We start from the raw sequence: 265,820 nt of genomic DNA on the forward strand, positions 1-265,820 counted from the left end.
AGTCTTGTTAAAGCAGCAATAAGGAGTTCTGTTCCAAAACTAGCGAGTTAACTACCTAAAAGGCATGCAAACCTTGCAAACACCACCAACACCCCAGCTGACACTGATAGAAGCTTGCCGACACACTAACTGGTGTCTTTTGGCAGTAAAGCAGGCAATGTCATGCGTGTGAAAGCTTTTCTTCCATTTTTGCAGGGGATTCTAGCCGGTTACACAGAACTACACAATGCATATCCTGAATGGCTAGTTGGGAAGACACGGGTGTTTATCCGTCCTTCACACGACCATATGCTATCAAAATGAATTTGAGGATGGAACCAAAACTAGTTGCATATAAAACCATACCTTTAAAAGAGTCAAATTGTTGCAGTGTTACTTTAATTGCTTTCAAAACACTCAAAATGTACTTAATTTGACTGCATGAATTTATGTCTTAATAAAAACCTTCTGAAGCCCCATCCGCACTATTTCTGAAGTTATGGTAGCTATTAAGTTATGGTATACAGCCTTGGAAGAGGGATGCTTACCCACAGAAACTACCAGGTGTCCAGCGGACACAGCAGTCCTCAGATGATGGATGATCACTCGCTCCCTTTAGATGCAGAGAGCCTGTACGTACACCAAACAACTATGTGTGCTTTGACATCATATGGTTAACAGTCTAAATTACACACGTGCATATATCTTTGTTTGTATTTATAATACACTATTATTACCACACATTAGCTTTCACATTTTAATGTTGTGTGTGCCAGGATTATTTTAGCCATTTTATTGTAGATAAAAGTTCATGTAATTCATGTGACTAAACTGATATTTACATACCCATCTGAGGATCTCTCATTATTCATGGAAACATACTGGATCAAATGGCATGGTTGACCAAGACCTCACCCTGAACCTGGAGCTCTAGGTGCTGGAGATCTTCAACCTTTCCATAAATTCCCTTCGTCTGAAGATAACATTCAGCGGTCCCAACAGCAACATTAATCCTCTTCCCCATCTTCATTTTTTGGGAGCAAATCTGTCTCTTGAAATAAGGCCTCTCCAAACAAATTAAAACATCTAAAAGGAGTCAAACTGGACTTGGCCGTCACAAGGGCAAGCACAGTAGAAAACTATGCCTACACACAGCCCTAACATCTGAGATCTGATAGAAATTGTCATAACTGGAGAAATAATGGGAGGCGCAATGGTCTCCATATTGAGCAATCCTCAATCCTGCGCCAAGAATTTGAGGAGGTGGATTTGCATCAGTAAGTTTGAAAAAGGTGATGGCCATATTGTCTCCTGTTAGAAACTATTTTACACAACACAACATCTATAGGTCACGGATACATCTGTGGTATATTAAATTATTTAATATATACAACATATGATCCATTACTAACTTTGCTAAAATAACACTAAAATAGTCATAAGCAACTTCAGATCACTTTCAAGAGCAACATACAGTGACATTGTCATTTCTAATTATATCTGCTTTATCCTTAAGATATCTACACACAACATCTTTATCTTTTAAAGGTCTTCCAGCATTCTCCATCTTTGTTTGTTTGCATTTGCTAATCAAATTACTGCCTCAATTAACACAGAAACCAACTAATGATGGCGGTGCCATGGCGGACACTGGCACAAGTTGGGATTTAGATCAATTATATCTGTTGCCAGTGATTTGTTAGGACAGGGGCTGTTAAACTGTATCAGGTCACTAGCGGTCTTTAACCGATGTTCACAATTAACATCTTCCAGTCTGTGCTTTGGTCCTTCATTATTGGTTTTCCCTATTTCTGCCAATAATTATTTTAGCTCAGGAAAAAAACCTTTACCTTTCATAACATTCTGAAATGTACTTGCAGATATCACTAGTGCCTGCAGAGACATGCATAGACAAAAGCACTATCAGTATAGTGTATAGAGAGCAGTGGAAAGAATTTGATTTTAATTATTTTATTTTATTCTAGCAGCAGCAGAAGACGCTTCAATCAACAGTGTCTATCCGTATTTGAGGATGCATTCAGGTCAAATTATGGAGTCGCATTGAAGCTGTTCATAGACTGGAAAACAAGTAAAGTTACCATAACAATCCCTTCCATGCTCGCGAGTGATATGGTTCAGAGCGAGCCGATTGGCAGTTGGCGATATGTCATGCTTGACATGTTAATTTCCTGGACAAAAGAATCATTGTGTCCTATCAAAAAAGTATGTGAAGTCATTAGAAGAGAGGGGCGCGCTGGGTCTATGACTGAGGGCCAGAGAACAGGGCCATTCATTGGAGTACTGTGGAGTTTCAATGACTGGGAGTTTGTCAGATTTCAGTGGCTTTTTCAAGTGTAATGTCAGGAAAGCTGTTAAGATAGCATCCACTGAGGGGTGTTACACTCCATCTTTACAAAAAAAGTTTAATATTTCCACACAATAAACAGACATGAATGCATTATTATTTTCCTTTCACTTGATTTTATTTTTGAATAGGTCTGAATCAATGCCATCTCTATGCTGAAACTCTATGTGGTTGCATGACCACAGGAGCAGAGATCTTGGCACTACACTAAATCTGTTGGCCCACAATTCCTTGGACCAAAACGGTTTTCTATCAATTCATCGCAAATATCTTACCGTCTGTCATTGTTTTAAAAACATTTTTTTTACTAACGACTGGACTTCTAGCAAGAATTCTGGTCTCTAAATGAGATATACTGTACCCGGGCTGAACATATGAACAGCTTGATGTGCTTGAGTCGCTTCTTTGGAAACCTCAAGTCCTTGGGCAATTAGAGACCATGGAGAAGGCCTCTCAGCTAAGACAAAAATAGATGAGAGGCTGTTAGCTGCCTGTGCTGTCTCTGGGCAGTATGAAACACATTGGCGCCAGGGGCTGTTCATGCACGTCTTACTCAGTACATTATTACTACGGGTGGTTCTCAAGAGAACAAATTATTTTCAGATCATTTCTAGCGAAGGACAGACTGGGCTGGAGAGTCACAGGGAATTCATTTCAGATCATAAGAACAAGAAAAGAATAGGATAATTCTTTGGATATTAAATATTAACGTCATAAAATGATAATTGTGGATATGCATATAGTTTGTTAGTTTTCATATATCTGCTATTGATACATACGGTATGAGGCAGATTTTTTTCTGAGCAAAACTACAAAGCCATAACCTCCAAATGCATTTCTTTCAATCCTGATCATTGGGACTAGAGATGGCGATTACCTGTTGTTTGCCAAGTATACTTTAAAATATATACCTTTTGATATAAAAGGAAATTATGCATATAAGAATAACCCAGTTTATTACTGTGATACAGTGGACACTTGAATCTGAAAGGTGTAGTTTATGACATGGTGAAGCCCAAAGGTTCCCTCCTGCTCTGCTGGCCATACAAGATCCTATGGATATCCTGTGGGTCAAATGTCAGAAACAGAAAAAAGTTAAAGATTATGTTGTAGGCAGATTAGTTGCAAGCCCTTCAAACTGTTAAGGCCATTGAAACACACAGTAGCAAGTCTATCATTGATTAATAACCTGACTAAGAAATACGACTTTGAGTAATGCAAACACCTGAGAAATGCTCTTATCAACCGCATGTGATAGCAAATATGATTCTTCCTTATTATATGCTTGAAATAAACAGCTTACAATGTTTCAGGTTAAAATGAAATCCATTCCAGGACTGTGTGTGTGTATGTGCGTATGTGTGTGTGTGTGTGTGTGTGTGTGTCTGTGTGCGCTGGTGTACGTGTGTGTGAGGCAGAGTTTGCCAGTTACAAAAGGGGCAAAGGGTCCACAAAGCAAAAGGGCACACGGTACTGAATCATGTTGATGCACTGCTTTAACGCTGTTTACTTTAGAAATATATGTGTGTGTGTGTGTGTGTGTGTGTGTGTGTGTGTGTGTGTGTGTGTGTGTGTGTGTGTGTGCGGGTGTACGTGTGTGTGTGTGTGTGTGTGTGTGTGTGTGTGTGTGTGTGTGTGTGTGTATGCGGGTGTACGTGTGTGTGTGTGATTAGAGGACTCACAGGGAGCTGGTACTGCAGGGTGCTCTCCATCAGGTGCTGAATGCAGGGATGCTGGGACAGAACTGAGAAAGGAGCCTTTTCCTCTGACCCAAAGCCCAGCTCCTTATAGACCTTAATGAACTCCTGGCAGGCAAACCAGTAACAATGTCTTTAACATTATGGCGGACTATTGATTCACCTCTTACCATCAAACAGAGTGAATACCTCCTCATAACATACTTTCAAGACACCTGTACCGTGTGTAGGACTCTTTTTGTACATATGTGTAATCCTATTGTTATCCTTGATGTTTGTGCATACTATGTGTAATCCTATAGATATCTGCACTCCTAACCTCTGTATACTCCTCCTTGCTCTTCCGGTTAGTCTGGAAACGATTGTGGCAGGAGGTTTTGCTCCCGCTGTGGCAGACCACATCCAAGAGGGCCGAGATGGAGACGGCGCCACCATCAGCATCACCAGGGCTCCCCTCCTCCTCGGCCACCTCCTCAGCTTCCTCTCCCATGTTCAGCACAGACTGGGAACACAAATTAAGACACACAGTCATTAACACTGACATACAGTTTACCGTATCTTCACAGGGAAATTATACCAATAAATGTATCAATTGTTATTGCAACAGTACATTCTCATCCTTTATTAGATTTTATTGTGTCAATCACCAAGATCAGACATATGATTAAACTATGGACAGTTGGACACATAATTGGATGCATAATTATGAAATGACACATTGAAAGAGTCAATTCCTACATTCAATAGGGCCCAGGCCTAGCTCTTAGATTCATCATTAGCAGAAAACCTGGCCCAGAGTTTTAAGAAAAATGAATGACCTTCCTGAACTTCAGCATTAGATTTAGATGCAGAGTACAGGCATTCTGACGAACACAAATCAGGTCATCTCTACAAACCTTGAGCAGTGGACTGTTGTTAGACTGGTAGTGCAGGGGCTGTCCAATGACGAGGCTGAGGGCTCGGATGAAGCCCTGCACGGCGTCTCTGTGGGAGGCCAGGTACAGCAGCATGTTCATGTAGTCCAGACGGGCCGGGGAGGAGTCGGGCTCCGCAAACAGTGTGAAGAAAAACTTCACAGCCAAGCCCAATGAGATTAGGGTTCGTTATGACAGGATTCCTTTTTTTTACTAGTGATGTAAGTGTTGCTTGCATGCAAAATAGCTCACCTTCTTCAGTTCAGCCAGCCTGTCATATGGCAATGGTTCAGAGGGGTCATCAGGAATCATTAAAGTATCGTCGCTTGTAAACCACAGCTCAGTCTGTCAGAAGACAAAAAATGACTCTATAATATAAAAATGTCCTCAAACAACTGACAAACAGACCATGCAGGGGTGCGGAAATTCCCCACTGAACCATCGATGTTTCATTATGAACAACACAGTAGTGTTCCATGAGGGGTGGTGGAGGGGTACCTGCAGGTACTGCTCCTCTGTGATGAAGCCTGTGTCTTGAGGGTCGGCTGCACGGAACCGCCCCAGAACCTGGAGCAGCTGCTGCTTGCTGGGCATGGGCCAGGGCAGAGCGGCGCTGAGGAGGAAGAGACGCCAGTCCAGCAGCTCTGAGTCCTGAGACAGGACACCCAGCACATCCAGGATCTATACGCAAGACATGTCAAAGTCAAGTCAAGTCTAAACGGGTTAATACAGCTTTACAACATGTTTAAAAAGGTGGTTTGTTCCCACTGATTCACACTGTAAGAGTAAGTGTCTAGTTAATGGCTGGTTATCTTATTAAAAATATAATTTGACCCAGGCACTCAGGGGCGGCCCTAGCACATTAGGCGCTCTAGGCGAGCTTCACTCCTGCCCCCCCCCCCATTGCAACTTTCAAACGCTATTTTGCCTTGTAAGACTGCAATTATTTCACATAAACACAACGATTGCAGCAAATAGACTGTGTTACCGTCACACACCTGTATAAACTCAGTCCCAACACAGAACAACGACATGCAATAAGAACAGTAAGGAACAGGTACATCGTTAGTGCATTATCACACATAGAAAAGTATATGCGCCCGCCACACGGCATTATGGGGCGACTATGCCGGCATGTTACAGTCAGTATTATCATTATTTGTTAAATTTAGCTTTGTGGCGAAATGTATTTCCTCGCTTCAATGTCGTTAAAAGAATACGTTACTTTGCGCATAGGCCTATGTGATATTGTTGGAAGAAGTTTGTACATGTTCTCATTCACAATAATGTTTGATAACCCCCTGAAGAAGTTGTATTAATGTTTTCCCACGTGTTGTTTATCTGCTCATTATACACTGTTTCTCCAAAATCAGTTTGATCTCTGAAATACTGTGTTCATTAGTGTTTTCATGATAACATATTGTAGCTACCCTTAATGTGTATTGTACATCATAAGTGGACTTCTCTGCACCTTGCGGGGTTGTAATATCATTACTATCACTTGTCTTTCCGACGGTAAGGAGATATATCGATGAGTTCTGTGCTCCGGGCCGTCTAGTCATGCACGCCGCTGGGGTTAAGCCTCTTCAGAGGATACACACACATTCGCACCAAATGTCTCGCTATGCTAGCATGATCTAACAACACCAATGAAGAACATAGCCCTACGTTTTCGAGTTTTGGCTCATTTTACCCTAAAGTTAGATTTATTTATTTATGTCAAAATATTGGTTGGAGATATAGAAGGAGCGCCAACTTATGCGTCCGGGAAAAAAAAAAATTGTGTTTTTTTTTTCTTTTTCGGGCGCATTATTTGGCGCTCCCCCTCTAGATGGCGCTCTAGGCGGCCGCCTAACCCGCCTGTAGGAAAGGCCGCCCCTGCAGGCACTACACACAATTAAGAACAGCTGTGTTTGTTGTATGTGAACCACATTATATTCGTTTGATGTAATGAACCACATTATACTTGTGACACCAACAGCCCCTCTTCAGAAACAAGCATGCAAGCAAGTACCTGTGTCTCTGAGATGCTCATCCAGGAGTCTGGCAGGTCGTTATCACCCATGTTCAAGAATGTCAGCTCCTTTAGGATCTCTAAGAACTCATTACAGGACAGTATCCCTAGAAGCACATGGTGGAACAGGGATGAACTCTAGACTTATTCTCCCCTTACTAAGAGCACAGATACACAATGATTATGAGAAGACATCTACTAAAACACTCATCAAGCACTATGTTCAATGTTCTTATTCTAGTGACTACAGCATTAAAAAATATTCTTAATTATCCTATCGTTTAAATTCACTGTGACTCAGTTGAAAATGCAGTCCTCTATCAAAAAGATTGTCGACATTTCAACTGAACAGCCAGTCAAAGGTGTTATGAGTTGAATTTGTCAGAAAGTGTATTTAAAATTGTACTTAACACCAAAAGACAATGACACGAGAGCCTCCCTTAGAGCTGAGATGGTGCAACTGACCTGAGGGGGCAACCTTGAGCAGCTGATTGTAGAAGGCCTGCAGCTGGAGGATGGTGAGGGTGCTGTCCACAGCCATCTCCTGAGGAGAGGGCCGGGGAGGGGGGCTGGGGATGGGCAGCACGCGCAGGTCCCCGTCCACGAAGAAGTCAGTGCACACCAGCATGAGCTCGTGCTGGACCTTGGTGGCTGATTCAATGTGGTGGCGCACCACCTCCACCAGTTGATCAATGCTGTGTGATGGGACAAAATTGACGTGTAGACACACCATGAGCTAGAAATGGAGATTTATTTTTGTACTACCCTCACTTTGCACACACACAACAAAAAGCTAGTGTTCTGCGTTGCCCGACACAAATACTCCTCATGCTTGATCACCCACAACTAGCCCACGATTTCCCATCTCTTCTGATAAGAATTGTGTCTCACCAATTATACAACATGTGTTAAGTAGAAACGTATATAGAGCATTTTCATAATGCCTGAGCTAATTCTGATGAACTTTAAAGATTTAGTGACATCGTCTTTAAGAGTGCCTTCACGTGGGTTCAAGGGCGTTTCCGCACAATGGCAGCCCTCACCTGCCCATCTCTGCCAGGAAGCGAGCGCCCAGCCAGTCCTCCAGGTTCTTGAAGGTGCGCTCAGCACGGGTCTGCAGGCTCCGCACTGTCTCTAGAGCCTGCTGCTTTACCAGCTCCAGACGCTGCCTCACCGAGCAGTCTGATGCACACACACACAGGTACACACACATGCACACACACACAGAACATACCAACAGAAGGAAAAGATTTAGTGTACTGTTTGTGCAAAAAGTTCAAAATAAACACTTTTTAAAGTTCCTCCCCTGGTATCGATTTAACCCCTAAAACGCATCTCTGAGAACTTGAGACTGTGAAAGAACTTTACACCATTTTGTGAAGTGATTATATTTCCAACAGATTGAACAAACTATTGTTACCTTCATGCTCTAGGGCTGTTAGATACTCCCGTCTGATTTTGGTCCTGACAGCAATCTTGCGGGCTTCCTGCAGGTCCATCATAGGAGGTGGGCTGGGCTCCTGTGGTGGGGAGGACCCTGAGAACCAGACCAGGCCGAGGGGTGAGCTTAACACAGAGAGGTCAGGGGTCACAGAGAAAGAGAGAGAGAGCGAGAGAGAGCGAGAGAGAGAGAGAGAGAGAGGAAGAGAGGAGGGGGGAGCTGCACCTTTCTTCTTGGCTCCTCCTTTCTTCTTGTCCTTGGCAGAGTTGGCGGCGGCTGAGGCCTGGGACATGCGGAGCTGACGCTCGTGCTCCAGCACCTGCTGGTCCTTTCTCTCCTCCGCCTCCTGCTTCTGAACCTCCACCTGCATCTGCAGGCCCATACAAGCTCAACTCACAAAATCCCTGTGCATTCTATGCACATTCATGTGTTTTTGTTGCTCTATATTTATTTGCAAGCCAGAAAATATGGGCAATTGCAATAAATAGCTTGTAATGGAGTAGTGATAAATACTGGAGTTTCTTTATGTGCCTTCATAACTGTTGACTGGCATTTTTATTTATTGAATTTATTAAAACCGCTAATAGAACCTTTTAAATGTAATTTTATCATACTTTAATAGACCAGATTAGCATCTAAAACTATTCTTTGCCAAGCAACTCCTAAAAGGTATTCCAACCAGGCAAGGCTGTAATTAGGTGTAATTGGATTGGATTGGATTGCATAGTAGCAAAATAAGCCACTGTAAGATGTGGTGGGTTGGGAAGTGATTGGCAAACGGCAATGAATAAATACCTACCTGATTGTTTACAGCCGTCATTGCTGCTTGATAGATGTCATTCACCTGCTTCTCATCAGCTTGTGATGAGCCCATCTGCTTTGAAGCGTCTGCAGTCAGGGTCCTCCTCGCAATCAGGGGGACACTGGAACCAAACAGTTAGACACATGACTAATTCAAAGTAATGGAATACTTAACTGATAATCAGGCAGAAGAGGCCGGAATGTCTATGGATTCACTTGAAGGACAGAGCTATAATGCTCAACTCAATACACCACTGGGGGCCAAGCAGAAAGCTTCTAGGCAATCATTGTGTTTCTACTTTTTCGTAGTATTCTTCTGGCTAGGATGTCTATGGCAGCTCCTAGAACCATATGGTAAAAAGTTTAAAAATTTGGCACACTGATTGTACAAAGATTATTTTCCCAATGTTTAATGGCAAAGCCATGAAACAGTACGTAAGCTCATATCTCAGCAACTGTTTGATCAAACTTGGTATGTGGACCAAACTTGGTATGTGGACTCGGGACCCCTTCCTGAGGTTGGCAAAAAAAAAAAAAAAATGCATGCTAGGGGGTGCTGCCATATGCAAAAACATGTTTTTCCTGATGCCTTTTCAGATGTGGTTGTTATGTCTGGTGATATCTCAAGAAAGCCCATGGACAGGACGACTTATCGACTTACGTCAACCATCTTTATGTGGCCACCATATTGGATTTACTATTATATTTTTCACAGGCTACAAACCTTATTAAATATTTTTTTTTATTTTCAAAACCGTTGTTCCATTACAGCCTATCAATTTTGGCAGCGAAGCTGAACCTTGGCATAATGACATCAAGTTTCCATGGCAACTCTGGCCTGCTGGGTTGCTTGGCCCCCTCGTTGCTGCTTGCAGCTATATTTTAGGATGAGTTTGCTTTATGACATTTATAGCATGTGTTGAACTTTGGTTCTTAAATCTTTTGCTCTTTACTTACATTTTTGTTTTTTTCTCCGTCTTTTTTTCCTCTGGTCCATCTGAATCCTTTTTCCCGGCACTCTTGCTTGCTCTGTCAGCTGTAACTGAGTCTGGGGCACTGCATTACACAGAAGGATCCAGTACACAGTATTTACCTGCTATTTCATGGTGTGAGAAGATCAAGTACTCGAAATGTGATAGTAGCCAAGCATACCAAACTTACCTTCGGGATTTTTCTCCATTGTTCCCCTCCTCCTCCACAATGTCCAGCAGGGGAATGCATGAGAAGTCAGCAGGCGCCTCGGGCAGAATGGTCCCACTCATGCTGTAGTAGTAGTCACGTAAGAGACGCAAGGTATCCTGGAACCTGTCCACTTCCACCTGCGTCCATACAATATAACACAAACAATGAGTGGGCATTTGCAATGATGTGAAATCATGGATACAGTTGAGTTGCAGAAGAAATTCCTGTAAACTTTATACCCCTATTCCACCGAGTTGGTTACAACACTATTTACAGGATTTTTTTGACTTCTTTATAATGTCTGGCAATGTGGCTGCCTGCGAGTTTAAGCCCAAAGCCTGATACCTGCGTAAAGCTCTCCACAGGGGTTACACAGTACCTGCATGAGCGAGTAGAAGTGGTTGGTGAGCAGAGCAGTGTGGTCGTCCAGCCAGCCGTCCTCCGACAAGTTCACCCGCTCCTCCTCCGCCTCCTCCTTCTTCCGGTCACAGATGTCCCACAGGCGCTCACGCAAGTCCTGCAGCCAGAGACAAGAACACAGTAGCACAATCAAAGAGGAACTACATGTCTAGCTAAAGCTATCCAGAACATCAATTTGCAACAGCGGTGCAAAGACAATGTAGTGACAGCAGCTCACTCAGAGCCACGTGATGGGCAATATTGAGCCCATGGGCCCATTATGACTGTAATGCTGCACTCACACACTATTGCCCTGGACACCGTAAACAGGTTAAGTCGTGCTAATACACTTGTTGGTATATTGATACAAATGTAAGCATCCCTGATATGGAAAGTGCTTTTTCCTTTAATATACTGGGATTTCATTCTAAGCCACAGTAATAGCATTCAAATGTTGGTTCTCTTGAGTTACATCCAAGCGCTGATGCAGCTCTGCCTTGGTCTCTTCGTCCACCCTCATGTCATCGGGGATGCTGTTGTAGTCCTGCTGCCACTGGGACACAAACTCCTGCTTCAAGTCAGGCCTCCTCAGGTACTGTTGAAAGTCATCGCTACAACAGGCAAAGATGTCAAACAGTGATCCTGTGAATCAAGCAAGCTCTGACGTTTTTTACTGTCTCCAAAGAAAACTATGACAAGCACCAGAGAGATGTAATATTTTTCCGTTTATTAAGGATTTCAAAGTAACTTAGATCAACATCTCTGTCACTCCTCTTGCATCTCAAATTCAATGTGTGTCCCTCAGTGTGCATTAAACATGACATTTCCATGAGTTTCCTTTAAGGTTAACATCAGTTTATGTTTCTTACCTGACGTTGTGCAGATGATGGATTATCAGGTTCCTCTCACTGCGCAAGTTCTGCATCACTGTCTTTACGTTTATCACATACGAGACACACACATTGTCCCAGTAGGGAACCAGATACTCAGAGACCTCCTGGGGACAGAACACAAAGGACAGAGAACAGCCGATTGGCAGGTGTTTGACTGGTGATTAATTGCATTATCTAAAAATGTGCTGAAGAGGTTTGCTAGATTGAGGAGGATTGACCAGGGTGTGGTGGTACCTTAGGCAAAGCCTCGTTCACAAACACCCAGTCAGCTGACCCTGGAACAGCAGCAGGGGAGTCTGCAGAGGTGCCAATCTCTCCAAGAGGATTTTCAAAGGATGAAGATGCTGATGGCCTTCTGCCTGGAGCAAGTCCACTTCCTAGGAATCAAACAGGCATGATTAAATATCACAGAGCTAAGAGGAACAACCCATGATTAGCATCCATACTCAGATCGTAATCTCAAAATAAGTGAAAAAAAAACAAAAAATAAATGCACTGAGTCTTCCAGAGATTTTACCAGACAGTTGACGGCGTGAGTCTTTCCCTTCCATAGAGTGAGTTGATTTTTTTTCTTTGGATCCATCCATGTGACTATGCGATGCTGTAAGGGGAAAATATGTTAATAGGAGCAATGATCGAGGAATGATGGAAGTCTTCAGGAAGTGATGGTTCTGTCCTATTTTCTGTTCCACTGCTTTGGCGCCTGCGGGCCTGCTCACCTCTGGGGGACTGGGTAATGGACTTGGAGCGGGAGCGTTTTGTTGTCATGCCCTCCTGGGTCATAGCAGACACAGATGTGGTAGAAGTCGTTAGGGACTGAGGCAGAGACGAAGCAGACTGTGACTGAGCCACAGCAACGTCCTCAGCTGAAAAAGATGGTAACAACAACTTCAGAACTGCCATTTTACTGGCTTATCTGATCTAATCTGACCCCCGTTGTACACTTAACCTGTTTGAGCCACACAACCAAGACAAATCCTTGTGTGTGGCTATTCTATTTTTTGATTCTGATTCTGAAGAGCGTCTTGAACTCAATAATTGCCAGAGGATTCTGGAACAAAGATCCCCTTTGCTGTACCAAGCCAAAATGGCTGTCAATATTCTGAGTGTGAATCAGCAGCATGGGTGGGTTTAAACTTCCGATTGTATTTAAATAGAACAGAAGATGACATGCAACCAGGGATGACTAGCATGAAATGGTTGTTATTTGAAAAGTAATAATAATAATAATAATAATACATCTCATTTAATGGTGCGTAGAGCATAGCTCAGCAGTGAGTTAAAATCAGTATTGTAAAATAAAATGCAGTTTAAGTAAGCAAGCTGATGTAAAAAGATGGGTTTTAAATTCTGTAACGCAGTCCCTAGGGGGGAAGTGAATTCCAAAGTGGGGGTGCATAGGAGAAGGCCCTGACCCTGAGGTTGATGGCTGGTAGAGCCAGTAGACCTGCTGATGATGACCGCAGGAAGCAGGAGGGAGTGCAAGTCTGAAGGAGGTCTGTGAGATAATAGATAACGGCTTTAAATAAATAAGGTTTTATCCGTTGTGTCCCAGGGAGCCAGTGTAAATGAATCAGAAGGGGTGTGACATGTTCAGTGGACTTTGAACATGTAATAGTCCGTGCTGCAGAGTTCTGAATGAGTTGAAGTTGGTGAATACCTTTGTTGGGGATACCTGCCAGGATTGCATTGCAGTAGTCAATGCATGATGTTGGACAAGACTCCCGTGGAGAGTTGGGGAAAAGCAGGGCATAGTCTGGAGATGTTTCGGAAGATAGAAGAGGGAAATCTGGGAGACCTGACTGGAGAAGGAAAGGGTGCTGCTGTCCATGATGACACCAAGTGGAGCAAAGTATGATGCAGCCATCTAGGGAGTGGGTAAAAGTGTTCATCTGCACAGGAGCTGATATAGAGCCAACGAGTAGCGCAGTCAATGAGTAGCTCAGGCAATAATCGTGCTAGTAGGATGAGGATGTGGCTCTCGTAGACATACTAGTGTCGTCAGCATAACAGTGAAAGTGAACTCCATGACATTGAATGATTTTGCCAGGTGGGAGGATATAGATGATAAGTAGGAGAGGCCCCAAAACTAAGCCCTGGGGAACCTCACTGGTGACAGATGAGCTCTCCAATGTGCAGCCCATTATGTGGACAAGTGTCCTCTCAGTGAGGTAGGATGTGAACCACAGAAGTACACTGCCTTGGACTGCAATGTTGGCTAGACCTTCTAGCAGAAACTGATGAGAAATGGGCACTGAGGCCCAGGAGGATGAGTAAGGAAAGTAGTCCAGCATTAGCCACACAAAGGGGGTCATTGGTTATCTTAACCAAGGCAGTTTCTGTGCTGAGTTTAAGGTGAAATCCATATTGGAATGGCTTTGAGAGATAATAGTTTTTTAGGTGATCCTGGAACTGAGAAGCCACTATCGACTCATAGGTGGTAGGTTTGATATAGGTTGTTAATTATTGAAGTCATCAGGATCCCAATTCAGGCTTTTTCGTTGGTCTGACGATGGCAGTTTTTAATGAAGGGGTGACTAAGCTGGTCGTAAGGGAAGTGTTAATTATTGAGGTTATCAATTGAGGGCATGCACACCTTAATTAAGCTTGTTGGAACAGGATCACACAGGAGGAGGAATTGCTCTTGGTGACGAGATCCAAGCTGAACTTTCCCCTGGGAGACTGAATTCACAAAATGCATTGGTTTGTGGATGGCCCGTAGTATATAGTATTAGGGGAGCATGCTTCCTTTTGCTCAGTAACAAGACAATTGTTGATGAATTGTCACAATTTTAGAAAAAAAAAATGTAGGAAGGCCAAACAGCATTTATCAGAGAGATTCAGAACAATGGTATCAGGTAGTTTAAGTCATCTATTTACAGTGGGAAAAAGAGCTCTGGTGTTTCCTTCTCCTGTACTCTTGATGTTTACACAAAATGATGTCGTAGCAGCGGAAAGGCATTTTTGTACTGATGTATGTGATCTTAAGACAGAAGACCGACCAGAAGACTGATTACCTCTTCAGACGCTGACCCATGGACTTCAAGCGCTTAAGACAAGCAGTTGTTGACCACTAGATCCACTAAGGAAGCATGAAAAGCAGGACAAGGGTAGGAGTTAATTAGAGTAAGTGAGGTGCACTTACCTTTCTCAGTGGCAAACATGGTGTCATGAAGAATTTGTTCTACTTTTGTAAAGACTGCCTCTTCATCTCCATGAGCATTGACCTTTATGAGAACATTTTGCTTCCCTGAAAACCACTTCTCCAGTTTGGGCCAGGTGTCCTGGAAACCTGCTATCCTGCATGAATGCAAAAAGGGATCCACAATGTTGTACAAAAAAGTTGTATTTCAACTGGTATTTCAAGTCCTTCTGACCTGAAGAAAAAAATTATTTGAAACTAAATGCAGAACTACTAGATGTCATCAAAAAAGGGCAAAAAAGTCCACATTCCTACCAGTGTTGTAGCTGGTTTCCCTTCAGGTTATGCTTTGAGGTGGTGATGACTTGTTCTTTTGTGTCTTGTTGAGTAGTGGACACCTCTCCTTCAGGTACTTGTTCCTCCACCTTCACTTGAGAAGGGCTTTTCTCCTTAACTATTTGGAAAACATTTAGATGTCATATCAACACTTCAACCAAACTCTCCCATCCATCACCCATCATATCAAATATAAAGGCAACCTAGTTGATTTTGATGTTACACTATTACTCACTGGCCTGCTTGGCAGCACGGTCAAGAACAACATCATCAGACACCTCCATCAGGACAACCAGGTCCAATGCTTTGGAGGAAGGGGTCACCTCCTGGGGCGCGTTCTTGTCCACAGCCAGACTGCTCTTCCTGCTCTTCTCTCTCAACTTGTCTGGGTCGGAGCCAATAAGGGCTTTCTCCAGGAGCTTGGCTTGGGCGACATCAACAGGGAATCCATCCAATATCCAGCCTGACCCTGCTGGAACCTGCCTATAAAGAAAAATATAGATGGACCGAAAAATTGGTTTCTAGCACATGTTTTTTTCAATACTGCATAAAAGAATATGTTACATACAAGAAAATCACATATTATACAGTACATTACATATATATAAATAAAATGTAATCACCTGATAGCATTAACAATGATATCCACCAGCAGTCCACTGGGAACACCTCTACCTTCCCTCAAGACCTTTTCCACTGTGGATCCATGCTGCGCCCTCATGGACAACTATGAACAGACATCTCACAGCTGAGTGACTTAGGAATAAAATAATAGGCCGGAGTTAAAGGCTAAAGTCCCTATGGTGCCTATGGTGAACGCACCTGAGGTGTGACCTCTTTGTCTGGAGTTCCTTCCTGTTTAGGATCGTCACCTGGTGTAGCTGATAATAAGATCACATCATTTTTATTCTCTTGGAAAGGAGACAATCGGGACTCCTATGCTACAACAATGCAGTAATGATACAGAATGGATTTGCCCGTTTGGTCTGGTAGATTTCTACATTAAATATTCAACAGAATCACTGTACAAACATGTTTTTGTTAAGAATTTAAATTAAAATGATTACATGAAAATGGTAGGAATCAAAGATCAGGAACAGCGCAGAGAAAAACTAACCTGAGTCAGGTGACGTGAATACCCCCTCTTTCTCACTTTCTTTTTCTGACACATCAGCGTCCTTGTTAGGGAAGTCAATGCCCTCTAGAGTCTAGCACAAAACAGAAAACAGATGTAATTCAGACTGCTTTAACAAGTACGGTATAATGACGTTGTCTGGATGACTCATCTCAACAAATATCACTGACCTCAGACTCTTTCTTCTTCTCAACCATATCAGTTTCTCCACATCGAAATGCAGCAAGGGCTTCCTCAATCAGGACTGTGGTGGATAAGACATGGATGCCATGGACTAAAGGAGAACAAATAAAATAAACGCTTCACAGTCACACAGGGCAGAGAAAACTGAGGAGTACAAAGCCAGCCTCAGTCTACAAGGACATGATGTGCCTAACTCAATCAAACCTTGAGCAATTTTGGACAGGCATGTTGTCTTCCCAGAGAGAACCTTTCCCAGGACACAGGCTTTCAGTGTGAAGCAGGGGAGCAGAGGAGGTGGGGTCCCAGGTCTAGGTGGGTTCACAATGTTTTGCAAACGGTGCACTATATGTCCTAGGATATCATTGTTGGACGGTGGACTTTTTGGTTCCTCTTCCTCAGGCCAAACCCATTCACCTGTCATGCTCTTCAAGAAAGTTAAAACAAATCCTCATGTCTCAGGGCTGCTTTATAAGGAATATTTTATACATTTTAAAGCACTTTTTTAGAACTAATTTTGTAATCTGAATACTAAAAAGTAAAAACATATGTTTTGTCTGTGTAAGTAAAGTAAGTTTTACTCCCCATTCTGAACTTACAACATATTCATCATAGTCCTGGTTATTGAGCAGTTCCACTTTCTCTAATTCTATGAGCTGTTCTGGGGTGGGTTCTGCTGGCACCGGATCCACACAGGCCTGACCATATATGGGCTTCCCACTAATGAACAGCTCCTTCCATTCTCGCATCATCTTAGCAGGGATGAGACTGCAGAAACAATGTTACTGAACAGAGCTACAAGCCAAATGGTGGGAATGCATTAAATAATATACAAAGGCAGGACCTCAATTGTAAAAACACATCCATGAAGGTAAATGTAAAAGTAAATGTACGTTGTACATCATGGGAAATTATATTGAAATCATTTTTAAATTAAAATGTATTTGTGAATATGCTTCAGCTTTTAGTTTTTTTTAAATGCATGCCTTTTATAAAAGGAACCAGACATCATTTAATTTACATATTTTATTTGAACACTTCATGATACCAGATAAAATGACAAGATCTGGGACTAAATGCATTAGTATAGAGCTTATTTGAAATCCAGGAACTTGAATATATTTGGTTGGGGAAACCCCACACACTAAAACACAAGTGTTGTACATACTTTTCAGTGAAGAGGCGGTACTCCCCAGCACTGGTGGCCAGGTCCACTACCTGCTCCAGAACCTCTCTGCAGAAGTTATAGTGCTTCTGGTACCGCGCCTGGGCCCATTCAGCTGCAATCCTATCATGTAGCTCAATTTCCTTCTGTGCCTCCTCTCCCTGTTCCAGCCTGGCCTGCCTGGCTAGAGCCTGTTAAACAGGGTTAGCGTTTAAACCGCTCTTCACCACTTCAACTCTTAGATTATAATTAACTATAAGTACGCTGTATTTGCAAGAGTTTATGGTCATATTCAGAGTAATTTATCTATCAGTGTCATTCATTTTTTAGGACCATATCTATCTATCATAGGGAAAACGGGAAGTGAAGACCAGGGGGTGTGAACTCTGACCCTTAAGCGAGGCCCGGTATGACTATCTCACCACTTCCCGGTCCAGCGCATCCTCGAAGTCTCTCTTGCGCTGCTCCTGGTACTGCCTCTCACGGAGGATGCGGTTCTGGCGCAGGACCTCCTTCTGCTGGCGAATCTGCATGAGCTGCACAGCCAGCCTCTTCTCCTGCTGGGACTGCCGCATCAGCCGCTCCACCAGCTGCTCCTCCCGCAGCGCCTCCTACAGGAAGTAACAGCGCCATTGACCGTCACACTGTTTTCCACATGCTAATGCATGTATTCTTGGTTTTTAGTCTATATGGTAATTGACTTTATGATGACTCATATTATGTTCTATTATAAGTCTTAGTCCTGACATGGTTCTGGTGAAAATTCAGGTAGAACAGCGTGAACCAATGGCTCAATGTTAAGACCAGGTGAGCTATGTAGTAAATAGTGTGTAGGACTAGTGGAGAGATGGTCACCTCCTGGGCCTCGTGGACCCGTAGCTGTTCCACCAGGACCCGGCGGCGGCGCTTCTCCCTGTGCTCGCGGGCCGCCGCATCCTCCTCCAGGTGCTGGCGGATCTTCTGTATGTACTCGGAGTTCGCCTTGATCATCTCCTCTGGGCATAGGGTGTGATGCATCACCTGGCCAGTGTCTGTGCTGATGTCATAGGTCACCTCTGCAACACTGTCACAGAAAGAGAAAGAGAGCACCACATGGCCGAGATATTCATTGACTTTACGTTTTCATCACAGAAAATATTAACTGTCAAAATCTGTTTAACACAGAAAATATTAACATTCGGACACTAATGGACTTAACTAGTACGATCAAGCCGTGACCAGAGAACACACATAATGTTTTAAAAACGGCATACCTCAAGCCTGGAGGAGACAACCTCTTTATGCTCTTCTCAAATTGGGCAATTTCCAGATGAACATTCTAGATAAGACAAAATATGTCTTATGAATGAGGATGCCATTGGGATTAGGTGTGGCTTAGATTGAGGTGGCAGATTTAGAAGATTTCACAACACAAAACGAAAGGTTAGTTGCTGAAGACTGCATCTACCTTAGCCTCAACCTGTTTCCTCTGCTGACGCTGCCTATCAAGTGCTTTGAGGGTGCGGTTCGGGGGAGGCTTAGGAATCTGAACGCTGGCCATCAGAATGCGATTCATGATCTCCTGCTGTTTCTTGCGGACTAATCTGTGCTGGAATAACAATCCATCAAAGTAAGCATTAGTATCATGTAAGTGTTATGAGGTGTCACTACTAGAAACAGACAGCTGCTCTCCATTTTCTTAATTGCCTTCTCTATATCCTGGAGTCTCAGCTGCTCCTGGTCTTGTCGTTGTTTCTGGTCCTCTACCAGTTCCGCCATGACCGACTTGTTGTACATCTCCTGCGCTTTCATCTCATACCGCTGGGTGATCATCTGCATCTTGATTTCTGCCTCTCTCTTAACCACAGTTTTGAGACGCTAGAAGACATCAGAGACAAAAAGAAGTGACACACACAGCAGGATAACATTCCAGGGCAGAGCACACACAGCCCACTTGTGGCCAGCTCACCTCGGTGTAGATGTTGTTCTCCACCCGGTGCAGGCGGGCAGTGGCAGCAGGCTGCATGGCCTCCATCGCCGTGCCAGTGAGCCCTGTCTTCTTCTTCTTCTGCAGCAAGATGTAGAGCTCGTACAGGAGTCGATTGGCCACCCCAGGCTGGCCCTGCATCAATGCCTTAGCCATGGCCAGGTCAAAGGGCACCCCAAGCAGGTGCAGTGAGGGTTCAATCTTTGTAAAGTTGTTAAGCTTAGCATTTGATGAGCTGAGGGGGAGAAAATTAGCTGGATGAATGGACTTGTGTTAGCTTGATTTATCCACTAAGTCATGGTACTTCATATCCATGAGAGAAGGGAAGCTGTGAATGAATCGAATGTATGTGTGTCTAATAATACACACTATTAAGCTTGTGTGATTCCAAAAAGACAAGAAAATTGAGTAACCAAAAAAAAAGTAGCAACTACCTGCTCTTTGAGAACTGGTCGAAGTCATTCTGAAGTTCATACTTGTGCAAGATTTCACCGATCAAATACCCACTTGAAAAGTCCTTCGAAATAGTGGACTGCTCTGTCAACACCAGAATAAATCACGGTTATAATATTTAATTTTTAATGATCACTCCAGTGAAAACATTATAGTGGCAAACTCATTTGTTATCAATTATTATACTTCCTACGCTGCTTGAATAACTCAGTTAGCAAACGTTACAAGATAATTCGAAAGCAAGTTGTCATTGATTATATTATTGATTTCTATCTTATGTGCGCCAACTATCCCAGCTAGCAAGCTAGATATGCTAACTGACTAGTGAGCTCTGAATACATAGTTAGCCTACTACTTACCAACGACTTTTGACAACCGAACCTCTGAGTTCAGCCATCGACACAATATATCAGACATTTTGTCAAAGATAATTCACTTATATCTAGTGATTGCATTTAGATAAAGGTTTCGATTACTTAAGTTTCTAGCTGGCACGATACCTAACCACCGGTCCCCAGCAGGTACTACGTAAGTGTCGTTGCCGTGGTTACCTGTCAACTAAGTGGAGGGGGTCGAAGGCAACTGAGAGCAAGAGAGGATCTATGTCAGCCTCCGACGCATTTAATTACACCAATGCAGTTGCTTAAATTTAAAACCTATCTATAAATAGAGAACACGGTCAAAAACCGATAGTAAGAAATAGTTCCACAAATCACAAATATATTTGTGTTCATAAGCAACCTATTCATTTGCAAAATGTAACTGGTTGTGGATGGTGGCTTGATTTCACCATTTGTAGATTCTGTAATCCAGTGCATTTGGGAATGTGTTTTGTGAAAATACTGTTTGCATATAAGAGAAAATAAACCTTCATGCAGTTGTATGTAATTGAGTGTTGCCCTATGTTACCTAACGTGGAGGGGCCAGGATCAATGGCCTGCTCTAGGTTGGATCAATCAAGTCAACAATGAATATCCAATACATTTGTATTTTAATCACAGATAGTTAAGTAGTATGAAGTTTGTAACTCAATTTGTGCTGAATGTCTAATCTATAAATAAAAATGGACAGATACAGTATAAAATGCATATTAATTTCAATACAAGATAACTTAAAAGAAGACAACACATTTAAATGGGTATTCAGTGTTTTAATGGTTATATCGTTTATTATAGATTAAGTCATAATATCATGCACAAGCTGTCAATTATTAGTTCAACAGTAGATATTATATAAATATGAATCCACACAGAAGCAATGATTTACAGTTTGTGTTAATTACATCAGCTATACATGCATGTAAAACAGCAAAGAATGCAGCAAATTGTCATCAACAAGATCACGGCTACTGGCAATTTCATGTTCCTTTTGTCATTGTGCACCATTACATCTGCTGACTCTTCATTTTACCCAAGAACTTAATCTTGCATTTACAATTTCAATAACCAAGTGTAACGCTCACTGTCCACTGATGCCAATAAATGTATCTCATGCCTGCAAAAACAGCTGTCTGCACCTCTGACCCTGCCTCCCCCCATTTCACAGTTTAAAAGAAAGACACCTGACTTTCTCACCTCACTCTCTCACACAAACACACACACACACACACACACACACACACACACACACACACACACACACACACACACACACACACACACACACACACACACACACACACACACGCGCGCACGCACGCACGCACGCACGCACACACGCACGCACGTACATACGCACACACACACATTAAAAAAACGGTAACTCATAAGAGCCTACTGTGTGGATATCCTCTAAACAGTTTGTCTTGATGAATGTCTATATAGGATCTAAGTCACAGTAGCACTTACAGCCTCAATACAACAGGCTTAGAACACTAGTCATTTCTAAATACACTCAGTCTCTACAATAGCTGATCTAGTTACATGATGCCCCATTGTCTTTTGCTATTAGATTCTTCACATGCCAGGCAACTCTATGCAAGTTGTCCCATTCTTTAACCTGAGAAATGACCGCGGCACCTTTGTATTGACTCCTAAACAGTAGTTAACGAAAGAAAAAAGTCCTGCCATATTTCATGAAGAGTATCTTCACAGTAGTCTTTTGAAGCATAACCTTATCCATCATGACAAATGGCACCCTCGTAGTGTTGTCCAATACCCTACTGCTAACCACAGCGCTGACGCTGACACAACATCGTGATCTATCAAAACACACAAAGAAAGCTTTCTGAAAGATGCACTACCCTTAACACTGCTGATTGCACAATGTTCATGAGGCAACAACACACCGACAGCTGCAAAGATGGTATCTACAACCTAAGGGTTTGACCTCATCTACTGTGACCAGATCAAATACTTTGTATCACCAATTTGTTCCACAATCTTTGGACCTGTCTATTACAAGTCTTTGGACGTTTTTTCTTCCCAAAACCAATCCCTTTCTTAACACCAGTGGAATCCACAAAGCGGATTGTTTTTGTGTGACTGGTGAAACACAAAAGGACTGTTACAAAAGTGCAATAGCATAACAATTAAAGGCATAATGTGAGATACGGTGTTGAACGGTAAGCTTCCAAGAGTATGACTATTAGAAATTACTGTAGAACACAAAAACGTGTCCAAATGTAGTGTGTTTTCATCTCATACTACAGCATATTTATGTTGAACAAAATATTTGTAGTGTTTTTTTCAGCTTATTAAAATATGAACACTCTCGTTGACAGACACACACACATATTCAGGCTAACACACAGATATTACATAAACAACACTTGATACTTGATTCAAATGTAACACTTAGCATGTCTAAGATGTTTACCAAGAAATGTCTCTATACTTGGCATCCTCTTAGTCCGCAATGTCTTTGTCATCTCAGTAGTACAGGTAGATTCTCATTGAGCTGCTCAAAAACAAAAAACATCTGTGAGTAGTGTATAACATAATTAGTGTTAGTACATGCTTAGGTGAATTTCAAACCCCCAAACAAAGCTCAATGGAACAGCCCTTCAGTCTTTTGGGTCAGAACACTTTGGAAAAACCAGTGTGAAAACGAAAACTGGCTTCAGGGCTTGCCCGACAGGAAGCTCGGAATCCACGTGGTCGAAGACCCAGCGTTCCTGGAGTCCTCTGACGAGACGTCTGGGATCAGAAACTGGGAGGAGTTGACTGAAGTGGGGCTGCCCACCGAACCATCAAAGCCGTTTGCATCTGGGGAGTCCGGCCTCCAGGTGCACTGAGGCTTGTAGCCTCCGAACAAGGCCGGGGAAGGAGCTCCGGCTTTGGGGTGGGCATCTGACTGACCCGACTGCTGCTGCTGCTGCTGCTGCTGCACTACCTGGGCCTGGGGGCGGTACCCCCCTGCGGCCTGAGCTTCCACCTGGGCCGGCACCTCCAGGCCACAGGGGGAGGTCTGGATGCCCGTGTAGGTGACATCGGTGTCGGCCGAGCCCACAGAGCTGGAGGAGGAGTCGGTGGGGAGGCGTGGAGCCTGGCCACTGTCTCCCACCACCTGGTTGTAGTAGCGGAGCAGACCCGGCTCATCTGAGTCCGTGTCGGTGGGCTCGCTGCCCGATTCGTTGTCATCCTCGTCTTCCTCGGACACCGGGACCAGGCCCTCTTTGCTGGAGTCCCACTGTGGGTTCTCCACAATGTGCACCATGCTGTGAGGAGAGGGCTTCACGTCCAGTGTGGCCTGTGAGGGAAATCAAATCATTTTTAAATCAAAAGGAATAGGAATGACTTCAGTCTACATTTTAAACACTTTGAAAAAGACGGTTGCATTGTATTCTGTGTGTGTTCTTTTAATTTATTTCCTTCAAAGAAATATTTTATTAACAAATAAAAAGTTTGATTCGTTTTTAATCTATTTTTAAGTTACTTCATTTAATGCGAAAGAAAGACAAGGCTGAGATGAGCTCACCTGGGATGTGCTCCACTGCCCTGGAAGCTTGGGCTCAGGTATTTCTGGATAGAAGGCCTTCTTCACCCTGTGACAAAGGAGGTCAAATAAATAAACCAACAATCAGGGACACATACTCCACTATACTAACACTCCAACTCATTTTGTTTGAATTCAAGCCAACATGTAGTTTAAGTGATAAGTGGTACCATTGTCTTTTCCTGTAGCACACAGCGGTAACCAGGATGAAAAAGCCACTCATGGCTGCCAGAGCGATAAGTATCTCAAACAGGAGAAGATCAGCTAGAGAATACAGAAAACAAGATGGGGATTTACCCACTCATTCATTCTTCAAATCCTCTCAACAACATGCATCATTATCTGACAAAGCTTATCAAAACGTACTGTAAGGCTCCAACTTAATGGAGACCGTAGAGCCGCCATCCTCCCCTGCTGAGGTGTAGGCCCTGACGGTAAACTTGTATGTGCCAAGTCCAAGCTTCCTGATGGTGTAGTTCCTAACACTGGGATCTGTGATGTTGGCTAGGGAAAGGAGGGAAAAAATGACATTACAATACCTCTAATGATAACACCAAGTCTGAGTGCATGATTGGACATGACTCAGGTGATTTCAAACCAAAAAGAGCAATACGTAAATATTTGTCTCAGCCATTTGGCCAACCTGTTAGCATTAGCATAAGCACCTGTACAGGCATACCCCAGCTTTCTTTGTCTGCTGTTCTCAGCCCCCCATCACAGAGTACCCTCATCAATTGCAAAATTAACACCTGAAGCAATAGCTACCATGTTGTCTGAAGTTGTTTAGTTATCCTTACTCAGTAATCTACAGTTAATTTTGCTGTATTGCTGGGTTGTTTGTGTAACACTTTGCAATATATGTCTTTTTTCCAGAGATGTCCCTTCAGACCGACCAGGGCCCTCATGCCCCCCTCCAGCGCCAAGGCAGACAAGGGCCAGAAGGCGTGTGAAGAAAGCAGTGAAGAGGCAAGCACCCACACCATCGCTGCCTGAAGATGATGTCCCATCAGACCAGCCAGGACACTCATGCCCTCCAGCGCCAAGGCAGAAAAGGGCCAGAAGGAGTGTGAGGACGGCAGTCAAGAGGAAAGCACCCACACCATCGCTGCCTGAAGATGATGTCCCATAAGACCAGCCAGGAACCTCATGTCCTCCAGCGCCAAGGCAGAAAAGGGCCAGAAGGAGTGTGAAGGCAGCAGTCAAAAGAAGTGCACCCAGACCATCCCTGCCTCCTTCAAAGAGGAGCACCCCTGACCCACTGGTGGACAGATGGCATGATGGTGCTGAGGAGGATGTGTGCCCCCCACAGTTTCCATTCTGCCCTAAGAGGACGCCTGGAGCTCAGCTTGATTTCCAGAAGTCATACAGCCCCCTGGAAATCTTCAAGCTGCATTTCACACCCCGTGCCATTCAGACTCTGTGCACCAACACCAATGCATACGCTGCCCGGGAGCTTGCGCAGGGTGCAAAGAGGCGGTGGACAGAAGTGACGACAGATGAGATGTTCCTGAGCCTTGTGTTGTATCTTGGCTAGGTCAGGGTGACTGCTTCAAGGGACCTGTGGAGGAACTTCCCCTTTCCTCCCACTGTCATGCCAGGCTACAGGTATGAGGCCATCACTACATATCTTCACATGAGTGACCCAGCTGCTGATGAGGTGAATGACCAGCTCCGTGGCCAGCCTGGGTTTGATCGCCTTTTCCGCCTGAAGCCTCTTAAGGAAGACATCCTCACGACCTGCAGGGCAAACTACCACCCACACAAGAACCTGGCTGTTGATGAGTGCATGGTAGCCACAAAAGCAAGGATCGGGATGAAACAGTACATGAAGGACAAGCCCACGAAATGGGGTTACAAGCTGTTTGTCCTGGCCGACAGCAAGAGTGGCTACACATGTGACTTCAAGATATACGAGGGAAAGGCAGAGGATCCGAGTGGCAATGGACTGAGCTTCGATGCAGTTGTGAACTTGATCAAGGTGCCCTATCCTGGCACGGGGTACCATGTGTATTTGGACAATTTTTACATCAGAGCCAAGCTTTTCAGTCATCTCCACCAGCTGCGCTTTGGGGCCTGTGGGACCATCAGGGAGAACCGTGTGGGGTTTCCCCGCACAAAAGAGAACGGCTTGGACAAGAAAGCCAACCGAGGGGAAATGCGCTGGATCCGCGAGGGCTCCTGGCTGTATGTGAAGTGGAAGGACACGCGTGACGTTGCCATGTGTTCCACAATCCACAAGGCATTCATAGGGAGTCTGCGCAGGAAGGTGTTTCCTGTAGCTGACCCTTTGAAGGAATATAATAAGTACATGGGGGGGGGGGGGGGGGGGGCGGACCTTTCTGATGCCCTCATCAAGTACTTCTCCGTGACCCGGAAGACAAACCGGTGGTATTTGAAGCTGTTTCTGCACTTTGTAGATATTGCAGTGGTGAACAGCTACATTATCCACAAGGAGATGGCAGAGGCAAAGAATCAAAAGCCCCTCAACCAGAAGAGCTTCAGATTAGCTCTGTTGGAACAGTTGTCTTTAGTTGGGAGAGAGGCTCAACCAGAGCCAGAGCCAGAGCCAGAGCCAGAGCCAGAGCCAGAGCCAGAGCCAGAGCCAGAGCCAGAGCCAGAGCCAGAGCCAGAGCCAGAGCCAGAGCCAGAGCCAGAGCCAGAGCCAGAGCCAGAGCCAGAGCCAGAGCCAGAGCCAGAGCCAGAGCCAGAGCCAGAACGCTACCCAGTACTCATCTGTGCATCAAAGGCAAGGAGAAGATGTGTGCTGTGCAAGCTCTGCACTATGTTCAAATGTTCATGGAGTTCTTGTTCTTGTTCTTGTTTTTGGAGTTTGTATTTTAGGACGCAACTGGCATTCATTACAATGTCATAATGTACTTCTATATGCATTTTGATAGGGTTTGGGTATGTTTTGGCGAGGCTAAAGACCTCTCAAGAAAATGCAATACAATACAAAATATTGCACTGAAATTAATTCCTGATGGTTTGCTGAAGTACAGAAGGCAATTAAAAGTTTGAATGCTAGAAAAACTGTGATTTTTGTGTTTTTTGGATTTTGGTTTTTGGAGAGGTCATAAGACACTTGGAGACGTCTGAGGACACCATATGGAAACAGATGTGTAACACTTGTACACTTTTGACTATCTGCTTGAAATTTGTTACACACACTGTCAAGATGTTGTTGAATCAGGAAACATAGGTTTAAGTTCCCGCTGATATTCAAAACCCTGTTTTATACTGAAGCAAAAAAATTAAAACAATAGACGTTTTTTTTTTTTTTCTGACCAACCATTACTTTTGCTGCTCTAAAATGTAAACTTAAATGACATAATAAAGCACTTTAACTAATTGCAGCTGATGACCCAAGTGTTTTCTTTAATTTAAGCCATGAATGGTTATTATGTGTAGAACAATAGTTATTCAAATTTTAAATGAAACTGTGCAAAACACGCTGAAATTGTAAAAAAAAAAAATACCCTGCTGGGGAGAGGGGTTAAGAAAGCAGTAACTGCACAAGCCATCTTTTCTGTATGAGCGCTTGTTTTGGTCATGGTCCAATCTCTGAAGAAAAGCATACAACCGTTCTGAGATTTTTATCACTGGGTTTCTTCTTACCTAAGAGGGTGTTTTTGGAGATATTGGCAAGATAAACATTGTATCCCTGTACAAATCCCCTCTGGCTTGGCAGCGGGATCTCCTGCCAGGAGAGCAACACGCTGGATTCGTACTGACTTGCCTCCAGGGATGGAACAGGTTCAGCAGGAACTATAAGAAAAATAACATAAGTGAGTCATACAACCCCAAACCACAAATCTTGGTTCCCAACACACGAGGATGGCAGGAATAGGAGTGGGTGCCTCGAGGATCATAATGAGACTGTGGGTTGGCTATGGGGCAGTTGCTTGTCTGGGTAGTAATGTCTCCGTAGTTCTTACCCATTTCCTCAAGATAGCCATGCCTTCTCTCCACCAACTGTGGAGCCTCATCAGAGAGGGCATACACAGAGATGGTGTATCTCACTCCTGCCTCAAGTTCACCTGAGAGGGAGAGAGAGATAAAGGGTACGTGTGTGAGACTTTATATAAGAAACCACTCATGGCAGTGAGATTTCTGAAAATAACCACGGGTGGCCTGCTGCTTAAGACTCACTTGACTCAATCCTGGCACTCGTAGTACCTTCTGGAACTTTCAGCCAGTCCACACTACAGTACTGACCGCAGGAGGTGTTGAACCATTCGACCGCATACCCACGACTTGCGTTGGCTGAGGCAAGCCAGGACATGTTAAAACCTCCATCACTACCTGAGATCTCAGACAGTGTGACATCGACATCTGAAGGAAACAAGAGGCGTGTGTTGTGGTAACCATTCAGGTACTGTTGATGTGCTTAACTGCCAACTCAGGGGTTATAATTTCAGTTTCATGCACAATTGCTTTCCACAGATTCAGAAAAAAACAGGTTTGTTTCTTATGTATTGTTGATATTTCAGCATAGGTGTGGTATCATTTGAGCAACACCAGCAGTTCAACAGCTTGCAGAAAAAAGGAGCAGTATCTTTAAGAGGAGACCAGGAGATATTTTCCTACCTGCTAAGTATTTGGGGACCAGAAGTTGCGAGGTATGAGAAGCCCATTTGGAGTTGCGGGCGAGGAGCGTGGCAAACGGTTGGCTGGTGTTGTCCTGCAGGCTGAGGGGAACACTGAGCTGGCTCGCTGGCACTTCCAGGCGCTGCACCCCTTCATCTGACGCACTTCCTTGAGTAATGTTGTAACGAATGAAGTCGCCGTGGATCTCGGTCTTAGAAAGAGGCTTTGGGGATGAAATGTTGAAAAGTTACATACTGCCTTTGAATGTTTAGCCATTTGATGTTGTAAGCTTGAACAATGAGTTGGATACTTGTGGATTCCTGATTGTGCTCTAATTGATAAAAAAAAATCATTGGGCCTCATCCAGGAAGCATTATACATTCTTCTTATTCCTCTTATTTTAGTTGGTATCCACGGTTTGTTCTTATTTTGTTAGTACCCATTGATTTCTGCGATTCACCAATGGCTTCTTATTTTTGCTCTTAAGTGGTTTAGTAGTTGAAAGCACTCTTACCAGGGTATGAAAACATCTCATCTCCACAGTACACAAATTGTAAGTCCAACACAAGGAAACACAAGTTTTAAATTTGAGAAACATAAAAAACTAACGCATGAATATGATATAATCAAATTTAGATTATTATATGTTTTAGAGTAATTATAAAGATTGGATTATTACATTTTGTGGGCTAAAGAAATACTTTTGGTCCATTGATCTGAATTAAGTCTATAAACCCCCTTTGATATTGCGTGCATTCAATTTTATAATGGCTTACATACTGCTATTTAATGCTTTGGCCATCCAGGTCTTACACAGAGAATGTGTTCTCTAAGTCTTGGGCATGTGCCAGAGTATTTGCAGACTACACAACACCTGCCCATATACTGTATAGCGTTTCAGTGGCATTACCTATGCTAGTAACAAACAATCAGCAACGAGCCTCAAAGGTATGATCAAGTGGGATTCATCATTCGGCATAATAGGCTAAGAGCAGACTTGAATGGTTAAAAACGTTTGGTGCACTTGGAGTTGACTTCTCTTAACAGAAAATGATGAGAAAATATAAGAGAAATTTAAGAGAATGTTGCTGCATGAGGCCCATGTCTATCGTGTATTGTGAATTCATTCTGTGTCAAGACTGACGATTCTGTATTTAACTGAGAGGACAGTGATTACAGACTAACTCCTTACTTTCCATAGGACTCGACCGGATTTGTCACTCCCCATCCATATCCACATATCTGGTGTCTCCGGCCCTGTAAGTGAAAGCACAATGCTTTTAGTACGCACTGTCTTAGTAATCTGAAACCCACAGAAAATCAACCACATCTAATACCACACAACTCACTGTCCATTTTGGTCCGGAAGCTGCTCTCTAAACTCCAGTCGCCCCACTTCCAGAAATTGTTTTTGGATCCACAGCGGACAAGTGCCCTGTAGGTCTCATAGGGCCACAAGTCCTCCAGTAAGACCAGGGACAGTCCTGCTCCTGAGTAGTTACGCTGCGTGGTAAGGGAACAGGAAAGAGTAGTGTTAGTAAGTAGTATCTCCCAGGATCAACTTACCATAGACATTTAAGCTTTTCAAGCTTTATTGTGTTCATACTGGTTTAGAAAGCTAATAGAAGCAAAGCAAAGAAGATGAATCAAATCACATACATCTCTGTGTGACAAATGAGGAAGACAGCAAATAGTTAGATTTGCCAACTTACTGTGACTGAGATTCCATTAGACACAACATTGACCTGGCATATCAAGGGAAAAGCCTCGTATCCCTGATATCGCCAAGACCACTGTAAAGTGGCATTCCGAGGATTTCTCACCAAGACTTTTAAATTCTCAGGAGCCACAGGACGCACTGCAAGAGACATTAAATTGAGTTGAATTGAATTGATTCACCCCATTTCATTTCTATCTTAATTCTTATATGCCCACAGATGTAATGATTGCTGTAAACTGTACCTCTCTGGCTGAGTGGTGCTGAGTCTCTGATCTCTCTCATTCCTAAGGGGTTTTTGGCAACGAGGGTCCAGTTACTCTCCCACTGCTCCCAGCTGCATTTCTTGGCTTTCTTGACAATTTTACAAGCTCTGAAAGAAATACAGACCAAAACCCATGAATAAACAACCTAGAGGATTATCCGAAATGCAGTGTGAACATATGACCACGTTTACATATTCACAGAGAAAACCATTACATTAATTCTACCTTGCCGAGTTTGTATTTAGACACTATTCAAATATACATAACTAACACTTTTTTAAATGAAAGAGTTCAGGTTGGTTCTCTCTAGAAGAAATGGCTTAACTGATGACCATAAGAGGAGTGTCGAGGAAATTCCCAAACCTTCCGTTCAGGGTGTAGCGTGTGTCCCGTCTGCCCCTCAGGTGAGTAGAGCGGCCTTCCTTCCACTGACACACCGCAGAGACCAGGTCCTGCGTTTCACAGATCAGGTCCTCATCACCAGGTGGGTCTGCACAAAGTTACATATCCAAATATTAAGAAAGACTCCCAAAAACATGTGATGTTATAGTAACCGTGATCAGGTTGTAGGCCTTCTCACTCCATAGTGGAGCATAGGCCATTGATAGCAAGTTTCCACCGGATTTTGTATCCACTTGTTCTTGATGTTTCAATTTTCCAGTAAATCCACTGAGCAAGGGATTGACCCACCCAGCTGGTAGCACCTGGTATTCCCAGTTGGTCTCCCATCCAAGTAACTAGGCCCAGCACTACTAAACTTCTGAGATCGTCCGAGATCGGGCATGTTCAGTGTGGTTTTGCTTTAAGCCAACCGTGGTCAGGTAAACATGCATAAACAGACCACTGCTGGCAGCCATCCTTTTACAAAAACAACCCAAAAATAAGAATCCTACCCCAGTGGCTCTGACTGCCTATAGCCTATATGGGCCGTTCTACCGAATTCGTGTAATATGCAGTCCCTCAACAATAAAAACTATTTACAAAACAATTAGGTATTTAGGCATAGATATTTAATTAGAAAATGTTATGGTCTATATAAACCCAATGCATTACATGAGATAGTGATAAGCTAAATATATACAAAATCATCATTTATAGGGTACTTTCTATTGGGAAGTAGCTGTCCCCAACCCTGACATCTAAATTTCATTGCCTTTAAATAACACTTTTCAATTTTTTTAGATTTTTAACAATGATTTAATTTCAAAGATCTTTATGATAGGGTTTAAACAGAACTTGGAATATTTAGATTTATTGTGGGTTTAATTTTTAAATCAATTTTCTATACTCAAAAAATCATGTCCCTAGTTTTCATGTCACTACCGAAACACAAGAGTTTTAGTCCATTGACTGAGCCTGTGTTTTAGCCACGACTCTACATTTTTGACCATGCAGTGACACTGCATCTCTGTCCCTCATGGTTGAATGGTAAGTAGCTAAATCCCATAGTTTTTATATAAATGTGTTCCAAAGTCTGAAAATCGACATGTAACCTTAAGAATTGTCACTACCGAAACGCATGTTTTCTTCAATTAAGTAAACCTTTTGGGGTTTCATGGAAAATCTTATGTTTGTATGTGTGTTCACCTCTTCAAAGATGTGTTTGAAAGCCGTGTGCTTGCTAGAATTCTTTATTTATGCTTAAAATTAGCTAGAATTGTCACTACCGAAACAGTCACTACCGAAACATATGGTAGTGACCTGATGATTTCAGTAGTGACAAAATGAAATGGTAAGTAGTTCAATCCGATAATTTTTTTAATAAATGTGTTGTGTGGACTAAAGGGCGGCCCAGAGCACCTTTTGGAAGATTTTGGGAGAGAAATGAACATCTATCCTACAGTGCAGTCACTACCGAAACACTGGATGTCACTACCGAAACAGTGCAGCACTACCGAAACACAGGATGTTTTGTAAAAAATTAAGTATATTGAGTAATCAACTAAAATGTTATGATACTGATTGGATTAATGTATGTTCAATTTCATCAATCAACAACTCTGGAATCAATATGATCAGCATTTTGCATTTTACAAAGAAATATTGCACTTAGATTTTGATGAATTGTATAAATTGAACTTGAAAATTTGGTAAAAAATTCATTTTTATGGATTTCATTGTGAAAACCTTCAAGAAATATTTGTAAAAATACTCTTCAGAGAAGGGAAGGAAACACAATCTGAACAGGTCAATAATAATACTTTTTTACTATAGTACATGTGATGTTTCGGTAGTGACAATTTTTGGAAGAGGAAAAAGATTCCAACACATTCTGAAAATACAATATAAAAATGGACTGTTCTTTTACTAGATAAGTGTACTTTAGATATGGTACAATATACATACGGACAAAGTTTTGGGAATAAAACATAAAAAAAATCAAAATATTTCCGACCTGACTTTGCACCAATTCGGTAGAATGGCCCATATATGGCATTTGTGACATTGATGATAGAAAGCAGATTTTCAGCATTTCAGTTTCACTGAGATATGACGTGTGTCTGGGAACGCTCTTAGCTTGAGACTTAAAATAAAGGGCTACAGGATAGGTGTATATCATTGACTGGTAAACACCAGGGAATACAGACAAAACAACTCCAATCCATGTTTGGTCTTTGAAATCCTAGATAGGCAAAATGACTTATCGCAGTCCCCCTCAAAAGGTAAAATATGCTTACATCCAACAAATATGACAGCACCGACCACAGTGACATTTGTTTCAGCGAGGCAGAAGACGTTTGTCCCAGAGGCGTTGGAGGGCGGCTGAAGGGTCTGAGTGACCGCGTATGACCTCCTGCTCAGCCTGACCTCCTTCATGACACTCTTCATGTATAGGATCTCCTGCAGAACCTGCCCTTCACCCAGGATACAGCAGAAGGTGGTGTTGGTTCCAGCGAGGACCACCTTGTCCGCTGGATACATCTGGGCCCCTGTGTTCTCTGGGAGGTCACTCCCTAAAAAGAAAAAATTGATTTTTGCATTTGTACACACTGGCAGACAGGCGGGTCAGGATCCTGTGCTTAGTGATAAATGCTAAAGGACTATTTAAGCAATATAACACGAGTGGGAGTGGGGTAGGTAAGGGATAATCCCACGGGTGGTGTTCGGCCGTAGCCATCGAGGCCGAAGGCCGAGTGGCGTAGGCAACAACACCTGTGGGATTATCCCTTACCTACCCCACTCCCACGAGTGCTATATTGCTTTTATAAAACAGTTCTACTGTCAACAAATTTACATTTCAACACAAAGTTATTGATTAAAAATGGTTTATTTCGCCATTGTTTCTCCGCAACAAAAAATAGTTCCATTGTCAACGTCTTGGTTTGGAATTTTGAAAACTTTGAATTAACGGTTATCATCAATGCGAATGTTTCATCGCGGAGTAATTTATTTTTAGCTGTGAAAAGTCCCGTAACTGTAGGTATGTTGACGAATAACCTATAGCATGGAACGGCTCTCGTCCAATCAGAAACAGCTAAATTACGCGCTAGAACCCAATTGTTTTATAATTCAATATATTTTTTAAATGTGATGTATCTTTTTATTTTTTTTTATATTTTTGTAAAGCATAGAAGGACAACCGGAGGCAACATCACACTACAGACTACTATCAAAATACTTTTATAGCATTGATTTATCTTTCATTGGACTACATTCAGTTCAAATTTAAGTTTCACATCATTATTTTTCATCTATGGGAATATATGGGAAATTCTTGGAAAGTGCTTTCTGATGTCTACCCTTAGTGGTCTCATAAGGGCTCCACTCGCTGACTCGTAGTAGGTTTCGGGAGCGGATCCTGACCGAATGGGAGGTGCATTCTAGAGGCACCGTGGAGGTCCAGTTCCAGTGGCAATCCCCAGCGTTTTTCTCAGTACTCAGCTCCACTGTCTCCTGTGAAAACAGCACAGAAAAACATTAGGGGGGGACACACGGAATACCTCAGCAAAAAGGATACATTCCCTGAAAGTCAAAACACAAGTTAAATCAGTGGTTGTGCAGCTAGCTCCTTCATTCAATTCAATTCATTTTTTTTTTTATAGAGGTCTGAACCCCCCTGGAGCAAGCACAAAGGCGACAGGAGCAGGGAAACTCCCTTTTAACAGGAGGAAACCCTCAGCAGAACCTCAGTTGATGAACACGAGGGGGGGAGATCATCTGCTTGGAGCCGCTGGGTAGAGAGGTTGCGATAGAAACATGAGATGGTATATACATGATGCACACAAAATGAATATTGGATAAGATGGGGAGAGAGAGTTTAAGTATTGAAGATCAGCTACAATGTAGAACCACAAAAATATGAAAAATACGAGTTATTCAAATATACGTGTAGCTTACTAGTTGATACACACAAGCACAAGATGACCTATAGAAACTCCAGGTTTGGCTTTGGCCTTTTTCCCACCACTAAGCTGGGGAGGTGCTTGGGTGCTTACCACCTCAAGAGATTCATGACAGACAAAGGAATGTATGATGGAGGGGCGGAAAACATTCTTGACATTAGCCCGCGGCACAACTGAAGCTGAGTGACATGTACAGTGCAAACCTGCTCTTTTTTTTTTTTACACCCGTTAATTATGACATTGTCAACCCACTGCTTGTCATCCGTTAAAACACAAACAAAGGAGTGGTGGAAAGAAATCTGTTTCGAAACCTATTAGGTGTGGCAGGGCGGGCACATCTAGGATGGATGCACCTTTGCAAGGTGGCTCTGTGTGTCAAGTGGCACCTTATCATAAATAGACACACAAGAAGAGCAGACCAAACAGCCTGGTTCAGAGAGTTCAGCAACCTGTTTGCCTCAGCTTAGCAACCATGTTCTGGCAACAGCACCTAACATACAATTAATAGTTAACCATACCACTAACCCACTTGACCCACTGAAAAAATAAATCCTAGCATATAGTTCTGCTAATTACTTTCTAGAGCTATTGTAAGTTATATTACATACCTTGGTGAAGTTTTCATTATATGAATGTATACAAAGGGACACATTTAAAATTATTTCCTTTTCCAATACTTACATTAAATGCAATGTCCATGAACTCAGTGCGGTAGATCTCAATGTCGAAGACAGACCCAAGGTTACAATGCCACGTGACAGACAACCTCTGAGCTGCAAAGTCTTTATCTAGCCTGATCTGTTGAGGGACATCAAGTGGGGAATCTGAAAGGACAAATCAAATTAAATAAACATGTGGCCTTTTTCTCCCCCTCTGTTACAATCTGTTCTGTGCTTAATGTATGTCAAACTAGGCTCTTGACTCCAATTTCACACAATGTTGTGGATCATAGTTTTTGAAGAATATTAGTGGATTTTCTATATTATTTTAATAGTTGCAACTCAGATGAATCACCCTGAATCACAAAATGGTCTAGTGACAAAACTACCCAAAGATAAAATATCTATTGTCCACACTCCTGTGGATAGTCTTTTATTTAATTTTATGTTCATTCTGTAGTCCTTTAAATAGTTGCATTGTTCTACTAGTAAGCATGCTGTGAGCATCATGTTGCTGAGACATTGTTGTTCTACTGAACACTTTGCCTAAGTTGTCATTTAGATTAAGTGGATTCCTTCCGACAGTCGTTTCTTGTCCACTCTGTCACTACATCCAGCTAACTCGGGTTGAATCAATAAATACTGAGTTGGCGCTCCCATGGAAGTCTCCATAAAAATACCACTTTCTGTCTTTCATTTTGTTGCTCTGCCTGACAATTCAACTAATCAAGAAGTGAGCTATACTTATACATATTTAAATCAGTATTGCACAGCAATATTTACAGTTTAACAGATTGATAGGCATTTACAACATTGGAACAAAACTAAATACATAAACACACAACTGATATTATAACACTGGCTTACACTTACTGGTTATTCATTATTACTTACCGTCTTGACACAGACTAGGACTGACTGTGAAGATCAGACACAGGACGCAGAGCAGCGTGGAATACATGCTGGAAAGCTTGTTTAGGTGACGGTTAAAAAGCAGCAGCAGAGATTTTCCCCCGTAAGAACGGTTTCCTCCTATGGAAAAAAATAGAATGAATCATGAAAGGACAGATCATGAGAAAGTGACGAACGCACACAGGTCTGCCACGAGCATCTAATTTAACTGGGTTGGGCTTCAGTGTGTCTATGTGTCCACTGCTTGTGAGGAGGAAAAGCGGAAAAAAACAATCCTTGATCAGTTGCTTTACTATAACTTGCTTCTTGACCAGCCTATTTCAAACAATCCTCCACTCCCAGGGTCAAGCTGTGACTTCAAGCACTGTTAGGGTCCTTCTGTAAGTCACCTATGCAAAAGAGTATGCATCAATTTAGTAGCTGATAAGTTGAGGCCAAGCTGCCTTCAGGCCAGTTCCAGCATGTCAACATCATAGTTGCGCTTCACTGAAAACACCCACAGTCCTGATACCAAGCCTGACTGCAAAAATGTAGTTGGGGGGGTGCAAATAATTTAGTTGCTGTAGCTGTTTAATAACTACTTAGTCATGTCTCATTGCAATCTTATATTTAATTTTCCAGAATTGCAACAGTCCATTTACTGTGTGACTTTTGTTTTAAAGACAAATCAATATGTAAGGCATGTGCAAACTGTTCCTGAAGCTCTTACAAAAACAACAGATGGAGACACACACCATGTGCAGGGGATGAGTTATTTCCCAGCATTTCAGTCCAGCAGGTTACTTTGAGTCATGAAAATTGAAGATGAAAGAAGATACTCTAAACTTCTGTCTCCTATTTTATTAAAGCCTTTAAAACATCACTCAAGAGATTCCTTCAACGGAAGAGGACAAAATTAGTTGGGGTTTCAGTAAATGAAAAAAATTCAAGAATTCGACTGAAACATGACGGGGTTGTATACAGTGCCTTGCATAAGTATTCACCCCCTTGGATGTTTTACCCTTTTATTGCTTTTATAAATCATAAGTCATGGTCAATATAAGTTGGCTTTTTGGACAGAAAAAAATCAAAAAAAGTGTCAAAGTGAAAACAGATTTCTACCCAGTTATATCAATTAAATAAAAATATGTATCTAAAATAAGTGATTGCACAAGTATTCAAACCCTTTAAATAGACTGACCGAATTCAACAGAGGTCCAGCCAATTGGTGTCAGAAGTCTCACAATTAGTGAAATGGGGATCAGTATGCGGTGGATGTGTCTCAAGTGACAAAGACACCGGTGTCTGGAAAGTCCATTCACTGGTCAGTATTCAGTAATCAGTATTCATGGCTATTGTTACAACATGAAGCCCAAAGATCACTCCAAGCAACTCAGAGAAAAGGTTGTTGAAAAGTATAAGTCAGGGGAACGATACAAAAAAATGTCCAAGGCACTTAACATCCCCTGAAATTTTGTTAAATCCATCATCAAGAAATTGATGGATTATGGCACATGTGTAAATCTGCCTAGATCAGGCCGTCCTCACAAACTGAGTGACAGTGCAAGAAGGAGACTAGAAAGAGAGGCCACCACGAGACCTATCACTACTCTGAAGGAGTTTCAAGCTTCAGCAGCTGAGATTGGAGAAACTCTGCATACAACAATGCCCGGGTTCTTGACCAATCAAAGCTTTATGGAAGAGAGCCACTGTTAAAAAAACTCATAATAAGTATCGACTTCAGTTCGCCAAAAGGCATGTGGGAGTCTCCATGGTCAATTGGAAAAAGGTTCTGTGGTCTGATGAGACCAAAGTTGAGCTTTTTTTCAAAAGTGACTCTCTTCCATGAAGCTTTGATTGGTGAAGAGCCCATGCTTTTTTGTGATTTTTTTTTTGCCCAAAAAGCCAACTTATATTGACCATGACTGATTTATAAAAGCAATAAAAGGGAAAAACATCCAAGGGGGTGAAAACTTATGCAAGGCACTATATCTGGGGCATTAGGCAGGGGGTGTAAAGCAGGAAATAGGAAGAAACCACACTAGCAGCAGGGAGGAAAGGAAATTCTCAGGGAGTACTAAGGTAAGGATACTGCTGTCCGGAACACACAGCGTGATTCAAACCTCTGTCAGAGAACTGAAAAAACAACACACATTTCCTCGGAACAGTAACCCTGTATTCAAAGTCCTTTAGGGGGAAAGAAAGAAAGTTATAAAGAAAGGGAAAGGCCCTAAAAGTTCACTTTCACTTTTAGGCTGAGATAGGGCCAGAACAGTCAAGTTTTCATGCATACCTCTCGAACACGCCTAAACCTGACACATAAGGTTTGTTATTATTTTGCTTGATTACTGAAGGCCACAGTTAGGACAGCTAGTACTCTTCTGGCAACAACTGATGTTGACACTTTTGAGCAAGGCTTATGTTGATATCCTTTCAGACCTTCACTTCTACATTTACAGATGATTAGGTTTATTATCCCCACAACTGTTAAAGGGAGCAATGCACTACTTATTTATCAGACATGAGACACAGTTATTCCTATAAACACAGCCTACTCTTAGGCCTACATGTGTACACCTAAATGGCATCTGGTGCTCTTGACAGTTCCTTTCCATCTGACACTACCCAACCCTAACCCAAAGTTACTGCGGAATGAAGACCTCATAAAAAAATATGGTCCAGTATGGTCAATTGATTGTGGGTCTGAAAGACTGCATTTCGCTCCGACTCTGGTCATTCTATGACCTCCCAAGACAGGCAGTGAAGCAGATTTTTTAACTTTCCATCCTGCCCAGCCCGCTGTTCTTCATGCAGAGAGAACAAGGCTGCAATTTTCCTCTCTGCGTCCCCTTGGCTTCAGAAAAGTCACAGCAGAGTGTAGTTTTTGAAATGAATAGTGTGTATGTGCACGTCTGTGTGCGTATGTGTTCGAGTGTGTGTGTGAGTGCCTGTTGAAAAACAGAAATGGCCACATGTTCTACAAGCCTTGGAGTTGTGACAGCAGATAGAATATCCAACAGTCTAAATAGTGCTGCAGCTTTGAATTAATCGGCCATTTTGAGTGCACCTGTTGTTTGAGTTATTCAACAGTGTGTGAGCAGTGCTCACTTGTACAAGTGCACATTCACACAAAAGCCTCAGGAGAAACCGACAAAACATTCAAACCCCAGCCTTCCGATAAAAAGCTTGATTTTCTTTTCCCCATGGACTCCTCCTTGGCCTCACAACCAAGTGAGGTTTTTGAAGGGAACTTGAGTTTAGTAATTTGAACATTCATCTGTGTACACACTGCATGTCTGCATATTCACATGTGTTTTAAGCCAGTTGCTCATCTGCAAACATTTGTGTGTGTGTGTGTGTGTGTGTGTGTGTGTGTGTGTGTGTGTGTGTGTGTGTGTGTGTTTCTGTTTGAGGGGAGAGGATGAACTGAGAGTAGTAAAAATGGCATTTCAGGAGAGCCACTGTGTCCCTCTCTGCAGTCATTAAATATTTACCTGGTAGCTGTCCATTTACGGCAATGAACACAAGATTCATAGTCAATAATTTACTCAGGGTAAATTTACATTAGAAAATTGAGTGGGATATTCTTGCACTTTTCTACATTTTGAGTGACTCATTACTTTTCAGTCTCATTTTTGGGGAACACAATTTGCACACAGGATTACACTGTGGTCTATCTGGCTGAAAGATTCACCATGAGAATTCCAGATGAACACGGTCCAACTCAACTGTAGCAGCTGCTAGGGTACCGCAGCTACAATAGACCAAACAGATGTCCAATAATATTCAATTGCAGGTCTGACATATCACCTTTTCAATCATAAACTTTATTCAAGACCCAGTGTCAACAAATTCAGTCTTTTTCAGACTTCTGTTCAATGGTTTTAATCCAAGCACCAGATTTCAAGATCAAATAGCGTACATTTTGAGCCTGAGTAAAAGTGAAAGAGAAAAGTCAGAAAAGCACAGCTATCTGGCCAAAAAAAAAATAGAAAAAGGCAGGAGTACGTTGTTTTTTACTTCTTTAAAATGTCAAGATGTTCTGCTGAAGAACTAAAAGCTAAGGAGACAATAAAATTCATGATATGCTTTTAGAAAAGAAAAAGAGTCCGAACCTCTCCATGAGAATCTAACTAACAGCCTTTCAGGTAGTAGGTAGGCCTAACTGCCACAGTTGTCATTTACAGATTCAATCTATTCTCTGCACTCTAGTGCATCACACTGAAAAAAACATGAATGCTCAAAGAGTTGCGAAGGTATTTAGATGGACATTTTTAATTGTCCATCTTATTTCACGTAGCTCTCCAAAGGGTTTCAGTGTACCGTCCTTCTAAGACATTGTATAATTACAGACAACATATTGGAACCGATTTCGTAGTAAGTAATAACTGCGTAGTGTTTAGTTTGCATCATTTTATGTAAGCTCTAGCAACTCAATATTCTACTGGGCTATTTTATGAAGCAACAGCCTTCCGATGTCTGTGTATTTTTCGTTTTAAACCATTGTTTTGTGCTTCACAGAATAACACCCCCAAACATGTTTGCTGCTAGCTAACCATGATGAAGGTGTAACCTGGTGTAACTGAGCCGATGAACACATGAACAGTCATGTCCAGCTCCCAACAACATCAAGCACGCAGTATAGGATATCCTACTCAATGTAAGAACGCAACATTGCTTTCCCACAACTAGCTACTCAACTGTTCACGTTTCAGGTTTATGTGCTGTGGTAATATTGGCCAAAAATATTGACTGATAAAAATAAATAATTTCAGTTCTTGCTAATGATTAGCCAGCTTGCTACCAATCACTACATTGACGCAACAGTAGCGAAATGTTACAATGGATGTACTGTTATGTAGCAAATCTGCTAGGCTATCTTGCTTGCTGATCATCACTCCCTACGAGTGGGCTAAGTGGCTAACGTTAGCAGGCTATTTCATGGCTTCATAAACTAGCGACAAGCTTCGTGCTTACCTGTTAGTATGATCGTGAGTATCCGTATGCCAAGATTTATGACCGAATGTCATCAACATAGTATGTTTTAGGTATCCGAGATGGATTAACTAAGCTGTATTTTCCAGTTGCGCACATGATACGCTCAAACAACACTTCAGTCCCTCTAACAGAATTCCCAGAACTGGGAGCATAGGAAGAGCAGGCGGAGTGGAGGGTGGGACTGAGCTCCGACGCGTTTTGGCTTCCAGTAAAATGAGCCAACTGGTATTAGCCAGTATAAAATAAAATTATATCCCGTTATCCCATGCTAGGTCCGTGGACCATAATTGGGTATTATATTGGATAAAGAGTAGCATGTTGTTGAAGCGTCTGTTTTAAGCGGTATACAGAGTCTCGGCTAAATTACTTTAATTTCAGATCTTTTTTTGCCAGTTAGGCCCACAGTCATAAAGTATCAGGCGGCATAGCCTATGGCGAATGCGTAGGACTTTGCACCAGTCCCCGTGCTACAGGCGTAAAAGTATTGACATTTACGACAGGGGTACACTATCATAAGGTTTAATGTTTTGACAACAACAGATTAAATTATTTTGTAAATGTTACGGTTAAGGATTATAAAGACATTATTTTTAAAGATAGACCATAACTGATTTGTTTAAAATTGGAAAAAAATGTAATGTATTTGGCTGCTGATTTTGATTGGCTGTTGACGGGCATTTTGTTGAGCGAGCCCATTGAATGTGGTAGTAGTGCAGGGTGTCAATTGTTGTGAAGTTTGAACCCTTACATGGCAAGATATTTATTGGCTAGTCCTCCTTGATTTTTAGGTGGCACCACTCCATCCATTTTACAGAGCCCAGGGCCCTAACCCCCTTATAGCAAGCACAGTGGCGACATGGCTCTTTATTGAGTTGTGCTACATCTGGACAGAAGAGCATTTTAGTAGTCTAATTGCGACATTTTTTTCCGACATATTTTTTCCGCGGCTGTAGGCCTATATCATCACAGCTGATCACTCTGAACACAAGACTGCCTTTTATTTGTGAGCTCTGCCTATATGAAAAAAAAATGAAAGAGTAACACTTGGCCACATAGGATGTTAAAGAAAATTCTAGGCGACCTGTGGAGTTTTCTCGAGCAAAGTGGTGCTAGATAGCTACGTCATACCAGCAATCAAATTAGTAAGTAAGTAAGTAAGTAAGTTTTATTTATAGAGCACATTTATATACAGCATAAACTGACCAAAGTGCTTTACAATGACATAAAAGGCAAATAATACAGTATAACAATAATACAATAACAGCCCACATAGGCAAGAACAGGGGGTTAACAGTTCAGGGGGAAAGGAAGGCCAGGGAGTAAAGGTGGGTTTTTAGCCTAGACTTGAAGGCAGAAATAGAGGGGGCGGATCTAATGTCCTGAGGGAGCTGGTTCCACAGACGTGGAGCGGCGACAGCAAAGGCCCTGTCTCCTTTCTGATTGAGCCGTGTGCGTGGCACATGCAGAAACCCTTTGGTACAGGATCTTAGGGACCTTTGGACTGAATGTGGCTGTACAAGGTCAGTGATGTAGGCTGGGGCCAGCCCATTGAGTGCCTTAAAAACAAATAATAAAACTTTAAACTGTATCCTAAAATGAATGGGGAGCCAGTGCAAGGAGGCCAGAATGGGGGTGATGTGCTCACACCTCTTGGTGCCAGTTGAAAGACGTGCAGCTGCATTTTGGACCAGCTGTAGACGTCTGAGTGAGGAGTGGGGGAGGCCGAGGTAGAGGGAATTGCAATAATCCAGCCGTGATGTTATAAAGGCATGAATTACTATCTCCAGGTCTTTATGAGATAGGATGGTTTTGAGGCGGGAAATCACTCTAAGTTGGTAAAAACTAGTTTTGACCACATTACCAATCTGTTTGTCAAGACAGAGTTCAGAGTCAAGGATGACACCTAGGTTTCTGGCGAAGGGTGTGCAAATGGAGTGAAGTAACCTAAATTATTTAGAGTAGTGCATCTTGCCTTGGGGGGGGCCAAAAATTATGACTTCTGTCTTGTCACCATTTAACTGGAGGAAGTTGTTGGCCATCCAGTTTCTAATGTCTTCAAGACAGACCAGGAGAGATTGGATGGAGTCCCTAGATTTTAATGGCAGGTAAAGCTGTGAATCATCTGCATAGAGGTGAAAAGAGATGTTATGCTTTCTTATAATGTCACCCAGTGGGAGCATATACAGGCTGAATAGTATGGGACCCAGTATGGACCCCTGAGGGACCCCATAAGAGACAGGGGCAGATGATGAAGAGAACTGGCCTATAGAGACAGAGAAAGTCCTATGTTTGAGGTAAGAGCTAAACCAAAGTAATGCAGTCTCCCTGATACCCACCTGCTGGTCCAGGCGGGTGAGGAGGATGTTGTGATCTACAGTGTCGAAAGCAGCACTAAGGTCAAGTAATATCAAGATGGCATTATCACCAGAATCCAAAGTGAGGAGCAGATCATTAGTTACTTTAAGCAGGGCAGTTTCTGTGCTGTGAAGGGATCTAAAACCTGATTGAAAGGGTTCTAGTATGTGGTGGGTGGTCAGAAAGGGAGTCAACTGTGACAAAACAGCTTTCTCTAAAACTTTAGAAAAAAAAGGAAGCTTAGAGATGGGGCGGTAATTTTTAAGGCATTCAGCATCAAGGTTGTGTTTTTAAGCAAGGGTTGGACAACCGCATGCTTAAAACATGTAGGGACAGTGCCGGATGTGAGGCATGAGTTTAGAATTACCTGAATAGAGGGGCCAACTGCATCAAAAACACCCTTTATGATAGAAGAGGGAATGGCATCATGGGGGGATGCAGTGGGTTTCATGTGCAATACTAAATCCTGCAGTTCAATGAGAGAAATGGCCTGAAATCGGTTAAAAATAGCTGGTGCACCAGAATGATCTGGTGGAGTGGGTGATGGGGAGGGGGTAAACAATGATCTAATGTTCTCTATTTTATCGGTGAAAAACTTAAGGAATTTCTCGCAGGTATCAGTAGATACATCAGCAACTGGGGAGTTAAGAGGGTTGATAAAAGAATTAATAGTGCTAAATAAAATGTTGGGTCTATTAGAGTGTTTGCTTATCAGACCAGAGAGGTGTTTTGACCTGGCTTTTTTTGCTGCTGCCTGGAAGGAAGCTAGTGCAGTTTTAAAAATTTCAAAGGAGACAGTGAGGTGATCCTTTTTCCATTTCCTTTCGGCTTTACGGCAGGCCTGCCTAAATTATTAATATTTATTTTACGAGGAAATATTTTATATATTTTTAATTAGGCTATTCTTTATTCCAGTGTCAGTTAAACAGAACTATAAAGGAAAGAAATCACCATAATTAGACTAAGTAGACTAGCCTCTGAATTTGATTTATCCTAGTGAAGGTTGTGCTGTGGTGATCCGTCGGCTGCCTGCGGCACATGAGGGTTACTGGGCATCTAGGCCGAGTAAACAAGAAAAGAAATTCGACAAACACTATACAACAGTTCTGGATATTGTTTCATTTTGATAAATAAGAAGATGATGGCTTTTTATCACAGAACATTTCCGTTTGTTAAAACGTATGATTTCGCCCTAAATACTGGGTGAGCTACATAGCTGTAACCTACAGCGCTGTCCAAAGCAGCTAATAGTTTCAGCCTGTGCCGATAAAGGTGTGTCTCTATAAGGCCTAAATTAGCAATGTTATTATGACAAGCTATAGCGATTCCACCATCATTTTCGTAGCGCACTTGATATGACTGTTAATATTCTCCAGAGCAAAACTGCAATGCTAAAACTCACCTGTAGATGCCACAGTGGGTTGAGCATTAATGGATGCTGTGGATGACCTGTTTTTATTTCACATTTTGCGGAAGGGGAGAGGACAGTTACGCTGATCTGAGACCAAGTGCTCATGTTAGTCAAGCCTGTGGATGTTTTAACATTACGACGAATACATTAAGTGGGCTAATTGTTTTCTAATGGGAGTGATGGAAATGCATCAACTATGAATGCCATCTAATGGACAAGCAGGGCTACTGAAGGAGAAAAAAAGTTGTGCATGTACGTATTGTTATTTGCCATGTACTTTTTGTTGAGTGGCCGATGAAGTGCTATGGATCAGGCGTTGTTGCATATAAGTCTACTACTTACAATCTCTTGTGAAAACGGCTGGAACAGAGGAGTTGGTAAGTTCTTGGCTGTTTATTTGTTCAAATACAGGCAATCTAAGCGTATTATTTATATGTACAAGTTGTCAACATAAAGTATGTTTTTTTAAAATTTACTTTTTAGATTTTGTGGACCCTGTACCAGTTCAATTTCAATTGTATCCTAAAGATCATCAACGTCTTGTGGTAAACTGGACAGCAGTTAGCGCAGTTCAAGATGTTACTTATGAAATTCAAGTGACCCGCACAGACAACTTAAACCTTATTGAAAGCGTAAGTAGAGCCAGTAATTCGCATCAAAGTTTAAATAATTACTTAGGTTATACTTTTAATTGACATTTCAGATGTTTTGTTTCTAGGTAAACGTAAGCTTTAGACCTCAAGAATTTGGAGAACCATTCCACACTTGGACATGGACATCGAAATTGCCTTTACAATGCACTGATCACTCTGTGAGGATGAGGCCTGTCTACAACTCTACTTTTGTAGGTAACTGGAGCCAATGGAAAACGCATTTAGGTAAGAAAAGCAATTGGGATAAACTGTTGCTTTTTCTAAATTATCCTTGTAATGAAACAGTTATGACAGACCAACATCTGTTCTATAATTACCTTGGCCTGTAATACACACAATCTCTCTAGCATCTTATCAATTGCTGATGCTTTGCAGTGGTTCTCTGTGTATCTCCTAGACGTTTTGTGGTATATGTGGTTCTGTTTTACAGGTGTACATGAATATCAAGACCAAGTCTGGCATGAGCCGCAGATGTTTCCATCTGAAGAGGTTCTCCAGGAGAGATCAGAAGTCCACTTCTGTTGTGTGGCACCAAGGGATACCCAAGTCATCAACATGACCTTCAACAACACACATTACCCCCTAATCAACATCAGTAGCCAGGTCAAAGCCATTACAGTGGACAATCTCAATATCACCTCCGACCTGGGTGTCATCTTCGTGTGTTTTGTTTCTAAAGGCGATGAAAACTTCACTTCAAACTTTGTCTCATGTTAGTATTCTTGATTTGCCAATAATGTCTGGAGTTGTTACAACAGTCTGGCTGCCGAAATATGCACATTATGATATTTGCAGTGTTTTAAACTATACTCATGAAGATATGTATTGCCAGTCCCTCCACAGAAACCCAGAAATCTGAACTGTGAGACAGAGGATTTAAAACTTTGGAGTTGTAAATGGGATCCTGGAAGACTACCTAACTTGCACCATGAGCACAACTATACTCTGCTTGTAAAGTGAGTTCAACTTGAATTGTATGTATGGCTTAGTGGTGTACTTGAAATTGACTGCTGTCATTAAATGCAGTTGTTAATGTTGAATCTAATCTAAACAACATCCACAAATACCTGTGACCTGAAGGGATATCTGGCTTACCACTTATTTCATCTGTGTCTTTGTGAAGGAACTCGGGTCATGATCTTATCTGGTGTGAAACATCCTCATGTAGCTTTCTGGCTTTCTCACACCTGCACGAGTATAATGTCACTGTGATGGTAACAAGCAGTCTAGGGCAAAAAATGGAGAGCATCAGGTTCAATGCACTGGACAGAGGTTAGTTTGTTGTCTAGCAAACCACATGCTTGAATGTTACTTATTCTATTCTATTCTATACACATCTTTGTAATGTATTTATGTTCACAGTGCCCTACCTAGAATATGTAAATATTTTGACAAATGTGTCCAGTTTTTCCAGTTGCCAAGAGTTTGTCTATGAGGCCTGGTGTGACTGAAGCTAGCTTTTCTTGGACTATTGAGGGAAACTTTACCAAATTTCCAGTGATTTGCCAAGTCCAAATGAACCCTGAGGGAAGAGTCATGGTATGAATTATTTCCATTCATGTTCTAATCACCAAGTTACCATGAAAATTATCAAAATCCTATCGGCCAAATTTTGACAACATAATAGGTCAATTTGTTAATAATTACACATGTATGTATTTATTATGAAGATACATTTTACATTCTTCTAAGCCATTATATGCCATTATTAATGTTGTGGGTAAGGTATCTGCGAGCTGATCTTTGTTGTTTTTTTGCAGGACATTGAACAGATTGACGGTTTAGTGCTACACTTTGCTTGCCAACTTAAAAACTTAAAACCCAGCACACAGTACTCTGTTAAGGTACGCTGTGCAGTTTCTGGGAAAAGATGGGGGAAGTGGTCTGACCCACAGCTCTTCACCACATGTAAGTTCAGCTAAATTGGATTTCACCAGCATTATGTGTCAACCTTGAACCTTGAACTTAACAAACCCAGTTCTACTCTTGGCCTTCATCAGATCCCCTGGTTCGTGTAGACATCTGGAGGAGCATACAAGCACTTCCAAGTGGTCGCAGTGTTATTGTAACATGGAGGACAGTAAGTTTCAACCACAGCAGGATAATGATCAGAACAAAAGAATATCAAATCGTATCTTCAAAAAAATTATAACACATAGTGTGATATAGTGTGAAACATGGTTAAAGTGCAACCATTTCTCTCTCAGGCTGACACTGAAAGACTCAGTGTGGACACATGATGGCAGCACTTCGATCCCATTCAATTCTCTCCATGGGGTCTCCATGGGGGGTTAACTGCTCTATCTCTAAGCACATGGCAGTGACACAACTAGTTCTTGGCCGTGTCAGTTCAAATCAAATGCGGAATGTTTACATCTGCTACCGTTGATTATACAGTAAATACGTTGTGAAATGAAACAAAAACACACCACAGTTAAATTTGTATTAGTATTGATTGATTCACATCGATATGAAAGGATTACATGACTAACAACTGGTGAAAAAGTAATATGAAAATATTTGTTCACTGAATTAGCGCATTCTGTCCCAAACAGTTGCGTTGCAGTTTATAAGTTTCAGTTTCGCTTTCAGTATTTCAACGTGAATGAGAGGGAGCACAAGAACTGAGCGTCTAGCAGCGATTATCATATCATAGACATATATGATGCATGTATATGTCTGTGGGCACGATCTCAAGCACGTGCAAAAGTTGTTGTTGTCCAATTTCAATCTAGTTTCGAGAGACACATGCGCGCCCAGTCCAATTCCCAGCGGAATCGAATCGTGTGTCCAGGGGTTTACATCGGAGTCCAGTCGGACTCAAGCTGGACACAATGAATCTAGTTCTGGGGAGTCACATGTGTCCAATATCCAATTTAAATCGGACTGAAATCGGAAATTGGACGCATGTGTCCACACTGACTGATGCATGATTTAATCATGAGCAGGCTAGACTACTGTAACGCTCCCTTGTCTGGTCTGGCAAAGAAAGCTATTAGTCAATTACAAATAATACAGGATGCTGCAGCATGAGTCCTCACCAAAACTACACAGAGGGCACACATCACACCAGTATTAAAATCACTGCACTGGTTAGTAACCAGTGCAGTGATTGTAATACTGGTGTGATGTTACCTGTTAGTTGCAGAATAGATTTTAAGATTCTTTTACTAGTCTATAAATCACTCCATAGTCATGCACCTGAATATATGTCAGGCATGCTCTCAAGATACACACCCAGTAGATCCCTTATGTCCTCTGAACTCTTAAAAGTTCCAAAAGCCAGAACCAAGAGACATGGAGAGGCAGCTTTTAGTTTCTATGCTCGCAGCCTTGGGAATACTTTGCCAGGGGACCTAAGAATGGCTGAAACGGAGGAAACTTTTAAGCGAGATCTTAAGACATACCTTTTACTCTCGCCAATTATTCTCTCCGATATTTATCTGTTGCACTGTAGTACATGTGTATGTGTTTGCTTTGTAATATGTTTGCACTTTACATTCTATGGCTTTTGTACACCCCCCCCCCCCCCCCCCCCCCCATTGCACATTGTGTTGCCTCTTGGTATGAAATGCGCTGTATAAATAGGTTTGATTTGATTTGATTGGATGAAGGAACATAATGATGTTGCTATAACAATGCCAGTGTTGCTTCTCAGGGAATGTGTTTTTTCTTTGAAAGCACAACCTTGTCTCACCTTACAGTATGCCAGTGGCACACAGTTGGATGTCAAGTCATATGAAGTTCAACTCCAGCAGGAGAACAAGCTGGAGAAGTTGTGCACTAACACATGGCCTCATCAGACTGAGTTCTTAATCGATGAGCGAGGATGTAATATTTCTGTTCGTGCCATTACCAGAGCTGGTTCCTCTGTTCCATCTCATATCCTTATAGCTCCTGCAGAACGCTCTGGTGAGTGAAAAGTGGGCTCTGAAATGTTCCTTAATGACAGACGTATTATTTGTACTGAAAAAGACATTCATTAGAGCTACAGTTTAACATTGATGATAATTAGTGTGGACATATTGGTGCATATCTATTTGTACTGTATATGCACGTATATCACCCTGAGCATTACCTGTTCTACCTACGTGTGTCTCCACAGAAAATAATGTTATCCTTAAGAGGATTGCTGGCAGTGCCGGAACTGGGTTTATGCTGTTTTGGACAGAGGATGCCAGTGCTACATGTGGATATACAATAGAGTGGTGTCAGAATGGGACTGGAGTACTGCCTTGCAACCCTAGCAACCTTCGGTGGGAAACAGTGCACCAAAGTAACACCTCCTTATCACTCAGATCAGGTGATATCTCCATCCTTCGTAGCAGTGAAGTTTTCTCTCAGTGTATGTGTAGGAGAGACTAATATCAAACCACTTCTGTTCACTAGGAGCTTTTATCAGTGGACGCAGATACACCTTCAACGTGTTCGGTTGCAGAAGGGATGGACACCACCTTATTGAGACACACGTTGGCTACTTACAAGAAGAGAGTGAGCGTTGACAGGAAGAGGCACCTTTCCTGTCTTCTGCACTGCCTAGCACAGCACATGTTGCATCAGACCACAGTCAGAAAAATTGCTCAATAACATGGCCGAAATGGCAAAGTCATGTTGTTGTTTGAAAACTATCAATGTCCAAGTTTGAGTTTGGGACCATGTGATGGTCATCTCGACCAAACTAGTTGCTACTAAGTTTACTGTAGTGAGGCTACTAGGGCTTTGTAGTGTCCTGAAAATAGAACTAGAAAGTTATCTTTGGCAATATTTAATTTCTTTACAGGACCTACGCAGTTCACAAAAATACAAGATTCTCCAGTGGTGACATCTTCCTCTGCAATAATTACATGGACTTTTCTAGAAGATCATCCCCTGCACCCTGGTTTTATCACAGGTTACCTTGTGACTGTGCAGGATGGGAGCAACCAGAACCATAGTAAGTTCCAGAACCCTGACTTTGCAAGTCATTGTGATTGCCAGTTCACAGTTTTTTTTTAAAGGAGTGCTTAGAAAAGAGTGTCTGTGAGTGGCAGTGTGCGATTATTGGTCAAATAAAAGCAGTTCCTCTTCATGCACAAGTTAACATTTCGCAAGCAGGGTCGGCAAACAGCCAAACAAATATTCTGTTGACTGCCATGTTATGTCTTCAGCCTACACCGTTTCAGTAGACAACCCACACAGGAAGACCATCACAGTGAACAGTCTGATGGAGAACAAAGAGTACACCTACTACATACAAGCCTGTACATCAGTAGGCCCTGGTCCTCCTACACACCGCCGGTTCAGAACCTCCCCTAACTGTGAGTGTCGGTCACAAACCCATCATGCAATACGTAAGAAGGCTGCATACAACACATTAGATTGATTGTAAATGTTATTATCGTTCTGTTTGTGCATCTCCCCCCCCCCCCCATAGATTTTCTGTTTTGGGTGAAAATTTTAATACCAATGGCTTTCATCTTTGGTTGCTGTATGCTTCTATACTGGACAAGGTGAGTATATAATATGAAATGTTAAGAATTATAAAACATCTGCCACAGCAGGTTTAGTAGCCTACAGAAATTAATCACATGGAATTCTGTTGTCAGCTCCATATAAGACATCCTACATCAATCTTACACTGATACTGATACCTATCTGAAATTCCATAGACTGAGGAATACAGTTGTGGAAATTTTCACGCATCCAACCAAGGTGAATGTGAAAATAGTAGAGCTGGACAGCTGCCTTTATGAGGTTCGAGAGCATTCCATTTCCTTTACAATCTCACTTAAAAATGTTTAAAGAAACATGACACTTACAGAATGATCTACATTTTCTGTCCTCCCTCCAGACGAGCAAGAGGATTGGAGCCCTGAGAGTGGAAGACTGCTTGTGCTCTGACCTCGAGATCATAGACGTCAGGCCAGGCATGGCAGAGCGGAAGGTTATGATCTGTCCCAACGACGCCGGTTGTTCTTGCGTCCACCCAACAGAGCACTGCTACAGCACAGAGTTGCTTGACAATGTCTGGGACGATCCTGTTAGCGACAGCAGCATGAGCGTCTGTAATTTCACATACTCACCAACCATTACAGAGGTGTCGTTTTGTAGGTCATCGTTCAGCTCTGATGGTCTCATAGAGGGACAGCCTGTCCCACCACACAGCACATGCTTCAGAGGCTATGTTACCTCCGCAGGTGGCCCAACGTGAATTCTGGGCTGTATTTTCTCTCTGTGTCCTATTCGTTCCAGTTTCATGCATTATACTTCTATTTCTTACAGAAACTTTGCAAGAGGGGGATCCATCTTTTTCAAAAGCAATGTTGATAAATATATGTAGGCTTATGTAGAGTCGCACAAACCATGGTGTTAAGACTGTCATATATGGAGAGGCATCATTAACACAAAATGTGTAGTTTGTATACTGTATTCAATGTGTTTTTTCTTTTTTTTTTTTTTTTACAATAAACAAACAATTAAGATGATATTGAGACCAGGATGCTACAAGCTGTGTTGTATTTCCAATGCAATTTAAATACTATTTGTAGAAGTCACATGTGCAATGGTGCGATGTTAGTGATTTGATGTGTAGCTAAAGCACCCATGCTGCAATCGTGCTGTTTCATATAAATGAAGGCCTAATTACAAACCAAATGTTAAACTGTTTATAAACATTAAACTGTTCATAAATGAAGTATAGGTATTTTAGATACTGTATATAAGGACTAGAAGCATATTGAAATACACGCATGTCCCTTTAAAAGTTTCCTACATTTACAATATTGGAATCAGAACCCCCTACCTTATAGCAGCCATAAGGAGTTATGGTCCAAAACTAGTAAGCTAACTACCTAAAATGCATGCATACACTACCAACTGCCCAGTTGACACAGATAGAAGCTTGCCAACACACTAACTGGTGTATTTTGTAAGTACAGGTGCATCTCAATAAATTAGAATATCATCAAAAAGTTGATTTATTTCAGTAATTCTATTCAAAAAGTGAAACTCATATACCGTATATATAATATAGATTCATTACACACAGACTGATATATTAAGTGATTATTTCTTTTAAATTTGATGTTTATAACTGACAGCTGATGAAACCCCAAAATTCAGTATCTCAGACAATTTGAATATTACTGAAGACCAATAGAAAAAAGGATTTTTAACACAGAAATGTTGGACTCCAGAAAAGTATGAACATGTATAGCACTCAATACTAGGTCGGGGCTCCTTCTGCATGAATTACTGCAGCAATGCGGCGTGGTATGGAGAGGATCAGTCTGTGGCACTGCTGAGGTGTTATGGAAGCCCAGGTTGCTCTGATAGCGGCCTTCAGATCTTCTGCGTTGTTGGGTCTGGTGTCTCGCATTTTCCTTTTCACAATACCCTATAGATTCTCTATGGGGTTTAGGTCAGGTGAGTTTGCTGGCCAATCATGAACAGGGATACCATGGTCCTTAAACCAGGTACTGGTCCCTTTGGAAGTGTGTGCAGGTGCCAAGTCCTGCTGGAAAATGAAATCTGCATCTCCATAAAGCAGAGAGAAGCATGATGTGCTCTAAAACTTCCTGGTAGATGGCACCCCAAACCATCATTGACTGTGGACACTTTACAATGGATCTCAAGCAACTTGGATTCTGTGCCTCTCCTCTCTTCCTCCAGACTCTGGGACCTTGATTTTCCAAATGAAATGCAAAATGTACTTTCATCTGAAAAGAGAACTTTGGACCGCTGAGCAACAGTACAGTCCTTTTTATCCTTAGCCCAGGTGAGACGCCTCTGACGCTGTCTCTGGTTCAAGAGTGGCTTAACACAAGGAATGGGGCAGTTGAAGCCTATGTCCTGGATACGTCTGTGCGTGGTAGCTCTTGAATCACTGACTCCAGCTGCAGTCCACTCCTTGTGAATCTCCCCTGATTTCTTGAATGGGCCTCGTTTCACAATCCTCTCAAAGATGCAGTTATCCCTGTGGCTTGTGCATCTTTTTTTTACCACATTTTTTCCTTCCATTCAACTTCCCATTAATGTGCTTGGATAGAGCACCTTTTGTGTCTTACCCTCCTTGTGCAGGAGGTCAATGACTGTCTTCTGGACAACTGTCAAGTCAGCAGTTTTCCCCATGATTGTGTAGTCTACTGAACTAGACTGAGAGACCATTTGAAGGCTCAGGAAAGCTTTTGCGGTGTTTTGAGTTAATTTGCTGATTAGAGTGTGACACCATGAGTCTATAATATTGACCTTTTTCATAATATTCTAATTTTCTGAGATACTGAATTTTGGGTTTTCATTAGCTGTCAATTATAATCATCAAAATTAAAAGAAATAAACACTTGAAATAGATCAGTCTGTGTGCAATGCATCTATATAACATATGAGTTTCACTTTTTTAATACAATTACTGAAATAAAACAACTTTCTGATGATATTCTAATTTATTGAGATGCACCTGTATAGCGACGTCAAGCTGTTAAAGCTTTTCTTCACACAGAACCGCATAGGACATATGGCTAATAGAAAAGACACAGGTGCTTATCTGTCCTTCACATGACCATAAGCCCTCAAAATTAATTTAAGGATGGTACCAAAACTTGTTGCCTATAAATCCACACCTCAAAAAGTGTACCGATAGTGCTGTAGGTCAACTTTAAACATCCAAGAAATGCTCTGGGGCTCAAACAGTGTTTCATATTTATTCAGAATAACACTAATTCAGAAAAAAATTAAATACATGAGTGCATATGCAAAATCATATACACTCAATACGACATTTATGGAAATGAGTCACGAACCATCATCTCGTTTTCTCTGTTTAATAATATATCCCTTTGATTGTATGTCTGTCAAGGTCAACAGCGCCTAAAACATACAGTACACATTAAACAAGGGAGTCACAAATTCAGCACAAAAAAAAAACAGGAAAAATGGGGGAAAAAACCCAAAACAAAAAAGTATTTTAAATTAAACTTGAAATTTTATCTTAAGGAAAAATATAAATATTTTTTTCTGTCTTTTCTGGTCTCTCTCTTTCGCACGCTCATTCACTCACTTATGGTACACATACATAACACTGATCACCTCAGTCAAAAGATTTAAGTGATCCGCAAGTAATCTCTACAAATCCAGACAATTAGCAGCATATTAAACAAGAACAATTACAAGAAACAGGGTGGGAGGTTCAACTGATCCCCACTACCCCAGGCATCTTACATGTACTCTTAAATAATCATATCCACCTCTGATGATACACGATAATGTTGCAATCTGGGGAAAAGACAATTGATTCAGACATCTACGGGGTGACAGAGAAATAGGTTACAGTAAATGCAGTTTGTCATGCATGTTCCTTTGAAAGCTTGAGTATGCAATGGTGAAAGCATCTTGCATGAAAGGTGAAGGTGCATGAAGGTGTAAATGTCTGTGCTGTAGTTTCCACATCTACCAATATTACAACTCTCCATGATACCAGTGCTTTAAAGAAGAGTTTCTTAACCATAAAAGATCAGAATGTTTCTGAGGGAAAGTAGTAACATAACCGAACTTGATTAATAAAGTGACCATGCCAAACTGACCAAGAATCAAATCAGCTCCTTGTGTTGATATTTTCTCCAAATAGAAAGTTAAGACTATTGTAAACATCGGAGAGAGTGAATGCAAAATCGAAATGTGCTATGACATGGTGAAATTAACAAAGAGTTGTTCAATACAGGGCCTTATTCTGCAAACACACATACACTGCACAAGTTACAACCATTAGTTGGTCAAAAAAACAATATTTTCAACTGTTTTTCATGGTCAAAAAGTACAGAGTTACTTCAGATATGACATACCACCCCTCAGTTTGAGGTTAAGGGAAAAGGTACACTGGTGGATCTTACTGATAATAGTTTATATATTAAAACCACAGTATCCATACTTATTTGGCTTCAGGATAAGAGGATGTTGTGGGAACAGTTTGATTTTGCTGAAGTAAGCTGATATGATGTCCCTTCAGTGGTGTACATAGTATTTCATACGTAGTATTTTAGTACATAGTATTTTTTAATAAATAAGACAGAACCTTGCTTTGACATACTCTGGTGGAATGAACAACTGGTCTTCACAAGAAAAAAAAAGAAAAACACTTCGTACAGGATTAATCTTTCCTCAACCCTTGGATTCACTTCTGCTGTTGGCATACACAAGCAAGAAAATCAAAAAGAAACACCTTTCAGCTTCTTCTGTCTCAATGTCATATTGCTTGTTCATTTGCGCATGTGCAAATCGCCTGGGAGTTTTTAACCTCTTGGTGCACAATCATGTGGCAGGGATGGCCGGGGGACTGTTGGCCGGCTTGGGATCTGTTGGCCGGCCGGGGGCTTCTGTGACGGGAGCGCCTCCTTCTGGCCATAGAGATTCCTCAACCGTACCCACCAGACTCCCAGGACCAGAGATATGTCTTCGTTTGACTGGTTGAAGATTCAGTAGGTGACATGCGGCTGTGCTGCACATGACAAAAAAAGGCCGGCCTTCGGTGACCGAACTGAGGAGAGTACCAACGCAAACAGCTGAAACTGAAATAAAAGTAATAAAGATAATAACAATAACGATTAATAAAAACCAGCTCTCTCCAGAAAAGAAGGAATTAGAGAAATGAGAATGAGATGGCTAATGACGGAGTGTCCCACTAAGGAACAGCGGCAAAACATGATGGATGCTTGATTGTTTCAAGGATCTAATAAAAATGCTCCATAAGCTATGAAGAAAATGCGCAATAAATAAGACAAAACAAGAATTGCTCTTGTGATCCCAGTCCTTTGACTGAAGGCTTTGAAGGACAAAAGTCTTGATGTAGACTCTAGTCTTCTGTAGTGTAGACGATACCGACATGATTTGGGTTTTTCAACAACCATGTGAATATTCGGATCCTTTTGTGAGTGTAGTCCTTCATTGGAAGCAAAATGTAAAAAAAAAAAAAAAAAAAACGTTGCGTTCGTCGTAATGCTGAATTGCTTTGTTCAGGTTTTCTTTTAGCTATTTGAATGTGTTCTTTGTTCTGAGTGCAGCCATAATATTTGGTAAACATCTTATTCACAGCAAGCTAAAACCAACAGTGTGTTTGTCGGTTTTGCCTTTGTGGTTTCGGTTTTCTTTTGTTTCTGATCGCAGATCGGCCATTTTCTCAACTTCTCCTCCATGGGCACATAGAGGGCATGAGATCCTTTCCCTGGTCTCTCCATCTCACTTGTTCATACCCTGTCTTCCTCCAACACCCTTCCATCCTTTTTCCATCACCTCCCTCCCACCGTTGTCCAGGTTCTCTCCCTCACCATTCGTCCTTGGTCGCTTTGTTGCTCCGAATGTGGGTGGGGATGTGTGGTGTAGGAAAAAAATCTCTGCTGTGTGTGTGAGGTATCTCTAGGATGGGTGGGTGGGTGTGTGTGTGTGTGTGTGTGTGTGTGTGTGTGTGTGTGTGTGTGTGTGTGTGTGTGTGGGTGTGGGTGTGGGTGTGGGGGGGGGTTACAGAGCTTCTCCGGTAGGATCAGGACGCAGCAGCAAAGTCTCCTTCCTCCGTCTTTGGTGGCATTGACAACATGGTGTCAGCCTCGTCGTACATCTTTTTAAAAGAAGGTGAAGGTTGGAGAAAATTTACAAAATAAACAAACAGTTGCAACAGCACACTAGACAGACACTACGCAGAAACATTCAATATTTAGGATGCATGTTCAAATGACATTCTGCTTGGATTCAGTGCTATTTAAGATGTTGCTTCTGACTGTTGTGACTACCACGACACTCAAAAGGAAGAATTCAGCAGAAGGGGAGGCGACTTACGGGCCTGAACTGCACGTCCTGGAAGAGCTCCTGGATGAAGCGGCGGGAGGGCAGGCGGAACATGCAGTTGGCCAGCAGGTAGGACACCTCTGAGTACAGGCAAATGTCATCAAAGGCATAGGGAAACTTCTCTTTGATCCTGTAGAGAGGGGGAAGATTTACTTCTGGTTAAAATGGGGGGTAGAGGTTCACTGGTTGGTTAATACTACCATCTTCACAACCATGAAAGCACACTCTACACAGCAAAGTCTTGATGATGTGGAAATGTAGGACACTCCAATGTGTATGTAGGACACTCCAATATCTGGCAACAATTATATTGATAACAGCCTAAACTCTAAATCACGCTGTAAAAGCACAATTACAACATACTACTTTAACACACACACACACACACACACACACACAGTCTGACTTACGTGAGGAGGCCCGTCTCATGGCCCTTGGTGCCCACAGAGGAGCTGAGGTTGACCACCAGCCGAAGCACCTCCTTTCTCAGGAGCACCCTGGAGGCTGGCATGTCCTCAGGTATGGCCTTAACACCTGGGGGGGGGGGGGGGGGGGGGGGGGGGGGGGGGGGGGGGGGTTGTCACTCTGTTTACCTTCAGTTCATTTGATAAAAAAGAAGCATGTTTCTAATATCTGCACATCACCAGTTTTGCTTGTAGCACTGATTTGAACCAGGTAACACACTATAAAATAGGAGTGTGTGCCCTGGTCCCCAAGTCCAGCACACTTCGGTTGATTAAAAATTCTGATGATATAAGTTTGTAGAGATAATGAGGTTAACTGTAAAATACATTTATTATTTGTTTAAAACCCATGTCATAAAAAGAGGTAACCTTCTACATTGATGAAAAGCAATCACCCGGGAACTGGTTTGGGAAAATGCTGAAACATCACCCCCTAGTGGACATAGAAGCTTTCAGTTCCATTCAAGGCTTGGGCCTACCATAATCAAGGCCTAGCTTTTCTATGACCATAGCAGACAAGAGGTTCCATTTGAACAACGAATATAAAATCAAAGCATAAATACAAATTATTATTTGTAGTCTACAGAAATAAAATCCCCTCTTACCCAGAACAATGTCTGCGCTAGGGGTGCTGCTGTTGACCGAGCCCCCAGACACAGCATCACTGCAGCCCGACACCCCCGAGAACTTGGACTGGGGTACCACCTCCAGGTGGTTGTGGCTGGTTGGCCCACACCATGTAGGGTACTGATTGTCACTCACTTCTGCAAATGAGAAGAGCAAATACCTTTTAAAAACGTCGGCGGGAAGTTGTCGGGAAAAGAAGAAAGAAAATGTCCCTGTCTAATGATAAGAGCAGTGTCCTCATCAGTGGAATCAAACAGGAGTAAATTAAAGCCATTCTATAGGCCAAACAAATAACAATGGATCTCCTCTACAAACCCTGTGGCACTGCCCGTCCCCTGAGCTCTCACCGTTGCGGTTGTGTGTGGAGTTGAGGTGGTTGCCAGCGGCGGGGCAGCCCAGCACCAACAGGCCCACGCAGTAGAGGCAGTTGTCCTCCGTGTGCTCCTGCAGGCCCGTATCCTCAAGGCCTCCCCCCTCCTGTCCCTGCTGGTCGGGGCGATTGCCGGCCAGCAGCTCTGAGATGCTGATCTGCTGCCTCAGAGCTGGGCCAGATACAAAGCCTGTAGGTGAAGTATGTTAAGTCCATTTAGTTATTTATCTACAATTTCATGATATAAGCTTACATTTTAATAACATTAATTGATTTGAAGTGATTGTGGTAGAGTTCCATAGTCCAACCATACAACTATATTCTATTCCTTTAGAATGCAATTTAACATTTAGATTTTAAAATATTTACCATATTTTCCAGACTATATAAGCTGCATTAGAGTATTTTATGTAATTTTATAAAACAAAATCGAACGAATATTGAACGTTACATCATGCCATGTAGTTGTGGCGCTAGTGCTGGCAGCTATTTTAAACACGCACACGCCCACACACCATTCCCACTCACAGTGAAAATCCTTTCTTCAGCATTGTTTAGTGATATGGTGTTGTGTGGGAAGGGACGAAGGGTACTTTTGAATGTAGCCAATTAAACAATGTAAAATGAGAAAAATGTATCTAAGAAGAAATATACAATGTTATTTAGTCAATCTTGCGTATGTTCACCAGTAGGTTCAAATGACTGTGAGGTGGTTTTGTAAGCATTACCATCTGACTCCCCAAAGAATTTATTCACTTTCTCCCCAGCTGTTGGACTTGTTCGTTTCTGAAAGTAGGAGGACTCTTTAATCTGAAACATGAAACATAAGCAGACATAATAATTAAAACTTTCCCTGACAGTGAAGATTAGCTGTAAGCTTCTCTAAGCCTGAGGCAGCAAATATACGGCATAGATAAAAGCACTGCACAATCACAGACCACAGACTGCAGGCAACTCTGAAAATAATCTAAGCTACCACCATCATTTAATGATAAAGTAGCATTATGAATCCTGTATATCTCCAGATCTTGAATGAATCAGTCAACTCCATGCCAGTCAGGCTGTTACCGTGGTAAAAATATATTCTTGTGATGTTGTCCTAAGGATCTGAGGGATGCAGCCAGGGACATGTTGTTGGTGTGCGATGCAATGTTGAAATCTACTCTGCGATATGTAAAACCGATCTGACATTACCTGGAACATGTCGTTGATGTCCACGGGAAGCGCCAGACCCACAAAGTCATCGGACCAGCCGTAGGTGGCGCTGGACACCATGGAGCGCACCGAGGAGGAGCGCTGCAGGGTGGCGTGGTTGATGGGGCTCAGGAGGTCCTCCTTATCCAGGGAGGCGAAGCTCAGAGCCTTGAGGAACCTGAGGGGCATCAGGCACAATGTGAGCAGCAGCACACTCGACCTCCGGGGGACGTGGGGGAAACTACTCCAGCTAGCTTAGCATCGAGGGTCACTTGTGGTTTAACTAGTTTTATTTGGGCTATGAGGGAAAAGAGCTGCTCTGTGAGCAACGGAAAAGGTTTTTGACAGTCAACAGAAAGAACAACTACTCAGGACATGTTCACAAGTCTGGAATCACAGCATCTCATCTCAAACTAGCAGACCACAAAGCAAAAAAAAGGATCTATTAAATCACCACATGGGCATTCCGGGGACAAAAGTTATAAATCATCAAACTAGACAGACCATACTAATCAAACTTAAAAAAAAAAGCATCACACTACACCGACCATAGAAATTAAACTCAATCATCAAACCGCAGCAAACTAGGTTCTACTAATAACTACCGTAAGGACATAGCTCTGCCTGAGGGAGATACAAGGCTCTACGTGGATGGGATGAGAGGATGGGAATGGAGGCACTGGGCATTATGGAGTACTTCTACAGAACTTTCACACGTTGCAGCCGCTCCTACAGGAGGAGGCATCCACCCACCGTGGGAGGAGGGAATCGGACACCCCGCGTTGACAACCCATTGGTATGTACCCTGAACAGCTGTGGCGCTTTGTATGTGTCGGATACCTGAAGAACCAGCAAATACAGCACTGCCATTAAAGCACTAGACTTTATCTAGATAGGTGTACAGGCTGCCTTAGTGCCTACAAGAGGAGCACCCACCGTGGGAGCAGGACTCTGGACACCCTGCGCTGATAGCTCATGGGTATGTTGCCTGAGACGCTGTGGCGTTTTGTGTCTGGGCAGTTGTACCTGAAGAGCCAGCAAATACAATGCCACAGATGAACAAGCCCAAGTCCAAGCTCTAGGGTCTACCACGAGTGAAAAGTTAGACTGATACATTTACTGACTCATTTATATGGGAGGTGCTGATGAAGAAAATTAGGATTTTTTTCAGACACATTCTCAATGCTGTGAATGACTGTGGGGATATGTCCATTTTGAAATAAAAGTCAATGAGATTTGTAATAAAGGGGTCATCTTCAAAGGTCAGCAAGAACAAGATGCATGTGTCTCATCAGTATACCCTCTGGTAAACTACAATCACCACAAGACATACCAAGACCTATGGAAACTTAACAAAGAAGAAACACAGAGAAAGTGAACAGATTAACTGGTAATCAAACTGGGAAGCCGGGCACATGAGTCATTACAAAAGACTTACTCAATCTATAGCAACCTTACAAGTCCACCAACACATGGAATGACTTTCAAACCTACTGTCAGTGGAATTATCTTGTATTCCATTTAGAATTCCATTGCACTCCTTGGCATGCATGTGTGTCTAGACGTCTCCTTACCTGCGTGAGGTGAGTCTAGAGTCAAGGCTGCCCGTCTTCATGGTGATGGTGTCGGTGAAGAGCACGTCCTTGGCGGGGGAGGCGAGCGCCTCGCTGTGGGAGAGTGAGGGGTGGATGCGTTGCTGCTGCAGCCGCTTCAGTGTGGCGTAGCCCAGTGCATCGCGTGGGCTTGTGTAAATAAAGCCGTAGTCCACCAGGCCCTTGACCGCCGCTACCGAGGGCGACTTGAGCGACTGCGCCCGGCGCGGCAGCGTATGGGCTGAGCCCGGCGGCATCAGCAACACGGAGCTGGCCTTGGACAGGGGCAGGTGGTTGGACTCGGGCGGAGGGGTGAGTGAGCCCACCGTCTTGAGCGTCTTGGCACTGACCACAGTGTCCAGACTAGCGCAGTCAGTGTCGTTGGCGGTGGCCGTGGTGGAGGTGGAGGAAGAGTCTGTGGCGGAGCCTATGGTGGCGGGGTTAGCAGGGGTAGGGGTGGTGGCGGCAGTGCCTCCGGCCGTCTCACGGGAGGGGCTGGAGCTCATGGAGCTGATGCCGCTGGTGGTAGTGTCCGTGTTGAAGCTCTGGCTGCGGCTCTTGAAGGTGTGGCCCCCCGAAGTCAGACAGGAGGGGCCGTCTCCTGAGGTCAGGCGCTCCCGCTGGCTGCCATTCAGCTCCCTCGGCCCTGCCGCCTCAGCCCCAGGGCCTGGCCCGGCCCCTGTGCTTTTGGGCAGAGAAACCTCAATCTCACAGACACTGGAGCTGCTCCCCCCTACACCTCCCGCACCTCCACCACCACCTCCAGGCTGGGCCGCCGCCACCACCACCCGGTTGCCCAGGAAGGAGGTTTCCAGGCTGATGGTGGGGCTGTGAGGCGAGTTGCTGCCCCCATTGAAGAACACTTCAGAAGAGGGGCTGTAACAGAGCGAGGCCGGCTCCGTGACCGTGCGGACTCGCCTGCTGGCGCTCATCTGCTCCTCGTGGTGCCGGCCACTGAGGCTCTTGGGGTCGCTGGTGCTGCGCGGCTTCTTGCTGGCCAGTGAGAGCGATGTGAGGAAGCCGCGGGGCATCAGGCGGCTGGAGGTCAGCAGGGTGAAGCGGCTGCGGTCTTTGTGGGGCTTGGAGCGCGTGCGCTGGGAGTGCTCCTCGACGAACGGCAGGCCGTCGCACCGGTCGTCCTCCAAGTAGAAAAGACCTGCAGGAGAACAGTCAGTCACTTCTATCCCAACTTAGTAGAGGCAAGCTTGGATGAAGAGTCAAAGCACAGGTGTTTCCCCCCCCACCAAAACAGCTGGAAGACTTCATGTCAATTAAATGTAATGATTGAAAACATAATTATCAGAAGCAGGTGAATGATGCAAAACAATGACAAGGATGGTCTCTGTACAGAAAAGAAGTGAAATTTCTCCGAATGGCTGAACTCACTGGGCTGTGATTCGCTCTCGCTGTTGTGCCGGGAGCTGGTGGACTCGGAGTTGAGGCTGAGCGTGCTGGGGACCGACGACAGCTCGGTGGCCAGCGGCTGCTCCACCTCGTCCGGGGCCACGGGCCAGAGCTGCCGGCGGCTGTGTCTGACCGCATCCCAGCCCTGCTGTTTCAGCACGTCGCAGCCCTGCTTAGTCTTGCTGATCAGCCCCAGCACATACAGACATGTCCTGTAGAGGGAGGGGGGAGATAGACAGACAGATGAACAGAGAGAGAGAGAGGGAGAGAGAGATGGTATGGGACAACCTGTTAAGGCTGGTGAGGAATATAACAGTTTGTGTAGAAAAACATTTCTCTCTTAAGTAGTATCTCCAAATAGTCATAGAGAAAGGAAAAGCACACACCACACAAGGCCAAACTCAAGAAGAGAGGGGTGTACTTACCCACGGATGGATAAGACCTCACACTGCTGGGCCAGAGCTATAATGTCTGGAATCACAGCCTCCTCTTGGAGAAGATTCAGACCCCAATTTGAGGAACCAATATTACCCTAAAAAAAGATGGATTTTAATTACCAAGCACCCCACAGAATATGCTGTCTCGACCTCATACATATTGATATTAATATACAAGACCTCCATATAAATGAAATATAATTCATTTAAAATATGATTTTTTTTTTTTTAAAGAAAGATTTGTTATCATTACATGTGTATCAATCTTTTTTAAAAAGCGATGTCTGTCTGACTAACCAAAGCCCACAGCGCTGCCTTGAGCTGTTTGATGCCCTCCCACTTTTCCAACACTGGAGAGCGCACAATATAACTCAGGTCAGGAACAACGTTCTGAGGAAAAACACATGTGTGAAGATTGTGTAAGAATGGAAAACTAAGAATATACTTTATATACCACATATCATAAATGAGTGTACAGCTCAAGAAAACGGCTTTTACCTGGGCTTCGAGAAGGTGGCAGCCAGTCTTATCATGGACAAGCTGGCCGTACAAGTGCACAGGAAGATATACATTTGGTCTTTGTAACCTGTTAAAAACAAACACATGTGGTTCACATTGCAAAATCAAACATTGCAAAATATAAAGAGCAGCAGAAGATCTCTTCATCCACACCTTTGGTTGCTACGCCGTACGTAGTTATCCCCATCTACAGGCTTGCGGTACGTAGTGAGTGCTTCGTTCAGTTGCTCTTCGATCAGGTCAACATACTTCAGGTTGTATTCCTGTGAAGATAGCAGAGCAAATATATCAAACTCCTTTAAAAGATGTTTGCAATAGTTTTCCGCAAAGATGCTCGCCATAGTCTTTCACAAAGAAGATTGACATAGTTTTCCACAAAGATGCTTGCCATAGTTTGCCACAAAGATGCTTGCTATAGTTTGCCACAAAGATTCTTGCCATAATTTAACACAAAGATGCTTGCTATAGTTTGCCACAAAGATGCTTGCCATAGTTTGCCACAGAGATGCTTGCCATAGTTTGCCACTGAAATTGAGTAGCTGCAACACATTCCCAATGACAAAGCACAACAAACACATTCACAATGACGAAGATAACCACTAGTCTCTGCCCACATAACTGCCACATGCCATCACGCTGAAAATGGTAACAGGCAGTGAGGTATGACAGTCATAAAGGTCAAACAGCCACACAGGGCACAATGACTTACTCTCTGCCATCTCTCCAACTGCTTGGTGACATAACCCCTCTCGTTAAGGTAGGAAAATCCCTTGGGTATAGACAGGAATCTAGAAAGTAAGAAAGAAAGAAAGAAAGAGAGAAAGAAAGAAAGAAAGGAAGAGGGGGTGTTGCTGAAATACATGCTGTATCAAACTGTTGTTACAGTCTTATGTAGGTTGATTTTGATTATGACTTAAACTTAACCCCAAATATGCCAAAATCCTAAACAGGTGCGTGATACGGGTCTCCTGCTCTTCACCATCAGCTTACCTTAAGAGTAATAGGACTCCTTTGTCTCCGAGGTGAGAAAGTGCTGGCTTCATTTGGATAAGTGTGTGCAGATTGGCCTTAAAAAGATCCAATTCAGCATTAGTCAGCACAGGAAAAATGACACGATAAGCACCACAAGCAAAGGCATTCCCATGTCCTCAACAGACTCAAGCTAAGGTCATTGTTAGGTCAGTTACCAAGTTACATTACATTTACGCTAAGCTAAATATTAACTAGCTTAATGGGCAAACTGTCTTCTAAACTCCCGTTCACATAAGCTCTTTGTGACTGAATGGAGTTCTGAATGAAAGGACTGCATTTCACTGGCACTATTGACCAGTCTAAGAAACAACGCTTGCATTATGCTCTGCGCGTGATGCTACAGGAACGCTTCACGACTGAATGAAATCAGAAAGACTCAGAGTCTGCGGCATTAACTCGTTGTCCTCTTAGCTATTCTCATTACCCCCAGGGTGACCTTGAGGTGGGGTCATTCCCAGGCTCACCTTGTCCTCGCATGCCTCGTCCAGTATGTCCAGTGCCTCCACGGAAATGGCCTTGTTGTGGTCATGTAGCTGGGTCACCAGGAGCTCCATGCCCCAGTTACTGAAGAACTCCACGTTGGCCCGCAGCAGCACCCGCAGGTGCTTGGTGGCGTACATGCGGCAGATCTGCAGGGAAGACACGTGATGGGGGACACAGAAGGAAGGTTGAGCTGAGGACCATGGGCTTACGGTGTAAAAAAACATGCCGCTTTAGCCTATTGCGTTGATGCTTTTGTGAAACTACAGTGCAGGGTCTTTACAAAAGCACCAGGTCTTACATCCGTTGACGCTGTGAGGACCTTTGAGAGAATAACCCGTGCCAGGCCTTCCCGGCTGTAGTCCAGCGAAGCCACAGTGAGCTTCAGCATGGCGTCCTGGTTCTTCATGGAGCACATGTTCAACAGGCTGCAGGTCACCAGGGAATAAAGCGTCTTTAGAGTCACTACCAATAAGAGGCTTCAAAATAACCAACTGCACAAACAAAGCCTGCTGCTTTCGATTCAGGATCAAATATGGCTCTCACCACTGGAAGACACTGCACTTCTCCAGGACCTTGACGCCGTTCGGGTGGGCTGACAGCGTGCCCAAGAACAGGAAGTAGTGCTGGCTGAGGGTGTTGAGCAGGCCGTTGCTCTGGAGACTGCGCTCGGGCTTCACCCCCGAGGTGGATGGGATCCACTGCACCACGTCCTTCACCAGATCTTCCAGATACGCCTGCCCATCCTGAGCAGAGAAGGGGGACAAGAACCACTCAAACTCACCCACAGCGACAGCGGCAGAGATCCAAACACAGAGTGACATGAGACACTTAAGAGAGCCTATTATTAGAAAAAAGTGACATGCTTGGTGGATTTGCCTTGAGATGACGGGTGTTTCTTTCATTTCACAGAGTAACTCAAAGACTTAGATATTCCCTTCCTGCAGTATACCAGCTTTAAGGGTAGTGTTTGCTGACCTCCTCCGAGTCCATGAGGAACTCCACAAACTGGCATCCCACCACGGTCAGCTGCCTGCCCCTGCTGTGGTCCAGCTCCAGAGCGGCGTACAGCTTGCTGCTGGGCTTGTAGAAGTAGAGCAGCCGCCGCGCGAACCTAAGAGAAGCGACAGCAGCTCGGTCAACTGTGTCTTCCTGTGTGAACTACTCTGAATGTTTAGCATCATTCTGAAACCACTACAGTGTGTTGCTATTCAGAGGAGATGGTAGCTCTTGCTTACCGGTGCATTTGTTCATCTTTGTTGTTTTTGAGGTTAGCATTTGGCCACTTAATTATAAAAAACAGGAAGTTCAAACGTTAAATGGAATAACTAATAAAGTAATCAATGTGGGGGGAAAAAAACATTATTTAGGCACTTCACAATTTTATAATTTTGATCTGTTGTTTATTCATTATTCACATGTTTACCTGAAAATAAAAACCAGACTCACCTTCAGTATAGTGGAGATCAGAAGCCAGTTCCACTCAAGGTTCTGCTTGTGGTTGAGGATGTGACTATCCCTCAAGTTCAGCATAAGCGTTTCTTCTGTGTCCTATATTTGAAAAGAATGGAGACAAACGATCTTCAATAGTATTGGTGGCACGTTATGCCACAATATGAAAGGCACATCTAAAAGCAACATGTAAAGACTATTTTAAATAGATAAACAACTTGACAGATCATAAGCAATGCACTCAATCCCCATGGTTCACCAACAGTATGCTGGGTGATGAGTTCCCCACTTCCATCCCCTCGTTCTAAACACACACCTTAATGGATGCGTAGATGTCCTTGTACGTCCGCACTGGCGCCTCCCTGCGGTACGGGGAGTCTATGGCCTTGCGGATGATTTGGTCCAGGTACAGGCTGTGGGGCCTGGGGCCGCGCCTCTTCTTCTCGTGGAAACGCTTCAGGTGGTTCACCGCTGCACTGGCACGTCTGGGCAAAGAGGGGGGGGGCAGGTTAGGAACTTCTGCAATACGGAAGCGAAAATAGCTTGCATCTGTGGCTCAAGAGATAGGGCACTGCGCTCGATAGGTCAGCACAGCACAGCACAGCACATCTATTTTCAGTTCGTCTGAGTAATGATAAATAAAACGGAATGCTCTGCAGCTAAACCCTAATGTCTTGAAAGGTTCCATATTGGTGCACATAGTGAGCACGGACTCACAGTCTTTTTTCCTGGGTGACGTCGAAGGAGGCAGCCAGGTTGATGAGGGTGGGTAAACAGTGCAGGTGATGGCTGTGCGTGTGAGGGAGGATTGTGTTGGCCTAAGGGAAACACGGGCACCCAAAAAAAGAAAAACACATGAAAAAAAAAACACGCACAAATAATTCTGTAAAGTGAGCACTAAGCAGCTTGATTATAGTAAGGGCAAACTTCCACAGTGTGTTAGAGAGGGGCTGTGTGCTTATTCTATGGACCAGTGTTAAGTGGTGTTACGTGACACCCTACCATGTGCAGAAGTTCTCCCAGGAGGATGGTGGCTCGCACTGAGATCTGGTCATCGCTGCTGGTGATGACCTCCACCAGACCCTAACAAAGGAAACAGATACTGTTTACCCCTCACGGTCACTGCATTACTCTCTCACTCAGCATATCTGACAGAAAATGAAGGCAGACAGGCTCAACATTGCTTTCTTGTACCTATAAAAGAACAGTTAAGGAAATAGAGAGAACTTTTTCTTTAGCCAAACTTAAATGTGAAACTGAAAACTGCTTCCCTTCGTCATCTTGTTTTCAGAACAACATTGCTATACACTCATAACTTGCATTTTAAAGAGACTGCCCATTCAACACAGTGCCTAACTGATATAGTTGTGACCAAGCTAACATACCTCTAGAACTCCACTTGTGATGAAAGCAGATAGTACCAGCGCTAAGTAGTTGTCCATGAGGTCAGGCCTAGAAAACAAAACCAATATTTTATTTAAAAAAAAAATAGAAAATATATATATTTTTAAAATAGTATTACGGCTGTAGAACTTCATGCATGCCTAGATAAAATAATCCGGAATACACAATCAGCGTGGCAGCGGAGGTTAGTGAGAGTTTAAAATTATATTGGCAAAATTTGCGATCAGGGGACGGGGGCGTGGCTGCGGGAGTTAGTGAGAGTTTAAAATTATATCGGCAAAATTTGCGATCAGGGGATGGGGGCGTGGCAGCGGCGGTTAGTGAGAGTTTTAAATGATATTGGCAAAATTTGCGATCAGATGATGGGGGCGTGGCAGCGGCAGTGACAAAAATTAACGTGTTGCCCCTTTTTTCCAGGGCAGAGCAACTGCCCTTCAAAATTCCTGTGCATGTCCCTGCATGAGAGAGTCTCACCTAGACCGGGCCCGATGAGGAAGAACAACCTTGGCCTCGGCCGCCACAAAGCCGTCGGACAGTCTCCAACCATCCTGAAACCTGCTGGGGTCTGTGAGGGGGAGTGTTGAAAGAAAGTGATAAGAACTTCTGGTGGCCTAACACACACATACTGAATGCTGGTGGTATACTGTAGTCAGCAGAAGATACACGCGGCTGGATTTCTCACCAATGCTGTGAAGGGCTTCTTCAAACTCGTCTGTCACCATGGGGACAGGAAGGCGGAAAATCTCATTCAACACCTCCAACAACCCTTTCTGTAAGAGGTAAAGAAACAACTTTAAGGGAACATGCACACCATTACATCACTAGGAGAGATGTGTATCCCTGTATTTCACATGGCAAACAGAGCTTCAGTTTATTACTGTGTAACTTACTCTAACTTCCATATTTGGTATACAGAGTACACCAATGAGAGACTGGATGCCAGAGTTTCCAGATCTACAAAGGTTAATGATTCCTGCACACAAGAGTCAATTTTACAATTTTACATTACATTTATTATTGCACATAAACTAAACCATCATCATATTCATCATCTATTTCATCATCAAGTGTTCAATCAATGTTACACCACAGCAGACTGATATGCAATGTGACTCACCTGACCAGGAGCGGAAGGCTGCCACAATTGCCATCTTACTAGCTAAAAAACGAGCTTGCCGGTCCTCTCTACAAACAGAGTAAAAATAGTCCAGAGCTCAATACTATAAACAAACAAACATACAAACATTGTTGTCAAAGTGCAACCAAGACCACACACAACTCACTTGAGCTGGGCTTCGGTCGTGTCTGGATTGTGCCTGTAGTGAAAGTCTGTATAAGGTGCTAGAATTTGCTGAAAAACAAAACGTAATTTGGCCATTAAGGAAACAAATACTGGCAATGTTTATTTATTGTTTTATTTTATCAGCATTTACTAAAAACAAGTCTGAAAGTACACTACAAATAAAACTAAAAACGGTGTCATATAGTTTAGTATATCAAATTGACGTGGAGAGTGTGGCTCCTAGTGGTTTCTAGCCTTCCACTTCCAGAGGCTTGCTTGGAAATGCCTACCTCAAGTTCGACGTCAGAGCGCACGTATTGGCGTGTGTGGGGATGGTTGAGGAGGTGCAGGATGGTGGTGATGAGCGCCTCGTTGATGCGGCTGAGCTGGCTGTCGATGACACTCTTTAGGATGGTGCAGAGCCCGCCCCTCTGTGCCACAACCGCAGGGTTCTTCAAGGCTAGAGGGTGGGGGTGGGGGTGGAGCCATTAGATGAATTAATCCAATAATGGACTCATCTGTACAACTGTTTACAAAGTCTAGAGGTGGAACAGCAAGGGGACACTACAGTAAATGGTCCATCTGGGAGATGAGACCAAGGATATTCAAGGTTATATATATATATATATATATATATATTATAATTATACAACTTCTGTCTGCTATGTATTGATTTATACTGTATGTTCCATGTTGGCTCTAGGATGACAGTGTAGAATAGAAGGACTTAGGACATAATGACTTTGCATAAGAGTTTTATTAGGAAACTTCTTTTGGGGGAATACTAACCCAGCTCACAGACGATGGCGATGCAGGCCCGCACCATTGGGTCACGCTCCTGCAAACCGTCACTACCGATGGCGATCAGGGAGTTGGTGACAGAGTTCGGGAAAAGCAGGGCGTTCACGGTGATCATCTATGGAAGAGGGATTTGGGGGGAGGGGAGGGGCGGGGCGGGTCGGGGTTGGAAAGTTGTAGTCATGATAGGAAATTTAGCAGTCAATTCCATTCCTTCTGACTGACTTGTGTCCTTTCAAGGCTATATGTGCATGTGCGGGCACGCACAGACAATCTCGAGTAGTGGGGCACATATGCAGAGGGCAAAATTAGCCACTCTTCAGTGCAGCCAGAGGCCAGCTTTAATTGGCACATGCTCAGCTGCAACAGGAGAGGCTTTCGCTGTAAGAATTCTGCTGTGCCCAAGCAGGCTTATACAGACACTTAGCCAGGTGCTCCACAAATGCTCTGTGTTTAAAAAGGAAAGGATCATATTCTTAGCCTTACCTTTCTGGCCAGCCGCAGAGCTTGTGTTCGTTCCACTTCATTGCTTTGCTTTATATCAATGCACCTGGAGGGTATTTGTATAAGGATATCAGAAATCTTGAATTTTAATAATATTTAGAACACTGTACTGTCCAGTAAAATGATGATGTATATATGTTTATATATAATGATTAAAATTCAATACAATATTAAAACAAGGTCTATGGCTTGTTGGCTAAACGCAAACGCATACTAAACGCACGTACAAATAAGTATCCAACAGAAACCAAACGAAATCACTACTTCCACACTGCATTTCAGAGAACTCTCAAAACATGTTGTTTTGATGCACACAGTCTGATGGGACAGGGGCTTGGAGCAAAGAGAGAAAAAAAATCACTGTGACACTTCCAGGAATTAGCAGAGGACACTTGCCTCTATTTTAAGCACCCACCATAAATGAGTTTGCAAACTCAATGATCTAGTTAGAAACATTCTCCACAGCTCCCATGTGACCACGTTCACATGTTTAAGCAGAGGCCCTCTGGTTTTCTCCCTGGCCCTCACTACAGCGGGCTAAGCTAGGGCAAAATGGCCTATAAATACACCAAGCTGAGCATCCACCTCCAGAATACAAATTGGGCTAAATTAGCAAAAACAAGACATAATGGGAATAAAATGATCGGAATCACTACTAAGCTATCAAGTGCTTCATCTGTTGTAAAAGAAAAAAAGACACAGCTTTGCATCTTTGGTTACAAAGGAAGATGAACAACAGCTTTTTTTCTCCCTTGCCCCAAATCCAAAAGCATGAGACACTAAGGTTAGGGAAGAGATATGGCAATTTATTTAAAAAAAAGTTTATTGAGAGAACTGAAGTTCCTTCATAAACAATGTATTTTTGAAAGGGCTCACCTAGAAATCAGGTAGTCCACCTGCAGCCGCAGGATCCTCTGCAGTACGCTGCTTTCCCTCATGAGGTAGCGCAGGGCTCTCAGGCCGGCCGCCCGCACCTCCTTCGCCTCGTTAAGGAGTGCCAGCCGCAGGCTGGGGAGAGAACGAGGTGAAAACATTCACATCCTCAGTTACACATGTCATCCAGGTGGACTCCACCCTTCCACTTTGTTCAGTCTTATGCCATATACTCAGCTTCTTCCCATGAAAATGCATGCACATCAAAGTGATAATTAGTGATTAGGCAGCTCCATCAATAATTTTAATCGAAACCTAAATGTACAGGGAGAGCATAGAATTTGAGGTATTTTAGGGTTTGAACTCTTGACCATGCTGATAACGTTGTGTTCCAAACAATCTGAGGAAAATCAGACACTTCTCCTTTGTCTCAAAAACTGCCATAGCACAGTGAAGACGGACCAAACTCACCAGATAATGATTTCTTCATATGTAAACCCAAATGTCTTCACACAGTAACCAGCGCTGATGAGAAGCTAGAGGACACCAAAGCAGGGATAAGTTTCACAAGAACACAAACTTCAGTTTCATCAAAACACCCAGAGGTCTCTGATCAATGTAATTCTCTTCTAGCATTCATGTCTGGGACACAGTGTGTACCATATGAGAAGACTCCACTGTTTGTAAAGTGCGATATAAGTGCTTTTTGCTTTAAAAACACTCCTCAGAGACAGGGCTTGTGGACTTGTTGTGACAACGAGCACTTGGGGGGTAGCCTACAGAGTTCAACACCTCATGCCAGCACTGTGTGCTCTGAGTGTTGTTTGGATCGATGGTGATGTCACAGCAAAAGTAGGCTGGGGGGTGGGGGCATAGACATGTGACACTCCAGGGGATTAAGTCACCCCACTCTGCGCTGGACCCCTTAAAAGGTGATGTGGGCCAATAATCCCTCCCCATCAGTCAGAGTCAGGTGGACAGAGATGACTGCCTTTCAGGAGCTCCACATGCCCTTCTCTTGACTTGAGACTGCTAGCTCCATGTGCATTTCAGGTGATGTATAATAACCAGCAAATTGGAGATTTGAGCCTGTACAGTAGTGTACAGGTAAGGCAGAGTAACATGAAAAGTGGATGGCAATTGATGCGCAGACCAGAAACACCAGATATACTATTGTCACAAACAAGGAACAGATCACAAATACAGTGCATCGGAAAGCAAGACATAATGGCAAGCACATAACGCTTGGGAATCTATTTAAAGAGAATTGCAATTTAAAAAAAGTTTTTTTTGTTTTTTATCAGTGGTCACTAAAACATGCACGATGTTGGGCAAAGACACTTCTTGCTTCATATGATCCAGGTTTTCTTTTGAACTCCAGAACTAATGTTAAAAACACCACTGCTAAAACTGGTATCTCCATCACAATGAATGGTGTGTTTTCATTCAAATGTTATTATATGCCATATTCTTAAACTTATCAACTGTGCGGAGTGATGCCACCAGGGCATTACAGACATGATTAGGGAGAAAACAGAAAGTCACCAAATTATATAAAATAACATCTGTGCAATATCACAATACATCTTTTGATCAGTATTTGTGAGCTACTTTTTAATCCTGAGATGCAAAACACACTGGCAAAATGTTTCACCTGCGCTGGAAGCAATCCGTCCTGCATGGCAGTCGTTGCTACTCTAAATAACAAACAGGCGTCTTCGTTGGTTATCCTAGACTTGGGGTTGCATGCTACCCAACATATGTATAAATGCCTGTGTTAGAAGATATTAACTCAGATGACATACCTTTATGAAATTGTTCAGATGGCCTAGTTTCCGCATGTTAGAGACTCCATGTGGCTTGGCTACATTCTGAAGGATTTCACGCATGTTATCAGAGGGCTCTGGCATAAAAGAAATGAAGCACATGAAATGACACACACAACTGGGTTTTAAACCACGCAGGCATAGTCCTTGCATTTCTTACATACAAGCCATTGGCATAAGAAATGCCATAAATTACACAATACGCACAGTCTTGACATGCACCAAATCAAAACTAACTACTCACAAAATATGACTTTAAGTTGTGGTTCAAAGACGTACATCAGGCGTATGAGTATGACCTGACTAGAAAATGTAATACATTTTAAGGATCATCTTAGCTTGACGAGTATAAGCATTGACGAGTATAAGCATTCATGTGGGTAATATAAGCAAAACAGTTAATTAATGATAGCAGACACGTTTGTCTTCATTGGTTACCCAATTGAATTTGTTCTTTGCCAAGTTCTGTCGTTACCTAGCCAGAAGTCGAAACATAAATGTCCTATGTGTGTAGTATGTATGGCAAATAGGAAGAAGTGAGGACTTTCTCCAATTCAAACGGAACCCAGAGTTTGACACAAAGTCGGGGCGTTGCTCTAACAATAATTGAAGCGTTCTTTAGCCTTAAGCTAACAACTAAATCAAAGTCGGTCTGCAAAGGAAACCCTACTCAGAGTAGCTAGCAGGTTACACACAAACTTGGTACGCTTATATCTTAGTGTTGCAGGTTGGTTTGAAGAGGACCTTTCCTTTCACAACACCAATGTTTCAGCAGGACAAGTTAAGTACTGCATGTACTGTGCTGAGGCTAACAGTTAGCTTTAAGCTAGTTGACTTAGCGAGCTAAAACAGCTAGGTTACGTTGCAGACGTCTCCACGAAACACTATTACAATTCATTCAACAAGGATGCGTTAGCAAGCAGTTAGCATTGTGTCAAATATAAGGTGGCAGTTAACTAATTGAGTATAGCACGTCATACTGTTTATGTTTGTAGTTTGTAATTAACCATATTACTTAATAACAGTAATATTAAAGATATCTATCTGCCCAATATGAAGTGGTAAGCTCAGACCTAACCAAGTCTGGTAATGTGGGTGTGCGAAGCCGCATCTGACTTGCTAGCAAGCTCGTCAGAAGTAGCTATGAAAGAACTTGGAGGTAATGAGTAACATGACGCTTCTTGCATGAGCTAGTTTTAATGGACTAGCTCGCCCAATGACTAGGGTATATTTCTAGCAAAGCGTTCCTGCAAACCAATAATTGTAGTGATTTAGGTCTATGCAATTGGTACTGCAGTAAGCTGGCTAGCTACAAGCTATCCCCGCTAGTTAGTTATTACCTCTAGTGAGATCCAGCGGTACGTTTTCCTCTCCACTGTCATTGCGACCTGTCAAAGGAGATCAACAAAGACACGATAAGCGCAAAGAATCAGTATCGGCAATAGCAACAACACAACGACTTTTATTTGGCTATAATTTATCAGTGATAGTCAATCATATTTACATCGTTTATCTCGAACCCGAACACTTCGGATAGGACGGCCGCGGACGCTAGCCGCCATGTTCCCAGAGACATTCATCACAACACCGGAAACCTCACGGAATCTCGCGGCAGAGATAAACAGACCAGTCTCGCAGATAGGGGGCGAATTTTGGACTCGAGTGCCGCTGACAGAGAAGGTTTTTTTTTATTCAATGTAATACGTCTGCTGTGTCCATTGCACCTGAATAGCCCCGCCAAAACGTAGCAAAACGTTTATTTAAAAGTAAGCGGGGCTGCATTGAACAGAGTTCTGTGTTGAGCAAAACTGAGATTAAGACCATTCTTTGCGTTCGTTTCGAAGACATTTTGGAACCTGATTCCATCGGTTTAAATACGTGTTACACGTCACTGCTGATTGGGTAACACCTCGGACGCACCCACCAAAGAGAAAGTAACATACCGGGCCCCTATTAGAAGTTCTCACACCAATTCGTGGAAACATGTTGCTCAACCATTTTTTCAGATGGGCAAAGGTTAAAGGCACCCAGTGCAACTTTCGAGGCTTAAAAATAAACATTCAATTTCTAGTCTTTTTAACAAGTAGTAAGTTTCAATAATTCCATACCATTACATATCGATATTTAAGGAGCAAAGATGAGACGTCGTTGTGTGGTGAGAACTGATAGAAAATCGTAAACAAAAACAATGGGCGCCATTTTTTTTATTTATTGAGACCTCCAAAAAATAAAGCAGGATTCCAGTCAATGGAAAAAAGGCGTCTCTCCACCGGCGATTGTTGTTGTTTACGATTTTCTATCAGTTCTCACCACACAACGATGTCTCATCTTTGCTCCTTGAAGGTCGATATGTAATGGTATGGAGTTATTGAAACTTGTGTAAAAAAGACTAGAAATTGAATGTTTATTTTTCATTGAATGTTTATATAAAGTTGCACTGGGAGCCTTTAAGAGAAGTTGTAAAGAAATTCTGAGTCATTTATTTAACTTAATTCAATTGTTTGGGCCTTGGGGATGAATTCAATTCTCACAATAATCTTCATAATTTATAGAACTGAAATTATTGTGCTCTATATTTAAACCCAAGCAAGCAACTACAGACCTGCTTGGATCTGATGAGCATCATTTCTGTGCAATAGGCTAATAAAACTGCTACAGTAAATATACATTTTAATGTATTCAGTCTTCTTCACCTTTGAATTGCTACTGATATCCTTTTTTTTATTTCCCTCTTCCCCATTCAAAGTAGCATTACAGCTTGGTCCCATTACTACGTATGTTACGAGGTACAGTATTACGATACAGCCCAAACCTGTACATGGCAAATCCCTGTCGGTAAAAGTTTTTTTTTGTTGTTGTTGTAAATGTAAAGCAATTGGTTGCAGCAGTTCGTTTATCAGAGCATACTGTAGACTGTAAAAATAATGAAAGTATATTTTCTAGGCCTAGTCTACATTATTCTACATATTTCGATCTCTAGGTTTTCTTATCAAAATTAAAATGCTTCCAGATTTGTACCCTAGTGATAACGTTATATATAAATATTTACCGAGCACTTATACTTTGTTTCAGTCATTTATTGTGTCGGTTTGATACATTGTCATTGTTTTTCTTGTGTTTAGTCCACTACAAAATATTTTAAAAGCAAAGTTCTCTTCCAGTTTTTGGGTCGGCGAATCCTATCAATGTATTAATTACAGTGCATGAAATGCCCTGTATTGTTATTCCTAGGCTTCTTCTTCTTCTTCTTCTTCTTCTTCTTCTTCTTCTTCTTCTTATTCTTGTTACCTTTTTCTGCGATTAATTCAGCCCGAACCACTTAACGTAGAAACTTCATTCAAACTTTGTCGCGTAGGTCTTGTAAACGACACTTATGCTATGTATTTTTCACTTTTCTAAACTTTATACTTTTTAAGATATTAAAGAAAAACGAATATAAATTTCTCCCATTGACTTACATTGGGCCATTATGACATCATAATAGGGTCTTTAAACTGGCTTGCACCTGTGCTTTACTCTGCCGTGCTAAGGCAAAAGACCGTAACTTCAAGTTTGGTCAAAAATGAGTTTTTGACGTATTTGTAAAATATTAGCAGTAATTAAACAAATGTACTGATATTAAATGTACTACTAACATGCCATTATCAAATTAAAGCCAGTGACATCAGTATTTTGGTTGATTTCACGATGTATAGGCTACCGACAGTTAGCATACCAAGCTAGGTAGCATTACCATTAGAATTGCATGGCAGATATGCTAAGCTATCGGGCTATTCCCCCACCCAGTGCCTGTGGCTAGTCCGAAAAAGGTGCATCTAAATCGGGTAACTTCGCTTGGCGAGCGGGGGCATGTGGAGGGGGAAAATGGGCCTCATTCTCTATCGTTCTCTCTCTCTCTCTCTCACACACACACACACACACCCCAATGGACTGACATAGATGTTTTATGTGTTTCATGTGACAATTCAAGTTCATTGTTTTATGTGCTTAATGTGATAATTCAATGGTGTGTGTGTGTGTGTGTGTGTGTGTGTGTGTGTGTGTGTGTGTGTGTGTGTGTGATAATCATTGTATTGGTAATTGTGATAAATGAAATAGTATTACTACTGATTAATTAATAGGGTCATTATTCCATTGTTATCATACCACTGAGCTTTAAGAAGTTACTGCCTTCTGCCTTAGTATGCTTCACTGACACCTGTGCCAAATCCAAAGAACCTCTTCTCTCTCTGTCCCTCTCAATTTAACTGTAACTAGGAACATTAAGACACCATCCATTCTCTATTTTTTTTCTCTCCATCTCTCCATCTTTCTCTCTGTCAACTTTCTCTCACACTCAATCTCTCTTCTTCACTCCATTTTTATCTCCTTTTTTCAATATTTTCACTCTCTCTTTATCTCTTCATCCAGAGCCACTCTTGTTCACTCTTCTTTCCTTCTTCCACTCTTCTTTCCTTTCTTATTTTCTTCTTCCATTTTTCTTTCCTTCTTCCACTCTTCTTGCCTTTCTTTTTTCCTTCATCCACTCTTCTTTCCTTCTTCCACTTTTCTTTCCTTTCTTCACTCTTCTTTCCTTCTTACACTCTTCTTTCCTTTCTTCTTTCCTTCTTTCACTCTTCTTTCTTTCCTTATTTCCTTCTTCCACTCTTCTTTCCTTCCTTCACTCTTCTTTCCTTTCTTCTTTCATTATTTCACTCTTCTTTCTTTTCTTCTTTCCTTCTTCCACTCTTCTTTCCTTTCTTCACTCTTCTTTCTTTTCTTCTTTCCTTCTTTCACTCTTCTTTCCTTTCTTCTTTCCCTCTTCCACTCTTCTCTCCTTTCTTCACTCTTCTTTCCTTTTGTCTTTCCTTCTTCCACTTTTCTTTCCTTTCTTCACTCTTCTTTCCTTCTTACACTCTTCTTTCCTTTCTTCTTTCCTTCTTTCACTCTTCTTTCTTTTCTTCTTCCTTTCTTAACCTTTGCATTTCATGCACTGGTATTTCCTTCAGGAAATGCATTTTCTAGTTTATTACTTGATCACGTGTGCCGCAGCGGCGTTTAGGATGACCACAGCCAGAAAATGGCGGATGTTGAGGAGTTACGGGTAGGCGAAAGTGTTATGACAGCTAGCGACTGTAATGCTTTATTTCAAGTTAACAGTGCTCTGTTGTAAGTTGAGAACATTATTTTTTAATTTACAAAGATGATAGCTGTGCACTTTTCACCTAAGGGAAGATGAGGTTCAGGGTTTGCTATCAGGCGGTCACCTTTAGGCCAGTGTGAAAGAAGAAATGTTCATATGTATCACAGGGTTAGCTAGCTATCTAGCAAGATAGCTATCTGCTTAGCTAAAGGTAGACAACTTAGTTTGAATAGTTTGCCCGAAAAACGTAACTAGTCTATCTGTCTTCAGCAAAATTATATGGTGAGGTCGCTAACGTTGAGTAGTTTGCTAACCTATTTGTTGGTTACCTGTTTGATAATTCCGTGATGTCCTCGGAAATGTTTGTTAACTAGCCAGTCTTCGACACAGCTAGCAAGCTGGCAAGTTATTTTATCAACTCTAACATGTTGTAAGTTCTTCCATACGGGTTTGTTTGATGTCAGCTTGTTAATGTCGTATTTTGAAATGTCTCCGATGTGAATTGTAAGGTTAAAACTACAAATTGGTCTTGCATGTTTTGGTTTATTTTTCCCTGGGTGTTCTTTTTAGCGGACTAGCCAAACACAGACTCTGCGACTTAGCAGTGCTATTTAGCCAGGTATAATGATAACAAGCCAGCATGCCTCTACCGTTACTGTGTTTACCTAGACGTATCTTAAAATATTTTGTCTTGTTAGCATGATGTCTAGATTAGAGATACATTTCAACAAGATTCATGCGGGAAAATCTAGCAGGCAACTTTGCTTTTTTTGATAAGATAGCCAGCTCTGCCATTGTTTACATGTGAGCATCAATACTTAGCTTGCTAGCTTTAACAATTGTATTAGCCTGCTATCCTGGTGACAGGCATTTGTTTATCTAATACTAAAATCTTGTTTAAATATGGGCAGTACTGGTATCACTATATCCAAGCAAGCCAGCTTAACTGTAAAATGTTTAGGTGACTTAACGTTAGTGCAAACCAGGTCATAGAAACTTCAGTAAATGTGATGGGGTCAACATGTTTGTTGGGGGTAGGCTGCAGGGGGTCTCTTTGTCTTGTTAGTTGGTTGTCTTTCAGGCATGTCCGCTGACGATGTGAGTGTTTTTGTCTGGAACATGATACTGTAAAATCCTTTCCCAATTGATCTGGTATCTTATTGATTGACTTCTGGAATTCTAGAACAAAAGCTGTGTGATGTCTAAATCTCTCATTGTTTATCTAATGGGCTTTGGACTTTATTCTTAACATTTTAGATGCATTTAGGTCACATTTGTTAAGGATTTAAAAAAGAAAAATGGATAGACACGTAAGAACAATCAAGCATGGACCATATAATGAAGGGTTAGTCGGGGTTTTCTTACTCTTCTGTGGGATTTCGAAACGGGATTGTTTGGGAGGGTTGTGGTCACTGTCATTCAGATTCTGGGCTGATGTTCGTGGGGTCTTGTACTCTCCAAAAGTTGTAATCCTCCATGTTCTCTTTATACTTAAGCTATGTAGTTTTGACTTGCACATTCTCACAACTAATAATGTGTTTGAGAAAATATGAAACTGTGAATTTGGATGATATTTATACAGTGTAAGAACTTACTTTCTGTTTTGTCATTTTACTATCTAAAAAATAGATTTGCTTTTGTTATCCCCTATCCCTATGTTTGCTGTGGTTTCAGTAGTCATGTAGTCAGGTTTCAGCGTTTGAATGTCTATTAATGCAATGTCTCTGTGTTCATTTCATGTTTGTTTTTGCAGAGCATGGTATCAAGTTTCCGAGTTTCCGAGCTACAAGTGTTGTTGGGCTTTGCTGGACAGAACAAAAGTGGTCCCAAGCACGAACTTCTCGTGAGGGCCTTACACTTGCTAAAACGTGGATGCAGCCTGGCAGTGCAAGTCAGAATTAAAGACCTGTACAGACGACGTTATTCAAGGGCAATTGATAGTCTTCCTGATTTGGCAGCCTATAAATCAAACCTGCAGAGCTACTTCCAGGCAGAGGCAGAGGCGTCAGCAGTTCCCACTGACCTCTCTGGTTCTGGCCACCTGGACCTGGTGCATCACAGCCCAGATTCCTCAGTCTGTCCGGAAACGAAGCCAAGGATGAATATGCAACAGGGCACCCCGCTCATGCCCCCTGTGCACCCTGACGTGCAGATGAAGACACTTCCTTTCTACGATGTCCTGGATGTCCTGATCAAGCCCTCTAGTTTGGGTAATTGTTAGCCACACTTATGCTTCTTCAGCACTGTATGATCGTGATGGTCTACAAATATTGATTAAATGTCTTGCTATTTGCAGGCCCGTGTACTACCCAGAGATTCCACCAAGAGAAGTATTTCATTTTTGCCTTGACTCCACAGCAAGTCAGAGAAGTTTGCATCTCCCGGTAAGATCCTTTATCTAACCATCAAACCATGATCAGTTTCAGTGCTTTCAGTTCTTCACAGCTGAACCTTTATTTGCTCTTTTCATTTTGCTAAGGGATTTCCTTCCTGGTGGTAGAAGAGACTATATGGTCCAAATTCAGTTGAGGTAATACTTTGTTGTTGTGAAGGCTCATGATTACTCATTTTGCATGCCTATGATGTGAAATTATTATTATTTTACAAGTTCCTTCCTCCATTCAGTATGTTCTGTATCTGCCTTTCTTATGCCAGGTTTTGCCTTTCGGAGACTAGCTGTCCTCAAGAGGATAATTATCCCAACAGCCTATGTATCAAAGTCAATGGGAAACTCTTCCCATTACCTGTAAGTGAAACAATAAATGCCACCAATTGAAAATTGGGCATTTTGAAACCTGCCATGAATCCACTGTTTACTGTTGCTGATGTTTTTCCAGGGATTTGCCCCTCCTCCTAAAAATGGAGTGGAGCAGAAAAGACCAGGGAGGCCTTTGAATATAACATCTCTCGTCAGACTGTCGTCTGCAGTCCCCAATCAGATCTCTGTTACGTGGGCACCAGAAATCGGAAAGGTAAAAACATCTGATTCATTATTACTGTGTTATTTTGTTTTATTGTTTGCATAGTTTGTCACACACAGAAATATCTGCACATTTTATTTGAATTGATGTGATGACATTGAGAGATTAGGCCTTAGACCTTGAAAATGTTTGTTTCTTTTTAATTAATGGTCATGTCTCATCTGTTTAACAGACCTACTCCATGTCGGTGTACCTTGTGAGGCAGTTGACCTCCCCATTGCTGTTACAGAGGCTGAAAATGAAGGGGATACGGAACCCTGACCATTCACGAGCTCTGAGTAAGGGTTCTAACAATGCAAAATATTTGTCTAACTGCTCAGTATGTTATATCTTGAAAAGTGATCTTGGTAGTCTGCATTGTGCTCTGCTGCTAGGCTAAACCAAAACACGTCACCTATCCAGCTCATGTTGTTTCATGTTAAGGAGAGCTCTCTCTTTCTCACTTCAATGTGTTGTTTGCATACAGAAATAGATAAATAATTATTAGGAAATATGACTCAAATAAATCGACTATGACTAGTATGTTCTATTGTTGCTTCAAAAGGCCATAAGGAGTGCAGGAAAAGTGTAGACCATAGTTAGATTTTTTATAACTACTGTAGTGATTTGCACATGAACTGTGATTTAATGGATATTACTATTTTAGTTATACACAGGAAAGGATTGGTTGGGGACTTCCCAAAGCCTCCAATCCTCTCACTGTCAAATGCAAGTACTCATACCCTATAACCTTACCTTACCAATATAACAACTGAAGTCTACAGTCACTTCTACAGAAACCTAAACTTAAACTACAGAAACGATAGACTACAGAACTACAGAAACTGTAAAAACAGTCATTTTCTACAGTTTGTTATTAAGGTAAACAGACACAGGTCTATCTCTGCAGGGAGACACTTATAATAGCATAATGAGCCTGTCAGTGGCAAAAACAAGTGGCTAACTGACAAGGACGTTTGCCCAATAGGATAACATTGTATAGCTGTTTTGCAGTTGCAATATTGGACAGTATTCCTGTCCTTTTCCCTTGACTTGTGTTCCCTGTGGTGTTCAGTAGATGGCAGCAACATTATGAAATTGTGTGTGTCTGTAATACCGCACCTTAAGTTGTTGACAGTCTTGCTACAGTGAGTAAGTGGTGTCCACATCTGTTTTAGATTTAAAACCACTTTTCCTTTCTGCAGTTAAAGAGAAGCTCACTGCCGATCCAGACAGCGAAGTTGCCACAACCAGTTTACGAGTCTCCCTTATGTGCCCAGTAAGTGCTGCCTCCATCCATCTGGTCTCCGTATGCACACCCACTTTTGGACATTTATTACATTTTATTTACTCTTCTCATCACCCATAATTTATGTGCAGCTTGGGAAGATGCGTCTCACGGTGCCATGTCGAGCAGTGACCTGCTCCCACCTCCAGTGTTTCGACGCGGCACTCTACCTGCAGATGAATGAGAAGAAGCCCACCTGGATCTGTCCCGTGTGTGACAAGAAGGCCACTTATGACAGCCTCATTATAGATGGGTGAGCTACACGGTTATGACTTGTTGGCCATATTTAATTTGTTGTGACGAGCAGTTGTTTTAACAAGCCCTCCCCCCTCTTAGACTCTTCATGGAGATCTTGAACGATTGTTCGGATGTCGACGAAATAAAATTCCAAGAGGATGGGACGTGGTGTCCAATGAGACCAAAGAAGGAGTCCCTGAAAGTGTCGTCACCATCCATCACCAAAGTTGAAAGTGAGGAGTCCATACATTTGCTTGCAATAACAACTATCTCATGTATTCCAACATTATTCAGTTACAACTGAATCATCAATTCCACATCAAGAGTTAAAAGTAGTAACCCTATGTGTACCTGGCAGGTTCTGCACCTGTGCGGCAGTGTGCAGTGGTGCCACACGGGGAGGTGAGCAGCTCTAAGAAAGCTGATGTGATTGACCTGACCCTGGACAGCTCCTCAGAGGAAGAGGAGGAAGTGGACCCTCCCCACAAGAGACGCTGCCTTTACATGTCCAAAACTGAGGAGATGCATGGAAAGGGGTGAGCTGTCTGACAAACAACTGAAACAACCAGCTCACTCATTTTTACAGTGTGCTTTTTTGTATTAAATCATGTAATTGTTAGCATTTGGCTAGAGTGCAAATGTAGGTATATAGTTCCAAGTGTAAATAAGGAATTGATTGGGTTTCTAAGTGCGTTTAGTAGGGGAAATCTGAAGGTGTTCATGAAGTTTTGTGCTCTTTATTCAGGGTGTTGGCCTACCAGCCCTCAGCTATGCGGGTGCCAAATGTGCAGAGTCTGGACCCGTCTTACCTCTCATCCTCCTTGGCAGACTATGCAGCTCCATTCCATCACTCATCGCTGTCCAATATCCCTTCAGATATGCAAGGTTGGTAAGCCTCTGTTATCCTCTCAGTTATTGATTGTTTTTTCTCTCTTCTGCTAAATGTTGATTTAATCTCAAAGTCGGTAGAATACAACTTTATCATTTTCGTTTTTATCCTTTAGGTCTGGACTTATTTTCTTTAATTCAAGGAGACCCACAGGTATGTTATGTTTTCACTGTTATTTATAATCTTTGACCACATTCAAAGGTAAATCCTGTAACTGGGAGAAAAACAGTATACCTGTTAATTGGCTAACTATGGCATGGTCAATTATCACTTCTGAGCATGTGCTGTTAAATGATGGAGAAGTATTTACAGCCGCGGAAAAAATTAAGAGACCACTTCAAAATTATCAGTTTCTCTGGTTTTATTATTTATTGGTATGTGTTAAAGTAAAATGTACATTTTTGTTTTATTCTATAACCTACTGGCAACATTCCTACCAAATTTCAAATAAAAATATTGTCATTTAGATAATTTATTTGCAGAAAAATGACAATTGGTCAAAATAGCAAAAAAGATGCAGTGTCTTCAGATCTCGAATAATGCAAAGAAAGCAAGCTCATATTCATTTTTAAACTACACAATACTAATGCTTTAACTTAGGAAGAGTTCAGAAATCAATATTTGGTGGAATAACCTTGATTTAAAATCACAACTTTCATGTGTCTTGGCATGCTCTCCACCAGTCTTTCACATTGCCGTTGGGTGACTTTATGCTACTCCTGGCGCAAGAATTCAAGCAGCTCGGCTTCTTTTCATGGCTTGTGACCATCCATCTTCCTCTTGATCACATTTCAGAGGTTTTTTATGGGATTCAGGTCTCGAAATTGGGCTGGCCATGACAGGGTCCTGATCTGGTGGTACTCCATCCACACCTTTACTGGCCTGGCTGTGCGGCATGGAGCATTGCCCTGCTGGAAAAAACACTTCTCAGAGTTGGGGAACATTGTCAGAGCAAAAGGAAGCAAGTTTTTCTTCCGGGACAACGTTGTACTTTACCTGGCTGAGGTTTGTAAAAGACCATAAGGATTGAAAAAAAGCGGACTGGAGGGTCTTCTAGTTCGTCTTCTCTGATGAGTCCAATTTTCAGCTTTGCCCAACACATGGTCGTCTGATGGTTAGACGGAGACCTGGAGAGGCCTTCAAGCCACAGAGTCTTGCACCTACTGTGAAATTGGACTCATCAGAGAAGACGAACTTAGAAGAACCTCCAGTCCGCTTTTTTCAATCCTTATGGTCTTTTACAAACCTCAGCCAGGCAAAGTACAACGTTGTCCCGGAAGAAAAACTTGCTTCCTTTTGCTCTGACAATGTTCCCCAACTCTGAGTGTTTTTTCCAGCAGGGCAATGCTCCATGCCACACAGCCAGGCCAGTAAAGGTGTGGATGGAGTACCACCAGATCAGGACCCTGTCATGGCCCGCCCAATTTCGAGACCTGAATCCCATAAAAAACCTCTGAAATGTGATCAAGAGGAAGATGGATGGTCACAAGCCATGAAAAGAAGCCGAGCTGCTTAAATTCTTGCGCCAGGAGTAGCATAAAGTCACCCAACGGCAATGTGAAAGACTGGTGGAGAGCATGCCAAGACACATGAAAGTTGTGATTTTAAATCAAGGTTATTCCACCAAATATTGATTTCTGAACTCTTCCTAAGTTAAAGCATTAGTATTGTGTAGTTTAAAAATGAATATGAGCTTGTTTTCTTTGCATTATTCGAGATCTGAAGACACTGCATCTTTTTAGCTATTTTGACCAATTGTCATTTTTCTGCAAATAAATGATCTAAATGACAATATTTGTATTTGAAATTTGGTAGGAATGTTGCCAGTAGGTTATAGAATAAAACAAAAATGTACATTTTGCTTTAACACATACCAATAAATAGTAAAACCAGAGAAACTGATAATTTTGAAGTGGTCTCTTAATTTTTTCCGCGGCTATATGTCTTATATTTCATGTGGTGTGTTGCCCTCTGTTCAGCAGCATTACCGGGCGCCCATGTTCCTGGACAACCTCTCCAGCAGCCTCCAGAGTGCCACCACCAGTGGGAGCCTGGTGTCCTCCTCGAGTCAGTACGAGACGGTCGCCACCACACACAGCGCCAGCTCCAGCCACGAGACGGGCGTCATCACAGGGGGCACGGCTACCAGCATCTCCGACATCATCTCATTAGACTGAGGTTCAAGCAAAGCCTACTTCTCACGCTCCACTAGTCTGGAGCAGAAGGACCCCTCTAAAGATCCCCCATCATGAGGCCCAAGAGCTTATCCCGGTGTCACTCACCGCACCAGCCAAGGGTTAATCGTAATGTGACGAGGACGGTTTTGTTTTGTTTTTGTACGTTGCCTTTCTGATTGGACAGGCAGAGCTCACACGCCTTGAGTGTAAGGACGATAAATGCTGGACACATCGCGATCATGCTCAAAGCCCATGCAGCTCTGGGAATTTTCACCGCAGGCTCTCTTTGGCAGCTGTCTTTTGATTTATGCAGTGATATTTTCTCATTCTTTTGGTCCTACTTTTAGTTGTAGCAATAAAACCTGTTTTGTCATTTAAATATTGCACATTTATGTAAAAAATGTTCATGGTCCAGTTTGTGCCCTCGTTGGATGTTTTTCGTTTTTTTTAATCGTTCGTTCCTGGTTTATTTTATATGTAGATATGTGAAAAAACCTTTTGTATGACATCACATGCTATGTTGTTTTTCACCAAGAGACTTAAAGGGCCAACAGTACTTCGCTGTTGAAGCTATTCAAATAATTTTACACGCACAAAAAAAGCGTGTGTTTCCACACTACAGTTGGAAACGGCTCTTTCCTTATCCTAGCTGTATAGTGTACTTGATGGCATACTAAGAGGATACTTGACTAGTGAAGTTGGACATGACGTAACATGGGATGCCAGCTTGCACCATCACGCTGTCAAATTTGAAACATTGTAATAACATTGTGTGTACCCTCTACCAGCAAACATTATAATGTCAAAAGGGATTCAATCTGTCATAATCTGTAAAAAGCAAACAGAATGATCTGTAGTCACATGGTTATGAGCATATGTCGTTCTTATTGCATCACTGACATATGAGCGCCACATAAAATGTAACCGATTTGATAAACGGTGCCACTCCAAAAAAAATCCCAAATGTCTTACTGGATATGAGCCATGAATTTAATTACAAGTGAAAGCATGTCTACATTTAGTTGTTTTGGATAAAAAAAAATCTCACTCGAGCCCTTCTTTAAAATTGTCTATAAAATGAAATGCCCTCATTTTGTCATCATTGACTGCCTGTAACAGATTTTGTATCAGGATCAATTGGGTAATACAAGCCGTCACAAGCCTTGTCAACTTATGGAATTAACTCAATGGTTTCTGTTGTGCTTTCATAGCAATTTGTTACAAGACACAAGGTTTAAACACCATCTAGGCTAACTGTAAGCATGGAAGTCCGGTTGTCTTTATAATTATAAATTGGCCATGGAAAAACACAAAGTAAGGTGCTAAGTTTTATTTGCTGTTGATATTACAGTACTTAACACTTCTTTTTAGTTTTCTACTGTAAACGTTCACCCTTACAGTTCTGTTTTATTTTCAGTTTCTTTTTATTATTTTACATTTAACCAGTAAGATCTGCATTGATTCATTGTGGACTGTCATGAGATTCATTGTGGACTGTCATGGTGATCACAGTTTGTCCAGGAAGTTGTCGAGAGCTGGGATTCCTTCCTTCAAGCCCTTGCGTTTACGTGTCTCGGTCACAACCTGGCATGGCTTGCTAGCAACGTCCCAGGGATCACCTGGGAGAATCTGCCAGTGGTCAAAGACGCATTGGGGGAAAGCTTGGCCACCTGTGTTGGACCTCAAGTCTGCTGTGAACCCTGTTGGAAAATAAATATTTATATGTAACATGCTTGAAGTCTTATGTCATGCACTTTTCTTGCCTTCATCTCACCGTTTGGGGATGACTGGTAGTACATGATCAAACTTACCGAATGACTCGTTTACAGGGAGGTAGGCCTTGACAATAAAAATAGGCGTTCCTGCAACTTGGGACTCCTCAAACACGTGCCCTCGTTTCCTATTCAGCACACCGTAGATTCCTCCAACAACTTGCTCTGGACACTATAAAGACAAAAGGAAGATCAATTTAACAGCAATATATATGCCTCTATATGCATCTATATGTACTTGAATCCCTGTCCTGGTACTTTTAAAGTACTTCACACATTGTACATAAGGTGTAGGTGTATGTGTGCCACACTGATGGAACTGACCTGGATCTCCACCAGATAAATGGGTTCCATCAGCCTTGGTTGTGCTGTCAACGCAGACGCGTACAGAACCCTGCGGGCTGTGGGAATGATCTGGCCACCACCTCTATGGATGGCATCAGCATGGAGAGTTACATCATGAATGTCGAATCGCACAGCACGCATGTTCTCCTCACAGAGGACACCCTAAAAGATGAGAACGTGCATGCGTTAAGAGCCTGTCCTCAACAAACACTGAGATATGGATAACATTGATCACATCATTGTAGAGAATGTATGCTGAAATATTATTTTGAAATGGTGTGTGTCTAACTCACTTCTTTGGTTGCCCACTGGAAACCTGCCACGACGCTGTCTTTGATCTCATTCAGGTACTGAACTCCCTTGGTCACATCCATCAAGAGGTTGGGTCCAGTACCGTCAGGGCCAAAGCACCAAATCTTGCGAGCCTCTGCCACATCCCACTCATACTTATCAGCCAGGAAACGAGCACGCGTTTTCAGCTCCTGTCGTGGGGCCACGTCGCCCTTGTCAATGTCCTCGGCCAACCCATCGGGGAAAGGTCTGGCCTTCATGTACACGCGGTTGTGTTTGTTGGGGGATTTGGACAGGCAAACTTGATCGGAGTCCTCGCTCACTGTCTCACGGTATGACACTACTGGGTCAGATTTCTGTAAAGAATAAAGAAATGATGACAGCTCTGGTTAATGCTTTTCATCTGTCATGACCTAATTTCAAATTGAGGTACACAATACGTTTTCCAACCTTGAGAGGAATACAGGCATGGTCTTCCTCAAGATCCTTTAAGCAGATCTCCAGATGCAACTCCCCAGCACCAGCCACAATGTGTTCACCAGACTCCTCAATGATACACTGAAGACGAATCAGAAGAAGAATTCACTTCAACATCTCAACATATGTTTTACCTATATGACCAGGCTACAGGCATTTCATCCTACTAACCTGAACCATAGGGTCAGACTTGGCCAGGCGCTTAAGGCCCTCCACCAGCTTGGGCAGGTCAGCGGGGTTCTTGGCCTCCACAGCCACTCTCACCACAGGACTGACACTGAACTTCATGACGCGCATGTTGTGTGCGTGCTCAAATGTGCTGATGGTGCCTGTCTTCACTAGGTACTGATCAACTCCAACCAGACCAACAATGTTTCCACAGGGCACATCCTCGATGGGCTCCGTATAACGTCCCATCATGAGAATGGTTCTGTGTTAAGAGGAATCAGGAGATGTTTGTTGGAGAATGGCTCAAAAGACTAATGGCTACCCTAATGTTCTGTAAGTTAAACGCAAAAGTTAACAACACACTCTGTTCTTTACATGAAGCAGATAATACTGGCAATTTCGATTTGTATGTGGTCTTAGATTCTAGAGGACAAACCTCTGGATTGGCTTCAAATACAGATCCTCCTTCTTGCCAGGTGTGTAGTTTGGCCCCATGATGCGAACTTTCTGCCCTGTGCTAACCGTGCCAGAGAAGACACGACCAAAGGCATAGAACCGGCCCTTGTCGGTGGTGGGCACCATTTTGGAAATGTACATCATCAGAGGGGCTTTGGCATCACAGTTTTTAACACCTGTTGGAAAACAATATGGGCACATTTGGGTTTGTAAAATGGTAAATGGTACCCTATAGCTCTCCAGTCTAGTTTATTTTGAATGAGTTACAATGACCGTGGAGAATCAGTGTTAGCGTGTCTGGTCATATCAGGCTAGGTAAATCAGACTAGGGCTGCACTCACCCATTGCAGCCTCGTCGTCTAAGGGACCCTCATAGAGCAGCTCGCAGCGGTACTTCTGGGCTGTGACGGGTGAAGGCAGGTGAATGGTGATCATCTGGAGGAGGGCATCACCTGCTGGCAGCCAGCGACGCATAACCGCCTGGAGGGCAGAAGCCGCCCAGCGTAAAGAAAGACTGTTAATGTCTATACACGTTGATGCATACCAATGTCAGTTTTAGAGAACTTTTTTTCTTTCATGCTCACCTTGAGAAGTTGTTTCCCTTCTTTTTCCCTGTCCTCGGCATCAAGCTTCACGTCAAGTTTCTCAATTAGCTTCGCGATTTCCTCCTTCTTGAAACCCATGATGGCATCGAAAACCTTCACAAAACAAAACAAAGGAATTAGTGAATTTTCATTGGGAAAGGTTAAGGCCAGTGTTATCCAAAGCAGAAACTGATTCAGCAGGATGATATGGGTGTTTCAGTAAATGGTTAGTTAAACACAGACCTTAAAAATAGGATCCAAGACAAGTTGGCAGAATGTGCGAGGGATTTTCTTGCCCTCTGCATTGGTGTCGGTTTTGCAGAACTTCCCATTAGATGGATCAAAGTATCTAAACGAACCATTAAATATGAACAATGAAACACTAAAAATGTATTACTCATTAAGATAAAGCACTAGCACATTAACCACCAACACCTTAGTCACTATGATGAAATTTGACTAAACGTGTGTGTATGTTATGTAAATGAAAACCACCACTGAACACATACCATTGTACACATTATTTTAGAATATTTATAACTAAAACATACTTGTCTCCCCAGAGCTTCTTCATCATGTCCTCCACTTTCCTGGCACGCTCTGCGGGTGGGAGTGGGGCTTTCTTGGCAGCAAATTTGCCCACGTACATCTCTGCAAACTGCTTCAGAGTGAATGCCCAGCCATGAAGACCTGAGCCAAATCCAACTGTTCCCTCCACAGGGTCAACCTGGAGTTCAGACAGGAGCCAAGATGCAGGAATCACAAATTATTATACATACTATGAACATAGGAGACTACAAGCCTCTGGTTTATGAATCATCTTAATATCTAGACTAATAGGTCAGCTCTAATCTCGTAGCTGCCTTGCAATGCCATTACTTGTTGTATGGATAGGAGAAAAAAAATGTGTTTAATACTTAATGAAACATACACATTTTAGTGCATGACTGTGTTTGCTTGTAAAATATTAAACATTTAAAAAAAACAATAGAGTAAATGAATGTACACTTTCATGAAGGATAAGCTTGATAGTGGCTTTTGGACAGTGGTGTAAAGGCTGCTTATTCAGAGCTGCTGACCATGATTTTGCCCATTATACCAGCCTCCCCCTCTCCATAGGTAGCGATGATGACGTTCACATTCTCCACAATGCGCTGGAAGGTCTGGAAAAGTTCATCTGTTCCCAACTGCAGCTCAAGCAAGGCACGGTCCATCTTGTTCATCATCAGGACAGGCTTGATCCTCTCTGCGATGGCCTGCCTCAAAACAGTCTCCGTTTGCACACAAACACCTACCAGAGATGAAGAGAGAGAGACAGAGAAAGAGAGAGAGAGAGAGAGAGAGAGAAAGAGAGAGACAGAGAGAGAGAGGGAGAAAGAGAGAGAGATTGGGGATGACAGTTATGAGTTTAAATATTTTATATGTTGCTATAATTTGTATAAATACAAATATTGGTTGATTTTATGCTCAGCCTAAATTTCGGTTTAAATTTAGCGAAGCAGTGATCCAGTTCATTTGCGATGATCTTTTGATCATGTGAGATGCAGTGCACCTTTCCCATGCTGATAATGAGCAGCTTCTCAATACCAATCTGACAGTCATCTGAAAGCTTTTTTTATCCAGTTAGTTTGCATAAATACAAGTTAGTTGATCTTACCACAGCAAATGTAATACTCAGCCCAAATCTCAGTTGGTATTGAGGGAGGAAGAAGTTGTCACAGTGCAGTGATCCAGTTTACTTGTGATGATCTATTGATCATCTGTGATGCAGTGCACCTTTCCCGTGCTGATAATATGCAAATTCTCAATACCAATCTGTCAGTCATCTAAAAGCTTTTTTTACCCAAATATATGCCAACAGCATCGTGTTCAGTGCACTACTGTGTGACACATGCATGTCTTGTTTGCTTAGCAGTATGAGAGGCTGAAGGCTTACAGTGCACAGCTATAGCACACACATAACCCGCAGGCCAGTACCATCATACCTGATACACAGTCTACTACTACAAGAGCACCGTCAGTGACGCGCAGAGCAGCAGTCACTTCGGAGGAGAAATCGACGTGACCAGGAGAGTCAATCAGGTTAATGAGGAAACCAGAGCCATCCTTGCATTGTTTGATGAAGCCCAAGTCATTTTCACTGAGCTCATAGTACAGAGAAATTGCTCTGCAGGGAGGGGTGACACATAACAGGACTGTTAACCGCAGACAAGGTGCGGCGACGTCAACAACAGAAATTATTTGGGGGTTTTCTTAAATTCTTAATGTATGGGTGACCTGTGGACAAAATATGTTGTATCCCTGTTCTATACAAGCCTGTACATTAAAAGGTTTATTGTCACACAGTTTGTAACTTTTCATATAGGCCTATATGTTGTTCATATGTTGTTCATTATTTGTCAACATAAAATGTAAAACAGGGCAATAAAATGACCCATACTGTTCTAGAAAATGACAAGTAATAACCTTGTGAAACAGTAATGTTTACTATAAACAACATACAGTCAATCCACACTCCTTTGATGAAGTGATGTCATATTTCACGTGTTGACCACGTTAACCCCTCGACTAGACGCCCCTTTTAATGCTGATAAAACACCTACGTGGACTTGATGGTGATACATCTCTCTTGTTCATCTTTCCTTGTGTCAGTGAATCTGGTCTCCCCAGCGCGACCCGAGGCGATGATTCCAGCCTTGGACACCAGGGAATCGGTTAGGGTCGATTTTCCATGGTCCACATGAGCGATCACAGACATGTTCCTAATGTTGGACTTTTTGTCCATGATCTCCCGGATCTGGTCTACTGTAAAGTTCACCTGAGGACGAATAACGAGCAATATAACATAAGAGGGTACACTTGCCGTGGGGGTGCTATTTCATCCACCTTTAATAATTAGTCTGTAACGGACTGCTCTGTTTTGCAGACTATTTGCTGAATATATGCCGCAGTATCTCGTACAATCCATCCCTATGGCTACTCCACGTCAAGAACCAAGATAATTTGTCTTTCAAAAACATAAACATGGCCAGTGGGGTATCATTATATCTCAGATTTCACTTGCCCAATCTGTGGACATGTAACTTTAATACGCACATCTCCTGGAACAGTGGGCGTCAACGGACTATTTATAACAGGGGGTAACGCTATTCCAATGTCTATATTGGCCGCATGGACAGGCCTCAAACCAAAAGCAAGTGTAGCTTAAATAAAACTAAATATGTGGGCACATTTGGACGCGATGGTGTTTTGAAATTCTTTATTCGAAATTGACAGTTTGGTCTAAATGATCGATCACTATTTCATGATCATCCAAATAATTTGGCAACACATTCATTTGTTTTTGTGCATTAGTTTCGTAACTATTTGGCAATCAAAAGCATAAATCCTTCATAAAATTGTATCCAGGCTCAAGTTCAATCCACACGCATGTTGCATATAATTACGTCATTAATAGAACTAGATAGCCACGGCCAGGGTGTTCGGGTTTCCAAAAACACGCGTACCACTTTAAGAATTAACATAGCATATCAAATGCAATAATTTAAGTAATTTCAATAATATGTCTCACCATTTTGGCTGTTGGTTCCCCGGTTCAAGACAGCCTCAGTTGCAGATACCTGATGGTGTACCTCTCCGTCGGAGGACTGCGGGGGAAAGAGAGAGAATATGACGTAGAATCTCAGTTTAAGCAGCTGCGACACGCCGGACATCGAGGGTCATGTGGAGTAAGTCATATGGATCAGTATCCAAAAGTGAACCAACCTGACAATGAAGAAGTAGCTGCCACAAAACATTAACAAGTGAATCAGTGAACAAGATTCACAGTTCCATCCGAACATTATTTTTAATGAGGTCTCATGTCTTAGTAGCCAATGTCGATTTTCACTGCGTAGGCTATTCGCATAAGTCTGTACCATCATAATACATATGCATATATGTACAACTTAGAGTGGTAAAAACAATTTTACCAATAGGTCTGAGAGGAAAGAATACATGTAGTAGAGTATGTAGTGTATTGGAGATCTTTACCTGTACAAACACTGCTCGAGAACTTCAGCAATAAGCTTCCTGTAAGTAAAACACGTCGCAATACTCTGTTGTGCCGCTCATACAGTCCGTTACCTCTGTCCACCAGAGCAAACGAAGCGCTAGCCTACAGAAGGTCTTGGTACCTTTGCTGCCTAAACAGAGCCACATCAATTCCAACTATGCATCGGTAGAGAGCCATGACCAAACCCACCACCAGGTGCAGATGCACTGGTATCTCTAAGTAAACGACTTCTAAGTAAACAGTATGAAGACACACAGCAATTTGGGTCAGGATGAGTATGAATGAGCATGTAGCTTATTGTGCTATACTATGAACAGACTGAACACTGGCAACTGTGTAAGAAGTATACAAGTAATCAAATATCGAACAGTAAGACCCCAATCTGAACTTTGATGATCTGTTTCACAGTTCTTGGGATATTGTAAGGATTCTTGCAATCTCCCTGCAGAATATTTTCTTAGAGAGGCATCCACATATTGCACAGCAAATTTATGCCAGTTCTTGTCAAAAACTAAAGCACAAACAGATGCTTGATGCCAAGTTCATCAAATAAATGAACTGCACACAAGACCTTCGTTAATATTAAGTGATGGTAATAGGAACTACATGTAATACATTTACATGCCATATTACTGCTAACTCAGTTCCAGCATATCTATATCAGTTGACATACAACTCTTGCATGGAAATATTAGCAAAGTTGCAATATGGCTCCATAACAGCAGATGGCGGTATAGCGTCGTATGTGGAGCTCTTCCTGCTAAGAGAGGGAAACTTCGAATGTCTGCTGTCTGATATTTTACTGTAAGTTCATCTCCAGTTGTGGTGCCCTGTTTGATTGATTGTTGTTGGAGGATTGGTGTGAAACTAAAATGCCTAATTACGTTTAACCCGAAGTTCATTCAAACAGGAGATATGGACGCTTGTCTTTTAGACAAATGGACACAGGATAATAACTCCTTCGTGAAAGAATGGAAGGTAAGGTAACTGGTTAGCTATGTCAAAGCCCTTTAGGTTTTTGGCTATATAAGTCCACACTGTAATTCCTCGCAGATAGGTCTATGACCAAACATCTTGTCAGACTTAAAGGTAATGTTATGAAATAGCTAGAACTTTGTATTTCAGCTGACAGACGGACGAATCGGTGGGAATCATGGCGTTAAGGAAAAGTGTCATAAGGGGACCCTTAAATTACTTCAGAAGATACAAGGTATTTGTAATATTACAATTTGGCACACAACAGTTGAACGCTTAACCACTATGCGAACTGTTTTGATCATGTAATGTTCGCTCTCCACAGGTGTACCTGCTGTTATCGAGCTGCTTCAGCTTGAGTTGGTTGTTGCTTACAACACTCTTGTGTTCTCTTTCAATGTGTCCACGTTGAGTGATGTGCAACACAGCCTTACCTATACTCTTCTCAGAGGTATGTGAGCTTTTAGAGCGTCTGTACAGACTAATATGCAAACAACCGGGCCTTACACATTCCCAGTGATTAAGTATGAGTATTTTCATTACTCGTAAAATGGCTGTCTCATAAGTCATAGAGAGCTACGAGCCCCCTATGGAGATAGACTGCACTGTATGTTTGAACAGGGTTTTGCTACAAATTGCCACCACTGATTCAGAGAGTGAAGACTGATCATTCTGTACACAGAGACTATGAGGCCTCCCACACCCATGTGCAGATTTTATTTCATAGGCTACAGCAGTAGGTGCAATGTTACAAGTAACAAGTTACAAGTTACAAGTCTTTTATTTGTCAGATGCACAAAATGACACCGGGTCACACAGGGCACTGAAATTCTTAAGACAAGGCACCGCCTAAGAGTCTACCATGACATAACATAACAAAGTATAACAGAACAAAAACAAGACGTACACTCTGTACAAGTACTCTGAACATAATTTACACGTAATAAAACATATAATCACTTAAATAACCTTACTAAATAATATACAATATAAATATACCATACAGTATGCTAAACATATAACAACCAATACTAACAAATATACATATAACAGCCTATACAGATAATACAAAACTACAGCCGCGGAAAAAATTAAGAGACCACTTCAAAATTATCAGTTTCTCTGGTTTTACTATTTATTGGTATGTGTTAAAGTAAAATGTACATTTTAGTTTTATTCTATAACCTACTGGCAACATTCCTACCAAATTTCAAATAAAAATATTGTCATTTAGATCATTTATTTGCAGAAAAATGACAATTGGTCAAAATAGCAAAAATGATGCAGTGTCTTCAGATCTCGAATAATGCAAAGAAAACAAGCTCATATTCATTTTTAAACTACACAATACTAATGCTTACACTTAGGAAGAGTTCAGAAATCAATATTTGGTGGAATAACCTTGATTTAAAATCACAACTTTCATGTGTCTTGGCATGCTCTCCACCAGTCTTTCACATTGCCGTTGGGTGACTTTATGCTACTCCTGGCGCAAGAATTCAAGCAGCTCGGCTTCTTTTCATGGCTTGTGACCATCCATCTTCCTCTTGATCACATTTCAGAGGTTTTTTATGGGATTCAGGTCTCGAAATTGGGCTGGCCATGACAGGGTCCTGATCTGGTGGTACTCCATCCACACCTTTACTGGCCTGGCTGTGTGGCATGGAGCATTGCCCTGCTGGAGAAAACACTTCTCAGAGTTGGGGAACATTGTCAGAGCAAAAGGAAGCAAGTTTTTCTTCCGGGACAACGTTGTACTTTGCCTGGCTGAGGTTTGTAAAAGACCATAAGGATTGAAAAAGCGGACTGGAGGTTCTTCTAAGTTCGTCTTCTCTGATGAGTCCGATTTCACAGTAGGTGCAAGACTCTCTGGCTTGTAGGCCTCTCCAGGTCTCCGTCTAACCATCAGACGACCATGTGTTGGGCAAAGCTGAAAATTGGACTCATCAGAGAAGACGAACTAGAAGACCCTCCAGTCCGCTTTTTTCAATCCTTATGGTCTTTTACAAACCTCAGCCAGGCAAAGTACAACGTTGTCCCGGAAGAAAAACTTGCTTCCTTTAGCTCTGACAATGTCCCCCAACTCTGAGAAATGTTTTTTCCAGCAGGGCAATGCTCCATGCCACACAGCCAGGCCAGTAAAGGTGTGGATGGAGTACCACCAGATCAGGACCCTGTCATGGCCAGCCCAATTTCGAGACCTGAATCCCATAAAAAACCTCTGAAATGTGATCAAGAGGAAGATGGATGGTAACAAGCCATGAAAAGAAGCCGAGCTGCTTGAATTGTTGCGCCAGGAGTAGCATAAAGTCACCCAACGGCAATGTGAAAGACTGGTGGAGAGCATGCCAAGACACATGAAAGTTGTGATTTTAAATCAAGGTTTTTCCACCATAAAATTGATTTCTGAACTCTTCCTAAGTGTAAGCATTAGTATTGTGTAGTTTAAAAATGAATATGAGCTTGTTTTCTTTGCATTATTCGAGATCTGAAGACACTGCATCTTTTTTGCTATTTTGACCAATTGTCATTTTTCTGCAAATAAATGATCTAAATGACAATATTTGTATTTGAAATTTGGTAGGAATGTTGCCAGTAGGTTATAGAATAAAACAAAAATGTACATTTTACTTTAACACATACCAATAAATAGTAAAACCAGAGAAACTGATAATTTTGAAGTGGTCTCTTAATTTTTTCCGCGGCTGTATATATACATATGACATATAATACACATATAATAGACTATGCTAACCTAATTAACCTATACTAATCTACATACATACTGAGGGAGTTACAGAGAGTGCAATATTTCTGATATGGTATTACTGCTAGTGCAAACAGTAAGTTGTAAGTGACAGAATATGTAGTGTATTGCAAACAGTAGTGTGGAAGTGACAGTGACAGTGTATGTAAAGTAAATGTAAAGTGAAAATGAATGTTTGTGCTAGTTTGGCCTGCATAGTATGTACTGAAATGAATGTTCTTTTCAAATGTTTGTGTAATGTCTCCCCGTCTAGCTCTTGAAGCTATTGGCTGTCAAACATCTAGCATGGACCCTATCGTGTTATGGTGTGTCACGTTGAAATCCTTCAGCAACACAAGTCACCTGTCCTGCCTTCACAGCTTGTTGTGTGTGCAGTGGGCTCTGTGGTTGGCCTCCTGCCAAATTGAAAGCATTCGCCATCTGCTGAGAGATGTCACTCAGGTGGGAGAAAAGTTATTTGTTTTTCCTTTCCTCACAGGCCTTAAATAATAGTGATCCTCAGCAGAAAATTACATAAGGAATGTTTTTTAACCTCCTTGGTTAAACTTATTTACTGTGATTAAGTAAACTATGGAGCTGGCAGAAAATCAGTTTAAATGATGATGCAGTGGTTTTATGAGGATGATGTGTGGTTTGAACCACACCGTCATGAAAGAATATAGAGTATGACATATCTGAGAAAAAGGAATGTAGATTACCTAAATCACTGCAATGGGTTGTCTTGGAAAACTATAGTTTGGGAAATGCATTTTTTTTACTCATGTTGGCATCTCAATCAGAAGTCATGCAGATTTCATAATAATCAAATTATTATTATTAAATCATTGCATTGCAACGGGAGTATTTCATCTTGTAACAACATGCATTAGTGCATCAAATAATTAACATGGAATTAGGTGATATGTTGAGAGGCTGAAAACACAAAGCTTTATAACTGAGTTCTGCATTATTAGATACACTTGTCTACCACAGACAGCATACATAAGGTGGGACCCATAGCAGAAAGGCCAACTAAATAGAACAATGAAAATATGAACCCACTTTAAACAGACTGACAGTGGAGGGCTTGAAGTTTGAAGTGAAGTTTTATGCAATGTGATGTAAGAGTAGAGGAAGAGGCTAGGTACATTAATTATCTAATTAGATTTGTGAAGCCACCGTGTGCTTACAAAAGGTGCTGAACAAATCAATAAAGAAATGTTATGTACTACTATTATGACTCAAAACTTTTGGTTTTGCACAGGAAGAAGTAACTGCTTCATCACAGGACCTCCGTACAGTAATTCAAAAGCTCAGGCTGTCAGACAAGGAGAACTCCAACTTGCTAGTTGCTGTGACAGCCAGAGAATTCGAAGATCTTTTGCCTATCTGCACCATCCTTCTTGAGGGTACAGTATCTACACAGTATAGTAGAGTATACAAACATACATACATACACACATATATATATACTGTGGGGAAAATAAGTATTTGAAGTGAACCCCTGCCGATTTCGCAAGTTTGGCCACTTGCAAAGAGATGTGTGATCTAAAATTGTAATGGTAGGTGTATTTTAACAGTGAGAAACAGAATATCAACAAAAAAAATCCAGAAAACTGCATTATATAACATTTATGACTTTATTTGCATTTGATGCAGAAAATAAGTATTTTAACCCACAACCAAACAGCAAGAATTCTGGCTCCCAATGACCAGTTATGTGCCCAAGAAGCACACAGATTAGTCCTCATTAGGTCTAACAAGGTACACATGATCTCAACTGGTGACGTTTATAAAAGAAACCTGTCCAAAGAATCATACTTCACACCTTCAACCTCACCACCATGGGCAAGACCAAAGAGTTGTCCAAGGACGTCAGAGATAAGATTGTAGACCTGCGCAAGGCTGGAATGGGCTACCAAACGATTGGCAAGCAGCTTGGTGAGAAGCAGACAACTATTGGTGCGATTATTCGTAAATGGAAGCAACACCAAACAACTGTCAACCGCTCTAGGTCTGGGACTCTATGCAAGATATCCCCTCGTGCGGTATCAGTGATCATCCGAAAGGTGCAGAATAACCCCAGAACTAGACAGGAGGAGCTTGTGAAAGATCTCAAGGCAGCTGGCACCACAGTCACCAAGAAAACCATTGGCAACACACTACGCCATCATTTTTTGAAGTACTGCAGCACTCGCAAGGTCCCCCTGCTCAAGGAAGCACATGTACAGGGCCATCTGAAGTTTGTCAAGGCACACTTGAATGACTCTTAGGAGGATTGGGAGACAGGATGTGGTCAGAAGATGAGACAAAAATCAAGCTCTTTGGCATCAACTCGACTTGCCGTGTTTGAAAGGGGGAAGAATGCTGAATATGACCCCAAGAACACCATACCCACCGTCAAGCATGGAGGTGGAAACATTATGCTTTAGGGCTGTTTCTCTGCCAAGGGTACAGCACGACTCCACCGCATCTAGGGGACTATGATGGGACCATATAATGTGGAATATTGGGCTTGAACCTCATTCCCTCATTCCCTCCCATTAAAAACGCAACCTTAAGGATTTAGAGAGGATCTGCAAAGAGGAGTGGACCAAAATCCCTCCTGAGATGTGTGTAAACCTGGTGACCAACTACAAGAAACGTCTGATATCTGTGCTTGCCAACAAGGGTTATTTCACCAAGTACTAAGTCATGTTTTGCTAGGGGTTCAAATACTTATTTTTTGCATCAAATGCAAATAAAGTCATAAATGTTATAAAATGGTGTTTTCTGGATTTTTTTTGCTGATATTCTGTTTCTCACTGTTAAGGTACACCAACCATTACAATTCTAGATCACACATTCCTTTGCAAGTGGCCAAACTTGTGAAATCGGCAGGGGTTCAAATACTTATTTTCCCCACTGTATATATATATGTACACACACACACACACACGTGTGTATGTAGTTGTTCTTAATGTGTACAGATTTATAAAATGATTTCTTACTATCTATGAAGCACAGTTTTTTCTTATCTCTTAGGTCTGGAAAACATAACCCAAGAGAACTACTCAGCAGCTCTTGTAGCTTTTCTACAGGCTGCGTCCTTGCCTGCCCCCAGGACTCTCCTGGCTCAGGTCCATACCCTTACTGGATTTGCCTTTGCAAAACTGGTAGGACAGGCTTTGGAGCTATTGATTTAATAAGTTCTCCAAATAACATGATTATTATTGTAGCTGGTGCTTTTGTTGTTGATGATGATGGCGATGATAATGATGTGTGTAGTTAAAGAAAAAATATCATGAAATTAGAATGATCAGGTATGGAATTGGATTTTGTTTAGGACCAGCCTCAGAGCTCGCTACAGTCTTACAGAAAGGCTCTGGAGGTGGATTTTGGCTGTCATAGTGCACTTTACCAGAGTGCACTGGTGTACAGGCAGTTAAAGAACACCCAGGCTGAAATTGAGGCCCTACGCTTGCTTCACTCAGTAAGTGACCCAACTTCACTGAAAGTGTTGGTGTCATTCTCCAATTTCAGGCCATGGTGCTTATTATTAAGCACACCAGTTGTAAAGAAATCTTAAAACAATGGTGCCTCCTTCTCTTGTGCTATCCCAGGCCCTGGTTCAGCATACAGAGGAACTGACTGTCAATACTAGAGTGATGATTATCTCTCCAGATGTGCTACTTAGCAGCAAATGTAAGGATTCCATCATGGCGGTACCCTGTCCTCAGCTGATATTGCACTCTCTGGCATGCACATGTGTGCTGGAAGACAGGTGGGTTTTAAAGCAACTGGGCAAAGCAGAGATGCATCACGAACATGTCATTATAATTTACGTGCAGTCAACTTCCTGTTTGTGTTCTTCAGAATCTTAGAGGCGGTTGAACTCTATCTGGATCTGATGTCATCCCTGCAGTCAGATATCACACAGCCTGTAAGTTATGTAAATAAAATGCACAGTACAAAACAGAGTCCCTTGTATAACAGTTATTATTTCTTGTACTGAAGCACAGGCTTATCAAATAATGATCAAGTTTTGAACTGCAAATGGTAGCAAACTTGGTGCAGACATATATATCTTAGATATCCATACCTTTATATCAATAATTCATATGCATCCATGCTCACTCAAAATCAAATAACCCTTGCAGGTGTGTACAGAGGCTGATGTGTCCCTTCCAAGAGTTCCTGTTGTGTACCTCGAGGCTGCCTTTACCTTGCTGAGGGCCAAAAGGATGTGGGATGTAATAACAGTCTGTGAAGAGGTCATCACTAAAACCATGAACCTCATTCCTGAAAGATTAGTATTAGATCTGTCAGAGGAGCACTTACTTTTCTCCATGGAGGGATCCTCAAAATCACGGAAGCATGAGCGACTAGAATATGTGTTATGGGCTGCGGCTGCTTACTACCTCCAGGGCCTAGCCTACTGTAAGATGAAAGACACCAAAGAATCAGTGGCCAATTTCACAAGGTACGAATTAAAAGCTAAAATGTATTCAAAGTCCCTTATTTATTTTGTATTAATCAAGAGTATTGCCTGCTTAAAAGGAATAATAATAGTGTGTATGGGCTGTGTATATTTTGTTTCAGATCCCTAAATTGGCTGGCCAAAGTGTCCATTAAAAGTACAGGTAAGTGTTACTGTAAATATGCTTGTTCATGTGATGTCCTTTGAATATTCCTGTTGTTGTCATTTTGTTTGAGTTTTATCATTTATGAATATTAGGTACACTGGTTGGAGACCAGGGAGACTGTGAGGTGTTAAAGACATTGAAGAGACTGAGGGGCCTGGCTCTTGCTGGCAGAGGGATCAGCTTCATGGAGAGGGGCCAATTAAAGGAAGCACTACGGGACCTGAAGCTTAGTCTTCAGTCCATAACAGGTACTGGGTCATTTTTGCGCCTACATATTGATCACATTTTTAACAGTGAAATAGTAGCTGAATTTGTCGGATTAAGCTCACATTTATCATTCATCGATTTACATGTGTGTATTCAGCAGAAAAGTTTATCCAAACAAGTTAGGGGTACATTTAATCAATATGTGTGCTCCCTGGTAATGGAATCCATGGCGTTCTCATTATTAGAAACTTGTCCACCTTGATGAACAGCAGAAAAATGTATATTTTATTTTACTGTTTACATCTGTTGTGTCATCAACTGTTTATTGTTATTGTTGTTGTTGCCTTCTCTTTGAAAAATGCTACATTCATTGTCCTGCCTCTGGTGTCCCTAGAGTTACAGGTGATAAAGTTTGGACTGGTAGAGGTGTACCGGAGGCTTGGGCGTCAGGAAGAAGCCAAAGTGTGTTGGAGAGAGTCACAAAGCTCATCTGAGGCGGTCTCCTCTGGGTAATATTATGTGTTGGTGCTACTATCATCTAGTTTGTGTCTGGTGTATTATGTTGCCATGAGTATCGAAGAGCTATTCTAGGTTTTTAAGGCTATGTTTGCATCCTGGGGAACTGTATAAGTTTGAAAATATATGATTATATGAATTCATTTAAGATTGCTTGTTGGTTGTGTAAAGTTGTTTTTTGGGGCTTTGCAGTTTTACCTTTATTGTAATTTTCTATATCTGCTACCTTTCAGAAACCTGCCTCTTTATCTTCAGACATTCCCAGAAGTCAGTTTATGCTTTGACATCAATGACCTGAAGAAGGCCATGGAAGACACTTTTCAAAGAAGAGGAGTTTTAACATGATTAGATAATTTCGATTACATTTATTTAAAGAATAATCTAAACAACAAAAACTTGACAAATAAATACATTCCCTTCATTGTTGAAATACTGTTTTTGTACTTTTTTTTTTACTAAAAGTGTACTTCTTGTTGTGAAATGATGTCGGGTAACTAGGTCACTTTCAAATTCCAATATAATCCATGCTGCTGCAGTAGCAATGACATATCTGTTTCGAAACATGGGCTGTATGTTGTTTCTACCGTTTGTTTTGTGACCTCAGAGTCAGACCGAAATAACCAAATAAGCCCCAGAATCTACGTATCTGAATGGTCAGCTATTATAATTAAGAACTAAATTGACTAGTAAATGCAGTCCAGAAATTGTGGTTATGGAAATATTATGATTCTGAGACGATGAAATTACCAATAGCGAGGAGCCATGTTGCATTTTCAGCAAATTATCTGCCTACATACGAAATCGTGGTACACTCTTCTTCTCCTGAACCAATCCGTTCAGATTTCGCTTCCGCCATACTAAAATACGCAAATATGACCGGTACTGGCTGTAGTTTGACCAATGGCTGTTGTCTGAAATAACAACTCTTATTTTTTTGTAAATCACAATTGTTTAATTGGCCAATCGCTCAGGTGAGTAGGACCAATTGCGGGACAGACTCACTTCAAACGCTCTCTGATTGGCCCCCTGAAGCAGAAAGAGAACTGATACTTTTCCGCAGCTTTGATGCGAGGAAGCTAAGCTGACGTTTTGAAATTCAGTGCAGAGGAAAGAATCGTGAAGGTTGCCGTCGGTCAATCAAGAGAGTTGCTTGAGTATATTGTTACCTTTTATTTATATCGTTGTTCGGGAGAAGCAACATGGCTTCGGGTGGAGAGTGAGTATATTCAGACAATTATATGTTCTATTTCTATTCATCGTATTTTACAGCGTTGCTAGCTAGCGAACTGGCAAGCTAGGACCAACTCAACTACGTTAGCTAAACAGCTAGTGCTAGCATTAGCACTGTATGAAATGCATTTGTGGTCAATATGTATTTCACCATGGTAATTAACGAATCTGTAGGGACAGAGTTTCGATTTAGAATTGCGTCAGTCAAGATAATGTGGCTCAAACCCTGGCATTGGCAAGTGATTGACGTCGATACCCTTTCCAATTTTCTTTTTAGTCTTAGACTAACGTTCAGCCTAGCTAGTCAACTTTAGCTGTCGTTCAGTTCACAATTACGACGTTAGCTAAGCGGCTAACTTAGCTAAGCATACTGAGTCATTCTCGCTCTCCGTGGGGGTAGTTTGGCCTACCGGCATCAACGGAGTTTGACATGATCCGTTCTGTGCCACCTTTTAATGGTTACAAATACATTGTTAACATGCAGTGTCTTACCCATGTATGTGTATTTAATCTCTACTGTGAATTTAACCAGTGAACGTAAGCTAGCTTGCTCGCGTCTGACATTCTGAGTTATGCTTACGTTAGTTAACGTCACTCTCATACGAGTAGGCCATTTCACGGCGAAATAATTTGCCCTGCTTTTGTGTAACAATGTTGTCACCCAACCAAAGTCGTAGGCAATACACCATACATGTTGCCATCGTAGTCATCGCAATACATATGTTTGATACGTTGATGACGCACCATTCATTTGTAACAATGTTAACATCCCAAATAAGGTTTCTAATTCTCGAGACCGATAGTTAAACGTGCTACAGCTAACTGATTAGCTTGAAGCTAGCTAGTCGGATAGCAACCCCGTTTACTCCGACGCATTTGCTGTGTCATTCGGCATATAACCCAGCGATTGCTAGCTAGCTAGTGAGGTTCGCTGATGTTAACCACAAAGCCAAAAGCCTGAGGATATAAAACCTATGATATCAAGGCCAACATTGTAAATATTATTTGCCCACCATTACCCACCATGTGTCCGGAAACTTGTGGTTAGTTTTTCTACGGCACTAAAATTAACTACTATGTACACTCAACTTATGTACTCATTCAAGCGTAATTTTTGCTTTTGTTTGAACAGGTACAGATAGCTAGCATGGCTAGTCGTAGTTGAAGTTTGTTCATGTTTCTGTTTTGATCAGGTTTATAATGCGTATGCTTCCAAATAATAATTCGGTAGAAAACAATAACTTGCGACCAGTCTATAAGTGCCAGCAAAAACAAATGAAACATTTATTCTAATCTAACTCTCATCTGAACCTAACGAACTGTCTAGTTAAATTAGATGTTGATTGCCAAGTTCAGTGACGTCGGTCAGAGTTGCAGTTTATTTTTTGTTTCTATTCTGCGCACGCTCATCAACTGCGCAGTTTGCCCGAAGTTTCCGTTTCTACACGTATTACCTGGTAAATCACATTGACATTTGTGCAATGGGCAGTTCGAGTGTATCAGGTAGGGGGAGCTGAACGATCAGTCTGACCGTACGCTGGGTAATTTAATTATTATTTAAAAGTGTATTATCTGCCGTAGTGGTCTACAATCAAAGGCTCATAAAGAGTTTGTGTCAATCTCTGCAGATCCAAAAATGCTGATGATCTTTCCACTGCGATCCTGAAGCAAAAGACCAGACCCAATAGGTTGATAGTTGATGAATCCATCAATGAAGACAACAGTGTGGTGTCACTTTCTCAGGTAACAGCAAGCTTTGATTTACCAGTCATGGAGTAGATACTATTATTTGGTATGGTTTTACACTAATCACTAGTCATCAGGTATGTCAGACAACTCAAATACATATTTTTTAAATTCTATTGGCAGGCTAAGATGGATGAATTGCAGCTCTTCAGAGGAGATACTGTGCTGCTCAAGGGCAAGAAGAGGAGGGAGACGGTGTGCATTGTGCTCTCTGATGACTCCTGCTCTGATGAGAAAGTGCGCATGAACAGGGTGGTCCGTAACAATCTTAGGGTCCGCCTGGGAGATGTCATCAGGTATTTTCGATTGCACTTTTAAAAACGGTTAACTATTCTGGCTTTATTCTGGCTGTTTCATATCTCTTAAAAATGAATAAAAGGTTGAATTCCATCCATTCCGTATAGCAGTCTTTTACTCAGTATGTGTACCTCTGCTGTTCATAGCATCCAGCCCTGTCCAGATGTCAAGTATGGAAAGCGTATCCATGTTCTGCCCATTGATGATACAGTTGAAGGCATCACTGGCAACCTGTTTGAGGTGTATCTGAAGCCATATTTCCTTGAAGCCTACCGGCCAATCCGTAAAGGTAACAAGTCTCTTTATGATAAGGGAACTACTCACTTTGAAGTTGTATTTGATGGCCTCCCAATGGCATCATTCCTCTGAAATGAGAATAGTCTTGTTTGTTTTTTAGGGGACATTTTCCTGGTCAGGGGTGGGATGCGTGCAGTTGAATTCAAAGTGGTGGAGACGGACCCCAGTCCTTACTGCATCGTGGCACCTGACACGGTCATTCACTGCGAAGGAGAGCCCATCAAGCGTGAGGTGAGTGCGGGGAAAGCTTCTGCTGCTCTTTGTGCTTTCCGTCATACCTTTTAAACGAGTAGGATTGGTTTATTAATGAAGCATTAGCTTTGCTTTGAAGCAAAGGTCCCACCCTAGATCAATAAGTACCGCATGGCTCAAGCAACACTCAGACATAGAAGAGGTGTAATATTAGACTGATCAATAATCTTCTGGTACAGGCAACATTTCTTAGTACTGGCAGACTGTACTGCAAGTTGGTTTGGAGAAATGCATCTGCTGAAGTGACTGAACCGTGTTTCTGTTTCCTGGTTGTCCGTAGGATGAGGAGGAATCTCTGAATGAGGTCGGCTATGATGACATCGGAGGGGTTCGTAAGCAGTTGGCTCAGATCAAAGAGATGGTTGAGCTCCCCCTCAGACACCCTGCCCTCTTCAAGGCCATTGGCGTGAAGGTGAGGAAAGAATACTTTGTTAGCAGATGGACTTTAATTTAAACAGTACTACAAGATGAAACTCTAACTGGTCTTTGTGTGTGTCAGCCTCCACGTGGCATTCTGCTGTATGGACCTCCTGGAACTGGAAAAACTCTCATCGCCCGTGCTGTTGCCAATGAAACTGGAGCTTTTTTCTTCCTCATCAATGGTAAGAATCATGCAGAACAAATAATGGAAGTTGTGGTGAAATTTAATGGAGACGAATGTATCAGTCCTTGGCCTAAAAATTATGTCATCATGTTACTTTGTATAACACAATGGGAATTGACAGGTAGTGTTGGTGATTGATTTATCTTTATAAATTAAATTAAATAATATTCTAAATAAATAAATGAATGCAACATCACACAATGTTAAGTCCTATGACCTGAGTCCATAGAACTGAATTCTGGCCAGCTGACCTTTAAGCTCCACAACCTCTGCAGTGATGGCCAGTGATCACCTTAAGGGCAGGCCAGACTAATCCGATTTTCATACTTTTGCGGAAAATAACTTGACAAACTGACCTCCCGGCCAGATAAATCTGCCATTTGGAGCGTTACTTTCCGTCAAGGTTAGAATCCCCTCTCCAGAGTGGGAAGGTTGCAATCTACCCTGCTATCAGGGCCTTTCTGGCCGCAAATCGGGTTTGAATCCGCGAATCTGATGACGTAATTATCCCACGTGAACGCTGGAAGCTGTCAAGTAGTCACGTACATCTTCCCAATCGCAATAAAAACAAAAAATGTAAGTCTTCTGTTCTGTTTATGGCTGGCAAACAACGATCTAAGAAGGGCACGTTTTATTCACTGAGTTACCAAAGCAGTCTTCTTTATGGGGACTAATTTACACTGCACTGAATTACACAACTAATATTACCAGATACATATAATAGTGGACATTACACTAGGCAACATGGATCTCATTCATATCTCATCCAGTCGAAATCTTAGCAGGATTGAACACATCTTTATTACAGCGTATCAACATAAGAACAGAACATAGCTAAATCTCCGCTTAGCGTGCTAATCACTACTAATAGCACTAGAAGGTAGCCCAAAATGTGGTATTTAATACACACGATCTATCACAGTAGCAACTTCATGAAAACCCTTACTTTCATTAGGTATATACATAATGCATCACATACAGGTCGAACAATGATGATTTAAGCATAGGAAATGTATAAGGCACAGTATGGTCTACTGTCACCAACTTAACTAGTTGTAACTTGTCATCTTCTTCTACGAGTCTTCTTCTCCATTTCCGGTAGCACCCTTCACAGCGCCACCAACAGGCCTTGCATATGTACTACAGTATATTCACCAGTTTCAATGGGTGTGTGTGGCCGTAGAACAGCGCAGCACAGCTTTGTCTGGCAGCGATTGACTAAACCCGAATACGTTCCGGAAAGTATGAAAATCGGCTCAGTCTGGCCTTACTCTTAGAGTGTGAAGTAATTTCTCGTCTAGCTGTAGGGCTGCTGAGGGCATGATCATCATCTACATTATGCAACCATAAGCACTGGCCCAATGATCGAAGTAATGCATATTGCATTACTGTCCTCTTGGGCAGCTTGGGTAACTAAATTACTTTAAAATGCATTTGCTGATATTTTTCCAAGTAATTTTTTTGCTATTTTTCTTTGGCCAGTAGTTGACTTCATGATTTGTCTGTTTTCCCTGATATTTGTTTTAGCACACCCTGTTAATCATTTTATCGTGTTTCCACATCTTTTCATCACCCCATGCTCTCCTTGCAAGTGATACTCCTCTTGTTTCTTGCTAAGGAGGACAAAAGCTATCTCATGTTTCTTGAGCTCTGCATGAAAGTCCTACTGATCACCTTTGCCTAGAGACACGTGGTGTAGCACGTTTTCCTCTGCATCTTGATCTGCTCTCCTCTGACAGCTAGGTGTCACCCAAGCACTCTTTGGTAGTCTTATGGAACTTGGCATACCAGCATTATGCTTTTAAAGATGCCATTTCTGTAGTGTTCATCAATATCAGAGCTTGTGCTTTTATATTATGTTTCAGCCATTGTACTCCCCCTGCTAAATTGACCTGGATTGTTGCACTTCATTGTCCATCAGAATGACTTAAATTGCCAACAAAACCCCACAGTTTCTGAAGCAGTAACGTGTTGTGATTTTATAGGTTCAGATTCACTCTTGAATATTTAATTATTAGTGGATAACTAGAGCTGTAAATATTACTTCCTGAGTATTGCCATGTGATGTGGATAATCAGGTTTGATGTTATAAGAGCCAGCTGTTTTTTTGTTTTTGTTTTATAGTGACTGAATTATCCTGTTTGTTTTTTTTTTAATGAGATTGATTTATTGACAACGCAGGAAGCTACAAAATATTTTATATTTAGACATATCTCTACTGCTGGTTGACCTTCTTTGAAAAAGGATACACTTTTTATGTAATGTGAATCATTTAAAAAAAAAAAGAGTTAAAATCTGAGTGCTTGTATTAATAAAAACAGCCATGTCTATATTTTATAAACGAAGTGTGAAGCCGGTCAAGATCCACCTCTGCTAGTACCTGCTGTAGACATTAACATGTGTGAAGGGTGCAGTTTCATGGAGTTCTTCTGTCTGGAGTTAAAATCACTACTGCTTGTGTAACCTAGGCCCTGAAATCATGAGCAAGCTGGCTGGAGAGTCTGAGAGCAACCTGAGAAAAGCCTTTGAGGAGGCTGAGAAGAACGCCCCCGCCATCATCTTCATTGACGAGCTCGATGCCATTGCCCCCAAGAGAGAGAAGGTGAGGACATTGTGTTCTGGCCTTTGCTACTCATTAATATAAGGAACCTCAAATCCTTCTCCAGGAGCTCTGCTGCTAAGCAGCTTTATTGCATGAGTAATGATATTCTGTAACTGCACATGGTTTTATGTGCCATAGCTGGACACAACTTAAAATGTCTGAATAACAGGACTTGGATGTGATATAACTGAAGTCTTGGATTTATTTTTTTCCGTTTACAATCATACAAAAAATAATTCACTTTTGTTACTTATATAGTCAGATGCAGAATTGCAGATAGTTTGTAAGCTTGAGCCCTTTTTTTATCAAGGAAGTCTTTAAGTGTTCAGGTCCCACAGATCGAGAACCCATGAGAACTCCCATTTGATGTTGCACTCTGTATTCGTCGCGTGCGCTGTAACCTAAGCCTCTCCTGTGTCCTTGCAGACCCATGGTGAGGTGGAGAGGCGCATCGTGTCTCAGCTGCTCACCCTGATGGACGGCCTGAAGCAGAGGGCCCATGTCATCGTCATGGCGGCCACCAACAGACCCAACAGCATTGACCCGGCCCTCAGGCGATTCGGTGAGACCCAAGTCCTTTTAACTGAAATTAATTTTCTGCGGCATTGCAGTGATTGAGTTAAATAAATTAATGCAATTACTAATAATAATATAAATATATATAAAATACATTTTTACATTTTATTTGTAAAGATTCGAAATCCTGGCAGGACCTGAGAAATGGGCAACTTGTCAATGTTATTGAGCCTGGATATCATATTCTGTCTCCCTTAAATCCCAGGTCGCTTTGACAGAGAGGTGGACATTGGCATTCCAGATGCCACTGGCAGACTTGAGATTCTCCAGATACACACCAAGAACATGAAGCTGGCTGATGATGTCGACCTCGAGCAGGTATGGTTTACAATAATAAAGGGACATGGCTGAAACTTGGCTTAGGATACCACAGGCAGGATGAAGCAACGGCTCCTAAAATGGAGGATTGGGTACTGAAGCACTGACTTGAGCCACGCCTCCTCTGTTTTTTCAGGTTGCCAACGAGACCCATGGCCATGTGGGTGCTGATCTGGCTGCCCTCTGCTCTGAGGCTGCCCTGCAGGCCATCAGGAAGAAGATGGACCTCATCGACCTGGAGGATGAGACCATCGACGCCGAGGTCATGAACTCACTGGCTGTTACAATGGATGACTTCAGGGTCAGTGTGCTTGGCATTTTAAAGTATTTAAGACCATTAAACATTTTTTTTTGTAGTTTTACTTTGCTTTGTACTTTCAGCTCAAATTATGACCTTGGTGAATTTGCCTTCAAATGTGGCTTTTAGTAGTAAATGTCACCCTTTCACCCAATAGCATAATGCTCAACGCAATCACTGTACCCGGATCAGAACAAAAACTGGGTTTGGGAGATGACTGGATGTCAACCATAAATGTTGATGTTGCTCCTTATGTGTTCTGCCACTGTGGTCTTTCAGTGGGCCCTGAGTCAGAGCAACCCATCTGCCCTGCGTGAGACTGTGGTTGAGGTGCCCAACATCAGCTGGGAGGACATTGGAGGTCTGGATGACGTCAAGAGGGAGCTGCAGGAGCTTGTGCAGGTACACAGTAGAAACTTGAATTGACTATATGGATTCATGATTGTTGAATATCTAATGAACTTCATTGACCTCTGTGGGTTATTTATTTTCCTCTCAGTATCCTGTGGAGCATCCTGACAAATTCCTCAAGTTCGGCATGACCCCATCCAAGGGTGTGCTGTTCTATGGACCACCAGGTTGTGGTAAGACTCTCCTGGCCAAAGCCATCGCCAATGAGTGCCAGGCCAACTTCATCTCCATCAAAGGTCCAGAGCTGCTCACCATGTGGTTTGGAGAGTCTGAGGCCAACGTCCGTGAGATTTTCGACAAGGTAAGATTCTCAGAATATTGGCTCCTTATCAGCCAGAATCCTGCAGCTATTAAACCTGCGTTGAGACTGCATTTTTATAGACTTGGTTACTTGCCGATTGATATGTAAATTTGATAAACACGGACGAGCACATTTTATTCGGCCACATACAAATGAGACTAGTCTTGGTTCTGGAAATGTCTTTATACACTTTCCCATGGACAGTGCTTTGCCTGTTTGCAGATCTGACTGTCTATTCCATATGCTTTTACCCCCAGGCTCGTCAGGCTGCTCCTTGCGTGCTCTTCTTTGACGAGTTGGACTCCATCGCCAAGGCCCGTGGTGGGAATGTAGGTGACGGTGGCGGAGCAGCTGACCGTGTCATCAACCAGATCCTGACAGAGATGGACGGCATGTCCAGCAAGAAGAACGTCTTCATCATCGGTGCCACCAACAGACCCGACATCATCGACCCAGCCATTCTCAGGCCTGGCCGTCTGGACCAGCTCATCTACATCCCCCTGCCCGACGAGAAGTCCCGTATTTCCATCCTGAAGGCCAACCTCAGGAAGTCCCCCATTGCTAAGGTCAGATTCTCCCCCTCTACGCTGACTGGGAGGGCTTGTAGAAGTATCAATATTGTATTAACATGGCATACAAAAGTTGAGTACTATAATGCAAAGGAAAAACCAGGGCAGATCAGTTTCCAATGTGGGTCTAACTGATGTTTTTCTCCACTGTAGGAGGTGGATGTGGATTTCCTGGCCAAGATGACCAATGGCTTCTCTGGAGCTGATCTGACTGAGATCTGCCAGCGGGCCTGCAAGCTCGCCATCAGGGAATCCATCGAGAACGAGATCAGGAGGGAGCGCGAGAGGCAGACCAACCCCTCAGCTATGGTGAGAACTTAATAAGTCTTCATTCAGGCAGTCATCAAGTACCACTGCATTAAGTCTTAAAATCTACTTGCCAACTGACTAATAGAGTAGCACTTTACCTGTCCACAGAGCTGGGATGAAAAGGAAATTATTTGATTTCTCATTAAATTTCATAAAATGGAATCTCACATGTACAATTTAACATGGGTCTAGAATTTCAATTGTAGTTATATATTCCAAAGTTTATGAAAACAACATAGTCGGGCGAACTATTTCATTTTGCAATGTTGCTCTAGTTTTGTCTTGTTTTGTGTTATAAATCCAGCGCACGCATTTCCCGTGTTCTTTGCCTCTCCCTTAAAGCCCAAACTCTCACACTGAATAAGTAGCGCCACTGCTGAAATTCTACAATGTTGAATATGTGTATATACTATTGTTTAAATGGTTTTCATGCGCGGTTCAATGTCAGATTTGACAAAACAGAGTGTTTGTGCTGAGCTATCCAGCTATCCACTCTCTTGGCTTTATCCACAGCCCTGTTCAAGATACAATTTTTTTTTTTCACTTCTAGTAGAATTCTGGTTTATAAAGGTTAGCCTGTAAAAGTATATTCCAGACCTACCAGTAGCTTCTCCACTGATCTGTCGCCGTGCTTAGAATTTAATGTTGCCACTGAACCTGAATTTGAAATACAACTTTGTACAAAAATTAAGATCATTTTAAATCTTGTCTATATGTATAAGTCCATTTACTATTTCTAATAATAGAACAAAATATAAGTTAATTTATTATTACTGTAATAATAATAATACCAACATAATAGGCATTGATGATACTACTACTGATATACAAAAAAAATATTTAATAAAAGCACAGCGGGTCCAGGGTCACAGGCTTATGTCCACGTGCACAGCCTCTACATTGGTTGCTATAGTAATGACATAATGCCCAGAATGTTCACATTTAACAAACCAACAGGGAGAAATAAAATTGGCTTGCTAGTTTACCCTACGAATTTACCACATGACTATGTATAGCCGCTATTGAATGGTGGACCCTCGTTTGTGTCCTCAGGAGGTGGAGGAGGATGACCCTGTTCCTGAGATCAGGAAAGACCACTTTGAGGAGGCTATGCGCTTCGCTCGCCGCTCCGTCAGTGACAACGACATCCGCAAGTACGAGATGTTCGCCCAGACGCTGCAGCAGAGCAGAGGCTTCGGCAGCTTCAGGTAATCACCTCACCTGTTCTATTCATAACATCCCAGAGTAATACAGACCACTATTCGATATGTAGGTTTACAGGATTCACATAATAGTATCAACTTAAAGATGAGGGTATGTAATCGGATCACAAACCCTTTGTTGCATGTGCTTTTATATACATTTCTTGACTAACTCCAGTATCTAGAGTAATTCATGATCATGGTTAAGATGGTTCTTAGTATTACCACAAGCTAGTTTGGAGATTTAATTTGATTTCAACGCCTGACTACTTTTGGATAATGCAGCCAATTGTCATGAGAATAAAAAATAAAAAACAAGTTGGATTTTCACGGGTTGCAAATAGATTTGGCTTTAACCACCCTTTGCCCACCCGTTCCAGATTCCCCACCAGCAGCCAGGCTGGCAGCGGACCAAGCCAGGGCTCAACAGGAGGCAGCGGTGGCGGCACTGTGTTCAACGAGGACAACGACGACGACCTCTACGGCTGAAGAGTGCGTGCCTGACCGACCACTCAGTCGGCTAAGGCCTCCATGTACAAATAAAAAGAGTGAAAAAAAAGTAAACAAAAAAATAACCAACTATAAAATTCCACATTTTTAGGACTCCTGTGCTTCTTTAATGTCTTTCTTTTTTTTATTATTATTCCCTCCAAACTATTCTCTCCCATCTATTCCCTCACCTGTCAGAGAAAGCATGTAGCTGCTTGTACTTGGCTCTGGTTTGTGAAAGGATGATTATTGCTGAAAGCTTGATCTTTATGTAATGTGGGTGGTGGGGTGGGGGGTTGCATTTCCGTGAATACATACCAGGTTAGAGTGGCTTCATTCTTACTTTTTTCACAACCTATGCGAGCAGCTTTAGTGATGGGATTAATGCTAGCCTGTTGAAAGAAAATTGATTAAAAAAAATGAGAGAAAAAAATGGCTAATTACTTCATTTTTTTATGAATGTAGCATATAATGTATTACAAGTTTGAAAATGTTCCAAATAAAATTCACGAAAGGAAATAAATCTGCTGGTCGTGGGTGTTTGTGGACCTGCTGGATTCTGGTGGCCTGGAAGTGGTCTATATTCAGCTTGAGCCTCCCAGAGAGGTGTAAATGGACTTCTCTGTAGGAATAGGCACCTGTACATTTCCATTTTTTTTCCCAGCTGAACATTTTTTTTTTTGTCCTCAATCCTTTGTGTTTGGTGTTTCATGGAAATGTTCTTTTTTTGCAAGGTAGACAGTCTTTTGTTAGCAGGTGATTCAGTGTATTGCACCCCCCTTTTTTATTGGCATTTTGTGCAACATTGGCCATAAAGGCTTTTTCACAAACTTTTTTTTGTTTATTTTTTTTTTTAGCACAGGAGAAACCATGGATGGGCATGTAAGGAAATGATGGTTGTTTACATACTGGACAGTACTCCCAGTAAGCTCCATCATAGCCCGTCGGTATACAGACCTGGAGACCTGGTTACTTTTAATGTGTCAGCTAAATGTGCTGTCTGCCACTGGATGTCACCCTTGCTACCTTGTGGTCTTCTCACAGCTACCTTCCCAAGTTCTCTATTCTGGTAAGCTCTAGAAGTCCAGCATCATTAAGTGACAGGTGAAGAGTTTCAGCTGGTCTTTAAACCAAACAATTCAGAGGGCTTTGTGTAGCGAGTAGCCACACATTAAAACAAGCGAGCACTCCCAGCCTCCCTGATCATGGGATTCTAGAACTCTCCACAGACAGGTGACAAGTGTAGCCTGGTATAGACAAGTTTACGCGTCATACCCTGGGCGCCGCCATTACCCTACACCAATGCATTTCATTTCCGCCGGAAGTGGTTTCACAGCGGTTGCCAATGTAAACAGACGCTTTGACAGCCAACTGTCAGATCGCTATCGTAAGCTAATAATGTCCATACAATGGCAACACAGTTTAAATGATCTTACTGGAGATGGCATTACTATCCCCCACCCGAATTCAGTGCAGAACTGGGTGGATAACATGGCGACGTGGCCAAACATAACGTACAGTAAGATTTGCGCCTATTTCGTGGACTCCATAGCAACGGATGGGAAAGCGATGGACAGTCTGAAAGCCTCCGAGGCATATCAATATTTGCATAGCGACAAAGTCGGTTGTGTCATGTCATACAAACATGATCGTTTCGTTTATTTGAAAGCAAATGTAGAGCCTAGTCAATCTTTGAATAACGCGTGGCATAATGCTTGGGTGCTGGTAACTGAAGCTGGAGAAGTCAAAACGGCTGGATGTACGTGTGTCGCTGGACCAGGGAGATCTTGTTCCCATGCAGCTGCGATCCTGTGGAAGGTAACTCATTATTTGACCATTGTACTCTAGGCCTATATGTCTTTTTTATTTATATTAGTAAATTCTATTATAGTATATTTTTTTAATATATATTTATTTATTTATATAGTATCCGAACTACATCATAGAGGTTAGAGTGTGCAAGTGTGTGTACCAAGATCATAATAATAACACATTTTCTATTACTGAAATCCCAGTGCAAACTATATCATATGGCATGTTTGCAGTGAACTCATTATTATAATATCATTATCAATGCACTGTTTTTACTATAATCTTTCTAGGTAGAAAATGCTGTGAGACAGGGGAAAACCGGGCTTGCCTGCACAGACGGACAGAACCAGTGGAATGCTGGGTCTAAAAGAAATGCTGGTCAGAGGAAGATGAAGAATGTATGCTTCAAGCGACACAATAGGAAGGACCTCTACCAGCTGCCATCAACTGCACAGCCATCCTCTACCACTCCAGAACCAGCACAGGAGGTGAGACTCTTTGGAAATCATGCAGAGTGGAGGAAGAACGCACTTGCCTCACCAATGGCAGAACTTTTCAATTGCCCTGGGAATAGCCTCCTACAACTCTGCCTTAATGCTGATACCTCCAACATCACCGATCCAATACCATGCCCACACCTCCATCTCCTAACCCATGATGAGCACCACACACCACTGGCTTGTGTAAAATGCAGAACCTTCTACAATCAATACATTGATATGTCCACACCCCAGCTTGAGGAGATTGAGAAGGTTACAAAAGCACAGAGCAAAGAACAGGTCTGGCACGATGCACGGAGAGTGCGAATTACAGCAAGCACGGCTAAAAAGGTGCCCATTCGCTTAACCACGGCGCCTGAGAAGTTTTTGTCAGAGCACTTACATCCATCCTTCCGTGGCAATGCCGCAACTCGTCAAGGAGCAGAGGGGGAGGAACTTGCAAGGGACTATTTGGAAACTCTGGGCAACAACATCGAAACCAAAGGGTTAGTGGTGTGCAAAAAGGAACCGTGGCTTGCAGCATCACCCGATGGAGTGATAAACAAAGACACTCTTTTAGAAATCAAAACACCTGTGATGGGAAACAAGTCAATTCAAGAATTTTTGGCAACAAAGAGCTGTGAAATCACAACTGTGGCAAATGGCGATAGGGTAGAATACCATATTGCCTGCAATGGTCCAAAAGGCTACTACATGCAGGTTCAACTTGGGATGCACTGCACAGGGCTTCAGCACGCCAAGTTGGTCATCTGGAACAAAACTGAGCACCTAGAAATAGAAGTACCCTATGACCAAGGCTTTGTTCAGGAGCAAATCACAAGGCTGCGCACATTCTACTTTTCCCACATGCTCCCAAAAATCGTTGATTATTTTGTCGAGGGAAGGTTACAGTTCTGCAGTAAATACCTCAGCATTTTAAAACCAAAAAAATTAAATAAAAAAAAAAACTGCCTTATGTTGGTGCCCAATGGTGCCAGCAGATGTCTGTTGTTTACATAATGTAATATAATGATGAATTTAATGTTGAATATAATACAAAGTTGAAAATAAAGGTTGATGTATTTTCATTTCATTATTGCACTGAACTTCGATCATGATGCCCCATCTTCTTTAGAGTGTTACAATTTCTTTTAACACAATTCGTTCATAGTAAACTCTTACATTAATAACACTGGATGAATTAATTGTTTTGAGGAAATGAAACAAATGGCTTCAACAAGAAAGATCATGTATTTAATCCTTACATGTATTAAAAAGTGAAATACAAAACAAGCCCACACAATAACATCAATAACAATATTATTTACAATATTAACCAAAACTAGTATTCACACAGGGACACAAGGCAAGATTCTAAACCTCATGAGGCATTCTGATCAGTGGACTTCTTAGGTTAACTAGGCCAGCACAGATGGTCAAGATGTTGTCCAGTTTAGGTGCCATGCTGATGGGAACGGTCTGGGATAAAATCTTAAAGACCTTCAGTCTCTGGATTGCTCTTTCCACATGTATGCGGACATTGGCTACTCGCCTGGTTCGTGTTATCTCCTCATTTGTCAACTGATTGCGCCTGTTGGTGAATGCAGGGATGTTCAAACTGACCTTTCTTTCATTAAGCAGGTCCTGAATGGTGAACCCACGGTCCGCCATGACCTCATCACCAGCCCTTAGATAGTCAAGAAACCCACTGTCCATGGTGATAAACTTATCGCTGCTTCTGCCAGCATATGCGTCAGATATAAACATGATTAGTCCATTAGGGGCCACAGCGACAAGATATTTCACAGTGTTGCGTGATTTATACTGACTGAAAGTGTCACTCCTTGAATCTGGGTTTGTGGCTCTCTGCATGGCACTTTCGGCACAGTCAATAATGCAGGTGGTTCGAGGGTAGTTCCTCTTAAACGGTAAGGGCATGGTGGCACGAATGGTCTCTCTTGGAAGCCAGGGGATCAGGACTTTGAATTGTTCACCCATTACGCCAATCCAGTGACTAATCACAATGCTCGCTATGGATGTAGACACATTGAAACGGTGAGAAATATCTCCTAATATAAGATTTAGTTTTAGCTTCATCAAGGTCATCAGGATTTGGTCAACAACAGGAAGGGTAATTGATGGCTTAGCGAAAGGCAACAACGCCGTCACCATGGTGAAAAATTGAACCATGCGCACTCCTGTATACAGCCGAGACCTAGAATCATCCATGACTGTGGTGCTAGTCACAGTAGGATCCTCGCATTGTGTGGCCTTATCTACTTTAACAGACTGTGTTGCTGAAAAGTATGTGTGGTCCGTCAGTGACGGATCCTCCCACTGGGTCTGGGCATCTCGAAATTTTGGTGTGGCAGGCTCGGCCTCACAGACAGGCTGACACGTTTCGGGAGCATCTAAAAAGGGGAAGAAAACACATAGATGGAGCAAAATTAATGCAGGCATAGTAGAGTCCTCTCACTAAAAACTTCACAGTCGCATAAATTGTACTACAACATTACACTCACTCTCTCTCTCTCTCTCACACTCACACTCACACTCACACACACACACACACACACACACACACACACACACACACACACACTCACACACACACACACACACACAGCACTGTATCTCACAACCCAACGTACGTACAAGCAATGATGTAACGTTAGCTCTACTGTCTATGAACATTATAGTAAAGCGACCTATTATCCCGCGGGCCACCAAAAAATCCGCTTAACACATATGTTTTTATGAATATAAATACGGTTTAATGAGTCAACCTTACATATTTCAGAAGTGACAGGTGTGTAGACAATGCACGAAGTCTTGTTTGACTCTCAGCAGGAACATTTCTAACCGTATTTTCCAATTTGTTTTGTACAGTCGCGAAACGGCAACAAAGTTGGCGACGACCTATTATCCCGCATTGATTTAAAATGCCGTTGGAAATAAAGCTCAACAAGAAAAAGAATTTACACCGAACGTCGCGAAATCATAATTCTACTATATGTATCAGGCTGGTTTGTACACGCAGTATTACAACACTATCTTATACACTTCAATACGCTGTATATGTGCCATTTTTGCTACAAAGCTAATTTAAATACCCTTTTTGGGCAGGGACTTAAGTTTTCCGAAATCCGCGATCCTGGATGACACCAAAATCAATATTAAGTAACGTGTACCAGCGCTTGCGGGATAATAGGTCGGGCTACGATAGCCTAGCTATGGTGAACATTGTTTGTCCCATCTCTAAAACAACCAGCTGTTTTAGCAAAACACCGGTAGCAATGTAAGTGTATGATAACTTCTTCACAGTTAACAGTATTGCCAGTTTCATAGCTAAAGTTGCTGAACTTACCATCAGATTGAAGTCTACGCTTCTTTGGGGAGGCAGTGGTCCGCCCGGTGACTCGGCTCCTCTTTGGCTGGGTAAAGCGTGTGTATCCCAACCACAACTCTGGAAAGGGGTTATTTCTCGTTGGTCTCTTGTCCACAAAATGATGTGAACACACAAAAACGGTGCAGGGTGGATTTTTTAAATTCAATGCCTTCAGCCAGGCCCGCGATTCCGAGTCGGCATCAGGCTTGCGAAAAAACTGAAACAACGGAGGACATAAACATTGTCTCTTCGTGGCTGGTTTGTGGTCAAAACACTCTCTATTTAACCACTCGTTCAGGTGTTTCCTTGAGTTGGTACAGCCAACTACTGCACACGTAGTTCCCGAACCACTTTTCCTAGATACATTTTCCATTCTTTTGGAAACTTTGTCTCTGCGTCGATATCGGCGATGCCTAGCAACATAAACCTTGAGCCCGCCAGAACGGAAGTGGAATGCATACACGGAAGGAGTTAAGGAAATAGAGCGGAAACGGGTCAATAACTTGTCTATAGGCTGGCTTGTTTGACTAAGTGACTCACAGTCATGCGTTGACTGCTGTTGCCAGTGTTTTAGTGTGATGACATTTTTTCACCATAATATAAACAATAAGAGGATGTACGTGAGAGTGAAAATGAGATTCTAATTTTTTTAATTCATTGTTACAGTAGGGCTGATAGTGTAGCATATCACACTCGGCCTGTTGCATATCAGACTACTTCTCAGTGCTTGGTACAGTAGCTTGCAGGAATCAGAAGGTTTCGAGGAGCTAGGTTTCCCTGGGCGTGGTAAGAGGTAGTTAGTACGAATCATGGAAAGGAAAGTGAGGATGAATCGCGTCCCTCCACACCCTCACACCGTCTTTCTGTGAGGAGGAAATAAACAAACAGCTCTTAGAAAGTGGCCGTAACATGTCAAACATGAACATGGCACTTTTAAGTACCGGCTTGGGTGTGTTTACCTCTATGGTGGGAATGATGAGTCTCTCATTACGGTTGAAGGAGTCAATCTGCTTCATGTCTTTCTCCGATAATTCAAAGTCAAACACCTATTTGGGAACAAAGAAACAAAAAGACCTGTTATCAAACGCAAGGTGCAAAAAAAAAAAAAAACCCACAAGTACTGCTAATTCTAATTATATGCGGGCTTCTCTCTCTCAAGGGTAAGTGTGTATGGTGATGGGTGGGTGTTGTAGGACAGGCCAACTAGCTAAATATGGAACATCATTTGCATATAACAGCTCTTGGCTGCCTGCTTTGAAATGGGCTAATCGTCCTTTTAAACAGTGCCTGCCCTTGAATTCTCCACATTTGAATATGAAGACTGCGACGCCATTACCTCAAGGTTCTGCTTGATCCTGAATGGAGTAACGCTTTTCGGTATGCATATGACTCCCCTCTGCACCTGCCATCTGTGTCAGTGGAACAGGCCAGCTTAGACATTTGGCCACAACACTCACTGTAATTGACCTCAGCACAACATGGGGACAAAACCCAAGCTGTGACATTGTGTCACCTGAAATTCAACCTAGATATTCACTCTATATTTAGTCATTTTAAAGCAAGGGCGTAACATGAGATTTGTGGTACCTAATAGAACATCTCCCCAGCGTTTGTGCTTCCTGAGTCTCAAACTTGTGATTTATCTGGTGCCTGGCACAAAACTAAACCTACTACACCAGTTTTACCAGCTGAAAGAGATTTTGTGACAGTCAAGGTTCAGACTCAGTCCTCTCACCTGATGATGACTTGGGCAGGGGTCTTGTTGTAGCTTTTGGCTATGGCGAGGATGCGTGGTTCGTCCAGAAGCAGGGGCTCACCTGGGGTGGCCCAGGGGCGATCTGGTGAACCAAGGGGACTGTAGGCGGTGACAGCCAACCCTCGGCTCTTACAGTGGGCCAGCAGCTCTGACTGGATCAGGTAAGGGTGACACTCCACCTTTCAGTGATCAGTTTGGAGAGCAAAACCACAGAACCAGTCTTAGATAATGTGTTCTCTTTTCCAGAGCAGTGAGCACAGATGGACTTTCCTGCTGTGTTTTAGTTCCATTATTTCACTATTCAAAACAGTTCCTTATTTATGAGAAATTCAGTTTTCTTATTCTATATTTGGCATTATGTCTAAAGGGGTGATTCATTAGATGGAGTGCTTGCAGCATGACTGTTGGGTTTTGACATTTCACTTTCCCTATCACACGGTGCGGTCATCACTTAGATACCTGCTGAGGCCAAGTATGTCTCCACCACCTACAAACTTGAAGTACCCTTTTAATGTCGAAGCAACTTTGATACTTCAATCTCTCACTTGCTCAGACATGGTGTCTTATGTAAGAGGTGTCATAAAATTGATTTGATTCTCATAAATTGAGCCTCAGTCTGAGCAAAAGTGTTGATTGCTGTCTGGGGTAAATCTGGCTCCTCTGAACCAGAAGGTTACATAATTCAATCATATTACACATAATGAGTCACAGTGTAGCAACACCATGACACATAGTACTGCAATAAAACAATGCACGGACCATATACTGTAACTCAAAAACATGTCAATTTAACGAGGCCTTTATTATTTACTTTATTGTGGTTCCTCTGTATATGGTTTGATTGCATAAATATCTGTACGTTATATAAAATTGAAATGGTTGCTGACTATAGTATCATACCTGGTTCACAACTGGTTTGTGCTTTGCAATGCTAAAAATGTCACCAATCTGCTTGGCGTTGAAGTTGGACAACCCTATAGCCTTCACCAGGCCCTGATCCACCAACTTCTCCATGGCCACCCAGGTATCTCGGTAGTGGGTATCTGCATAGCGAACAGTACCATCCGGCCGTCTAGGCATCAGCTCAACCCCCCTCCTGGAGACACAGATTAATGACTTTGGGATCATTCCAGATCTGGACCCTCTTGAACCAACATCTCAACTCACCTCATCAACTCTTACACCTGGTGGTAGAGCTCATGTGAATAATAGTTTAGATGAGTAAGGCTAGTCAGTCCTCTTCTAGGCTGGTTTGTTTAAGAGCACATGGTTTAAGGTCACATAAATTTGCATTCTGAGCAGGACTATTGAGATTTCAGGTTGTGTAACCTTTTCTATGTATGCTATAGGTCATTGAAAGGTTAGCTAAACCCAAAAATGTCATGGCTATGGTGCTGACAAAACAGAAAAGGGTTGCTACTCCTAATGCCGATGACTACTGTTTTGACCTAGACCTTACCTTCACATTACATTAAAAAGCACTGCACGTATCTTAACAAATGCAGATAGAAGGATTTTTGAAAGCAATTTATTATATTCTTAGAGGTCGACCCAAAAGGGGAGAATCATATGTGGAAAAAAACTCTAATTTTCCTTGCACCCTCCTCCACTTTCTGAACTAGTTTTACTCCCTTATCACATGATCTGAACACAGTGAGGAAAGATGAGGATCCCACCCAGGTGAGTCAGTAGAGCACTTACTCGAAGGCCATGGGCCAGTGCATGAGGTACAGGTCCAGGTAGCTGAGCCTCAGGTCGGAGAGGGTCTTCTGGCAGGCAGCTTCCACATCATCAGGGTGGTGCTTGGTGTTCCACAACTTAGAGGTCACAAAGACCTCCCCTCGTTTCAGGGGCTAGGGGTAAAACACATTCCCACTTCACAAGGCTTCGCTACTCATTGTTCAGCAATAAGATTGAATTCCTCATACACAAGAGCCACAGTGACCTAGCCCCTTTTGATTCCTGTAAATGTTTTCATACTATGATGGTAAGAAGGGCTCTTAGGCTTCAGCTTCACTGCAACACCAGCAATCAAGAACCATTTTAAAGGCACTGTGGAACCGTTTCTATGTAGAATCTTATGGTTTTCGGCAACTTTGATTTTCTCTTACCTTCCCGGGCCCCACCCTCTCAGCCAGAGCCTCCCCCACCTCGTGCTCGTTGCTGTAGGCCGCTGCGCAGTCAATGTGCCTGTAGCCACAGTCAAGTGCAGCCAGCACTGCCTGCTTCACCTTCACACATACACACACGAATATTACCGTCATCCATCAACCTCACAAAATCACTTATATCACCAATGCATCAGGCATACGCTAATAGACAGGCATGTATAGAGTAGCATTAGCTGTGACTGATGAGGCTTAATAATCAGGGTGCTGCTGTGGTGTAGTGGTAGGGGTTTAATGGATGAGCTAGCGCGGTGCGTCTTGACCGGAGTCTGACCTGTCCAGGGCTGCTCTTCCAGGTGCCCAGGCCCACTGCTGGCATCCTCTGGCCCGACGAGAGAGTGACGTCTGTGCAGCTCATGGTCTGCCCACCTATGCCACACTGGGTTATCTGCTAAGAGATGACTAAAGTATGATTTTCAGTCAGTATTCTGAATTGAATGAATATGAATTAAAGTTTGTCCTGACAATACCGGCTGTCTCGAGGTACTGAAATAATAGGGAAAAGCACTTACTCATAATGACAAGCCATCCTGTGTTATTCATTGTGGGTGTCTTGATTGATTAACTTTTTTAACTATTTACAATTATTAACACACACACACACATACGCACGCACGCACGCACACACACACACTCACACAAAGATACATTATACACACTGCAGTAAAAGCATTGCAGTGCATGGTGAAGGCAACCATTACTGTTTTTTTACACTGCTGGAACACGTTTACCTTTTACTTTTGACCTTACAATACATGCTGACCTTTATTCATTCCTTTATTCTCCCAGGCAGAGAGGCACAAAGCCCTTCATCCCTGTTTGTGCTGTGTCATTTGGAAACCAAATGAGATGTAGACAGTATTTGCAACGCCCTACTATTTTTCCCTAGTATCTGAAAGTCAGATAAACTCTACATGACTTAGGCATTCCAAAAATCCTATTGTGTGATATATTCCTAATCCCATTTTTTGTCACAGGATATATCATATCCCAATTACTGTACCAAAATACCCTACACATGCTCAAGAGTTCAGATTTTGTGTTTTTTACCAAGCAAAAATCAACAGTAAGAGAGACAAAGTGCATTCTAGCTACAGTCACACAATTATCCTCTATATATAAACATAACCTTCTATTAAATATTAAGATTCACTTTTCTTACCGTACGGAGGGATTGCCCTGCAGTCAAAAATGCTCTTCCTTAGCGCAATGAAAACCTTAAATAGACAGGGGTCAAAGTCTGAGTTTATCTATTACCTAAAAGTGCATGTGATTGTCCAAAATATAACCATGAAGCTCACCGCAGCTGCATTAGTGGTCTACAGTAACTCTTGTCAATAAACTCTTGGTAGATCAGCAATTAAGTGTGAATTGAAAAAATCATCAGAACATTACATACTACACAAAACCTAGAGATTTTCAATGGACATGGTCATGGCTATTGTGTCAGTGATGAACTCATCTCTACATAATTTATTTCTATCATTATTTCAACAAATGCTTTTCAATGTACACATACACAAATGATCTTTACACTTTATGAGTTCAGTATTGGCCTCTGCGGAGGCTAATTGTTTATTTCCTCTGGCACCTTCTGGAGCATGAGAAGCCCAGCACACATTCTCCTCACGCACGCTCAGCTGTTGTGCTTCTCCACTTGTACAAATATAGAAGTAGTTCATCAGTGGGGCTGCTACATTAAACCGTCAACTGGCGGAGTGCTGTGTCAAACTGAAGTGTGCCTGGGTCCGGCTATATCTCCTTATGAAGCCGGCCGAGGGGGAAATGATCTTAGCCAATCTACACACTCACAAACTTTCCCAAAGGAACATTCCAGAAGCGAGAGCAACGAAGTGGAGGGAAAGACATGGATAAACAGCAGGTTGTTATTGTGCGCCGTCAAACACAGCCGCTAGGACAACCCCACGAATCCTGTGGGAGCGACTCCTCATTTTATATAACGAGATTATCGTTGCTCATTAAAAAGAAATTAGAATTTTTTTGAATTAAACCCATATCTTGAGAGACCATAACTTGTCTGTTGATGGCGGTTCAGCCCTCAATTCCCCACTTCATTTATTTTCATTAGAGAGTGAGGTGGAATGGGTCAACCGGGCAGATTGGTTTGTGTTCAGGCTGTCACACTTTCAACAGGTTTCAAAATGTAGAAATTAAATGACAAGGAGTGAATCACTTCACACCTCAAACCGCTTACATTACAATAATTAACAGAATCAATGGTGGTTGGGGAAGGATGTCCCAATGGAAAATAACAGAAATAATGAGTAGCCTCACATTATACAAATAAGGCCAAAACTGAGGTCCCAGCAGGTCTTCCTCAGACTTAGACAGGTCTTACTTACTTACACAGCTCCACTTGTGGGGTCATTTCCTCCAACATCTGACTGGCATGTGTTGTGGTCACAAGAGGGCAATGATGGACTTTGAAGCACAGAAATGTGACCTCATGGGCAGTGACTCTGCAGAAATGACAGAAATGCTTGCAGAATTTCACATCACATTCATATCTACTATCTTGTCCTTGTCACGCTTAATCAGAACTTAATCATTATTTCACACCACAGGCTTGTTACATGCTGTAACCCTTAAGTGACATTGGCACTTGTCAGGAGCAGACAGAAACAATGGAAAAATAAAATCTGTAAATGTTGGTATTGTGCAAATATACGTGAGTGGTGTGGTGTATATGGAGTATAGCCAGATGGGTATAGTTTATCAGCAACTTCTCCCAATCCCTCCTTCACCACGTTTTTACACCACTAGGTTTCGCAGTGGAAAGCCTGTAGAATGTTCTAGAACTCACCTGCAGACAACAGCAGAGGGCCCAATGTATTTGACTGCGGATTGATCTTCACGGCAACCAACAGTCACACATCTGAGCCTGAGTCCCCCCACCACAACCCCTCACTCGCTAATTACCGCAGCTGTGTGGCTTTGGAATTCAGCCGACACAGGCTTAATATCCCAGCCTTCTCCACCCAGGGGCAATGACATCACACGTGCCATTCACACTTCGAGATGAGGTCCAAGTCCGAGCTCCAGAAGGCTGATCACTGGGCCCTAGGGTTTGGGGGAGGCCTGAAGGGCTGTGTGTGGGGGGGAAAGCAGCGGAGGTAAAAGCTTTTCCACTTTTTTCCACTTGCGAGGCAGTCTCCAAATTTGGCCCTCCTCGCATTCCGATAGCATTCTCACATTCTAATTCCAAGCCATTACATAGCCTTTGAATTAACCAAACGAAATGCTAGAGTCTGGCAGATGGTCTCCCCATTTTACCAAGGCAAACTTAGCACGTGTGTCAGAGAACAGTAAAACATTTGTACATCATTTACTTGGACATAAGGAAACACAGCATCCTAAAATCAGTCTTTTGTCATATCAATGACTACTCAATGGGATTAATGTTATTTCAAAATCATCGGTTAATTTCACCAAAATAGATGGGACTCTGAAATAGTTGAAATGGCTAGACAGATGAATGGACACCCAGACTGATTTCTCATCTCTGCGCACTGCGTCCTGCGCTCCATTGAAGACAGACATACACACAGTGAAACAGACACAGTAACAATTCATTGAAAATCACGGTCAACAGGTAATTTTTACCAATATATTCAACATTTTTGGTTTATTTAATTTCACTGTAAAATGCGTTACCAAACACCGAGGAGTACATACACACTGTGACTATTGAAGGTTGTGATATTTCCAATGACATTACACTCACACCCACGCTCCCATCACACGACCACAGAACTGCATTCAGAGAGGGGTAGGGCCCCCAAAACACATCCACAACATGTTGCTTCTTTCTCCGTACACTGTTCACCATTTGTGCAGCAATATCTTCCGTATTCACATAGAATCGGGCAGACCTTCATTTGGTTGGGTGAAGGAGACCCAAATTCGACACGTTCCGATCAAAGTTTCTTCCATTCCACTTGGGGACGTTTCTTTTTTTGTCTCTGTAAGCATTATGTTTGGGCATCCAGCCCTTTGGCTCCCTTTAAGCTCTTCTTCCACACCAAGCTTAAGTGGGGACAGAGTAATTCTGCCAACTTTGAGCCACAATCCAGTTGCCCTGACCAAACATGGCCACTTAACAACACACCCCACATTTACACTCCCAGAATCAAACGACTGTGACAGAACACCAAGCATGAGATTGGTATAAAAAAAAATGGACTTACATCCAATGTGGCCTCAAACTGCCTCAAAACAAACAAAGCAGTAAGGATCCAACCAGATGCAGACTACCATTGACATATTCTTCATTTCTTTTTGCAACAGTCCTTACATACAGATCCTGTGGCTCAGCTGCAGTCTAAACAGAAAGACTTGACCAGGCCATGCTTTACTAGTACAAAGTCCTGAAAATGGCCTTGAAACGTCTAAAACGTCAACATCAGATACAAATGTAGCAAATGCAGATAAAACTTGTTAAATAACCTTTTAAAAATACAAACACTATTTCACAGCTCCCTTAAAAAATGAAAACAAATGTTTGTAGAAATGACAAGCACCAGGTTGTGGTGTGAAGCACACAAAACCCCTGCAAGTACCTTTAACAAAGCAGTATTAAGCTAAGTACTAGGTGTGCACACTGAAGACTGAGTTGTTCTTAGGTAACATTGTGCTGAGCATCCTCTGTCATTAAGCCTTTGTGATTTACTTCCACACTACAAATCAAGATTCATATTATGCAATAGACTACTTAACCACTCTATTGTTTGATGAACAGAGAGCTAACCACAGCAACCTGCCACCTGTCTGGTAATAAATTCATGGTGTTCAGGAATGCTCAATGACAGAGAGTGTTCAGTGTTGCCATGGTTTGAGCCCAAACTGACACAGGTATGCTGTCGTATGTTGCCTGTCAACCAAAGCCCATCTGACAGATTGAGGTCAGGAGCTGTCGACATTCATGTCTGTAAAGGAAAACTTTAAGACATTGCAGCTATAGTATTCATTGTCAGTGTCTTCAATCAGGTAGCTTTGTGATGTTCTGCTAAAAGTATTGTATGACTGACATGATACAAATGCCTTTTACAAGAGGAATGCTGGTTTTAGCCAATTTAAGGCACTCACCCAGTGTGAAATGTGATACATACATGCTGCACCCTAAAGTTAAGGCAGTTTGCCACACAAAAGCACCTTGTTTGATTTGGGCTCTGAGAATTCTTTAAGTACCCACCTGATGTAGCTGGTGTGTCCTGATTGCCTGTGACTGCAAATTAACTCGAACTTTATAACATACACTTTATTGAGGGATGGAATACGAAAGTTAATAGGCTGAGATAAGAACTTAGTCCTAATGACAGGATGTGTTGATGTTTGATCGGGGACAATATGAAGTTCACACAATTGTCAAGGCAGAGTCCTCTCCAAAAAAAAAGGAATACGCTCCCATTTTTAAGCTTCTTCGGAGTAAATCCATGAGGAAAAAGAGAACAACATCCAACAAGCTTTTGAAACGAGAGGTTGCCTTCCAACCTATCCTGAAGTCAAATGAAAAAAAAAAGGAAAAAAAGGGATATCCTCACAAAATGTCACGGATTAAAAATAAAAAGTAAGCCAGCATCTGTCCATTTCTATTTGTTTACAAACTGCGATTTAAAAACAGCAGGAGAAAAAAGAAGTGAGGCTCCTCTTGGCACCTTCTTTCACTCTCTCCATTCTCGTTTTCTATTTATATATTAGATGCTGTGTAACGACAGCCATTATGTATATGAACGTGTGTATATAAAAAAAATTGCAGACAAAACAGACAGCAGGTCCCAATGGAGTCCCGTCTAAGACTGTGGCAGGTGCTGCTTGATGATTTCCCGGGACTGAGGGGGTATCCTGTCTGGGAAGCGCACCTGGAACTCCACTACCAAGTCCCCACGCTGGGAGGGGTTCTTGGGGTGGGGGAGGCCCTCCCCCCGCAGTCTCTTGGCTGTGCCTGGTTTGATGACATCATTGCAGGCCAGTGGGATCACCCGGTTGTCGAGGGTGGGAATGTTCACGGTACAGCCACACAGCGCCTGCAGAAAGGTGGGGGTGGTGGTGGTAGGAGGGAGGACAGTTGTTCAGTACAGGAGGTTGGGGATTTTCCAAAATACCAGTAGTACATGTAATGAAAACACTGGGTTAGTCCATGGACTGCTACCAAAGCAGGTATAACGTTTCTATACCAATGAAGTCATACAAATGAGCTGGGTTTAAAGAATCCCTGTAAATGTACTTATTGGAGCCGATAATGTCATAATACACTGATATCATTGTGTTTAAATTTGATTTAATATCAATTGTCAGACTAACTGTTGCTTCTTTCAAATAACTGCTCAAAAACCTGACCATCCTTACCTTAGTCATAACTCTGATAAAACACACGCACACACACACACACACACACACACACACACACACACACACACACACACACACACACACACACACACACACACACACACACACACACACACACACACACACACACACACACACACACACACACACACACACACACACACACACACACACACACACACACACACACACACACACCTACTCTCTCTCTAGGAATAAAGACCATTTATTTGTTTGTGTTACTTCAGACTTCATCAGTATCTCCATTCCTGCCTTACTCGTTAGCCATTTCAAACCGAGTCATTATAAACATATAAAAAGTTGTGTAGATAGCTTTATTCATGTAAAATATTCCTCGCTTCAAGCAGCCATGTTTTTTTGAAAATTCCCGAGCTCGTTTCGCGGTGTGCTCTGGGATAGCCCTTGGAGGAGCAAGGTAGCTCTCCGATCATCTCAAAAACGAGGGCCATACACCCCTTAATCTTCCCCCTTAATCTTGATCAAGTTGGGTATTGAGACACCACTAGCTCTCACATGAACGCGCAATTTCAAGGGTAAGCTTATAATGTAATATATCTTATTACATTCTGCGCAGTTATTTTGTTATTGGTTCAGAAAATATATTACATTATCGGTCAGTTATTACATTAGACTTGTACTACATTAAGAACGAAAACATTATAACGTTATTGGCAGTTATTACACTAATGGTAGCTACTGCATTATTGGCTGCTATAAAGGATCTTTACAACTGATCTTGTAATTAAAACTAGGACTTTGTAATGAGGTCAGAACTTCCTCAACTGATCAACTTATTTGTCATATAGCTATTTAGCCTAATTATTACAAACTTTTCACGAAAAGTACACTCGACTTGTTTCTAACACCAGAATTTCATTCCATTCCTAGGGGCATTACTCAAGTTTCAGTCCTGACTGCTAGCAACTCCAGTCTTCTCTCCTCAGCGCTACTGAAATGAGTGTAGTCTACTCGTGAATGTTCATACACATGTGAATGCTTGGAAGATGCATAGCAGACCTTTTCGCCTCACCATATCTATAATATGTTTATGTGTGTGCATGTGTGTGTGTGTGTGTGTGTGTGTGTGTGTGAGTGAGAGATAGAGAGAGAGAGTGTGTGTGTGTGTGTGAGAGTTTGTACATGCAAGAAAGTGCTTGTGTGTGTGTGTGTTGATGGAAGGTGGTCAAGTGCAGGGGAAGCTAATTTTAGCTGGTGCTCTCATTACACAGAGCTGATGAAGTAACAGCCGAATCAGCTGAGGTTGTAAATAACTGTCAGGTTTATCAGGCCAGCTCAATGAGGATGATGTGTTTTACAGAGGAGTCCGTCTTGGGCCTAAGGCCTGGGGCCTAGAGACTGATCCTTTGCACTATACGCTATGCACAACATATTTGCGACTGGTGCACATAATCTTTTTTTTATAAAGCAAATGGAAAAAATGTCCCACTACTTTCTTCAAATGGTGTCAATTTTGCTTTTTTTTAAAGTAGGTGACAGAGCTTTTAATCCGAAACCGTGAGCTCAAGAGGAGTTTGCAACGCTCTACTTCTGATGCCTTGAAGCTTACAAGGGAGGTTTTTAAACTTCAACGTGTTGGTAAAGCAGGACATCAAAGCAGCCCGACTGCCCAGCTGCCTCTGATAATTGGGGGAAGGGTGCTACACGGTGATGACATCACTCCTACACCCCACCCCGCAGGCAAAAGGAGACAGGAAGGAGGCAAATTCATGGAAAGGAGGGTGGACCAAGCTGATAGCTCCGGCACATTGCCTCTGATCTGGCTCTAATCGGCCACACAGGGCCAGTGAGCAGAGCTTTCCCATGCATGGTCAACTAGCCCACAAACTGGGATAGCGCCAGTGGCTACAGCCCTACCACGCACACAGTAGTGCTCTGGTGCAACAGTGGAGCCCCATCTTCCAGAGGGCTTGAAACAATAGTCTGAGGAGAGGACAATCACTTGAGGAGGTTTAAATAAAGGAGGTGAAGATGGTGGTATGGTGTGCTCAGTCAGAACAGAGAGAGAGAAGCGGAGTTAGGATTTTTTTTGGGTGATTTGTTGCAATAAAAAAAAATGTGTTTCTCTTAGAACCCCACTTAAACTCGGATATACTAGAAAACAAATCAATGAGAGATAAACACAGACACTCATTTCAGATGTGTCATCTGATTTTACACATTTCTGAGAACTTTCACAACCACACCAATGCTAGAATGAATGAATTGAAATTAAGTTGAAATAAGATGAGTTTGAACCTTTGAACTCCAAATGAAATACAAATGTCCTGTTAATATTCAGGACAGTAATCATGAATTATCCTGTACTATTGTTTAAAGAAAACTGAACTGATTATTGACCCTTCCTGACCTTATTTCACATATAAACACATATACCAGAACTCATAACTCAATAGGGCAACCAGAGGCTAGATCAACATTCACACTGATGGACACATTAATAGAATGCAGATAATCACTAAACCAACACATGAAAGGTCCTTAGGCATAAAACAGCATTAACACAGACGAAATAATAAGTTACACACGCTAATTTCAGACATTACACACACACGAAAGGGATTTGCTAATGTGTAAGAAGTTCACTTAACTTTTTTTACTGAGATAAAAGTATTATATCTAGCTATGTTGTGAACGAAGTGAATGTCTATTCATCACACACTTGACACCAAACAAAAGGGACATTAAGCAGTGGCAGTGGTTGAGACATACTGTGCATAACCTTATACCACCATCAGGAGGCCAGAAGTGGAAATAAGCTGCAAGTTAATATTTTCTGCAGTAAATAAGATGGCGCCAAGAAAAATGCGGTAAATTGCTGATCACAAATCACAAAAAAACTGAAAGGACTGCTTAAAGGTGCAATAACCTCTAGGTCATTAACACTCGCATACCAAACAGAGGCAGCACTTTGATTAAAAACGAGGAAGGCCCTGATCTATTGCTGCACCGACCAGGCACAAGAGGGTTGACAGAAGACCGAGGGGCGATGGAGGGGCTCCAGAAGGAGCTTAATTGACAAAGATGATTTGACAATTGCCAGGTGGGGCGGCCGTTTATGAGAAGAGTCCAAAGCAATAAGATCCAGGCCCATTATTGCCTCTGCTGTACCCATCTGATTTCAGTCTTGGCATCATTAACAAGAACAATAACATTACAGAAGACATAAAAGTCCGGGGTATAATTGCAGTGCGCCAAGAACATAAAATGAATGAGTGTACACAGTTTGAAGGTATGGCTTATCATATTGTATGCTGTATGGGGAACCCAAAAAGACAGGAAGATCCTACTGAGAGCAGAACATATAAAGTATGAGTTCTAAGGGCTCACTGATTTCATGATCTACCAGTCCTTATGAGCAGGAGCTCCATGGACCAAACAAAGCAGTGGGGCTTTGTCGAGAATGCCTGCAAACACTTATTTTCTTTAGAATGAAACCTGAAAGTCCGAATAAGGTCCTTGACACCGTGAATTAACTGCGATTTTGTCATGATGCTTCACTGAGATAATGCATGCACACATGGGGTTCAAATGATCTAAATGTGAAAGTATATGACGTAATCCAGCTTTAATGACTGACTAGAAGTGACAGGAATAGCTCATGAATCCATTTGTGTAAGTATGTTCACATGTGAAACACTTTTACTTTACTCAGTGGCACTGACTGAAATAAATTACTTTATTTTAATATAAATATTTCCCATTACAGGGAACAATATTCCAGAAAACGTTCCTTTTATAGGCGTAAGCCTTGTGTCGTAAGTGAACAGAAAAGCACCGGCTGGCAGACTGCTGGTGGAAATACACATCAGCATTCAGCAGCCAAACAGTTGGTTTCCCGCATGACGGTTCCAAGAGGTGGCTCATTTTCTTTGGATCATGCCGAGTGGATATACTCTGCTCTCTCAGGCACACACCACTGATACAGGCACTATTTGTGGTGATGATGGCAGTTGGTGGTGGGTGTCTGATCCCTGTTTTCTAGGTCATGAGAGGAAAAACGAAAGCAGGCGCTATGACGGCAGGTCCTTAAAATGGTGGTCAGTGCTTTTGTTTAAATGTGTTTTGTTTTCGAAGAATGGAGGAGACAAAGAGAGTAAGAGGAAAGCAATTGGCCATCTGGGAGGTGGTGAATGTCATGCCATATCATGGAGCGACAGACGATCGAGGTTGGCATGAAATTCCGGCTGGCTAAAATTACGCATATGCTTCCAGGCTGCTAATTGACTGCGGAAGCCTCAGACCCACATCCGGAGACATGCTGGCACAAACAGAGCCGTGCAGAATCGTACAAAAACAAGCTGTCCTCCGCAGCACTCCTCCAAGTCTTCAGTTTCTACTCCTCAGAATTCTGGTGGGCTAATGAAAGTGATTTTTTCCCCTCCTCTCCTCATTTATTTAGTTATTTCCTTAAAGTTCAGTGCAGTCTTGCAGCAGAGCAGATTGGTGGGGTAGAATTGAGAGAGCTGAGGGGGCAGCACACTGCTGGTTGAGCCCAGTGGTGTCTGTCCTGCAGAAAGCGCTGCAGGGGAAGAGCTGCACCAGTGCAGCTATCTGCTGAGTCACATCAAAGCTGCTGGCTAACCTAGTTATCACACACACACACACACAAGTTCAAGGGACTGCATTTCAAGGGAAGCAGAGGGAGTGAAAAGGAACCGGTGCAATATGCTGCTTCAATGTGACATCTGAGGGTGTGCACCACAGAAGTACTCTAAAGGAGCTTATTTCTAAGTCCAGAGAACCAGGACATAATAGTTCCATCGCCACTACACCCCTTACTGTTAGTGCACTAGGGTACTTCACAGTTTCCACAAGTATGCAAGGTCTGAAATAGCACTCAATTCAAAACGGTTCTGAGAAAAGAGTTGAAGGCAACCCAGAAAAAACCTCAAAGTGTTGGACAATCTACTAATGATCAAGCCCAAGATGGGTCATACCACTGAATTATCTTTTAATAACGGTGCCTGATTATGTTACATCATGCGAAGATGAAGGATCTTTCCACATGTGCCCCGTTTCAGGTGATGATGAGGGCGGTGCATAATGTTCCCTCCAAAATAGAGCTCGCAATTAAGCTCACGGCTTAAAATGTACCAGGCTTGGCTGTTGCCACCCTTCTACGACAATTTCCATCAGCATCTGTCCCCACTTGGAGGCAGGCTCCGCGGGCTGCTGTGGGTGACACTGGGACACGAGATTCCTACAGACTCACACCACGGTGGGAGAGGGTAAATCGGTGCTGCCGTAAAGCCTGTCAGCCTCTAGCGCTCTTAGGAATACTGAGAGCCTCAGTAGCCAGTCAGCACAACAGATGGATGGGGCTGTAGCCAGGCTGGGAGGAGAGGTGGGAAATGGGGCCCCTGACTGGGATGCGGGCCCCCTTCTGGTCTTCGGCAGGCCTTAGGAAGGGCAAGGCATTGTTAATCACGGCTCTCCATCTCACTTGCTCTCACTTCCTGCACCGCTTAGAGGGCAAACTCACGGTCTGAAGAGAACATTAGCTAAGACTAAGCAGTCTGGGCCTGGACAGACAGACCTGGGCTGAGAAGTTCCTGAGGAGCGGAAAAGAAAGGAACTTTCCACTTTCCTGAGGCTGTCACTCAAACTAGAGGGTTTTTAAGTCCATGTCTGTCTTTATCAGGCAGGGTCGCTAGGGATATTTGTTAGCTTATTTATGGCTAGCTTTAAAATTGCAAGGGATTCTGGCACATGAGATGTTAATGCACCAAAACATTATTGAATGCCTTGGCAAAGCATTTGTGTCAGTTATATCTGCTAATTTAAACAGTGATGTGCATTCTTACAAGAACACATGCTATGTGTACATGTGCCTTTTGAATAGCAGACAACCTGAAGGACTAATCAGGAGTTCCAGTCCATGTTAAATGAAACAGGCAAATGTCTTATTTAATTTTGTGTGATCTGCTCCACACACACTTCTACACACTTTGACAGAGATTATTTGTCTAGTCACAGTGATTAATCAGAACTTTAGACTGAGACGCATTCACAAGAAGTAACTTTCCATAATAAACTGTCTGAGGGGGACCACAGTCTGAAAGACCCCCCCCCCCCATCCTTGTGGTCTTCGAGGTCGGTGGGTTATTTTGGTTACAATCAGGCTGAGACCAAAACAGGCCTTGGAAGATCACTCCAAGTAAATTGACACAAAGGCCAAACCAGGCTCTAGTGAATGCGATAATAATAAACCTGTGTAATGTACGTCTGGTCCACGTCTATTCCAAGGATCAGACAGTCCAACTGACCAAACAAACTCCATGCACACCAGGGCGAAGGGGATATCAGGACAACAGAGTAATACGCTATCCTGTACTTGCATATCTAAATCTACAGTATATGATGTCTATGTCTTTAACTATAAATCTAAATTTATATTCTAATATATTTGATCATACGGCTCTTCAAACAGCTGCGGAAAGTTCCACTGAATTGAATGGGCCATCCTAATGTTCCAATATTTCTTGATACTAACAGCTGAAAATGAAAAATGACTGCTGCCATTGACAACGAGTTTAATGTTTCTGATTCACATCTCTCATATCATTCTGCAAGTAGTCCGTTCACTTCAGGGGAATTCATTGTAATTTGAACATTGTAACCTAAAACTTTAAAGCTGTAAACTTTTTTTCCTATGCAGAAATCAAAATCATTAAAATAAGATATTTTGAAGGAATGTCTTTTATGGTTTTGTCAAGTAACTGTAATAAATGGTATAATGTATAGTCTGCTAGTCATTCTTTTCTACGATTCCTTGTCCTCCTTGATTTATTTTTCAATAATATAATGTTTATACATTATCCCTTACATATTCTATATTGGAATGTCAATAGCATAATTGCAACTGTATCTATTCTATCATTCTACAATATTTCCATTTTTCTGGTCTGTATGTTACCCAAATATTTCCTTCAAGATTTTATTATATTATTAACACAAATTGTGCCATCCCACTGGACCAAGCCCTGTCCCTCTCTAAAAAATTCAGCTCCCTGCTAAGATGGATGGATGTCCGAAAATAGCTTCTTGGCAAGCAAATAAACAAAACAAAAAACAAAGCAGAACTCAACTCCTGAGACCCTTCCTAAGGTTTCTTACCTCCTTCAGACTGATCTTGGCCGCGTAGATGATGTTGGAGCCATCGCGCTTGAAATGTTGGTGGCCTTTGTCCTTCAGCACGAATGCGATGTCGGCGGGGATGTTGTCTGGGGTCTCGTCTCCCTCCTTGGGGAAGGTGATCTTGGTGCCCTCCTTCCAGCCACGCTTTATGACAATGTTGAGGATCTTGTCCTCGGTGCGCATGCTGCGTCCGTCCGGGTTGAGGCGGCGCCGTGTGATGCGCATGCGTTTGGTGCAGCCATGGAAGATCTCCTCCAGTGAGACCCGCAGCTCGTGCACCACCGGCGGGTCCTGCATGCGCCGTCGGCCGCGAAGGGGCTCAGCCCGCTGTGACCTCCGACCCCCGCCGCCGCCGCTGCTGTGGTGGAAGCCGTTGAGCCCGTTGAAGGCGCTGAAGCTGCTGCCGAAGTGGCCCCAGGGACCAAAGGGATCGTCGTCCCCATCCATGTCCACGTCGTTGTCGTGGTGATGGTCGCCATGGTCCCCAAAACCATTGGACGTGTGATTGCGTGTGCGGCTGGAGCCGAAAAATATGTCAAAGGGGTTGGAACCGCCGAAGAAAGAGGCGAAAGTGGCGTGGGGGTCGCCGTGGAAGGTGTAGTGGTATGTGCTCCCTGAGTTGCCTGAGGTGCTGCCACCACCTGTCTTCAGACCTGTGAGGAGACATGAGATCTGGGTTAGCCAACTAATGCATCCGTCAACCCCCCATACCTCATGTAATACTGCCAGAGGGCCGTAGTGGAGAGACAGATAATAGCAGACTGGGTTTGTGCAACAGGGACGATTTGAGCAGGTTTGAGATTTGGAAGCTATAGCTTATATGGATCTGAACTGGTTCTGAGTTCTAGCTCTAGTGGGATTATCTATCTAGATTATAGCGTATCTAGGACACCACCGTTCAATGAGAATGATCGAGCCTGGTTTCAGGCATTTTGGCCTACTTTCAACAATTCTACAAACCAGAGGCAAATTTAAGCGCTAACTCAAAATCAACAGTTGTAAAACGCTGGGGCCTAACTGACAACACATCTGGTTGTGTGGGAGAAAGTGTAGTGTGCAGGAGATGGGGAGTCGCCTCTGCTCGGTCTCAGGGACTAAAGCCCAAGAATGACTGATCCCACTTTATTATAAAGAATCAGGATACTCCATTCTAGACCTAGAAACCTCTTGAAACCGCTATTATTGATTATGGTGGCAGGCAGCAGCTGTAGGTCACCGTTTCATGGTCTCCATTCTGTTATTTACAGTGGTGTCAACCTTCTAAAGATAATCTCTCCTCCACAAAAGGGCGGCAGCATCTTGGGGCAGTGCCCTGAGCTGCACTTATGAGTAGTAGCTAGTCAAAGAGAAATAGTGTACAAACAGAGACCTGACAACCTCTTCCCCTCACCATCTGTGCAGTGCCTGGTGCAGTGCCTCCTGCGTCCCTCTCCGTCTCCTCCCTTCTCTAGTCACTGCTGGTATTTCCACTCATCCAACCCTGAGCCACCCGTGAGGATCACAGCCAGCTGTGACCAAACTAGCAGCTCCGCCTTTTCCAATTCCCACCCAAAGCATCACACTGCAGTGTCATGCAAGTGGGCTACAAAGACTCAATATGAGGAAGTTCTAAATGAATGACCACCAATGCTGATAAACTTCTAACGCATGTAAGGATGGAACAGCCTTTCATTGGCACAGGTTATGCTAACCTTAGCCAAGTCAAAGCCTAAGTCAGTAGTCATTGATTTTATCCAGTCACAGTGATGCATGACTCATAGCTCGATGAAAATAGAATAGTGAAGAACAGACACTTCAATTCACATTTAAGCTTTTCTAAGTGCCAAGCACAGCGGACGAAGCATATCAAACTGACGATTGTGACACTTTTGACTCAATAAGTCATGCCACAATTGTTAATTGTAGGTTTAAGATGCAAATGATTAGTGGTAAATGGTATTCACTGCAACAACTGTTATCATTTGAGAGGAAGTTGTGTAATACAGTTCTGGTGACCTGGCATGTGAGGCATCTATCACAATGACATTAGCATTGCTCTGTCTTTTATCACATAAGGTAAGACTTGTGACGGCCCACGCTTTTCATTTCTGAGTGTCAGACACACCAAGAGGACTACCAAGTGCCTCTCTCTCTCGTATTTTGGTTCACATTTTTAAAAAGGCGGCTCCGTGAATTCACACAACTGAGCGGAGTGCCACGCTCTGGAGCTCTCCTACACAAACGGCCTACCTCAACAGCTATATATACCCCAAAGCCCAGCCTGTGGAGTGGTCCGTCCCTTGTAAAATACATGTCGGAAAGAACATGCAAGTTGGATCTACAAGAGCTAAATGGCGTCATCCCATACAGCAGGATGAGGTTAGCGGTCTAAAAATTGAGCCCGTTTAAGGACTTGTGTCTGTTTAATGTAAGCTGTGAGGCCAGCCATCTTAATGGTCAAATGCACTCAAGACGCCACTTCACAAAGGCCATTTATCAAACACTAGTAGAGGTAAAGTGTTGAGATAATTTTCTCACCCAGAGAGACTTCAGGCAAGTACAGAAAAACATGAGCAATACCAACAGTGCTCAGAGGTTTAAAGCTGCCTCACTAAAAGGTTAGTGTAGACGCTATGCAGCAGTGTGTAAAGAAGTGCTTTCCAATGGCTTTGAAACAGCCTGAGCAGCCCCGGGCCATACAGATATGCAAGACGTAGCAGTCCATTAAAATAGTAAGTGGGTCATAGTGAAATAACAGAATCTAATGTTGACCAGGGATAGGCCCGGTCGTCTGTTATTACGAAAAATTATTTGTAACATTCTCGCACTGAACACCTTCATTTATTGAGCACAGCCACAGTAAACAGGCACTGGTGTTTGGTATGAAACCTCCTCCTCTGTGGCAGCTGTGTCCTTAGAACACCTCAGCCAAGCGCTTTGCAGTCAGCTCACCCCGTGCTATGCTGAACACCCACCGGCCGTGTTGACTCATGGCAACTTTGCTGAGGCCAGACCTTCAAATGGCTTTCAAAAATCAATGGTGTAAAATAAAACACACCTCAAAAAAAAAGTGCAACTCAAAGGCAGGTTTCCTTGATGGTGCACTGAACGCATCTGTGTTGTGTGCTTGCAAACTGAAATGCTGGGTTTTCCAGCTGTGCGCTGACTAAAGATAGACAAACAGGGGCTGGCGCAGGGCCCGGCGATGGATGGTATGAGCTGAAATCTCATGTCTCTTTGTTTTTGTTCACCTACCAACCCCCCCACCCCCACTGGGTTCTTTCTCGTTTTTGGAGACCACACATACAAAATTACACAGTGACGGCATAACCTGAGCACTTGCCAATATATAGGGAATTAAGAACCCGAAATGCTAGAGTATCTCCGGTTAACTCACCGTCTTCTCCATACTGGTCATAGATGACCCTCTTCTTGGGGTCACTCAGCACCTCATAGGCCTCTGCTATTTCCTTGAATTTCTCCTCTGCGTTGGGGTCCTTGTTTTTGTCCGGGTGAAACTTAAGGGCCATTTTCCTGTAGGCCTTTTTGATCTCATCCTCGTTAGACCCAGACTGGATGCCTAGGGTCTTGTAGTAGTCCTTCCCCATGGCTTTGATGGACAGACAGCTGATGTCTGGAACCACCCTTGCTTGCTGGAAAATGTGACATGGCAGGAGGTTAGCTCACTCCCAAAGCAGAGATATTCACAGTGAATATACAGCATGCAATGAGAATGATTCAAACTGTAAGATTAAAAAAGAACAAGTAGAATGGGGATCAGTCTCATAAACAATGATTGTAGAATCTTACTCTAAATCTTCAGATGGTAAATGGTGACAATAAACAATAATGTAATAATCATGCATAAATGAATGTGGATCGTAATACTCTGCATCGAGACCCAAAAACTGACAGCACATATCAGCGTGCTCTACAGACCACCAAAAAGACACTCGGCATATTCAGTGAAACCACTGCACTCGTACTGTACTGGCTGCCTCTATCCCACCTCAACGTGTTTTTCACCACACTATAGACCTTAGCTAAAACAGACTTCAAGAGGATTATTCTACAGGAGACAGGTGCAATGGCATCAACACAGCAAACAGCCATCCCATCAAGAATCGATCATATGACCTTGGCATAGTCCCCAGAACTATGCACCATCCTCTCTGTTTATGTCTTCTCTTTTTAAACTACAATTCTCTTTCCCTGGCCATCATTTTGACACGACTGACGGATTGTGTCAGTCAACCACTGGTTAACTGAAGTGCATCTGAAATTGTTAAGTACTTCTGAAATTGATATCACCGAATAATTCGCTGTGTAGATTCTTAGTTCTATAATCCCCCCCCCCCCCCCCCCCCCCTCCTTTCATTTGCGCGAAATGCACCTTCTATACATTTACTTCTTGGTTTCTTGGGTCGCCTCATGCCAAACATGCCCTCTCTATGTGCCGGTGTAGTTTGCCGGCCGTTCGCATTCATGTTGAATTAGCTTAACAGCAGTTTTATATCGTTTTTCCATTCGCTTTCGAATGGTTGATGGGAAGAGGTGAGTTGTAGTCGAATGTTTGGAGCAGCAGTGTTTAACATTTACCTGATGGCTTGACAAATGGAGTTAAGGAAGAGAAGCATTACAGCTGAACGCGTATCACACATCCAGCATACATTTACCATAACTGCTTCTGCATCACCGTGATAGAAGATGGATGACAACAAAACATCGCTATACAACCACACGTAGTCTACATAGCGTCAGAGAAAAATGCTGATTGCACATACTGCTCTTTGTGGGCTAAGGAAATCCCTTGTCTTCCTTTAAACCACATTTCTCATTCAAGTCAACATAAAATAGGCACGATATAAAACTAGCTAAAGCAACAGAGAAAGGAGAAAAATGAAAAATAGTCGGCTACTCACCCGTGCCGTCAGCAGATAATGTACTCGGTATTCCGCATCAGACCAAAACCCCCCCACCCCCTAACACACACACACACCTTCAAATCTAACGCGGTATTCCTACAGCCATCCTCCGTTTAATCAGTGATGTCATGAAGTCGACAAGCCATCAGAAAAACTGAAATAGCCGGTGACAGTCCAGCTAATGATGAGAGTGACGTCGGTGAAGCCGGTAAAACAGTGATCCAGTAGCCTACCTAATGACTTAAATCAAAATGCAGTCTTACTCTTACCACCGCCCTTCACACAATAAACACTTCAATAAACGTCACGCCTATCAAACAACGCCGTCACCGAGGGTCAGCTATTTTATTTCAGAATTTTAAGAAGTGTGAAACACCATTGGTTTGCGTTGTTCATCACTTCACTCAAGTCTCGGTAGTAGCCGCGCGCACTTGAGAGCAGGTTCACATGATGCAGGGTATTGCCGAACAACCTATGCAAGTTCCCAGAAAATGTAGGATTACAAACCGCAAACAAACCACACCATGCATTTTAATGACAGGATACATGCCTGAGATGAAAACGAAATGAGATGACTTTTATGTAATGGAGTAGGCTAATGAGGAATTTTTAGTTTAATTTTAAATCTTACCCCCGTTATCCTGCTGTCATAGCAGTGTATGACACGAACCTTACATTTAAAATCCTTTTGTTTTAAACCAAGTTGAGTCAAAATCAAAACCATTATCTGAGTTAGTAGAAGTTATAAACTACTTTCAAACAATCTTTTTTTTTTTTTTTAAGGAAAGCCCGGGACCTTACCGTGTCCAAGAATCGCTTAGTTGACTGCCGCTTGCAATATGCCTGACTTCCAACTCCATTCGGCAAGCCACGCCTGCACAGAGTTGGAGTGAAACCCCTGGTACCGCCTCTTGAACACTGGGAATACCCTTCTCTCAGTTATGACAAGATATTTAAATATGATCTATGCTGCCACACTGTATGAATTGCATTCTTTATAACTAACTGACATTCCAGCCATACTCTTACATAAGTGCGGGTAATAAAATACACAAACAGCAAGCAAAATGGCCTGATAATGTGCTGTTTCAGAATGCAAAAGACAGATGATGGCTAGGATTACCCATAGACATATCTATACATGTCTATGGGAATACCCAAGGAATCTCGCCAGGAGAAGGTTCGGGTAAATGCACATTTGAGACTCACTTGTACGGACTGAAAAAAAAGGACTACATTGTATAGTTGTGTAGTAATAACAACAAATGACAAAACATGAACTGTTTAACCACGATTTCTGCAGACACTGTCTGGAAAGCGGCACAATCAGAGTAGGCTACGCGAAGATTCACACAGTATTGACACCGACGTAACATCTTGATCTTCTATGCAGTCCTCGTTAGTATAGTGGTGAGTATCCCCGCCTGTCACGCGGGAGACCGGGGTTCAATTCCCCGACGGGGAGGCTGGCATACTTTTCTAACATTCTTAATGTTTATTTACATATTACATACATTTCAAACTTATTTTTAAGTCGCACTCGCAACTGCTACGGAACCGTCTCAATTTAGTGCGTTAACAGTCTGCGCCCCCTGGTGTTCAGGTGTATTAGTGTTCTGGGTTAGCATTAATTGTTTTCAAGTAATTCACTGGTGTTCAACTCTCGTCATGATAACCGAATATAGATAACTGATTATGGTCAGTAACTTAAATTAATTTATAATGTCAAAAGTTTACTGAAACATATGACTTACACTGACTACGCCACTTCACGGAGGCTCGGTAGGGGGCTTGTCCAAAACGCGCCATGTTCCTGCTACGGAATGGAGTAAAAAAGATACGGAATGAAATCTAGATCGACAGTTAATAGCCTACATTCGTTCACGGCAACAGTTGGTACGAAAAAACATTCCGGACCTATTACTTCAAACTATTGTTAATATGCCAAACAGTCAACAGCTACGTATCTATGTACCAAGCTTTACATATATTTGATGTTAGCTTGCAACGTTGGTAACAGTAGTAAGGGAACGAACACGTCGCTAGCTAATAAATAACTAGAATGCGTTAATAATAATACAAAATAAATCATACTCAATTAAATATGAATTTGTCACAAACTAGAGAGCACCGTTGACGATGTCATTAGCATGAGCACCGATGACGTTGTCATTAGCATGAGTGGCTAGCAAATAATTCAGCAACTAAAAATACAACTTAAGTTTGATAAACAGTACAGGTCTAGATTAAGTCAATGGCTAATACAAGCGGTGTACATTTGGCAGTAAGAATTGGAAAAAATGCATAATGTTACCTTTTCACAAGTCGTCTCTGCAGGATCATCTGTTCACGTGGAACCACCACATATAGCATGAGAGGTTTGCTTCAATATGGCCACTGGAGCTTCATCAGCAGGCAGCTGAGGCAAGGCAATGGGAAAAAAGACCGTCAGGGTGGTATGAAAATGGGTAGACATATCATAGGCTATATTTAGTCCTTTTCTTTTTTTCAAATTCCCATTCTCTTTTCAATTGAACTGCAAAGTGGATTTGTAAATGTATTGCGATCTGTGGCAAATTAAAGTCTAACCTGTAAGTCTGGGCGCATCAAGAACACGGAGGACACAACACAGGTAGCCTACCCAATTTATTAGGAATTTTCGACGATTGTTTGAAAACAAACCAAGAATATATTTAAATATTAAGATATCTCTGATCACTGATACTTCACCCACACAAGACTATCAAAGCAATTTTCGTCATTTTACAGGAACATACAAAATTGGCTAAAAGCAAACAACTCCGTTAAATGGATTACACAAGCCTATGGAAAATCATGGAACTAATATGTAGCCTAGTGAAAACATTACTGTGAGATTACTGTGTATTAGTTTGACTCATCGAGTATGCTATGTATGCAACAGTAGCCTATGTGAAGACCAAGAGACATAGGGAGTTCAACTGTGGGGATATAGTAGGGAAAAGGGAATAGAGACAGAGAGGAAGAGAAACATAAAATAGAGAGACAGAATGTACGTGGTTCAGCCTATAATGACCTTTCATTTCATTCACCTCCTCCAACACCCACTGCGCTTCCTCTTCACTTTGCGAATTGAGACGGCCTCTGCTGGAGGGCTCTGTTGTCTCCCACAGCCACTCTCTCTCTTTCGCTTTCTCTCTCTCTCTCACGCTCGCTCTCTCTTTCTGTCTGTATCTCTCTTTCTCTCTGTCTGTCTAAGTCTCTGACAACCTCCAAAGGGAATCTCACCACTCCTGTCATCCTTGAAATTTCCACTCTCACAGATCCTTGTCAGCCCTGTTCAGACCTCTGGATGCATAATCTGTAGGGGGACTCCTTTGTACGTTTATTTAACACTTCAGCACTTAGACTAAAAGACTGAAAATAGAATGTGAGCATGGGTTTAATCCTGATACTGTAATTTGTACGAGGTACGATTTGCAAATTCAGGTCCACATGGTTGTGCAGTGTGTTTACGTAAAAGAAAAGGTCTGTCATTGACACCATGGAGGGACAAATTACCCATCATGAAGGACAAAGATTACAGAAATAAAGACTCGATGGCCTTGTCTTGCCTTACTTGGTATTAGATTCTGTGAGTTTGTCATGGCCTTGACATTTTAAAACATGAGAACATGCTCAAATCAAGTTTAGAAGCATACTTTATCGAAACAAATAGGCCTAGTGTATTTTAGGTGGACATTTTTCTAACAGATTGCAACCTCTCTTCTCCTGTCACAATGCTCTGCCTTTTTCTCTCGTCTTTCTTATTTCATCACAAAGACTTGAGAGGCCTAAATAGAGTTTAAGACTTAATCCTAGAAAGGATGTTACAATCATACAATAACCGTGATATCTAACAGTTTTTGAAGTAGGCCACTTCCCTCAATTCAGCAAACGCAGCTATAAAGATCCCACATCCTGCCAGGGGTGATGAGCCTACACCGTGGACATCAAGGACCAACAGCTGGCCGTGAGGTGGAGGTGTGAATGTGAAAGTTGGGGTTTTGAACGCAGCTTAGAGATTTTGCCAGGTCCATCATCATGAAATGGATGTAAGCTAGCTATTGGTCAAAAGTGATGAATGACAAACGAAGACAGCGAGTCCTGGTAGAACTTTTGCATGAGCTTTCGTTATGTTGTCCCCTTCCTAAAGTGAGTTTAAGACTGATGTTGTTGGAATTATAGACCCACACACATGCACTTACAATTGAAATTTGGTGATTTAACAACAAGTCTTCCCATTTTGCTTATCTGAATCAACGGAGAATAGCTGAAAGTGCTCTGACTTGATCTTGTTCGGATACTCCATGGCCTCTCACTGTCTCACAAAACACAAAATGTATTCCTCCCTTCCTCTCTTTACTCCCCTCTCTCTCTCTGAAAGTCATCTTTGTTCATCACGGGTCTGAAAGACAGCACTGGACTGCTGACAGGGTGCAAGGCAGAATCATACGGTCAAGCTGCCATCAAGACTTGCGATGGAAGTCACAGAGGCCTTAACATGAATCACCCATCCCTCAGTTGAGGGCGGCTTTGAGGTGTGAATGAGAGAGAGCGAGTGACTAACAGGAAGAGTGCATACTGCACCCTCTGAAAGGACAAGGTAGGAGTCAGAGCTGATGTGGCAGTGGGACCTGTATTAATGTCACATGCTCTGTTAGTGCAGAGTGGATGGGTGGATACACCTCTCCCACTACGACATTTTGGACTCCCCTTAAGCTTCATACACCCTCACTGTCTATATTTGCCTGCGCCGAAGAGTTTGACTTCAATGACACCTCATGTATGGGCGAGATTTACAGTGCAGTTTAAAATAAAAAAAGATAGAGTTTTCTTCAGATCCTTTGGGATACTCCTTCTTTATGTGTTTGCCTCAGTCTCCACTCTTGTACTGCCCCGTGAAGTCTACACACCTACAACCTGGGCCTCTCCATGGGAAACAATAGAGCAGAGAGTGTGAAAGAATCGGAGCACAGCAGCCAGATACTCTCTCCCAATCTCCCAGCAGCCCACTCACAAGTCTGCAAATGTGACTTAAAAGGCTCATTTTCTCTCGCCGTGTGGGCTGTTTGTGTATAGATGTGTCTACATGTTTGTGTGTCTGTGTGTGTATGTGTATTTATCTGTGTGAGTCAGGAAGTGTCTGCTGAGAGACAATCCACTGGTGGAAAATCTTAAACCAACACTGAACGGTCTTTGATGAAGATAAAGGACATTACAGTACTGCTTTGTACAGTCCCGCTGAATATGAGCAGCAATGCTGAAAATGGAAGAAAATATGATCAGTTCCGGTTCAAGTAAATTTGAACTAAAAAAACAATCATCACAGGATTGCGTGTATCGGATTTTTTTGTCTGCTATACCTGTCAACATCTCATTGCATCACTAAGTGCATCATTACACAAGTGCCTCACAGACTATAGCAGGAGAGAGAGAATGACAGAATGTACGTGATGGGTCTCACAATGCAAGTCTATTGAATAATCCAGAGTTCCATATACAATGTGCCATCCGAAGGCTCCAGACACTAAGTCTATCCCAAACAACTGACCCCACGTTGGTTACCATGGCAACTGGGCACAGTGCCAGACAGCAGAGCCAGACAGTCAGTTTTCGCCGATCCCCGTCGTAACAGCTCGGGCCTTGAACACCAATTAAGTGAGAACACCATTTCAGATTTAGTGCCAAAAATAGCTCACATCTCCTCCCTGACAGAAGAGGATTGAGCACAATGTGCGCTATGTGTACAGTGAGATATGCCCAGTTGTTTAGGTTAAGGGCAAATGATAATTGCAGGCTTGTGTTTGTGCCAGACAGAGAGCGAATGCTTGATTGCTAATACTTATTGATGTAATCATGGTACGAGAGTTCAGCATTTTTCTGGTTGTTATCACCCAGAGGGAATGACATCTCATTGACTAAGCAGAGGGGTGCTGATTTACCCGCTGTGACTGCTATAAGTGGACATGCTTTTATTCCAAATCATTACGAAAGCCTTGACAACTCTTGCACAGCAAAAAATATTCTGTTGGATCTTCAGCAGCATATTCTTGCTTCACAGCACAGGGTATCTTCAATATTTTAGGATATCACAGTGTTATCAGATAAATCTCAAGCATAGAATTTGCAAATGTATGGATGGTAATCCATTATTCATTGCATTAACTTCAAGAGCAACCCTCTCTACATAAGCAAGTTTCTATATTTTCACTCAGACTTATGAATAACTCTGAAATACTGAAAGAAATATATCACATTACATACATTTAATGTATCACAAATTATGGTTTATGTTTTTTATGTACGTTTTGCATGACACTACGAAATGTATATGTTATGCTAATGTATGCTCGCACTAAAGGTCTTCAAGTTGTGGGAATCAAATAAAGTGGTGAATAGGTATGTTATCAGATGTGTTGACAATACGAGACAATATAAATCAATAACAAGAAAATATAAAACAGTACAGGATCATTTATGTTGTTCTGGGAAGAAGTGGAGGATGGTCTGGAAGGCCAGCCTATCAGAGCCAAGCACAGAAAGGGTCTTCACTCAGCATGTCACCAGGAAGTGTAACATGAAATTACCAAGGTCTCTACATGAAGCAACAGGTGTGTCACCCTTCCCTGGACTAGTCACATAGCTTCCTAAACGAGAGTGTGACTTAAAGGCGCTATCTTTAAGGGTGAGTCCTTCCCTGTTGTAAATACCTTTGGCATTCAGCCATCTGTCATAGCATACCTACCGTGTATACCAGTTAGCCCCTTTACTTCCTGAGTCTGTTTCTGGTTATAGCCCCCTTCAGTGTTAACAGATAGGTCCAGATGTCCTCGCTGTAAAGTCCCAACTTCAACGCATGATGATGCATCTGCAAACACTCACACACATTTGATAACTCGACTAAACACTTGGCAGATGGACAACCGATTAACAAATGAGCCTTTTGGGCCCTACAGTGTCAACTATTTGCAATGCAACACAAGGAGTTGCACACTGCGCTAAATGGGAGCCGTTTTCATCAGTCTTAATGTGAAAAGCATGGCAGCATGACTTAGACACTAAATTAAAAACAATCTGTCACTGCCTACTAGCAGCTGGTTCCCACAGATCATGTGTTTCATTAGTGGTGAGCTGTGGAGGGGATCTGCCACACAGGTGCAATGCATACAGAGACATGTCCATTTCTCAACTTGGTCATCACCACAGTAATTTAAAGGACAATTCTTTACATGGCAATGCCTGAGCAGCACCAAATCATAAGTAGTGAAGGTGTCCAGCTTCAGAATTCCCACCATATTAAAGGCATAAATCTTGCTGTCTCTGTGGCTGGAGGGCTTGGATAAGGCCTGTGATTACATTATGATGAAATGTTAGTGTGGTCACACTCTTACTCCAATGAGATCTAGACTGAATGACGAACAGCCATCAAAATTTGAAGTAATACACTCAGATTCTTCTGTTGGGCATTGGATAAACAAACATATGTTTTTCACTTTTTTCTTTACATTCTAAGTTGTGTCTTCACATTTACACCACAAATGGACTGCAAACTGCTCATCTGAAATGCAAATGACAGACAGTGCATGTATTTCCCTCGGAGGTAGAGCGCCTCTCCACTGACAGGAGTTCAGATGAGGCAAGGCTGTTAAGCTCTGAACCCCCTGTCTGCACTCCAGTATGCTGCGGGAACAGTATGTTGCTGTGGTGATGACCAAAGTGCTTCCCAAGCATACTAATGACTATCTCTCCAGTCTAGGAGTGCTCGCTGTGCACTGAAGTGAAAAAAAATGAAGCCAGGGGCTGTTAGTGTCAGACAAGCTTTTGCAGACTCAGAACAAGGAATCCCACAGCTGAGTTGCCCAATGAGGCTGGATGTCACCCAGACTGGTCTGAATTTTTCCATCTTTAGACTTGAGTTTGTAATTCAAACTGACCGTGAAATGTGGTTTGATCGATACTATTGCAACTATCAGTTGAGCCATTGTTGTGTTGCACGATTTTCACGAGACATTTCTCATTGTTTTTTTGTGTTTAATAAATCAATGCCCAAAAGTGTGGAAGTCATGCACCAATTCAGAATTTGAACACTGACCAAGACAAGACACAGAAGCAAATCAAAAAACAACTCGGGGAAATAGTTTCAATAGTATAATAATATAATATACTGTTGGTATTTGCATCCTGAAAAAGTGCACTATCAATATCAATATAAAGCAGCAGAGAGGGAATTCAAATGAATTTGTATTGAAGGAAAAGAGCGAGTTCTCACCTCGAGGCTATAGAGTAAGGCTAATTCATTATCCAGGATAATATCTGTATATGTATCAAAAGAAAAATAAACACATCTACCAAATACTCACCAAATTTGAGAAAAGGCCTGAAGGGATGTTTTTTTTAGTCCTGACACAAGTTAGAGCATGATGTGGCTTAAAATGCTGTTCTTCAGCTATTACTCCACAGACTGGTGAGATTGACACAGGGGGCATGTTTTGCATTGCATTAGTTTCCTTGGATGTAACCAATCAGTCATGAAATGCATGTTGTGTTCACCTCAGACTTCCATAGACCATCACCACTGCACGGATTAGGACTGTCCTGCAATTGCAGGTGTCGGTGATGTAAGAGAAAGCCCAGTTCTATGAGTGCAGATTTTAAGTTCATTAAGAGGACACACGTCTTTTCGTTTTTTTTTTCTCTCTTTTGGATTAGTGGCGGGAGGATCTATTAATATCGTTTCATTAAGTCAAGAGAGAGAGAGAGAGAGAGCTTCAAACAATTCAAAATGAAGTGAGTGTAGATTTAGTACAAGCTGCATGATAAGTGCCTGACATGAATGCTGATGAAGTGTGTGCCCCAAACAACAGTGGCATGGAGTATTAGCTCTCCACAGCAATATCGATCAGTCTCTCTACAGGGGCTCCATTGACTTTTACTTCAATCAACCGGTTTCATTTTATGCATTCGAAAGAAAACAGTTGCAGATTTGCAGGAATGGGGTCATTAAAAACGGAGTCCATAAGAAAAACTTTCAGTGCACCGAAACAATACTGACTTACTCGACCAGTATGTGCAGCAAAATTGCCTGATTAAATTACAGCATCAATCATGTTTGGGTGCTCTTTACACAGTGACATCATTAATGCCTGACACTGATGAATTAGTCCTATGCTTTTCAGACTTGTGCTATATGATGTAAGTGGCTAAGAACTAATATGAAGTGGTTGTCACAACACTTGTGACCATGATGGGATGGAGGAGGTGCGGGAGGAGGTGGGCAGTCAGTCTGCAGAAGTAAAAGAGAAAGCGACAGACAGCGGAGGAGGTGGCACCATACTTCTGGCATTGAGCGCAGGTCCTTGGATCGTGTTTATCTTGCAGAGAGTCCACACAATCTGGTTCTGCCAATCAGTCGCACAACCTGGCTTCGTCTGTCATTGCCATTTTCATTTTGCGGACTTGAGGCTTGAGGCTGATCCTGTCTTTGCAGGTTTGGAGCCGGTGTTGGTGGAGACTGCAGTGAGGGCAGCAAGCTGAGAGTTGTAGAGAATAAATGACTTTTCTTCACCTGATCAAACAAGGTGTATGAAGCACCACTGCGCTGTTTGTTAACAGCAGTTCCACGCTATGGTCATCCAATACAACCTGAGCCAGAACTATACCAATTTAACAATAAACCCTTATCAGAAAGGGATCAATGCGTAAGATAGGCTGTGAGTGTTACCAGGCCTGTTCAGATGAGACAGATGGCATCAGAGTGGGTGGGGGAAAGTCACTGTGCTTCACACGTCTACTCCTGTGTGTAAAACCTGTGTGACTCATGCGAGACACGAGCCAGGGTGGAACTCACTGGGGAATAAAGAGGGAGCGAGGCGGCCAGCGTCTCTCTTTTGTGTTTTGGGACACGCCGTGTCTCACTGTTCCCATCTGCTGTCTGGGCGAGATCAGAATGTGCCCCCCCCTCTTGATTCTGTCTCGTCGTAGCCTGCTACGTGGGGTCTCCATGGCAACTGAAGTGGGCAAAGTGGGCATAGTGTTCCTCTGGCAAACATGGTAAAATGAAGTCTTTAAAGAGCTGGAACAAAGTAAATCTGAATACCACCACACAGGAAATTTGGGGGAAAACTACTTTCTAATTGAGTGTAGATGTACCTACGTAATACTTTTTAATCGAACTTGACACACAACTTTGAGAAAAACTGAGGTTTGTATATGTTTGTATTCTTCAAATATAATTCATTAAATGTTGTTTGAAAAGATGGCCCTATATTGGGGGAGCTGTAGCGCAAGCAGCATCCCCGACCATGAATGGGTCTGAACCCCCACGAGGGCCCGGGTTCAAATCCGACCTGCGGTCACTTCCCGATCCCACTGCCTATTTCTCTCTCCAGCTCATTTCCTGTCAAAAAAACCTTCACTAAAAAGATGCTCCTATATGATCAACCCAGGAAGAGAAACTATTTGATAGATGAGACTGGAGATTCTGAGATCATGGCGACAGGTTATCAGCTCACAAAAAGATCACAGTTTCACACTTTTGGTTAATGTATTTAGAACATAAGAAACTCATGTCGCAAACAATCTGACAACATGAACTCAAAAGAGCCTGCACACAAAACTGAAGGCTGGTAAAACACTGTGAGATATTACATCGCAATGCTTTCATCATACACATGTATTAATTGTATAGGACATCCTAGGCTCAAATGCATATATTACATGGATAAAATGTAATAAAACAAGGAATTTGATTTAAAAGCAACTGATTGAAAAACTTGTGGGACTAGAAAAAAGTGCAACAGCGTGTGTGAGCATGTCTGAATGACTTCAGTAGAAGTGTGTGTGTGTGCACAAAAACATTTGATGATGTACACGGACCATCATTCACATTGAACAATATTATTGAACATTTATAAACGATAAAAATATAAGCAGATGAACTGGACTCACATACGCACATCCCAACTTGGCAAAGTTGCGCACGCACAGGGTACTGATCATTTCAAATGTCACACTGCTCTGCTGCGCGTCTGCAATTTAAAAACAACAACGACAAAACACGACATGACTCAAGATGATTCAGTCGTCTCGAAATAGGCTGAAGGAAGAGAAAATAAATTGATTCTGACAGCACCCTCGAAGCATGAAAACAGTTTACAACCTGGCTGCCTCATGGTTCTGGGTATACTCAAGTGCCAGGTAACTTAGTACGATATGTGACAGTGAGAGAGAGAGAGAGAGAGAGAGAGAGAGAGAGAGAGAGAACAGTCTACATATCAGGACCTAAACAGGCTCCTCAGAAGAGCCTGGGCACAACTGGCAGAATGCAGTGTTGCTATGATGTGTCAACATGCTGTAGCTACGCAACCAAGGCCATGCTCCAGTGACCCGAATTAGGATGGGTGGAGCCTGTTATGATTATGATCACCCCGCCCTCAAGATTTTGTGGAATTTAGCATGTTCCCCTGTGGCACATCTAACAGTCCCAGGTCACACTAGATTTAAGGGGGTTTCAAAATTGTATGACTATACTAATAGCAAACAGTAGAAAGTGCTGATGGCAGTTTGGCAGAAAGAAACTCAACTCAAATGAATTTCAACAGCAAAGGTCAGCAAGCGTGTTGCAGTGCAAATACCTGATGGTCAAACAAACAATCAGACCTTACTGGCAACTGTCCAAACCTTAACTTTGTCCATATGATTTCACAATTTCAGTTTTTTTTTTCTTCATTAAAATGTTTCTAAATGAAGGCAGACAGTGGGAGAGAAAGGCAAAGAAAAATAAGCCAACTGAACTGACCCACGCGAGAACTTGATCAAACCTAGTACACTCTTCAAGCATGAAGGCCATAAGGTTGCAAATATATGCATTGGGACAGGGAGGGAAGGAGCCAACAAGACCTCCGTCATCTCTGCTCCGTGCCTACGCACAGCTGTGAGGGGATGATTCTACTGTGCATAACGAAAGGATAGGAATCAGAGCACCCCAGCAACAAGCTTAAGTGCCTGACTGATTTCTTCTAAAACGCCAGGACATAATGGTGAGAACAAAGGCCTGTTCTTGTGGTTCTGTCAGCGGAATGGATGAGTTCTTCTGAACTATACACCATCCAGTTATGTCCCACTCATGATTCTCAGTTTCTTCCACACAGTCAATGGTGTAACCACCAAGCCAGAAGGCGGTGAGAGTCTGTGTGTGTGTGTGTGTGTGTGTGTGTTTGTGTGTTTGTATGTGTGGTATTTATGTGAGTATGTGTTTGCGTGCTCATATGTGTGTGTGTGTGTGTGTGTGTGTGTGTGTGTGTGTGTGCTAACGAATGATGTCCAGGTAGTGCATGTCCTTGTAGAGGGAGTTGATGAGGACAGCCAGGAGCCGGTTGATGTCCCGTAGACAGTGCCCAGGGTACTTGATGAACTGGCAGGCCTGCTCCACGGCCTCCTGCAGCTCGGCATACTGCTTGTTGGCAGGCATCGACTCCAGCACAGCCAGGGCCTGGGGACAGGTTCAAAGACACACACACTTCTTTAATCTCCTGAGCTAAAGAAACTGGCCATCTGGAGGGCTAAGCATCCAGCGGGACTACAGCCTGATCCAGACATAACACACCTGAGCCTATGAGTTCTATGCGTTTCTGGCAAGCTCAGAGGGCCTTCATAACTGCAGAGGAAAAGCAAGTCCTGGATTCACCTCTCTACTTTACAATTGTCTGCCCTGTCTTCCTTTAGCTCTGCTGCTATAACCCCATTTGATTCCCGGGGAGAGCACATGCTATGCTAATTTGTAAGACGCCTTAGATAGCATCTGAGAATACATGTTTCATGTAAGTAACAAACCTGATCCCACAAAGATTTGTTGAAGCAGCTGAAATCACGCTTTTTCTGATAAGCTTCTGCACCGTAAAATAATTCTAAAACAGCAGGAGAACCACAACTCCCGATTTGGTTCCTCTCAACTGCACTGTGCTCTACCCTTTGATCCTGTGTAGCTCAGCTGTAAGGTGTAACCCCCATCCCACTAGGCTTAGAGGTTTAGTTCCCAGCAAGTGCATTATACTGATAAAATATATGGCATCAACTGTGTCAACTTGAATCAGAAACATTAGTTAAATGGAAACATATCTGAGGAATGGACACCTATCTAAATCTCCTCCTAACATAGTCCTGATCTTCCACAACCCCCCTCTGATGGCTTTACCTGCTGGGCTTTGGCAGAGGGCTGCAGGCTGGGGCTGGGCTGGATGCGCAGCTGGTTCTCTGAAGGCACCTGGACCAGGAGGAAGGCAGACATGCTGCGAGCCACGACTCGGAACCTGAGAAAAGCGTGAGATCAACACCTCCTTAATCATCACCCCATCAACACCTCTACCGTGAGAGAACAGTCTGACATGGCAGTCTAATGCCCACACGCCATAGCATAACACAGCAGGAGAAAAATGGTCCATGTGAGGGAATGAGTCAACAAAATGTGATCTATTGAGAATCAAATGTAAAGAACTACAGGCAAATGTCATGCTTGAAAAGTTTCAGAATGGCCTCTGCTGGTCTTCTCATGCACATTTACCCTAGCAAGTCCTTGCCAATAAGATCCCCCCCAAAAAAAATCATTATTCTGCAACATGGAGCCCCTTGGCAGAACCTCTGGTACTGTGAGCTTCACACAGGACTCTCCATACCTGCTGGACAGTGGGGACTTCCTGCCTAGGCCGATGGCTCCCAGGATGCCCGAGTTGAGCCTCTCCTCCCCAAGCAGGGCCAGTCGGGCCTGGAAGCCCTGCAGGGTGAGGATCAGGTAGTCCAGCGCGCACCCGTCACCCTGCTCCACCTGGACCTGGATCAGCTGGAGGGCTTTGTGCCACCACAGGAAGAGCTTGGCCTCGTCCGCCGGGCCGCTAGGGGCAAATAAGACAATTTCACTTAAAAATGAAGTCTATAATTCTGCCAAAAAGTTGTTGATATTTAAGCTCAACAGCCGATCCCATTGCACCCCTCCCTTTCTTTGCTCCTGAAGAAATGTATTGACAGACCCGAATTTTGTCACACACTGAACAGACAGCAAGAGGATTGTGAGGAGCAGTTCACTGAATTTGACAAATGAAGTATGGTGGACTGCACCTTTAACTGTGGGAGACCTTGACAAAGCCGTATACCCGTAGCATCTGAAGCTTGAAGTTTTACCATTGAAGTAGGTCAACTCTGTTTTTCATAACTACTGCTACTTAATTAGGGAGCATAACTAATGAGAATCAGCTGGGTCAGTACAAGGGAGGAACAAACAAGTGCTGTCATCACTCTGTAACATCTGAGCCTACTCATCTTCAGCTACGTGAACATAATCCACAAATGTGCCTATTCAAGATTATTCCTTCCAACACATTATTCAATCGCAGGACACTTACTATTCAAATTCAGACGCAAATCTCCAAATAAAGTGAGCAGATTTAGTCAAAGATGAGGGCAAAGATACCTGGGGAAGACCTGGTTGAGCCAGCTGTTCAGGAGCGCCAGAGTCTTCTTCTCGTTCATCATGGTCTGCTCCAAGTTGAGCCTCTGCAGGACGTAGACGTAGAGAGTGAGGAAGCTCCCCAGGGAAAGGCTCTCCTGGAGGAAGTCCTCCACGGTCAGCTCGGGCACTTGCAACGACACCAAAATGGGACCCCAGCCAGAGTATTGATCAGGGCAACCTCCTGAGGTGACATGAAAGGAAGCAGATGTAAACAAATAGCCAAAAGAGCTAAACCATCGCTCAAACTCAACAAGGCCAGGTCTACTTTGACGTTCATGTAAGATCAGAACTAGTTATCTAATTATCTAGTTATTTCCACTATAAATTCTACTTAATCTCCCAGCAGCCTTTGGTGGAGCGGTGTTCCACTCACCGTCGGCGAAGTACGAGTGAATGCAGGCCTCCGTGGCACGGGCCATGTGGCGGACGGAGGCCAGGCAGTGGCAGGCGGCTGTGAGCAGGGGTAGAACCAGCGGCCCACGGGCCCTCTTCTCCACCCAGCTGTGTAACTTGGCGCCCAGGCCCTCGGCCGTGGAGACACTGGCGCCATTGAGAAGAGTCAGGAGCTCGGCGAACAGGCTGCATGTGGCCATGTGCCTCTGTTGCGGGTCCGTCTCTGCTTGGAGGGACAGAGGGAGACATACCACATGCCAGACACAAGGAAATCAACCTTCGTGCTCGTGGCTGTAATGGGTGGTGGACATTTGTGCTTATCTGCATATAAAATCTGCTGTTTAATATATTTTCATTGTTCATTTTCTTTTACATTTTACATTACGTTATTGTAACAAATCCCCTGATGCATTGGCTCCAATATAAATTAACCAGTGGCTTAACTAACACGGGTATTCTTGAAACCACACCACCAACAGAGCCAGCTGAGGGTCTTACCAGGTGGGTTGAACACCACAATGCACTCCAGCAGTTTCTCCATCTCCACCTCCAGGGATGCCAGACTGATGTTCCCATTCTGGTCCAGGGCGGTCAGGAACCGCACCATCAGGCGAAGGAAGGCCTGGCACTTCGCGGTCATGTCCTTTCATCACAAAAACACAACACTGCCACGTCAACTCATCAGGTCACTTTGAATGACTATACTGTGATTGGATTGAAGTGCTGATACTGTGCACAGCCTTTGGGTCAGGCTCCAGCTCACCCTGTGTTGTTTGCCCTCCAAACTCGGCCCGAAACCGGCGGCCATTTTGAGGAGTTTGACGACTTGCTGGGAGGATGCGTCATGGCTGAGGATGAGGGAAGAGGGGTAGTGGGTATTGACGTAGCCAGTGACGTTCTCGTAGGAGGAGTGGTCCACCAAGTCCCAGGGCAGACTGCTGGACTGTCCCAATAGATTTAGCAGGGGCGACTCCTGAAGGACAGAATACCTCAAACAATAAACACCCGAACACCTCACCTATCACAAATCTCACATGGGCCGTGTCCATCGTATGCACTTGGAAATTGGCAATCAATTGTGGCATGTGACATGTGACAATAATTTCTGGCATACATACATATGTAACGTGTTTCTTGTCTAGATAGGAGAAGCTGACAGGAGAGGTTACACAGATCACTCACAGGCTTGCTAAGCAAGTGGTCCTCTTTGGCCAGGAACACCATCATGTAGAGGAGATAGACCACCATGGTCTTGGCTTCAGGGCTGGGCTGGGGGCCAAGGGCTTCACTGAGCACGCTCACCCAGTTCACATCGCACAGCAGGCCCCCCATAAACAGGAAGCAGCTCTTGGGGCTGCCCCTCTCCACCTGGAGTCAGCACAGTGAGGTTCACATTAGGCAGAGGGACACTAAAAACCCACACCTGGCAGCAGAGTTAAGGCTAAGGCTAAGAAACAGGCCTTGAAACTATACATTTACTATTTAAATGTGACCCATCACCCATTAGCTATATCTCCTTAACATATATCCTGTTTGTTTGAATTTTGGAGTTTGGATTAAAGATAACTAGATACAAGATGAGAAAAAGAAGATGTATCTTTAAGTTTGGATCAGGATACACAGTATGACTCTATAGTACTTTTGGTGTGGTATACATGAAATATCATATGTTTCAGCCGTCCAAATAAAATGAAAGCTTCCCAACTCCAATACTTCAGTAATGCAGTAATGTTTTGTTTACTATGAAATGGTTGTGTCAGTGGACTGGTTATGCTGAATATGGATATGAAACAAAGGCCACTCACATTAAAGAACTGGCTCATGAGAGCCTGGTCTGGGAGCAGGTCTCTCCATAGCAGATGGCCGTACTCGCTGTGGTAGGCGTACAGCAGGTACTCAGGCATCTTAGGGGAGGTGCAGCTCTTGCAGTAGTGCATGAGGTGAAGCCAAAGAGCACCTCTCTGTCCCGGCATCAAGCGATCTATCAAAACACACAATCCCCACCCCCACACACACACACATGGTCAGGTCCATTCAAACCACCTCAGATTAGAAGAACACCCCTACGGTTTCATCGCCTGACTGGAGAAGGAAATAGTTTTTATTTATGTGACTGTTGAAAAGACAGGTCCTTGTTCTTGGGTCTTACCTTTGAATTTCTCATGTAAGGTGTCAGTCAGCTGGGCATACAGGGCCACCAGGCCAGTTGCAGTCGCAGTGTCTGACTCAAGCCAGGGGTAGCAGCGCGGATTACTGACAAGAAAAAAAGTCACTCTGTTCTTTCTCTCAAGTTATTTCTTGTATTGAAAATTTGAAGCCCTAAAAGACTGCATTACAAATCGCAGCCACACAACAGATGGTGGACATTACCTGGCATCATCGGTGTCTAAAACCAGAATCCACGGCTTAAAGAGTTTGGCCATTTTAGACTGCAGATCCTGAAGAACTGAAAGACAACCAGGGTGTTCATGTCAATTGAAACGACAAACACATTAGTATGGGTTCTGGGTCTGTCACCACAAGTTCACACATCACTCGGTCGTTCAGCTCTTACCGCTGAGTAGTCTTGCACTCCCCAGTGGCTCCTTGGCACAGTTGTTCACTTCCTGATTGATGATGTAGTTGACCAGGTACGCCAGGAAAGCCTTCACCTCCTCGATGTAGGGTGCCCACTTGGAGAGCAGCCCAAAGCTGCGGAAGTCCCCCTTAGAGAGACGGAGCTTCAGGAAGTAGTTTGACAGCCACTCGATCGTTTCGTCCACCTGAGACAGAGACACATGACAAAGTCAATAATTTAGGCCTCATTACAACAAAGAAATGAAAAGATACAGACGCACAAACAATAATCAAGACAGCGGCCATATCAAAGTTTTTCTTCTCAACCAGCACCACCGAAATAACTGGGCATCAGACAAGCTAGCTGTCTTTGATGAGAGGGCAGTGTGAGCTACCTGTTGTGGAGAGAGGTAGATGGACGCGGGCCCAGAGCCAGCTGTGGATGGGGAGGAAGTGGAGCTGGAGGTGGAGGCTTTAGCGGTCTTCTTCCTGGGTGGGTGCGGGGAGCAGCCGAGCGCCCTGAGGGAAGATCTCCAACACTCCGGGCTCAGCAGCTGCTCAGAGGAACCTGCCGTTCATCAACATGAACACACACACAGACACACACAAACACACACAGACACATAATCACACCCTCACACAGATACACACATCAAGAGCACATGTTTATATCCTGCAGTGTTAAATTTGCAAAGCCAAAGCACACTCAGGGGAACTGATGGTGATGAATATGAATCAATAATGACAACGGCAACAAACAGCACTGCTGAGTTTCAAGCCCTTCATCTTTAGCGATGCTGAAGACTTCTAGCATAAATAATACAGCCATGTCTCGTCTCATTTCAAACACTTCATTAGTTGCAACCGCAACTGCTTATTTGCATCTGCAGATTGAAACACAGTATGAAGACCTTCACCACTAAAGGGCTGTGAGGGAGATGAAGCCTCTGCAAGTATAGACATCTGTGGCCAGACGTATATTAACAGTTAATGTGCGGAGACAACTAGTGAAGTATGGACTAATTGGGGGTGGAACCATAGACTGTGACTGAGTGTTGATGGCAGCTAAAGTTTTTTAAACTAACTCCAACAGCTCCAGAGGATAGGGCTTGGAGAGGATTTGCCGGGTTTGGTTAAGTGTATGGAGGCATACAGACATGATAGGTGGGTCATAGAGGAAAAGGTGAGCATAGCCTCGTTAGCATTCCTTCTAAATGCAGTTCTAGTCCCCCAATTTCACCCAGTTATCTCCAGACTGTGAGTCGAGTGAGTGTGACTGGATCTGTAAGTACTGCGCTCCCATCTGGCCCCACAAGACTACTGCGGGCACAGGCCTGCTATCCCACTGTGGGGGTCACGTACTCTGCATGAGCAGCCTGAGGAAGTCGCTGTAGTGGTCGGGGAACTGGTGGCGCAGCAGGCGGGTCCAGTGGGCGCAGAAGAGGTTGAAGGGCATCTGGACCTCGGGCTCGGGCTCCAGGCCACAGGCGCCCAGGGCCAGGTGGATGAGCTCTAGCAGGCGGCTGCGCTCCGGGAAGGCAGGCTGGGCCCCCGACAACCACTGGCTCAGGTCAAACTGGGATGATGGTGGGGGAGGGATGACAGAAGAACATAGGTTACTCAATGACTGAGAACTCCAATGTAACGTAATATTGGTAATTTTGTTGACACGGATATAAGAATAAGGACATCATTTTCATGCAGGTGGAAATCCTCTTTGGCATCATGTGGTGAGTAAGACCTTCACCGACTACACTACAACTATATGATCCCACTTCCAGAGTCCCAAGTCCTTCTGATTTGACTGGCAATGATCCAAACCTTGGTGAGGAGCATGAAGATGACGTCCCCGCTGTCGGCGTGCAGGGCGTTGACCACCTCCTCGTACAGGAGCACCAGCTCCGCAGGGGAGGCGTTGGGGGTGAAGAACGGCGAGAGGAGGTTGCAGAGCCGGGGGTTCTGCAGGATGGTCTTCAGGATGCGCCTGCACTCTGTCTGAGTGCCCTGGATAAACATCTGGAGACAGCAGCAGCACCACAGGGGGAGGAGGAATGGGATAGGACCACACGCATTAGGACTGGACACACATGGACACAACTGGGCACTGGGTAATGTCTGAGCAGTGTTAGAGGTGTGTGTGTGTGTGTGTGTGTGTGTGTGTTTGTGTCTGTTTATGCATTAGTGCCAGAATGTATTCAAATTTGTTTATGCATTGGTAAAACTATTACTATGTTTGTGTGATTGAGCTTCATAAAAACAGTGTGCACAGTGTGCTTCAGAGCATGTGTGCGGTATTGAACATGCGTGTCATGCTGCCTACCTGCCCGAGGATCTCCACACTGTAGGAGAAGAACTGGCGCGTGGGTGGATGGCGTAGGGTGTCCTCACACACGAACGACACCACCTGGTAGAAGGCTGCGATGCCCACCCTCTGCACGGCTGGAGATGGGTGCAGCTTGAGAGCGTTGACCAGGGCACTGAGGAGTGTGGGCATATCATTCTCAGCATCTTTGCAACCATCAACTATTCAAAACCAATTTTCTATTCGTGAGGATTAAACTGGAAGGGAAGGGCAGGGGTGTCTTATCAATTATCCTGGTGTTTGCATATCTCAGATATTTTTTTTTTTAGCTTTTAAAGCATATCCCCTCAAGTTTCCCCAAAATTCAGAGATAGTTCCCAATGTGTGAGGCGGGTCTGAGAACACTAGATGGGGAGGATGATGAGGGCACTAACGTGATAAAGTTCTCCGTGTGCACGGCAGCCTCGGCCACGCTCTGGGGTGGGGGCTTGATGCCGTCCGCCTGCAGCTGCTTGAGGTCGCTCTTCAGGGACTGGATCTGGGTCTGTATCGGCTCCTGCAGGTGCATGCCCTCATACTGTGGGCCCAGCCACAACACGACACACACACACACACACACAGACCACAGAACATCCATCGGTATATATACACACACAAACACTCACACAGACCAGGATATAAACATACTGTGGCACCTGTGTGACCCTCCACTGCAGCCTGTAGGCTGCTGCCTTTAGTGGACTGGGTGCAGGTGTTTCGTGTGTGTCTGCGTGTTTGATGTTCGGTTAGAAATGCATCTATATGTATAGTGTTTCTGTTTAAAATCACCACATGTCTTATACATTTTCCGTTTATTTAGTTTAAAATCATACATCATATTATAATATTTCATAGAGTTTGTCTTACTGTTGTTAATTTAAGTCTTGTCTTGCGTGCGTCTTGTTTGTTAACTGAATGTTCCGCATATGAGCGCAAGTTTTAACTTCCGGGATAACCTGAGTTATTGATATTAATGTATTTAGGCTGGTTTATTATGTGTCGGTTATGCCGTCACCAAGCCACTGTTTACTACCATGGAGTAGTGTGTAAATATGGCTGCTGTTAGCCAAAGGTGTTGGTGCCTGCCGGTGACACACTTGCAGGTAATGTTTGGCGTGAGCCAATTACAGGATAGTGCTATTTAAACGTGCTTTTTGTTTTGTTTCGAGAGAATTGCCTGTTAATTTGACGTTAGTCTTAGGAGCTCTCAAGGGGACTAGTAAATGTGGTCCTTTAATTGTGCAGTCGACTTTAATATTGTAAATTGTATTGTGGCTATGATGCCCATGTATTTGTCTTTCTAAAAGTTTAATTTATATTTATTTAGTATTGTCATTATTTTTTTACCGCCTTATGGGCCATATTTGGAGAAATAAAAGCTCCATCTTCTTAACCATCTTGAAGTCTTCCATTGAGGCAACATCTTGCTCTAAGCGCAAAAGCTATCCCAACCTATTACACATAAACAACACACACACCACAGAACATCCATCAGTACACACACACACACACACACACACACACACACACAGCGCACACACAGCACACACAGCACACACAGCACACACAGCACACACAGCACACACAGCACACTCGCCACAGAACATCCATCGGTACTGTATATATACAAACCAATAACTGTAACCAGCCAAATATAATTCAGTGTATTGCGGGTATTTAATTCAGAAGTATTTATTTATTTCTAATTCACATCTCATAGACGAGCTATTAGCTGAAATACCTCTTAGCTAGTTTAAAAAGGAACAATCGCAGGGGGCCAGGGTGATATTGTGTGAATGAATGTGTGTGCATGGAATGTGGTGACACAGATGTGACCCCTGACCTTGGCGCTGACATGGGCGGGGCCCTGGCAGGGATTGCCCCCTTTGCCTTTGCACTCCAGCTGCATGCTGTGCTGCTCCTCGCGGTTGCAGTAGAGCTGAGGCAGCAGCTCCAGCAGCTCGCTGTCCAGCGCCACCTGCTGGGTCTCTCTCAGCGCTGCAAGTCTGGAAGGAAACACACAAAGGAAAGAATGAAACAGAAATTATGCTGTGTGTGTGTGTGTGTGTGTGTGTGTGTGTGTGTGTGTGTGTGTGTGTGTGTGTGTGTGTGTGTGTGTTTCAGTGAAAAAATATTTTAGTTGTTTTGTAAGTTTTTATCAAACATCACAAATATTTCAGTCAGGCAGGATTGAGAGCACTGGCTACACTTTAATTGGCATAAATTACTTTGGAAAATTCTACTTCAAAGGCTCACTTTGAAGTGTGAAGATATAAATAAAGTAAATAAGACAGTGCTACATTAATGTTACATGACTGATGGTGGAGGGGTGCTATTGATGTTATTACTCTTTTTGGACAGGGACCTGCACTAGGAGAAGGACTATTCAAATTCTAAGGTGTTTGCTTGTGTTACAAAAATTAGATTTTTTTTATCTGGTATCTTGACCCATAGGACGTTTCTGCACCATGCTCTCTTCAAGGACGTTTGGATCGATGCTGCTCAGTGAGCCTCACATGACACATGAATCTACTCAATACTGGACGCCATTGATCTTTACATCAATGGCCATATACCCGTGTACAGGCAGGCGTAGTCTTTGTTCCGCTATAGATGTGTGAGCAGTGTTTGTTGGGAGGGAATTCACCTAGCCTGGTGCTGGAGCTTGGTGAGAGCCTCGTGGAGGAGTGCGGAGGAGGCGACCTCGTCAGACAGACACGTGGTAGGCACGTCTGGCACCGGCGCTCTCATGGGCACCACTGCCAGGGCCGCCTGCGTGGCGTTGTGCTTTCTCAGGTTGGTTAGGATGCGCTCCCTCGCTGTGAAAACGCAGAGGAAAATGTTACAGTACAGGAACAAGAGAAACAAAGCAAAACTCAACGTACTTTTTCCTTTTCATTTATGTTGGCCTATATACTTTATTAATATAGGTATAAGTATATATATTAGCATTAAGTTGTATTTTAATAAACTGTGCTAAGCACTAAAAAAAGTACAATTTTCATAATATGTCCCCTTTAACATATGTATAAGTATAGTATAAGTATAAGTATATACATTAGCATGATATATTAATAACATTGTATTTTAATGAACTGTGCTATCGTGTTCAAAACCACTGCACCAGTCAGAAAGGGCGACCTCTTCCAGTACACACAGAGACGTACCAGAAACCATGACTTCCTACCGAACACCGGTAGATCGCCACATGGGGATGTTATGAATGTAGAGGGCTACACTACACTCCCAATCATTCTACTGGCCCATCCTCTGTGTGTCCTCAGGGCAACAGGCTAACAGCCTTTTCAGCTCCGCCACCACCCAAGTGCCCTCAATAAAACTCCCCATTAGTGGAAGAGCTCATTAAGCAAGACACAGCCTAATAGGAGAGGGTAATTACACCACTCCTCTAGAGAACTGACAGACACACTTTGTGCACACATTAATTTAGCCCCAACACTTAAACAGACGACGGCTCCAATTTGCTTCCGTCTTAAGACAGGTCATACTAACGGCTGGGGCTGGAATGATAAATTCAAATCCCAACATCAGTGAGGGGGTGAGCGTTTGGGGCTGGACGTACCGGCCTGTGGGTTGATGAAGTCGGTGAAAATGGAGTTGCTGGTGGCGTGCAGGAAGGACGGCTCATCCTTCACCTTCTGCCACAGACTCAGCACCTCGTTCAGCTCGTGCTGCACACGCTCAATGTTCACATACTCCATCCACACCTCCTGAAACACACACACACACACACACACACAAACAAACAAACAAACATGATATACATTGCCACATGTTATCAAAACACACACAAACACAAACATTTACATGACAAATATTGCGTTTATACATTTATTACATGTTGCCACGCATAGACATATGAACACAGTTCCATATAGCAACATATTTCCAATCCACAAACACAACAACATACTTACACGTGCTCATATACATTATTGTAAATTATAAGTATGATAATTACATGATACACACACACACACACACACACACACACACACACACACACACACACACACACACACACACACACACACACAGTGTGAAAGGGTAATTTCCCTTGTTGATAGTGCCAGCAGCCCTACCTGCTGTCTCTGCATGATTTTGGCCAGCTTGTGAGCATCATACTGCTTTGGCAGAGAGGGCAGGTACACTTCCCTATTCTGTAGGTTTTCATCATCCAGCCACATGGCAAAGACACCAAAGAGCCTGTGACAGGAGAGAATACGCTTCATTTAGGCTGGGTTCATGTTGTATTTCATTTGTAAGTAGTAGTTGTAAGTAATTAAGGAGTAAAAAGAATGTGAAAATGTGCACTATTTAATTTTATTTACATTACATATGTATGCAGACATTTCATCATTCCAGAATATTCCTTCAGTGTTATGTGTCTGTGGCCTAGAAGTACCTGACGAGCTCGATGTGCAGTTCAGGGGAGGTCAAGCACTGAGTGATTGGGGTTCCGGGCAGGGACTCCTCGCTGGGGGAGCGCGGCACCTTCAGGGCCTTGCTGGCGGCGTGGTGGAAGTCGGACACCTCCACCAGTCGCTGCGCCAGGTCCTTCAGCAAGGACACGTGGGCCGAGGTGTGGAAGTACCGCTTCCCGATGCATCCCTTTGCTTCCAGCCTGAAAAAAACCCACGCAAGAGATGCATGTAGCAGTAATGCCTATAACACAGCGCTTCTATGACTTGTATTCGACTCAAAAGTCCTTTCCTGAGCATCTTTGGTTTGCACTGTATGCAATGGAATAATCACAGTAAATGTCACAGTGACCATCACAAGACAAAAGATACCACGGCTCTCTCCTCCATGTCAGTGAATTCTAATGAATCATACAAATGTATTTGTATTTCGTTTTTGATCTCTTCCGCAGTCAAGGAGGAGTTTGCTCTAGGTGTGAGCCCTAAGCTGTAACCGTGAGTGAGTAGCAAAGGCATCAGGCGGCGTGTCTTTACCCAAACTCTGGGCCAGGCTGGCGCAGGTAGAGCTGCAGGAACTTCTGCCAGACCAGCGGCAGGAGTGGGTGGTCGGCGGGCGTGGCCAGGGCCTGCTGGGCCCAGCGGTAGACCATCATCCTCTGCAGGGAGGGCACCACGGGAATCTTCAGACGCACCTGAGCTTTCTGTCCACAGCGGAAACAATTAAGTTTGGGTTACTGAGCTATCTGATGGAGGACATAAGAATACGCATGCATTATGCCTTACTATTAACACCGCGGGGATCCTATGTTCCCTTATAGAATATTTCTATATATATACAGTACTGTGCAAAAGTTTTAGGCAGGTGTGAAAAAATGCTATGAACTAAGAATGCTTTGAAAAATGTAAACAATAAATGTTTATTTTGTATCCATTTACATGGTAAGACTGAGCAAAGCAACAAGACACAACGTAGTTATACTGCATCAGCAGGGTCTCTCCCAGACAAAGATTTCAAAGCAGACAGGGGTTTCAAAATGTGCAGTTCAAGCTCTTTTGAAGAAGACGTTGAGGATCGTAGACGCAGTGGTCAGCCAAGGAAACTTAATGCAGCTGATGAAAAACACATCAAGCTTATTTACCTTCGAAATCAGAAGATTTCAAGCAGTGGCATCAGCTCAGAACTGGAAGAAACCAGTGGTACCCAGGTACAGACATTTACTGTCCGGGGAAGTCTGGCCAGAAGTGGTCTTCATGGAAGAGTTGCAGCCAAAAAGCTCTACCCCGACAAGGAAACAAGGCCAAGTGACTGAACTAAGCACGAAAACATAGAAACTGGGGTGCAGAAACATGGCAGAAGGTGCTCTGGACTGATGAGTCAAAATTTGAAATATTTGGCTGTAGAAGAAGGCAGTTTGTTCGCCGAAGGGCTGGAGAGAGGTACAATAATGAGAGTCTGCAGGCAACAGTGAAGCATGGTAGAGGTTCCTTTCCAGTTGAAGGCAAAGGGTGGTCACACCAAATATTGATTTAATTTAGAATTTTCTTCTGTTCCTTCACTGCATTTTGTTAATTTATGAAGAATTGATGAAAATAAACTGTTAACACTTCCATTTTTGAAAGCATTCTTAGTTTACAGCATTTTTTCACACCTGCCTAAAACTTTTGCACAGTTATATATATATATATATAAATACTGTATATACTGTAAATGCATTATATCGCACTGTGAATATGTGAAAAAATACTGCTGGATCAATGTAAAATGAACAGTGAAGTACCATTACAGCATGTTGGGCTCGAGTTACATGCATGTAGAGGTAAGGCTACATAATTAATGGTAATGTCAGTCTGAAGACATAGTTCATTCTTGGGTGGTGTATAATAAATGGCCTGCTATAGGCTGCACCTTGAGGGCTTGGTCGGGGTGTATGGCAGGGCTTGACAGGAGCTCATGTTCCACACAGCGCCGCAGCTGGGAGTCCTCTTCGAAGATGGTCTCCATGTTCAACACCAGCCAAGCAAACCACACCTAGGCAAGCACAGAGGGCAGTGTGATTGGGGAGAAATGTGAAACAACATCAGGCAGAGAAATGAAACTGAAAGCAGGGTCAAAGTAGAAATCTGGATTTGGTGAAGTATTTGTCTGGAGAAAACTGGCCGACTTAAGGCTTAAATCCTTTTAGCTTCAGCTGCTCGAACATGAAATCAGACTGGAAATATCCACTCGGCTAAGACACCATCTGAAGGTTTGGCTGCAATTCTATGGGGAGCTGCACTGCAAAGCCCTAACTAGCTCCCCTATGTTGCAGTTGAGAGGACAGCTGCTGTCAAGGACAGTTCAATTATTTATGAGTATTAAAATACAGGGTGTGTACGACAGCAGAGGACTATAGAATGTGTAGCATATATTTGTAGTTGAGCTCCAGGATGTTGCAACACATTATCAGTAAACAGGAAGAATGCAGCAACGGAGTGTTTTGTGAGGTATGCTTTTAGAAGTTTACAATATTTCAATTATTGTTTATTATACATTCTTTCAAATGTTGAAAGCTGTGGGTATCAAGAGAACACTACTAATGGGACTTGCCTCTTCAGTCATGGCGTTGCCTTCAATAAAAGAAGGGGTCACATTTCCAGCCACTATCCAGCCCACCAGTGATGACAGAAGGCCTTTGTCTCCATGGTAACCTAAGGCATTCTGAAGAAATTAAGGCAATGTCAGTAATTATCCGCCACATTGGTCAACAAAAACAAAAACTCTGATCCCTTGGATCACAACTGGGGACACCCAATCCTGCATCCATTTGCCACCCTAATCTGCCCTACCTGTCAAAAGCTGACGATGCATGGAGCAAGATTTTGGACAATACTGACTGGCAGCATTACACAGACATACATACGGTATTGGCTGAGCAATTTGTTATGGGAATTTAGCCTATTGACATCGCCACAAGTGTTGATGGAATATCACTAGCTTAATGCATTTATGCTTGATTTGGTGAGTCTGGCAGGCTGTACTTAGGCTGTGGGTAAAAAGGCAAGTGGAAAACTGGCTGTGCTACCTTATGCTGTTGATAAAGAATCTTCTGAAGGCACTCCTCATGCTGATGCAGGAAGGCTGCCCGGCTCAGGTGATCCAGAAGGTAGAGCACGGTCTTGTCCCGGTACCAGACGTTCTGCTCCGTTAGAACCTGCACCCAGAACTCCAGAACCGCAGCCGCTCCCACACGGCCAGCTCTAGAACTCTCCAGGATATGGGCCTGGTGGGAAAATCCAATACATCCATTAGGGGTCATTGAAGTGCTTAAGGTTTATTTATATACTAGAGTACCAGTTGGATTGTACACTGGAAGCCCTTTTGGCTCGGGATCAGTATTGTCAGACTTTGCGCCTCTAGAGACTTTTTGACGTCCAACACCACAAAGAAAAAACAAATCTAATTAGCGCCTTCCACAAACGCTGTGTTGACTTTGTAAGGTACTCATTAGAACTGGAAAGTGAAGCCATTTTTCCCTTCACACAGTACATTTTTCCATCTTCTCAGATCCATCAGGTTTCCTTGTGCATATACATGAAACCACTGCGTAACCAGAGATCTTGGGAAGCCCCAGGAGCCAGTTTTTCTGGCGGCATCTGATGTCACCCATCATGTGACCCCTACCTGAATGACACTGTTGAGGAGCTTGATGTTCTCGCCGTGGGAAGTTCCGATGAGGTGCTGGGCCACCTTGTGGGTGACCTGCTGGGTCACGCCCTGGGGGGTCCCGCTATCCAGCTGTAGAAACATCTGGATGCAGCTCAGGAATCTGGCGTGTCAAAGAGCATGTGTCAGAGGCGTATCTCCACTCAATAACACCTAGATAATCTCACATTTAAAGTCTTGTTGGAGTCCAAACATTTGTACAACAGTGGAGAAATAGAAACCAGTGTCTCAACTGTTCATTCTTGAGCAAGTAGAACTGGCACGGGTAGACCAGAGGTAGGATGTTGTCCAGGACGTGCACAACGGCTTTGAGGTGGTGGGACTGGACCAGGATCTTCAGCAAAGCAAGACCCTGGCTGCAGAACTTTTCCAAACTGTCACAGAAAACACACACATACAAAAACCTAATTAATATAAATAATTAAGCATTTCCTTTAAAACACATCTAAAGTAACAATTATATTGGTATCTTTGGTGTTTTGTATCAGGTTGCACACCTGTGGCCAGTAGTGGTCATCTCATTGGCCAGAAAGCAGCCAATGGGAATGTACGCTTTGACTGCCTTGAGCACAGGGTGCATTATGGGAATGTCTGTGACATCCGGCACCAGTGGGGCGCTGGAGGGCAGAGGATTCCAGGCGTTCTGGGGATTGCGCTCATGGTCATGGAGCTTCAGTCGCAGCACCAGATCCCAGGCCCACTGGTTGAAGGAGGCCTCAGGGGTCTGACCCAGCCTAACCACATTCGCCAGATAGGAAACCTACCGGCCACAGAGGGAAGAAGAGCAACTGCAGGTTATTATGGGGTGAACTGTTTTCATGAGGATGCAGCCACTGGCGCACCCCAACAAATATAATGTTTCCCCTAGTTCATTGGATCTGACAACAGGTTCACTGCCAGGGGAATTCTGTGTACAAACCTGTTTGATGCCTTCTGAGATGATGCCCCCGTATGGTTTATCTGTGAGGTATTTCTGATAGGCTTCCACTGCTAGCAAAGCCACCTCTAAGTGCAGGGCATCCGGCAAGGCCAGACAACCACTCTACAGACAGACAGTCACAGACACACAGAGATAACAGAGCCTTTGAATTCCATAAGATTTCAATCCATTCAATCCTTCAAAGGAGTTTGGTTTCAAAAATAGGAGTTTAAAAATGCCTAAATGTCTACATTTTAAATATAAAAAGTGTACCACCAAACACTAAGATACTGTTTTACATTTTTTAAGTCTATTTTTAACTGGATTTAAATTGTCGTCTCTTCGACAGCTTGCTGAGACTTACAGGATGGTAGCCCCAGTTGAGTCCCTCCAGGATGATGCAGGCCAGCTTGTTCTCCACGGCGGCAAGGCCGAAGTCCAGCAGCCAGGCACGGATCAGCCCCACCTCACTTTCCACAGGGTTCCACAGGTGCAGTGGGAGCTCCTTAAACAGGTACAAGGACACCTGCAAACAACAAACCGCAGAGCATTTAAATAATGCTAAAACCTTTTTTTTTCTTTTTTTACTATAAAGCATTTGAAAAGCTTCTTTGAAAATCAGTCAGGATGCAAGGCCCTCTGATTGATGTCTCTGCGTGTCACTGGATTGTCTCAGCTGATCAATGATACATGGGGACAACTGTATACTCTTTATTTATGAAGCACATATGCTTTTAATATGCAAGTTTCAAGGAGGCTGTTTGAACACATATTGTCTTGGGCCAGAGATAGTTTATAACAGTCAATGTCTAAAAAAAAGTACTTTTTACAGCCACTGATAACCATCAATCCTAGCAGTGCTTACCATGCCCACTTTATCAATGGTCTCTTCCAGGCGTTCCAGCAGCACTGAGATGACATGAGGATGGGCAGCCGCTATGGCAGCCAGCAGCTCTCTCCCAACCTTAGAGAAGGTTTCTCGAGTAGCAACAGTGACATAGGCCACCTGCAATAACACAGGCAGTTCAAATACCCAATACTGAACTAGGGAATATATATGGAAAATACAGACTTGCTTTCTCAACAGAAAAAAAGGCAAGTCCTTAGAACAATATTTACGTAGAAAAATTCCCTCATGTACGTGCAATTTACTGCATATCTAAAGTAAAGAAAGTGAAGTGAACGGTGTAAACTGAAATCCTTAAAGTTTATTCTTCTGACCCTTCACATAAACGCTTGGTTACCTCATATATCTCCAGCACAATGGTCTTGACAAACTCAGGGTCGGCGTCTGTGCGCTTGGGCTGAGCCATGTGTGCAAACGTGGTGAGCAGGCAGATCCCATCTGAGCTGTTTATCCCCGAGAGCCAGCGCTCAAACTTCTCCTGGTGACTGGGCTCTGCCAATGCACAGAGAGAGAGAGAGAGAGAGAGAGAGCGAGAGAGAGAGAGAGAGAGAGAGAGAGAGAGAAATGTTATTATTATAATTAATCAGTTCTACATTTCTTGCAAATTTCTCTTGTCTCAAGGTGTTCATGTTTTGTGGGACATCAACAAATAAAAGCCAAGGAATGAATTGCCCTACAGGGAAGATATTAATCTATCTTTCTTTCTTTGTTATTTTTACGGTGATATTTCTCCTAAGTGCAATACAAAATTGTGCTGTTTGAGTCATTATTTCTTTTCAGCACAGACAATAAAATGTACATTATATGGAAGAAGTTTAACCAGGTGTAATGCCTTTAGTGTTTCTTTTTTTAAAGCACATGAAGCACATTGTTTCCTTTTAACAATACTGCTTCAGGGCTAACAATATTAATCTCTGGACAAAATCCAAAGTGCCAAAAACGGCTATACTCTGATTAAAAATATACACCTTACCAATGCTATACATCACCTATAAAATAATAAATATATGTAGTGAAAATGCAAGATGGCTGACTCACCTCTGAGGCCCTGGATGCAGAGCTCCAGGCCCAGGCTGGAGCTGAGCCTATCCAGCCCCTCTGTTTCGGCACAGTGCATGATGTAGAAGATCTTCCACAGCATGGCACTGGACAGCGTGCCATAAGGCATCTCCGACATGAAGAGCCAGATCCCCAACCTGCCAGCCACAGACACAGAGATCAGCCCACAATAACTTGGGTTTGCTTCAATGAGGGGCCATCTGTTGATAATACTGATAATGAATCCAAACGGGCTTAGATTTGGGGCCAGAGTTTGCTGACAAGTGGTTGATATTTGGGCTTAATTGACCATCATGTTATCCAGCTGCTGAAGGTCTGTTAAATAGTTCATTTGTGCTTTCAAAATAGGACCCAAATTGATATCAACACCCAATTTTCAACATCCAATTTGTCTTTTGCCCTACTCTCATCTCACCTCTTGGCCTTGAGGACGTGCAGCACGGCCCGCAGGAACAGGTGGTCAAACTCCACCTGCAGCTTGTCCATGGAGAAGGACTGCTCCTGCATGGTGGTCCGGCCCACTCCCTTCAGGCTGATGTACTGGGCCCAATGATCACTCACATAGCACAGAGTCATCCTGGAACAGAACATATCCCACGCCCAACTTTACAATTTTATCCACAAAGACTCTTAATCATGGCATAAAATAACACTTCCAAAGGCAAGCTCATTACTGGTCCAAATGGCAGCCAGTACGTCTTGATCAATGTGCTCTTGGCGGCTGCCCGGAACATCTGCTTTATCCAAAGGGTTAGGCCAGAAGAGAAAACCAACCTTATCATGTGGCCGATGCGCTTCACAAACTGCCGGTAGCGAGCCCTGTTGTAGGTCTGCAGGCCCACAGCCAGAAGCTCAACCAGAGAGGAGGCAAAGGCGAATATCTTCATCATTTTCTGACTGGTTGTGGCCTGGGGCTGGTAGTTGTCTAAAGAGGGCAGTACAACAAAACAAAAGCATCATTATATCAACTGACAGAGTCGAGCTCACATTGCTTTATGTTACAGAGAGACTGCAGTTGCTTTTCACCTTCCGATGACATGCCCAGCAAATGTCTGAAGAGCTCATCAAAGGGAAACTGAGAAAAAAGGGCAATGAGGTCATCCTCCGACAGCAGCAGCCAGCTTGTGTCTGGGTCTTCGTCCTGTCAGGGGTCCAACACAGTCATGAGAAAAGCCTCCAGCTAGGTGACACCATGTCCTCAAACCATTTTTGCTTTTACTTCTGACTTTAGTTCGGTCGAGTAAGCACAATGTGACTTGGGAAGCTAATTCAGTCAAATTTGAAAATGAGATGGAATAGAATGGCATATCTATCCATGTAGCAAATGGTCCACAACAACTTAAGGACACACGAAGGCTGCTTCAACAGTGCTTCACTGTTTTGTTATGATGTGACACTAGAACAGAATTACATGCTGCTGCAGCTGAATCCAGTTTGACAGGATTCTATTCTCTGTCCTTCTCTGTATACCAGATAGTTTTGCGTAAAAGTTAAAACAAACCCTGTTACAACCCTGCTTACCATATTCATTGTATATTTTATATTTTATGCATCACCACTGAAGGCGTCTGTGTGACTTCACACTGTACAAGATTTCCAGTTAACATGACTAAAGAAATGTGAGGCTGTCCGATGTGGGGTTGCCCTACCTCCTCTCCACCCTCATCCACCAGGGTCCAGTTCGCAGAGGCTGGGCCAGAGAGGCTGGCCTGGGGGGACTTGGTCTCACACGGCTTCATGTGACACAGAAAGTCAGCGCGGTTCCTGTGGTGACAAAAGGCCAGATTGGCCGGATTATTCCTGACATGTGACATTCTGTGTGTACATTACCCGTCCCCCAATATACCAAGGTTCTGGATGACTGACTTATCCTCACCTGACCGGAGACATCAGTATGGCCAGAGCCTGCATGAAGTGATACACTCCAGAGGGATTTTCCAGCACTTTAATCTGTGAAGAAAATGAGACTCATGTAACATGCTGTGTGTGTGTTTCATGTAACATTCAGTTTCTTTTCACAGATTATTCCCTGTTAAGGCCCTTGCTTGGTTCTGCGTTGAGCATGAATTGCTAGGTGCTTACGCGTTGCGGTGGGGGTGTTGCCAAGCAATTCACCGCCAGAACAATAGGCTTGCGTAAAATGGCGCAAGTCTAGAAAAAGGGGCCGACGCACGCAAGACGTGAGAAGTCGCGCAAGCCTCTTGCGCTTACGCTTACGCCTCAGAGCATGAACCAAGCTTTACTGTCCATTCCCTATGCTGTGTATACAGACTTCAGTAATCCTGCAGAAATGGTATAGTTAACTATCTTAAAACCACTGCATCCTCATTTCTACCTTTTTTGTCATAAACAATAGAAATACATTGGCCATACGATTACAAGCCCAAAGTGAAGTCCTCCTCACCTGTAAAAAGGGCACTGCCCACTTCCCAACTCCAGAGGGACAGCAGAGCAGGTGGTTGAGGAGATAAAGATGCTCCCCATCTGCGCCCAACCTGTGCAGGACCGACACCTACACAAGCAAAATGAGTATTTCACATACATGGAGCGACTCATTCCAAGTCTCTAGCATCACAGGCTTATCATCCTATTAAGGCACACTAAGCAGTTATCAGCGTAGGGCAGAGTTTCAGTGGTGCCCTGGAAATCTGTGAGAGGATTAGTTAGTTGTTTACTTGTGCAATGGAATAAGCAGGGGACACTGGCACTTGTGGTGTGCTCTGAGTTCATATTAGAATGAATTCACAACAATGGTTTCCCTTTTCTAGAAATGCATTACCCTTTAAGTAGCAAAAAGAAGATGGCTACTTGTTCTGTTTCTGAAAGCTACTTGTGATGCATTAGAAGACAACTAAGTAGCCATTAGTAGAGTCAAAACTGATATTGATATTTACCAGTTTTTGTAGCCAAAGGTGTATGTCTGTCTGGAATTGTGAGTCGTCAAGCACCCTGCGAGTGAAACTAAACAGCACACTGATGCTCTCCTTCAGGGGTCTCAGGGAGGATGGCTGCGATGTTCCACTAGGACAGGCTGAAGAGAACAACACCAGGTCACTGACAATTACTTAAGATCGTGAGAATATCTACAACTGCTACAACCAGCCTTTAACCCAAACATGGGCAAAGACCATCTTGTTATGAGCAAAAACAAACTTTGTTCAGTTCAGTGCAAAACCATCACTATAAATACCACCACCACAACCCCTCCACCCTTCAGTTGTCTGTGGACTTGCCTGAGCTTGTTTCCTGCACAGCCACGCTCCTGGTGATGGGGTTGCTGCTCAGCAGCAGGTACAGGTAGGACTCCACCTGCAGGCGAGACAGGATGGTGGTGTAGGAGTGCAGGGCCACCGTCTGGTGCAGCAGCTCCGCCTTGGCCTCGAACTGGTGCCTGAGCTCGGCCACCACCGCCTCGCTAAGATCCACCTTCTGGAAGCGGTGGTAGCCGCACACCTTGGCCTGGTCAGCACACACACCCTTGTAGAGAATAAAAAAGAGAAATATAAATAAAATGTGGTAGAGAAGGAAAAATGAGGAAAGCCAACTAAGTAAAAAAAAAAAATCCTGTTCTATTACTTTCCATAAGTTTATGTCATGGTATATGTGTTTTCTGAAAGCACACTTTCAGCATTTAAAGGCTATTAAACCAGTATGTTTGAGTAACATCAAAGCAAGACATACAAACATACATACAAACAAACAAACAATTCCATCAAATTAAATTTTAGACTTGATTATGGCCTACACTGTGGATCTCCCTTTTCCCTCCTTCTGCCTCACCTGCAGGGTGAGCTGCTCATCCTTGAAGCTCCACAGTCGGTTCTGCGTGCTCTTGCAGTCAGAGTTGGCTGCCTGCAGCTCCGTCTGAGCCTGCGTCAGCTGCTTGCGACAGCGCCAGTAGTTGAGCAGCATTTCATACAGCTCGTGGCCTTCCTGGTGTGCCAGGCCTCCGAACTCGGCCACGTGGACCTCCACATTCTCGAGCCAGGAGCCAGGCTCCCACAGCCGGAGCTGCTCGCTGGTGAAGGCCTGGACCGTGGCACTGCACAGTGACCTGGGTAGCTCTGGATACAGCCTTTGCCGCAGGGGCTTCTCCACCTCGACGACATCCACCAGGACCAAGCTGGGGGCGGAGGCCTCCAGCTCAGTCAGGGAAAGCACGGCCGGGTCCCTCAGCTGAGGGCCGCTCAGGATGCTGGCGACGGCCTGCAGGGAGGTGCCCACCACTAGCTCTGACCCGTCAGACAGCTGAGTTGACAGCTGTGGTGCGTCCATAGAGGGAGAGGGGAGGATGGGATACAAGGCCGGCACACTGGAGATCTGGGCAGCAGACTCCAGCAATGTCCAATCATTGTGTCTGTGCTTTGTTTGTGTGAGCGATTGGTCCTCTTTGACGTCCTGTGGCTCTGATGCATCTTTGTGCTTGGATCGTTCTTTCTCTGTGTTTTCGATGACAGGGAGTGATTCAGCTGTTTTAGAGCTGGAAGTTCCTTTTTCTTGGTCTGTGTCATGATCCTCTTGGGTCAGTGCTATGCTGGATGCCTGTAACAGGTCCGGGGGCTCTGGAGAAGAGACCTCAGAGGACAGACTGAGAGGGATGTCTATGAAGTCCACATTAGTCAGTGCTGGGCACTCAGGGGCTGATGCCTTGTCGCATAATCCAGCATGGTCAGGTGCTTTTCTTACACTTTCAATGTGTTTCTGCTTTTTCTCCTTCCAACAAGAAGCAATAGTAACAACTTAATGTCAAGTCTTCAAACACAAACCATAATTTATGACAACAGTGTGATTTAATATTTCTATGTGGGAGTACATTTAATGTGTAATAATTGCTGTACTGTAATTTGGGATGATTTGTAGTAAGTATGGATCAATACTTAAAATGTACCTGGGATTTTCCAGTTGTTTTAGACTTTGCTTTCTTTGGTCTCACAGCTTCAGCCATCTCTGTGCTTGTGTTAGCATGGCAGCTTTCCTCTCTCAGTGCATAACCGTGACAGCCTTACACAGAGCAAATTTGTCCACTAGCCCATGCCTAAGGGGAAATCATGTTTAAATTACAGTCTATTCCCAGATTATATATTTTTTTCTTTCAATATAGTGATCTGTCGCAGCGTCAGAACATAGCTCATTTAAGTCTGCTCAAAGTAATGCTTCGTAAAGTATGTAAAGCTGTCATTCGGCTGATGTTTACAAGCTCTGCTGCCTAGTTAGCTAGGTTTAATCGCATGAATCGCTAATGCGAGATAACGTTAGTCAAGGCGAAAGTTCCACCAACATCAACCATCCACCGACTTACCTTAGCACAATATCATATTGTCAGCGTACACGATTTCCTTCATTTAAATACCATGTATGTAGCCAGAATGCTCAAAGGATGGGACCGCAGTCAGAACCTTACCCTGCCTGCCTAACTTCACGCTCAATTTAACATAAATAGCAAGCTTTCTTGAAGCGATAGCTATCTTGCCTCTATGTTGTTGCGAAAGACGCTGGCTATTGCTAACTCTCCAGTAAGAACTTCAGGATGTGCCTAAACATGACAGATTACATCAGAAACGTTAGAACGTGTCACCAAATATAGGCCAACAACAACAAGCTGTAGCAGGATATCAATAACTGTCTGTCTGTTTGTTTGTCTGTCACCTATATAGCTGTCCTACTCTTAGCTTGCAAGCTACAGCTGTCAGTAGGCTACTGTTTGTTTTGCTCCTTTCCAGGAACTCTATCGTCTTTGTGGTTCACATGACTCTCCACCCCATACGGGGAACGAGAAGGCTAAAACCTAGTTCGTAGCTCAGAGAGGACGGAAACGGTAAACATTAGGCTGTGACGTGGGTCCTATGCTTACGGTCCTATGGTGTTAAAATAGGTGAACAGTGTACAGCCATACATTTGAGAGAATGTGCGTGGACAGCGATCACACAATAAGCACTGAGACAAATAATCATAGAAACATTTATTTACATTATAAACACATTTTATGTCTTCCCTTTTTTTTTATCGAAGCAAGAAGGCGTTTTTGTTACAAAAGTGTCACGAAGCACCAGAAAAGATCTCATTGATGAAATCTGTGGTTTGAATCAACAACAAAGAAAGTCATGGGTTTCTTGTATACAAACATTGAAGGCTGCGCGCGCAAATCCGCGGCAGAAAGCCATCTAAAAGAATACAGAAAGCCCAGTTTAAATGTATTGTTTATTACCTATTTAGCCTACCGATCCCTATTCTGTTACCATGAATGCTTGCACACACCCTCAACATATGCCCAAACGTAACCTTGTACATTGTTGAGCCTTTTTCTATATTTTATTTGATTTGATATTTTATTTTGCCTGGCAAACGGATGCTTCCTCCTAGGTATAGGCTACTGAACATCTTACCAACTCTGTTAGAGCAGTTCACCACACAACAACTCCCTGTCATGTTGCCTTCCTCCACAGCTTTCTCATCCACTTCAACGTTATCTTGCTTCTTTCTGCCGCGAGATTGCGCACGCAACCAGTGATGACGTAGCCGAGAAACCCATGTATAGGCATAGGGCGAATAGTCTAGTCTCTCTTTGAAAGGGTTACTAGGCTATCAGTAGGGCCGACTATTAACATTAGCACACAACCACCACATTCACAATTTCAACTCGGCTGATCCCGAGTTCCACAGGGTGGGAGAACCACTGTCCATCATTTAACATTATAATTGATACATCATTAAGCAGGTTTCTAACTGCTCCCACAACCTCCGAAAAACACACTGATGTTAATCCTGGCCAGAGATGAGTCGCCTTCTAATCCATATGATACGAAGATCAACCGAGAGATTCTCTATCGTTTATATTTTCTTGGGAGTAGAATTCATAGCTTTCAGTTGGGTCTGTCAGGCTGCTCTCCGGGCTCGGCTGTCTGTTATGTCTGAAACAATCTGGGTTTGGCTCTACGTGAGACCACCGGTCTCCATTTGGGCCAAACTCCAGCTGCTCGCTATAAGCCTGATTTAGAGCAATGCTCAGGATCTCTTTCTTCTCCTTGTAGAAGCGCAGCTCGCGACCCGAGCGCCTGGCCTGCTCCATCTCGTGCAGGGCCACCTGGAGCTGCTGGGACAGTAGGCCAGGCGCCTGCTGCTCCCGCATCATCCAGTCCAGCACCATGTGGCTCCGTGTGCACTCGTCCAGCCGGTGCTGCGAGTAATAGTTAATGACGTTCTGAAAGAGATGAATGAACACATCAAAGATTTGTGGGTAGGCTACTCGGCAATGACACTCATTTTTTTTAACTAAAATATCTAGATCTCGTGATAGTAGCTCAGAAAAAAGTTCAGCATTATAACGCCACTTCACGGAACACAATTTGTATTTATACATTCTTGTTTTATTTATCACTGTTTGAGGAAAATACCTGGCGGCTACATCTCCTCTCGCGAAACGCTTTTAGCGACCCATTCCAGTGCAAAAGTTGAAACATCGTCATGATCTCCTTCAGAGTGAACAAGAAAAACGGAGAAGTAAAGTAGGCTATATATATAAATTACACACACAGACATTGCTTTTGTTATTACGCTTAGTAATGAATATTTATTGTTTCCATTATCAAACAATCTGTTAGCAATACATCAGCAGCTTACCTCGGGACACTGAAAAATAGGGCAAAATGGAATGCTACTTTGGGTCTACCTGGAATCTTGCCATGTATTTCAAATTTCGAACATAACGGACCACAGATGTATGGACTGGGATACATCATTACTTTTGGGGTATTATTTTTCTTGAAGCCTACTTTGCAGGTTTGCAAAGGCTCGTTGGACAAAAATGATTTTAACCTGTAGTCTAGGACTTGTTTGAATATTGCCCTAGGCATTTTGCCTTTACATAAATCACAAGCTAGTGTAAAGATTGATATGGGCATGTTTGAGCATGTAGCACTTCAGCACATATCAACAAATGAGTTATGTGTGTGAGATATCCATCCACTGAAACACATGCTGAGCAATGTTTCACATTACATCTGTGTACTTTGGAGAGAACCCACAGATGAAAATGCTGCTTTAGGTAAAATGAAAACAAATCTATTTCCTCTTCCTTTCCTTTTTAATTTACTACTGCCTTCTTGAAATTTAAGAGCTCATTCAATTTCAGGCAACCATTAAAACAGTAAAATATGGTGGGCCTGCACTGTATTTATAACATTGAAACTCTGGGTTTAGGGGAATTCTACCTAGATGGTGAGAAGATAACATGGTCGATAAGCAGAATAACAATGTTAATAAGCTGCAGATTTCCAAAAAGAAACAAAAAATGGCAGAATAACAATACAAATATCAAAAGCCCTAATGCAAGGGTAACTTCAGGTGATATCAAAAGTTGTAATCGTTTGAACCTTAGACATATTAAACATTTATTTCATGTAAATACCTGAAATTCCAGCATTGTTTTGCCAGCGTTTGATTCAAGCATGAGACAGTATGCTCCAATGCTTGTGCTGGGATCTGAGGCCTCTTCAATACACCCCTGGAATCAGTGAGAACACAAAGGCACAACAGCTGAAGACATCACTACAAAAGAAACGTTTCTCAGACTTCCGCTGATCACACATCAATCTTCTGAGCCTCACAGACCTTTAGTTGTCCTAGCGATGTTCTCAGCTTTTACAATGCCGTCGGAGAAAGGAATAGCAAGGCCTTTACATGGGAAATAGGGGGGTGTACAAGGGTATGCTGAAGACCACACACATAAATTGGGCCCCCTCCTGACCTTCAGGAGACAAGTGTTTGAGGGTTATCAAGAGCCTTCTATTCTTTGCTTGTTGGAGTAAAGCTCTTAACCATTGGGTTTGCTTGAGCTCTCCATAACAAATGAATTGTAGAGCAAAGCTACACAAAATGGCACATTCATGGTTCTGAATATAGTCACTTTTGCCTTCTTCCTTTGTCCACTCATTTCATATATACTATATACACACACACAAATGCACATACATACATACATACATACATACACACACACGTCACACACACACACACACACACACACACACACACACACACACACACACACACACACACACACACACACACACACACACACACACACACACACACACACACACAGCATCAACATAAAAGGAAAGAGGGCATGGTAGTCATGATGCATGGAACTGACACAACTCACATTTGTAGTAGCCACAGTCTCCTCAAGGCTTCTTTTGATGAAGTCTGGGGTGATCCTGCGTGAGGGCAACTCATTGAACATGGAGTTCATCAGGGCAATTCGGGCAGCATCACGCCTGGCCTCTGCCTTGGTGTAACAGTTCTGGCAATGTTGGAAAGACAGCCAGACGGAAAAACAGACAGAGAGACAGACTTAGAGAAGAAAGATAAATAGAGAGAGATCTCAACCACACTCTTCCAAGTGAAACAAGTTTGTGAATACCACAAATGCAGAGATAAATGAACTGCACCATCTTGTCTCTGAATACTGTTGTGAATTTAGAGAAGTGTTATTTGGGCAGTGTGCGGCAATATATATTAAAAGTGACACAGAGGCCCAGCCAAAAGTCTGAGCAACACACAGAAAGCAGGGGTGTCAGCACTTAATAGCACATAACACATACCAAGCCCATCACGGGATTACAGATCTGATTATGCAAGCACTCTCACAACAAGATCTGAGCCAGTTCAGTTTTGAAGTTAACATATTTAAGATCAGCATCTGGCTTTGCTAGCTTGGTGAGGAAAAAAACCCTGAGCCACAATGGTCCCATTTACAGACATTGTGGGATTTAAGAAAAAATATAAGGTGCAAAAACAGGCAGTCAGAACGTGTGGGAAGAGAGTGAAACAAGGGAATTAGGGGGAATGAACGGATGGCCCGTCTTTGATCCAAAACAGAGAGAGAAATACCTCTTCGGTAGAGTCATTCCACTGTGCCCAATGGATTAAAGCAGTCCAAAAAAAGGGGACCCCCGTGAATGCTCATGAATGTAGGGCCGTCTGTACAAAGGGCCGCGCCAATCAAAGCCCTGCCTGCGCCCTATTCATACAGTGTCGTCATTGGAGCCAAACGTCTTTCCTCGCCCAAATGGCAGCAGCTGCCCTCTGGTGCGTGGATTTGCAACCATGTTAAACTTGGATTGCAGAGAAGCAGGGTATGAGAGACCTACAGGCCTTTGGATCAGCCACTAATGAGACATTACTTACGCAACTGTTCTTTATTTCTTGACACTGTTGGTTCCAAGTGAATATTTTTAATAATTTAGAAAGTTACGGAGGATTATTATATATTCTTTATCTGAGCTCCAGCCATTTTTACACAGGTGTTCCACAATCATATCTGCACAAAATTGCTCTCTTCTTATTTCAATTTAATGAATGAAAAAAATCTTTATAGCCTACTCAGTGAAAAGTATCTTTAGTCTTGCTGCTCCCAAGAACATTCCTCGCGTATAGCAAGAAACCTTCTCAGACTGATTTGCGGTGAGCTCTTGTAATTGGTCTAATAAGAACCACCTGTTGGCTCCTCCAGTTTTCACACAATCTCTCTGTCTCCCCCCCCCCCAAATCCTGCTGATCTTAGCTCTATTCTGTGTATAGTTTGACCTCTTCAGTTCGGCATACTTCACTGACACGACCTGCTGAATAAGGTCTTTATCAGGCCAACCATTCTTGATGAGAGCTAACTTGCGAAATCTCTCACACAGGAGTCATTGACATGCACACCTGGTCCGAAGAAGGGCTGTTGACATGTTTGTGTTCGGGGTGAAAGCGACAATTACCTGGAAATTACCGAAACAGCTCCCGCCTGGTAATGTGACGTAGCAGATGAAAGGTGGGACCGGGGAGGTGGATGACTCATAAACGACTAAATTCTCCGGGTGGACGGAGGCTTCCTTTACCTGCTTCTGTTCCCAAAACTGATGAAGCATTGCCACAACGTTCACTGGAAACAAAAGAGATGACATGATTAGCCTAAATGATTTACTGAAATGCAGGGAGAAAATTGATTTGCTACTTTTTATTTTTGTAACAAATTGATTTGATTGAAAACATATTATACACACATTGGAGAATGCAAAAATCACATCAATTTGAAATAATTAATATTGTTTTATGGTGAAAGGAGTTAAGAAGTACTTTGCCTTTCTCAACATGTCCAAAAGACCTAGATTTAGTCTGATGTATATAGTAAATGTCATTTGTATCATTTCCAAATGAGAGAGAGGTTCCAGTAATTTTTTCATCAAATTTGATTTGACGTGCCCTTCACGGATGTCCTCACAGATAAGAGGTATTTGGGCAAATGTCTGGGTTGGTGGCAGACAGAAAGCATCTGAGAGGAGAGAGGGGGCAGTAGCAGACCCAGTTCTCTGTTGTGTTTATTGAACTTATTCATGTCCAAAAGAATTTTCCAGGTCCATATCCAATTCGTCAAAGGCACCCATGAGAGGAAGGGCCAGGCAGTGAAAATGACCTTTAATTAGCTTTTAAGGACTTAGTCCCAATTAAGACTTTTGTAGTGAAGCCAATTGCCCTGCAGGGACATTGTTTTTTAAATATCTGCTGGGTCCATGGACCTCTTTCGAGCTGTTCCCCTGAGGCTTCTGATATTGAATATCATATTCAGCTCCTGTAACCGGTCAGCACATTAATGACTGTCAACTCTCACATGATTCAACTCACCTACTTTAAATCATAGTGAATTATACGCTTTGCAAGTCTACCGCACATTGTTTGGATAGGCAAATACACAGTAAAAACTGGCTCGACAGAAGGGTGGAAAAGTTGAATTGCCGTACAGGTGTTCGCTACATGTGACAGAAACAAGTCATGGACTTGGCTTCAAGCCGGCAGCAGGGTCGTGAATGTTAGAGACATGGTTTCGACATGTTCCTTACATTAATTGTTTATGCAGCCTCTTTTAATCAAGGCTGTGGAGATATGTTATACATATCTTTCCGAGGAGGCTTGCAATAACATTACAGAGAAGGGCCCATTATATATTGTTGTAAGGGTCCTGGTCTGGGTGAGAACATGGGTGTGTTTTCACAGCAGAGAAAAATTCCATCATTTTGTTTATTTGAGTGGAATTAGTTACAGTGGGCAACACCCTGTAGATGGCATGAGAACTCATATTCACTCCTCAGTTTGATGAATGGGCAGTGTCTCATAGACAGAGGAAATATTGTGTATTGCTGTCATTGGTATTACAAATCACTGGTGCTGGGAAACTGCATTGGAATGTCATGCTGTTTGAAAACGTTAGACTTTAAGTGACAAGCATGGGCACTGAAATGTTAAATGCAATGTTGTTGTAGTCGACATCCTGATACAACTTCTGATGAAGAAGAGGGAAAGCTGTTTATACAGTCTTACAGAGGCAGTTCTGGGAACCATAGCTGTAATGTTAATATTCAGTACAATCATTTTGTGAACCACAAATATTTACTGTTTCCTTGTGAAGTCAATGATAATTTACTATTTATATCAACTTGGCCCACTTTAAATTCTCAAAGCTACTTTTCCAAAGAGCATAGTCATCCTACTGAATGCAAACTGCACATCCAATATGCAGTTGCTTACATACAGACAATAACTAACTTGTTAATGAGCACAGAGGGACAGTCCAACAGTTTCAGCTCAGTTATACTCACAGTCTTTGAAGACTTGATCGTCCTGCAAGTGAGGTGCAGACATCCTCTCCTCCCAAGGAATCCCAAATGTTCAACAAGTGCTTGGGGGTCCCTGTTCAAATTCCAAGAAACACCCAAAAACCAACTCACATGCTCCCCCGGTTAATGTGAACAACTCCCAGCCGAGCGCAGTTCCACAAGAGAACAAATGCAGAAGGGGGGTCCCCCCACCCAGTCTTTTTACTCCACTTCTCCTCCCGACCTCCAATCAAGTATGGCGAGCGCTGCAAAGCCGGCCCCAGGGGTCCCCCTTCTGTGGCTGGCCCACCTTTGTGGAGAGCTGAACTAATTAGCTGCGAGTCTGACTGCCGCAGTTCAGTCCCTCCTCACCCCATCTCCTCACTTGCTCACACACACACACACACATTCAGACTACCTAAATCCCTACACAGGAATGCTGCAGCCCCCTTCTCAATTCACTCATGCTCAATCTCACATCTTATTTCTCCAACTGCCTGACTCCACAGCCAAAGGGTGGGTGCTTTTTTTCAGCCCCAAACTAAGCGTCAAGAAAATGTGTTCTTCATATTCTCCGCCAAAGTGATTTAAAATGATGCATTTCTTGTCAGACCTGTCGGCGCTTTTTGCAGTCGCTCAAAGAAAAATACACACATCACACACGTTGTGTCGAGCTTTCGTTCAATGAAAAGATGAGAATATACAGCAGCGATGTAGAGCAATGCAATTGTGTGAACACACGCAAAACATGTGAATGCGTCTTTTCTTCATCAACAATTTGAGCTTTGGACAAAGGCATTGGTCCTTAACAAGCTCATCCACTCCCAGTGATCAAGTCAACACCTCAGTTAGAAGAGAAAAAAAGACAGATGGTCTCAAATGGTCTGTTACCGAATTGTTAATCTCCCTATAGGCATGAATATCATGTCTCGAGATTTAACTGTTTACTTTTTCCAGCTCCCCCTGGGTCTTTAGTGTGGGACGTGTATTTAGGCAGCCCCATTCATAATACAGCCTCATTGTGAGGGTCCCTGGGAATGGAGAGAAGTGCTTTGCATAGCTGACGGGCCCCCTTGACAATCATGACATGGGAGGAGGAGGGGAACTGCATCCCAAATGAAAAGGCCTTGGGAGCAAACACCACAACCTGAAGAGTTTGTGAATCTCAATTGATTTCTCAGTCAGGCTAGATGGGATCTAAGTAGCAACCAATAGACAGAATCCCTAGTTGCTTTGTAATGCAGTCCGTTTTCATACCGGTCTTTACCTACACAATAATTAAAAGAGTGGCTTTCATTAGGGTAACTGCAATACAGAGTGAATAGTGAGAAACGGCTGAATGGGTATCAGCTTTTGCACGTTTTCACCTCTCTCAATGTGATGCACTAGCCTGACTAAAGCCAGACTAGCCAGAATGTGGGATGGGCAGACCTAGCCTCACGGTGCCCCTGCCTAGGTCAAGAAATGGGAACTGTCTGCACAGGAAATAACACAGACTGCAAAGGACATGCAGAGACACTGGGAAGAGCAGAAGGTTCCTCACATCTATGGACATCGGAGTGATGAAACCCACTTTTCATCCTACTCAGAAGCCCAGAGAATTCTGTTTGCTTTATAATCCATTACCATGGTAGATTCCATTCATCATTCCAGGCTGGAAGGTAATTCTAACATTACATTTAGACTGACTAAAATAGCCCTCTAGGACATAAATGTTACCCATATCATCTACATTGGACCATTGTTTTCAGATGCCCTATCAGATGAGAGGCTGCAGCGGCTGTGTTGACATAACCTGAGCGCTTCCTGGATAAAGTGCCCTTTGTTTAAGACTCCTGCGGTGTGAGATGTAAACTGTGGCACATGGTAGCCTGGCCTTGCCTGGCACAGGCCCTATAGCTGGAGGCTTGCGCCAGGAATGGGCTTAAGACACACAAAGAGCTGTATTTACTTACCATTCTTTCCTTAACCAGCCACCCCTTTGCTTTCCAACTTGGATGGATTGATGTTGGAATACACAGGCCAGCTTGATAATGCTTTGGTAAATAAAAGTTCCATACCAGTTGATAGAAAATGGAGTGAAAACTAGTTTTTTTATGGATGAGGTGATTTCCCTGAGTTTTAGGTCAAAGGCTTCAGGTGGATTTCTTTAAAACTACATTTAGCAGCAGCTCTATGTAGAAAATAAAGTGCATGACCAAATGCAGCAGTACATGTTCACATCATTGATTGAAGCCACTATTCTCATGCCCTGTGATACATTAAAGAAAACAGGATGCCAGCAGATAGAAAAAGACGCGCCGTTGTTTCCTTTTTTTTACTTATGCCATCAATAGCAGTTCATATTCAGAAAGAATACACACACAAAAAATATATATATATAAATTCCACCTCCACTTCCCTCCCACCGGACATGCCAAACATGATTTAATCTCAGGTATGCATCTCTGCTCACTGTCCTCAGGGGTTGACTGTGTTCCCTGGAGATGGAGTCCTGGACTACCAGTCCACCCCACCCCCCCTCTGTGGCTCAGCCCCAGAAGTCAGCACAGTCCAGGCTGCTCTTGATGTTGCTGGAGTTCTCCCGGCGGGCCTTGGTCACCAGGCTGGCCTCTCCCTTCTGCAGGCGCCGGTGGATGGCAGCCTTCTGGTGCTTCGACAGCTGCCGCTTCACTTTCTGTCTGATCACCTCCTGCAGGAGAGAGAGAGTAAGAGAGAGAGAGAGAGAGAGGGAGAGAGAAAAAGTGTAAGTAAGAGGGGGGGGGGGGGAGGAGGGTGAGAGAGAGATAGATAGAGAGAGAATGCAAACAATAGTAACATGGAGAAGAGAAGACTGATGGAGAGGGGTCGACGGTCATAGGGAGAAGGAGGATGAGAGAAAGAAGCGAAAGATCTGGGCAAGGTGGAGAGGGTGAGGTTAAGAGAGAACACACCAGCGGAGCCATCCCAAGGTTATGCTAGAAATCCAAAGAATGGGGAGGTGTTGTTTGTACTGGAGAAAAACTAATCTGACATGTGTTAATACTTCGATATTTGATGGACCTTTAAACCTATTCCGTATTATGCGTCTCCAAATATGTCTAATAAAAACTTGAAAAATATTTAACCAAGGACATGGAGATATAAAAAGAGAAATACTACACCTCACAGCTGGAGCCTTGGCTACAAACCTCAGCAGCCGAGGGTGTGGGATAGAGGGGCCTTGCACTCAAAAGACTGAGGTAAACCTGAGCAAGTGAACGTATGTATAGGGGTACAGGCAGCATATAAAAAATAGAGAGAATAGGCCCTAATCCAAAACTATTAAAAGCTACTGCACATTTAAGGATAATTGGATATTAAGGATAATAATATTCATTTTGCATTGAAGGTGACATGTCTGTCTTGCTGACGGGAGTTGTTCTGTGCTGAAGTCATGTTCATAGAGAAAACCAACTGACTGTTCAGTTCTGAAACAAACAAGATGCAATTGGTGCAGTGGACCAGACTATCAGCTGAACAGCACACATCAATATAAGACTTGGACTTGGGGCAGCGTGGGCTTGTTCCTACCTCAGACGCTAAGGTGTCTCTGGCTGCCAATAGCTGCAACCCAACACTCAGCCCAGCCGAGAGCTGCACCAGCCCCAGCCATCGGCCCTGGCCCCAGCCCCTGTCATGTGACCTAAAAGGCACTTAAGCTGGCCCCGGTTGTGATCCAACCTCGTGATTATCTGACAAGGGGGTGTCCGGGACGATTGATTTTTGCCTCTGCTTTCTGAGGGCTTTCATGGGCTGGTAGGCAGTACATTTAAGCGGTAATGCGCTCAACGTTAATGACCTCTCTCCCTCTACCCCTCCTCCACTGCTAATAAGAAAGGGGGGGGAATGCCATGATTATGTTACTAATGCACACTAAAGAGGGAAATCGAGCAGCTATCCTTTTTCCCTGACATTGTCAAGACTTGTGCTCAAACTCCATGTCAATTTGTAAGGCTCATTATCAAGACCTGAGCGATCAAAAGGGGAGAGCAGGGGGAAATGGGAAATCCTTTAAAAACGCAGCTATGAAGAATGTGAGGGCGAGAGGTTTTCATCCTGGCCACCAGGTGGTGCTGTAGATTAAGAGGTCAGAGGAGAGCGGTGTGTGTGTGTGTGTGTGTGTATGTGTATGTGTGTGTGTGAGTGTGTGTGTGTGTGTGTGAGTGTGTATACACTCACCGGGGCAATGGTGGAGCAGCTGGTGATACTGTTGGTGCTGGCCACTGTGCTCTCGCTGGTGGTTCTCCTCCGATGCTCGTTAACGTGCTGGAGACTTTCACCGTCTCTGTAGGAGGCCATACATCCACACTTATTAGGCATGGCATGCATGAAGGGAAATTGGTCCTGATTTGACCATTTAGGCCCACACACACACATTGAGCATACTGAGGGCTCCAAAAATTCCCAAAACAACTGATCATACAGAATGTAGGGAAAATCATACTTTTCTGTAATTCTAGGCTTTGCTGTCTATTACTACAATATGCAGATAGTTAACACAGCAATAGAGCATGAAACAATGGTACGTAACTAAGGTTATAACGAAAGACTTTGATTTGAGGCATAAAGCATGGGTTAACATAAATGTCATCATGACTTGGCATTTAATCATACTGAGATTCATAGTTTCTTGATGTTAACTAATGTTTTTCTTATATACATAAACCATAAACATGGAATCGACAAACTAAATCTCTGCCAACAGAGTAAATAGACTTAAAACAACTACCGATTGATTTTGAATTGAGCAGTACTGATTGTAATTGAAGAAGATAGCTGAAGCTTTCAAGTGCCCAATGAAGCAATCCATGTACCTGAAAGGCTTGAATTCTTTGTTGATGGCTGAAAGGTCGACAAGGTCAGGGCACTCGTCGGCCTCCTCCAGCTCTTCATCACTCCTGGGACTCGTGCAATTTCCAGCTCCTAGTTCCTTTGGTAGAGCTTCTGTTCTCGTCTCGGTTTCATCCACATTACGTTCTAGTTCACTCTGGTTATGGGTTTGGTTGTCTGTCTGTTTGTAAATGGGGCCACCCTGGCTTGGGTCACAGTCTGGCTGGTCTTTGCTGGGATCATGCTGGCTTGTGTTAGTGTCCTTGTCCAGTCTTAGCCCCTCCAGTTCCAACATGGCTTGCTTATACTCCTCCAGGTCTGCCACCTCTTCTGTGCTGAGGTCAACTGGTTCAATAGGGCCTTCCTCTTGGTCCTCATCGTCCTCATCGTCCTCGCTCTGGCCCTCGGCTCCCTCCGGACCCTCTGGGTGGAGAAGCTCGTCGTCCTTCTGCATGGCTTTGGTGTAGCCGCTGGCTGAAATCTCCACGTCCAGTGAACACCCTCGCCTACACAAACAAAACCAAGCCCCCATTAATAACTAGTCTGTCACAGACTGTATGCCAACAAGCACTGATAGGCTGACAATCCATTTCACATTGTGTATATTACACACATTACCTTATGTCTTTGAAAGTTGGGTAAAGTTCGCTCTCATAACTGTAACGTCTGATGAAGTATTCTCGGACGCATCTCACATCGCGGTCAAAATACCTGTGTGCAAGAGGATAACGTTGTAACAAACAAGTTGAACTTCATTTATTAAAGTCTATTAGAGTCTACCAAGCTTTGTACGGTCGATGCTGTTTGCCAGACACAGTGATGCGATTACCATTCTGCATTGAGATGCGAGGTGGACACCATCTGGGGAAAGTCGATCATGGTGACGTGATCGTTGTCGTCGAGCATGAGGTTGAACTCGTTGAAATCTCCGTGGATGAGCCCGTGGTTGGCCAGCTTGACGATTAGTTCCATGATCTCATTGTACAGAGCAGAAGCATCGGCCACCTCCCGAACCTGACATCTGAAACGAGGAAAAAATAAACATTGTGATACTTAACGTTATGTTCCCAATCATTCTTACTGTAGGACTGTATACACTGTGTGTTAAAGACTATTCTAGCTTATATTAAAACTAATTTCAAAGGAACTACATGAAGCATTTCTTGAGCACTACTTAATGATGTGCTATCATTCGCACAATCTTCATAATGTACACATGACAGGGTGAAAAACACAACAGGAATGCAACGTAACTTGGGTTACTTTTTTTGTTATACATCTTTCCATATATTTATGAAGATATAAAACATTCATACAAGAGAAAACAGTCTCCTTTAATATCAAAATCTTTAAAGCAAAAAAAAAAAAAAACACTAATTAACCAGTCATGATGGAAACAATTACAAGAATCATTAAAGGATCACTCACAGAGGATATCCATTGATGAGCTCCATCACAACGGCGTGCCTGTTGTAATCCACGGGTTTTGGGACAGGAAATCCCCTTTCGTACAACGCCTGCAAGAGGGGAGACACGAGGTGGTCAGGCACTGGCATCCACTCAACACCACACCGCTCTCAGGATTGCTAATCAACGCTGAGGCAGTCCAGAAAAAAATAAAGACCACATCTGATGAACAGTCTTTGAGCATCAAAAGCTAATTAAATTCCTCTATTTAGCTTAATTACTAGCAGAACTGTGAACACATGTTGATGTTACTATGGGACACTAACTTGGTCAACATCAACAAATCCTGGTGCCATACCTTCATATAGGCAAACTCTTTCATGGCGGACAGGCGGGACAGATAGAGCCAAGACATGCTGCTGCGGCCCTTGTGGTAATCCCGCTTGTTCTTTAAGTTTCGGAAAGATGTCCTTCCAAGTCTGTGCAGTTTTAATGCAAACTGCTCATCCTCGCCGTTTGCAACAATGTAAATGTCTGTGGAGTGATTTAAGATCATAACATAACATTTCAACACAACCTTGATGTCTAATTATGTAGAGCTGCACAGAGTCAAACTAATTGAAGACGCTATGAAGTCAACACAGCATCGGATTTAGAATGCATACGCATAAGTAGACAGTATTTGACTAGCAGACCAGCAGCAAATTCAGGGCAAGGTAATATAGGTTCTTTAGAGAGAGCATGCACATGGAAGTGAAAAAGATCCAAATTAAATGAGTAACATTGTGCTAAAAATCCACAATTCTGTTGTATCATTACCTATTGTCTGTTGTCTACCACTCAAATTAAAATCGACTTACTGGGCACACACCTAGTGATTATTGGTGTTTGGATCATATAAGAGCAGCTTTCAACATTGAAGCATGCCAGAGGGTGGGACCAACTGGAACCTAACTCACATAATAATAAAAACAAAGTGTCGATCCTACCTGACTCTTTGCCTACTCCCATTTGATTTCCAACAGATGTGATGACATCCCGCGATGACAGAGTCTTCAGTGCCAGGTAATCATAGCCTCCATAATTCAGTCGATATCCTTGCACCACTGAAATGGAGAGAATCACTCTTTCATTCCAAGCATGACCCATCATTCACAATGACCGTTTACAGTAAATAAAATGTCAACTTACTCTTTGACCGTTCGTAGGCCATCAGTTTGTGTTTTACCAACTCTCTCAGGACTTTATTGCATCCCCCATGTTTGAGACTAGCTATGGAGGCGACGAGGCTCACTGGGACGATTTCATGATTTTTCATTCCCATTTCGACCTATGGCAAGCATGATTCACACAGCACACGAATGCAGATAACGTTAGTTCGCTTGGATAGGCAATCAGCTTACGGTACTGAGATACGTTACCTTAAGATAATGTGGCTAGACATATAAGCATACGGATAAGATACAGTGGCTGGTCAGAAAGTATGACACAAATATAAAATTCTTAAAACAGCTACGCTATCTAGCTAAGGTTACCACAAATAAAGCAAGCATGAGCTAACCGAGTTGTAAGCTCTCTTGGCTAATGTTACATGGATAGCTAAAACTGCTATTTACAAGGATACTTACGGCGGTTAGAACCCGGAAATCATCGCGTGAAAGATACCTCAGAAGAACAACGTTTAATTTCCCCATTTTTATGATGTGCAGACAGTTTATTATATCGAAATATTTTACTTTTTCATAACAAGATATTTCCCAGCACGTCACATTTACCCATTACCCCCACGTGTGAAATCCGGAAGAAGAACGTACAGTACGTAAGGTCCTGTAAGCAACCAATAATTTTAAAAGTCTGCCGAATTTGAAGATGTATAATTAAGATGTGAATTAATATCATTGTGGTATTTCATTAAATTGCCAGGAAATGCATTAATTAAGTTTGTGTTACTTCGATACATTTGGTGTGGATTATATAGTTAGACAACAGAAGTTGTATTTGTAAGGGTCCTGTTAGATCCTGATAGCACAAGGAACCACGAAACTTTAAAGATAATAGAAAAACCCTTCTTTTTCAGTAAGAAAAATGTAGTAACACTATGATCTTCATTTAAATGTCTGCATTTAACTGACACTAGAATAACATTAGAAACAGTATAGCCTTTAAACTTCACTGGCGTAGTCGGATTCATTATCTCATGTTAAAGCAGATATGAACATATGACTTATTTCGACTATTTTCGCTAGAATTTTGATTATTCGCTGGCTAAGCTGAACGTTTCGATAGATCACTAGATAATGACCTAGTAACTCATTCACCTTTTCTTTTAGGTTGTAGTTTTCAAGCGATTAAGTAAATTAGCAATATAACATAGTAGGCCTAACTTCATCTCAAATTATCCTTCAGACTTTCGCATAACGTTAACTGGCGTTGCATCTGGTTGTCAAGTTCAACAACTCAGTGTAAACATTACCATGAGGTCCAACAAGCACCCATTAAAGGTAAGCCCCGGCGGTAAGAACCTTTATTTTGTATTAAAACAAGTGTGATAGCTACTAAGTTATTTTTCTAGCTATACCAAATTGTGGCTAGAGGCCTGCAAAACACACTTCGAATTCACAAATTCACGTGGATCAGGTAAGTTTGTTGTCAGCTACCGAAGCTAACTTTTAGCTGCAATAACAAAACAAGGCTACTTTTTAAAGAAATGGACTGTCACGACACCTATTTTCCTTAGTTTAAAGTTCTCTTCCAAGTTAGTTGTACCGAAGCATGTTTTAATTATTCTGCCTTTTCCAACAAAGAAATTCCCTTACAGTGACAAAAAGCTAAAAATGTAGATTCTTGCTGGCAACAAAATAAATAGACACAACAGCACCACCTTGAGCCTGATAATGTAATATTTCAACTCATAACGAAATCGCTACCAGTGTATAAATCCAAAATGTATCTTTTGTGTTTTCTTTGGATTTTAATTACAAAAGAAAAAGTAAAAGCTCTGGTTAGTCAAACCATAATATGTGGAACACACTTTTCAGTACAGCACATTTACTAAAAACTTGACCTTATAATCTATGAAAATAGTAAAACATTGTTATACCTGTATACAATAATACGTCGTATTATGAATTCAGTAGGCTGTGCGACAGTAAAAAAAAAAAAAAGGGAAGGTGTGTGTGTCTGTTAGAGAGAGAGAGAGCGGGTGAGAGAAGGAGAGAGAGAGAGCAAGAGAGAGAGAGAGAGAGAGAGAGAGAGAAGGAGAGAGAGAGCAAGAGAGAGGGAGGGGGGAGGGAGAGAGAGAGAGAGGGAGAGAGGGAGAGAGAGAAAGACAGAGAGAAAGAGAGAGAGAGAGAGAGAGAGAACAGCTGCCAAAGTGTGGGCAAGGTGTTAAACGAAGTCCAATTAAACGGATGCTTTACTGTTGCCAAAAGCGGACACATTTCATGCATTCCATCCGCAAGTTAGTTTTATAAACAGTGTTCAGTCTGTGTAAATGCAAGCTGTGACAGTATTTACCCAACATGCTGCAGTCACAGATAGAGCTCTGTTCCCTGCCCACAGTGCGATGGGCCGAAAAATGTCTGGTTTTCAAGCAGAGTTTGCCTTCCCTCAGACCCCCTGGAGCAACCAAGCACAGGGTGCTGTTAGCTCTGGTAAAATTCCTCTGCTCATGCATTTTGTATTCTGTAGCTCAGCAAGAGGCAGCAGAGGGGTCTGACTGGACGCCTAGGTGACCATTGACTGGCAGACATGCTGCCTTGGTGGGGTCTATTGGGGTAAAAGGCTGCATTAAATGTGGATACAAGCACTAGACCCATCATTAATGCAAAGTCTGTCTACATCACAGTTGAATTACCCTTAATTAAAATTTAAACTTTCCTGAAAGAAACTTTCTGACGCACCCTTGTTCAGGGGGAAATCACATAATATAATCAATTGCTGTCATTCAGAAATAGAGCAGTTTTTTTTTGGGTAGCCTGAGAACGTTTTTCTTGGAGTCAGTGTACCTTTCGACTGGAACCAGGAAGCTGAATGCAACCTCAGTGGAACTCGTTTACAGTCTGCAAACTCTGCCCCAAGAACCTGTGTCCGGGGAACAGAGGGTTCTAACTTAAGCGCCCATACGACATCGGCCAACTAATGTGGGTGGAAATGTACTGTGCAGGTTTTTGTGGCAGATGCATATATTTTTAGGTCTAAAGCAAATAGTGGATTATTATTGCTGGACATCAGTGTGCCTACACCAGTGATGAGGACCAAATAACAGAACATGGTGCTGTACCACAGTCAGGTTTCTTCAGGGTGTCTCTTTCATGGACTCAGGAAAGAGAGAGCTCTGTGGTACCCCAGAAAACATGAGTAATAAAATGCCGGAGGGCTTTGTGCCCATTGCTTATTACTTAAATAAACAGCAGTGGAATGGATTCTTGTTCAGAGTGGAAAAAAAGTTTAGCTCTGTATTTAAGGGCACAGTTCCTTAATGTATTTAGAGTAACGTCTGTGCCAAACATGGCATTCTGTGGTAGTCATTCGAAGTTACCCTGATTGAATTGCCTTCGATTTGTGGCTCAATGATCATCCTTCATGCCACATGCTATCACTGAACCATATAGAAGCCATTTCTTTATGGCTTGTAATATTGTAAGCTGAGTTTGAGGCTCAGAGGACCTGTAGAAGAAGGCTTGTAAGATTATACTTGTAGCAAGACCTAAACAAAAAACATGTAGCAACACCAAAACTAAACATGGTTGTTTTAATTAAGCCTGGTCAAGCCAGTGTTACTCCACAGCTGCTGCTGCTGAGGCCTGGTCCCGAGACTGGCCTGCTAGTCCCATTCTGAGGAGCAGGCAGAAGGGTGTGGGCAGTGTGTGTCTGAGGCCCCAGTCTCTCACAAGAGGCCCGAGGAAGCGGAAAGCCTGAATAATCCCCCTTGCACGGCCCAGCCCTGTTATTGACTGGCAGCTGCGTAAGATGATCCAGACACACTTCTGTCAAGAAGCTTCTCTGGGAATCATTGCATGCTCTATGCCCGGCCAATGCATCAATAAGAAGGCCATGAAGATAATATGCACGCTATGTCATTAAGCAAGGCGTATGGTGGGATTGAAAGCTGTAAGCGCAAGACAAAACTCGCTTTGTTGCTAGTCCAGCTAGTGGTGTTGTCTTCTGAGAAATGGCTGTCTGGGACCAGTCACATGGTCATGAACATTCTGAAGGATCAGTGGCCAAGAAATCCCCACAAGGGATCAATAAATATCCCATGTTTACCACCGGGTGTCACTGCTGTTCCATGCCAAAAATTTGACATCATGTGAGTACTGGTAGAGGACAAGAGGCTAAACCACAGATGATAAAACAAGTTTTTTTTCATGTTTCATCACCGATATTGGCTGTGTTCTTCACCAGTGCATTGCAACAATATTGTTTGCACCACTGTGGCAATGCCCCAGGCAGGCGGAGGGATGTTGAAGGGATTGGGGTGGATCATGTGTCTGCTTGGAAATTGGAGACGTTTATTGTCATGGTCTGTGGAATGGCTGGCGAACAGATCCCAAGGAAATGGCATCCAGCTTCTCCCACAAGAGCCTCTCCCTGAAAACACATCCGATGTGGGAAAAAAGGCTTGGCCAGACAAATTGCATTCTGGGAGTTGATGGGGGTAAATGAAGAGCACTCCGGGCTTAAAAACAGTCTGATTATCTAGCTGTTGTCGCACACTATGGATGAGCTGTGTGTGCCCCCAGTTCTCTCTGCAATGGTTTATAATTGAGATTGATACATATTTGATGAACGAGAGGTCTGTTTTATATTTTAACAGTGGTCGGAACTAGAGATCTGTCTAGGATAGATTTTTCAGTCCCACTCCTGCAAGATTCTGTCCCACTCCCGCAAAACGATGTACCTCTCTCTCCATCCAAATCCTGCAGGTGGAGGTTTACACAGGATGGATTTTGTCTGTCCAGCTGTCATGAAATTGTGCCGTGTCTAAAAAACACCAATCTTGTGCCTGTTTATGTAAAACATGGGTTGTTATGGGCCATTGTGTGCTGGCAGCCACATAGTGTTGGTCGAAGGCTTTTTTCTTCTTCTACCTTTTTTTTTCTTCTTCTACCTTTTTATCAGCAATATCATGTACTTGCAATTCACCAATCCAAACTTGGTATGGTTGTAGCCCCACATGGCTGATTCGGAAAATAAGGTCTGTGTCCCTAGGTGTGCCTTTCCTTTGGTGGTAGTGCTCCATAAAGTGGGGTAGGTTCAAAAATCCGGAGAGTTTTATTGCAAGCTGGCCTCTTACCTTAGCCTGTCACGATACATTTGAGGAGTGGCGCCACCTAGTGAATAATGTTCAGACCAAAAATCTAGCTCTTCATGGCCAACATCTTGTGATGCAAAGGTTCAAAGTTCACGACATTACCACCTTATTTGGATGCACGGCAAATTTCTTCCATACGGGGCGCTGCAACTGCTAACATTATGAAATGTAATATGCTTATACGTATTTGCGATGCGTATTAGGTAGGCCCAGTGGCGATTCTAGAAGATTTTACATGGGGTGGCAGAGGGGTGGCAAGTTGAAATTCAAGGATGGCATATCACACACACACACACACACATGCCTGGTGCCTATATGTATTTATTTATACAAATCCAGATAGTGAACACACATGCCTGGTGCCTAAAACAGACAACAGCAATGTGTTGCCAAGAGTCTAAATATTGTTACAAAAAGCCTTTTCTTGAAAAAAGTCCTGATGTCCGACCTTTTCTCTTCATTTTTGGGCCCTGAAACTGCAATATTACTATTGGTTTAGTTTTAAAGAGGATCTGATATCGGAACAGTGCTATCAGTTTGATTTACAACTGATTTAGTGCTTACTGGCATTTGGATGTAAGTTAAATAGGCTATGGTCTATGTTAACACTTACATTTAGGTTTATTTCAAAGTCCAAATTTGATTTCTCTTACAAAAGAAAATAAAAGAAAACTGCATTCAGAACCCACAGCACTAAATGTCATATTGACATACCGGTATGACATATTTCCCTTCAATGACAAATACTTTTCTTAATGGCCAATTGAATTTCTAATGGCTTGTTGTTCTATTATAGCCTGGTGACACCAGCCTACGTATTTCCGCCTGAATTGATTTCAAGCTCATACTCAGTCTGGCCTAACCCCGTTGACAATCGTCTCCAGGACTCAAAATTTTGTAGGACCAATCAGCGAACAGTTCAGAGCTGTGACGCAAAACTCGCCTTGGAGGAAAAGACACGAAAAGCTATCGGAAAAGTTGTCTCAACTCTCGAGAACATCAGAAAATTAAAAGGAGAACAAGAGTATTTTCTTGTGAGTTTTATGATTGGAAAGGACGTCGTAGCTCTTCTCCCAACTGGCTTTGGGAAGAGTTTAATCTACCGAATGCTTACTAAACGTTGCTGATTGGTTAAGGGAACTCCAATGATTTTAAACCTCAAGATAAGCACCCGCCCATCTCGGAAACCAAAATGCATTGGGTTGGCCCAGACTGAAAGACGGAATGAAATGGAGTCACAGGCTGGTAATGGCCAGGCTAGTTCTATTAGGTTATCACATACAAAATAATTTATACCAAATCAAAGCTAGACTAACTACTAGCTATCGAAAGATAGGGTGGACAAAAGAACGCACTTTTTACTATTACTGAGTTTACTGTAGGCTACATGACCCACTCTCCCATCCCCTATGTAACATGACTGAGTACCTTAAAAACAGCCAGAAAAAGGCTTTTTGAGAAAACGGTTAGTGGTATCTAAAATGTGATTTCGGAATAGCTTAACAGTTAGGTTACATACGTAATCAGTCCACCTTATTGTACTAAAGACGTTGGTTAGCTAAGCTAACAGTGGTAACTTCAAGCTGTATAGCGAGCTAGCTTCTGTATGCTACCGACTTTTGCAAGTTAGCAATTACATAAACGATTGAAATTACAACGGAACTGTCTATCACATATGACACCCCATTACATTTTCTTTATTCACGATTCTGCAGTACTGTACATTGATTCTTTTAGCACTGCAAGCCTACAGTAGGCTTGTCTCCAGTTTGTTTTTGGCTTCTCAAATGCTTTCAAACCGAATATTTCCTCACTATGGAGCGGGAGATGGGCAAACACACATTAAGCAAAGCGGACTCGTGGACTCAACCATTTTACAGGGGAGGGGGAACTTAAAGATTTTAGAGCAAGTTATCAAAGAGATCAACCGCTTAAGTAGCAAAAATATAATACCATTCAATACATTTAGAGTTTATTACAGGAGACACTTCTGACAACTTCAATTGCAAGTGGGGTGGCAAGCATTTTTTTGGGGGTGGCAGCTGCCACCCCTTGCCACCCCGGTGGTTTCGCCACTGGGTAGGCCATATTTGCTCACATCTCCGAAGGTTCATTTTGGGTCAAAATTAGTTAAGTCTTCTTTCCAATTTCCACAATCTTCAACAAGCACGATATGCTTTTTACTACTTCGGGGAGCTCACACATTCTGCTTGGACCCCAATGATAGCTGCTATATTAAAACGTATTATTATGATAGTGTACACCCCTGTCCTGTTATAAATGTTGTAGATCTATATGTAGCCTATATGTATTGTATTCAGCTTTCAAATAATATTCCAAAATGTTATATATACATACATATTTTTTAGAACTTTGTAAATAAATGCCAAGTGCAGTTACAATACAATGAAGCTCATAGTGTTGCTTATGTATATATGTATATTTAGCAAAATGCTCAAGCACAGGAATATAATATATCTTTTATGAAGTCACACTCATCCTCATTTATTAGACAGGTCACAAAACTGCTAAACATAACTCACAGGTACTACTTTACACCTCAGTGTACAGCTGCGACATCCACTACTTCAACTATATCGCTAGGTCCTTACATTTTCACTCAGAATAAGATATACACCAAACTTTTTAGTCTATTGTTGCCAGAAACATACTGATTCAGGATAATACACTATTTTTGAAAAATAAAGTATCTTGTTATTTCCCTTAATTCTTGCTCATTCTCTCACTTATACTATTATGCGACGGTCATATTACCGTAGTGGCATGTCTAGTTTCTTGCTGCTCTCCTGTAAACATGAATACCATTTTGTAGGTCAAGAGTAAAACATTTACTTTCATTTCATTATATACATAGATTTATATTGTTTTGCGGAAGTCCCTCAAGTCTTGTCTTTCTCCCACATGCATCACTTTTTTCCTGCCCGCACTCCATTTGGAACCAGCCAAAATAGGAAGGCTACTTCATTTTACTTTCTTAATGCCTTGTTGTTTTCGAGAAATCATTTTGATCTAACTCCCTTCAATTTGTCTGAGTAATCATGAAACCACAGTCAGTCGCTCTGATTATGAGTCAAAGTGGGATTTGATGTTTATTCTAATTAGACCAATTTGGTCTAAAGTTTTTCAGTGCAAGCAGACAGTGGAATAATTTGCATGGTTATATGTAATTAAGAGTATCTCCACTGCTGATGTAGAGCAACGAAATATGCAGTGAAATATGAGGGCGAGCCTTCTTGGTCTTTGTGTAAAGGCAAAGATCACTATCAACCCCCACCTCCCCACAAAATCAATGTTACGCTAGGCTTACCTGTCAGAACCACTCAAACGAGAATACTGGTGTTGTTTGCAAAGTTTTTCGATTTGTCAGATTCTGTGTTTTGAGCCACCATTAAAAGTTATTTCACATATGAGCAACTTCATAATTCTAGCCAATCTCACACTCAATTTCTCCTCAGGAAAAGAAGTGTTGGAGCCCCCCACCGACGCCCTACATACTGTATTATTTAGATAGCTCCTCTCTCAGCTTGTGCTGAAAAAGCGGAGGGTGTCCAAGTTTTTACGGCCCCCTCTCTCCCTCGCCTTCAAAAGCGCTTGGCCCCCGAGAACAAAGCGAGCGCGCCCAGATGAACTGACCAATCTTATCTAGCTTCACCAAGTGGAAACAAAAGACACAAAACAGAGATTTGACCAACCCCACTCGGCAGCAAAATATTTCAGCTCTCCAGTGCCAAGTGTACGGTTCACTGTGCGGTCACCTGAATCTGTCAGTTTCGCACGTCTGAAGCAGCAAACAGCACCCCTGTCCTGTGAGCAGGCCAAAGCCAGAGGCCCCAAACATTGCCTGGCTCATTATTCCCACAGTAGGGTCACGGCCTCGACTGTCAGACCGGAACTGCTCACTAATTAAGCCCCTTGTTTTGGCACTGGATGTGTCTTGTCTGTAAGACTTCCTACTGGGATTAATGCCGCTCATGTTCACTTTTCATAAGAACACCAGAGGGAAGATTTATCCACACTCCCACATCTCGATGGAGAAAGCACCCCCTTCTTACCCCCTTCCCAAGCACACACAAGGTGGCTTTTACCTTTTCAATCAAACTTTGTAAAACTTTGTGGTGAATGTGTTGAATTTCTGAAATGTGTTCAAAACCTCATTAGTTAATACTCATCTTTACCTTGGGTCAGTCACAAATGAGATGGAAAGAGATTTTTTTATTATAATGGCCATTTTCAAATCTGTCGGAGCTCATTTTGATTTTACGGTTATGCACTCTATGCAGTTAACTAGCACATGAAGTGGGTCATGTTTCTCATTCATTGGGCCCATTATGCATCTCTACCCCTGTCAGATTCCTCAATTATGATTCTGTTTACCTTGACCACAAAGCCATAATTACGAGAGTTTTTTATCGGCTTGTTTCAAGCAAATCAGCCAACAAAAATGTGTGGCTGTGCACAGTTGCAGCTGACATGTCCATAATGTAGGCCCCTTCTCAAAGTGCTTGCACTGGCATTAGCCAGTCCCCATTGTAATTGCACACCAGAGCCCACCCTGACTTCCATTTGCCAAGGTTGGCATTGTCGTCTTCACGTCCTGAGCCTATCCAGTAATGCGGAGTCTTTGTGTGACGTTGGGAGAGCGCCCTGACCCCTTCTGCTGGCACAGATAAGGGGAGATGGCCATTGTGAGCAGCCGAGGAAAGGATTTTGGGTAGTCGGTAATACCTCCCGAATCTGCATGGCATGGGATTATAACACTCCCTTTAAGTCTTTGCCAGGCGAGTCTGCCTAGAAGACCTACAGTGTCGACCCATCTACCTCCCCCCCACCCCACACACCAGGGATAAAGGGCAAACTGTCACAATCTTATCAAAGCTACAACTCAAGCTTGTCGCTAGTAGTTACCATGTGGGAGCAATTGATCAGACAATACGTCCAGTGTTTTAAATCTGACATAAATCTGCCCCGAGATCATAAAAGCACACTTGTGTCAAAGCTTGTTTTTGATGAACTGGCTGTAAAAGGACTCCACAATCTACCTTTATTACCTCCAGTGGGCTAAAGCTAGTTTTATCACTTTATTGCCTTGGAATGTAGCCCAGGAACCAAAGAACAGGAATGAGAAGTACAGACTCTGAGACAAAGGACCCTCAAGTGCAGTGTGGTGGCAGTAGCCTAGATGGCACTCTTCCCTCAGCTAGCTCCTTCCGCTGTGCTTTGTCTTCAGTCCCCATCACATAGGGAAGAGGGGGAGTCAACTATATATATTTTTATATACACAGTGTAGGGCTGGCCAAGGTGCAGCTCACACTTTGGATCAGAACATTCATCGTGCAATAACAGAAACCTCACAGCACATGGCAAGTGTGGATACTATCTGAAGAAAAGTCATATTTCAGTGTTGCTGGCATGATTCTAGTGGCGCAATATAATTCAGAAGAGACCGTTTTGTGTTTTCAGCATTGTGGCTCACCATGTGTTCATGTCATGAAATTGGAATATCTGACTTTGAGGTCTAAGTTGTATTAGATGTACCCTCCTCCCATTATATGTGTAAGCTTTTTTATAGATAGGGACTGACTAATATTTCAAATGAGTGAGCATTCTACAAATTAGCTCTGTGTTCTTGTAACTCAAAACAATATTTCACTGTTCCCAATCTGGCTAATTCTGGCTACTGCAACATTAGATCTTTGTTTCCTTAGCCCTTAGCATGTTAAACAGTTTCAACTTTCCAGACACAAATGTATTGTTTTTCATCCTGAATCTGTCCGTGTGGCCTTCTTAAATCTGGTCCTTGGCCTTCTTAACACTAATGTCAACCTTGCTTAGTGTTTAGACGGCAAATGACATATTGATTTCCCCTCATACGTCTGATGAGTTTAGATTTTTTGTGAAAAGAGCACACTATAACACTTCTGGCAGCTGTTGTATCCATGCAATACCAGATGAAAATCTCCACGAGGCAGAGGGAACCTTTGGGTCAAGTTAGCCCAAACTAGTTGAGGTGTGACTTCAGGGACAGGAAGCACAGTTTTGGGGCTGGTACTGTAACCCCCCCCTTGCGAATGCCCCGTGACTGGAGTTTGAGATCCACCGAGGAGCCCCCTGGGAGTAGCATGACGGGGCCCGGATTAGCCAGAACGCCCTTTCCCACAACTCCTCAACACCGTGCATTTTCAGGCCAGATGTGTCTGGGGCAATCATTCGTCACACTCCGCCACAGAAGGACCTCTCCATTTTCCCTTTTTTTCTCCCCCTTCTCCTACTCCTCCTCCTCCTGTCCTCTTCCACCATTTCAAACTTGTGTCGGTGGGAATTTGGCATGAGTGCAAAAAAAGAAGAAGAAGAAGAAGAAGAAGAAGAAGAAGAAGGAAAAAAAGGAAAAACGCCAACAGACCATTCTCAACTTTGCCCCCATTCCACACCCCCATTGCACCAGCCCCACCCCCACACCCACCTCCCCTCCCTCCCCCACCCACCCTTCTCCCCTCCATCTTAAATAAACTTAAGCTGTGAAGGACTGATACTCGTAGCTTCTTAATCCACTGGAGAGTGAGTGGGGTTGGGTGGTGGGTCAGAGGAGGTGTGGGGGCAGGGAATGATGGTAGGGGGGGGGGGGGGGGGGGCTGAGGGGTTGAAGTCATCACAGGATGTACAGGCCATAAATTACCATTAATCTCTATCTTCCCAGCAAGCTTTCACTGGGCTTTCAGAGGAAGAGGCCGGGGGAAATCGCTGCGCTTTTTAGATGCCTTGTGGGGGCCTATAGACAAGGCAGAGCTGTGAATTAATGACACACACACCAGCAGAGATAAAATTCTTGCCGACTGGGAATCCAGCTTGATTGAAAACTTATCACAGAAAGAAGCTTACCATCAGTGTGGATAATCAATTCAAATTGAGGCATTAGCTTGAGTAGTGATTGTGGTGGGGGTGGGGTGAGGAAGATAAAAGCATTGAGAAATATAAATGAAATGTATGATTGGAATCAACACTGGATACAGTACTGTGTGGAATGGTCTGTACCGTCAGGACACACCTGTTTGGACGGAAAATAATTCCATTCGCATGATGCTTGTTGAGTCAGCGGTTGAATCATTTTAATTTGCTTCTTCTTTCAGGTGGGGACGACTCGGCGCAGGATCTCCTCAGACGGCGGCTTGTCAACCAGTGGCCCTCTGGAGCGAGCGTATCTCGCTAAAACCAATAGCAGTGATCCAGAACATGTCTCTCAATTTGCTGACATGAGTGTTGAGGTAGTTCAGTCGCAATTCCAAAGCCACAATATTGCAGACTTATTCGCAATTGCACATCTAAACGGCATGGCATTAATTTGAAGTTGAAATGAAACATGTACTGCTACACTCAATAACACAAAGGTTTTTTTCTCTTTTTTTCCCAAGAAACTTCAGAAGGAAAATTCTGACTTAAAAAAGCAGCTGGAAGATCTAAGGCAAGTGTTTAAATGAGCTATGTGTATTTATTATGTAGAATAAAAACTCACTAAAATTAGTGAGCAGTATATTTACTTATTTGCGCTGGGCTACATCTCAAATGATGTGCAGAACATGCCACATTTTCTCACAGCTTTGATACAAAATGCATTAGATTATACCCATGTGGATTGTTAACTGGCTGAATGGGGCCTTACATGCGAAAAGCAGGTGAAAAAACAAAGCACAACAACCTAATGCCTTAATAAACACAACTAGCCCGCAGTAGTGTTTACTTAAGCCTTTGCTAAGACCGTGGATAACCGCTAAAGGAAATGTACATGAGATCTAAATTCAGTAATTTCCACCTTCACAGACATGTATTGCCACATGTTTAGCTTCAAGTAAAACTGTGCCCAACAGTGTTAGATAAGGGGAGGGAAATCCACTTGAAAACAAATATCCCATTTGAGCTGCATGGTTGGTCTGTCAGGGCAGTATGATCCCTCTAATAACTCCAATCTGATGTGGATTTAACAATTCTTTTTGGGGGCGGGGGGCTTCTCTGGTTTCCGTGCCCAGGGCTCAGCATCAGCAGCTCCTGGAGGAGGGGAAGGAGGAGACGCTGGAGGAGCGGAGAGTGAACTTGCTCAAAGCCCAGGTGATGCAGCTGGAGAGACAGGTACTCCACTGCTCCTGATGGTATTCCCAGTTCCCTTAAAGGATAACTGTGGTTCTGGCCCCAAAGGGCTTGTTGAAATTTGAGCTCAACAGCCAATCAAATTGCACCCTTCCCTTCCATGCCTCTGAAGCGACGTGTTGATTGGGTTGAATTGTTTATTGTTTGGTCCGATCCACTCTATTTTGTTTCCGAAACACAGAACCAGGATTATTTTTGAGCACACACACCGAACAGACAGCTAGAGGACTGTGGGGAGCAATTTGCTGAATTTGACAGAAAATGTTTTGGATTAATATTGCGGACCAACCTTCAAAGGTCAAAGTTAGATGCCCTTGGTTTAAAGGCATATTTCAACCAATTTACATAATAACACTTTATTTACTGTCAATATAGTCCCTTTTCCAATTCGATGCGGACTATGTTAAATGAAACAGCTTCTTGCCTGACTTTCTGTTGTCAGACATAATCTCATCAATAAAAATGAACAACACTGTACTGCATATTTAGGCATTTTAACTAGGAGAGGTTGTTTGGAGACAGTGAACCCATTTTACGTGATATGGTTTGCATAGGGACTGCATGCATATGCATAGTTTTCCCTATACTGGATAATTAGTGACATGGATAGTTAAGAACATGCAAAACTTTGTAATTAATGTTTGATTACTAGACCATTTTCCCTGCCAAGGGATGAAAGAACAGCACACATGCACATCAAACATTTTTTTTCGCCAAATTTGGACCAAAGTGAGTGGCGCAGCGTTTGAGATATCGTGAGATGGTAGGACGCCAGCCAGTTAAATCGCTATCCCTCTGATTTCATCAAGGGAGGTAACCATAGAAACCTTTTTCAAAGAGGCTGTCCTCTTCCTGTGTCAGCAGTGCAAGAATCATCCACAAATGATGAAAATGCAGGGCCGACATAAAGAGGCATCAGTAATGAGTGTGGTTGCAGAGGATCCAAGGTTGCCAACACTGAATGGAATTTTGAGCCTTAAGCTTATCTGGGTCTGTACACTTTTAGGAGCGTCCACCACTAATGTGCAATTACTGTGGTTCGGTGCAATTACATTTTAAGTTATTCTAGAAATAATTTATACCCTTTTATGTTTATCTTCGTATACCTTACCTTATCTATGGTCTTATCTTATACTCTTATACTTATTTACTGTATTGATTTGGTAAAATGTAGGTCTGTAGAGTACAGCTCGGTCTCACTACAAGCATGTCATTGTACAGTTGTCCTTGACCTGTTGTGCGCGTGACAAATATAACTTGAATTCAATGAAATTGAAGTTTTTTTTTCTTTTTGTGTGGGTACCACAGTTTAAACAAATAATGACAATCTCTATTTCTTGAACAGAACGTGTGTATCTTTAATCTGAATCAAAAGCACAGTGTAAGCCTTAATTATTTGCAACAACAATAGCATGTGCAAATAGCATACACAGCACAAAAACAAAACAAACCAGAAATCACTGTCAGCAAAAAAATGCTCCCACGAGGGACAAAATAAAGTTTTTGCTTAGTTTAGTAAATAAACAAATCGTAATTACTGATTTTAATTAGCAAATTATAAAGCCAAACATAATCATGGTCTGTTTGCTACCACCATGGAGTGGTGGAGACAGAAAGATGTATTGCAGTTAAAAAGACAAAATTTGTCAAAGTGCCAGATGCTCCATGACAGCCAGGCGCAGGCATAGACTTTTCTCAAGGTTAATGCAGGTTCAAAGAAATATAAAATGCTAATACATTTTTTTTTATCATTTGTGATTTAATCATGACTTTGAAAAGGACATAAGTGGTACATTGGATGTATGTAACCTACCTTATGAACATTAACACGTTTGGCATTTGCACCATTTTATTAGATTGTCACTGTTCTGAGGCCTTCAATTTAGTCTTGTTCTGCTCCTTCTCTCCTCTCAGGTGGTCTTGCTGTCTGAGGGCCTGAGTGCACAGGTGTGTCGCTGCCAGGATGTTGAGAGAGCCCTCGACCCGCTGCTGGACAGACTAAGGTACTGTGTTCCAGCCCCTGTCCAGAACACTTGCACATAAGACCACACTCCAGTTCTTATTATTCACACTTAATATGAATTTAAGTTGCCGTTGTAAAATGGTGAGTATTAAGCAGCCGGTATGCTTGACGGATTGGTCATTGCGCTCGCCAACGGTGAAGTCAACACAGCTGCAGAGAAAAATACCATCTGCACTCCTGGAAAGAAAATGTGCTTAATTAGAGCACCGTGGAATGTACATGACTGTTAACTTTATCACAAGTATTCATTTGTGGAATGACCACTGGAAGCAGCAATAAGAAGAGGTCATGTACCAGATAGAGCACAGTGAAATTGCCTAGGCTATATGAGATTTGAGTTGGATTACACCATGTGTCGGAATAAAGTGGAAGAGTTTCTGATTAGTGTTTTAATGGTACTAAAACTACCAGAAGTAGCCTGTTGCCTAACTGTAGGTTAACGTAACTTGTTATGGCAACAAAATATGGTCTCAACTACATTATGGAATATGTTTTGGCAAAGCCTACATGCAAAGACCCTCAGGTCTCCATCAGGCAAGACCGTTAGTAAACCACACAATTATTTTTGTACAATTTTGTACAATTATTGCAGTAATCTCCCTGCACGAGTTCTTAGTCATCTGGGAATCCTTACGCTCTGAATCAAAGGGTCATTTCTGTATAGATGGACTTGCGACTTGTGTTTCCAGCTTGTTCATTTTGCATATGCGACAGTTTACAAAAATTTGGGAGGAATGCAACCCGCCAAAATGACACAAAAGCGCACCTTGCACCAATGGAAACAGCGTCCTTTTTGGAGGGTGCCAGTGGACGCAAGGACGGGAACAGCGTGTTTAAATTCCCCTTAACCAGGAAGGAGGTTTTATTGATAACCCTCCAGTATCCTTTAAAGTGAAACTATTATCTTTGTGGATGATTGAGTTGTATTGAGCCGACAGGACGCCGGTAATCCCCTCTAGGTCTCTGTCAATGTGAAGCTGGCCCTTATATCCTGTCTGATCATGCAGCCCCTTGTCTCAGCAAGCATGTTGGCTTCCCCCCTGCCCCGGCTGGGAAGCGGCTGCACCTGCTGTCTGTCAGTGGCGTTAAAGGCAGCCGGAGGTGACAGGACCCAGAGGCCCTGAGGAACTCCAGGCCCTCCGCTGGGGCTCAGGCAGGCAGTCCCTCTGCCTCTCCTTCTCACTCCCCTCCGTGGAGCAGCTCAACAGCATGAGCCTCTCGCTGCCTCCCGAGCTCGTCCGGGGCCCCATCCACTGGCGATGAGCGAGGCCGATAGGGTGTCAGTAATCCTTTCAGGCGGGCAGGCCCTTAAGTGGCCGTTATTGTGCAGTCTGATCCAATAATCGCTGGGATTACAGCACTTTGCTCCGACATAATTTCATTTTGTTACACCCTGCAATCGCATGGCCGCTGCCTACTGTTTCACATTAAAGTGTTGACTCCGTGACACGGCGGAGAAAAAGAACCGGGGGTTGAACCCTCTCACTGCTGAACGCCTAAATGTGTCCGGTGGATTTAGTTACTCCTGTCTTGAATAGATGTGCGTATCTGTGTGTGTGTTTGTGTGTGTGTGTGTGTGTGTGTGTGTGTCGTGTGTGTTTGTTTGTGTGTGTGTGTGTGTGTGTGTGTGTGTGTGTGTGTGTGTGTGTGTGTGAGAGTGTTTGTGAGTGTTTGTGTGTGCCTGATCAGGTAGACGGAAGAGCACAAATATCTTTTTCTGCCCCACCAGATCTCTGCTGTGCTCAGAGTCTCCGGGCCCTGAGGTGTGTGTAGCACGGTCCGAGCTCACCCAGCTGATCGAGAGGTGCACAGACGTCAGACAAAAGTTACATCGGAAAGTCAAGGTAATAATCATCATAACATCTCTGTTGTTTGAAAGATTATTCATTGACCTCTTTGGTTTCCTTGCTCTTAACACCACAAAAGAACACACAGTACACCCCACAGAGTAAACCATCAACTATACACAGAATGCGCAAAAACACACACATACCCACATACCCACATAAACACACACACACATTTGTGTGCTTGTGTGTACGAAGGGAACAATATTCAGTATGTTTTTTTGTTTCAGTATGTTTCTGTTTGTTTAACTGATGGAAATGAAAACTGCTTTGCCATTCCAGAGGTGTTAATATCACACTGTTGTGCCTGGTCTAGTTCCTGGGGCTCTAATGCCATATCAGACTACATTCATACCTTGTTCAGATCTCTCAGATGGGGATATTTCCCATGGAAGCTTTCAGGTTATTGTGTGAATTAAATGACTTCATAGGCGCTCTCTCGCTGTCTTCATCCCCAAGCATTCACTGAAATCACAGACCTCTCCAAACCACTGGAGGCACAAAATGGCTAATAATGTGTGAATATGTGTCCCTGGGTACTGGCCAAGCGCTGGTCTAAAATGATATCCCCTTCAGATGGAAGATTGGGCTCTGTATTCCCATTTAATCTTCTCTTCTTTTCTCACCTTCTTACCTTCTTTAACGTGGCCTTGAGGGGAAACTCGAGGGTTTAATAATTTGTGGTATGGAACAGCAGGCTATGTGTGTGTGTGTGTCTGTGTGTGTGTGTGTGTGTGTGTGTGTGTGTGTGTGTGTGTGTGTGTGTGTGTGTGTATAAAGAGTGAATGACTGCAGACAGGTCTTGGAGCCAGAGCAGAAATGAGCGAGTGCGCGTGGCTTGCGCTACCAAAAAAAAACCCGACCCCCTCCACCCCCCCGTCACAAACCTGTCCTGAAGCAGGTCAGGGAACAAAGGCTCATCACCTCCTTCAGCTCCGTGTATGGATTTCCTGTGCGCTTGCCTGTAATGTTGTTCTGACGCAAAGATTTGTTCTCTGCCGGCCTGACTGCATGGTGTCTGTTCATCGTCCCCATGGCCATGGAGGGGAGGGCCCCCCTTCCCCCCTGTGAGCCCATGTGGAGGGAAGTGTCCCGGAGTGATGTAACACCCATAACAGTCAGATAATAACATGTCACAATGATAGAAAGACCTGTTAACTAATAGACCAGGCGTTATTACATGCTTTATCACCGCGCGTGCGTTTGAGATAAATAGATGAAAAGGACTTTGTGTACCTGTTGTGGGAAGTGTGTGTGTGTGTGTGTGGGGAGTAATAGAATCAATGGGGGATGTGCACCCCCCCTTCCCCTTCCCCTTCCCCCTCCATGGAGAAGTGCATTTCTTATCCTGTGTCGGGTTTCATTTCCCTTCTGCTTTCATTTCTATCATTTTCTTTGCTTTTTTGTTTGGGGGTGGGGGGTGGTTGAGCTCAGAAATGAGAGTGAAATCTCTGATGGATTGTTCTGGATCCTAATGGGAACGTCTTGCGGCCCTCTTGCTTTCATTTATCTCGGGCCACTGTGAGCTCTATCTGCACCATGGCTCTGTGTGTTAGACATGAGGAGGCTGGCTGAGAAATCTCATTCACTCCTGTGCGTGACACATGTGCATGTGGGCAACAACATTATTTTCCCCATGGCAAACGGATCTGTCCTGAGCGGGTTTGAGGTTTGAGAAGTTGGAGATGCTGTGAAAATGCTGTTGAATATGGAAGCTAGTGATGCTGTTGAAGATGGAAGCTAGTGATGCTGTTGAAGATGGAAGCTAGTGATGCTGTTGAAGATGGAAGCTAGTGATGCTGTTGAATATGGAAGCTAGTGATGCTGTTGAAGATGGAAGCTAGTGATGCTGTTGATGCATTCTGCTGTTTCTATTGGATGGTATGGATCCATGATGGCGTGTGATGGACTCCCACTACCACTTCCCTAGAAAGGTGGCAAAAAAAATGAGATTATGAAGCAGGAGAGGGAACGGGATTCTAAAGGGTAAAGGGTGCACAGTTGTGTAGCAACTGAAATATTTAAAATGCTTTTGGAACCAATTGGCATTTCATCTTTTTACTTTGTCATTGTTTCTATTCTATTAATTTGATTCTGAAAACAACACAAAACTAAATAGCAACAATGGCATATACGGTATAGCGGAAAATCACTGTTTTTGCCCTTGATTGACAAATCTGGGCAGCCATTAATGTCGGCCAGACTGAAGAGTGGACATAATGGCCTCTTGTTATGTCTGTAATTGCCATAATTGTCAAACCTACATGTGCGTCCTCAAATAACGCACTACAAACATCGTTTGGAGGTAAAATATGAGCGATGACTTCAGGATCAAGTGGGTGTTTGAAGGGATGCTTATTCTCTCAGCTCTGTCTCAAGTGTCATTCCCCACAATGTCTGGTTCTTCCATTCTTCACACCTAGTCTGCCGGTCATTTGAAGTCCATGTGTTGAAAGACCATAGGAATCGGATGAGTAATATTGCCACTTGCAGTAATCATGAAAGTACCCACAATTTAGAAAATTGCCCATCACGTCAAACAATGAGGCTTTGACTCTGGTATTTCCATCTGTGGAAACAGGCGATGACACCACTGAGGATTGTAGTTTTGCTCTAATACATTTTTCAAAGCCCAATCATGATCTTGAAAACAATTATGCTGATAGTTTTTCTTACATGCTTTCATGAATGTCAGGCTCTGTCAGCACCCCATAGTGAGCTATTTAATCAAGTCAATTTAATTAAACTGTAATTTTCTACTCTGTGTTGTTTTGAAAGCCCCCTGATTAGTTCTCTCACAGAGGGACAAACTTCCTGGAAAATTCTGTCAGGCAATTATTCACAGTCTGTGTGCTGTGTGTATGTTTTGCACAGTAAAATAGGCTCTTAGTGACTTAGTGAAGCAGGAGAAGAACATAACTGAGGAACAAGAAGTGAATTGATGAATAAAAAGTACTGAATTGTTTGCTTGTCTTGTTCTTGGCAACACAAACCGACATGGTTTGAAACAGATTTCAAATCGACATGAGAATCATTCATTTGGCAGAGCAGTTTTCACTGCAAAGACAGCTGGTGGGTTACATCACATTTTCTTGCCTTCGTCAACTGCTCTAACTCCAGTATGAAATCCATTTTGTAACGGAGAGTGACTTCTCCCTGTTCGGCTTTAGCGGTGCTTTCTCATTTTGGCAAATAAGCCAGGGCTGTAGTGAGCAGGTGCGGGAGAGCATGTAAAAGCCTTGTTGTTTACTAGCTTGCAGCACCACCACGACAGAGAACGAGACAAATACAAATTGTTTTCCTAAGGATGTTGTTTTCGTATCTGACACCGTGACACAGGGGTAATGCATGTTTTTTTAATGCCGCGAAGACCAGTGAACGCCACATGCCGGTGGGATTTGAACGAAATCTGTTTCATATTGCCTCGCTTCAGTCCATATTTGGTGTGTGAGGCTTTCTGTGGGGTTGTGGCTGTGCCTCTCATCTCCCCATCTGGATTTCATCGGATTAATTTTACGGCTTGTTAAAGTCACACACTGCCTCAAGAAGACCACAGATTCGTATCAGACGTGAATAAAAAACTATTTTTTGTATAAAGCTAAAGCCCTGCCATTAGCGCATGCCTATCATTGATCTTGCATCAGCAAGTGTGAAATTTAAGATGCTCTTGCCTCAGCATGGGTTATCCCATGCTAAATATTTAACTAATGCAATCAGCTGCTGCATTTTTGTGTTACTTCCCATCAATGATTACTCTTATTGAAGACGCAGTAGTTTTTTTCTTTATGACAAGAGCTTCCAGTAATCACTTCCCACATCCCTGCTGCTTTAACCAAGGCCATTGGCAGTGAGAGAAAACACAGCTTGTCTTTTCTTAAACATCACACAGCAAATAAGCATGGAAAATTCCCAACATGCCTCTCTTACGCCTGAGTGAAAATTAAATGCACAGTGATCTCACATGGTTTCCTGTGGCATTACAAAATGTTTTACCCACCACATAACATCATTCAAAAAAAGGCTTGGCAGAAGTGTCATTCTGTGCCATGTTCTCCCATGCAGCAGCAGGATTAGGCTATCTGGAGCCTTTTGTTCTTTCCCATACCCAGCACCATTACAGCTGTGGTTTGTGGGAGGAGGGTCCGTCGCTGAAACTCAAACAGATGGGGAAGGAAAGATCCCCAGATAATGGCCTCATTCTTACAAATGCAGAAATGATTATCTAGTTCAAACAGTTTGCTGGATGGACGCACGAGTCACACCAGGTCTGTTTGTCTCTGGGTCGTGAGAGTTCAAGACACCAAGCTGCTCCTTCAGACCCTGGATGAGCGTCTGGCCTACCGAGAGGCCAGCTGAAGATGGTAGACCTATTGGGTCAGAGCACTGTGATTTTTTTTTTTTAATACTTTTCACATCAAAAGTTTGGTTTTATACTCAACATTTGCATAGGAATTTATGAAATAAGCAGAGAATTCTATGCGTTCGCGTGTTTGTGCGTTTGCCTGCAGACGACTTCCCCGAGTTGTCATCCATCGTCGAAATGCTTTCTTGTGATAAGGCCGTGACCCAGCGAGGGCCCGGCGAAGGAAAGTAAATTGCTGGCAGTGACCACTGTTCTCCAATGGCCCTCATGTCAGGAAGTGATCAGTGGGTGGGGGGTGGTGGCTGGGTGGGTGGGGGTTGGGTGGTGGCCGCTGCTCCTGTACCAGAGCAGATTCTAGCCCCTGCAGTCGCTCCACGCCACGGCCCTGGCACATGGATCACGGTAATTACTGTGCTCGGCATCCTGGGTTATTAGTTTAGGGAATGTCAGGAGCGTATATCAAACCCAATTTGCTCCCTGGCTTGAGAGGTCACTCATCTTCTCTGCTCTCTTTCGCTCTCTCTCTCTCCTCTCTCTCTCTCTCTCTCTCCTGTTCTCTCTCTCCTCTCTCTCTCTCTCCTTTTCTTTCTCTCTCTCACTCCATTTCTTTTTCTCTCTCTCTCTCTCTCGCTCCACTGCCTTTCAGGGTTCTGCAAGGACAGCTGTCCACTGGACGGCTGTGTTGTTCTCTTTTGCTTTGAGAGTAAGGTTACATTTTCTTTGCAACATAAAACACATATTTCTTTTTGTACGTTTTATTGAAATACTTTCAATCTGAGCTGAAGGCTTTTCCTGTGCCCCACGCAGATAGGGTTCCATTTGAATTTCAATAACATATTTTTTTTTTTCAAAGGTTACTTCAGGCAGACTCCATTCCACCACTCATCTTAAAATTTAAAACAGTATAGCCCTGTGGTGTCGACCTAAAAGTCTTGTTCTGTTGTTTTATTTAGTATTTCTTTATTTTATACATTAATGATGAGCTGTTAATGTAATCATTGTAGATGTGCAAAATCCTTTTGATCCTAGGCCTAAAATTATTTCTGAGTAATGTATGCCCTATCGGAAGCCTTTCTGTGTTGGTAGAATTTCTAAATGGGTAATAATTGTGAATGCTAGCAAATGGTGTTTGTGGCTCATACTTTTGGACATGTGGTCTCCTGAGTGTTGCAAGTGAAGGTCCTGGCATGCAATCAACTCGGTTATTGTCCTCTATGGACTTCCCATTTCCTGTCTTTTTAATGTGCCGGTCGCACAAATAGCTGATGTTTGAGTTGATTCAGCAGATGGTAGCTCCTTAATGTCCGCAAAGGAAAATAGTAGACCTGCTATTGCCCAACTTGAACATTGGATCAGCAAAAAAATACATAGCTGCAAGCCTGCCTAACATGTATCCCCTAATATTCGGCATGGAAGTGGGAGTGATAAAAGCATTTATTATTCATGGGGAGTTTGAAAGGGTGGTACATTAAACTTGAATGCTTTCCTCTTGTAGTGTAATGCCTGGCTTTTGTGTTTCTGTGTGGATTCACCCTCTCTAATACATTGCTCCTCTTGAAAATCCTTGTGCATGTGAGCGTTAGTGTTGGTCTCGATGGGTTCTTATAGAACATGGATGTTCTGTTTCCACTTTGGTCTATTCAAAATGTGAATAACTATTACAACCTACACTGATTTCTTTCCACCTTATCTGACCTACCCTGATTTCCTCAGGCTTCTAGGAGGAGCAGTGGCCAGTGATGGCTGCAGCCAGGTGGCCTCAAAGGTGGCCAGGCAGCCCCTCTACCATCCCTCTGAAGGCTGATTGAAAGCTCGATGGCCACTGCGGGAGCCTTAAAGGAACAGAGGGAGGCTGGGGCGAAGAGGAGAGGGGAGGGAGGGGGGGGGGGGGTCTCTCCACAACAGGGACGTGCTTCAGTACAGATCAAGGGAATCTAGCAGATGGCGGGTTTGGCATTGGCACATGGGTGTATAAGGGGAACGCTTCCGTCCCCGTCCAGCCGTCATCTGTCACAGAAGGCCCTGGGGCAGACGTCTGCACCTGAAAAACAGAGAGAGAGAGAGAGAGAGAGAGCGAGAGAGAGAGAGAGAGAGAGAGAGAGAGAGAGAGAGAGAGAGAGCGAGAGAGAGATTGGAGGAGGAAGAAGAAGAGGAAGAGAGAGAACAGCTACCAACGCCTTTCGCAAAAGCATGGGCGGCTCGAGACCCACCACCAATCCAACAAAATGACAAAATGCACCTCTACTCTTTCTGTTGTCCCGTTGGCTCGAGAATCGTAGCAGACAGGCGATGTTCTCAGACGTGGGTTTGCGTTGGTGTCTGGGCTCTCTGAGCCTTTATGATTCAATCATTTGCAATTTTTGAAGTGATGAATCTTCCCCCACCCTCCTCACACATCTGCTCTGTGGCATTAGTCAAACACACCATGGGAGAATAACGTCGCACAAGCAGAGCAAGAGCAAGCACGATCAGTCTTCTCAAATTAACGTTTTATTAGCAGTTATGTGTAACAGATAATATTATACATCACAACAGCATATCCTGCTGTGCTTGTTTGCATCTGTGCTTGTTTGTAACCCCTCTTGTATTTGCATATGGAATTTTCTCAGGTGGGGGTGGGGTGGCACACAGAAAAAAACAGTCAGGTCCTAAAAACGGCAAACACGCAAACATTTAACTTGAGGTGAAGCAGGTTGAATGCGAACGAAAGCAGAGTGCATTTGCATGTTTATGGCCGTGTCACTGCGGTTTGGCTCAGACATTCTTGGAATGTGGATCTGTGGCTGCCTGTGAGGGCAGACTATGAGAGGAGATGTTTACTATGAATCCTGTCCTTGTGCTGGGAGTTGGGAGCGCCCATCGCCCATACACTCTATTGGAAATGCAATGGCAACCGATGGAATTAGGGGTTATGTTTGCATAATCCTGAAATGTTGTCACATTCCCAGTTGGAGATCACTAGGGTTTGTTTGCATCAGTTTGTGACATGCCCTTTTCCGGAAAAAATAAATCCTCTTTTCTCCTTTCACCACCCAAGATTTTATGTACTGTTAGACATTTTTAGGTCATCCACAGCTTGTTGTTTTCATCTGTTTTTTTGATGACTAGCATTGGTTGTTTCTCGAACAAAGCGTTCATGTGGCTTTTTATGCAAAACACAAAAGGCCGGCCCAGTGTGGCCGCTTCATTTTGGATTTGCCCCGTTTTGAATAATCTAGCAGGACAGTTGACCCTCGCTCTGGTTTAGCCCTTCCAGAAAGCTCCATCAGCCATAGAAAAGCTTTACTTGTTGTGAAAGGCACGAGTTTCAAGTCCTACATTTTGAAATGCACAAAGTACATCTCGCATACTAAAGCAGCAAACGTTTTCAGTGAAGCTTTCGCTTCAGGCTCATGGCGAGTCTAATCACGATGCTGGTGTTCTCGCAGCCCCAGCAGCTAACGGAGGCTTTGTTCAGACAGCTGCGATCGGCCTGTGGTTCTTTTTTTTCCTTTTTTTTTGGTGTCATGAAGATGAGTCGACGGAGATCGCTCAGCGCAATGGAGATTTATATGTCCCTGGCACAGGAAAGAATGTTGCTCGCCTGAGGCGTCATCAGTGTACATTTGTGCGCTGCTGAATATTTCCTGCTCATTACAATGCCAGTGCAGACAGCCAAAGTGCATTCCTTTAAAAAATAACAAGCCCGTAAACCAGTCTACCCATCGCAGTTAAAAAAAAGGGAATGGGGAATGATTTTGCATTTTAAAATATGAGAATGTTCTCCTCATAATTCAGCACTGTCTGGAAGGAATCTTCAGACTATGCAGGTGGAATGCTGATGGTGTAAGTGTGTGTGTCTGTCTGCGCGTTGTCTCCTGGCTTGAGCTCTGCATGAATATTAACAGATGAGATATTTCGCAATTGTGGAATCTATTAAGCTAAACAAATCTTCAGAATTGCGATTTGAAATGCGTCCTGCAAGTTGAATAAGCATGCATATTTAATATTCCCTTGCTGTAGATTGCAAGAGGGGCTGTAATGTGTGTTGGTTCAGACCTCGGACTATGACTTATTGTGGAGCAGTCGCAGAGTTTGAACATGGAGGGTAATCTGCAGAGGGATGAACGGCAAAATTAATCTTCCAGAACAGATCCTGAAGGCCTGGCCTGTTTGGCTCTCTGCGGAGAAAAAAAAGATAGAGGTTGAGAGGTTATAAACATCTTACTATTTTCTCAGGAAACAATATTGGGAAATTTGGCAGTTGACTTTTTATTTTCTGCTCTCCGGTAAGGCATCGTGATTAGAGGTCATCAGAGAAGGGAAGGAGGCCAGACTTCTTTATTAGATTTTAATATCAGGTATTCCTCAGAGAAATCTAGGCAGGTTCGCTCTATGTCTGTCTGGCTGAGTGCTGAGTATATATATTTTTCGGAGCTCCGAGCTTTGTGTGGAAAGACTGGCAGGCTTGGAAGAAAGTTCTCTGCAAGAAATTCAGGTGATTGTAGCAGACGTAGGACACAATAATCAGCCATTTTCCCTGACTGGAGCTGTTAACCTGCAGTGGGGCAAAAAAGTATTTAGTCAGCCACCAATTGTCCAAGCTATCCCACTTAAAAAGATGAGAGATGCCTGTATCATTTTCATCATAGGTAAACCTCAACTATGAGAGACGAAAAAAAATCCAGAAAATCACAGTGTCTGATTTTTAAAGAGATTATTTGCAAATTATGGTGGGCATTTTCTTTTCATTACGTCTCATAGTTGAGGTATACCTATGATGAAAATTACAGGCCTCTCTCATCTTTTTAAGTGGGAGAACTTGCACAATTGGTGGCTGACTGAATACTTTTTTGCCCCACTGTATAACATTTGAGTCCCTCACTCTTGATGATAACTTGTGAAATTGTATTCAAAGCTAACTATTTGGCTTCAGTTTTTCTGTGAAAAGAGTGTAACTGCTTTTCAGTTACAGACCCATCCTGCCAGTGCCAAGTCACTAATATAATGAAGGTTCCTAGTAAGCTATATCACACCCTTTCACTCCTTTATAATGCTAAGCTTATCTTTGTGGCAATAGGCTTAACTCCTCCTGGTATTATCAGTGGTACTGTATGCTAATGCAGCCTCTGTTCTCGCTGTCCTCCCTTTACAGCATCACTCTTCTCAAGATACCTGAGTGTTGTCATCTTCTAATAGAACCTGCTTACAGTATCTGCAATCTACATCCCTTCTTGTGCCACTTAACCTGATTTTTTATGGTTTCTGAAAACACAGAGATTCCTGTACAAATCTGTGATGTACATCTTCTTCGGGTTCACTATCTCCTCTGAATGGATTTGTCTTTGAGTATCTTAAGCTTTCCTAATATCTGAAGCCAACCCCCACCCCCCTAAAAAAAAATCCTGCTGCTTTGATGTTCCTAGGCATGTGCTTAGCGAGGCTCAAGCTGTGTTTTGGAGGGCTGGGGCAGGTGGGAGGTTGTGGAATGTAATCTTCTGCTCTGTGTTTGTAGGCAACCACGGTTGAAGACCTCGCCATGCCCTGGGTGCTGACTAAGTCAAACCTGGTCAAGCAGCCCGTAACCCTGCTTGATCTCTGCTACGGCAAGACAAATAACTTAAACCTTCAGCCAGTGGTAAGTCCAGTTCATCAAACACTGTTTCGGGCAGGGGGGCTGATATTTCTGCACTGTCAGACTGTTATCTGCACTGTAGTACCCCATCTGTCACTGTCCATGTACACCGACTATCAGTTTATAGAGTGAGTAAACCAGGCTGTTTTATCTTTTATATATTGATAAAGGTCCCTTTTGTACAAATGTAAGTTTTTAAATGTACCAGAATGAAGTTTAGCGATTGGTCATTGCAGTGTGCGTAGGAAAGTTACTGCACATTCAGGAGGAGGATTATTGCCACTGGTAGGCCCCAGGTGGGATAGAGGCCTTCAGTCGTTCAAGACCGTGTCCTTTCCCCTGTTTTAAATTACAGTGTTTCACTGCACCTTGCAGACTCAACATTTTGAAATCAGTCTGTTTTGAGAAAAAAAAGATAGATTCCCTAGCCTCATATTGTGCTAAAACACTCACACATGCAGAAAATGGAGTAATAAGGTTACAGGGCAGACAAGAAGATATTTGTCCAATGCAAACCCTCCAGCATATGACCAATTTTTGTATCCCATTATTTATAAAGACTTCCCTGACTTTTTTCTAAAATGTAATCATGCAAGCTATTCTTTGAGGCCTCAATTGATTCGGATGATTTTTGTTGCTTTGCTAATCGTATGTCATGGGGATCATTATCTGACGGAAAAACATGTTCTGCGGTATCGTGCCTTTTGGGAGTAATATGTAGAAAATGTAGCACGTAGATGTGATTAGAGCCTGTCTTAAATTGGTACAGCAATTACTACTATCTGCTCGACTTGCTCAAAATGTTAATTATGATTGGCCTTGCAGTGATATTCGCTTGCAAAATAATTAAATGCTGGAATACAAAATGCTATGCTTTTGCTAATAAAACACTAGCGGGCTGCAGGCATCCCTGAAAGCTGTGTGTTTGCTCTTGAAATGCAATTGCATATTCTCACGGCCTAGGCTGCTTCTAGTCTCCCATGGGGGATCTAGCTCAAAGCACATTATTCTCGGGTAAAAAGCTTAAGGCAGTCAGTAGCTTGAATCAACTTGTGGCAATCTAAAATGCAGCAAACTTCCAAGGGAACGCTGAACCACCTGGAACCGTCATGCTAACAGCACAGTTTTCAATGAGCCCAGAGTCTCCTGGAACCCTCATGCTAACAGCACAGTTTTCAATGAGCCCCGAGTCTACCTGCTACCAGCTGTTTGCTTGCTTAACTGCTCTAAGTAGGATGTGTTCACTAAGCATCTTTCGGAGGCTGGAATACTAGGCTGTCTCCTTATAGAATCATTAAAAGCCAGTCTTGTTTTTATGTGTATTGTGTCTGTTGAAATAGTTGTAAAATGTTGTCATGTAGTAGGTTGTAATACAAATACTTGACTTTTTTCTGTTGTTGTATTTTCCTTTTGTGACCAGCCTCACTCAGATGTATTCATGAAGACATGACAAAAGTATCAAGAACCAGCAGGTCATTCTAATGTGTCCTTAACTGCTCTATCCATATTTGTAGACTTAACACAACTCTTTGGTAGCAGGGGGTGAAAAGAGACATATAATCGCCCTCTCTGTTCATTTAGAAGAGGTTAAATCCTGGAGACACAAGGATGATGCGCAGTCAAATTGAATCCTGGGAATATGAATGACCGATGGTTGTGCTTGGAGAAAAGGGCGAATGGAACTCCTCACGTTCTGCCTATGTAAATGTTTTCCTATATTTCAATATGAAATAGAAACATTATGGTGTTCTGTTTTTGAATGGAAGAATGAACACTTCTATGGGCTGAATGGTATATGAAAATACTTGTACACTATCAGGAGCCATGGGGGTGGTTGATTCCATTCAAATAAGCCTGGGGAATTATGATAATGAGCTATTTAATATTTAATTCCTTTAATTTGTGCCAGGAGAGTAATCTAAATAGGGCTAGGGGGTGGGTAGAGTCTGTTTGCTCTCATTTACAGAGGACGGGAATTGAAGTCTGGCAACACTATATGTGTTGCATCTGCTGATATACTATTCCGTTATATACCGTACAGTTGACGGTCCATTTTCATAAACGTGTAGTCCATCTGACATTGACTGTGTTAATTCAACAAAATCGCAGTTCACAATGGAAGGTAAAGAGAAAAGATTACTTTTAAGCAGCTGATACAGTATATTATGCATATTATTTGGGACCGCGGTATACAAAGTCCAGTTCAATAAGTGGTGAATGGAAGAATGAAACATTTGGCCCATGATTTTACTGCGTATTGTTTTTTGGACAGTGGTTTAATGGCTGCAATTGAAAGGTTTTAGTTTATTCTGCTTCCAGGGATTTTCTTATCATCGAGCGATCTTAAAAACTCTCTTTTTGGAAGCTGCTAAATCTGAAGTGGCACAGCAGCGATATAAAGGATCGTATTTGTGCAAAGAGAAATAAAACGTTGAAAGCAGACAGTGATGATTTTGGATGGCGGGGGCAGATGTGAAACACATGTCGATGGGGAGGCTCGATTTTCGTGATGACTCTTCCATCCTTCTCCAAGGCCCTGAGAGAGCCCCCTCCCTCTCTTACTCGGTCTCTCTCTTGCTCTTTCTGCCCCCCTCACACACACACACACACACGCACACGCACACGCACACTCTCTCTCTCTCTCTCACCCTTCACCTACATGGCTGTTGTCTAAGAGCACTATCCCTTCACTCTGGCAGCAGCAAGAGTAGGCCTGGCCCCATGGAAATGGATGCTTGCAGTCTTTCCTTTCCTGGTTTTATCTGGGATTGGCCATGGCATGCCATGATTTCTGCAATGAGAGACCAAGGAAAATTAAAAAAAGCTGTCGTGTCGTTGCTGACCTTTTGATTTTGAAGTCCACAGGGTCTGTTTTTTGCCATCTCCAAACACAATAGGAAGTAAAGTGAGATCAGCCTTCAGAAATCAACTCCACAGTATCCAACAGCCAGTGAGGTGAAAACATACCAAAACCAAAACATGGCAGCCACTGTATCCTCTTATCCACCCTGTGTCTTTACACTGTTAATTCCCAATGTGAAATGTATGGTAGGACATACAGGAACATGGGACTGGTGGCATAAATAACAAAGAGGAATGCAAATGGAAACGCGTTTACAACAGTGTCACCTTGTTAATGAGGAAATTATGACATTAGTTGGTTTAAATTAATTACACTTGTTGCCTCCATAGGCACAGTCAGCTTGACCGTAAATTAAATCAGCATATTTGCGTCCACCTTTGCCCATGCCATGCTGCTGGTACCCCAATGCAAACCTGCTAGCACTTATAAGGCTGTTAGATATGGTGAGCATAAAGGTGAGGCATGTCATCTGGAATAATTTCACGCTTGAATTGTGTTCCAGCCAAGCTAAAAGCACCATGTGTACGTTCTAAATCAGGCTCTTGGCTGCTCACACTACAAATTGGTCATAAGTCCATAATGTAATGGGTAGCATATGAATCCCATGGTGCCTTCGCAGTGGAAAGAGAAGAAGGGGTGGTTTGATGTTTCCATGCTATTGTCTGTTTACAGTCAGACAGGAAAACAAAAAGCAGAACAAATCAGCAATTGATAAATGTCGGCGGAAAACTGCTGAAATGAAGACTGTTCTTCTGCTGTAATGTAATGGAACATGGAAATCACAAACATGGATGAGAAAGATTTAATGTTTTAATCTGCAGATTTTAATACAAGGAGATGCTGCCACATCATGATGTTATTGTTTATGTTTCAAGGTTGATGTTTCGTTATAGACTTTTGTCATTCAATAGCTGTATCTAATCCAACATGATCTTTTTGCCCACTTGGGTATTACCAGATTGTCCTGTCACAGTTGGAGGTTGCTTTTTTTTTTTTTTAAAGGTTTACTAATGTTTCATATGACATCCAGCAAACATATACACACATATACAGAAATCATATGACATTAAGCAAGCAATACAATAAAGAAACTGGTTAACCTCCCATCATTGCAACAATCCTCACTCACATATGCCTCCTTCTCTGCTGGGTTGTGAAACTGCCAACCAATCTGCAGTTTTAAAAGCTGATTTTACTCCTGCTATGCTAACCTGCTATCCCTTGAGCTACTGGCTCTGTCACTAAAATACTGTTGCCCCAGCTGCGCTCTCCACTAACTCCACATTCTCCTATACCTCCCGTCTGTCCGGGGGAGGAGGTGGGACTGAATTTCTAATCTCAAACTCATCCGTCGTCTTCAAATAAATACGTCTCTTTCGGGTACCATCCTGTTATGGTGACCGCACTGGTAAAATGATCTGTGGTTGTCTTTACCATCCACCAGGAAAGACACGAGACACAGTTAGACACACTGTTGTCTTCCATTCCTAAACATGGCTGTCCGCCATACTAATCCAAGGTGATATGAACATCCACTTATCTGAGCTCTGTACATTAAATTGAACTAAACGGGATTGAAGCCCTCCGACTCACTAAATCGGCTAAGAACTTGACCTCATCCTCATTGGAAAAGGTATTTCAGACAGCCTAATTGTCATACCCCTACACCTCTCTGGCCATTATTTAATTCGTGGTCTCATTCTGCTGCAGCGTCTGCTCTCCGCTCTACCTCCTCTTAGCACATTCTCCTCACTAGAAGTCAGAGAGAGAGTGCCTCTGCTCTACACTGAGCTCTGGATAGCCTGCGTCCTCCACCCACCAAGCCTACTCGCTCTAACTAACCTCGCCCATGGCTGACAGATACCATCTAAAAAAAGCTGTGAGTACTGAAAATGGTGTAAATCCAGTGACCCTGCTTATCTTCCCTCTCATTCAGCATCAGTACCACCAAAACTGCTTTTTATCAAAAGATCAGCAGTACCTCACACACTTGGAAACTTTTTGGGGCCATCAAAACATTGCAATACTCAATCCTCTACAACCTCCTCCACTAGACACAAACCTCTCAGTTGATTTTCAAACAGGTCTCAGAATTCCGCTTACAGAATGACCTCCTTGATCCGAATCAGTCGGGTTTCAAGAGAGGCCGCTCCACTGAAACGGCCCTGTTATCTTTGACAGAAACCTTAAAGGATGCTTGAGCTGCTGCAGGTCAGTCTTTGGTTCTTTTTTGGCTGGACCTATCAGCAGCCTGTGACATGGTGAACCACCGCAACCTGTTATCCATACTGTCTGATATGGGAATCCCGCAAAGCGCATATTTGGTTTGAAACCTACATCACTGGGCGTTGTTTCAATGTGTTGTCTGCTGCAAGAACAAACGTCTGTATCCCATCGCCTCTCCACAGCACTGGGGCACTTTCTCTTTGGAATATACACCATCAGATTATCTGCTCGCATATCTTCTCATATCACTGCTTCGCAGACGACACCTACAGTAACTATACCTGTCGTTCCTGCCAGATGACCCCACAGTCTTAGCGCGGATCTCAGCTTGTCTCTCAGACATATCCACATGGATGAAGGAATGCCACCTTCAACTTAACCTTTCTAAGTCTGAACTCTAGGTCATCCCAGCCTATCCCTCTATCCTTAACAATATCAACATTAAAATTGCCTGGTTGCCATAATTGTTGACTCGTTATCTGACCATGTTGCATCTGTCTCTAAGTGGTGACTGTTTGCGCTATACAACATACGAAAAAATCAGGCCTTACCTGTCTCAGTATTCCTCCCACCTCTTGGTACAGGCCATGGTTATCGCTTTGACTACTGCACTTACAGCTGGTCCAGAATGTGGCGGCGCGTCTGGTTTTCTATCAACCTAAAATGGCACGCTACTCCGCTGCTTGTTGACATCCAGTGGCTTCACATGTTCGCCTGATTCAAATTCAAGTCACTAATGCTTGCCTACACAAGGACTTCTGGGTCTGCACCCATCTACTGGAACTCTATTACAGGCTTATGCTCCTTCTCGGCCACTGCATTCCTCCAAGGAAAGTTGCTTGGCATTCCCCTCCTTACACATATGGCAATCTCAGTTCAGACTTATCGTTTATGGTTTGGCATCCCTTTCTATCTTTTCGAGAATCTGTCGAAGACTCATCTCTTCTGACAGCACCTCCTCTCGTAACATACATAACATGACCTTACTGTGCACTTCCTTTCCTGATCTCTTTGTCTTATTGAATAGATTTACTGCTTGAATAGCTTAAGTGCGCTAATAGAGTGTTTGCTCCAAGGTTTCCTACTGTACTGAAGAGTGTTGTTCCTCACTTGTAAGTCACATGAGTGAATGTAAATGTAAAATACTGAGCTACAGATATGAACTTTAAAGTACTGCGTGTCCCCCTTTAGGCTTTGAAAAGCTAATGCTGAACCTGAAGCTGCCAGGTCTGTGTGGGCTTCTGAAGCTGAAGGCTGCTGTTGCCTTTGGACAGGTCCTGCTGTTTGATCCTTGTTTGGATATTTGGACGCTGGTGTCAGACTTCAGGCCTCTCTCTCTCTGTCTCCGGTCTTGGTGGGGCAGCGCTCCCTCTCCACGTCAGCTTTGTTTATTGTTCGTGTCACCTTGAGCTGCTTACTGGCATTCCAACAACACAGAGCCCCACCACACCACACAACACAACACCACACCCCAGTACCCCCCAATCTCCTTTTTTCTTTGTCCCTCTCATACACATACGCACGCACACACACGCACACACACGCACACACACGCACACACACACACACACACACACACACACACACTCACTGTCATGCTGACGGGCATGATGAACGTCCTGCACGTCCCGACAGGCCCTTGTCTTGTGTCCTCTCCCTGTGGCAGGCAGGTGCAAGGTCCCTGTGGACATCTTTCCTTCACTCCCTCTTTCCCTCTCTCTCTCTGCCTCCCTTCCTCCCTCCCTCTTTCCTTCCCTCTCTCTGTCTTTCTCCTCTTTTTCCTTGATCACCTGTGCTTTTTCCCATCACCTGTGCTTGTGCCCTCAGCTTTTGACAGCGTTGACGGTTGTTGTTGTCTCCCTCCCTCTCCCCCTTTCCCCCTCCTTCCCTTCCTGTAGAGTGCCCTGGAGTCCCGACTCTGCCAGCTGTTCAAACACCTGTACGGGATCAGGCAGACCCTCAGCCTCGTCCTGGCCCCTGGAGCGGAGGCCCTCCCCAGGCGGGGCCCCTCGGCCCTCTACGCCCGGCTGCTCAACCAGGCGGCGAGCTGCGTGCCTCAGCTGGACGGCTGCTGCAGCGACCTCCTCATTCTCTCGCTGCTCATCCCCACGGCCCCATGGGTGAGTCAGACGGCCCACATCTCGGCCCCCAGCTTGGGCCCTTCTGCCAGACCAGTTTAGGGCTGAGGTCTCTGGAGGGGCAGTTGGGACTCTCAAAGGTTGTCTGTGTTCCATGAGCTTCTGGTGTGTGTGGGTGTGTGTGTGTGTGTGGGTGTGTGGGTGTGTGTGTGTGTGTGAGAGAATGTTTCTACAATGTCCTGACCCCTTTATCCTTCTCTTGCCTCCCCTCCTATGGTTGACTCTGTATGTACGCAGCCTGTCATTTAGGTTTATTAGTTTACTTTGGGAAGGTACATTTACCAATAGCAATGTTTTACTTCCACGCATGTACTCTGAGGTAGCTGATTATACCAATTACTTGGCTCAAACTTTGTGCTAATTAGTAAATGCTAGGGAATACTTCTGCCTCCTGATCTTGGATTATACACTTGCCAGCATAGAGACAACCAAAGAAGTTCTGTTGGCTCTGGGAGACAGAACTCTGAAAGCTGCAAATAATCCTTACAGTCCCAAGGTCTTTGCTTCTGTGTGTGTGTGTGTGTGTGTGTGTGTGTGTGTGTGTAGGCACACTTAGTATATTTTATGTGTATATATGTGTGTGTGTGTGTCTGTGTCTGTACCGTCAGGTTTGTATACGTGTGTATGTGTGCGCGTGTGTGTGTGCGTGTGTGTGTGTGTGTGTGTGTGTGTGTGTGTGTGCGCGTGCGGAGGTGTTCTGAGGTATTAACAGCCCACCCCAAGGTTGTGCGGATTTGGGAAAGTGGAACACTTTGTAATCACGAGGATTAATCAGCATGAGGGCCCTGCCGCGCCTCAAGGCAAGCGAGCTTATTGACACCACTCCGCCACTCACAGCAATTAAACACGCCTGCTCATTTTCCAGCCATGGCCCCAGGCCTCCTCCTCCATCCCTCCACCCCGTCGCTGCTAAACATATTAGAATTGATGGCTCCCATCATTGATTATTCATTTCCTGTCAACTCTGTTTTAACGAATACTCTTTCACCATTTACTTGCTATTAAACATATGAGCTTAAACTTAAGCTGCTGTTGTGACTTCACGCTGGAATCCTCTCTTCTTATTGGGCAATGAGTGGATGAGTGCGTTGTGAAAATAGCTAAAAGTGACTCCGGTAATGCTTAATGTGTGTCGTGTCACTCTCCCCAGTGCTAATTAGTTTGGATGTTTGTGGTAGTCTGGGAGTTGATGTTGCTTTTGAAGCTTTCAGCTGTAGCTGCATCAGAGTCCTTTCAGCATGAGAAAGCTGTGTATAAAGATCCCAGTTTCTCTCAGCACAGCAGGCTTTTAGCTGAAACAAGATGCACTTACAGAAACATGTTCCATTGAAAGCTGAAGGGATTGGGTAACTGCCCACCATAAATACATAATTATATACACAGACTGACATATGGTAAGACATACTGCTAGAAATACACAACATACAGACACACACCTGCCGACACACACAGACTTGCATACATACACATACACACATGCTCGCTGATATATTTTGTAACACATACACACACAAATACAGGCACGCACACGCTCCAATCTATTCAGAAACACACACGCATACCGTACAGCCTCACTTTCTACACTTTCTACCTTTGTTCGTGTGAGTTGTCCTACCCCCTGCCGGCGTTCCATTCTCCACAGCAGTATTGACAGGCCTCCCGGAGATCGGAAGGGGATTGAGGAAGTGCCGGGACCGAGACTGTGGCGGTCCTCAGCTGTGGTAGCTCCCACTAGCGTGGATAAAGCGGCCAAGACCTGCATTAACCCCCCTCCTTCACACACACACACACACACACACACACACACACACACACACACACACACACACACACACACACACACACACACACACACACACACACACACACACAAACACACAAACACAAACACACACACACACACATACACACATACACACACACACACAGTTCCTCCAAACCCTCCTGGGGCCTGTGGGCCCCAGCCACGTGCATAATTCATCCACCTTTGAAATGATATGCCATCCACATGTGATGGAGAAGAATAAAACCTGACACGGTTTTAAAACTCACAGCGGCCCTCTCTCCCCTCAGCCACTGCCGACTCCCTCCCTCCTCCGGGGAGAGACGTTTGGAGATCAAAGGTTAGCGGTTCCTAGCTGCTCCATCAGCAGGTTTTCAAAGCCATGCCTTGAATCTACACTCACGTAAAATAAGGCACAGTGGCCAGCCTGTCCTATGATCTCACTTGTCTGGCAACGGCCACAATCATTGAAAGAAAACAACAACAACAGCAACAACAACAACAACAACAACAACACATGTTTAGGACGAAAGCTTAAGGCTAAACTTTAGCTGTTATTGTTGCGGTGACTGGGATGGCCTGGACTGCCTATGGTCTCTCCATAGGAAAGAACCAATGAAACCCCTCCAGGAATGGATGCAGTGTGTTGAGGGGGTTGGTTCTGTTGCTGCGCGGCTTGGGGCTCTCCCATCCCGTGAGAAGGTCCCATCTGGTAGGGGAGCAGCTCTGAGCTTCCATGAGTGAGCACACACCCACCAGACACACCAGAGCACACACCCACCAGACACTCACCACACAAGCAACCCCCCACCCCCCTCCATGTTTCTGCATGAGCGGACAAGCACACATCAGGAACTTCATCAGAAGTGGAGGGCATCCATCATTCTCCTCTGCATGGTTCCTCACTCACTCTTCACAGCGCTGGGGAGGAGAGCGGGGCCCCCAACCCCCCCCATCTCTAAAAATGTGTGCTGGTGGTGGGGGTGGTGCCCCACAGCCACGCTGACAAGATAGATGCTCTAGATGCTTCGGTTGGGCATGGTGCGAGGTACAGCCAAAGCAGCCCATCTGCTTGGCTAGTGCAGAGCAGACTCTGTGATTTATACACAGCCTGGTTTGTACACACAGCGTTATCAGCCATTTGTGCGTCGAACCCCTCCCGATGGAAGGTAATCGTTGCCTAAGTGACCGCGCGCTGCGGTGATTCATCTCCCAGCGAATAAATGGCCCCCAAAATGCAAAAAACCCTCAGAGAGGCGACAATAGCCCATCCTCCAGTTTGAAGTTCAAAAAGGTGCGCTTACATTAGATATTCCGTCTATTCCCTCTCTCTCTCTCTCTCTCTTCTCTCTCTCTCATTTACGCTCTCTTTCCATTTTTCCATGCCCTCTCCCTCCTCGTCTCTGACTCTAGGGCTTTTTTTTTTTTATAAAATCACCAGTTTTATGTTGTGACAGGAAATGGAGACGTGAGGTGGGAGACAGATGTCACTTTCCATTGCGTGTGTTTGAGTGTGAGAGACGGGCTGATCTGCATAGCCCTGGTGCAGCGCGGCTGGATCAAAAGGAAGGTTCTGGCCCCTGAGATCGCAGTTTGATTCAAAAGCTCTTTGTTGTGGGCACTCTACATTTCTCTCGGGATGGAGAGGGGGGGGGGGGGGGGGGGGGGGGGGGGGGGGGGTATAGAGAGAGATGGATAGAAAGTGAAAGAGAGAGAGAGAGGGGGGTGGCAGTATAGAGAGACAGACACAGACCTGTATCTTGGCTCTCTGCTGGTCACATCCCTAAAGCATCCGTGCCAGTGTGGCTCTGCTGTTGCTCTTACTGGCTCTAACAGGTTCAACATCCAACAGACATGTCTGCTTTTGTTAATAAAGAGTAACGAGTAAAGAGTAATTCTTCTAACATCTCATTCCTTTCTGTGGTTCGAGCTGATTTGTTTTTAAGAGCCACTGAATGTCAGCCAGAGCCTGCCTCTTTTAGAATAATCAGAGATTTTTCCCTTTGACCCCGTCTGGATTGATTTTCGCTCCAGGCAAGGTGAAGAAACACAACCCTGCTGCAGACAAAGCATGTTCACCAGACATTAATGGTCGTTAAATGTTTTTTAGTTGTCTGGAAATCCGAAAGAAACTCATAACCAAGCAATACACAATACACTTGTTTTCTTTTTCAGCAACCAGCTTCTCTATTCTAGAAATACCAATGTGTTCCTTAGTAATTACTAGCACCACATAAAACATGACTTTTCTTTGCAAGATTCTCCATGCTGCATAGACTGGAGTGCATGGATAGTGCAATATCCCTGACAACACCAGTAACAAGGAGAAACGTGTACATGAAATCTGTCACTTAGCTCTCTCTCACCCCCAGTGTCGAAAACCATTAGTAGTGGACCCTGATGGTTATGATTAATACTGAAGGTTGTCTGGGTATGGGGCCATGACCTCACTCCAGTGTGTGAGGTGACACGACACAGCTGTGAGAAGCTGGTCAGATGAAGGCTTATGTGGGGATCTGGGAACTGGAGTACAACTCTTGTTAGGGAACACACCCTCACCTATATCTTTACACACACACACACACACACACACACACACACACACACACATACATACTCGTGCAACTGGGTGCTCTACAAGTTAGAGTTGCAAATGTTAATGTACACTTTCAGACATGAAGACACAAGTGGAGGTGTCTGGAAGCATTCTCTATTCCCCTATCAAAATGACTCTAATATAACCGTTTATCCAGAGCGACTTAAGCAAAGGGAGGAATGTTGTTGTTTGCATTCTATCCTGGGAATAATCTATTATCAATAACTCAGAACTCAATTCAACCATGCACTGGAAATGTGTTATTAATTTCCCAAGCCGACGACTGGGCTGTGGTGAAGGCTGCTATCAAACAGTCCCAGCCATTTCACATCAGAGAGTCAACCTTACGTTTACGCTTTAAACATCGCAGCAATGATGCGAACCCCCCCGCCCCGTCCATTGTACAGACTCACTTCTGATCTTCAGAGGACTCACCAACACCCGCCACCAACTTCAGCTTTCAGCTTTGGAGATTATGGAACTAATAGCGCCTTGATGTTTAATTCACGTGTGGCACTCTTTAGACCACATCAATTCTTTAGGATAAACAGGGGAAAGGAAGGGGGAGGGGGCAGAAAGGCTTGGGAGGAGTGGGAAAAACAAACCATTGCTGACACTGGCGACTCTAAAACTCTCTCTCGCAGTCACTACACAGTCTAATGAAATCCCACGCAGCATTACTTTAGCCGTCCAAAATCACACGGGAGAAGAAGCAAATGACTCCACTGTGTGCACAGAGACAATTTGCATGTGGAATAAGACACATCCCCTCCTCTGTGTGAGCTCCAGCCTTAGCACACATCCTGTGTGGAATTGGATTGCGGACGTGTAGGTGAATCCCCTGCAGTATTAATAGCCAGGCATATGGTTGTGCTTTACTTGGAGATCATTACAGTGACTTATTTGCCTGCCGCCCCCTGACCCCCCCCTCCGTCTGGCTGCCTGGCATGGTGTGCGGCGCCCAGTGGAAACCCGTCCTCTCTCTCAGGTCCAATATGGGCTATCGTGCCCGTGCATGTAAATGAGTGCTGCAGGCTATGGTGGTGCGGAGAGGGCCCCAAGTAAATTGCAGACGTCTTTCTGATTCGCTGTCTGATTGCTTGTCTGTCTGGCGGACTGGAGCTCCTCTTCTGCATTTTTGTTGTTTGTTTGAAACCGGTTCCCTCTTTCTCTTTCTCTTTGTCTTTCTCTTTCCGTTGATTTCTGTCCACCTCTGGAGGGAATGGGGAAAACAGATGCGCTGGATTGTGACAGACTGAACAACTGTCTCCCAGGTTCACAGCTCGCCAGCACATCGGTGTTTCCTGTCTGGAGTAATCTCCAGTCGCTCTTTTTCATGTTCTTCCCCCTCTTCTTTTTTTCTCTTTTCCAGGACGGTAGATAAAGTCATATTTCTCCCTTTTCGCTCTGACGGCTACGGTGTGTTCTGTGCCAGCTCTGATATCTTCCCCTCGTGCTGTAAATCTCGGGCTCCGTCTCCTACAGAGAAACGGGGGCACATGTTGTCAGCTTGGGGTATTTCAGCTGTTGTATAATGCCGTCTTTCTTTTCCGAAGCAGCTTTGCAAAGAGAAAGAGTAATGGGATTTCTGGGTTGTAGCGGGACTTCAGTGTTGTCGGACATTTTATTGTGATTCAGATTAGAGTGGAGTTGTCTTTTGTAGTGCTATAAAACGGACTTTGAATATCTTTGCAGAGAACAAAGCATAAAGTTGTCTTTTTCTTCCTCCCTTTGTCGGTCTCATACTCTCTCTGTCTCCCTCACTCCTTTCTTTCTCTTTCTATCTTTCTTTCTTTCTTTCTTTCTTTCTCAATCACAAGCCCTCAGCTGTATCCACCTGTTCTCCTCCTCCCGCTCACCATGCGTAAAAACTCCAACTCACATGAGGAGATCATTATAAATCTCCCAACACTTGAGGTGCTTTACCATAAATATCACTCCCCTCTCCTCCACCTCTCCCTGCTCCCCCCCCCCCCCCCCCCCCCTCTCTCATTCAGCCACTTCCCAAACCCACTAAACCCTTCATTTTAATGAACTGGATTTGCTCCAAAGAGAAGGTTTAGGCTCAGCGCAGACACCTTATCTGTCAAAAAGCGAAGGCAGGAAAAAAAATAGGGGGATCAAAGTGCTTGGCGGGATCAGAACGGAGAAGCTGCTCTCGGAGCACCCACCATTTAATTAGTCCCTAATTGGCACACAACTAAACAGAAGCCCAGAGCAGGTGTAAACAGGCCGTTGTCCAGCTCATGTGGTGGTGGGGGACTGGGGGGTTTAGTTGGGGTGAGGTTGAGTGGGGGGGGGTTGGGGTTGGAAGGGGGGCTCCCCAGGGGGACAGGAGGGACCTAGTTAGTGTCTGACAGTGCCAAGAAAAAATCATGACAATGACAGCGGACGTCTGTGCAGACAAGGTGAAATGAAAAAAAGAATGTGATTTCAGGGTTTTTTGTGTGTGTCTTTTGTGACTATTGTGAAGATGTAAAGAAGCAGTTTAGCAGTGGGTGGTGGAAATTGAGAGAGACAGAAGGAGGGAAAGAGAGAGAAAGAGACAGAGAGAGAGGAAGAGATGGATTGAAAGAATGAAAACAAAACGGAAATTGGGGAAGAAAGTGTCTGTCAAAGCCTGAATGCTGGGTTGCATTTTGTAGCTTGTTTTCCCCCTCTCTCTCCTTGTTTCATCCTGTTTTTTCTCTACCTTAGAGTGCAGATCTGTCAATCTTAATTACCCTTGAGACGTGTGCATTCTGAAATACCCAGCAGTGCCCCCCCTGTATCATTAGAATTCACTCTCTTGTATCCTCTCAATCAGACCCAAGCTGTGTGTGTGAGTGTGTGTGTGTGGTGTGTGTGTGTGTGTGTGTGTGTGTGTGTGTGTGTGTGTGTGTGTGTGTGTGTGTGTGTGTGCTCACCTTCCTGGGGGAGCGACGGAGCTGTCTGCAGTGTATCACTTGATATTCTGTTTATTTAAATTTTAAGTCTGAGTAAATTATTGAGCCCAATGCGAACATATGGCCCTTCAATCCATTATGCATAGCTGTGGAAATTTCTTCTTTTAAACATAGCAGTGCTCTGTATGTTTTCCCCTCTTCAAGCGCCTTAAAAGTGTTAACTCATTACAGGAGGACGCTCGTGCGAGGAACCTGGCCGGCTGGCCATGAGCTTTTTTAGAAAGAGACAGTTATTGAAAATATCCCGTAGCCTTTAGGTAAACACCCTGAAGAAAAATGATCGCACGTAATCCAAATAATAATTTCATTTGTCCCGCTTTTTCGCTGAGTAATCCGCTGCCTCATTCCTCGCCGGGGCAATATTTCCATTAGAAATCATAATAAAACCCAGCGCTTCAAAGAGCTGTGTGCCTCATGTTTGAGTCTCTGGAGAGAGGCAGCGTTGGTCTGCGTTTAAAGCCTTGTCATGGCAATGGATGGTGTTTATTCACGCAGGGCAAATAGATCACTGCCCTGTATTACACTGTTAATTGTAAACAACAAGACAGCATGCTTTTAACCCCTCACCTCCAGATTATTCCCAACCGATGATCAAATGGTAGACCTCTAGACTGGGGTGGGGGGCTGTCGTCTGGAATGTGTCTCCTCACAGCTTGCTGTAAAACGCAAGGCCCTCCCAGGTGCACTTTTGCACTATTTGCCAACGGATAAAGCAATTGATTATTATCCATGGTAAGAAATATTAATGTTTAGTAATATTTAGTCTGGGTAAAAAAAAACAGGACTCAGCACAGTATACAAAACAATTCTGTCAAATACTAGATTGTGGGTTGTGTTAAAGATATTTTCTGTTCTTAAAATGATCAGTACATGGAGATTTTCCTGATTGAAGATTTAAATCTGGCTTGGTCCTAGCATATCCTCAGGTCTCTAAAAGCTATGCATGTTTTAGATAATGATCCGGTGTCTGTAAAAGGCATACATGTGTTAGATAATGATCGGGCGTCTGTAAGCTGTGTGTTTTGTTAAATAATTAATTCATCATAAATGTGTGGCCTTCTCTCTCTCCAAGCAGAACTTCTGAGGTTGCTGATGTCTGTGTTTTATGCATGCAAGAATCATTAGGAAGAAAACGATAGTATGTCAGTGAAGTGCATCTTTTTATGACCGTTTCCTAAAAATCTCACCCTGGGGGAGATTGCTCTGTCATTGACTTGTTGTACTGAAATGGAAGATTTTAAGCTTCAGTATAAGGGTGCTTAGAAGATTGGATGATCAGTGAAACATGTAAAAACATCTCAAAACCTCTCAAAATCTTCTCTTTGATGTGTTCCAGTAATATATGCACTGTTACTTTGGCTCAGGAGAGGCCAGTGTGCGGATTGAATCCATCAGATTCCATTTTCTCAACATTCCCCAAATTAAAAGCGATCGTTTTCTCAAAACACATTCCAGATCTCCGTTTGAGTCTGTTTCCAGTTCTTAAGGACCGAAAACTTCAATGTGAGGGATTGTTTCACGATGTTGCCATTACCACAAAGTTCAGACCGCCTCACACACATCAGAATGGAGATGGTGTGAAAAACATGAAACGAAGATGGAAAAACGCACACAGACACACAGGGAAAAAAAGGCTGTGGGTAATTTGTGAAACACGGCCTGAGTGATTAGGCGGATTAGTCTGCGCTGGGCGTTAGTCTGGGCGCGGGGGCCTGTGGCCCTGACACGCTACGGTCACGTTGCCTTTTGCACCTAGACCTGACCTCGCCTTCTATAGCGCCTCCAGAGAAGTGGGCTTCCAGCCGGCCGCGTGAGAATGTGACACTCTGATGGGGTGGTCCTGGGGGATGGGGTGGGGGGGATTGGGGGGGGGGGGGGGGGATGTTGGCATGTGACTGCTGTCTCATGACCTCTGCCCATGCGATTGCTGCTGCCCAATGTGATCATTTCATGGAACTCACACACACACTCACACCCTCTGCACCGCCTGTAACCACTCATCCGTAAAACCTTAAAACGCTCACACAGGTGTCTGCGGGGGCCGTGCAGTCTGTGTGTGCTTAGCGGTGGGGGCTTTTGTGAGTGTTGGCATGTTTTGAGTTTGAGAAGGTATGAGCAGTCACAGGGCAATGAGTCCATGTGAATTTGTCACATGTTTCTCTTTTTGTGATAGTTCTCTCTCTTTTTTCCCTTTCCTATGTCCTCTCTCTTTCTCTTCCTTTCTTTCTACCTCTCTGGGTCTCTGTCTCAATGTACTTTTCCTGCCACACAGCCCACCCCCATGCTCAGTGTGTGTGTGTGTGTGTGTGTTTTCCAGGCGGCCTCGGAGCAGCAAGTGAGCCTGGAGCTGAGGCCAGAGGAGGTTCTGGCCTCTCTGCCCGCTTTCCCCAGAGGGGCCCCTCAGCAGCGGGCCAGGAGGGCCGCAGAAGCCCTGTGCCGGGCGTCCAACCACGCCCAGCTCATGGCCCTTCAGCAGGTGTGTCTGACACACACACACACACACACACACACACACAAACACACACAAAACACAAATGCATGCATACAGATCACACACATACACACAGAGTTAGACTTATACACATTGGACCTTGTCCAACCTTAGTGATTTAGTCAATGACTGAGTCACTTTTTAAACCGTTTTCTCACTCAGTCAATCAATGCTCACTTGCACTCACTTTATTGGAGACTAACTCACTTGCTAATTTGCTAACTTGTTCACAGACTCATTCACACTCAAATTTGTGGTCATAACTCACCGTTGTTATATAATGATGCAGTATTTCATAGCAACGTTCATTTCATATCATGCTACGTTTTTAAACATTTATCCATTTTTAGCAGCCTCTTATTTATCTCTCACAACACTGTCGGGGAAAAGGATTTCTCCAAAGCACAAAACTTCTGCCGTATCACCCCATCTGACAGATGCACATTAAAAGCACATCAGCTGGGAGAGGTCACGGTGTTGCCTCCCAGCATTCAACGCTCTGCTTCAGCAGCCCCAGGATGTTGTGTGTAGTAATAGTCCATCAATATCGATCAATATTTCATGCAGGAATAACTAACCCTCCCCCTCCACTCCCCCTCTCTCCCCCTCATGCCTTGAGGTTCATCAAAAGCTGTTATTTCAGGAGAAAGCCCTGGTTGTGCATTAGGAATAGGAGAGACAGAGAAAAGAGAGTGAGAGAGTGAGAGAGTGAGAGAGAGAGAGAGAGAGAGAGAGATGAGGGACAGAGAGAGATAGGGGTGGGGGTGTGGAGAAATAGAGGGAGAGCGGGAGTAGAATGGGGTGAGAGGGACTTCGAGCATAAATCATTCATGACCCACCATTGGCCTGCCAGGCTCAACAAGATGATTTATGCAACACTTGTTGTGACGCCGCCATGCAGCCAGGGCCCGATCATACCGCAGGCGCCTCGCAACCGTGCCGGTATGGGGCTATAATGCATTTTTAAAGGCCTGTGTTTCCAGACTTCAAATGAGATAATCAGCTCTCATGTATTGACCTCATATTGTGCCCTTTTACTTCAAGAGGCTGGCTGGGTGTCGCGGAACACTGCACAATGGCCGTCCTGTATGAAGCGATATGTCTTCATGTCATAAGGCCATGAATGCCCCTTGGGAGAGGTTAATGGCTATGTCATATGAATGCTTGTGTATATACACAGTGACTTGCAAAAGTATTCAAACCCCCTAAAGGTCATCACTAATTTCTGTCTTATAAAAGACACATACACATGGTTTCTCTGTCAGTGTTGTCATTGTGAACACTTCTGCTGTAGTATATTTCTAAGGCTGAATTAGTTATTTGTGTATTAAAATTGAAAATGAACGTATTAAAAACTAAAATAGTGTGCTTGCATAGGTATACAACTCCTGTACATTAATACCTGGTAGACAACCCCTTTGCTGCAATAACAGTGTTCTGAAGTGAGACAGAACTAGCTAACTAGAACATTTAGGTTGAGGGGATGGTGGTCCTGGACTGTCACAGATTCTCAGTAAGATATTGTTCAGAGCAATTCTATAATGTTCACTGTTTCTGAGCCACTCCAGGGTTGCGTAGGCTTTGTGCCTTGGGTAATGTCCTAATGGTAGGTAATCCCTTTCCCAAGCCTTAGGTTTTCTTGCGATATTGTGTGGATTTTTACTCGCATTCATTCTCCCTTCAATTCTAAAAAGTTTCCCAGTTCCTGAAGTCGATAAATATCCCCACAGCATGAGGTTACGACTGCCATATTTCACAATTGGGATGGTGTTTCTTGAGGCATTGGCAGTGTTACATTTACACCACATATAGCGCTTTGATGATTGGCCAGAAAAATCAATTTTGGTTTCATATGACCGTAAAAACCTTTTCCCATATCTTGGGCAACCTCCAAACATTCTTTATTTTGGATATTCAAAATTGATGTTTGTTCGCCACCCTCCAATAGAGTCAGTTTAATGGATCACTCTTAAGATTGTGGACCACTACACCTTTGTGTAGATTGCTGGACAGTGTTGGCCTCTGTCTTCCTTTGGCTGCTTGGTTTTGGGGGCAGGCTTTTATATATAGCATCTGGGTGTTTCATAAGTTATGCGCATTGTTTTGCAAGGCAGTACACCAGAGGCGTCTTTGTGTTCCATTGTGGATTACGGGGAGTGAAGTGTATTTTTCTCCATCTGCATACAGTCAATGGTAAACACTGACTGGATGTTGTGCAATTTCTGTGCTCAGAATAACGTACTTTTCTATGCAAATAAATATGACGACTTTTCCACAAACGATAACTGCTCTGTATTGGTGACCTGTATTTTATGTGTGAGGTAAAAAAGTGTTTATTTATTTGTATTGATTGTCAGCACTTGACTAAGAGCTTGTTGATATATTCGTATTAATTGTCTGTATTTGACTTAGAGCTTGTTGATATATTCGTTTTAATTGCCGGATTTGTTGACTCTTTGGTATTAACTGAGGGCTTGTTGAGTCATTGGTATTAACCGAAGGCTGGTTGAGTCATTGGTATTAACCGAAGGCTTGTTGAGTCATTGGTATTAACTGAGGGCTTGTCTGACTGCTGTTTGTTTGTTTGTCCCAGGTGGAGGCCCTGCAAGCGGAGCTTGAGTTCCACAGAAGCCTGTACAGCCTGCAGGTCACCTACACAGAGGAGCTCATTCAGGGGGTGCGCCAAGCCTACCAGGCCTTCCAGGACAGCGTCACATGCAGCCTGTGTGCCCCGCTGCAAGGTAGTGCATGTACACTGTGCACAACCTCAGCATTGTAAAGCTCTGTCTATGTAGCCTGGTGTGATTGAATGTATGATTTCACTTATTTGTGTTGTTTACATTTTCATCTCCATGACTGAAGTTCATCAGATGTTCTCTTATTTTCCTCTCAAGTAGTTCAGATGTACATGAGATAGTTGTTCGAGATATGGTACATCAAACTGAATGTTATCGCTGATCATTTAGCTGGTATCTTTTATTTAGTGTGATGTAGGAGTGGCTGAAGGGGTTGTGAATAGTGAGCACTGACGAAAGGGGAATTTTCCAACCCCTGTGAGTGTGTAGAGTGCAGGGACACAGCTATCAGACTCTGGGCGGGAGATTTACAGTGAACTCCTAGCCTGCTGTGCCCCGCCATACCCCCTCCCCCCCGCCACACACACACACACACTCTCTCTTAACGCCGCACCCCACCTCCCCAAGCCACCTGCTCACATCTGTCCACAGCTGCAAAGGATGCTGGAAAGGCTGACAGTTGTAGTCGGCCTGGGCTCTGAGAAACGGAGCGGCTTGGCAAGTGAACTGAGGCATGTGGAGCAGGGGTTTCACATGCTTAACTGTACCATGTAACAGCAATCTCGCAGGCCATTTGTGTGTGTGTGTGTGTGTGTGTAAAGAGCAGTGGGAACATTCCTCTGGCATTGGTACCCATAGAGGCTCATTAAAGCTCAAAGCTGAGTCTTGGTGACACTCCACGCCCACATTCACACACCACCGAACACCCTTCTTTCTTGGCTATGATGTCATCAGCCCTTTCCCAGTGTAGGTCCCTTCAACATTAGATACACTTTCAGCGCTTGTAGGCACAAACTCACATTCTCACACACATACTCACGAAATCATTCACATGTATACTCACACACTCAAGTACACACACTCACACTCTCACACACATTCACACAAACACACAAATACACACTCCCAAAGCATACAACCACACACTCGTATACACACACAAACTCATTGAAGCATGAGAATATTCTCTGTACATTGTTGCTGACCCTGCAGGCTTTAAAGAACTACTCTTAGTAGTGTTAAACATGTCACACTCAAAGTATTCTACCGAGTCAGTGTATCTGTGTGACTGTGTGTGTGTTTACCCATATGAGCACGCGTGTGTGTGCACACAGAGAATACATAACACACTCCACCACTCTGGGGGCAAAATAGATCTTCACAGTGGCTGAGTGCAACTTCACGGTCTTTGAGCGGCACAGAGGGCTCCGCCGAGACACACTCACACACACACACACCTACACACACACACTCACTCGCCGTGAAAGCGCCCTGGCACTCGCCTTATCCCCGTTACTCACAACACTACCATCTCGCTTTGCTTTCTCCTGTTCCCTTCTCCCTTGTTTCACATCTGCGTCTTAAGCGTGTGTGTGTGTGTGTGTGTGTGTGTGTGTGTGTGTGTTTGTGTGTGTGTGTGTCTGTGTGTGTGCATGCAGCTCTGTGCCCCCTGGGTCTTGAATATTTTACCTGAAGAATTGCTTTTTTGTTGATTTTTTTTTCTCTCTTTTTTCCTCTAGTTTTTGTCTGACTCCACCACAGTGCTTTGATGACGAGGCTGACTGTATGGCAGACTGCGTTGCTTTCTATGCTAGGGTGTGTCATTTCTCTCTTTCTCTCTCTCCTCCAGATGTGCTTTCATGTTATGCTGATTTGCGGAGCATGGCGTCTGAGGAGGCGCTCCGTGACTTCCTGACAGCCTTCAAGAACAACGCGGCGCTCATCCAGGAGGCGGTGGAGGCCCTCGACCCTTCAAAGAGCCAAGGTGGATCACTGGCTGTCTGTTTGGCTATCTCTTTGTTTCTTTGAGTCATGCTATCTTTCTTTCTTTCTCTCTCTCTCTCTCTCTCACTCTCTTTCTTTCTCTTTCAACCTCTGTATCAATCTGCGATTCTGTATATTTCTTACTGTTTTCACTCAATTTATGTAAGCCGCATTTAGTTTTTTGTAACACAGACATTTTCATCTATGTTTTCTGCACAAACATCAGCCCTCTATTTTAAGCCAGTTCTTGTGTGTGGAGTGGTGGTTCGTGGCTCTTGTGCTTGGTGTAAGAAGTACACTAACATGGAAATGCAAATCCAGTACATGCCTCTCCTGAGGCGTCTGCCCTGCCCTTCCCTGTGTGTCTCTTTCTGTTGCTTGAATTCCACCCCAGATTCCACTAGTACACTTTTCACTCTTTCTTTTCTTTTCCATCCTTTTTTTTCCCTTCAGCAAAGAGGAACATTTTTTCAGCTGAGGGGAAACCTGTGCAAGTGTGTGCATATGCATACACACACACACACACACACACACACACACACACACACACACACACACACTCCCAGCTGAACGCTAACGGGGTGTGCGGTGATGTAGTGTGCCTGTAAAAGTCCGAGGAGCCTGGCACCGCTTCAAGAGTCCTGTGTGGCTTTCTCGGGCCGCACACACACACACACATACACATACACATATGCATGCGGGCACGTGTGCTGTGGTGGCACCGCTGGAACGGTTGGCAGCAGCACTGACGCCGGCGGTGATGGCAGCAGTGATGGAGGTGGTGTGCCCTGATGCCCGCCTGACAGCCGTGGAGCCGAGCCCAGACCTCCCAGCCAGCAGTGGGAGAGACCAGCGCCACCCTGCTGTGATTAGGCACTCCATGGAGAGGCGGAGGAGGAGGAGGAGGAGGAGGAGGAGGAGGAGGAGGGAGTGGTGAGGAGAGGGGAGGAGAGGAGGGGGGGTGGCTGTTCAGACAGCATACTGAGGAGCTGACATCACCCACTAATCACCAGGCTTGCTGCTTCATACTGCAGAGGAGAGGAGAGGAGGGAGAGGGTGTGGAGAGGAGAGGAGAGGAGAGAAGAGGAGATAAGGGGTGAGAAGAGAAGAGGAGAGAAGATGCAGTCTTAGTGAGAATAATGAGGGTGACCCCGTGCTCTGCTCTGTGGCACTGAAGGGGTGGGGGTAGTTATTGAGGGGGCAATAAGGTTGGTTGGAGGGGTGGGGGTAGGTGGACTGCACCTGTCACAGCTGTCCCCCCTCAGACACAAGAGGTGGAGGCCACATGCCTCTGTCACACTAAAGCCAGGCCTGGGCACTTGATTTTCCCTTATTATTCTCAAGAGTCTATGCATATTATTATGAGAGCACAACCCTGACTCCAGCCCTGTCTGCATGTGTATGGAAGGGCTCTCTTCATGAACCGTGTAGTTAGTACACCATGATGAAGAATCTTCAGATCAGCAATCTTCAAATGGTGTTTTAGTAATTAAATATTATGTATAGCTGCATTGCAAAAGGATATACACCATCATTGTCCCCTCCTTTTCATAGTCAAGTTCTATACTCTTGAGAAGGGGAGATTTTAGAAGCTGTAACTCTTTTTTCTTCTCAACACTTTTAAATGTAATCTCTGTCTCTCTCTCCCTCACTCACTCACACACACACACACACACACACACATACACAAAAAAGGAAAACTGATTGGGAGAATCGTCACCCATTGAACTGATTACCATCATCCGGCACTGTTCAAACACTCCTTGGCTATCACCCCCCCCCCACACACACACACACACACACACACACACACACACACACACCCCAGGGCTGTTTCCTATTCACCTCGCTTGGTACCTTCCAGCCATGGAACACTCCAGCTCCCTTTAATCCCCCAGATCAGATAGAGCTGTGGCTGGCCAACCCAAACAGCCTGCCTGCCCCACTGTTCCACATTTCCATAGGTGGCCTGGCTTTTCAGGTGTGTGTGTGTGTGGGAGGGGGGGGGGTGGTGGTGATGGTACGTGGATCTATTTGTGTGTGTCTGTGGGTGTGTGTGTGTGTGAAACAGAGAATGTTGTGTATGTGAGTTGGCCTCTGTGTGTTTGTGTGTGTGTGTGTGTGTGTGTGAAACAGAGAATGTTGTGTATGTGAGTTGGCCTCTGTGTGTTTGTGTGTGAGTGTGTGTATGTGTGTTTGAGGATAGAGCGCGGTGTGTATGAGTTTTTTTTGTGTGTGTGTGGTGGGACTGTGTGTGAGGCAGTAAGAGAGCAGCGTGGGTGTGTGTGGTCCCATCTCGAGCACAACCACAGTGGCCGAGGCCTTCCTTTGAGGCACCCCAGCACTGGTCGGCCCAACCGGTGCCCAGTGTGCCAGCGCCGCCCGCGCTGCCGGTGCCAGGCCTCCCCTCCCCTTCCCTCCTCTTTTTCACCGCCTGTAGCCGCCGATGCTAAATATTTACACAAGCGCGGCTGGAATGCCTGGGGTTTTATGGCTGTGTGTGTGTGTGTCTGAGTGTGTGTGTCTGTGCAGATGCACAGATAGCAATCGTGCTGTAATAGCCAAAGGTTTAGCCAAGATCATTTTCATCTGCTTCCAAGGGTTATAATTTCGAAATGGACCAAATTGCAGCCATTTTTTTTTTTTTTTTTTCAGATTATTATTTTTTTTTCGTTTTAAATATATTTTTTTATCTGCCCACTACTTACTGTTATAAAACCATTTTTTTAAATTCTCATATCTGATTAAATAAATGTCATTACTTAGGTGGATGATATTCACCTAAATGTCACAAGCAAACCCCCTGTACTCCTAAACTAATTTTAACTACCTCAATCCTTGAAGGCATTCTTCTTTTGCCATTTCAGTTTTTAAATTACAGTCAGTGACCTGTATATTCATATCTCCCTGCTATTTTATGATTATGAAACCGTGAAACCGTCTTGCTTCTTTGTTCTTCATTTATGAGACAATCGAGTATTCCTTTTGTTATGTGCTGGCATCTCGTGGGTAGCCGAAAGCCACGCCGCTGCAGCCGCTGGTGCTTATCTCTCTGAACCTTTCGGTCTGATACCACAGTACCAGGGTGCAAAGCAATTTGTTTCGTAATGAGATAACATCGTGCGCCCGTGCCGCCTTTCATCTCCTAACCGCAAGCTTCTGCTATCGCTTTCCGTTTGTGTCGCTGTCCGACTTGTTGTGCGTGGTTGTCGGGGGCCGTTCTTCTGAGCCCCGTGATTGGCCTTTGTTATCTGACAGCTCTATGCTCCCTTTGTTTCACCTGACGTATCTCTGTACGTCTCCATGTCACCGGGTCCACTGGGGAGGGAGGGAGGGAGGGGGGAGCACACCCCCAAGCTGGTTCAGCATGTCTGGGTCTGGGTGGAGGTGGGGGTGTTTTCAGACCTCTGGTCTGCACTGGGGAGTCCCTGACACATATGCAGGGCTGTCCAGAGTGATTGTCTGTCAGCTCCTGTCTGCTGGATCAAGCTCAGGTGCTGAGGATCTCGGGCCTCCAGGCTACCCAGGGCCTGATGGAGTGTGTGTGTGTGTGTGTGACTTCTGTTTCAGCATGTTTTTAGATGCATACATCCGTTTTGATATTTGCGTTTATGCACCTACTGGTAATGGTAAATGTTTACGTAAAGTAACAGCTAGCAGTTCCCCCCCAGAGGCATCCGAGGCCGAGTGGGAATGGCTCGCCCGCCTCCCTGGCTGCCGGCTGATTCCACCAACAAGTCCAACAATTTACAGCCCTGTTGACACATTCCATGCCACATCAGAAAACACTCCTAATTCATCCTCCTCGCACAGGTCGTACCCTTGACATTCACACCATCAATCCAGCCAACCCTCTGAGAAAGCCAGATGTAAATCTCTACTGTGTGTGTCTATCTCTCTCTCTCTCTCTCTCTCTCTCTTTCTCTCTCTTTCTCTCTCTGTGTAAATGTATCTGTTTCTGCTAAACTAATGTAAGGTGACAGCCAGGAGAAGGCCCGTGCACATTTGTTTACTGTCACGCTGCTGTTGTGAAAGGCTCGGTGTGGTGGTGGCTAATGTACTCCGGCCATTTTCTGAGTGGTCAAACATTAACCCGAGACAGTAAAGCCTTACATCAAATATCTTCATGGAGATCAGGAGAGCTCGGCCTGCTCTCATAGTGAAAGCCAAACTCATATAATACTCTCAAACAAATGCTTCAAATAAAAAAAAGAGCTTTCTGTTCTGTGCCATGCAGACACTTCCATGCTTGAAGGAGTCTGTTTTGTGCATCCTGCTAATTATACTGATACCTCTCTGTGTGCCCTCTCTTCAACGTGCTCTGTCTGTGTTGTGTGGTGCAGGAGCGGAGGCGCTGTCCCGCTACGGCGAGGAGTTCCTGGGTACGTTGGAGCGTCTGCTGGGGGAGTGCGGCCAGCGGAGGGAGCGGGCGGCCGGCCAGCTTCAGAACCTCCGGCTGGAGCAGGAGCAGGCCCTGGAGCTGCTGAGCAGCCTGAGCCTGGAGAGGCAGGAGAGGAGGGCAGAGCAGCAGGGCCGGGGCTCCCAGGGGTCGGGGAGGGGTTCAGAGGGGCAAGGGAGGGGGTTGCACAAGCAAGAGAGGACTGGGGAGGCACAAGGAAGGAGCTCAGGGGAGCAGGGGAGGAGTCAGTTAACAAAGGGGAGGGGTCTGGAGCAGACTGTTGAGGAGCAGGGGAGCGGTTTGGAGGGTCAAGAGACGAGCTTAGAACAACATGGGAGTGGAGAACCCCCATCCAGGAAATTGGAACAACAGGAGAGCAGCAGCTTAGAACAGCAAGAGAACTGCAGCTTAGAACAACAAGACAGCAGTTTAGAGAAACAGGGGAGGATGCCTGTGCCTGCTCAACAGCCTTCCACATCAGGTAGACGGGACCGGGCTGGTTCTGTCAGACGCAGTGGCAGCGTCGGGTCAGATTATGCAGTCAGTGGCAAACAGCCCACCCTCCCGAATGCCAGCTCCAAGCAAAGGGCTCTGCAGAAAGCCCCGTCTGTAGACATGACAGCAGACACGGGCTCCGGGCTCCCGGCGCTCTCCCGCACCGTCCTCCAGGGTCAACCAGAGGCCAGCCAGGAGTGCGCTGTGGAAGATCCCCCCCAGCGAGCTCGCAGCCAGGCCAGAGTGGCAGAGCTAGAGCTTAGGTTGGAGCTAACGCTAACGTTGTAATGCCGAGTCATCTGGGGAGAGAGAGAGCAGTAGGGGGTACCGAGTCAACTTGGAAAACTGGGGCGCGAGAGAGAGAGAGAGAGAGAGAGAGAGAGAGAGAGAGAGAGACTGCTGGGTTAATGCAGCAGCTAGAAAACACTCACTACAGGCTGAGAGAGAGACAGAGAGATGTAGGTAGAGAGAGAGAGAGAGGAGCTGGAGGAAATGAAAAGCACTTAGGGAGGCCATGTTTTTTTTGGTGTCAGGCAAAGTCCACGTCTGCTTTCATCAGCTTTCATAGCTTCAGCGGTGCATTCAGCGCGAGAGTGTACGGCTAAGGGAAGTCAGAGGACCAGAGGGGGCTTATTGGGGGTATATGGTGACGGTGGTGGGGTGTTATGTAGGCACCTGTCCCTGGGTTTTACTGCCTCTCCCCAGACCCGCCGTGTTAAGACAGCAGGTGCCACGTTTTTAACAGTTTAGTTCTGGCAGTGAGGGCTGTCAAGAGAATCCACTGGCAAAACTCACCTTTTTATAGGTTTCTGAAGTGTGTACTGTGTGTGTGTGTGTGTGTGTGTGTTTGGATTGTGAATAAATTGCCCTTTTAATGGAAAAATTACCAAAAAAGGGAGATTTAAGGACTGTAGCTTTTGTATGTTTTTCTTAGTCTGACATTTTAAAGTGGGGTCAAGAGAATCTTTATATTTTGCAATAAAAGAGGAAATGGAAAAAGTGTGTGTGTGTTGCGTGTCTGTGGCATGGTGGGTAAAACTGTCAGAACAGAAATGTGCTCTTGAGTTACGACCAAAACCTGAGACTAAAATATGTGGCCGAATGGGACTGGCAATCAAAAAGCTGGAAAAGTGCTAAAATTACCATGTCATTAAATGTAAATGCAGATAGTGTACAATTATACAATCCAGTCCCTTAGTTTATTCATGCTGTGGTAGGTAAGCAAACCCTGTAGGTTTAATTCTAAATTTATACACATATTGATCATCTGTGTTCTCTCATACTGACAGTTCTGTGTCTGAAAGAGTGGATGATGAATGACTGGATGGAAACGTACATGATGTGACCGCCTGCTGAGTGTAGCCCGGCTGCTCTGTGAGATGCGTGCGCTGTGCTGCGCTGGTCTTCGTTGTGCCCATCTGTGGCTGCGGTGGTTATGAGTGACACAGCAGGTGGGACTCATCCTCCCCGCTGCTGTTTTCAGGTGAGGCAGCTGTGTCCCCCGGCAGAACAGAACATCCCTTCTCTTCCTCCTCTCCTCTCCTCCATTCAGTCCTCCATTCAGTCCTCCCTCTCCCTCCCCTCCCTCTCGTCCTACTCTCCTCTCCTCCATTCAGCCCTCCCTCTCTTCCAAACTCTCTTCTCCTCCATTCAGACCTCCCTCTCTCCTTTCTCCTCCTGCTGCTTCTGTCCGTCTCTTCTTCTAACCCCCCCCATCCCACCGCCACCACCCCATTCGCCTCATGCCTTCAAGACAAAAGTAGTCTAAGGATGCATCGGTCGCCTCCCCGCGTTCGTCTTCCTCTCGACAGCTTGGGTGGCAAAAACACAAGGGGGAAAGAGACAAAGGAGGGAAGAGGAAAAAAAGAAGAGATGAGATAAGATGACCAAAGTGAAAGGGCCAGTGAAGTCATTCTCTCAGCCCATGGCGCTTTTTGGAAGGAGAGAAAAAAGAGAGAGAGAGCTTTTATTTTCTCCTTAAGTCTGATCTTCCTCATGAATAATGCAAAAGAGATGCACCCACCCCTCCTCCATCCTCTTCTTCTACTGCACATCATCCCTCCTCCTTCCCCCTCTTATTTTTCATGCCTTGCCTGTCTTGTAAACATAAATGCCTTGACCAAGGCCATTTCTTCTGTGACAGATAACTTGATTAGGCAGTTTTGTGTGTTTTTTTTTATGCTCTCACAAATGCTCTGACAAATCTGTTTCTGGAAAGAGATCGCCTGAGGAGGATGGGGATAGAGAGAGAGAGAGAGAGAAAGAGTAATCATTTAATGACCTATCCAAGTGGCATGTCAGACAGGCGCTCAGTTGCTGGGGGCAGGCCATTTTTTCTTAGCCTGGTATAACACATTTTTTTTGCCCTGGCTTCAATTCTTCCAGGTTTGCTAGTGTTACTGTTTCTATCACTTTGTCTAGTTCTTGCTCTGCCACCATTGTTGGAACTACATTTTGAAAAAAATGCCACATTCAAAGTCATCATCACACTTAGCCAACCCCACTGGGAGGCCACTCAGAATGGCTCTGTGACCCCTCTCACAAGTTTCCAGACTTAATGCAGCCAAAAGAAAACGGTGCAGTGAGTAATAGACCGGCGGAGTCAGGTTCATTTTTTCTATTCATCACTCGATTTTGTTTTGTTTGGCTTTTTTTTAAGATTGGAAAAGTCTTTTCTACTAATGTGTCCTGTATGATAGTGTGTTGTTTTTAGCTCAATTTAAGGATAATTCAGTTCACCTCTGCTCATAGAATATGCTGTTCCAGAACCCCAACCGATAAAGAGTGCACCCTGAATGTCAAGATGGAAAATCACAAATTGATGTCATTCACAGACATGGGCCTTGTGGGTTATATGTTTTAATCAGACTTGATGGTTGCAGAAGCCTCTGGAAACAATGCCGGTGTAAAGCTTCCTGTCTGTGTATGTTCAGTCTGACAAAGGCACATTTCAGATGGGAAAACAATGACTTGAAACACAAATGTGTTAGTTGAATTGTGTATTGTTGTCAGGATTGTCAATTGTCTGTTGTCTGTCTATTGTAGTTGAGAGGATTAGAGACAGTGTCATTTTTCACCACTGGTGTAGTGTTGCAATGAGTCTGCTCACTTACACACAGATGCGATTTCACAGCGGGTTCATGTGGGATTTGGATTTGAAATAAGCATAAAAGCACGTTGCCTTTTTTGAGGTCTGTCAGCCTGGTTCAGTCAGCGGTCCATTTGCACCTAAATGAAGTCAATGGCAGCAGAAAGCCTAAGCGGCTTGGCAGTTGGTAATACACTCAGGGAGCGAGGGAGAGAGGGAGAGATGGAGATAGAGAGGTGGAGACGGAGAATAAAAGGCTCAGTGGATGCCACTGGGAGCAAGGAATTATGGGTCCCAGAGAGCCGTGTGGCAGGTGACATCAGCCGGTGGAAACTCGGTCACCAAAGCCAGTTTTTATAGTGTGATCCCTCAGGGGAGGGAAGGGGAGGGGGAAGGGCAGAGCTCAAGCTGGCAACAAGTGTGAAATTAAACCACCAATGATAATCCTTTGCCCTCTAGACAACACAGGTAGGAAGAGGGCAAGATGGGCAGGAAAAGAGATCCACTGCGAGTCGGCAAAGGCAGGGAGCGAGAATACGTGAAAGAAAAAGCATCCCCGCAAGATGAAGAAGGAGGAGGTGGTGGAAGAGGGGAGTGAAGGAGTGAAGGGGGGGAGATGAGGACACAAACCTGCCCTCATTAAGATGCTGCTGCGCTCTCTCAGCGCTCGGCTCACATCCGTCTCCTGTCCCTCCTTTAAGCCTCCCGTCACACTCTGCGTTGGAAAGCCACATACATTCACACACACATGCAGGGAGATTTTCATGGCCATTAACCCCCCAAGAGCTCACACACTGTTCCTCCACCAGGTGATTAGCCAATCACATCACATGGTCCCTTTATCCTGGAGGGCTCATTCTGCTCATTTAATAGAAATATGTGTGTGTGCGCAGACTGATTTATTTTCTCTATAAGTCCAGTTTTTTAATGAGGAAGCACTGACTGGAATGCAGAGCAGAAATCCCAGCCCTGAGGTACACTCTGCTCAGACGAAGCCTGCGTCTGAAAAGCCTGTGTGCATGTGCGTGTTTCTTTCAGAATGTGTGTGTCTGTATCACACGGGTGCGTATTATTTTTGACGTGCACATAAAAGACCTCACCCTCATGTGTCTATTTGTTTTTTTCACATCAAAGCTCTTTTTTTTGTTTGTGTGTTGGGTTCTATTCTACATTAAAGACCCTATCCTCGCAGCATGTGTACATACGTGTGAGTGAGAATGGTGTCTATGCTTGTGTGCTTGAGTACCTCTCCAGTAATGTATACATTTCTATATAACAGATCATGTGTGTGACTGTGTGTTCTGCATCTGTCCACATACTCATACAAAAGTGCTTGTGTCTGAGTGTGAGCATGTGGGTATGACATATGTGCCTGTGGACATGTGCGCATGAAAGACCTTTCTCTCCCGCGAATCCATCTTTGTATGCGTCAGTGTCTAAACACTGAACATGTGCAGAAATGGCCATCCTCTCCAATGTGTATGGGTATGTGATTCCATATGTGCACAAATATGTGTGCATATGTACATCTGTACATTTGTGTTAGTGTGTGCGTGCGTGTGTGTGTGTGTGTGAAAGGACCCCATCCTTCCTCTGCCCTGTAAGCAGCTGCTCCTCTTGAGTTGTGTGACATGGAGCCCTCAACCAGCTGTTTCATTACCTGTAATTAGAGCCTCCATAAACGAATCATTTCCTTTGGATTGGAGCTGTTGGGGTTTGATTATGTTTTAGCAGGCATTGGCTGTCATTCTGGGTGGGTTCCAGGAGCAGCTGCCTCTCCAACACACATACACTCGAACACACACACACACACACACACACACACACACACACACACACACACACACTCTCAGACACAAGACAAGAAAAAAAAGAAACAGCGAAAAAGCAGTGACCACTTTTCAGCAGATAAATGCAAGTTGTAAAACCAAAGGCAAAAGCAATGGTTTAGAAAGAGAAGTGGGGAAAAAGGCAGGCGCTCCCATCGGTCCAATCAGGGGATACGGTGAACACAAGTCTCCATGGCGATGCGCCGCCATCCCATCACTCCGTCTGTCCACATCCCTCTTCCCGGGGCCGTTCAATGAGGACACAGCTTATCAGTCTTCAGTGTCCACCGTCCCAGGAACGCAGGAAAACAAATACCTTTTTTTTTTTTCTTCCTTGGTTCGAGGGGCTTACTTTGTTTGCCGCTGCTGTTCTGCTGGTTGTGTTTCCAGCTGGTCTTTTAGTTGATGGGAGCCAGCTCTGGCCCAGTTTTTTCCATCCACCAGTGCAAAAATAAAAAAAAATGGAAAGTCTCTTTGAAGAAAACAAATACTCTCTCTTTGGTTTGCTGTGTTCTCTTATGTGATCCACAGCTTGTGAGGATAACTTTGTTTGCCACTGCCGTTTTGTTTTTCTGTTGTGCTCTCAGCTGATGTTGAATGGATCTGGGCCAGATCAGGGCCGGATCAGGGCCAAATGTGTTCTGCTCAGACTGCTCCTTTCCTTTTCCCGCTTATAGTAACCTGACCCACACTGTACATTTTTACAGTGCATGGGGACATTTATAACTTTAATTAAAGCAGTTCATTTGGCAAGTGCTGAGACAGGGTCTGGTAGAAAGGGGGTGTGTGAGGGTGGTTTTCAGGAATAGTGTTATATTTGACATTAGGAGTCATGCATATAAAACACACAGATGTCAACACCTCGCTGATGTTTAGGCCTGATGTGTCCCATGAGTGAGATAGGAACGTTTAATGGTTTGTTTGCTTTGGAGGCCGTCACAACTATTTTTAGATGTGGCTGGCAGATCGCTCTTGAAGGCAGGTTCTTCTTGTACTTTTTCATTGACGTGATGTTCTTAGGCAGAGCTTATGATGTCACACACGTTAATTAATACGCCCTGATACATTCAAGGCCGTATTCTGTTCCAGAAAAGCACGGAAATGTTTGCCAGATTGTTTAGTGCTATAATATTAAACCTCAGCTGTGGACCAAACATCTGTGGCAAGTCACATTTATACAGTCCAGTGAAAAGGCCAAATATTGAGCAACTAACTTCCCAGAAGGAGGAAGATGTATTGAGCTCTTCCACAATAACATACAAAAAAACTGGTCTCTTGGCACTTTTACCTTCCATTAATTGTTTTAGCCATCTGCATTGTGCACAGGATTTGGAGAATTACGTCAGTTGATTAATTTCGGTCAGTTAATTTTTCTGCACTCAACTCAGTCTAATCAGTCGGGGATCCGGGTGCCACCGGTGCTCTCCGCAGACCTCTTGCATGAAATTACCATCTGATCAGGAATGGTGGCACATGTTTCAGCCCTGTCCATTAATTTGTTTCTGGTCTGAACAATGTCCTGCAGTTAGACTCCTGCTCGGCCTAATGCACCGTGCCTGGCGCTTCACTCCCTAAGCCTTCTGGGAAATGGTTCATCTGGCAGGGCCATTCTGACTGCAGCTGCGTGCCTGTGTGTGTGTGTGAGGGAGAGAGAGAGAGAGAGAGAGAGAGAGAGAGATAGAGAGAGCGAGAAAGAAAGAAAGAAAGAACGACAGAGAGAGCCAGCAGCCATTAGCATGCGTCCAAATGAGTGCATCCTTCAGGGGATTTCCCTGAGTATGTCTAATGGAAAGAATCTCAAAAACAAGTTCTGTTCTCAACTCGAAAAATCCTGTTTCCCTCTTCCTCCATCTCTACCCATTTTCCATTCCATCATGTTATTAATAGGCATTGTTGTATACCTGTGGGAATATATTGACTTTCTTTATAGAAAAATGTGTTTTAATGGGGGAGGTTTTATTGTAATACCACTTATATTAACATTTTCATAATTAATAGAGTTATACATACAAGAACTAATTGACTATTTGATTTAAGAAATATTGCTATCTTCACCTCTAATCAGTTGTAAAACTGCACTGCGAGGGTTGGCTGAGCTTAAGACATGTTTTGGATGGCTGAGACAAAACTCTTTATGCAGCTGTCTACGTCTCCTTACACCCCATGAAATCATCCCTCCGTGTACCCAGAGCTACCCTGATCCTCTGGCCCCAGAGGACCTGATGTGTCAGGGATGTCTTCATGCTAAGTCGCTCGGAAAAGCCGTGGCGTCCCTAATGATTCTTACAGGCCGAAGTTCCTGCCTCGGCCTTTTCCCCGCTTTGGTGTTTGGTCCGGCGCTGTGTTGTCTGCGTTCTCAGCTCGGTTCTGAGTCGGCCCGCGTGCTCTCCGTGAGTCTGGCTCGGGCAGCTGGGGCAGGAAGGAGAGGAAGGCCACCGTCAGCTGCTGCACCACAGGGGGCGGCGCTTTGATCAGGCCTCAGCTGCCGACGGCGACGTTGACGTCTCCCCGTCTCCTCCTCCCCACCAGGTGGAAGGAATGGAAAGAGGAGGTGCAGCCGCACGTGGGATGAAATCTCCTGTCTCCTCTCGTTCGCTTCCTCCCTCCTCACCCCACTCCTCTAGAGTCCGTCCACTTTCTCTCCTCTCTCTTTTCCCCCCTCCACTCTAAATCCTTCCCCTCCTTGTTCATTACAGTTCTTCTCTATCTCCTTTGTTCCCCCTCTTCTCCCCATGCCCCTACCTTCCCTCTCCTCTCCTATCCTGTCTTCACCTCACCTATTTTCCTGCCTGTTATCCTCCTTTCCATTCAACTCCATTCCCCTAGGTGCCTCTCTCTCTCAGCTGAGGAAAAGCTCTTTAGGACACCTGCTGCCTTCTGTCCCTTAGTCTGCCGACTGCACACAGTAACCCTCTTCCTCTTCTTCTGCAGTTTCTCAAAATTCTCAGTGATGCACAAGGACTTTCCAGGTTGCCCCTAGAGGAACCCACAAATCATGGAATAGATGAATGAAACAGCATGTAAATGAGGAGTTTTTAATGTCATGCTTGCAAGAGCGGTGGTTTGGCAGTGTGTGAAGAAGGAGTCGAGGGAGCTTCCTCTGTCTCTGTCGCGTGAGCAGCTGTGCCGCCTTTATGCATCCACTTTTCATTGCCCTCGGATGTCAACCTGTGACACCGCCACCATCTGAGCACCCGGACCCTCTCTTTCATCCTTGGGTTTTCTCCAAGCCAAATTGCGGACATAGAAAAATCAATGGTGGACGGCCCCTCCACAGATCCGCTATTGATCATCCTCCTGCACAATTATCTGCGAAATTATTCAAACTCCACAATTTGGAGCACGCGGGCGGCCCATTAATCAGCGGGGCGGTGTTTGTGCAGGATGACTAACTTCCCCGAGACAGGGGGCCTCGCTCGCTCTGATCCTCTGTCTGCCATGCAGATCTGGCTGAGGCCTCAGGAGAGATACAGACACACACACACACACACACACACACACACTCACACACACAGAGACACACAGACACACAGACATGCATATACAGTCAGACAGAAACACATATTCTTACTTCAACTCCAACTCAGACAGATGCACTCATTGGCACACATATCCATACACACTCAGACAGACAGACACACACACACACACCACCCTGACGGACAGGCACACACAGCTAGACATACATTTCAGTGCCAGTGTACAACCCTACTCATACAGACACACACACACACTCACAGTCACACAAACACATAGTCACACACACACTAATGTGCCTCTGGCACACTTACAAATATACACTCTGGCACACATACACACAGAGACAGACAGAGCACTCACACATATACACAGACACGGACACAGACACAGAGCACACACACATATACACAGAGGCAAACACAGAGCACTTACTCACACACACACTTAATTGCGCATACGCTCAGAGACTCAGACATGTTCTGACACTTGCTCCAGCCCCAACTGTCCTCCACTGCTGTGCTCAGTAATGTGCAAATCAGACTCGAAGGAGAGAGAGAGAGTTTGTGTGTGTGTGTGTGTGTGTGTGTCTGTGTGTGTGTGTGTGTCTGTGTGTGACTGTGTGTGTGTGTGAGAGAGAGAGGGAGAGAGAATAAAAACCCCTAATGAGACAAGAATATTTGAATAAAAATCACTCCCACCAGATAGCATCTCCAATTGCCTCACTGTTGTTCCTGTCCCTTACCTCTCTAAGTCACCCTCTTCTCTGCCTCTCTCTCCTCCTCCTCCTCCTCCTCCTCCTCCTCCTCCTCCTCTCTCTGTCCCCCTCCATCTCTCTCTTTTTCTGCCATCCCGCTCCCCCGCCCTTTCCCTGCTTGTCACGCCGGCAGCCGTGAGCATCAGACACCCAGCGGATCTGTCATGCTGTCAGAGAGGAAGCACAATTAAAAGAGCGCTCAGGATGCAGGTGGAAATTAATGATGGCACTGTTGGATTTTAAGAGCATCCAGGGGCTTCATTTATTTTTCGGTTTGACCTTGGTTGCTGTGCCCCCCTCCGTTTCAGTGAGTGATTGGGGGGGGGGGGGGGCGTGCTGTCTGTCTCCCAGACTTTTCTTTCACACTGAGAGATTTGTCTTGCAGGTACTCCACGTGTGTGTGTGTGTGTGTGTGTCTGTCTGCCTGGATGACTGTTCATCAATTTCTTTTCCCACAAAAGCATAATCACAATGTCATTTTTTTGACAAAGGTGAATGTCTCTTTCATTGAGACTTGTGACTTTGTTCTCTTGTTGCTGTGGCACATGAAAGAAGTTTCATTCCCGCACAATGTGCGACTCATCTGCCTCAGCTAATCTCCAATTTCCACAAAGCAACATACATTTTTGTTCTTTGTGCTGCATCAGTAGGGGGAATGGATCCGACATGTTAATCAGCATTAGGTATTTACTCACATTTTGCTTTAGATTCAGCCATTGTTCAAAATGAAGGCCTTTCAAAACAGAAATGCATTCAGTGAGATGCATTATGCAGCACACTCTTTGTATGGGTGATGTGTTGACCAGGGAAATTAACTTAGGACAGAGCCGAGGTCACGCAATCCACATAAGTCTTGAAGGAGACTTGTCTAATTAAAACTAGCAGACTTTGACAGCCACTCACTCTCCACGTGGTTCGCTGAGCTGAGGAAGCCACACACACAGGCTTCGGCCCAGTCCAAGAACAAAGAGGCCATTACAATGTAGTCATACCTGGGGCCTACTCATTAATGCACTGACACACAAGAGATTTCCTACATCTGAAGGAGACAGGACTTCTTTTCAGGAGAAACCCTTCGCTCTCCCCACCACCTCCCCCACCAATCTCCCACATCAGCAGGAGAAGCATTTGTATTGCACTTGAGTTGTATTGATCTCTGACCCACGTGATGAAAACGGGCCACACTGACAGACTAGGAGAAAAAAAGAAAAAATAAGCCACAGGCCTTGGAGAGGTCAGATAAACCCAGGGCAATTTATGCGCTTTGGTCAAAGGGCACTCAGAGAGATGGCTTCCTTTTGTTTGTGCAGTTTTCAGTTTAGGGCTCGGATCAATCGAAGGGCTCCTTCACCTGTCCCTCGTTCCATTTTCAATGTCACCGTCTCTCCCAGGGGGGAGGCCACAGGGGGACAGTGAGCGCTGGCCAACCCACTGCTGATACAATGCAAATGTGACAGTGGTGCAGGCAGGTTTCCTAGATCCTGCCAATGGAGCAAACGGGGATATGCAGCATATGCAGCACATAGGGAACAACACAAAGGAGCGAAACAATGGTGGGCTAAAAATGTGTATTTAATAATGTAATATATAATAATACCTTAGACTTTTCCAATTACCCAAAGATGCTTTAACTTGTATACAAGTTTCATAATAATAGGAAGCTTCTTTGTCATTAATTTATCTTTCACATTTTATTTTAAAATTGTCACAAACTGTGTTGTAAACATAGCCTACCACACGGCTAAGAATGTGTAGGCTAGCTCGGTGATTGGCTCCAATGACTATAGCAATGCTGAGAGTTTACTGTAATAGGTAATTGGAAAGAAGATGTTTATTAACTCAAGATCCCGGAAGAGAGTAAAGTTGGAAAGCAGCGCAGACTAGAAAAAGAAAAGAGGCAAGGAAAAGGCAGGTGAAGGAATGAAAGAATTGTATGTGGATGAATGAGAACAGGGAGGTTTTAAATGTCAGACTACACCAACAACTACGTTGAGCACTGATTATCAAATCCTGAAAGCTTGCAAACTTATGTCCCCCAAAAACATAAAGCCTTTTAACTTTGTGCTTTGCTGTGGTCCAATGCACAGAGAGTCTGACCATGTATTAGAGTCTGAAATCTAAAAGGTGTCAGACATTAAAGTTTGAGTTGTCAAAACATCTCTAAGTACACGGCTCAGTCAGAAAAAGATTCCACAACGTTGTATATCAACATATTGCCCTTGATCAATATATGTGAATGGAGAGCACAGAGCACAGAGAAAAACACAGGTGAAGAGAGCAGGTAACATAAGGTAGAAATATCTAATATACAGCTGTAAAAGGTTGTCTCAATTATTTCAAAAACAATATTAAAGTGAATATATTAAATACGTGAAGTTGTTAAATAATGGCTGGTTAATTTCAGTCATTGGTGAAAAGAATATTCTAGAAAAGTGATAGTTGACAGAGCTCAATATTTCAACAAATCTCACACATTCAACTTACAAATTCTTGTACATTAAAAGACTGTTACTGTGAGAAGGGCGCCGTGCACCTCTCACTGCCCAGTACGCCTGTGTTGCAGCCTGCTACTGAGAGACAATGATCAGATGAGGTCTCCCATTGTGTGTTTCCACATTACTGAATTTTTACCTCTTTTCTCAGTTGTGTTTTTCATCATTAGTCTACAGTTATAGGCAGTGGTGTAGTCCAGGGTATACGCAGCTATACGGAGTATACCCACTTATTTTTCTGTCAGCATCGCGTATACCCACTTCTCAAAACAGGCCGTTTATCCTGTGCTGTATGGGCTGCTTAAAAAAATTAAGAGTATACCCACTTCTCCAGGGACCACTACACCACTGGTTATAGGTCATTCTACTGTTTTGCCATTGTGTGTAAAGTCTTGCTACTAAAACAACCTTGAATTTGAACTTCATAGGCTAGTGAAGAGCCTTCCAACAATAACAGATAAAGGAATGACCTCCACAATCCCTTCCTGTTGGTTTTGACCTTTTTTTCTGGGGGGCAATATGGATGCATACCCCTCAAAACATTTGTAGTTGCACCACAGTATCAACCTGTTCATAGTTGAACAAATCAGATAAGCCAATTTAGATACACCCAATGGTTATCGACTAGCAATCGCTTCTGTCAATAATTAGATCAGATTTTAGCACAGCAGAAACAAAAGTTTATATTTTTTATAATAGTAGTAGAACACTTATAACACATTTCATGGCAAATATTTGAATTTTATGGATCCATATTTCACATCTCATACCTATCATAATGGAAGGTAAGATGGCAGCATCATTACGCTACATGTGTTTCACCAGCCACATCAAAGAGTGCGGTGCAGCAAAGCGTATCTGAGGTAACCATGGAAGCCTCCATTATGCCGTCAAGAATAAAGGATGGCTCAGCTGAGGTTATCATTATGAGTGTGTTATATCTGGGGATATGCTACAATGAGCTTCCCCGCATGATTCATGGCCCCCTGGAGCTACGGAATCTTCCCAGCCCACGCCTCCCTTACCGCTCATATTTCATATGATCTCTTCTTTTATATGTCGCCTTATGGATGGTCTAGTAGCATGTCTCGCACATACGATTGGATATCTGCTTCAAGTCACAGATTGATACGGCAGAGGTCACTAGGACAAGGCTTCCCAGCTGCCGTGTTACATCCTTCAAATTAAGTGAAAGAAACCTTCCTCCCCACCCCACTCAACCAACCCACCTCCTCCAGTCTGTCCCTTGCTCTTGGCTCTAATTGGAAGGTCACCAGCAATGTAGCTGAAACAGGTCCATAATTAGCTCCCTTGAATCATTCTTAACCCATTTAAATGACTAGTTTGACCCTGCAATGACATGTTGGCTTTCAGATGGGCATTCATCACACAGGGAACTGTGCTGACATCTCCGGCTGTCATCATCATTGTGCGGCCCGAGAAAGCTGAATAGTTGTGCTCTAGGTGTGACATTTGTTTTCTTTTAGATTCCGATTACATCTATTTATAGATCATTTGGAACATTATATCTATCATCAGTACATCTTGTCCAGACTGTAGCTTTATAACAGTCATATACAAACACTGAATTAGTCTTTTGTGTTAATTGCCTGATTCTGATTTAAAAAGCCCTGTTAGAACCACAACTCTAGATAGACATAGAGCAAGATTGAGTGAGTAATTTGCTTTAAAGAAAGCTGTCTTCTGAAACTCCTGCAGCACCGAATGGATTATTAAGTGAACTGTTGAACAGGCTTTTAAGCGGGTTTGTGAACAACCCTAGAGGAAGACAAAGGTCAAGGCTCAGTTCATCCTTCCTGAGATTCTCCAGCTTGCGCTGTTTCAACTTGTTAAAATCTGAGAGATATTTGAATACTTCCACAACCGGTGAAGGAACCAGGAAATCCATGTTTTTTTTGTTTCATTTCATTGAAACGGCACACACAGATTACTCTGCCCTTCACGTGACAGTAAATATAATGTGTTTTTTACAAACACCATCATCCTAATCTGTTTTTCCTGAAGCCCTCTCAGTTATGTGGGAGCAGGAGGTGCCACTGGTCAAGCTCTGTTTGGGTGACTCAGTGGTGAAACCTCACAAGAAGAAGGCATAACTGTCAACCTGACGAAACATTCCAGAGACTCAACAGAGATAAGCCATAACTGCCCCTGTTTGGGTGGGAAGCGAGGTGTCTGAGGCCTATCCTGTTGTTAGCCCAAGGGGGGTGAGAGCTGTCGTCGCATCCCACGCCACACTCCACTCACAGTTGACTCGCCACACTTTTATCTCCGGCGAGGCCCAGGATTACGCTGTCATCACAACGTCCCAAAAAACGCTCTGTGAGAGACTGAGAGCATTCCGACAAACAGATCCTCACACCTCCTGTTTTCGGTGCTGCAGGCCGACTGTGAATTCGCTGCCGTGGTTTTGGGAAGTGAGCTAGGTGATGAGCTTTTTCATGTGTGTTATGACGCTTCCCAGAGATGGGTGAGATGGTCGCTCGGGCGGAGAACATTCTAGAAGTTTGGGAACGCATCTGACAAACACCATCTCTGATGTTTGTCTTTGATGTCGTCCACGGCACTGCAAGTGAGGCATTAGTAGACAGGCCACATGTCTTTGTTATGTGAGAACTTTGTTGTCTGCACTTCTGTATGCTCACTTCAGTGTGTGCTGCACTACAAAGATACGTTTGATGCCGACATCGGGTAACAGCATTAAAAACAAGCCCCATTCTTTTCAAAGCTTGTCTTTTTTTACTGGGATATATATTGTATGTATGGCGGTTTTATAAGCAGAGGTATAACATTTCTCTCTCACTCTTTCTCTGTATTTCCCTCTCAGTTCCAGTTGTAGCCTTTTGTTTTAGCAGTGCAAACGCAGTGCAACTCTTTTGTTTGCAAATGAAGAAAAAAAATTATGAGATTGACAGAAATTATCCCCCTTCCCATTGTGATTTCTCTCACCCATCACTCAGACCTCTTTCAGCTGACACATGTGTCTGGGCATCTGGGTTATTTCCCCGCCAATTATGTGCAATTCCAGCTCCGTGACCCACCACAAAAGGCCTGAAACGCACTGGACGTGTGCATTAGCATTTGTAATGACCACTGAGGGTTTGCCTAGTGGCCACTTGCACTCCTCTGACTAAAACATTAATAATGCACTGACCCCCTCCAGCTTTTTTTAGTTTTTCCATATGAAAGCCGTGCAAGTGATCTTATGCCTCCATGTATGAGGCATGTGTATGTGTGTGTGTGTGTGTGTGGGGGTGGGGGGCGGGCGATGCGGTGGATGGGTAGGTGGACAAGGCCTCCTCCTCCTGACACATGTGTGAAACCTCTTACCCTGACTAGAGCGGACAGCTGGCTGGGTGTGTTTGGTTGGTGGTGGTGGGGGGGGGGGATCTGGAGAAGTGGCCGTGCACTCAGGGGCATTAATAACGTGATGCATCACTGTTTGTTTTCCAGCAGTGCTCCCCTGCATTAATGACTCTATTCACCTCAACATGAATAAATGCAAGAAAGACTAGACTATCTACCTACCCACCAACCCCCCTTCTTTGCTCACATACCCAACTGATACAGCTAATGTGAAATGATCCTCTAAATGGTCAGAAAATAGCAGGACAAACAGATTAGCCCAACGCTGAGCGCTCGCTCTGACATTGCATATTTTACCCTCCACTTCATCAGTAAACAGATCTCGGCTCGGACGCTAGATTGCACTAGTGGTTTTCGGAGCCAGCGCTTCTTTGCTTTAGGAGAGAATAAATAAGGTGATTGCCCCAATCTATTCCCCCCATCACTCCCCACCACCACCCCTCCTCTCGATTACATATGGGCCTGAAGAGGACAGGAAGTGGGGGGGGGGGGGGGGGGGGGGGTAAAAGTGTGTTTGAGTGTGTCTTTCTGTGTGTGTCATCATCAGAATTAATGTGCGAGCGAGAGCAGCTGGGGCCTCCGCTCTCAGTAGTGGATATGCAAACGCCATCATTGCCACGGCGCTGCATCAGCAGCTCATGAGAGATATCATCAACCTGAGAGAGAGAGAGAGAGGAAGAAAGGGAGAGAGAGAGAGAGAGAGAAAGAGAGAGAGAGAGAGAGGGATGGAGGGGAGCAGGGAGAGAGAGAGAGAGAGAGAGAAAGAGCAGACGTCTTTGACTGTAATATGCTAATATGAAGGGGGTGTCTGCTGCCTGCTGAAACCACAGACACACCCATCAAAAAAAACAGAAAAAAGGTTTGAAGATTTTTTTTGTCCCAGACAAAGACTGCACTTTTCAAAGTGCAGCAACAAAAGTAGATTTCTGTGAATATGAATTAATATTATTGCATTGGTTGTTCTTCGAAGAAGACAGTAGCGCACACTATGTCATTTGGCTGCAAACCTTTTATTTGGAAGAGCATACAGGCAGGAAAGACAGGTGTCATTCTGCACAAACGAGTACACTGATGGTAAACAATGACACTAAACTAATACAGGGCTTAACACAGGCATTAAATCGCACATGACACAGACAGCAAAGCTATCATTCACACATGCTAACATTGGACACAGAAGGGAGGCATGAAACATATAGTTCACCTTTCTGTTCCCTAACAACTCAACTACTCAACTAGCATGCTGGGATTTTTAAGAGAGCTTTGCTAACCCCTTGCACATTACAATATGCTAAACAACACAAACTGGGCAGGGGGATGGTGAGGGTAATCATTTCTCTCCTCAAAATGAGACGTTCTCTTTGTCAAAGATAAACGTGTAAATAAATGATTTGAACCTGCTTAAGTTCTACCTCATTGCCCACGGTTCATTTTCTCCTCAATAAGTATGTAAATACGCTGTCAGTTCACGTGCACTGTGAGGTCCACTGTTCTGGACCCATTAACTGCCAATTCATTTTCTCCCTCACACACCTTATTGCTGTGATTTTATATATATGCATAAGAAACTCACTGATTAAAGGATCCACTAAGACAGGAGTCTCACAACATTTATAATGTATATAGTTAAGGAGTGTTAGATGTGGAGTGAATGAGTTTGGCGGTGTGCATATAAAAGGAAGCAAATCAGGGGCTCCTGTGATGGCTGACCTGCATTACCAATGCTAAGCACACACACAAGGACTTCTCTCTGTTTAAGCAGCCATCCCTCCCGCCCCAAATACTACACATGCTCTCATTAAGCAGATTTGCATGACTATGAAGAGTCTAAAAGCCTGTTCGCGTGGATGTTTACCACATTGCTCATTGTGTGTATTTCTTTTAGTTGGGGGCCCAACACGTATTTATTTAAACCCGGCATGTAAACATGAGGGACTTTGCAGGCTGAAATGGGAATCAAAAGAGGGTGATATAGTTGAGTTTTTTGGGGGAGTTGTAGTAGAGTATTTATTGACATTTATGATGGATGACTCTGGGTAGAAGAGAATGTATGTTTTCATGATCAGTGCATTCATCTCTAACTAAAACAGAACAAATTAAAATGATTGTTTAAAACAACGTATGATGACCTTTTCATAAAGCCATTTGTTAATGTTGAGTCTGATTCACTGTATTTCACCCAGGGAAAACACACCATGAATATGTCGTTAATAACAGCAGGAATAACAATGCATGTCTGGCCTCATTTTAAATAAATGGGCTCGGGAGTGCTTTGTATTGTGATCACTTTTCTTAATGTCAATCCTTAAAACATATAAGGTGATTAGCCCAAACTGCCCGGACAAGCCGCCCAATGAACAGCACTCATTCATCCAGACAGGTCTTACCTAGAGTACACAATGGCCACCCACCAGCTGAAACAATACCACCTGCAACTCGTTCGGTCGCAGGTGACTCATACAAACGCCTCCTGTTAGTACTCCCTCTGTTTCAACTGTAGCGATAACTCCATAGATGGCCACCCGCTCTCCTTTGCTTGGGGGGGGTGTTCTTCTCCTTGTCAAGAATCTTGGAGCAGGTTATCTCTGAGCGCAGATGGGGCAGCTACCAGTGCCAGTACCCCAGCTGCCCCCCACCCCCCACCCACTCCCCCTTTTAGCCTCCAGAACCCTCTGTGTTCTCAGGCACAGGGCTTTAGCAAAGGTCCAAAATATGCTGATTTGACTTTCTGGCCAAACAGCCTCGGTAAATATTTTCGTTTGAGCGATTCGTCTGGAGCCATTTGGCCAGGCTGAGGTGTGTGTGTGTGTGTGTGTGTGTGTGTGTGTGTGTGTGTGTGTGTGTGTGTGTGTGTG

General features: G+C 43.5%; 13 protein-coding genes across 16 annotated transcripts; 4 read left to right on the forward strand and 9 right to left on the reverse strand.

Moving 5' to 3' along the window:
• Positions 1-3,342: 3,342 nt before the first annotated feature.
• On the reverse strand, positions 3,343-20,479 carry spef2 (sperm flagellar 2; the record flags this gene model as incomplete). The annotated part of the gene is made up of 38 exons (XM_080852644.1): positions 3,343-3,408; positions 4,027-4,149; positions 4,361-4,543; positions 4,938-5,111; positions 5,208-5,300; positions 5,454-5,636; positions 6,970-7,076; positions 7,435-7,664; positions 8,013-8,151; positions 8,390-8,506; positions 8,636-8,780; positions 9,210-9,333; positions 10,169-10,267; positions 10,373-10,530; positions 10,773-10,910; positions 11,265-11,403; positions 11,662-11,789; positions 11,920-12,062; positions 12,203-12,286; positions 12,405-12,551; positions 14,831-14,985; positions 15,143-15,281; positions 15,399-15,646; positions 15,787-15,890; positions 15,986-16,044; positions 16,281-16,371; positions 16,469-16,572; positions 16,686-16,905; positions 17,078-17,246; positions 17,647-17,834; positions 18,066-18,254; positions 18,499-18,706; positions 18,897-18,961; positions 19,091-19,231; positions 19,330-19,500; positions 19,592-19,844; positions 20,044-20,146; positions 20,422-20,479. 38 exons carry the CDS (start codon positions 20,477-20,479, stop codon positions 3,343-3,345), a joined length of 5,385 nt encoding a protein of 1,794 aa, XP_080708770.1.
• Positions 20,480-21,250: 771 nt separating this feature from the next.
• Positions 21,251-41,587, reverse strand: lifra (LIF receptor subunit alpha a). Its single transcript, XM_080852918.1, has 18 exons — positions 41,439-41,587; positions 36,465-36,602; positions 35,593-35,735; positions 34,309-34,462; positions 33,247-33,522; positions 30,932-31,058; positions 30,548-30,675; positions 30,298-30,443; positions 29,935-30,088; positions 29,778-29,842; positions 28,586-28,808; positions 28,148-28,330; positions 27,934-28,035; positions 27,614-27,763; positions 24,365-24,502; positions 24,169-24,262; positions 23,981-24,047; positions 21,251-23,752 (listed from the first exon to the last, which is right to left on the reverse strand). The coding sequence occupies exons 2-18, from the start codon at positions 36,529-36,531 to the stop codon at positions 23,123-23,125; spliced, it is 2,847 nt and encodes a 948-aa protein (XP_080709044.1). The 5' UTR covers positions 36,532-36,602; positions 41,439-41,587; the 3' UTR covers positions 21,251-23,122.
• A 3,838-nt stretch (positions 41,588-45,425) lies between these two features.
• osmr (oncostatin M receptor) lies at positions 45,426-52,068 on the forward strand (the record flags this gene model as incomplete). The annotated part of the gene is given in 19 exon segments (XM_080853226.1): positions 45,426-45,462; positions 45,465-45,520; positions 45,524-45,602; positions 45,709-45,857; positions 45,944-46,103; positions 46,309-46,590; positions 46,711-46,834; positions 47,002-47,150; positions 47,284-47,417; positions 47,639-47,786; positions 47,879-47,958; positions 49,583-49,790; positions 49,984-50,181; positions 50,268-50,369; positions 50,659-50,811; positions 51,026-51,175; positions 51,292-51,367; positions 51,527-51,611; positions 51,709-52,068. Coding segments are annotated over 19 exon segments (2,730 nt in total).
• Positions 52,069-54,662: 2,594 nt separating this feature from the next.
• Positions 54,663-75,524, reverse strand: rictora (RPTOR independent companion of MTOR, complex 2 a; the record flags this gene model as incomplete). Its single annotated transcript, XM_080852227.1, has 38 exons — positions 54,663-57,459; positions 57,678-57,816; positions 58,097-58,220; positions 58,756-58,914; positions 59,125-59,337; positions 59,876-59,957; positions 60,342-60,519; positions 61,916-63,089; positions 63,320-63,549; positions 63,763-63,869; positions 64,072-64,164; positions 64,273-64,360; positions 64,447-64,556; positions 65,003-65,081; positions 65,284-65,360; positions 65,790-65,954; positions 66,107-66,233; positions 66,352-66,551; positions 66,784-66,919; positions 67,044-67,090; positions 67,255-67,356; positions 67,574-67,742; positions 67,975-68,075; positions 68,260-68,340; positions 68,643-68,709; positions 69,136-69,226; positions 69,344-69,431; positions 69,552-69,634; positions 69,779-69,846; positions 69,945-70,012; positions 70,234-70,403; positions 70,733-70,859; positions 71,228-71,291; positions 72,122-72,253; positions 72,590-72,654; positions 73,924-74,021; positions 75,285-75,332; positions 75,449-75,524. The coding sequence occupies 38 exons, from the start codon at positions 75,522-75,524 to the stop codon at positions 57,385-57,387; spliced, it is 5,301 nt and encodes a 1,766-aa protein (XP_080708353.1). The 3' UTR covers positions 54,663-57,384.
• Positions 75,525-78,997: 3,473 nt separating this feature from the next.
• pias2 (protein inhibitor of activated STAT, 2) lies at positions 78,998-87,450 on the forward strand. Of its 4 annotated transcripts, none has more exons than XM_080852842.1 (14): positions 78,998-79,027; positions 80,820-81,276; positions 81,363-81,450; positions 81,546-81,596; positions 81,722-81,812; positions 81,904-82,038; positions 82,220-82,325; positions 83,232-83,305; positions 83,407-83,567; positions 83,651-83,784; positions 83,910-84,087; positions 84,297-84,436; positions 84,556-84,593; positions 86,420-87,450. In XM_080852842.1, exons 1-14 carry the CDS (start codon positions 79,004-79,006, stop codon positions 86,615-86,617), a joined length of 1,875 nt encoding a protein of 624 aa, XP_080708968.1. In that variant the 5' UTR covers positions 78,998-79,003; the 3' UTR covers positions 86,618-87,450. The 4 variants fall into 4 exon arrangements, with proteins under 4 accessions (XP_080708968.1, XP_080708969.1, XP_080708971.1 ...); XM_080852843.1 differs by having other exon boundaries at positions 86,423-87,450; XM_080852845.1 differs by lacking the exon at positions 78,998-79,027 and adding an exon at positions 79,298-79,496.
• Positions 87,451-87,932: 482 nt separating this feature from the next.
• Positions 87,933-94,802, reverse strand: eef2l2 (eukaryotic translation elongation factor 2, like 2). The gene is made up of 16 exons (XM_080852841.1): positions 94,743-94,802; positions 94,282-94,357; positions 93,314-93,528; positions 92,696-92,877; positions 91,790-92,001; positions 91,262-91,437; positions 90,954-91,059; positions 90,711-90,824; positions 90,468-90,606; positions 90,107-90,302; positions 89,674-89,932; positions 89,476-89,583; positions 89,028-89,381; positions 88,714-88,896; positions 88,429-88,561; positions 87,933-88,317 (listed from the first exon to the last, which is right to left on the reverse strand). Exons 2-16 carry the CDS (start codon positions 94,282-94,284, stop codon positions 88,124-88,126), a joined length of 2,574 nt encoding a protein of 857 aa, XP_080708967.1. The 5' UTR covers positions 94,285-94,357; positions 94,743-94,802; the 3' UTR covers positions 87,933-88,123.
• Positions 94,803-95,679: 877 nt separating this feature from the next.
• Positions 95,680-104,178, forward strand: fancg (FA complementation group G; the record flags this gene model as incomplete). Its single annotated transcript, XM_080853145.1, has 14 exons — positions 95,680-95,742; positions 95,890-95,974; positions 96,065-96,190; positions 98,760-98,947; positions 99,750-99,894; positions 101,510-101,640; positions 101,811-101,957; positions 102,088-102,248; positions 102,341-102,407; positions 102,625-102,947; positions 103,067-103,107; positions 103,203-103,358; positions 103,712-103,826; positions 104,067-104,178. 14 exons carry the CDS (start codon positions 95,680-95,682, stop codon positions 104,176-104,178), a joined length of 1,860 nt encoding a protein of 619 aa, XP_080709271.1.
• A 732-nt stretch (positions 104,179-104,910) lies between these two features.
• Positions 104,911-115,851, forward strand: vcp (valosin containing protein). Its single transcript, XM_080852783.1, has 17 exons — positions 104,911-105,049; positions 106,692-106,806; positions 106,933-107,105; positions 107,253-107,395; positions 107,504-107,634; positions 107,936-108,067; positions 108,155-108,257; positions 110,728-110,861; positions 111,288-111,423; positions 111,643-111,755; positions 111,892-112,056; positions 112,333-112,455; positions 112,553-112,765; positions 113,023-113,331; positions 113,488-113,643; positions 114,697-114,851; positions 115,226-115,851. Exons 1-17 carry the CDS (start codon positions 105,033-105,035, stop codon positions 115,332-115,334), a joined length of 2,427 nt encoding a protein of 808 aa, XP_080708909.1. The 5' UTR covers positions 104,911-105,032; the 3' UTR covers positions 115,335-115,851.
• A 5,959-nt stretch (positions 115,852-121,810) lies between these two features.
• Positions 121,811-125,295, reverse strand: akr1a1a (aldo-keto reductase family 1, member A1a (aldehyde reductase); the record flags this gene model as incomplete). The annotated part of the gene is made up of 8 exons (XM_080852988.1): positions 121,811-121,876; positions 121,973-122,059; positions 122,350-122,422; positions 122,749-122,948; positions 123,670-123,865; positions 124,471-124,622; positions 124,881-125,000; positions 125,212-125,295. The coding sequence occupies 8 exons, from the start codon at positions 125,293-125,295 to the stop codon at positions 121,811-121,813; spliced, it is 978 nt and encodes a 325-aa protein (XP_080709114.1).
• A 3,329-nt stretch (positions 125,296-128,624) lies between these two features.
• On the reverse strand, positions 128,625-144,248 carry dnajb5 (DnaJ heat shock protein family (Hsp40) member B5). Its single transcript, XM_080852750.1, has 4 exons — positions 144,191-144,248; positions 141,862-142,117; positions 138,465-139,138; positions 128,625-130,981 (listed from the first exon to the last, which is right to left on the reverse strand). Exons 2-4 carry the CDS (start codon positions 142,070-142,072, stop codon positions 130,748-130,750), a joined length of 1,119 nt encoding a protein of 372 aa, XP_080708876.1. The 5' UTR covers positions 142,073-142,117; positions 144,191-144,248; the 3' UTR covers positions 128,625-130,747.
• Positions 144,249-154,019: 9,771 nt separating this feature from the next.
• epg5 (ectopic P-granules autophagy protein 5 homolog (C. elegans)) lies at positions 154,020-179,627 on the reverse strand. The gene is made up of 45 exons (XM_080851965.1): positions 179,530-179,627; positions 179,119-179,265; positions 178,011-178,943; positions 177,464-177,707; positions 177,125-177,261; positions 176,635-176,742; positions 176,107-176,180; positions 175,880-175,994; positions 175,257-175,371; positions 175,005-175,155; positions 174,646-174,807; positions 174,210-174,367; positions 173,509-173,663; positions 173,130-173,270; positions 172,629-172,790; positions 172,265-172,387; positions 171,843-172,105; positions 171,579-171,719; positions 171,304-171,448; positions 170,705-170,902; positions 170,230-170,340; positions 169,549-169,671; positions 168,177-168,343; positions 167,627-167,845; positions 167,304-167,427; positions 166,784-166,931; positions 165,848-166,019; positions 165,044-165,206; positions 163,596-163,738; positions 163,180-163,336; positions 162,681-162,875; positions 162,222-162,435; positions 161,255-161,427; positions 160,858-161,065; positions 160,674-160,749; positions 160,453-160,556; positions 160,109-160,284; positions 159,486-159,671; positions 159,067-159,276; positions 158,802-158,946; positions 158,284-158,526; positions 157,872-158,091; positions 157,081-157,296; positions 156,603-156,717; positions 154,020-155,900 (listed from the first exon to the last, which is right to left on the reverse strand). Exons 2-45 carry the CDS (start codon positions 179,173-179,175, stop codon positions 155,718-155,720), a joined length of 7,773 nt encoding a protein of 2,590 aa, XP_080708091.1. The 5' UTR covers positions 179,176-179,265; positions 179,530-179,627; the 3' UTR covers positions 154,020-155,717.
• A 1,268-nt stretch (positions 179,628-180,895) lies between these two features.
• On the reverse strand, positions 180,896-186,997 carry lix1 (limb and CNS expressed 1). Its single transcript, XM_080852702.1, has 6 exons — positions 186,869-186,997; positions 184,994-185,157; positions 183,391-183,531; positions 182,635-182,730; positions 181,622-181,699; positions 180,896-181,428 (listed from the first exon to the last, which is right to left on the reverse strand). The coding sequence occupies exons 1-6, from the start codon at positions 186,909-186,911 to the stop codon at positions 181,036-181,038; spliced, it is 915 nt and encodes a 304-aa protein (XP_080708828.1). The 5' UTR covers positions 186,912-186,997; the 3' UTR covers positions 180,896-181,035.
• A 2,223-nt stretch (positions 186,998-189,220) lies between these two features.
• On the reverse strand, positions 189,221-194,902 carry riok2 (RIO kinase 2 (yeast)). The gene is made up of 10 exons (XM_080852826.1): positions 194,752-194,902; positions 194,315-194,453; positions 194,113-194,229; positions 193,482-193,657; positions 193,145-193,233; positions 192,546-192,737; positions 192,335-192,427; positions 191,701-192,222; positions 191,066-191,171; positions 189,221-189,557 (listed from the first exon to the last, which is right to left on the reverse strand). The coding sequence occupies exons 1-10, from the start codon at positions 194,815-194,817 to the stop codon at positions 189,396-189,398; spliced, it is 1,662 nt and encodes a 553-aa protein (XP_080708952.1). The 5' UTR covers positions 194,818-194,902; the 3' UTR covers positions 189,221-189,395.
• Positions 194,903-265,820: the final 70,918 nt, after the last annotated feature.

Source organism: Sprattus sprattus (assembly GCF_963457725.1).
Source record: "Sprattus sprattus genome assembly, chromosome: 15".
NCBI classification, from domain to species: Eukaryota; Metazoa; Chordata; class Actinopteri; order Clupeiformes; family Clupeidae; genus Sprattus; species Sprattus sprattus.

Excerpts from the sequence above, each read along its gene's own strand:
- lifra (XM_080852918.1), bottom strand. The coding sequence starts at position 36,531 with ATGTATTCCACGCTGCTCTGCGTCCTGTGTCTGATCTTCACAGTCAGT. Across the intron at positions 31,059-33,246 it reads TGCTGTCATATTTGTTGGAT|ACCCACCTGGTGATGAGGAC; the intron begins GTAAGCATATTT and ends AACTTTGTGCAG. Across the intron at positions 30,089-30,297 it reads CTAATGGAATCTCAGTCACA|CGTAACTACTCAGGAGCAGG; the intron begins GTAAGTTGGCAA and ends CTTACCACGCAG.
- pias2 (XM_080852842.1), top strand. The coding sequence starts at position 79,004 with ATGGCGGATGTTGAGGAGTTACGG. Across the intron at positions 81,451-81,545 it reads AGAGAAGTTTGCATCTCCCG|GGATTTCCTTCCTGGTGGTA; the intron begins GTAAGATCCTTT and ends CATTTTGCTAAG. Across the intron at positions 82,039-82,219 it reads GGGCACCAGAAATCGGAAAG|ACCTACTCCATGTCGGTGTA; the intron begins GTAAAAACATCT and ends TCTGTTTAACAG.
- eef2l2 (XM_080852841.1), bottom strand. Across the intron at positions 90,607-90,710 it reads AAGGGAAACAACTTCTCAAG|GCGGTTATGCGTCGCTGGCT; the intron begins GTGAGCATGAAA and ends TCTGCCCTCCAG. Across the intron at positions 89,584-89,673 it reads AGTCTGACCCTATGGTTCAG|TGTATCATTGAGGAGTCTGG; the intron begins GTTAGTAGGATG and ends ATTCGTCTTCAG.
- vcp (XM_080852783.1), top strand. Across the intron at positions 110,862-111,287 it reads TTGCCCCCAAGAGAGAGAAG|ACCCATGGTGAGGTGGAGAG; the intron begins GTGAGGACATTG and ends GTGTCCTTGCAG. Across the intron at positions 113,644-114,696 it reads AGACCAACCCCTCAGCTATG|GAGGTGGAGGAGGATGACCC; the intron begins GTGAGAACTTAA and ends TTGTGTCCTCAG.
- dnajb5 (XM_080852750.1), bottom strand. The coding sequence starts at position 142,072 with ATGGGGAAGGACTACTACAAGACCCTAGGCATCCAGTCTGGGTCTAAC. Across the intron at positions 139,139-141,861 it reads TGACCAGTATGGAGAAGACG|GTCTGAAGACAGGTGGTGGC; the intron begins GTGAGTTAACCG and ends GTCTCCTCACAG. Across the intron at positions 130,982-138,464 it reads CCAAGATCAGTCTGAAGGAG|GCGCTGTGTGGCTGTACCGT; the intron begins GTAAGAAACCTT and ends ACCTTTCTGCAG.
- epg5 (XM_080851965.1), bottom strand. The coding sequence starts at position 179,175 with ATGGCTGAAGCTGTGAGACCAAAGAAAGCAAAGTCTAAAACAACTGGA. Across the intron at positions 174,368-174,645 it reads CACGTCCTCAAGGCCAAGAG|GTTGGGGATCTGGCTCTTCA; the intron begins GTGAGATGAGAG and ends TGTGGCTGGCAG. Across the intron at positions 163,337-163,595 it reads CACACGGAGAACTTTATCAC|TGCCCTGGTCAACGCTCTCA; the intron begins GTTAGTGCCCTC and ends CACACTCCTCAG.
- lix1 (XM_080852702.1), bottom strand. The coding sequence starts at position 186,911 with ATGTCTGCACCTCACTTGCAGGACGATCAAGTCTTCAAAGACT. Across the intron at positions 183,532-184,993 it reads GCTGTTTCGGTAATTTCCAG|AACTGTTACACCAAGGCAGA; the intron begins GTAATTGTCGCT and ends CAACATTGCCAG. Across the intron at positions 181,429-181,621 it reads AGAGGAGATGTAGCCGCCAG|AACGTCATTAACTATTACTC; the intron begins GTATTTTCCTCA and ends CATCTCTTTCAG.
- riok2 (XM_080852826.1), bottom strand. The coding sequence starts at position 194,817 with ATGGGGAAATTAAACGTTGTTCTTCTGAGGTATCTTTCACGCGATGAT. Across the intron at positions 193,234-193,481 it reads AAGAGTTTGCCTATATGAAG|GCGTTGTACGAAAGGGGATT; the intron begins GTATGGCACCAG and ends CCCCTCTTGCAG. Across the intron at positions 192,428-192,545 it reads TCGCATCTCAATGCAGAATG|GTATTTTGACCGCGATGTGA; the intron begins GTAATCGCATCA and ends TCTTGCACACAG.